General features: G+C 35.2%; 1 protein-coding gene across 4 annotated transcripts; it reads right to left on the bottom strand.

Moving 5' to 3' along the window:
- Positions 1-102,283: 102,283 nt before the first annotated feature.
- Positions 102,284-259,230, bottom strand: CDH18 (cadherin 18). Of its 4 annotated transcripts, XM_058820529.1 has the most exons (13): positions 259,003-259,230; positions 225,302-225,596; positions 218,645-218,764; positions 163,028-163,195; positions 151,115-151,302; positions 147,142-147,395; positions 133,890-134,026; positions 121,578-121,699; positions 116,033-116,046; positions 115,241-115,247; positions 114,976-115,093; positions 104,485-104,736; positions 102,284-103,273 (listed from the first exon to the last, which is right to left on the bottom strand). In XM_058820529.1, exons 1-13 carry the CDS (start codon positions 259,228-259,230, stop codon positions 102,783-102,785), a joined length of 2,394 nt encoding a protein of 797 aa, XP_058676512.1. In that variant the 3' UTR covers positions 102,284-102,782. The 4 variants fall into 4 exon arrangements, with proteins under 4 accessions (XP_058676512.1, XP_058676519.1, XP_058676495.1 ...); XM_058820536.1 differs by lacking the exons at positions 115,241-115,247; positions 116,033-116,046 and adding an exon at positions 118,563-118,571 and having other exon boundaries at positions 114,976-115,084; XM_058820512.1 differs by lacking the exons at positions 115,241-115,247; positions 116,033-116,046 and having other exon boundaries at positions 102,284-103,285.
- Between the last annotated feature and the right edge of the window lie 29,128 nt (positions 259,231-288,358).

Below are 288,358 nucleotides of genomic sequence, written 5' to 3'. Positions count from 1 at the left end.
TATTTTTTTCCTTACTATCAATGTTATAAAATTTGTCACAGTTTTCCAATACAATTTTCTTGCTCTTTTCAAGGAAAGTCAACAGTGGTCAGAGAAACTTGGCACTAAATTCTTGGCATCTTCTTGAGCAGGCAAAAATACCAGCTAAGAGGCAACATTTCAGAGATGTTTAAGAGAATTTAACTTAACAGCTACTACTGGCTTTATCTGCAAGGTGCATGCATTAACACCTGTTCTGAGTTCTGAATACTTGTCCTTATTAATATTTAGGTTATGTTTTACACTAAGAGCTCCCAGGGTAACTGCTTACATAAAAGGCCATACTCCATTTATTTCATCAGACATAACTGGATATGTAGTGCGCATATTTGGAAAGTGGATATGCTTTGTAAATTTGCAATAGAATTGGAAGAATGTGTAAGGGTGATATCAACATTGACATAGACTTTTTGTAATATTTTCATGAAGGAGTGTATCTTCAAACTTCTGAGAATATTACCTTATTTTTCTGATCTGGTTTTCAAAACCTCAAGTAAGAGTAAGCTCAATCCACAGAAGTTTATGTGTACTCTGGAGGAATTTAACTACTACCAACAAGGCAGGTAGAATTTTCCCGGCTAAGGAAAACAGCGATGTTTCTCTCAGTTCTAGTGTTTGGGAAGCTTCCCTGTCTGACCATCCAGGAGCCCCTCAGGCAGACAGACACCAGCTCAGCTGGGACTGAGATACCTTCACAGCTACACAGCCCACACTCAGTCACATCAGGTCTCCCTAATGGCTAGACCCCAGAAGTCCAAGAGCAGAGTTTCAGACATCCAGACCCTTCAGAAGATTTAATCTTGGCCAAATAACAAAATAACAGCTCAAACTGAATGACTCCAAGGACGGAACCCGAACAAAGGAACTCCCGGGGGTTTATTCTCTTACAGTCTAAGCTTGGGAAATGCTGGGGGTTGTTGGCTCCTGCCTTCCTTTGACTATCCAGTCACTTGGCCAGGCCACAGGTCCCTGGCATGGCAGTTCATGGCCCCTTGCTTGGGGCTCCCACCCAGAGCTCAACCTGCAGCTCCATTGCAGCTGCACCCTGAGCTACCTGGGCTAAATGCATTCCTCAACACTTGTCTGTATAGGAATTAACTACTTAATAATTCATTCTGATTTTTCTAAAACACATGACCTTTTAAAACCCTCATGTACCACAGTGCTAGGGTTAGAAGAATATGTCTAAACCCACAGAACTTGCCGTGTTGCAGAGTGTAGAGCTGCCAGAGGAAAGCACTTAAGTGGGAATTATGTTGTACTATCATTAGAAATTGAATTATTTTGAACCTTTTTTGAAGCAATTAACACCATTTATCACCCAAGAAAAGCATACAGGGGCAGCATGATAAAAGTTAAAACAAATATTCGAAGTTGACATGTAAATCGGTGCTTCAGAGTTAATTATCACTTGTCTTCTAAAGCAAGCAGTTACCCAAAATTAAGAGCCCTACATGTTGTTTTTCTACAGAGAAAATGAAAGGATGTGGTGTAACTTATATAAATCTCCTTTTAATAAATAGAGTATATAAAATCCTAGAACCTAGAAAGAGGAAAATATATTGCTGCTACCAAATCCAAGGTCCTTTACACTTTATAGTTGTTCATGTCTACCATTTTTCCTTTCTCAGTCAATGCTGTTGGCAATTCAGAAATTTCCCCTGATATATTCCAAGGTGTTTGTCTTTCAATTTCATGGAATAGTTACAAAAACATGGGTCAACAAAAGTGTTGTTGTCAGGTTTTTTTCTTTCTTTTGGAATTTTTCTCTTAGGTGATGATCACTTCTCTTTGGACCAGGCTCAATAGGCACTGTTAGCTTGTTACAGCTGTGATAAATAAGGAAGAGTAATCCTACTTATCTGTAAGCAGTAGCCTTAAATCAAGAGCATTTTCACATATTATTAAGAAGAAAAACTTGCAATAAGAGAAGATAATGGTGTTGGTGATATTTTCTCAGACCTAATTTTTGAGAAGTATTATCATTGAAGAAAGCTTAAAATACTTAAGTGCTGACTCTCAAAGTAATTTTCTCTCATAATGCACCTATATCTCACTAAAAATCTCTCTTCTTCTTTGGGCTGGTTGCAGGCACACTGTGCATATGTAATTATTTACATGATGGAGAGTCTGACAGAACATTAGAATTACCAACATTGTATAAATTATTCAGCAATACAGGCAGGAATATTTTACCTGACATGCTGATATTGTGGAGTCCTACAAGGAGATTGTGGAGAGGAAAAGAAAAGCCACAGATCAATGTACAGAAGCAAAGATAAGACTGATGAATACCAGATTAATTCCGTAGGAAACAAAGACAAGCTTTGTGTTCAAGTATGAAGAAAAAGCCATTAATTTTATCTTCACAGTTATTTTGTGTCTTACCATCAGAGCGTCTTGATGACTCAGACACCAATGCATTTATCCTCACAAAGCCCCAGAGACAGGTAGACAATGCTTTGAAAGCCATACCTCAGATATAATGTAGGACATTTATGGCAAAATCAGAACAGATCTGATATCACAGCATCTTCCTTAAAAAGACCACCTCTTCTCATCCCTGTCTACTTCCACACATGAATTAAAATCCATGGAACTGACTATTTCTTTCCTAACCGATTGACATTAAACTCATTATTTATTTTCCTTGTACAAGTACATAAGTGACACGTGAACAAGTGAAATAGCTTTGAATTCTGAAAAAAAAATTCTTTTTTCTTCTATGTCTTTAGAGACAGCTACGGTAGTCATAACATAAAACCCATTGTACAGACTTTTTTCTCTAAAAAACACTTTAAATGAGAAGTCTGATATTCTGTTCTAGCCTTGAGAAAATAAATAACTGCAAGCCTTCATGGGTACCAACTTCACTGTCAGACTTGTTATTGGAAGAATGAGTCTTTGAATAGCTTTGCAAGGTGGAATGATTTGTTTCTTCCTTGTGAAATTTATCAGCATTGGAAAACTTTACCACAAATCCAGCTTCTCATCTGCTGGAGATGGATCAGTTAATCGATGGTGTTCACATTGTTCAGTGTGAATGTTCAGTGTGAATATTCTCAATTGTCAAGTCCAAGGTACCTATACCTATGGAGTTAAACACTATGGAGGAAAAATACAGCTGCTATTTCCAACAGAGACTTCCATTGCAGCAGCAGGACCTGATACAACAATGGCTGCATACCTGAAAACTGAGTGCATGTAAGCTAGCACCCCCTAATTGTTTATCTTTTCTAAAAAACCCCCTGCATTAATGTACACCAATGATTGTCTGAATAGCTCAGTGGGAGTGCAGTAATGAGTGAGGTGGTAGACAGCATGTTCATAGATCAGCTACATCATGTGCAATGAAAATGATGGTAAACAAGGAGAAAGACAGCAGGGATATCAAGCAAGCTACTTGCTAACAGAAACTTTTTGGAGTAAAATGCTATTAGATAAAAAGAGAATGCTATAACCTATTGACTACAGTCTTTCTTTTTAATCATCTAAAATATAGTAATTATAGGTGATACTTGCTCCACAGTGGAAAGAAAAACAATAAACACCACAAAAATAACAAACCAATATTTACTGCACTATCCCTAAAAACAAGTAAACCAGCAAATTGAACCGTTCAAGCACTATCTTACATTAAAAACTTCTTTGGTTTGGAATGAACAGAAGCCAGGATCTCACAGTCAGGGAAAAAAAGCACCATTTGAAACCAAATCAGGTCTCCAATTTATATTTTCATTCATGGTCACATAGGCACAAAACAAAGTTTGGACACATTCAGGTCCTTTCAACATTAGCAGAAGCACTCCAGTCACTTTATGTATAAGTTTGAACTCACAGCTCTCTCAAAGCATGTGGTGTGATTTCAGCCCATCTTTACAAATATTTTCTGAGGCACATCATGCTGAACTGCATTGCCCACTGTATGAACTTCCCTATAGTAAACAAGGCAATCCCCTTGGCAAGGAAAAAATTATGAGGAGGACTCTATATTATCAGAAGGCTAATTAATTACTAAATTTTGTTATTATACTCTTACACTACACCTAAACTGAATCTGCGCAAGCACTGAACTCCATTGAACAGAATCTCGTGACTGTCAGCTGACAGTCCCGACACACATACACAGACAGACACACTCATGGATTCAATTGGTTAATGAATCAAAACACTCACACCAGAATCTAATTACCAATTCCCTTCAGGTAAACAATCTTCTGCAACCCATTCCACTTGTGAACAACAAGAGGAGCAGCAATTGAGATAAGAATTGTTTTTTCTTTCTCTGAGGTTCCTCACTGAGATTCCCAGAAATATCCTTGGGAAGTTGCGCCTTGCCTTTCTCTGTGAAGAGAAATGCGGCCCCACTTCCAAGTCTAAGAGTTTCATGCATTAAAAAGTGTATGGTTTTATTATGCTCTGATGAAATAATGCTTTCTCTTTGATGTAAAACTCTTCACATTCTAGCTTCAGTTCTGGTTTAAAACCCTAAAACATGCAAGAAGACCTTTTTGATGGCTTCTAGTTTTGTTGTCCTTTGTGCTTTCAAATAGAAAGAGATTACTGTTTGGCAGAAATTCTTATACATCTGTGGAATAGATATGGTTGTAAATTAGACAGAACATTACCATTATTTTCTATTTTCAAGTAGAAAATCTTGTTCTAGTACCATGAATGTCCATCCAATAAAAGCTACAGCTTTGTTTCATTGCTGGAACAATTTACTATAATATTTGTTTACAGAAATAAAACTGTTATGTACAAGAAAGAAAACGGACAAGAGCTGAATCCAGGTAAGTTACACAAAGTGCAATTAGATTAAGATTTTAAGTGTATATTTTTTAAACTTTTTCATTACAGAGTAACTAAAATGTGATGAAATCTGCTTGTCAGATTAACTGACATGATAGTTATCAATATATTATCTCAGTCAGAACTCAAAAAGCCACAAATCTATGGCAATAATCTAGAGACTCAGAACTTCAAGTGGAGGTTAAATTAAAATTTCTCAACGCAAATCCTTTTGTGCTCTCAGCCATGTGTCACAGCTAAAATCAGAAGTCCAAACATCACACAGATTGAAATGTCAATGCTTCAATTCATCTCTACTTACAACAGAATAAATGAATTTGATATTAAAAGATATGAGATGTTCTAAATATCATATTTCACATTAATATGCACTCCTCACCTTTCCTTCAAAGTGTATTTTTCACTCTTGTTTACAAATCAGTGGAAATACTGGGAATTCACAGAACAGAAAGAAAAAAAAACCCAACAAAAACCACCTCAATGACAATGGAGATCATCAGTTGAGAATTTTACCAGCCATCTCAATTTTTGCTTTGACTCACTCATCTCAAAAAAATAATTTGATCACGGCTCCACAGATCTTTCAAAAAAGCCTTTTTCTTTAACTTATTTAAGTGATCAGGAAGAAATTTAGGACAAAATTATTTTCTAGTCCTGACTGTTCATGCACAAGTTTGGGTTTAACAAGGTCTTAATGTCATGAAAAAATATCATTAATCTCTTGCAGTAAGCACAATGATGGTCATTGGGTTAGACAGGAGCTTTCGCATTTCTTTATACTTCTTCTGAGCGACAAACATCTGTGAACATTCTCCCTGTTACGAATCTTAAAAATTCAAATAATATTAATGTTATATCACATAAAACTGAAGCGATTTAATACATTTGGACTTCTAAAAGACAAAAATGCATCAAAAGCTGTGAAAGTAAAAATTATCTTGGAGTAGACACTATATTTCTTTATGCACAGACAACGTAATTTATTTATGTATCAATTGTATACACATAAGAAAAACAGATCATTGAGAGTATGAAGCTCATATTAACTGTGTAATTTCTGCAAGGTTCCAATTATGGACCTACAACTAGTCTACAAATCAAAGAATCTGAAGCCTTTGAACCCAAACATAGCCATAATGCTGTAAAAATAATTGAAAGGATAGAATTGTTTAATATTTTATAACTCCATTGGTTAAGAAGGACATTGTGTGGTTTCAGTGACTCTGAGAGGATCAAAGTGAAAGTAGACAGGATTACAAGTCCACATTAGGACACAATGATTTTGGAGGCATCCATATACATGTGTATGTGTGTGTGCGTGTGTGTCTGTGTATGGCATTCATACATATCTACATGAATTCAAAAATGAAAATCACATTTGCTTTCTACTGTTGAAGGAAATCTATCTCACCTTCCTCAGTAGACCCCTGTTCCTTTATAGTATCTGTCCTGGAATAGAATTTTTTTCTATTGAACACAAGGAGGAAATGTTTTAAACTTGTGAGAAAAGTTCAGAGGAAAAGATGAAACACAAGCAAAAAAATCATTAGCTTCCACAAGCTCAACCACTGCTCTCTGATCATTCCAGACAGACTCTAGTGACAACATCTTGGCTTGCTACCACCAGAAATTGTCAACCTACTCTTCTTCTGAAGAAGACTCTAACTGCCTTCTGTTCCCCTTTATATTTTCAATATCTGAATGTGATAGTGAGAATAACAGGACAGTGATGTTTAAGATTCAGAGAAATATTTCATATTTTCCTGGCTACTGTGGAAATTATATAAATGATCATACAATTAAAATGGGTCTCTGAAAATTAAATTAATAATAAAGAACAAAAAATACATTTGAAAGCTGTGTATGAATTTTGCAACACAAGGGAATGTTTAATTAAAAGATTCACAAACTACTTAATTAGTTCATGAGCTCTGTAAATAAAAAATAACAGAAATCCATTTAAAAAAGTAGCAAAAAATTATTTTTAAGACATTCAAACAGTTCACCTTTGTGCTATGAGGTTCAGGGGACTTCTGACCTGAAAGGTTGTGAAATGAATGCTTGTCTTTTTTACATAGTTCTCCTTGCAGTTCTGTATTTCCCCTTTCACATTTAAGCTTTTAGTACATCTGGTGTAAAGATAAATAGGGAAAGCTGTGAAAACAGTAGTCAGAGGATTAAATACCTCTTACTGGATTTAGTCTTAATCAGTATTTTCTAATTAATATTTTGCTATCCTTGTTGACATCATAAACATCTGCCCTCTCCACTCCTTGGCTAAATGGTTTCTGATTCTCCTGTTTCCAGAAACAAATTAACACAATTAAGTATGAAAGGTTGCTATCTAATTAGATATGTTAGTTGAAGATAGGAGCAATCTGACAGATGGAGCAAGTGACTCACTGAAAGTCCCTGCCCCAGTTTTCTCAGTAACACAAAGTTTTGAGTTTTTCTCTGAATTTCTCAACCCTATTTTTGTCCTAAATCCAATTTATCTTTCAGGTTTCTACCAAATAACTTCCAAATCTCCTTCAGTCTCCCCAGTAGCTCAGAACATACTCACAACAGATAATAATGTAGCCAATTACGGGATGGAAACTTTTTCTATTTATAAGTAGCTGAGACAAATTTCTGAGCAACTCCAGTCATGCCCCCTATCTAGAAAAGGCCAGATGCTCACAGTGGGCGCTGGATGATTATCTTGTTTGAAAGACCTAACCCTACACAGACTTCCCTGGACTTTTGCAATAGAACACAGTAATACTCAAGTTTACTTTCTGTTTGCACAGCCATTAACAAGTTTTCTTACATGTTTTTCATTCCTTCTCATATCCATATTTCATCTGGAGAATCTTATTTTTAAAATGTAAAGTCACAAATATATAACTGCATCAATGGCTGTCCTTTTAGGGAGGATGCTGGAAAAACACACAAAAAATCTGAACCTTTTTAAAGTTTCATGTTTGGATTTCTGTTTTTTGTTAAACAACTGTGCTGAAATGTATACGGAAACAAAGGAGATGTAATCAAATGTTCCTGCCTCACATTGCATAATTAGCTTGACTCATTGATTTGACTTTCTTTTTGTTTATTTGATACAAAATAGAGTAAATCGTTTAAAATAGAGTTAGTTGCTACTTGTCAATAATTATTTAATTATTACTCTTTCATGATCTTTTACATAAAACAATATAATTTTAAACACAATCATTTTGATTTGCTGTTTAGTCTTAATATCTTTCATATAGAACTTGTAAACTTAAAACCTGAATAGGTCAAGCATTTCATTATAAGACAGGAAAAATCATTTTAGTAAAGAAGAGATACAGTATTTGACAGAAAACCCTACTAATTTAGTTTAAAAAAAATCAACTTACTAGATGTAGGAGACCAATTCTGCATCACGGTGCTCTAAGTTACAGCAAAGGATAACTTAGATAAGGAAGCAGGTTACTGGAAATATTAAGGCCATTTTATATATGGATTCAGTTGTCTGCAAAGAGATCACTGGCTAGTAAGTGTTTACACCCACATTTGTTGTCTTAACATTATTTTTAAGGTTGAGCTTACTGGCCACAAGAAATATATCCAAAATTCTTTAATTATTTGGAATTTTTACCTCACAATTACTCTCTTAGTGTTCTGAGCATCAAGTTAACTAAATGACATGATACTATTTTCAAAGAGCAGTTTTGGCCAAGTACTTCTCCCATTTATTAAGAAGTTACCATTCCTATCTGCTAAGCAAGTTAGTGTCCCCTGTTCCAGTTTTTTATTTAGATTAGATATTAGGAAGAAATGAAATTCTTTACTGAGAGGATGCTGAGGCCCTGGAACAGTTTACCCAGAGATACTGCACATACCCTGTCCCTGGAAGCTGGATATGTCTTTGAACTGCTTGGCCTGGTAGAAGGTGTCCCCTACCCATAGTGATGCCTCATGTTTTAGCTTTTACATTTTCAGACTCTGTGATGCTTTAGTGTGCAATTCTGACCTTCATATTAGGGGACAGTAGGCTCTCTTCACAGAAAGGTAGACAAAACAATTCCTTCTCTAGCTGGGGACCAAGGACAAATGGTCCAAATCTCAGGGCCAAGAGCATAAACAATGGCAGAATAAAGAGAGAAAACAAGAAGGATGGGACTTCATAACCTAAAGCTATAATTAGACAATTAACTCCAATATTCAAATGGACTAGAACCTATAAAATTGTGAGACCCTGTGACCAGTCATCCATTTTGTGACCATTTTGGTTTCATCTTGGGTGTAGCCCTGATTGGGCTCTCGTGCTGCTCAAGGTGTAACCATTGATGCCTTTTAATAAATATCTATTTTGTTCTTTAACTCTATCTAGCCTCTGTTCTAGGTCAGCCTTCACAAGGCATCAATAACAGGCAAGTGGGGAATAGGTAATCTGTGAGGTCCCTTCTAACACCAACCATTCTTTGATTCTTTGTGGTATTGATGGTAGCCATCTTTTGTCTCTGAATCACCCCAAGCAGGGTGTAGTTAAATATCTTTTTATTCCTCTAATTGTTATAATAATAAATTATGGTGAATAAAAGAAGAAAGTAGTTACAGAATATTTCAAAGTAGTTTTAGTGACTTATGAAAATCAGTGTGACATAGCCAATATAAAAGCTTCAAAGTTCTGGGTTTTTTTTTAATATTACTACTTAGAGATATATAGGACTTTGCCAACAGTAACTAAACAAAATTTAAAAGAATTGGCAGCTCAAAGGTTAGCTCCCAAGCTGCTTGCTAAAAAAGGCATTTGTTAAACTTAATTCTCATGCTGCTCTCCTGCCTTTGTTCTTCTTGACAGATCTTCCTCAGCCTCAAGATGATCCCACAACAGGTATGATCAGAATGTGTTTTCCTTCATCTTGCTCTCCCATACCCATGCCGGACCCCTATGACTGGCTCTTCCAATTTGCATTTCACAAGGTGCCCTTACAGGCGATGGCTATGCAAGGTTTCAAATATGTTATAAGTAAATACTTTGCAGTTAAATCTAATTAATTTATGATGATTTGATTCACTTTTGGTGTGATTCATGTGACATTCATCATAAATGCTCTATGAAGAGAATTTTGCAGGTTTCTAGATACATATTCCTGAGAGTAGCTATATATTTCCATTTTTAAAAAAATTTGCCAGCTTAACAAAGAGAAATTTTGCCTTGTCTGACACTTTACTAAAGGACTGAAATGAAAGGAGAAATCTCTTTAGTAAAGAACAAGCTCATTATTGAGGAAGTGGTTGGAGGTAGGATAGTTCAGATTAACTAAGGATCAAAACCAAATTCAGAAAAGCTGACAGAGAGGAAATGATGTTTCTGTAGTGTCTTAATGGTTACCTCCTTTTTTTTGAAAAAAAAGTAACAGCAGTCATCACTTGAAACGTGAGTCAAATACAGAGTCAGACTATGTTTCTAGTGCAAATGGAGTTATTTGCATTTGACTCTGTAAAGAAATAATCTTTTTTCAGGATTCCCCAAAGTCCCCAAAAGTGACTGCTGATATCTGAGAATCTTTATGTTGGTCAAAAATGTTTTGTTTGTATAAGCAGAAAAATAAAACAAATATGCAGATAAGAAAATGGGAGTCTAAAACTCTCAATTAGTTTCATGGCGAAGAGAATAGAGAATCTCTATAATTATGTCCATACAGTCATCTAAGTTGAACACAAAATAGAGGTACATAAAATATTCCAAATACTTTTTACTATTATCATCATTAGTGTTCCAAGCTTAATGCATACTTCATTATCTAGAAATTCATGTCATTTGCATTTTAATAGGATTTTATCTGGTTTTGCTGCATCCTTTCTTTGCCTATAATATTCAACAGCTAAAGAGAGTGAATAAAGATTATAGAATTAAAATATACTCACTTGAGTAACTTGGATTTCTTACTCCTTGTTAGTTAAATTTTGACACCCCAAAATCAATATGACATGATAGTGATACAATTGATCAGCAAAAAATATTTTTACAAATTTTAAGGCAATTTTCATAATTTATATTATGAAAATATAAATATAATTTATATTATATTTTACTTAAATATAATATAAATTTGTTAGACTTAAAATTTGTTTTCCTGAGAGTACACCCTACGGAAAAGAAATTTTTTTGCTCATTTATACGTTATCTGTGTACAAAGAGTACACAGCAATCACAAAATATCTTAAAGAATTTGCATATTTTTATAGACCTCAAGTACATCATCAAATATATTCATTAATGTCTGCTTTGTAAAAAAAGGGATGTTAACAGGCTTGCATTTTTAATATCATCATTTACTTTTCTACTGAGAAGAAATGTATTTGAAGGAAATTAATGCTTTAAACAGAACTTCATTTTTCTATACTCTGATCCATTTCAAGATATTTCCTGTAACCCTTAAATCAGTATTTACTCTTCTAAATCTACAACACCTATTCCTGATAATATCAGTAATCTGAGTTACAAAAGAAATACAAAATCAGCACTTTATACCTCTGGGCATCAAATTCTATAATTACAAGAGCTATCTCTGTATATGATTATTTTTATCTTAAAAAAATCTGAAGAGAATTTACTCTGTTACATCAAAGATATGTTTCATTAATAAAAGATTCTTATCTTATAAGTATAATCTCTATTTTTATCTGGTATCTTCTCTAAAATTATACAGCAGCTCTCATTGTAGATATAACTTCATAACAATGCTGAAGATATTTTTTAATAGGGCAAATATATCTGTTACCACTGTTTAAAATTAATGGCCTTTCTTATCTAGCTATGGTTCCTCATGGTAAAGAGGCATCAAGGTCATTACACATTAGGGGAGTAATTGTATTCTCTAAAAGGTTGTATTATTGCAGCATTGCACCATATATATACAGTCAACATTAGTTATTTCCACCATAAACTTGTCAGACACAATTTTTCATTAAAAAATCCTGAATATATATGAAGAAAATTTATCAAAGCAACCATTGAAAGTTAAGAATTATACAAAAGGTACCGTATAGTTTTCTTTATTTTTTCACCTGTGTTGAGTGAAAATTAGGACTTTTCAATTTCTCTTATATCAAAGCAATGTTTTGACAACTTATTTCACACATTTCTTGGTGTGTTCTCCATTATTTTTCCCCCTTCCTTAAGGAAGCACACTAGTGTTTTACATATGAAATGAAAGCTTATATTTGGGTGAATAATTTGAAAGTGAAGGAATATCTCTCTTCTCTAAGTAACTGTAGCTTTCAGTCTTGTGTCAGCTCCCTAAGAATTTTGGAAATCTGTTTTTTAATCAGACACGTTATCATATAAAACCAGCATCTTTGTAAGTATGTAAAACTAATGATCTTCCTGTATTTGTTGTTAATGCATTGGTTACTGTGAAAATAACAAAACCCAAGTCATGAAAGAATGAAAAAGAAATAATGCAACATGTTTTAGACCATTATTCTCTGTGCAATGCTTCTAGACAGCTTTTGTAATATGCTTACTCCCAAGTTTTCTATCTCAAACATCTTTAACATAGATAAAAATATTAAAGTTATAAAAAATCTGCAGATAAATTGCACATGAACTCTTTATCTGTTTGTCTATTCTGTTTTTAAAATGCAGGTATATCTATATTATTAAAGGTTTTTGTTTTTAAACCTTGGCAAAAGATGCAGGCATTTTCTGTTTACCTTCCTAGTTTCATAGTAAGAATAGCAACTCTACCTCCCTTCTAAGGACCCAGTAGACTATATTTGGGATTCAAATCAGTGGTATTAACACTGATTCAGTACTAACTAAAGGTTTCATAATTTTCTTATGGGAACTGGACAGAACATGAAAGTGGAGCTTTTAAGCTAATGCACAAGAGGAAAAAAAGAGATTCCTGATATAAAAAATAACAAATTATTTTTAATCATGATTATTATCATACCAGAACTTTTAAAAGCAGATGAAAACAAGGGGCAGGCAAAGTGTCTCTTTTATCTAAATATTAGCCCTTGTTAGAGCACACCATGAAATATGTGAGGTTATTACCCTTTTTCAAAGGAAAGATTTGTCTAAAAATCGATTCTATGCTCTGAAATGGCTAAAACTAGAAATAGCTTATTTGCAAAGCATTTTGAACAATAGAATGACCTTCATTCTAAAATGTTCTTAGATAAAATTTGAGAAACTTAAGACCATAATGTATCTGGGAGGTAACAGAGGTACCCTGAATGGGGAAACAAACCTGGAAATATTTGGACAAATTTTGACTATCAGATGTTACACCATTTTCCAGTTCTGTTTATGTCAATTTTTTGTGATACTAAGGTACAACAATATTTTATGAATTTGAAAGTGAGTTTTGAATTTCACCTATTACTTCTAACTGGTTTTAAATGGCAGAAGTCCTCATTGGAGAAACCACAAAAAAAGAATGAAGCAAAATCATGTAGAAAGCCATGTTTGACTAGATCATGGGGATTTTTGGTGGTAACTTCTAATTGAAATGCTAAAATTGGAAATTTATTATTGTACCTCTTGACAGCAGTGAGCATCATTAGAACAAACCTCGACATCCAATCTGTTGGTTTCAGAAAATAATTGCCTGAGAAAGCTCAGTTTGACAACACATGCTGCATGGTGTTTTATGTCAAACCTTGTTCTTCACGGAACTTAAAAGTGGAGAATATTGCCAGTTAACTCAGAACAACTTTCTGAAGCTCACAGATAACAGTACTAAAATGTTTTTCTTGAGATGTATATTTAATAGGAAGCAAGCAGCCTGACTGTTCTGAGGAACATCCTGTTTCTGCAATAAATGGGTTTTTAGGAGACAGTGCTTCTATGCGGTACTTAGATCCTAATTCTTTTTTCAAGTCGTAACATGAAAATCTTGCCTGTGGGCAAGTCCAAATATGTTTACATAAATTTAAGTCTAAAGTTTAAACATAATCTTTCTATGTTATATACTTGTTTGCTGTTTATGATGCATCAATTTATTTATATATATATGCTCCTATTTAATAATGATTCTGAGCTTTCTACCTCATCACTAAGGAGGCATGACTGGGAAAGGAATTAATTGTACTGTGGTGTCTGACTTTGAAAATTTACATTAGCTGTGCTCTCACAGCATTTTCTTTTTAAAAAAGCAGTATAAAAGCAAATAAAATCATAGACAATAGGATAAGCCATTTATAAAGCTTTACACATGAAAATTCTCCAGATTTAGGTGTATAGTTGCTAACTAATTTTATCTACAATAAATCACTTAAAAGTAGGTAGTTAATGGAGGACAGTCAATTCAATATAGTGTTCTGTGATAGCAATTCTCCTGTTTCTAGAGTTGCAAAGCCTGATCTTTCAAATTGGGTTAAGAAAACAGTAAGATCCCTTCCAGAATGAGAGAACAGCGGACAATTACAGCTGTGGATTGCTTTGCTTTCCTGGGGCCTCGTTCAGATTTTATGGTTCTCTTGCTCTCTTAGTTGCTTTCCTTTCCTGTTGACTGAAAATGACTGAAGGAGTTGGTGTGTTAAAGAAACAATTAATGCATGAGAACATATGCTGTGTACATGAACCAAACCTGCGTAGAGCCCCACACTGCTTTAACTCCTTGTCATACCCCAGTATTGTTGTGGCAGGGGGAACACTGGCCTGTGCAGACAGCATTACTTCAAGAGAGCGACCAAAATGTGGCTGAAGGGCAGCTGTGAAGCTGCTCTGAGATGATGCCAGGACAAGGGAGTATCCCTGGGCAGCACAGTACTTCAGAGCCCTCCCAGGGACAACAATTACAATTTCATCGGGCTGACCCACCTTCCCCTCTACTGCTTGTGAAATATGCCAGCATTTATGTTCAAATATGATCACTAATAAAAGACTTCTTTCTGGAGTCTTGAGTTTCTTCTCATTACTTTGCCAGCACAGCTTCTTTCCACTCTTGCATGCTTTTCCCTTTCCTCTTTGAGGTGTGCAAACAAAGCAGCAATTCTATATTTTCTTCTGCAGGCAGCTATAGGGACAAGGAGAGCCCCAGGCTCCAACTGTGAGCCTTCCCTTATGATTTGTGACCCAGAGGTTCACAGCAGGGATTTAAATCTTGATCTTCCTATAACACTGAAAATTAGACAGTCAATGCTATAGTTATGTTGGCTTTTTTTGTGTGTGTTTATTTGCACTTTTCTTCTTGTGGTTCTTCTCAATGTCAAGGGAAATTGGCTGCTTACGGATCATAGTCACCTAGGTTTATGAACTTGCACAGTGTTGTGCCAAGATAAATTTATTTGATTTAACTATAGCCTTTCTTCTCTTTTTCTCACAGTACTCCTGGCACAGACATAGATCTGGGTGCTGTGTTTGTAAGGCACTGAAGAGTATAATTTATCTTTATTTTTTGAAAGCTTTTATATACTGAATAAATAATATAAAACTGCTTGAAGTTAAATTAATACAGTCATATGTAGAAATCTAGCACATAAGCAAAATTAGATTTAGAGCTTTGTTACAAATATAGCTAATAAAATTTGATTATCATCGCTTTAGAAAGAAAAGAGAACACTGTCAGAAATAAGATATATCCCAGATAGCATGGATTTTATTTTTAAATATAAATCACCTATTAAGAATTTTAGTAGTTATAGTTCTGCTAACAGTTTATCAGGTTTTTTTGGAAATTTTTCCTGAAGGAACTAGAAATACATTACTTATAAATTCCTTTCTGTACTATTCATATAGTAAATTTAAGATATTCTGACAACAACTCAAACCCATGAATAATATAAATAATCTGATATCTGATAAGAATACAGAAATTGTGTAGGAGGAAACAAAACTTTCTCTACCTAATTGTTTCTTCAATCTTTATCTATCCTATGGAAAAGCTGAGAATATTCAGAGGAACTAAGGCTTACCAACAAAACCATTAAGAATCATGCATGTGATTTCTCCTCTCTTTAATTCCTGTCCTTCACTGTAAAGAGATGACACACATAAATTAGGCTGCACCACATATTTATGAGAGTCAGGTTCTTGGAAGTCTTGCCATATTTGTTTTTGGAGATATTCTTATGTGAGCTAAAGCTTAAAAAAAAGGTGTGCCATTATTTTCTTTCTATCCATACTTTCTGAACGTGGTAACATTTCAGTCTCATGATAAAGTACTGCCACAACAATTTACCACATTTTATGTCCTTTATGATCAGCAAGAGAGGATGCAACGTGCAGAGTTGTCTTGGTCTTTCTGGATCATGTCAGCAGAGTAAAAAGTTCACAAAAGCCCTAGCAAACTTCACAAAATCAAGCACCCTATCAACAATCAATAATTTGTTAAGCCAGTACATGTGCATCTTTTTGGTAATGAAAAGTAGGCTATTTAATTTGAAGAATGCTAGATGAATATAACAGATTTTGGATAAGAGCAAAAAGACTAAAATTAATCATTTATTCCTATGATTATGCAGATTCACATGTGACTGGAAACACATATTATTGTCTCTTTTTGGACTTATGCCTGGCTAAAAATCTAAAATCTTCAATTATTGCAATCTTGTATTTACATATAAACTTTCTGTGGCATTTTCTTGAAATGCATATGCAGATTTTTTTTTGTAAAAAAAAAGGATCTGTGAAATTGCTCTTGCCCTTGCTACTAATGCATCAAGTACCTTTACATGTTTCTCACTTGTACTACTGACCTTCATGAGTAAAATAAACATTAAAAGCAATAACATTGTCTTCTTTCAGTTCCGCCTTAAAATTAATCCCATGACGCACCTGAAAAATATGGTATGAAATGTTCCATTGATTTAAAAAGCATTTGTCCAATAACCCACCCACTTAACTTGTGTATTTACTGCATTAAACTCTCTATGTTATTCTCTGGTATTCATTTAACAATCAGTACTGCTCTTAAGTAATTTGTTATCCATCTTAGGAATTTTTCTATACACATTTCCTAGCACACTGGAAATCTCATTTCTAAAGTCCTGAAAAGTATATTTTAGGATTGCCACAAATCAAATACTGATCAGAAATCAATTTATTAAAATTAATTATTTAAATAGGGGATATAGTGGTATACAGTTATTGCATTCTCCAGAGTTTAAATTTAAAATATTACCCTCATCTACAACTACCTACTTGCATAAAAAAGGGAGAAAAAACCCAAATATATACGTGCTCTGTGCCAATCATATAGAAAATAGTTAATATATTCCTTTTTATTTTCTTAAGAAGTCCAGGATTTTAATTTCTTCTCTATGCTTTAAGTTCCATTACAGTTCACATATCTTCGATTTGAATCTTTGTCATTAATAATTTTTATTAGCAGATTTATGTTTTTATCCTCGTAATCAATATCAAAAATTCTGTGTACAAATAAATATCACCCCAGATACCAATCTGTACATTTGTAATCATATTTTTTTCCTGTAAGATTCATTTATGAAGATGTCATTGTAAATCCTTCCTTCAGCTATACTATAAATGCATAGTATTTACATGCATATACTTCCAATAGTTTGGCTTAAGCATATAATATCTGCCTGCAAAAATTATGGAGTGCCAGTAAGAAACCTCTGCTGCTCAATTCATAAACATATATATATATATATATATGTGTGTGTGTGTGTGTGTATACATATGCATGTGTTTGTGCATGCAACCCCCACCCCAAACAACCCAATATATAATAAATATTAGAAAGCAATTAAAAAACCAGGGATATTATTTTCCTCAATTAGGTCACAACATTTTTGAACATTTAGACATCTGATAAAATAATGCAGTCTTACTAAAAATAAAGATACCACCATGTTACATGAGGAATTTACATATATGCTTTGCGCTTTTCTTCAGTTAGCTAACAGTAGCTGTTATTTGGGGTTTTAGATGAAAATGGACTTTATGAAATAAATGTTGCCTGTGGCAGATGGAAGCAAGGGTAGTTTCTACAACCTCATTGATAATCACTGGTGATCTGTTGGACAAGGAAGGAGAAGAAAGGAGTTTTTAGAACTATAGACATCCTCCCTTATAAATTCCAACACAGTATCAATAGCTCCATATATGATAGTCCAGATGATCTGTTTTAAACAGATTCTGAATTCAACTTGTTCTTAGCAGGAGATACTGCCTTGTATTTCCCTGGGTTAAACTTGGACTGCTCAGAATAATGAACCAGGACTTTTACAAAAGAATCCTAGAATACCATAAAAATGCCATAGGCCACCCAGAAGTAACAGATAAAAGAAAAATAAAAAACCATCACTTTTCATAAGTCTTTGCAATGTTGAAGATCTGACACGTAACAGGTCCAGAATTCTCAATGCCCCTGTTACTTCAATTCCATTTTTTTAAGAAAACACTTTTCATTACACAGAAATCATGACACTTTTTGTCTTTTATCTCTTTAGAAGAAGAAAAAAATCAGCTCTAACTCCTGTGAAGAAATAGATAGAAGCTCCTTCACTGGAGGCCAAGACACCCAGATCAAGATCTATTTCTAAAAACCGAGTCACTTGTTTGTCAGATCAGTAATAGAATTCTTGGAGACTTATTTTTTTTCTTCCTTTTTCTCATATAATTTTCACAGTATGAGTTAAAAGACTTTAATAAATCTAAGGTACAAAAAGGCTTATAATGAACCTGTCAAGGGGCTTACTTGTAATTTGCCTGAAAGTATATTATTTCCTGAGAATGTGATTCTGTCTTTATATAATTCTTCCTGAATTGCCCAATGCAGAACCCTGAAAATGGATGTTGACAATTTTGAATACCATCCACTGGTAGTTGCTATCCATATATTCTGCCTGAAATGCCTTAGAATAGAGTTCAAGTGTAAATCAACTTCATCCTGCAAAGAAAAGTAATTTGGTTTTTTTTCTGAAAAATAAAAATCCTTTCTTATGAAATGGTTGAACCTAGCAATATACAAATGTATCTTTCTAATTGTTAGTAAGCTTTTAACACAGTTTAAGTATTACTGTTCAAGGTAATGCCATCATTGTATAAACACTGATACTGTTTAAATACAAATACAAATACTGTATCCCACAATTCATTTTACATAGACAATACCCAGCTGGTGTATGGATCTGTGATTATTCTTCACTACCTCTTTCAGTGCAGCACTTTGTTCAGCACACTTTGTTCTAAGAGCTTCTGGGGATGAGTAAGGCTGGTGCTTCTCTCCCTAATATCCTCTGCAGGGAGTAGAATAATGGGAAGATGATCTGGTTTAGTGCAGCAGCCTTTACATTTTGTAAATCCCAAATTATACTCAGCAAGGAAGAGAACATGGCTGTTTGCCCTTGAAAGCAGTAGAGGGGTGATCTGTCTGGTTTCCTCTTGTTTCTAAAAGAGTAAAATAAGACAATATTTACTGTGCAGAAGTTCTCAGTTCACAAGATGCAGTGGATTTTAAGTTATATTTAACCCAATGACAGAGTCACGAGATCTAGTCCATAATTAAATGTCTTCAATTTAACATGGCTTCATAGGTGTTCTCAGCATGATGGATATACTTTCTTCATGTAATATGTTTCCTTCAATTCTAAGTTTTTCTTGATTTCATGAAAAGACACTTTTCAAAATATTTTGATGGTTAAACACCTTTGATGGCTAATCACTGCTATTGAAAAATTATTGCCTCATCTTCTGTATTGTAGACACTGAGTAGTTTGAAGCAATCCAATGGCTACAGTGTAACTATCCTCTTTTCTTACTAATACAACTGAGATTTCATTTATTATGATATGGAATAGCAGGATTTAAGATTATGATTAATAATGCACTAAGAAAAGAAAGCTTGCCTGACAAATCAAAATTAGATGGTTTATCTGATCTTCTCCAGAGCAAGATTTTTCAATATTTGGCGAGCATTTTTATCTCATCTCCTTATTCATAAACATGTATGAAGAATCATAGAAGCACATAATATATTGATTTCTGCAATTGCATTTACTTTGGTATTCATATACTAGTATATTAGATTTTCATGTTGCTTTCTGGGCTCCTGGAAATTGATCCAGCATTAATTATAAAGCATCGGCACTAACAGGTGAAATATTTCTAAATGACATATTCTCTGCTTACTTTTCTCCCTGTAATATCAAAAGTTTGCCAACCAGTAATACAAACCACCCAAAATTTGTCTGGACATTAATGACTGAGCCTCTGGAAAGGTTAAATTTTTTCATTATAAGAGGCTTGATGGATCTCTCAGTTCAGACAATATATATCAAACACTACTGAACACTGAACCATCTCTGTTGGGGTCAGAACAGGTCTGAGAATATTTGGAAAAAGATTTGGAGCTTCTAGTGCTTTAAGAATATAAATTATTGTAAGGGATTACCAGAGTTCTTTTCAAAAATAGTTTAGAATGTATTTATTTATTAGAAGATAAGTAGTTGCGAAAGTTTATTTCTCAGACACCTTCTTGCAAATTAAAGAAAGTCGCATGACTACAAACATGACAACTCTAAGGGACACTTGTGAAGAGCCAATTCAGTTTTGTTATCCTCAACAACGGTTGTCAGAGGCACATCAGGGAGGGTTGCACATGCGCCATGTCCGGGAGGCAGCCAGGAGAAGGTGGAGGAAAGCCTTATCTCTGGGGGACTTTGCCTGGCCACCAGTTCATGTCTCACTTGGGACAGTCAGTCAGCAGGGGAACGCTGAAGGCACTGTGCCCCAGAGACAGTCTTCAGTCAGATGGCAGAAGGTCTCTGCCCAGGCACTGTGATGGGACATCTCCTGCCAGCAGGCACACTGGGAGGAGCCAGGGGCATAAAAAGTAACTGCACCCCAAGATCCAGGGGCTGGTCTGTCCTTTGCCTTGTGACTTTTTGTGGGGCTTTTCAAACTTGCTTTTGGAGTCCTGCCTTTTGGCTCTCCTGCTTGCCCTTGCGTCCCTGATCAGTGCCCTACCTCCTTCATCCCAGTATCCCTGTCCCTGAATCCAGCCCTGCCCTCCTCTGAGCCTGACCACAGCCCATGCTCCAGGCTCCTGGCCCTTCTGCCTGATCCCCCCTCACCTCGTGTCCAGCTGCTGCAGAAGCAGTGCCCAGGCAGGCGCCGTGCACAGCCTCGGGACATCGACGGCACTCACTGACCTCCGGGGGGAAAGCTCTGTCTCCCCTCTCCCTCTCTCCCTTACATTTTTATTTCTCTTGCTCGGTCTTCTCTAGCCCTCTTTAGTAAAGTAACTCCTTTTATTTTGTCTTTTTGTTACCAATAATTGGTTCTCAGATACAATTTTTCCCTCATTTGGCTTAATTTTGTTCCAAATCATTCATCATTATCCTCGCAGACCCCAACATTGACATGCGACAACATTATACTGTGTATTGATGCAATTTTTCAGCTGGGATGCCATGTCTTTAATATTAAATAAAGTACACCTTAATAATTTGTAGCTGAGTAGTTCACCAAACTCCTAATTATAGATTATTGAAATGATAACACAGAAAAGCTTACAGTTTTGGGGTATTTAGGATAGTTGTACCAAGATTGTTTGTTTCATATTTTCTGACATTGTACTGGAAATAATGATATGCATTATTTTTTAAACCTTTCTAATTATCAAAGGCAAGGGAATTTTTTTTTCTTAGACAACATGTATGCTTAATTTGAGAGACCAATGAACTCTCTTGTACCCCATCCATTTGTGGAAGATTCAAATTTTCTGAAAGTCCATAGCTCTTATAAACTATTAAGAATACACATAATCATCTAATTTATTTTGAAAGATCAGATCTTCGAAGTCTTTTCAGAATGTATATTTTCCTCTTTCCATGACAGCTGTTTCAAAATTTTTATTGTCCCAAAAGAAACAAAACTGCACCTGCATTTTCAGTCCTAATCATATCACTTTAGGGCATGTGGAACAATCTGTTGCTTATTGTTCAGCACTAGCTAGTGGGATTTAGAAAGGATTGGAAAGATCTGTAAAGATGTTAGCACAACCAAACTAATGGATTACTTGCACAAATATTTCAATACTATGGTTCTTTATTCACAGGCAGATTAAACAAACACCAAGTAGATCAATATCACTTGGTGTCCAGGTCTGGGCTTCCCAGTTTGGGAAAGATGTTGAGATGCTTGAACATATCCAGAGAAGGGCAACAGGGGTGGTGGAGAGCCTGGAACACAAGCACTGTGAAAAACAGCTGAGGCAGCTGGGGTTGTTTACCCTAGAGAAAAGAGGCTCAGGGAGACCTTATAGCCCTTAAAACTAACTAAAAGGAGGTTTTAGCCCGGGTTGTGGTTGGTATCTTCTCCCAGGTAACCAGAGACAGAACAAGAGATCACAGACTTAAGCTGCACCAGGGGAGGTTTAGGCTGGAGATTAGGAAAAAATTCCTTCACAGTAAGAGTAATTGGACACTGGAATGGGCTGCCCAGGGAGGTGAAGGAGTCCCTGCCCATGGAAGTGTTTAAAAAATGACTGGATGTGGCATTTAGTGCCATGGTTTAGTTGATAATGTGGTGTTAGGTTTAGGATCTCAAAGACGTTTCAACCTAGGTAATTCTGTGATTTTGTGATCACAACTTAGCCCAATCAAAAATATGGAATTTAACTCACTGAATGCTACATTTTAATTAATACTTATTCTCCTCTTTCTCTTAGTAATGTGAGAAGCACCAAGAACAGCAGCAGCAGAGCCCTACTGACAAGGGCCACTGCACAAGTCACATCCTCAGGTGGGTCAATACGAGAACTAGAATTATCACAAAGGCTTCTTACCTTTTAGCACACACATGATTTGAAAACCTGAATACAGAAGGGTGTCATCATCATATGGAAGCTGTAGATAATGAAGTGATTAACAATAGCATCAGTTCTGAAGCATTTACTTTTCAAATGGGAAATGACATTATTTTAATGAATGGAGCTTTTTAACTTCCAAATGAGGAGTGGCAGAAATATTGTTACTGATGAGGCATCATGCAAGTTATAGAGGAGTAGATTAGCAGTCTCTAGTCAGCACTCCTGTAAAAAAGTCATCACTGTTTCTGTGAAGAACATTGTACCAGAAGAAGGGTCATAATTTCACTTGAGAAAAAGAGCTAACCATACCTTGGGCAGATAAGAGAGCAAATGTTTTCATCACTTTTTCTGTGGTGACCCATTGGAGCAAACATGTAAATTTAAACACAGCAAAACACACTTTACTTAAAAAACACACATGAGACTACTGCCTCAACTGGGAAGCTAGAAAAAAATGCATTTACACAAAAGAGAATTATATAAAGAAAGAAAAAACTGCTGTGCATTTTTAACATCTAGTTCCTATATTTTCTTAGTATTTTTGATACAATATGACTGTGGGTATAGAATGAAAAATGGGAGGTATCTGCTAATGTGAATATCACACATCATCACAAATGGTTTGCTTTTAAACCATATTTCACCAAAGAGGGAGAGAGAAGAACCATCATCTTCAAGGAAGATAAATCAAGTCTCATTCCAAGGCATAAGAGAAGCGAGGCTGATGCCATTCCATATCCACAGGTTCAACCATTAGCACAGCTTACATGAATGTGGATATAAACAATGGTTTCATTCTGCTCTCATCTGTGTGCAAACATGAAAAAAGTTCACTGGTGAAAATCTATTGGTGCACAATGAGGATCTCTCCAGCAGCTGGGCTGAGTCTGTCCAGTTCCTGGGTCCTGCACCCCAGTGTCCCAAGCTGTGCTGGCCCTGGGCATAAAAAGTCCCACTCTGTTGCTGGTATGGATTCTTGTACACACACAGGCACACATAAACACTCCCCTAGACCTGCCAGGAACTCCCTGGTACCACACCTGAGCCCCTCTGCCCTCAGCCTTAGAGACGCACAGGTGCTCTCACACACACACAGATGAGCTCATGTGTAACCTAAAACATTGTACCATGCAAATACTTATTTAAGCAGCGGGGAACATGAAAATAACGCTTTTAGTTGTTTGGTGTTCTTTTAATTTAGAGTAAAAGAAGAAGATTCCTGGGAAATCAGATAAAGCATAGCATTATAGAAGTGGGAGACAGAACTAAAGTGCTTTCTGTAAAAATAAAGTTTTAAAAAACCTGGAAAATGTTGAGACTTCTATTTAATATAACATATGCACAATGCATTTGCATGTTAAAATAGTTTATGGAAATCTGGGCCAGTTATCATGTTCCTGACAGGTTTTTAATGTGAGATTAACTCAACAGCAATACAGCAATTCTTTGTACTGTAACATTATTTTTGCTATTTTGTTAGTTCTTTTATAAAAAAAACCTTGTCAGTTCCATTTCTTTAATATTTATATTTTTTAATTAGGTCATAGAAATCATTGGTTTCTTTCAATAATGCATTTTCCCTAGAGTTTTCAATAAGAAGATAAAAACTTTACTTGTAAGGTTTCAACAATACCCAATTATAAAATTCAAACTCTAAACTATAAATTCTTTTCAAAGTCAGGAGAACTTTGATTTAGTAATTTCTGCTCTATATCACTCTTGATTGTTTAGGCTACCAAATAGCTACAAAGTCTCCAGAGAAGACATTATGCAAGTTAATTTTTTTCTTTCACCTTTGTAGGATGGCCTTTCACTGATTGTTCATACGTCTGCTAATTGTGGCATTCCTAGGAGGCAAAAAGGTGACATCTGATTTGTGTCAGGTAGTGAATAGAAGTAAATGTTGCATGAGCACTGTCTTCTTGTTGCTTTCTTAGAAATTCAAGTATCTTCCATAGAAAAATATGCATTCATTATAATACAGGATAAATCCTCATCAGTTGTCTATCATTAATTAAAGGTTTATTCTTTTAATTCAGCCTGAAAGACGTTTTTATTTTTAAAGTTTTAGTGATCATCCCAAAATAGCCCATCTTACAATTAATTTACCTTATATTGTAAATAGACTTGGAAATTTAGAAAAACAATTAATTGAACTCACACTCTAGGCCATTTAAGCAGGATTTGACATACAAAAACATGCATAAACACTAGGGTTCACATGATAAAAATTTCCAAAGCATGCTGCTACCTTCATCAGGGACTTCAGCCAAGGACTCTTCTTCCTCAGAGTGCATCTTCCACCTCAAGATTTGTTGCTCCTCATCACCATGTCAGAATGGCTGAAAGACATTTTGTTAAAAGCCTAGCAAACCTTAATTGTTTGGGAGTACGTCTGACAGGCTTTCTTTTTTTTTAATTTAACATTAGTGTGGATTGATTTCAGACAACAATACTTAAGGAAATCAGAAGATTTTTTGTTTAACTAAATAAGTTTTTTGAATTTTTTGAAGGAGAAAACTCTATTGACATCTGCATTAAAAATCATAACCTCAGTAAACATAAAAAAGGAGTTCTGAAATGATAAACTTAAATTTTCTTCTCAGTCTTGGGCCTACTTAAACTCAAAAACTCGATTTATTTATATTAAATGTCATTTTGAGCTGATGCTACAGTTTATGGTAGTTCCAGGATGCTTATCTGAGAGCAGGCATCCATCTGTCCTGTGTTGCTGAGGATAGCTTTCGAGGATAAAGCAGAACAAATGCAGTATTAGAAAGGAAAGAAGCAGAGAAATACAAATTAGGTTTGGATATGAGTATGGGTTTGAAGGGCAAAGAAGGACAAGATTGTTTCATGGGTGCATTATCTCTCTGTAAAACATGCTTTCTCTAGATCAGGAAATTCCTGAGAAGCTGGGACTGACAGGAACACAGATAATAAGAAAGATCACCTTAAAAAAAACCCATTGGTTGTACTCTTTCTAAATATCCAACACTGGTTACTCTTCAGCAACTACAGGAGCGAGTCAAGGATTTGTTGGGCTACATCAGGGTCTTACTGATCTGGCCAGTGGCCGTCCCTGCGGCTCAGACACTGGGCCCTGGGTTTGGCCTCAGCCCTCCTGGGCTGGTTGGAGAAGCCAAGGAAAAGGACAAATGGGTTTCTAACAGCCTTTCCCAGACCCTAGGACAAAATGGGATCATACTTGAAGATATAGGGAAGAAGCATTTGTGTCTAGCAGAGTACAGCTCTGTTCAGAAAATGCTCTGCTCCAAATCCTGATCTTCTCCTGATCAAATTCTGTGAAACCTGCCAGAAAAGCGTTGCTTTTCATAAAGCTCCTGTTCTGATCTCCATAAACACTTGTTATCAGGTTCCTTATTAGACCAAGTAGCAACATTCTGCATGGAGCCAAAGACTATAGCATTGCTGGAATCCTGTTAAGTATCAATGTAATGTTACGAAAAGAAAACTAAGAAAACTGTCTCAGTGAAGTTTTTAGAAAAAAGCTTAGGAAATGGCACACAAATTCTTTGTGCTGGAGCATTCACCACCCTAGGGAAAAGAAATGCAAGATTTAGGATCCTATATATTCTTAATTCAGAGGCTTATTAGATTTGCATCTTGATTCAGTCTTAATTATATGGTAGCAATGGTCTTTTCCCCTGTGTTTAGTTCTGTGCACTGGCAGGATAATGGTTAGTTAGCAAACAGCTGTTCAATATTTTGTTTTTGTCTTGGGCATTTTGTTGATCTATACTGTATTTATTGCACAGTTTTCAACCTCTTTATAAACTCTTTATAAAAGAAATATTTATTTACGTCTGGGGTTTTGCATAAAACTAATCATTACACTATATTTAAGTGTTTCACAGGTATGAAACATTTTCACAATATCTCTGTGAGATGAAGGGCTGGTATGTATTATGCCATTGTTACAGATGGGGACAGACAATTTTAAATAAAAAAGTCTGCTTTTTCCTGGAGACCTGTCTGAGACATTTTGCACATGGTCTTTCAAAGTACTCTTCCTTTTCACTGCACTTTACACATTCAAAGCATAACCCCACTGACCTGGCCATATGTCAAACACCCTGCTGATCCCATCAGTAGATGACTTCTACAGGAACTATACCCCTAGTCGCTTGCTATTCCCAGGCTTTTCTTGGTTATGGTTTTTTTTTTTATTATTTTATTAATATATAAAAATCTCATGTAGTCCTATATCTTTCCCTCTCACCTTTGTGTCATTTTTGTCACCCTTCTCCTTGATTTCTGTATTAGAATTCTTGAGTTAGAGAACTCTAAAATGATCTGATATTTTTCATGCTTACATCTATGAGGAAGTGCAAATAATTTCATCCATTAAAACCCTTCATTATCTATATTAGATGATTTTGTTTCTCTAGCAAATGAATCAACAGAGTAAATATATATCTACTTTTTTGTTTGTTTGTTTGTTTTTGTTTGTTTGTTTGTTTGTTTTTCTGCTGAAGCTTTCTAGATCACTTCTTTCTCTATTTCTCTTTATACTACATGTTTCCCTATCCACCAAAATACAATGTAAACTAAATGATGCCTGTTGCACTGTGTTGCATATTCATTGCCCTTTTAATCTTACTGCAAAAATATTTAATTGATTGATTAAGACAAACAGCCCTAAACAGTTCACAAAATTACATATACATTTGTCATTTGTGTGAAAAAACCCAATAGTAACAGGATTTTGAGTTTATTCAAACTTTTAAAAAACATGTATTTTACTTTGTTACACAAGATTTGGCAAACTTCATATGGATAAACATTTATAGCTAGATATTTACTGTTTTTAAATGCTGACAATATGGCCAGCACCTGAGTTAAACCCTTAAAGTCACTGACTGTTAGACTAACATTCTAATTGTAATACTGATAATAGTAGAATGTAACTGGAAATTCAAGTTTACCATGTGAAAAAGTGCATTTAGATCTGGTAAATTTTTTTTAAGAATCGTTGTCTTAAATAAGTCTGCTGTCTAAGTCAAAATCCGAACAACTTTTCCTGTCATAGATATTTTGCAAGATGAATTTTTAGATACAGTGTAAGATGCCGGAATGTTTCACAGGGCTTATAGAATGTATAAAACTGGTTCTGTTGCATTTCAGGCAGGGCTTTTTCTACTAGCTCTTTACAGACCAGAAAAAGTTTTAAATCTTGATGTTCTAGTCTCCACAGGTTTACTACTGTGTGTGACACATTCTTGTGCGCTCATTGCAAAAACCTGTCAAAAGACAATGATGGAGTTATCTTCACCCTTTTCAAGAGTGTATTTGCCTACAGAATGTGTATGCCATGATGAAACAGTCCTGGTGTGTTTGATGTGACAGTGTGATCCCATATCCTTTCTCTCAGTATGCCCTGCAGTTACAGAGCTCTGTTTTTCCCTCGTGTCACCAGCAGACACTTCAGTGGAACAATGCATACCAAATACACATGGCAACACAGGAATCTCAACACAGTCCTGACACTGGCAAATTAAAGAAGCATAACAACACTTGATTCATGGCAGGCACTTTCAGACAATATTCATGATCAAATTTTGGAAAATATATTAACTTTCAAAAATTGCTCAGCATTTTGTGATTATTTTACTAGCCCTAATTGACATCAGGATAATTGCTTTGAACCCAGTCACTTTAAAGATGAGAAAAATTTCAGAGAACACAATAATGTGTGCAATTGGGAGAACATAAAATGCCCCTGTAATATGGAAATACACTGGTTTAAAATGAAATAAAAATAATAAAATCAGAAGCCGTCATTTTATTCTACATTCTTGAAATTCCCTGTGAGAACAGTTATCTGACATCTCAAAAAATAACTGTGTTGAATTCCTTTATGAAAACTACTTGTACTCAGATATATAGTGACCTTTTTAGTAGATCTGTACACATACTACTAAAGAGATAAGCATCTTCATCCACAGATTACAGATTAATAGTGGGATACAATAATTTCCCTTCTTTGTTTAAGACCCATATCCCAGCCTTTAAATATGAAAGAAATTGTTCAACTAGCAATATTTGTATAAAATATATTCCATATGCAAATTGCCTCAAAAGCAGATATCTGGCCTCCAGTGTATATTGTTGTAAAAGCACCTATATTAATGGCAGCATAAAATAATCATTATAGGAAATACTAAAGACAAATATATACTTGCAACATTTAAAGAATGCTTTGGATTTCACATCAAAAATATAGTTAACATGTTAATTACCTATTTCAATGAAAAATGGGTTATCTTTTACTTTATGGCACTTTTTAAGTTCTTTAATTTTTCGTACCTCATCTTCCTATTATATAATCTTTTTATTAAGAAAATAAATATAGCAGAATCAAAAAAAAAATCAGCCCAACAAAGGCATAAAGAGCAGCATTTCTTGAAATGGAATGGATTATTTTATATTGCATACATATATTCATAGTTCAGCCATTCAATTATTTTTGCTTTTTTGCAGCCACCTGTAGCCTGTTGGGAATGGCAGACACTACTGTGACTTGATACTTCTCTACTGATAAAATGCAGAGATTATAACAGTAAAATATTAAATACACATATAACATTCATTAAAGAAAAATAATAATACTTTGAAATATATTTATATCAGATTTAAATAATCTAACACCTGAGAATTCAGTCAACCAATAAAGCTATACAACTAAACATCATTCATGCCTTTTTCATGGCCTGTTCTTGTGAGCAAGTTGAAAGGGAATCAAAATTAGCCAATTTAATGAATACCTTAGAATCATTCCACATTGATGTTAATTATTGCATCCATTTTGAAACATTTTCATCCTCTAGAACCTTCTGAATTGGAGAGGTCTGTAAACCCCTTTTACACTCCTCAACTCCAATTCCCTTTTACCAGTAGTAAGAAAGTTTCTCCATGACTTGACAAGAAGCTAGGGAGACTCCAATGGTCAGGAGTTTATATATATTGATAAAACGGGTTCTGGAGTCTGCTGCCTGATGACTGTGATCCATCTGCAGAGCTACACCTGAACAGTGTGTTGATTGGTGGTCACAGTTCAAGAGAGCATTTTTTTGAGTTAGCAAACCCATTGGATGTGTTTGTGCACACAGCGCCCTGCATGACCTGGGAGGTACATACAGACTGTACCTGGAGCTGTGCTCAGTCTCAAGGCTTGGATAACTGATCATCTGGACAGTCTCAGGGCATAAACATTCTAGCAGAATAGGCAAGGGTATGCACTTGAACAGAGGCATAGCTTGTTCTTTGCCTCTGGAGAGTAAGGAAGGCAGCTGTGAAATGAAAGTGTGATGAAACACGTTCAGCAGCTGGTGTGGAGCTAAAGCCTGCTCAGTGCCAAGAATACGTCTGTTATTAATAATGCATGTCAGTGATGTGTGCACTCACCAATACCCTGACAAATTCTACTACCAGTATTGACTAATGGAAAAAAAATTAAGACATTTAAACTTTTCTTATTTATCATGTGTAGGAAATACCAAGTAAATGTTCCTCTAATGTATTGTTTGATTTGTCTTTTTTAACACTTTCATACAGCTGACTAGACGTACAGATAACAGCTGGTTTTCTGGTTGCAAGCTCAGCAGCTGGAATATAAACCCTACCCATAGTGTGTGCTTTCAAAGGAAGGCTTCAGAGCTAATAAGTTTGCAAGAAGGTGAGAGCAAATATGAGACTGCCAAAAGGTGTAATGTTCACTATCATATCCCTAGACAACCTTCTAAGCAGTAACATGTCTGACATTAAATCAACATTGCTGTCAGTATTATTAGGTTTGAATCTGAAAGATCTCTCAGTTAAATGGCTTTCATACTAATATGCATCCTGATTAAGTGGAGTCTCTCCCTCCAGAGACAGAGTCTGAATTTCTGTCTTTTTATGATCCTATCCGTGTAACAGTCTTGATCCTGCAGCTCAGGATTAAGGTAGGACATCACATCTTGCACTCTGTTATTTCTCTCTCTGTTGAGAGAGAGAAATACTGACTGGTTTCACCCAAAGGTTTAACTATTTTTATTCATTTGTTTGTGTGCATAATTTGGTGCTTCCCAGAAAACTTGAATTAAAATTTAAAGCAATTGCAGATAGATCACAGGTAAACACTGCCCACTCTCCAATTTATGTGTTCATATCTTCTATATATTATATCCAAATATTTTCAATAAAATGCTTGATATTGTTTATCCATTAAAAAAAAAAAAAAAAAGAAAAAAGAAAAAAAAAAGTAACTGTACCAGAGAGGCAAAAAGAAAAAAAAGAACCTGGCATAACGTTCCATAATGTTTCTATGTATTTTGTTGCTACCATAACACTGCAGTGGAGCACATGGAACAGTAGGAAGAAGAATCCTTAAAAAATTTAATTCTACATTACTTAAAAGGAACTATTATAATTTAGACTTCACAATGGCTAGAGAGATTAGGAGCCCCTAAATCAGATGCAACACATGATCTTACTGACTTAAGTGGGTCTGCACTGATATATTAAATAAAATAAATTAGTACCATTAAAAAGAAACTACGTAGTGATTAGAACGTGACAGATGGCAAGACTTTTCTGCATGCTTCCTGGGTTGCATTGAGCAAGTCTTCTGGCCTACCTCTAAAAAGAAAAGTATTATAAACTTTTAGAAATTATATCATTGCCAAAAGTTAGGAAGATTTGTATGGAGACAACTCTTTAGTAAAAAACAATTCCTATTGCTGAACCAATGAGCCATTAGGATGTGCCATTTTAGTGCAGAAAAACATTCCTTCTCAATCTATTTGCCCAATTAACTTGTAAATTAAAGAAAATGAAAAATGCTAAACCTTCAACTAGACATAAAGTTTTTTTTTATTTTCTAGAGTTATAGTCAATCCATGACATTACAGGTGAATAAACTAAGTTGGTATTCTGTTTAAATGGACTCTGAGTGTTTCATTTCTTAGTCAATGTACTTTGTTATCAACTATTAATTCACACAGACACTTTGGATTCAATTAATAACAATAATAATATTATTGGTTATTATTCACATGAAGGGGATGTGATTTTGGTGTTGTTTGAAGTTCTCTTTTGTTTTTGTTAAAATTTATTTTGGAGAGAAAAATCATAGTTTCTATGATTTCCCCATTCAGTAGACGACTATTTGTTCACGCGTCTTAGAGATATATGGCATAGTTTAACAGTATCAGCACTCCTGATGTTTCCAGTGTGTGAATGCTATATTGATGTTTATGAAAAAACCTGCATGACATTTGCTTGACAGCTTGGGTCTACTTTCCATGACATTTTTGATAAAATAGCTTTTCTTAAGGCTTTTATTTTGGAAATGACATCAGAGTGTATCCAAAATAATTCAACATAATTGAAATAGCACACACATGGATTCATGCTCCATGCATTCTCTGAGACAATGAGAAATCTGCTGACAAAGTAAGACTGACATTAGCAAAGTTAGTTAATTCACTATGTTGTCCTCAGGGAGTAGTATTGATCCAAGCATAGTGAAGTGGATTGAAGGAGAAAGTATTTAGAACAGTATGCAGAGATTTCCTGATGTCTCAAGACAATGAATATTCTTGCAGTAATGTTTGTCTGACATAAAGGTCTCCATTTCTGCTCACATTTCAATCATTACTCTTCTGACTGGTTTTTTTCTCTGCCTGTGTGGTCTACTGGCTGAAATATTGCATAGATATTGCATTAGTGTGAATCTGGACAAATGTCGCACTTCACACACGGACTGTCCACTGTGTTCTTCCATTACTGCAGGGAGCAGAAACACAATTTGTATAGGAATAGAGTTGGTATAGGACCCATTCCTCACAGAGTGATCTGCAGCAGTCTCATAGTACATGAGCAGGGTGAGCAGATCCTGTCTTCTCATAGTAGTCAGGTGTATGCAGGAGTCTGCATCACCAGGCACGTCCATCCCAATGGGACAGCTTTGAGTCAAGCCAGGAATCTGAGTTGGAAAGTCAGGGTCAGGATGTGTAGATCTAGAGAAGCAAAACTAACTGGTGAATCATTATGCTGTAACTTTGCTTTTCTTTGCCTGTTTTGAACATCAAGAGCATAAATCTGCCCTGAAAATAGAAGAGCAAGCCATGGAAAATAAAATCTTGCATCTATATTACCTTCTGACAACCTTCTTTGAGGTACACTTGCCCTGCTTTCTGCCAAGGTACAAACTCTTTATTTCCAAGACCCTGAGCAGCAATCCAAAACCCCTGGAGTTGAAAAGTAGAGAAAAAATCTTTCATCTGGTGAGATAGTCCCCAGTCTGACATCTTCACAGGAGCTGTTTATGCTACAGTCTTGTATTATCCTGCTCTTAAGCCCACAGGATGGCAGAAATACATTTTGGCCTTGCAGTGAGTGCATAAAAAAACCTCTGTATCTCTTGTTGTCAGCTTACACTTGACAGAGCTGAGCTTTTTGTTTGTTAGTGGGAAACCTGTCTTCAGCTTCTGCTGTTAGGGAAGCCTGCAACCTGAGCAACCTGAACCACTACTGCCTTGCCACCATGGACACATGAATGAGCAGCATACACAATGCCTAGATGGGCAGTTTGCACACATGCCTGATGTAATTTTATGTTTCAGCGCTCACTGCTCACAGGTCCAGATCTCAATAAGTTCCCTGCCTCCATGACCCCCATGACGCCTTCAATTAGAGCGACCATCTCAACTAGCTGTGGTGGTTTTGGACAGGAAAATGTACAACTAACATATATACAAACAAGCAGAAAATACAGGCAGAACTTGTATTCTCTTCTTAAAAAGCATTTTCCAGACTGTGTGAGATTATTTTTGTTACTAGTGTCCAAACAAACACTGTCAAATCCCAAAGAGACAAGGCATGGAGCCTCTGACGTGTATACTTGAACTTTTAGAGTGTAAGGGAGAGGAAGCCTGTTCTGCTTTCTATTTATTTGGGTCAAGTCTTTGTATCTCAGTGAAACAAGCTCCAACATATGGGGACTGATAATCCCTCAAGCAGAGATCTCACAGCTCAGTATTGAAGGCATTTTTTAAGGTTGCATTTCAGTTGAAATTGCCTTTTTTTGCTTGCCTTTTTCTGTAGTGTTCTGGGAGATAACAGCATGAGTCACACAGTGTCCTGTATACAGTACTGTGTGTGGGATCAACAGGGCTGGGCTCAGTGACGGGCAGGTGTTATGGCAAGCAGGAAAACATGGTAAAGGCCTATTTTGGAAAAGATGCTGTGATCTTCCATAGCACCTCAGCTCAAAATACTCTGTAGGATACCAGAGACTTAAAAGCATTCAGTGGAAAGGCTAAGCTCAGATTTTACTTTTAAAGTACTTTCTTCAGGCCAGAGCCACTTCATTACGTGCAGATTCTGTTACCAGATACACAAATTTGCAATCTGAAAGAAATGTATTCTAAGAGTAATTAGATAAAACATGCACTGGTCTTGGATGTTGCACCTTTAGCAACTCATTGTGAACTGCTCAGTCTAGTTTTCAGACTTCTGAGTTTGGAATAGTGAAATGCAGTAGCTGTTTATCTGTGGAATACCAAACACTTAAAAGTTCACAGAGGTCTGATGCATGATTTATTCCTTGATTACAAATACATTCTAGCCTTAAAAAGAGAAGAATGAGAGAAACTTTTAACAACAGATCTTAAGGCATATGTCAAAAGGATTGGGCATGACTCATTTCTATGGTGCCAGTGACAGGACAAGGGGTAATGCACACAAGGTAAAACACAGGAAATTCCAACTCAATATGATGAAAAACTTCTTTATTGTGAGGTTACAGAGCATTGGAACAGGCTTCTCAAAGAGGTTGTGGAGTCTTGGAGGCTTCTCTGGAGATACTCAAAACCTGCCAGGATGTGATCCTGCGTAACTTGTTCTGGGTGAACCTCCTTTATCAGGGACTTTACACTAGATGACATCCAGACATCCTTTTCAATCTCAACAATTCTCTCACTACATGGAATCAGAGAATATTATTGCAGTCTATTTAAGAGGAACTAGGACTCATTAATTTATAGGCTGTGATTAGTATACAAGATTCATTACTGCTGCTGAGAAGGAAAAACTGTAATTTAAAATCTAACAGTACAAAAAGCAGAGCAAATGAAAGCATTTTCCCAAAGGTGCATGATTATAAGATAAATGTACCTTGAGACTGAAATCATGCAGAGTTTTCTAAAACTTAATTAAGTGAAAGTCCAAGTGGTAGCAGAAAACCCAAATGGATAAATGACCTTTATTTTGGACCCGGCAGTGTTAGCCTAAGTTTCTTAAATATTAGCATACAGCATGGTTTGTGTGCCAAAGAGGTGAAAATAGAGACAAACTTCAACAAATCTGCCTTCATTTCTGCAAGTTAACTATATAAAACTTCCAGAAAATCAGCTGACTTTTCCCTGTGACGAGTACATTTCTGTCATGATTTATTTTTTTAATAAAATATAGCTACTATTCTATCTTCTCTATATGGTTTATTTAAATAATGAGAGCTGTACAAAAGAGGTGGGGAAAAAAGGAATAAAAAGAAAGAAAATAACTTTTCCCTTTAAGTTCTAGGGGTCCCTAGGGTTTGCATTTCAATCTCCAATAGGAAAAATTGACTTCTTATTCCTAAGGGAAACAAGAAAATCCATTATCTTTGCTAGAAAATAGGAATAGCTTAATCTTTTTCAATTTTAGCCAGGTGGTTCATTCTGATTGTTAACCAATACATTGTACAGCCCATTGTTCTTTCTTGAAACTTTCTATCAAGCCTCCAGTTTTGATATTTTATATTCTGTCAGACTAATACTAGTGACAGAGTCTGTATTTTCTCATTTTCATCTAAAAATGTGCAAATACTAGATAACAGAGTATTAGCCACAACTCTCTTGGTGTGTCTGGCTGACTATTGGTTTGGATAATGTTAATTTTGAAATCCTTGTAATTATGTAGGCATCTCCATGTACATTATGTTGCTATGACTTTGTTTCTCACTGTAGCCTTTTCTTCTGTTTCCCTTTTTTATTTATTAACAGCCACTGCATCATCCCGTGTTTTTATTATACATTGAATATTATATATTGAATAAAACCAAATTGTAAAAGCTTTTTAAAAATACATACACCTGTAAGTAACCTTTGGTTGCCTTTGCTCCTTCTGTACAATTTTTGACATTGAATAAATCACACATGAGGCTCCTTTTAAGAAGCAGATGTTCTCCTCCATGCACATACCTCCAGTATCGATACAGGTGTCTTTCAGATCTGGTAGCTTCAAAACGAAGGAAGAAATTGTTGAGGTGAATAAAGAACTTCAAGAAAATCTTGGTCAACTACAACAGATCAGGAACAACAACAGCAGTAAGAGGCCCCATTATAAGAGGTTTCTATCCAGTGAAATTAGAAGTATGGATGAACATGGGATATAGGATTCTTATATTCTTATTTCAGATAACTCTTTTACACTGATTTTGGGCAGAGGAGGTAAATAATTCCCTGTATCACTACAAGAGGCAAAAAATTCCTTGTATCTCTCAAGTATGTCCTTGATACCGGTGTAGAAATCCGTACGACTATTCTATTTTTTTCCAGTACTTTTCTTATTTCAGCAAATATCTCATAATAGCTTGGTTTATAAGGAATAGAGGAAGAGCATATAATTATTTATGCAATAATAAAATAATCACTTGCCTTAGAACTCACTGAGAACATTCTTCATTTTCTTTTCTTAAAAGTTAGAAAACCTGCTTATTTTTCCTTCCCTTCAGTGGCTTAACTTCCTAACAAATCTTACCCTTTTGTACAGTTTATCTTTTCTTCTTCATCTTTTTATTCTATGCTTTATATCTGACATCTAATGGTGACCTTCATTTAAAGTCTGTACTGTGTTTAGTCTTTCCCTCACAAATAGTGCTGAGAAGTGGATTTTAACAAAGAAAAGGATTTCCTTTGCAGCAATCCATTAACTTTACAAAGGACACAAAAAGCTGCTTACACTAATGAATGTCACTAAAGAGATAAAAAGAAAAAGAACTTTTTTCTTCTAATTCATAACATATGTGTAGCTTTGTCATCTCAAGGCCACTTATCAAGTTTCTGTCTGACATACAAAAAAAAGAAATTGTTTAAAAAAAAATCGACAGGAAAAAACAGACATTTTAGAAAGGTGATCTCTCTAAAGATTGGTATGAGGATTACCTGCATGACAATTTTTTTTTTTTAATGAGGTGGTATGTTTTAATGTCAAAGGAATCTTTCGTGTGTCAAATCTTTCAATCACAGCCTCATAGAATCACTCAGGTTGGTAAAGAGTTCTACAAGCACCAAGTCTGATGTTAACCAAACACTGCCAAGTCTACCACTTGGCCATATCCCCAACCACTACATCTACAATCTTAATTTTTAAATACCTTCATAGTTAGTGACTCAACCTGGACAGTCCATATTGAAGATTAAGCTTTTTGGTTGATTTTTTCCCTAGTATCCATACTAAATATCCACTGGCAGAATTAGAGTCTGTTTCCTCTTGTCCTATTGCTTGTGTTTTAGAAGAAATCAATACTCACCTCACTACAATCTTGTTTCAGGTACTTGTAGAGATCAAAAAGATTTTTCCAATATGAAAAATATACATGAAATTGTGTTTTATTTTTTCTGCCCAACTTAATCTGGGGAAGTTACACACTCAAAATATATATAATCCTTAATAATATTTTCAATTCAGTATAGACAATAGCTTACAATATAAACATTGGTACAGTAAATTCTATGTGGTATACATTACCAAAAGTACTACTAAGAATATTTCTTATTTTATTTTATGTATACAAACAAGAAATTATTTTTGAAGGGAAAAAATAGCAAAATTCCAAAGGTAGCTACTTTGGAAAACATATCCTTACTCCTACTGAAGCTGAAATTTCACCCTTAAATTTTAGATCTTAGCAACATCTTACTAAATTAGTATGAGTACATTAAAAAATTATAATAAGACAAAAGTAAAACAACCAGTAAAGGACGTAAAGCAAACTTTTCTTTAAGTAAATATTATGTCCTCGATCACTGAGGGTATTTTGTTTTAAGGTGTTCTGGTGACTTAAATTGTCAGACAAACCTGTGTTTTCTTTTGGATTCTTCATTCCTGGAGGACTGTAAACAAGGCATCACTTTTTAGGTATGGAGGACATAGAAAATAATGGACGACACAGAAAAGAATGGATGACATAGTGATTGCATTATAAGCATGCCTTTCCATACTAAAAAATCTACATCTGTATCAAGCAGATGTCCTTGATGTCTTACCATTATGTAAAAACTGAGCAGATTATACTGTACGCTGCAATTCTTTTTCATGCGTTGAACTCCTAAAACTGCCTTGGGAAACCTTGGGTTGATTCAGACTCCAGGATTCTCAGCTTAATATCATCAGTTTGAATGTTTAAAACTATTTTCAGAATGGGATAATGAGGATTCTATATTGATGACATAATTCTCTATAGAAGGGAAAAGGCTCCCCAGGGAAGTGGCCAAAACACTAAGCCTGGCTTCAGGAAGTGTTTGGACAATGCTTTTACGCACATGGTGTCATTTTTGGGGTATCCTGCTCAAGGTCAGGAGTTGAATTCAGTGATTGTGATGGGTCCCTTCCATTTCAACATATTTTATGATTTTATGATTCTATGAATTTTTTTTCCAATGTTGATTGGTTAAAGTAAATGAGAAATTACTTGTGCTTAAAATATCCACCCAATAGATAAATTAGTTTGATTAGTGTTTAGCGTAGAAAGGAAGAGAGAAGCTGAATCTACAATATAAATCCTTACTAACAGAAGCATAGGACAGTGCTTCCTGAGGAAGTGACACTCAGTTTTACAGGAAAACCACATCCAACACTTTTCAGACATGCTTTAGTTCTGGCTTTTTTTGATATATTTTTGAATACTGAACCAGACAGTGAGATGTAACTTGATTCTCAAGGAAGAGAAGCATCAGAGTGAATAGTAAAAGCTGTAAATCTAGATAAAGCACCTCGTTACCTAAGGACATAATTTAAAAATTGTTTGAAAAAGCAGCATGATCTTTATCCTGGTAGGAAGGGAGGCTTTGGTTCATGGTAATGCTGGACTTGAATGGTTGTATGGCAGTTTCAGCTCCTCTTCTACACACTTTGTTCTGTCAGGGTGTATCTCAGTCTTTCAGCATCCAAAACTATCAGAAGAAGAAGGAGAAGCAGATGCTGTCTCAGCTCTGACAGTTGCTTGAGTGGTTTCCAGTGATCATCTTAACTGGATGTGAGATAAAGATTTTGAGTTTGGCTGGGTATTTCCTTATTTTCTACAAGATCATTAATTTGTTTGGTAAGTACCCATAAAAACTGTAAGGTATCATAAACCAGGGGTCCTTCATTGAGGTACTGAGTAGCAAATCAAGTTACTTTTCTAAAGGTGGTCAGAAAGGAGTGGAAGGTATTTCCCAATCATTTCCTAAATGCAGGCAAATTTGCCTGTGTTTCCATAGGACATTAAGGCTTCAGTATGTTATTCAGGTCATCCAGAAAAGGTTGTATTTTGGTTAGAATTGAAATACAATGTGTTTGGTCTCTTGAAGTTACAAATAGACCTGAAATGTGGAATTAAAGGAGGATGACTCTAAGGAACTTCCTATAGCATTTGTTCTATCATTCAGATGTAGTTCGGATGGAATCAATGGAACTGACAGTGGAGATGATATTTTCCTACTCTTCTCCTCTATCCCTTTGTCTTAAAGCTCATAGCAGGTTTCCATAGGTCCTTACAATCTAAAACTATTTGCAGTCAGTGTCTGTAAAAAATGAAAAGCACCAGCACCTAGAAATACAGACTAAGTGAGAAAGAATAAGCAATATCTTTGTATTCCTCCCTTACAGAGAAGTAAAGACTGAAGTTGTTCCTGAGGTCCTGACTTCAAGGATAAAGAATAAAATCGCACACTTTAAAGGTCCAGGCACTTTTCTGAAAAGATTAAAAAAAAAGTGCTTCATCCACAGAACCGTAACTGGGAAGGTAAAGAGAGAGTGGCTTTTCAACTTCTCTTGAAGTATCAGATGGGAATCTATAGGTAGAGGCAGGGCACTGAAGAAGGCAGAATCACGGTACTGGTGAAGTCCCAAAATTTTGGAAAATGGATACAAAGAATACTAAAGCATTGAGAACAAAACCTACCCTGTTTTCTCTTGGAATTTTTTTTTTTTGAGGGTATAAATAAAGAAAGCAATTAGCTGAAAAGTAGCTATATATGAGGTCATGCTGTCAGAATCCCTATATGTTAAACACCACTGTAGCATCTTTAAAGAAGCATGAAGAAAGGTATCAAAGACGTCAGGTACAGATTCATGTCCTGAGACCTCCTTGGGGACGAGGATAAATGAGAGGTTTTGTGGACACCAGCTGATGTGCCCTGAAAACTGAGCCATAGTCTTGATGAAGTTTCTGTGATCAGGCATGATGTATGCAGGGTTGTGAGTAGCAATTCTATCAACAGATGTTTGCTGAGTTCCAATAAAACCTTAAATGTCAACAGATTCTGAAAGATTATAAAAAAAATAATTGCATCATGCTCAGCATCTCAATCAAAATAATGAATACGGGCTGACATCAGTGTTCATCTATGTCATCTGCAAATGCAGGTCTTACACAGGGCTTCTGTATTTCAAAATCCTAGGCAGTCCAATAGAAACTAATATTTTTTCTGATATATTTATTCATTCTGTAGGAAGAAATTTTGCAACATAACATGCAGATTATTTATTTCCATGGGGAAAAAAGAGAAAACCCTTAAAGGTTTTCATTTTCCCCAAAATGTTTTTAATCAGCTGGTTTTGGTTTGCTGTCTGTTTGCCATGTATATACAACAAAAGAGCTTCTCTTATCCAGTGGTAACTTTATTCTTTGACTAAAGTATGGATTTTTAAAAAAATTATTAATTAGAAATTTTTTTTCAATTCAGAATATCAGTCTTTTTTTTTTTTGTCTGTCTTATAATCACCCCTAGAGCTAATAAGCTAATTTTGTGAGAGGAGGCCAAACTATTTACATCCAAAGAAAATTTAATTTCTTCCCCATTTACAAAAATATATTTGTACACACTTCTGGCACTTATTGAAGTTATTTTTTGAAGTTATAAGGTGAGTTTCCCTTGCTGAACATCCACCACTCTTCCTACATTTTCACCTTTTTTTTTTCTAAATTATTGTATACTTTCTCAACTAAGAATACCAGAAAAAATGTAATAATTATCCTATTTACATTAAATGAGCTTCCAAAAGCTCAATACTCTCCTGTAGGTGTTGGATCTAGGAAAATGCATCAGTTGCAATGCAGCTGCAGTTAGGTAGCAAAGACATTGTATAGAAAAAAATAGAAATATTGCTTCAATTTCCATACTTTCATTTTAACAAAAGTATTTTTTGCAGAACTTGTTTTATCACTATAAACAGGTATTTCAGTTGGAACTGTTAGGTCTTACTTATATTTGTTGAGAGATAAGATACTTTAAAAAAAATAGATTTGTCCATCTTTCCAGAAAAACATTTTTGCAGTGTTCAAAGTAAAGAGTAACGCCTATAATTCATGAAAGATGAGGTATTTACTTATATTCTGTAGTTCCTCACTAGCAGTGTCATATCATTATTCCAACTCTAGTCACAAAAAGCACAGTGGAAATCATTCTGCTACAAAAAAAGATTCTGCCAGCTTTGTCACAGAGAATCACTTATTGCTTCTTACCGTCAGGGAGAGCCAGATTCCTCTAAAGGGTCTGATGAATCCCATGTGGTCTTTCCAAGCAAGACAAAACTCATTTATGCTCATTGCCTGCTATTTTTGCAGTGGGAACACAAGCCAGTCACCACAGGTCTTGTAGACCTCCAATAACTCATCACCATGATACATGAACCTAAAAGAAAATTCTCACACTTGGACTGGAAAAGATACCATATAAAGTGCCTCAGCTCAGTACAGGGAAAAGTACTCTGGGATATAGTCACACATTACAGCAGCAGCTTTGCCTCACAGGGCAGAAAAACCATAGATTTCCATATAAATACTTGTATCCAGGCTAAATAAACTTAGTTACCAGAGCTGTATGTCAATCATCATGTCTAGATTTGTAAAATACTAAATGGATATCAGAGCTATAGGAAAATTGCCTCAACTAGTGATCTCAATATGTTTTAAGATCATTATGACTGATATTCATCTGGTGCTGATACTGGGACTGTTACTGTTCACCCTCTGAATTAACAGTCTGATGGAGAAGAAAACAACCTCAGGAAATACAAAGGTAAACCCAAGTTGAGGGTAGTGAATGATATGCTGAAAAATAGAGTTGTTGTACAGAAAGCTCTTAGAAGCTGAGGGTTGAATGTACATCACACAATCAAACAAACCAAAGATATTTTTAGTTTTATCATTAGCAATTTGATTTTTCTTTAGCATAATAAAATTCTGAAAACTATTATTCTTTGTGTCCTAACCATAATTATCCTCATAAAGAAACCAATTTTATTTCTGTGAGATATAGATTATGTGATCTGCTAATACTTTTCCCAATAATTGTGAAGCATTTGTCCAATCTCTACCACATTTAGCACAGAAGTAGAAAGCTCACAACTATTAAGTTCCAATAAGTCTCATGAAAACAGGCACAGGAATATAAAGAATATTGCCCCTACTACAAGAAAAAAGTTCTGTTTCAGCTCAGCAGGGCTGCCAGGCACACAGAACATAAAAGCTTTCATGGAGGAGAAAAAGAGTTGAGGACAAAAGCTAAGGTGCTAGAAGACAAGATTGGAGACAGAGCAGTAACAGTTAGAGAAACAGCTAAAAAGCCTGTGTAATACATTCACATGAAATTGCATTTAGTCAGTTCTGCTCCTCATGAAATATCTTGGAGTTGGAAATTTGAAAACATGTAGCACAAAGCGAGGAAAAGAACGGACACAGACTAAGCTTACAGAAAATGTAAATAAGTGACAAAGAAGAAACAAAGTATTCTCCCCATCCACAAAGAAAAAAGTACAAAGCCGCTGTCATAAATTGGGTATGAATCGTGATATTTCACAGAATCACAGAATATGGGGAGTTGGAAAGGACCCTCAAGTATCATCAGTCCAACTCCTGACCCTGCACAGAACACCCCAAGAGTCACACCATGTGCCTGAGAGTCTTGTCCAGACACTTCTTGACCTCTGTCAAGGTTGGTGCTGTGACCACTTCCCTGGGGAGCCTGTTCCAGTGCCCAACCACCCTCTGGGCAAACTTGTAATGTGTGATGACTGAAGAATCCCAATCCTGGAAAATTTATTGGAAGAATAAATAATTGATGTTACTACAGGGGCTCAGTATGATAAAATTGTGTGAAATGAAAGTGGCAACACTTATACAATTAAAATGTCAGTAGCTTTGAGAAGTTATTACTGACCTTTGAATCAGCCAATATCATCTCTGCCAACCTCTTATAATGGAAATATTCAGAACTGAAGAGCTTTTAATTTAAATATGGTATTTCTCCTCTTAAAGAGTGAAAATATAATCTGTGAAAGGAGTAGAATGTATATCTGATACATTGGATTCTACTTTTCCAAGATGCTACCCATAAAAATAAATTTTAAAAAAGTGAAAGAATAAAAAAGTGTTCAGAATTCTGAAATTTGAAATCCCTTGTTATCTTTCCAGCACACATCAGCATAGACTTTTAATCCTTTACACACATCATTTTCCTTTGCATGTTTCAGTTCTTTAGTCTGATGAGAGCAAACTTTCCTCTTTGTGCTCTATCGGAAATGACACAGCAGCTATGAAAATGTACTGCAAGTATCAGACACCTTTTCTGATGAAATGAAAGTACAGCTTGATTCAAGAAAATCACTGAAGTTTTTTAGCTCTGCCAGTTCTTGTCCTTCCTCTCTGGTAATTTAATTATTGCTCATGAGGAGATTCATCTGGATTTCTTTGAAATGGCATTCTTGGTTCAGTGGGCAATTGCAGGGTTAAAGCTGCATCTGCATCTTCATTCTGGAAAATGTCTATCCATTTTGTGCACCCGTAATGAAGCATGCTTATTATTCCATGTTAGAAACACTGCAGCTCGCAAGATGGGAGAAGCAGATGCTCTCAGAAAGGTCTGGGGACATGTAAAATGAGCAAGATGGAATTAGAGTCTTTGAAGGAGGAACCCAGTATGAAGATCCTCAATTCCTTAAGGCTTTGTTTCAAAAAATAAATATCAAGGCCTTTTCTTAATTTAGTACTAGACGGTTTGAGCCACTACACTTCTCCCAAGGTATTTATTACCATCTTGGCTGATGAGGTCACCACAGCTTGTGATAATATTTAATTAAGTAACAGATGAGTATATGATTGGACATAGCAGAATGTTCCATTGTGTCTCATTAAAACATTTTCAGCTTTCTCCAATCTAAAAATTTAACTTTTACTGGTTTGAATTAGAACTCAAAACTAATGTTTGAGGCAGTTGATATGAAAGGGTAGGAGATATATTCAGATGACAGAATGGACCACAGGATTTAATTTAAAGCTCCTATTCACTGGACTGTTTTGGATTATCAATGTGTAAAATTTCAGGGGAGTTTTCCTAATAAGAATCAACCTTAGACACATACTTGCCACATTGTCAAACATTCCTTACAAGCCTATCAGGAATATTTCTGTGCTGAATTCAAACATCATCTGCATTAGTAAGTTCACACTGGTGGAATTTACTTGCTGTTGTTCCACAGTGAACTTACACTGATATATTTTAAGTATGCTTACCTAAGTCTTTCAGTCTTGTTTAACTCCCTCAGAACAGTATAAGAGCAGATTTCTTTAAAGATAGTAACAATTAGTATTCTGCCAGACTAAGCAGAATAAAATAACAGCTAGGAAAAAAAATAACCCTTGACAAAACCCCAAACTAAACCAGATGTTCACTGAATGGGATAGTAAAGCATGCTCATAATTCTGTCTTTGTTTTCAACACACCATGGCAGCCTCAGTCTCCTGTAGAGGGATGTGTTGTCACTGTACAGCAAAAGCTCTAATTTAGATATCCTCAGTGCTCTCTTTGCAGAGTGCATAAAGTCATGAACCAAAGAAGACTCAAGGATGAATGTGGACAGCTCCTATGGTCTGTTCTACAGGCATTCTAGTCATGAACATGAGGCAGGTACTACATGAGGTGCTGGGAACGCAACTCTACAAGAGGGAGAAGAATGAACTGCCTGGACACAAACTTCTACAAATCATTCTGTGTGTGGGCTGCTCAAGGACTCAGATGAGTGTCGTTCTTAATACAGACATAATTTATTTATTTCATGCATTTTTAGATTTCTTTTGGAGATGAGATATCCTACTCAAAATTGTTTTTCATTAAATATTCTCGAAGACAGGTAACAGTGAATTTTTCCTGGATTTGTCCAGATAAAGAGAATATCAGATGATATGAAAACATTGAAGACACTGACTTTAGGAAGATAAAGTCAGATATGTTTCTAGTAATATTGCACATCAAGGTATTTATTGTGACACAAATTAATCAATCATTTTCCCAATTGATATCACATACTGGGGGTTTTTATTAAAGTTGCAATTCTGAAGGACAAAATAATAAAGAAGAAACTCCCTAGACAAAAAGAGAAGTTGTGCTGAAGCAGTACAATCCAATACTTGCTTGAAATCTTATGGATGATGCCCATTAGGGAGTGTCAGACAAGTAAGACCTCACCCAGAGATATTTGACCTTCAGGCAATTTCAGAGTCAATCTTGAGTTCTAAATATTAACTTCCAAATTTGTTGTAAAGATAACTGAATTAGTATAACAAAACTGTAACATCTTCAGCCTGTATTCCAAGAGTGAATGATAAAAAGGTTAATTAATATCTACAGCAATACTTACAAATGAGAAATAAATGCTTCTAAATGATGTGCCTTTCTGCCCCTCCATTAAGTTGCAAATTATAATTGTGTAAAATACATTATGATGCATTAACATGTTTGTATGATTTTTCAAGGTTTCTAAGTAGAGCATGAGAGACTGAGTCCCAAGGTACAGTACTGAACAATATTTCCTCTGTTCAGTCTTGCAGTGACAGAAATGGAAGGAAAGTACAATCAGTACTGAAGGCATCACGGGGCTTTCAAAGACCTAGAGCAAGGCCTAAGGAAACAGTCCTCTACCAAATAGCAGTTTGGTGGGGTTTTTTTTTAATTTAGTAGTAAGCAATTATTTCCCAGGAAATCCTGCTGCAGGTTGAAAATTTAGAAGCAGAGCTGTTAACTGTTAGACTGGCTTTTCCTACTCAAGAAAGAGTAGTGTTTCTTAGGCCAATTTAAAAAGCCTCTTTTAATTTTCATCTGCTTCATTCCTTTGCTCTGGGTGGTCTTGTGCTTGAGTTGCAGGAGTCAGTTTACCCAAAGCCTAGTTTCTACACAAAGAAATGACTTGCACTAATAGTCCCTGACAAGGCAGGGCAGATTCTGGACTCCCTCTTCAGTGAGTGCCAACCTAGTGTATCTTTGGCAACAGATGGAAGAATGCTTCTTGAACCACTGCCTTCCTGGAATCTTATGCTCCTTTGCATGTAACACAGATTTAGAGAAGCATTTTATCAGAACTTTTGTTTAAGTGTTCATTCAGCGTATGAAATCATGTTACTTCATCTGTTCTCCCTCAGATTTGGTTGGCAGATTATTTTACTCATCTAAAGTCCATATCTGTTTGACACTGTGATGCAATTCCAGACCAAATATGTCCTGTTGAAGCCATTGAAGGATTGTCAATGTCCTTGTCAGCCTAGGAGGTCACTGTGAGAAAAGAAAAAAAGGACAAATAAACAAACAGAAAAATCCCACTTTTTTACAACACAGATGTTTGAAGCATTTGAAAAAGGGAGCAAAATATGGAAAATTGAGACATTAAAAGTCACTGGTATGAACTATAATAAGGGCTCAATTAAGGCCCAGTAGTTGTAAATAGTTGAAAAAAAATCTACTAGTTTAATTTTGATAGGTACATTGAAAAAAGTATAAAAGTATTAGGTAGTTAATGTGATCATCTTTTTTTTAAAGTTACAGGCAGAAAATTTTCCTGCAGGTCATTCCACATCAGACAATTCTACTTTTGTTTCTAAGAAATTATGCCATCCTTCAGAAATAGTGCAGTTTGGGTCTATTTTTGCTTTCTGCTTTGTGAGTGGCACTCGCAAAGTACAGGCTTCCAACAGAATATGATCTGAAATTGTATATTTCAGTTGTTTTATATTTGTTTACTCTAGTTCTGAATTTAGTTAAACATTTAGACATTTTCCATAAAAATATTTATATCCACTTGCACTTGGATTTGAGGGGGAAGATAAGCAATAGGCTTTTTCAGCAATAGCAAAGAATGTATAAAATATAAAATCAAATATATTTTTAAAATTTCAAAAAGAAATACAAATAAAATGAATTGTAGACCTTTTAAAGTAGATAAACTTGGAATTAAATTGCATATATTTAAACATACCAACAGAAGGAATCTAGGACATACTTACCTATTTTCAATTTTTACATAAATAATTCTGATGCATTCCTTGAAGTTCTGACAAAACGACATGAAATATGACTACAGATATTCCACATCACACGAGTTAGGAAAATTTGCAAGAGCTGTTATTTTTGCTGCAGAAACACATGGCATTCAGTGTTCATTACTATGAACATTGTCATTTTAAAGAGAATGTCTTTGTCCTGCTCGTAACATTCTGAAAACATCTGAAAGATTGTCCCATAAGCACTGATTAGTTACTTTGCTTATCAGCAGTTACTGTAAAAAAAACCCAAACAACAACAACAAAAAAAAACCTAACAGAGAAAACAAAAGAAAAGCAAAAAACACCCCCAGATATTACTGTATAGATACCAGCATACATAGACAAGTTGCTCCATATCGAAAGAGTTCTTTCCAAAGCAGCTGGTAGGCATTGTCCTATCATGACAACTACTGGCAACTATTGGAATCTGACAATATGGATAAAAAACCTGCTGCAAATGGTGCTTAGAAGTGTGGAGGTCCAGCAGGCAAAGGATAGCAAGCCTGACACTGAGGCTATTTTTTTTGTTCCTGTGTAAAGCACTGCATATTTGAAGTTACCTACTCCATAGCAAAGAGCAATGTTTTGTCCATTTTCCTATTATAAATGGAGCGGCTCTGGCAAAACAAGAGAAAACACAGGATATTTGAAAAGAGAACCTTGGTGCTTGACCTCTGGTGCCAAAATTGCTATTGCTTCCAGCTGGCTCTCATTTTTATCACAAAATATGTGGCAAGAAAAATCCTACAATGCATGAAATTAGAGTTAGGGCAAGGAAGATGAAATAACTGCCCATAAGGCTCATCAAGAGAAAACCTTGCTGTGATTTTGAGAGCAGTGTGAGCTGGATGTACAAGTGAGCACATTTATGGCTCATTTATCAAGTAATGAACCATCATATGATGTGATGAAGCTCCTTCTTCCCTTCAAGTCCACACAAATTGAAGAAGGTCTATAACAGTTCTTGTTTCCCAATGCTTTTTCCTCTTGTCTAAACTTTCTTTACTTTGAAACATTGCTTACTAAGCAGCACAAACATCTCCTATGTTAAACATGATTACACTATTCATAAAATGAACGTTTCACAGACGGCTGCCATAGAAAACATATATTTAGATTTGAAATTGCTGCAATCAGACTGTACTGAAGTTTTAAATCCAACAGAAGATAGATGCATTTTTCTCCTACTCCTGAAAAACAGAATTCACCGCAGAAGGAGCTATCTCAGTGAATGGACACAATTCTAAGTGCAAAGAACAAGTAGGGTTTTGTATACAACACACTTAATTTCCCTTCAAAAACCAGCTGGAAATGTTGCTGTCTGTGATGGGTGGTATCTGATCTGCTCACAGTTAATCTTTTCTAATAAAGAGCATGGCTGGGCAGAAGAACTCCTGTTTTTCTTGCTCTGCCTGCTAACCTCTGCATCCAGCAAAACCCTCTAGAGAGCAAGGGTGAGTAATGGCCCTGCAGAGCATGCCTCACACTGCTCAAATGGGTGACTCTCCCATACACACAGGGGACAGGCAGCAACAGAAAATGAGCAGAAGAAACTGAAACACCTAAAGAACAATGGAACAAATAAATAGGCAAACATCAGAAGTGACAGGATGGAAAAACTTAGAGAATTAGACAAAGGTGTGATTTTTGCTGAAACTTAGAAAAAATGGTTAACTGAATATAGGACTAGTTAAAATATAAAGAATGAAGTGAGGAGACGGGATAGTTATTCTCAAGTCATTTTACTGTTTACCTTCCCACTAATTTGTCTAATTGTCTGTGTTCAGAAAAGTGAAATCCTTTGTTGCAATAAATCTTTATCTCCACAGATGCAGAGCTGTAGTACATCCAATTTATGGAAATGTGTATGAAAATTCTCTGCAGAATTCTGGCATAGTTCTAAAACCATGAGCTTCAATAGGGACCTATCCCTGATATTTTTGGAAGATTAAGTGACAGGAATATAAAAATCATTTCCCCTTCAAAGGAAAGAGTTAGTGTAAATGCTAATCTTGTTTCTCTCCCATAAAGGCACCAGGAATAATTGATTATGTCACGCTGCAGTAGTCTCCCTCTCTGTCAGACAAGACAAATATCCAAGTCATTTCTCAAAATTCGTTATCAAAACAGAGTGGCTGACAGTAATTTATAACACGTGACTGTAATACTGCAGTTTGGCAGTACATTCACCTTAAGAGTTTCACTTCCTTCTTCTGCTTATCTTTACAGTTCCCCTCACTTTGTTAAAATAGCTATAATCCAGACACCTGAATTGATCTTGGTTAAAAAAACAAACTCTGAAGGACCAAGGTTTGAGGAGGGATAGTGTTATTGTGGCATTCTCACTAAAATATTCACATTCCCTAGGTATCCAATTGGCCTCTGGCAGTGCAGAGTCAGCACTGAGAAGTGGTAAGAATTTCTTTATTTGGTGCTGCTGTTGAGTCCCTTGGCCCATGGAACTGCACCTGGAGGTGAGAGTCGTGGGACACTCACTTTGCGCCTTGTGAAGTCTTGATCTGGGGCAACACTGCTGGAATTCAGTATCTTTCACAGTATGGCTGTGTGCAACACCCGTTCAGCCCATCCTGAAGTGACTGATAGCACAAATAGGAGATGGAGGGGGGATTATACACTATTTAGACAAATTAGAATTTTATGAGAAAAAAGAATGCTTAATTTCCTTATTCCATCTTAAATAACCCTCAACTAAATAGCTGAATAGTTTTAAGAAGAGCTACTTCAATCTGATCTGTGATTTCTTTTCAGACAAACATCTGCACTAATAAACCCCCATATGTGTACAGTAAGGCTGTGAAACCATGATGAACAGTGAATTTCTTTTTTCTTTTTTTTTGGTTCAGAATAAAAATACCAGTACAAAGGTTTTTTTAAAATCACCATATTTCTGCAGGGAAAGAATATATCACTTGTAATACAATTCTGTTCAGCTTTCCAACAACAAATCTAGCAGTCCTTTCATCTTTTTCTCAGCTAATTTTGATGCCCCCTTGGTTAGCAAGGATGTGCTTCAGAGTGTCAATCTTTGACCCTCTGTTATTTTCAATTTAAAACAAGGTTTGGTACTACTGTTCTTGCCTATTTGCCTTCTGTCTTTTGTCCTTCTAGAGGCAAATCAGGCATCAGGTGTTCTGCCAGCTGCTCCCCAAGGGAAGGTGAAAATATTGGCATTTTACCTGCCTTGGAAGAGGTTGTGAGAAGTTAATTGTTCAAGATCCCATGCACGGAAGGCACAGTAGAGATATAAATTATGAGTCTGGTTGCAGCAACAGAATGATAAAAGGCAGCGGCAAGGAGGGAGCGGCAGCGCAGATGTCTAATTGCTTGTATGCAACAGCTGTTATAATTGAATTCATGACAAGACCCTGGCATTAATGCAATGATTCTAATAATTGGACACACCAATGAAACCTAAATGAGGAGTTCCCATTGGCAGGACAAACTGAAACAAAAACTAAAATTAAATAACACACCAAACAAAAGAGAAATACCAAACGCACGACATTGTTAAAAAAAAAAAAAAAAATGAACCAAAGACAAAAACAAGTTTGTGCTAGCAGCGTCACAAAAGATTGGAATTTTATTAAGTCTCCTGAGATTTAGTGTACCCTCCCATCTTTTTGAATGGGTGTTCTTCAAATTTCTGAAAATCATAAGTGGAACTCTGTGTTCTGGAACTGTTTTCAGAAGAGGAAAAGTCAAGTCCTAGTTATCTAAGTTCACCTAACCTCACCCATCTTAATGGAGACGTAATCAATAGCTCCTTGCAAAAAATGTCCATTGTAGATAACTTTCAGAATGCTCTTCTTTATCAATTTTCTTGACAGCATTGATATAATGACAGTTTAGGTTTATTTTGAACAAAAGTTCTGAAAGTAGCAACTGAAATATAAGAAAAATTAACTAAACATACTGTTGATAGCAGCATATTGTCTGATTTTCAGATTTTGTTTCTAAATGAACACATTTTTTTACTTGATCATAATTGGAACTGCATTTTTTTAACATAAAAGAAAAGAAGACTTCGATAAAATGTAAATAAGGATTCAGTGAAATACCAACAAAAATGTATCAGTGAAAATGAATGAGCTGGAGTGTCCCTCCAAAGATAACCTCTAGGATGTACTTAATTCATAATATTAATTATTGTTGGTCATGGATTTCCTAGTAAATATTTGCAATATTCAACTATAATTTTACTTTGGTGCTTGATTTTGCTTCATTGTAAAACTTTACTTCATTTTCAAACTGTATCAATGCCAGAAGCTTCATCTTATATATTTAAAAGAAAACAGGAAACCATATTATTGCCCCAAAAAATAAAATCTAGGAATTATCATTTAATAGCAGCTTTAATATAATACTTTTTTCCTAATTTTTAGGAAGTAGTATCTATTATTATATCATTTTTCTGTGCAAATGTTTTATTAGTACTTATACAATAATGCCTTTTCCTCTAGTAGGAGGGTGCAGCCTTACCCCAATGCTCAGTGATGTTGCGCAACAATCAATCTACCAGCTGGCAGTACTGCTACTACACTTAGAGAGGAGCCCCAGTTTGTCCAGGTTCCTTCTCCAAAATGCTGTGTCTGGCATCTATTTTCTCATGACAATACAAATCTCGCTGCAGAAAATACAATTTTGATTACTTAAGCTGTTTGTCTGCCAATGAGTAATTAATGCTGGTATCACCTAATCAGCTGTTGTTTAAATGCAGAATGCAAACTACCTCCATCCTTGGCTTTGTTCTTTTCACTCTGAACACCGGTAAAGACTATAGGCTCTCCAATAAAAATTTCCCATGGCTCAGACTCTTGAAGTGGCAGTACACAGATCAGGAAGAAGGTATATTGTGAGAATTTACTTCTTGCTGTACCTAAAGAATTAAACACTTAAGTATTGTGGTGTATGCATTTCCAAAGCTGTTTTTTTAAGACCTGTGTGAGAATATTTTTATTTGCAAGAATATTTTACTTAGTCGTAAAGACTCCTTATAATACAAAATTATTTTAATAGACACTTCAAGGAACATTCAGCTCATGCCAGGAGACTGAATTTCTTCTGACATTAGGGAGTTAACTTTTAGTTTATGCTGCAGTCTTCTCACTTATTTCACTTCAGAGAGCAGCTGATGGATTAGCCTTTCCTGTGCCTTTTCTAGAGTAAAACCCAGCGCTAACACAGCTGCAGTCATGAGGTCGGTGACAGCAGCATTAGCACAGTGACAGCAGCAGCACATCCCAGACAGGACGCTGGGCTCTCACAACACCCTCAAAGTATCTCCTCTGCAGCCTAAGACATATCAGATGTCTGCTCAGTTTGCAGCAACACTGGCCAGGTTTTTAACTGTGGATCATCCTCTTGTGCTATAAGAAGCTTTTTCCACGGACCTGATAAAAAAATTGATAGGCAACACTAAGCTGTTCCTTTTCCCTTTTTTTCTCCTAGAAGTAGAAAGACAATATCTGTACAACAAGGAGTCCTAGTTGGCAGTGTGGAAGACCCTGAGGGAAGATCATATTTTGAAGTTTTCTCACATTTTTTCTTTTATCTATTGATCAGTCAGAATTAGGTCATTCTCAATCTCTCATGCTAGGAAATGAAAGTAAAAAAAAAAAACCCCACCAAAATAATGAAAGTAACCTCTGTCATCTGAGAAGATCTGAGGCAGAACTTAGGTCTTCAATAACCACAATGACTAACAGATCTATATGCCCTAAAAATAGTCTCTCTCTCTCACACTCATCTAATCAAATAATTTGGCGCATTTGAATAAATGTATTTTTATATCATTTGGAATTTTATTTATTTATTTGATTTTGGTTGAGGTTTTTTGCTTTGGGGTGGGGGTTGTTGGGTTTTTTGTTGTTTTGGGGGTTTTTTTGTTACAGAATTCTTGACTTTTTCCATCCAAGCCTTTTCCAGAGGGATACAAGTCAGGAGCCTTTTCATCATCAAGCATACAGACAGTTACTGCTGGGAGCCTTAGATCAGATCTGTCTGGATTCCTGTACTACAGAGGTCTTTGACAGCTTTTCACAGTAAGATGCACTTCACCTCATGCTCAAAACCCTACTGTGTGCTTCAGTGCAGGTAACTCAGAAGGTCAGCCACCAGCAACTGGGTGAATTTTCATTATGCCTGGCCATAGGAGGTGACAGTAAGAGTAGGAAGATAACAGTAACAAACCCAAGATTTAACTGCTTAGTTGCATGTTAACCAGATACTTCAACTGAGTTGTTAAACACTGCAGACTGCCTCAGAAAAAAGACAGGAGTACATTTCTGTGTAACTTCATTACTTATTTTAAGAGTTTACAGCAAAAAAGTTTTACTTTAGACACACAAGTTAAATATCTAAAATCAGAAACATAATCCCCATGTCTCACTGCTCCTCTGCACAAATACTTTTACTTTACTCTCTTCAGTGAAGTGATGAATAGACTTCAAAATATTAGAAAAATCAGAAAAATTCAACCACTGCAGACTCCCAGAGCCTAAACAAAGCACTTAAAATGGCATTGACCAAAAGGCCAGCCTGTGAATCCTTCTGGGACCCAAGCTGATATAATTTTCATTTTTATAATCAGATCCGCAATTAGAAGAGCTCTTGGTGGTTTATTATTTTGGATTACAAAAGAAACCAAAATTAAAAAAAAACCTAATTTCCCTATGCATGTAAAAAATTTATCAAGTTAACTTTCAGTTAAAACACTGGTGATGTTTCTGACACCTTGCTTCTCTTGAAGATAAGCGTTTACTCTTATGTTCCCATCCTTACAATATTGGAAATTGAAAGTAATTCCTGGTGGTCTGAGTCATATTTGGCAATCTTAACAAGAACCACAGGTTTTTCAGTCTTGAAACTATCGAATCTGAATTCACCCTGGTACTGGTTGCTTCTCATCAGATCTAGTTTTACATAATTTACATTCTTTCTAGATACATGTTTGAAGCCTAGTAAGTAACACTGGGAGTTCCCGATTTCCAAAATGCATGAAAAAAATGAAAGCATAAAGATAGGGGTGTAAAAGTAAGACCTCCTGCTTGTCCACATATACAAGATCAACAGTAAGAAAAGCCTCCACCCTACAGATTTCCTTTCAAATTTCTTGAGGAAACTCCAGCAGTGCTATATACAACTAGCACTACCTGGAGCATAAAACAAACTCTTTTTTTCAGTCAAAAGACCAAGAGAGACAGACTTGTTTCAACAGTTCAAGATACAATCAATTAAAATATTTTGTGCTGAAAAAGACATCAAGCATCATAGTGTGGATGCCTGACTAGAGACTATTGCCTTCTCTTGCACAGTGTATTTCTTCAGTGTAAATCAGAACATTTGCTTTTATTAACATAAAATAGGTACTAAAAAAATGCAGATATGATGTTTTAACGGAAAGGGTTACATCTTTATTGGGGCTTGGATTCTGTTCTGCAAGCATACATAACGAGTGGTTTGGTAATGATAATAATTGGCCAAATTACTCTTAAATAGGATCTTGACTAATGTCCATGGGCAGTTATTGGAAGAGAAAGTGTTAAGGAACCTTATAAACAACAATTATGTGGACAAAGAAATAACCCCATAGTACCTCTATCCTTTCATTTTTTTAATTAGGCTTAGAAATTCCTTCAGAGTTCAGTGCTTGATGTCTGTTAACGAGATAGACTCTATTAACCGTCTCCTCATCATTAATATATTTGCTTCAGACAGAGTTGCTAAATTTGAAGAAAGTGTCATGTCAGAGTTCAACTTCCTGACTTTTTAATTTTTCTCCTGAGAAGAAATTATATGTGCTAGGCTCTTATCAGCTTGATTGATAAGGATCCCTTGGTCAGTGTGTTGGAATGTTTTTGCTGACACAAGAAAATGGTTATATAAAGAAGCATTTCTATGAACAACAGGAATAATGAAGCCTGACTTGATTTAAATTTATGGTTCAAAGGATTTTCTTACACTCACAAGAAGAGTCTCTATTGTGTGTTACAAAATGTCCTTATGCACCAGTGCTACTCTTTGGTGAGTTGGGGTGGATTATTTCCTGAACAGGGAAAGCTTAGCTCTACTTAGGGTACCTTTTTGTATCCAGGCATATAGCTTGATAAAGGAATTTTTAACTCCACTTGTTCACTTGTCAAATTTGGGGAAAAATCTTCATGTCATATCTCTGATACCTGGCATGTAAGTGGTTGTGAGGCAGGGAAATATGCATAAACATTTATCTCAGCAAGGGATACAGTCTCGCTAGAGACTGGCTTTCTCTCTTTCTTAGAGACTCCAGCTTCAACCACATAGCAGTGACAAAGCATCTAATGGGATGAAGAAAAATTAACTTTATAAAACAATCTTCAAACATTTCCTTACCATTAAATAGAATTTTTAAAAATATATAATGCTTCATTTATTTAATTTTCTTTTGACTTCTTCTTCAAAGCTTTCCTGGAGCTGAACAAAGGAATAAAAAATCCTCCAAATCCCTGAGTCAAATTTTTTTCACTGTTAAATGGATCAAGGAAGTAACTCATTAAGCTAAAATTAATGTTAAATATCATATCTTACAATCTAATATCTAATTTCCTTATCATGGCATTCAGAGAAAAAAGCAAATATATTGAGTCTCCTGTACCTCATTTCCATTATGTTGCAAAATACTAATTTTAAGTTCTATTAAGATATGGAACACATAGACACTGCTGTCTGGTTTTGCTAACTTAATTACAAATTTAACTAGAAATTTTGCAGTGCATACATCCTTAAGATTTCCTCTGCAAGACACCCTCAGAGACAGAAGAAATAAGGAAATGCCAATTTTTTAACCGAATATTTAGAGCTAGCTGTTGTTAGTTGTTTAGGCTGTTCTTCATTTCCAGTTTGCCAGATCTCAGCTGTCAGTTTCTGTCCAAGCCATCTTACTATGCAAAGCAAAGTATTGTTATGGAGAATATTGCTTTATCCCACAATTACCATTTGTTTCGCCATAGATCTTCATAATCCAACTACTATTTGATTAAATGTATCAACTTCAGTCCTTTATCCCCAGCTTCTCATCTTGTCTAAGAAATAAAAATTGCAAGTAAAAAAAAAATGTTGCATCAAGCATTTTAAGAAACATATGTCTGACTAGACAGCATGAAATGCTCTGGCAATTTCTGTCCCAAAATTACAAACAAACCAAACCAAAACAAACAAAAAAATACCCCAATCTCAACTGATTTAGAAACAAAATATATAAACTTAGAACTAGAAATTGAAATTTCAAAACAGGAGTATTTCCAACATACCTTTGGAATATTGTTATTATTCAAAAGTAGTCTGCAGAAGGAGCAATTCATTTAAATCCTTATTTCTTTAATTTTTTTTTCTTTATATGCTGTTCTTAGGTTCTGCATTTCTCTTTCCTTATAAGCAGTTGTCTGCATGAATGTCAGCAATTATCCTTATTTCTTTAAATAATACATTTTACAATAGTAGACACAATTTCACATCCTCAGCTTACTTTTTTTTTCAAAATCTTCGCAGGCTTTCATTAGAGGGTAGTGTGCAGGCAGATTTTTTGAAGCAACTGAACTTAGCATTTTATAAAAAATACTACAGCCCACAGGAAATGTTGCAAAACACAATTTTAAGTTTTATTGTGACAAATCATAATGAAAACATTAGATTGGGGAATAAGAGGTTCACACCACCATATCTGTTCTACAGACACAGTTTGAAAAACCTGATTTTTGAAATGCTAAGCTATTTGGCCAACTAACATTTTTGGCAAAACTCTTTTGTATGTGCATAAAAGTTCTGCTTCCCATTCCAACCATTAAATAGTCAAGAGCAGGAATATATAGCTCATTTAAATTTAAATTGCAGTCAATATATCTCCATGTCCCTTAACCACTTTTGCCTCCTAACAAAGGCTGTTAAGTTCAGGAATATAAATGTATCCTGAAATGGAGTAACCACACTCATGAGGAAAAATCAGTAAATTACCATGTCTTTAAGATGGAGGGTGTCAATTTTTTATGTGAGAAGAAGGTTACACAGGAAAAATGAGTGAGGGGAAAAACAATGGTTGGGTGGATTTTCCTACAACTTTTATTTTCTCTTCCACATGATGCCCTGATGAAGGGGCCTAAGTGTACCAGACTTATTCTTCTGGCTGGAAACATTATTATTACCACAAATATGAATGCAGAATTTTTTTAGAATGCTAGAATTTTTTTTAGAAATTTTAAAGATAATTTGCTTAGAAAAGTATTATGGAAGTTGCAAGTCATTTCCCAAAAATGTCTGACATAAAGCTTAAGAATTATTTCAATTTTTATATATTATATCTGTTCTAATCTGTATTTTCTCAGGAGGGCTCAGAAAGCCAAATTCAGCAAGTCCTTGATATTTTATTTCAACTTATAATTACAAACTTTTGAGTAAGTATTACTCTCTCTTATACAGTCACTCAACTAACAGAACATAGTCTTAAAAATACTAAAATCCTCCAGTTTCATTCCAACATAAAATTAGGGATTATTTTATCAAAAGTTTCTTATTGGTGGAAATAGTTTGTTAGCTGTGTCTGAGATAACTTCACTGCTTGTTTAACTGCAATTTTTTCGGTCAGTGACACTGTAAATGTAGAATGAAGGTGCTAAAATATAAAAGAAGACAACAAGTATGATTCCCCAGGGTTTTTTTTAAGTATTATAGTATGTATTATAGAAGACAAATTATTTGGTCTCACCATAATACACAGTATGTGACAGATGAAAAGTCTGAATGATAAGACTAAAAGTTTTATTTTACCCAGTTTCATACACGTGAGAGTGAACAACTACAGTTAATTAAGGAAAGACACTACTCCTCCTTTCTCTTTCTAACTTGTAGTTTGGAGTCTCCTAGAGTTTTGAATTTCACCTAGAGTTTTATTTGCAAAAGTCACTGTTTGGTCTCTCCTCCATGTACGTGTTTAGTACTTTTTCAAATCAGTCTAGACTAAGCTGAAAGTGGGGAAACAAACCTTACAGATTTTTTTAATATGCTCCTAAGTTATTCCTTACTGATCTTCTCTATGATGTTGCCAATTTTTATATCTAACAAATATTCCACATCCACCTTCCATGCTGAAGACACTTCGCCAGTGCAGACTTTCCTCAAGAAATGTTCATTAAAAATTTATTAATTTTGTCGCGACTTCCTTTCTCCATGCATAATTGCAATCAATACATATGAGTAGGGAATTGTCATGCACATCATCAGTAAGATAGAATCACAGAATCATTAGGGTTGGAAGGGACCTCTGGAGATCATCTAATCCAATGCCTCTGCCAAGGCTAAATCACTTAGGGCAGGCTACAACATAATGTGCTCAGGTTGGTTTTGCATGTCTGTAAAGAGGGACACTCCACAATCTCCCTGGGCAGCCTGTTCCTGTGCTCTGCCACCCTTAGAGTAAAGAAGTTCCTCCTCATCTTGAGGTGCAGCTTGTGTTTTGTTTTATGGCCATTGCTTCTTGTCTTGTCACTGGGCACCACAGAAAAGGATCTGGCACCATTCTCTTGGCACCTGCCTTTGAGATATTTATATGCTCTCAGTCTTATCTTCTCCAGATGAAACAGGCCCACCTCCCTCAGTCTCTCCTCATCAGAAAAATGTTTCAGCGCTCTCATACTCGAGGGGGTCTTTCACTTGACCCTCTCCTTTTGCTCCTTGCCTTTCTAATACTGAGGAGCTCAGAACTGGACACAGCACTCCAGATGTGGCCTCCTGGCCACAAAGACCTCAAACTGGATTTTAGTCCTCTGATCATGACCCTCTGAGCTCTGTATTCCGTTAGTTCTTGATCCACAACACTGTTCATTCATGTAACCCACATTTCCTGGCCTTGCCTATGAGGATGTTATGGGAGTAAGTGTCAAAAGCCTTGCTGAAGTTAAAGTAGACAACATCCACTGTTCTCCTCTCATTGACCTATTCTACCATGACAGCCAGCCCAGCAAGCTGGACCTGGCTCCCCTGGCAGGGCCCAGTGACTTAAAACCTTGTCAAAACCCGTGGTTGTTTGAACAATGAGAAACTAATTTAAATGGGTGCTGAAATTAACCAGAACTGAAGAGGACCTGTGGACAAACTGAGACATAATGGGTGGAGCCATCTAAGTGTTAGACCTGAAACAAAACAGAGCAGAAACATGGGAGCTCTGAATGAGTTGGAGGCAAAATCAAAACCTGAAATGAGCAGGAGCCATCCACAAGCTGGAGCTGTCCATGACCTGGACCAAAAACAAACAGAGGCTGAAACAACTAACCCAAAGCTAACAGCCTGATGCCAGAGTTGACAATCAGAGCTGAATTCACTCGGAAGTCAGTTGTGCTCATCATAAAAAAATGGTAGAAGTCAAATGCTCCTTAAAATCTTTTTCTGTTCTGTGAGCATCATGTCAATGGAAAGGTATACCAGTGAGCCAATGGATGAATGCAAAAAGCATAGACACTTGTATCTCACAGTCTGGGTTTCTTCCTGTGTAGTGGATGATGTGAAGGAAAGTTCAATCGTGCTTATACAAAAAAATACGGAAAGAGATCATGAATTGTCTTAAAGAGGCTGTCAACCTGAAGTAGCTTATGATTCTTGTGTTTGTTCTCTAGGGTCAGAATCACCTACAGACTTATCAAGTTTAGGCCTTTTTATAACATCTATTTGTGACCCTATTGAAAAATAGCCTATGATATTGATTCACTAAATAGAAATACTTCATAAGACTGTGCATTAAAGGATGTCTCATTTTCTCACAGGAAGTTTCTCAGGGGCTGTTAAATGGTTGCTCAACTTTAAGGTTGACCTTGCTTTGCATGGGATTTGGAACAGAGATCACGGTAAATAGTTTTGTGACACTGTAGGAGAGGACAATTGTTCTGTCAAACCTCCCTTTACAAAATTGGTTTTCTAGCAACTCCCAAAGAAGACAGGATGCTGTTAGTTTAGTTAAATGCTTCCCACAGTTCACCAACTGAGTTAGAGTGCCTACATATAGGAAACTGCATCTGCATATCTGTATGTTAGATAGAGAGCAGTATCATATATTCTCTGTCCACTGAAAGTTTTCTCCTAAAACTAGGTTGTTTACATGGAGAAATAACGCAGAAGATATAGGGTACAGAGTCCCTGCACCAGTGGATTGGGACACAAATCAATCTACACAAATCAAAAACATTTGGGAAAGATCTTTCAGATCTAGTCTCGGTATAAAGAGTTTAAAGAATGATTTTCTTTCATTTCAGTTTCCAGCTGTGTTTTTGGAGTATAACATTTATACTCAGCTGTCAAATAAAGGCTAAAATGCCAAACACCCTTGAAGTTGTTCAGCACATTATAGCTGCTGCTTCAACCTGTGACAAAACCTTTGAGGGGCATACAGAATTTCATCAGACCTACATTATGTGTAAAAACCACAAAAAACTGAGACTGTCAAATACTGTATACAGACAGATAGCATAGCATAGTGAGAATAGCAACTATCTCAGGACAAAAGTTCCTAGAGGCTTTTGATTAGACCAAAAAAAAAAAAAAAGAAAAATATTTCAAAAATCAAGAAAAGCTGCCAGTGCAGATTGAGAATGGAAGTGTTGATAAATGTAATGTTATCAACAATGATTACATCTTTCAGAGGCTACAGTAAAAATATATCAGTTCAATATACTACAGGCAACTTGAACTCTTTATGCTCATGTTGGAAAATGATGGGACACAAAACATTCAGTTTCTGAATATGATAAGACATGCTAACATACCTTGCCTTTCAGCAAGATTGCCTTAGACTTAATGCCACTCTATCTGGCTTTTGAAACTCACACAGGGTTTGTTCAGGTATTTTTGTACTACAACATTTGAACATATCCTTAATGCCTTTCTCATGGGTAGTCCTCCAAGACATAAGAGCAGTCCAAACAAGGAGATGGCTATGGTAAAACAATCAAAGGGAAGAAATAAGGAAGGTAACATTCTTGATAAGACAGCAACAAAATACCAGACATAACACAGAGAAAATTCTAATAAAATTACACTGAAATTGAGTTTCCATTAGGGGAGAGAAACAATGGTACAGAGGAAAGTACAGAAGTAGACACTATAGGTAGGCTTATGCCTTAAGTTTTAGCTTTCATATTTTCCAAATTCTGTACTGCATTATTATATAACTCTGAACTCCATATAAAGTGTTAGCAAGTTTTCTTCACAGTTTCGTTAGACAAAACAATCCTTTTCCAGCCTGATAACCAAAGACATCACTGCAGCTTCAAGCCCAAAAAGTATAAACAATGGCAAATTGAGGAGAGCAAACAGGGAGGATGAGACTTCATAACCTGAAGCTGTAATCGAGCATTTAACCCCAATATGTAAACTGACCAAAACTTATTGAAGTGTGAAAACATGTGACCTGTCATCCGTATTGGGTGTAGCCTCGACTGGACTCTTGTACTGCCCAAGGTGTCCTTTGAAGGCCTTTTAATAAATGCCTGCTTTGTTCTTTAACTCTGTCTAGTCTCTGTTATAGGTAGCCTCTCAAGGCATCAAGGCCAGAGGAGGAATACTTTTCCCCATTTGCTGATGGTACAGTGTCAGTTTACAACGTCTGTGTGGATCTTTTCATTAACATTTTGAAATTTCCTAAAAAATAATATTATATATGGTGAAATCAGACATACCTTAAAGGAATTCCTTTCATGCAGGGATAAACAGAGAGAAAGCTTTGCTCTTATCCCTGGGTCCTGGCAGAGCCAGTGTCAAGAGATGAGCAGTACACATCTTGTATGTGTACACATCTTGCTCCTGCATAAGCTTTTTCCTTTTGCCCTTAATATGTCAGTAGTACAGTGTTTCTGTTGTGCACGCAGAAGGCCAGACATGATCTGGGAACAGTGGTACTTTGGGACACCATGTTTCTTGAGGTGAAGGAATGAGTGCTGCAGCCAGGTGTAAAAAAATATACCTAGAAAGACTGGCAAAAAATTTGGGGAATGTGATATATTTGAAATACGGATAAATGTAAGTTATAGTAGGAAAAGCCATTAAAATCTACTTGTCCTGTTTGCTGTTAATGGGTACCGAAAGCACATCAGAACACAACAGTTTGCTTGCTTTTGGAAATCGTTCAAGGCCCTATCTGCCAGAGAGCACCAAAGCAGAGACTTTTAGGAGTTTTTTATTAAAACTCAACTAGTCCTTCAGGATGCAATGTGATGAGTGGAACTTAATCTGAAATTGGTGATTTGATACTATACTGCAATGTAAAGGTTCTAAGATTTAGCAGATATGCCAAGCTTATCTTTTTTTTTTTAAAAAAAAACCCAAAATAATAAAGTAAACAGGAAAATTTTGAATTTTCCCTGCATTTCTCAGTTTAATAAATTTGAGAGTAAGTTTTCTCACTCTTGCCTTCTTACTTATTCAATGCTGTGCAATACATACCATGAAGTCATTCTCCTATTCTATATTATTATTTTTATTATGTCACTGCATCTAGATCCCCTTTAAAAATTCAGATTATAAGAAAATTTACAAATTTATGCAGGAAAATTACACAGAAGGAGCCTAATTGCATCATAGATCTTACAGAGTTAGAAATAGCTTCATTACAACAGCGAAAATAAGATACCATGCAATTGGAAATTGAGCTATACGGAGTTTTATCAATATTATGAGGAAGAATATTGATAAAACAGGAGAGAAAGAGCAAGAAGATCACTCAGAACACTTGGTTCCCCAGATGGAGTGAAGAAAATTAGTTCAAGTTCACAGCTTATGAGGCAGCACAGGGGTGTTTGGGAGACATTGCCTTCAGACAAAGGAACTAAGAGCTACTGACCAAAGAACAGGCAAGCTTACATTTGTAGTGTCAATATTATGTTGCCTGCCATGGGTTAATTTAAAAATAGCTAATCCATGCTTTAGAGGTTTTACTCTCTACCCGATAAATAGAGAGGATCAGTAAACCTGTATTTACTCTGTTGTTCAAATCTTTTGAACAAAACTAGGGCTTTGAATGAGACTTCCTTTTTTTTCCAGTTTAAATTACATCACAAAAATGAGCCTCCACCTACTGTTTCATATATTGTATAGATTTTAGTGTACCATAAAAATTTGCCAAAGCCTTTAAAAAACGGTGTTTCAACGGGACTTTGTAGTTTAACTACTTAGCTTGAACTGCTTGGAGCAAAATTTTTCAGTCTTTTATGCATCTATCTTTTCTGCTTCTACTAGTGTTATCCCTGTGCCTCTAAGCACTGCAAGACGAGGAAATTAATAATAATAATTATTACTTAATGATAGTATGTTGCTTCTTATTTTTCCCCAATCCTAACATTATGACCAAATATTCCATACTTGTCTATTTCTAACTGATGACTTTTTCTTTACTGATATTCACCCTTACACAGCATAATCATCACAGGAGAGAAGCATCCTTTCTGCTTTCATTAAGTACGTCTCAGAGAACCTCTCTTTAAAATCCTAGGAGTAAAAACGCCAGTGTTGAAAGGAAAAAAGCATATTATCTTTCAGAGAAGGCTTTCTTTCAGCTACTGACTGCTTGTTCCAGATTAATTTGAAGAATAAATGAATGAGTATGTAATTTTTAATTTTTACAAAATATTGGCTTTTATATATGTATCTATATAATGGAACCCTACATTTTTGTTACTATGTTTCATATACTGCTTAACGTCTTCCAAAAAAAAATTACCCAAACTCACATTTATCCTATGCACCAGAATATTTTTCATTCATAAGATACAACAGTAAGATTTTCTGCAGTTTTTGAGGATTTGAGTGATGCATGACAGTATTTTTGTTCTCTGTGCTAATATCATTGTACATCAGATTAACTACTGACCCTCCTAGCGGTGGAAGTATAAAAATAACCTATTTTTTTGACAGAACTATATCTTCTTTTGATCTTGCAATGATCACATGATTTACATAATTTCAAAAAATAAGTAAATAACCAAAACCAAAAAAAACCCACCCAAAATCCAAGAGAATAGCATCATTTTATATATACAGTACATGAAGCATAAACACATGCATTAATAAAAGGTGCCTTTTTTACTAGTATAACAATATCAAAGAACAACCAGAAATTCTGCACAGTTGGTTTAAAAAAAAATATGCACAGAATTTCTGCTTGTAATTTTGCATTACACTTTAAGACAGGAACAGATTTTATATAAATACATTATTTCTTCCAGCTCCAGACATGTCATCCTCAACTACCAAGTTCACTTTGGAAGACAATAAATAGAATAGGAAAATTATTATTTTTGGTGGTTGTTTTCAGGTCTCAACAATTATCTCTTAAGCAAGGACTAGTTGAGACAGAAAGCAGCTTTAATGTGCTCCCACTAGAGCATCTAGTTCTGTCTACTCTGTGATCCACCTCAGTTAAAGCAGACATTCTTAGTCTTTTTCTTCTAACTCAAAATCAGCTGCCAAGACTTCATGACACATGTATTTAGAGAAGACATGTCTTTTCAAAACTTACAAAAGTATTGCAAATGAATTTTTGCCTTATTGCACCATATTTAAAAATTTTGCCATTAGTCTATCTCTCTTGAGCTCAGAAGACTGATGCTGAGATAAAAGAGAGACACAAAATTGGGAGTTCTGACTAATTGCTTGTCAGCAGAAATGCAGCAGTTCTTGATTGTATAGTTTCATTTTAAAAGATGAATTGAGTTGTCTGACTAGTTGATTTCCCCTAGTGACTTTTTTGAGGAAATGTTTTACAAGCAAGATCATGTAGCACAAAAAAGTTAAAACAGGAATTGCAGATGAAGAATAGATTTGTCATGGTCCCAAGAGGTTAATTTAGTTCTGTGTAAGAACAAGAAACTAGCATAAAAAAAGTACTTTAATTTCATGAAGTCTTTTCAAAAAATATTTTTAATTCCCTGAACTATGCCCTTATTTATCTAATGAGATATGGCAGATACAAAATGCATTACCTACTAATAGCTACATTTTTACAATAGAGCCATTGGCTTCCAAATTCCAGTGGGAATTGCAAAATAGTAAGCTGCAAAACAGTGAGCTAGATAAGTTGGAAAATTTAGATTTAAACTCACCAGAGAAATCTGAATGCCCAATCTATGTAGTCATTGATTATACAAATTCTATTTTTTCTTCTAGTAGACAGTATTTGCTGCAGCTGACAAGAATGAGATGCAATCACCCAACAAAACATGCTGTATATTTCATCAGCTACAAAAATAATACACAAAAAAATACCTTCTCAATAATTTTACTTTCCATTAACTAACTCATGCATCGTTGTTGTTTTCTATTCTACAGTCCCAGGTAAGACCCCTAGTCACTTCAGAGACTTCAATTTGGAGTCTTTGTCACCAAACGGAATCCTCTGTGAGCCACTCAGGAAGGACAATACATCTGCTGATGGGCTACCTCAGCTCCCTACAAACTCTGCAAAATGCCATTTGACTGGAATATTCTAAAAGATCAATAAAGTCAAATACAAGCAGAGTGAAGAGCTAAATTTGTATTAAACTGAAGATTTTCCTTTGCAACCTAAACTTTTGCTATATTTAAATATCTTCTGAATATTTTCTTTCTTGGAGAAAGAAAGCTCCTTTTGCAACAGAACTGTTAACATTTTCTAAGAAGATTAAGAAATTTTCTGCATGAAGGGTAGAGCTTCAGGATCTAGGGACTGAATAAAATAATATACCATGATGAAAAAAATGTAAATAATATTTCCCACGTACACACAAATGATAAAGTTTCATCAAGCTGATATTTTGTTTGACTGTTTCAAAAAACCTTGCTTCCCCCTTATGCCCTTGCAGTAGCAGAGCCCTGAAACTTTCTCTTCATCCAGTTGTATTAAAAAGTAAGTTTTTTGCTGCTTTATTGTTTGAGATATTGTATATCCCAAGGCAGTCATATATACAGTCCTAAAAATCTAGAGTCTTCAGTTCTATTTGGCTGCTGTGCACAGACTTGTCCTGTTCCTTATGCCTGATCATGATTCCTGCACTGTGGCAGCCAGAAACTGAATAGCAATTACTCATCCACCTGTAGGCATGGAGGTGGAGAAAAAAAGAAACCTTATACTAGTATGCAGCACAGAGTACAGTTGTCTTTGAGCAGAGAAGGGTTCAGTATGTGGAATCTAATATAAAAAGGGTCAAGTTCTTGAATCAAAAGTTGTGTATGCCCTGGGTCATGACGGTTGGCTTTAGGGCCAGCTATCTTCAAGATATCTTGTCTAAAAATACTTGAACTCCCTTGTCTATAACTCACTAATATCAATTGATTAAAAAAAAAAAAGAAAATTAACAACACCATAAAAATTCATTTTTAAATGGATTAAAAACCTCTAGAAATATTAAGAATATCTGCTGGGGTTTTGTTAGAGTCTTTTCTCTGTTCATTCACCGTTGCAGTGGACATGCTCCCTTTTTCTTTGTGTTAATATATTTTCTGCTTTCTCTGTAATAGTAGCTCGTCCTACCTCATAAATAAAGGCATCAGGGAAGCATAACAACCCAACCAATTAATATGCCTAGTGGCTAGCCTGTCTAGGACCTATGTATAAGTAAGAGAAAGAGCATCATCTAGTGAATGATTTGGGACACATAACTTCAGCTCCTATCTAAAATTACTCCATAGGGGAGCCTCTCTGCCTTTCAGCACTATCTGTGCATGTCAGACTCCAATCTCACAGTGATTAAAGTGAGCTGGTATGAAACTCCCATATGTTTTAAGGCAATGCATGAAGCAAAAGTCTGCAATCTTAACTCTGCATTTCAGTTTCAAAGCTATGTTTTCTGATGTTGATTAGTAGCTACCTAGGTTTAAATATGGGGCAGGGGAGTTATTTTGGTGAATTTTATCCCACAACTGCTGAAGTATGACTTGGTGGTTGCCTAATGCTGCTAGGCCAAGAGTAACCAAATAGTATCAGTATATTACCTCCACATGATATGCTGCAAAAAACCCCTAGAAGCAAACTCTTCTTTTCTCCTGTCACTGTCTAAAGAAACAAATTCAAAGGAGAATTGCACTTTAACCTGATTTTGTGAGGTCCTCACTCATGCACAAACATCTAACCTATCATTCCTGTAGTTACTTCTTAGACTCTAAATGCCTGGTGAGCTTCAGATCACGTATATTTAATTATTGAGGAACTGTTTTGTTCATTGACAGAGAAATGCTGCCTTTTCCCTTGATAAACTTCAGTCACACTGAGACCTCATACAGAAAATGAGAAGGTGCATAAGAGTTTTTACATAAGCCAGGAAAAAATCATTATGCAGGCACAGTACTGATCTTTTATTCCTTTTTCTTGCTGTTGCTGTCATTGTTTTCTATCTACATTTTTGGCTCAATCTCTTCTTTCTTCTGAATAATTGATTTCATGGTATCACATAATTCCAATGTAGCCTCATTTTCTGCCTTTCCATTTAGAAGCTCTCTTATTTTTATTATTTTCTTTCAAAATACTAAAAAGTCTTACTTTTTTTTTTTTTTTTTCCTACAGCCTTTAGTACTAGCCAAATAGTACCAACAAGTACTGCTCAGGGATGCTTGGACCAACAGTAAGAAGAGGAAAAGAAATCTTGGAAGAAAGGAGATAAATGCATTTTAATTTTTTTGATCCTGTAAAGTTTCACCTCTGCTCACATTAAAGCTCCACGGGCAAATGTGTTTTATTCCCAGAATCTCTACAAGTGTCTCTACCCACAGAGAGGTTTCTGTCAAATACTCCAAGTGTCTGGCCTTCCAAACCAATATGTAGAGGGCATTTTCAAAAATTAAGGTCCTTTTCAGCCTACTTATTTCTCAAATATGTTTTGTTTGACTGTAAGAAAGTATTATTCCATCTCTGCCACTGATTGTGGATGTGGCTTATTTCAGATGCAAGTGTTTTGTTATTATCAAGACTGGGTAAAGAAAACCAAGACAGTGCAGTGTAATTTTGGGTCAGATCAATTGTTTATACATGTAGTGCTATCACATGAAAATCATTTTAATGCCTGAGTGCCTCCAGTAGTGCATAAGCCATACATAAATGTTTGTCATATTTACCCTCTCAGCTTCAAGAGTCTGTTCACAGAAATGTTGCAGAATGGGGAAAAGAATAGATTTGAAATTTTTATGTGAGTGATAGATATTGGGGATTTATTTGTTTTTTAATTTTCATTTTTAAGAAAAATTCAAAGACCTTAAAATTTAGGATTTAAAATATTTTAGACTGACTAGATCTGTCAGCCTAAGTTTCATTTACTATATGTTGTCTTTCTCTTTCATGCATTTAGTCAAGGAAAACTGTTGGGCCTATGTCTCATTTAGTTTTTCTAGATAACATAAGGTCAGGCTAAAAAATGTAGATATAACTTGCATGTAAAAGTAGTTTTCAAGAAATGCATTCTGAGATCATTAATAATGTATTGTTAATCTCTTAAGAAAGGAAATTAAACGTTTTGTGTCTTTTCACTGATTTCTGCAAAATACATTGTCACGTGTACATCCCTGTTTTGACCGTAATAGTTCATGGCTTAGCTCATGCTGCTCTAAAGCAGAAAGTTCTTAGAAAATGTACAATATATTTAACCCTCCTATTTTTTAAGTGGGATGGTATCTCTCCAGGAACATGACATGCAGCTCAATTGAATCCCTTATACTCTGCCTAGTTAATGGTGAATAGTCCAAGTGATTAATTAGTAAACATGTCACAGGCCAAGATTTGCAATTCCAGATAAGTCAAATCTGAATATTTAGGTGCTCTCAGCTACTTAGGCATTTGAAAATGAGATTTGGACTCCTGTGTCAATTACATGTTGCTGTTTAATTTTTTTTTTAATATTTTGCCCAGAAACAGTGTGCAGCTTTTATAAAGTATATTTTTTTACCTTCCTCATTAGTATTTCAATATATTTATACAGACATGTTGAAAGAATACTGAACTTCTTCAAATTACAAATAGTTTATTAGAATTCTATGTATTCATTGCTTTACATAGGAGGAATATCTAGTTTAATCAGTAATTGCTGATATTTTCTGTATTTCATATCTGTCACTGTGCTAGAATAGTTCTTATATCATTACTTTTTGTTATACCTGCTGACTACATCCTGACAAGTATGAATGTAATTTACTCATTAAAATTAAGAAAAAAAAATACAGTAGTGTATCATCCTCTATCTTTATTTCAATCTTCACACTGAGCTTTTAGGGATTCTCCTAAATGAAAGAGTTTTTATGGTGTTATAAATGACTCACTGGGATTTTTTTTTCTGTTCAAAATATCAAATTTTCCTTTGTTGGGAAAAGCAATGGGATACACAGGTATGTCACATAGTTTTTTATATTTAATACAGGATCCTAAAATATTATTATGAAACATGCGAACAAAAACCAGATGAAAACAACAAATTTAACTGCCAGAAAGTAAGTAAATTGTAGTAGAGTTTTTTCTATTTGTAAATATTCTCAAAAAGTCTATAATGCATCCAATATCTGAGATGAAACTGAGTTGCATAATAAAAGGCACACTTGAATTCTGGGACACAGAAAAACAAGTGCTTGCAGCTACAACTCTAGAGAGATTTTTGGAAGGTTTATGTAGTAGTTTGCCTTTCAGGAGCTTCTTACCACATCAGAGTATTGGAAAACAACACTCTGTATGAAGATGTAGTATGACACCATAAATATTTAGTTTCCCAAACCTAGTTCTTTCTTAAGAAGCCATCTGTCTTTGAAAAGGAAAGAAATATTCAATTTTTGTTCTTGGTAATCATGAAAAAATTTAAACACAGAAGTATTTTAGGGTCAGACAATCCCATAAGCATATTTTTTTCTTTTATCCTGTTTGATCTGTTCCCATTAGAGCATTAACTTGCAGGTGGCTACATGACGCAGATGCAGATTTAGCTGTAAAGAATTTTGTGTTGGTTTCTATCTTTCAACCAGTGAACATATGACTGAAATCAAGAGAAGCACTTTTCTTTAATCCTTCTGTCTTACTTAAAGCTTAGGCATCAAGAGTCTATTAGAAGTACACAGTAGGTGCACATGGATATTGATGGGAATTTCACTGCTTTCACTTCCAATATGCCCACAAGCCAAAGGCTGTGGTCTAGCAGAAAGCCAGTCCAGAAGGAAAGGCAAGATAAAACTCCCCCTGCCAGCCAGCAAAAAGGTGAGTCAAGTCTATTAACTTACAGTGCAGAAACATTATCCTAGAACAACGTTACTCTCTTGGATGACACAGCCATCTCAGCTGAAGTTCTTCTGCTCAAGTATGAAAAAGCAGTGACAGCTGAGTGAAACTAAATTCTGAGCTGCATTAGTGTTCATCACTAGGAAACCGGCCCATTTGTTTTTTCATTGCCAGAAACAGTTTTTGACTATGTATAATTATGAGTCACCTTTGTCTAGAAGCATTTATGATTTTCTGTATACATATATCTATATATCTATATATCTAGACATCCAGATATCTAGATATCTAGATATCTGTGTGTCTGTGTGTGTGTATGCATGTATATTGTATATATCTTGTGTGTGTGCAAGTGTGCGTTAGAATAATCTGAAAAAGGAAAGGTCTGTTTGTAAAAGCTGTGGAGAATAATGTAAGAAGCAACACTTGAAAGAATTTTTAATAATTAGAGAAAGCAGGGGAGACTGGGACTTGTTGAGTCTTAGTGCAGTAAAGAATTGATAAAAGAGAATGAAAAATAAAATAGAGAAAGGACAAAGAAGAGAATGAACAATCATCCTCCAGCTCTATTTACATAGATTTAGAATCAGTGCATAAACCTTGGATGAGATGATTTTTAGGACAAAAGCTAAACAATGAAACCTCAACCTCAAGGAGGTTATAATCCTAATAACATTTTTGTTATTAAAAATCTTAAAGAGGAGAACATTCACAGATATTGTATGTTTCTTCATGTGGAAAAAAATCACTTTTGCAAATTTATTGGGTTTTGAGGAGTGTCATATTTTAGATCTTTCCCTCAGCAGGATAAGAACAGTAAGATCAGAATGAGATTGTTGCACATTAGCATACCTAGGTAAAAATATGTAATGCCATATTCATGTCTGATTTCTGAAGGTTCAGACAGTCAAGGGGGTTAAGGTCAATTCTGCAAGGTAGCTTAGAGGAAACATCTTACCACCTCTTCCTCCTCCTAGTCGTCTGAGGTATTCCAGAACTTCAAAATGCCAGGTGCTTCCTCCATGCTCCCTGGATTTATGTTCAAAAGTGTGTTATGACCAAAACCAGAGCATATCTCATATACAGAACCATGGATTTACCAGTGATACTGGTGGCATTATTATGGCTCATATTGCCATATGGCAGAAGCCATTACTTTCTGAGGCAAAGTTATACCTACACAACACACCAGTAAGCAAAATCACTCAACCAAAATAAGAGAGGAAATTAATCACACAGTTAAATGATTAGTAGTGTACTTTACAGAAGTCACTATTATCTGAACTTCTTTCTCACAGTTTGGTCGCAAATGGTTTTGTGAACCCTCAGGCAAGCGCAGGTGAATGGAATCCATAATTGTCTGTCAACTACATGCTTACTGTGGAAACTTCTTCTGGTCATCTTCAAAATTTCTGATTTTTTTTCTTCTTTTTTATGTTGGTGTTTGTCAATATGCATCTTTTCCATTTGGTCTGGAATTCTGCAGGATAAAAATGCTTTTCTTATCATTGCTTGCTGGACCTTTGTGAGAAATGGTACAGGAAAATGCTGTCACATATGCTCTTGGTAAGCATTAGCTCGAAAAATTAAGCATTGGATAAAGCCATTTAATAAAACAAGTTTGAATAAATGCAGAGATTAATAATAGTGAACAAGGTCTGTAGTTTAACAACAATCACCATTTTGTTTTTCGAGTCAACTTTAGCCACACAAGTGTTTCATAGCTAGTGCAATAAAATATTAAAACAAATCAAGACAATTCCAGACTTCAATTTTACTTTAATATGTTTGGCACCTTCCCATGAGAGTACAGAGTTTCAGGGAAGAGATTTCATTTGAATTCACTCAGACTTGTGTTCTGCTAGTAATACGCGATATTCTGTCCTAAAAATTAAAAACAAGTGGATGAAACTGTCTAAAGAAATCATGATTTACCCATAGTCTTTGGTGGGAATTACCATTATTCGGGAAGCATTAATGTTATGGAAAGTTTCTGCAAATATTTTGTTTGAGTGTGGTATAGTGTATCATCATCCGGACTTTAGTAATAATATAACCAAATAAACATTATTTTCTAAAAGGCCACTGCCATCTGGTGATTAATGCCTGTTAAAAGCACAGTGATATTTCTTGTCAAGTGAGCCTTTTCTAAATCAATAACACTTAAGAAAGCCCATCTATTATAAATAACCACCTTTTACTTATTCAGTGTTTTCATTCCATTGAGTTTGTTGCAACTTTACTTACCATTTTAGCAAAGCTGGTCTGACATTCCTAACATCCTTGCTAGTGCATGCATAATTAATAGTAAGCAAACAAGTTCAGGAAAATTAATAGTGACAACCAAAGCGCCAAGACCATTTGCTCATCTCTTTTGCCTGTACACATCCAGAAATCTTTCTTAGAGACTAATGTAGACATAGCATGGTATCCTAGAATCTCATAAAAACAGATCTGTCTCCAAGAGAAGAAAATATTGGAAGGACTAACTGGAAAGTTTGTCTGTGCTTTGGGTTTATCTGTACATATTACAGCTCTGGAATAATTTCAATATCAACTCTAAATAGGTTTTTTCTCTGATTTTCTGGTTCCTAGAAAGAAGTCATTGTTGAGATATGCATTTCTTAATTTGCTAAATTTCTTAAATCTGAAAATACACAGAATTTCCACATGTTTTTTTTTTTGTTTGGTTTGTTGGTTTTTTTTCTAATATGTTTGTCTGTATTGTTTTGGGATTTTTTTTTTTTTTGTTTGTTTTGAAATATTGATGGTTGTATCTTTAGTTCAAAGAGCAGTTAAAAGATGGAGGACAAAATAGGAACAGGAAACATTTCTAAAAATCTTTAGATGCTGTTTAACTGCTTTGTGGTTCTAATGGAGGTCTTAACCCAAACCAGTTTGGTAAAAACAGTTCACATGACAAAATCTACCTGAGTTTTTGGAAAACGGTTTTGTGAAATATAAGATGACAGAAAACTAATCAGACACAAAGCACCAGGAATCCAAGACAGATCAGTGAGCAACTGCACTGGAGGCAGAGAATTTGTAAAGGAGTGAAGCATGAAGAATCAGTAGTGAGAGTGAGAGCTATAGAAGGGTAAAATCCTTTTTCTACCACCAGACCCTTTTCACGTATTTTTGCATTGAAATGAGTTATTAAGGAAGAAATGGTGCCAGCAATGTCTGCAACTCTGTATCTAAATTGTCTTTGCCCACAGATTCAGGTCATTGCTCCAGTCAATAATACCAAAAATTGCATGGTCTCATAGATTAGAACACTAATCTCTAGTGAATGTGTGTAAATTGCTGGATTTATTTATTTTTTATTATGATTTCTGGGCTATGGCAAAGTATTTGAGCGAATATATTTCACCCAGAAGTGTATTCCTAGAGAACAATAGATGACTGGCAAATTAAGAACTGTAACCCTTCAGAAGTATGCTTCTGTGTATGAAATTATAAGTGTATAAAATAAAATAACATTTTTATTCACTTTCAGGTCTTTAAATGAAAATAATGACATGCCAGTATAACCTGTATGCACATATATATGCCTGTATTTCACATGTGATATTTGCGGCCTTAGAAAACAGTATGAAAAGCGCTTCACTATAATGAAGAAGAACAAACAGCAAAACATTCACAAATATCAACTTTAAAAAGAGCTTTTGGGGTTACATATTTGCATTGAAATATCCATCTATTCAGCTGGCTTGTTTGTTCCTTACTTTTGAAAAAAAGCAACCAATTTTAGACTTGATTTGGATAGCCAGGTGAACACTTTATGAATTTTTAGGAAAACATTACTTTCTATAGTGCTTCAGAAACTTTTGTAAGTACCATGCATTTATTTTCTGATAATTCTTTGCATAATTTATAGCATAAATGTGGTGTCTACATAATCTGTAAACCAGCCTTATGAGGCATTTTTTACAGTTGCATCATTAATTTGACCTTATTCCAGGAAAGCATCTCTAATCATCAATGCAGTATATCTGTCACACATACAGTTTCACTTGAGCTGATGACATTTAAATAAATGCACTTAGCATAGTATAGAAAGCATGACATAGTGTTCCTGCTGCAGAATAACTTATTCATTAGAAATTAGTGCAAACTTCTGGAGTTCAGGAAAAAAAGGCAAGTATAATACTAAATTTTATCTGAGTAAAACTGCTCAGTTCTCATCCCTGGTACAGACACTAGGTTAGAGCAGATGCATATCCTGCAGAGGGAAGCCAGTGCTCCTATCTGGCTCCTTAGGAAAAGATTCAATTTGCTATGTTAAATAAGAAACAGAAAATGTGGCAGGTACAGTTGGTCTTACTATAGAACCATGCTTACTATTTAACATTAATTTTGAGGAAATAGATGACAGGAGACCAATCCATGGCCAGACAACCGAAGCAACAGATGTGCCCAAAAGATATGTCAAACTGTTTGTGGTAGTCCAAAAAGGAAAGAGGGAAGCTTGCTGGTAGACCACGATGTAGAGTGAGAAACAAGAGGGGTGAGTGTTTTGTCTGAGGGAAAAGAGTCTTGCTTTATCTTTCCTGTTAAGCTCATCAGCTCCCCTTTCTTCCTGGTGGAGTCTTCATCATCTTTGTGTGACAGAGGTATGGTTGCAGATTTTATCTCTTCACATTGTTTTATCCTCTCCATCGTTACCACCCACTTCCCATTTAAATTAAATTATTGTCTGTATTGGCTGCGTCAGAGATTTAATAACTGTTCACATTACAAAAGATGCTTTTAAAATTTTATTTTTACTTCTTTTTGTTTAACTAGCTGTGCTGGAAGCTGAAAAAAAAATGTTCAATTGATCAATTTTTTAAAACTATCTTGTCGCTTGGTTTTCAGTGGCGAATCACTGTAGCAGAAATAGTACATAGAGTAATGATAGTCCTAAAGCAAGTACTTTGAATAACTCAGTCAAAATTCAATCAGTGACATCTTACAAACTGAAGTTTACCAAAATGTGGGTATGTCAGAAGGACAAGAGTGTACATATATCTGTTTTATCTACATATTTTATTGAGCTCTTTGTAATTTGATTAGGTATAAAACATAGGGAGATTCTTTAAAGGATTATGCTATTGATTTCACTGTACTAAGAAGTTAAAGGCTAATGATCATCCTCTACTTAGTCTCTCTACTACTTTGTTTCAGGTAACCTCTGAACCCAAGCAAAAAATTCCATCTATGTTTGTTTCTGAGGGGACAGCGAAGTGGGATATAGGAGTGGGATATAGTGATATATAACACTCCTAGGTGGAGAGTTTTTTGGTTTTATGAATTTTGTTTTTATGAATTAGTTATAAAGATCTTCAGAAAAGAGTTGATTGTCATCAATATTTCTACAGACTTAACCCAATGTCAAACTTATATCCTTTATATTCAAATTATTTTACAGAAAACACTTCTGCTCCATTTGGCTTTACCTTATCTTGCAAAAAGTGTATAGAGGTTTGGCAGAAACTGTATCTTTTTGCCTTACAGATGGTTCTCAGGGATCAGATCAGCCAGGGTGTGGCTGGGCCTAATTTCTGATTATAGCCTATTTATTACTACCAGTCTGGTTGATTTTAATAAAAGTTTCACTGTCACTGATTCATTAATCATGCAGTTTACAAATCCAATACATAAGGTCTGGCCAAGTTCCATGAGAACTTACACAATCCAGATTCATTAATAGTGCAGTTTATTGAAGCAACAGAGCAGCAAATGTTTCTAATTATTGTGCAACAGTCAAATTGATCGCTATAGAAAATTCTATATATTAGGTATTCTTCTTCCTTTTGCTGAAATCGTGTTTCCCATTAAGATTATAAACAATTTTTTGCACCTCCATGTTCAAGGATATTTAGTGTTCTTTAAATATCATTGTATTTGTTATTCTGGCTCTCACCCACTGAAGATGAATTTACATCACGTAGATATCAAATGCTTCAACCAATCTCATAAAAAGCTTGTTTTTAATAATATTCTTAAATTACTCTGGAAGGAGTAATGTGGGCAGTTTCTTTCTTGTGACCTGGAGCTCTAGTTTCTTATCACAGATCTGAGGGGAGAGGTGGGGGACTATAGATGCTGCAAGATATTGATGGAAAATACATATAGGCTGTAGCTATTTTCTACAAATGAAATAAATTTTCTTTATGCAACAAACCTTTCAAGATCAGCTGGCCACTCAGGAGGTTAAGTGAATTAATTGTCTAGCTGTGAGGGAAATGAGAGTTATCTATGTCAGTTCCCCCACAACCTCCCACTCCACTGAAGGATCTGCTTTAAATAACAACTAACAGGGGTTTGGTTGGGTGTTTGCTCATCCACTGAGGCTTCTGTCTGATGTGTTTCTGACTGTTTTGCATAAAATTGTGCAAAATATCACTTGTATATCATTTTGTTTCTCCTTAGTTGATGTTAAAATAGAAATTAGTATCATAAATAGGATTTATACAACACTAATATCGAGTCCTGCTGTTTTAGCTGGGTTTGCTTTAATATGAATTCTGAATATGAAGATACATGAAATCACAGTTGAAAAGAAGAACTCCATGAATTTTGATTTTTTTTGAAACATAAAACGAACAGATGACTATCATTACCAGCAGAATAAAAAAGAGAAAAAAAATGCTTAGGCAATTAATTTCATAAAATAAACAAAAAAAAGATGCTAGAATTAATGAGTTTTTATAATGCTGTCAATCACAAGCATTTTTGGTTGCACTACATTTATGTAAGTTTTAAATTATTCAGGCTGTGCAACATAAAGTATTTCCAGAAGTGAACTCAAACCATAATAGTCCAGTCCTACAAGTAGTTTGATTAGCCATGCATTATAGCTTAGTAAATGTAAGACTTAAATTCCTGTAAAACATATAAATCAGTTTTTAAAATTATATTATTTATTCATCCATGCTTAACTGCACAAGCCCAAAATTTTTGCATTTTCAAAAAACTATGATCTATTACTTTTTCAGCATTAAAGGTGAAATGAGAATTCTCTGCCTACTTGCATGAAAAGTTTTGTCTTGAGATAATAATCTAATCTGCAGAAGTCTGACTGCTTTTGGAAGTGGTGATCTTTTAAAGTGATCTTTTAGACAGAATTTGGTACTGTGTTGCCACACAACTGCATATTGTTCTTTTGGATGCAAGCAATGCAGTAATGCAGTAATGCAGTAATGGTGAGACTGGATCAATCAGAGGTTTGCTTGTGTTCAGTGAAGTTCATTGTTTTCTGAACTTACACTACTTTCTTCATCCTAGGAAATAAATTAGCACTAATATTTTGGATAGATTTATGACTGTGTAATACTTTTACACAGATGCTTAATCTGCTATGGGAAGGTGCCCTTTAGTAGAATAGACACATTCACATTCATGTTATTTTGAACAGCAAATGATAGAAATAGCTAAACAAAACCAGTCCTATGTCAGAGATATATCTGGCAACCAGCAAAGGCTTTAAAAATAATTATTGACTTTATGATTCAGAGAGTTACAGAATGAATAACTCAAAATTTAAACATTTGACTTATAATACAACTAATTTGTTAACTCCCTTGAGTTTGTCAAGTAAATATCAGTTTTTAATTTTAATCAATTATAAAGAAGTTTTATAAGTTGTCTTGAAATCAACCATGGTTCAGGTTTTCAGTACTGAATTTTTAGATTTAGTGTCCCATCATAAGTATCTGATGAAGCAAGGACTCTACATCGTTCTGAACAGCCTCTCTACTGAATAACATTACAATCTTGGCCAGCCCCCCTCCTGCTGATCTGGGCCGAAATCAGGACAAGATACAAGGTTTTGTCTTCTGAAAGCAAGGTTGGCAGCAGGCTATGAGCTTTGAAAAATTCAGGGAAAAATAATACACCATTTAAATTATAAAAAGAGTGACCAATGCTGGAACAGATGTCTTATCTACTTCCAATCATGTTATCATGTTTCTTTCCAATACACCTTATGTATTAATCTGAATCTTAATAAAATTAAAGAATGTATCCCCATTCTACTAAGTTAATGAAAAAAATTCAGCTGAAATTCAGCTTTTTGTAGTGAAATTAGGGACTGTGTCCTGTTGCTAGTGGGATTTATATGTATTATCATTTTATATTGTGAATTCAGTGCTAATATGAATAATAATTTCCTAAGTAATTTACTTTGTGTTTTCTTCAAAAAATATGCCACATTTAAGAAAAAAATTAAAAGGTAACACTCTGACTTTCTTTTCAATGATCTATAATATTGAACAATAGGTCTTCAACTGCAGAATGAGATCTCATGCCATGCTCAAATACTAGCATACAAATAGTATAACATAACAGGAAATGACACATCATGGTTATTGTTGGCTCACTGACTCAAAGAAAGAAAGAGGTGATACTAATTAAAACCAGCGATGATTTAGACAGGAGAGCTGCCAGGGAGGGGGAAAGTATACAGATAGATAATGTCCAGAAGAGATCTAACATTGAAATAACTCCCTCTAATAAGAAAATTTGGTCTGTGACAGGAACAGTCCATTAGCTGACACAACCTGACTGGGCTTCTTCATGCTTCTGGCTGTATTATTAAGACAAATGAGAGGCAGAGGAGCTATGACTGCGTAGTCAAGCAGATCACACCTGAGTGCATGTGCCAGATTAATACTTTTCACACTGCTTGACTAAAACAAAGGCCAAAGTTCAAGAAAGTCAGTCAAGCAAATGAGTGGATTATAGCTCAGGATGAAAAGATGGGGGAGAACAGGGAGGTATGATGAATGCTTTTTTACCAGAGGAATTACAAAAAAATGTAGTTATTTTTAACAAAGTAATTAATTTTCCTTTTTGTCCCAGGTCATTTAACAAATGGAAAAAAAAAAAGAAGTATATTTCAAAATTACACTTCTTACCTTGTAATTTAAGGCATGTGTCAAAACAATTACTGAGTTTTTACATTTCCCTCAATATATGAAAACGAATGTATGTTTGAAATGAGTTGGAGAAATAAGTGGAGGAAAACACAATCTATATTTCTCTAGGACAGGAAAGAAAAACAATAACGATATAGAAAAACTAAGAAAAACTGTAACTGTTAAAACCTTTTTTCACTATTGATGCCAAATTAAAATTATATTCATAACATAATGCAAATATTACATAAATTGTTGTAAAAATCAAATTAGATTATTGTTTTTTCCCATTTAGACATGGAAACTTTAAACCAGAAGTAAAAAAATCACAGAGAACAGTGTTGTCAGCTTATTCATCAAAAGCAGCAGACAAGAATCAGTGTATTTATCATTTTGCAGATAAATGTTGCACATTTTTGTAGTTCAAGATACGCTACAGGGGTGGTGGTCAGAGTTGCTCAGCTATACATCATTTTGCAGAAAAGTGCAGAATAAAGAAACGAGATTTTTTAAAAGTTTGTCAGAATAAATAAAACTATTCTAGAATGAAAAATTATTAGAAACAATCAAGAATTGCTATAAAGAAACTATATTAAAAGCACAGCTTCAAACTACCCTTTTTTAAAGAAATATGGGAGCCCTGATGAGAGACAAAATGCCTTTTTCATGAACTGCAGATGACTATAGACAACTTACAAAGTGGATAATCACATCTACTATGGAAAAGATCTGCAGAATAGCATGCACATCAGAACCAAAAATCAAGGTAACCTCTTTGTTCCCTTCATTTGTCAGAATATTTATTAGGAATTCATTGAATGCTTTTTATGAGATAAAACTCTTCCACAGCTAATGGTTCTAAACATTAATTTTTATTTTGAAATGAATGGAAGATAAGTATTATCTCAGAAAACTAGAAATAGTTCAACTGGGCGATGAAAAAATTCACAGCAGAGGGATTTGAGGGTGCTGGTGGGTGAAAGGATGGACATGAGTCAATCACATCTTTTTGCAGCCCAGAAAGCCACTGGTGTCCTGGGCTGCATCCGAAGCAGCATGGCCCTCAGGGCGAGGGGAGGGGATTCTGCCCCTTTGCTCCATCTCATATGACCTCACCTTGAACACTGCATCCAGCTCTGGGGTCCTCTGAGCAAGGGAAGATGATAGGGCAGGTCTAGAGAAGAGTGAAAAAAATGATTAGGGAATGGAAAACTTCCTATGAGAACAGGCTGGGACAGTTGGAGTATCTCATCCTGGAGAAGGGAAGGCACATTGGAAACATTTTTGTGGCCTTTCAGATGTGGGAGTGGGCTTTAAAGAAACAAAGAGACAAAATTTTAGCAGGGCTTGTTGTGATAGGATAAGATGTCGTAGTTTTAAACTGAAATAGGATCAATTTGAATTAGATATTGAGGGTGGTGAAACCTCCATGTCCATATGTGGTAGATGCCTTATCCCTGGAAATGTTCATAGGCAGAGTGGACTGGGCTGTAAGCAACCTGATCTAGTGGAGGATGTCCCTGCCCATTGGAAGAGCACTGGAACTAGATGACTTTTAAAGGTCCCATGCAACCCAAACCATTCTATGATTTTATGATTTTGCCTGTCTGAAACAATCAAACAAAAACACTCAAAATACTATGTATCAATCAGTTGAGGTCCAATTCATAGCAGAATTTTAAAGAACATAGTCCTATCCAAATATGGATAACATTGTAACCAGACCAGTGAAGAGATTTTTGCTTTTATTTCCAGCACATCAGTCTCAAAATACAAAATGGAGACATGACAGCTCACTGATCCACACCAAAAAATGTCTCCTCCAACAGGGCTCATACAGCAATACATAAAATCATCTCAGACTAGAATTCAGCCAATCAGACACAGAAAACACATATTGACAAGCATTCTATCCAATCTTATAAAACATACGTAATCGTAGCTAAAACAAAGACTAGTTCATAAGAGACAAAGAACAGAGTTCTATTCATGCTAACCTTCTAAAGATATACATTAAATAACCTCGTTGCCATCCTAAAGCCAATTCCACAGAGACCTATTGTAGTTTGTCACGTCTACTGCTTGGGAAACTTTTCTGCTTGCATGGGAAACTTTTCTGCTGTATTTCCAATGCTAACAAAACTTCAGTCTGTGGCCTATACTTTTTTAACCATTTCCTAAAAACCCTCTAACCTTATGGATTCCAACATTACTTACTTATATCAGCCAAAACTCAGTTGATGAAGATATTTCTCTGTCTATCCAATATTACACCTTCTACAATGCATTGGGTTTTATGAATAAGTAAAGACTGGGATGCTCCTTCATGTGATATTCGTGGGCAGGTTAGGGGAACATAACCTGACTGCAGTCTCAACCAAATGAATGCAGAACTTATCAGGAAACTGCTCAGAGAATAGCAAGCTGAACATCACAGTCAAAAGTACAAATAATGGGTTGAGTGCTTTTATACAGAAATTGGACCATAATCCTTTATTATTCACTATTTGCAAGCTCCATAATGATGGAATAGCAGGTACACTTAGCAAGTAAGCAAACTGCACCAAAACAGGAGGTAATGAAAGCTGTGTTGGACAAGTATCCATTTTGTTCTGTTGTTCACACAGTTGTTAGATGCTCTGCTTCCAATGCCTACCATCGATGCTTTATACACAGCCATGCCACAGCCACTGATCTGCAGAGTGTAACCCTTCTTTTTACTCTGCTCTTTAGTCACTGAATGCTCTTTCCATGTAAGTGCTATACAGAAAACCTATAATTCTGCTTCTGTTTCCAGAAAGGAGGGATAAGGTATGATGCAAATCACTTATTGAGCTTTTACTTTAGTAGTATCTTGTTGGGCTTTTTCCATCTGGTTTGTTTTTAGTTTGTTTTGGGGTTCAGGTTTTTTTTTCATTAAAAGCCTTTATATGGATTAACCTTTAACTGAAATCCATACGGAGTCACCATTTATTTTTCACTTGCATTTCTATATTTAAAAAATCAATACAAATTCTAGAATTAGCACATAAGCATGTCAAATATATTAAAGTACTAGTATATACATGAAAATTCTGTAACTATACAAAGGGAAAAAAAAAAGAAACCTTTTAAAAGAGAACAACATTGGTTCTGATTTAGTTTAGTATTTAGTTGCTCAAATTGGGTAATGGCCAAGAAAACAGAGGGGAAAAAAGTACCCTGATGACCTGCTAATAAACTCTAGATCCTGAAATCAATGGCAGGCAAAGGGTCACTGTCTAATCAAGCCAACTAAAGGATTTTATAGCTTTCAGCTACTTTCAAAAACATGAGAGGCCACCAACTAAACAGAAAGAGAGTTTCAACTCTATTGACATAATGAGCAAAAACACTGTGTCTCCCTTTGGTGAACACATTAGTAAAACAGCAAGGAAATCAACTGATGCTTCATCACAGGAAAAATATTTAAAGGAGCTGTAACTTTTCATGACTGTTCTGTGTGTCTATCTGAAATGTAATCAATTCACAATGCCAAAGAAGAATATAGCAGGATAGAGGTTTTTTCTTCAATTTGGTCTGTGCAAATCTGTACAATTAATTATTTCAAAAGGTACATTTGACATATTTGTACTCTTTAAGTCAGTTAATTTCAGAAAGTGGCTATATTTTCCAGAAAATGAAGTATGAATTTTCTTAGGCAAATTGTCTAAGAAATACAAAGCAAGTTTTGAACTTTTATAGCAGGTCATTTCTAAAATTTTTAATAGGTCTGTACATATAACCAAGACAATTCTTTCTAACCTACTTTTCCCTTCAAGTCTAACCTACTTTTGTCTTCAAGTTTAGTTTTATTAGTGGTCTTTTCAACAGTGAAGTAAAAAATCCCAGTTAAATTAACACAAAACTAATTACATTCTAAAAGCACAACTTAAAAATGAACTTACTCCCATTCAAACTGTAGGTGAATATTTAGCACTTTTAAATACTCAGTATTACATCGGTATGGAATACTCAGTATTACATCAGTTCCATACATCGGTATGGAACTTGAACACTTGACTGGTAAAGAATTTCAGTTGTCCCTGCTGGAATGTCCCACATACTTATCCTAATAATGTCTATAACCAGCCTTAGATACTGTCGTGGTTTGACATTGACAGGAAGTGGGTTTTCTGGGATGTTCCGTGGTCACCAATAGGTGTTCAGATTTTAATATTGGCACCTGATGTGGCCATTGGGACATTTGGACACGCCTCTGAGAACACAGGGGTTAAAAAAGAGAGCTGCTGCCCTAGGAAGCCCTCTTGGGACTTTGAGGCAAAGAGGTCAGATCTCCCTACCCCGTTCAGCTGCTGCTGCTGGGCAGGGGAGGGGCAGCTATGTGGTAGGCCTGGGCATGGACAGAGATGGGGGGTGAGGAGGCCCTTGAGGATGGAAGGGTGGGAGAGCACCAAGAGACAGCCATCGGGCAGCCATCCTCCCCCCAGGAGAGAGAGAGAGGGAGAGCCGGCGTCTGAATTTGATAGCGTCCGGCCCAGGAGGAAAAGTGGGGAGTGCGGTGAGAAGGTGCCCCACAGGGCAGCTGGGAGCTCTGGAGCTCTGGGACAGGCAGAGACTGAAATTTTAACCCTTTTCTTGCATGATTGAAACCTTGCAAATGCTGATCCTCCCGGAGCTGAATGAGAAGAGAGATAAGAGTGAGATAAGAGGGGATGGGCCACGAGGGAAGTGGAGAAGACTCTTGAGTGGGGGGAGAGATGATGGAGTGGCCTTTTGGCTGGACTTTTTTTGTGTGGCCATAGATGGAACCATTTTTTTTTTCCCTGTGACACAGAGACTGAATTTAGGGGTAGGCAATGGCTCAGAGACACGGGAGTGCAGTGATGTTATGTGTAAGAGTGCATGAACAGAGACAACAGGTAAGGAGGGTGGTTGGTGCCCTCGCTCTTCAGTGGAAGAGAAGATCTCTGTGTTTGAGACCCCTCAGCCCCAGGGGGTAAAATTTGGGGGGGAAAGTGAGAGACTGTGCTTTTTGTTGGAACTGGACAAATCATCCTTAAAAGGGGAACCCTAGAAGCAGCTCTGGTCCATGCACAGTGGTGAGAGCACTGAGCATGAAAGGAAGATGTCACAATAGCATAGGATTTTCCAGGCGGTGCCACCTGTGACAGGAAACACAAGAGGTCTCAATGGTGTTTCCGGGGGAAGCCTATGGCACAAGAAGGACTCCTCACTCCTGATGAACTCAAGATTGAGTATTCTAAAGGGTGGTACCGGACTGAGAGTTGGTGATTTGGGGGAATGTATTGTATCGGGAAATTTGGTGGGAGGGAGGAGGAAAATGCTTTTGTAGGGTTTTCATTTTTCCTTGTGTGTTTTTTTTCCCTCTTTCCTTGTAGTTTAGTCATTTTCTTGTAGTTTAGTTAATAAAGTTTTCTTTATTTCTAAGTAGGAGCCTGCTTTGCTTATTCCTGGTCACATCTCACAGCAGACACCAGGGAGAGGGTATTCTCATGGGGACACTGGTATTGTGCCAGTGTCAAACCATGACAGATACCTGCTACCCAGAGACACTGTTCATGTACAAAGAATGAGCACTGAGTGTGGACACCTTCCTTAAAATGCCTAACTGGTGTGAGCTGAATGTGTACAATTGTCAGTGTTCTTTCATGGGAACTAACAGAACTACCAGTCCTTGGAAAGGTCATAATCTGAACAACTGCATTCCTTTGTCAGCTGCAGGAATAAATGTGATTTGGCAGCATTCAAATGAGAACCCAGTGGGGGTTTCAGCATTAATGAGAACCCAAAGACGGGTAACAGTCTTCACATTATCACAGTCAGCTAAGGGTACTAGGATGAAGTAGGATACAACCTGCTAAATGAACTTTAGAGTTAGGGGAAGGAAAAGAACGTGAGTGATAAATGGATGCATCTGGATGTCACCTAAAACTGTCTCTCAGATATAATGTTCTGAAAGTCATTTCCTCTATGGCAGTGGGTCAACCCTATTAATGATGATTTAAGGTACAACCTATATATCCGAGGCTTTTATTTAGCACACTTGCATAATGAAATTGAACTGATCCTGACAGAAATGCTAACAAATTTGAGTGAACTGGAGCAGTTTTTTGAAATGAAAGTTAGAGAATTAACTTGAAATCTGAATTTCATCACTCGTGGAGCCACCTTACTATGCATCGTTGACTCTTGACAGTGTTAACATATAAAGCCTTTTCCCTTCAGTGCAATACCTGAATTCTGTTCAGAGAAGATATTTTTTATTTATGAATCTTGTTCAGGGGGAAAACATGGACTTTTAATTCAAGCTTCAAATGTGTTGCATGACTACTTTGCTAACACAACACATGGGAATAGTAATATCCATCAAGCGAAGCAAAAATGACTGAAACTATCTGAAAAGTGTTGCAAGAGCTTCTTTGAGCCTTGATCACTTCTGTGGAAAATATGAGGTAAAGGAGGCAATGTTTAAAATAGACCAAAGAAAGAAATTTTTGATGTCTTGTTCTCTGCGCAAAACTATATGTGATTTTATACAATATTCTAAGCAATTAGATTTAAAGGCACAAGAAAATAGTATCTCTTTCTCTCCCTGAAATAAAATTTATATTGTCTTATGGCAAACACCACTAAAAATGGTGACGTACAGTAACAACTTTCTCAGGAATTACACCATGTATTATGTTCCAAATACATATTATGCAATATTCATGATTTTGTCCTGCACATGCTGTGGAAGACTACAAAGAAGAAATTATTCAATACAGAAGGTTTTTTTCTTGTGGGTCATAATTTTTATCATGTTATGCTTAGAGGTTCCTCTATCTTCATTCACACTGAGAAATTGATCACACTTCTGTTTGTGCTACTTCAGATTCAGTTTAAAGTTTATAGGAGTGGCAAAATCTAATGGCAAGGAGAGAATGACTTTTCCTCTCTGCAGTTCTCTTTGGCTTTCCTGCCAAGCAGAAAACCATTGAATATATTATCTGAACTAGATGTATTAAATCACATCTTCTGCCCTCCAGCTATGAAAAGCAACAAAGTAAGAATAGCTAGGTGTTGGATGCCAGACACCAACCAAAACATCTCTATCACTCCCCTCTGCATCTTGACAGGGGAGAGAAAATATAAGGAAGGATTCATAAGGTGAAGTAAGGACAGAGAAAGATCACTCATCATATACTGTCACAGAAAACAACAGACTTGAATTACAGATATTAATTGAATTTATTACTAGCAACGATCAGGATAATGAAAAGCAAAATAAGACCTTAAAAACTTTTCCCCTCCCACCCTCCCCTCCATCCCTTTCTCAGTGACAGAATAGTAGTGGGGTAGTGGTTACAGACAGTTCATTACATGTTGTTTCTTTCTACTGCTGATGGAGGGGAGTCCTTCCCCTGCTCTGGTAGCTCTTCACAAACTTTTCCAATGAGTCCATACCACAGGCAACAGTTCTCCACAAACTGCTGCAATATGGGTCACACTTCCATGGAATGCAGTCCTTAAGGCACAGTTCTTCAGGTCCATCAGGACCATTAGGTCATAAGTTCTACCTGGAAACCTCCTCCAGCATGGCCTCCGCTCTCCACAGGTCCCTGCCAGGATCCTGCTCCAGCACAAGTGTCGCACATGTTCATAGACTCCTCTCAGGCATTCTGCTGCTCTGGCCTGGGTTTTCTCCATGAACTGCAGGTGTATTTCTGCATCCATGTGCTCCTCCATGGGCTGCAGGGGGACAGCTTCTTTACCATGGTCTGTACCGCAGACCACAGGGGAATCTCAGCTCTGGTGCCTGCAGCACTTGCTCTTTCTCCTTCTCCACTGACCTCAGTGTCTGCAGAGATATTCACCTTACACATTCTCACCCTGCTCTGCTCCAGCTGCAATTACAACTGCACAATATATTTTTTTCTTCTTCTTAAGTATGTTACCACAGAGGGCTTACAGTCATTTCTAATTAGCCCAACCTTGGCTGGCAGTGGCTCTGTTCTGGGACTGTCTGGCATTGGCGCTGTTGGACATGGAGGAAACTTCTAGAAGCTTCTCACAGAAGCCACCACTGTAGCCTCCCTGCAACCAAAACCTGCCCACACAAACCCAGTATGCTGGGCAAATGTTGCATCACCTTAAGCCATTTCTTGTCTGATCAGTACCCAGGAGGTACTCATAAGTTTACAGAATGCAAATTGTAGGCACAGTTAATTCAAAGGGCAGTCCAAAAAGCAGCAACATTCTTGTTGGCTTTTATAGAAGTTAGCCTGGACAATAGGTTTATTTTCCACAAACTGAAGAATAGAAGACAAACAGAAAATTTCAGGAAGTGTTTTTCTGCTCTAGATTTCCTATTTGCTCATATTTCTGCCATGCCTGAGAGTCAAAGCATACAGCAAGTTAAAATGAAGTTTACTTACAAATAAAAAACACTGGAATTATATTAGTGGAGTCTGGACCTTGTCCACCCAGTCTTGAAGCTAACAAATGAAATCAAGCCTTCTATTAGGCAGAGGTCTAAGTGCCAAGCAACATAAACAAATACTTCAGCTCCAGGAGCACGGGAAAGCAGACCTTCTTATTCCCTCATGCTTATATTCCACGATAAGACATCAACAGCCATGGCTCCCAAGTGCTGAACTGTGTGACTTCTTCATACAAAAAGCTTTTTCTCAGTGCTGTCTCTCTAACAGCAGTGTGAATACACTGCAGTTGGATGTGTGGCTTACAGCAAAAATTCATTTAGAAAGCCTGCCCTGCTGGGAAGCAGTTTCACTCCATCCAACAATATACAAAAGGTAGCTCATCATGCCGAGCTGCACAAAATTTAGAATTTAAAAGAAGAACTATTCTGATGTAGGTCAGGCTATCACTGTGCTTCTGCAGGACTGAAAGAGAAAACACATAATGATTTACAGGCAGTTATCTACATTTTGTCTCATATGTTAAAATAGAAAGTTTTTGAATAAAAATGTTGAAATCTCACACATCAGTCATGTTTTTCACATATATAATATTCTGTATGCTCTAAAAGGCTCTTACGTAATGTAGAGGCATCAGTCATGACAAAAACATAGATCAGAACTGTGGCCACCTCAGTTATTTTGAGACAGAAAATTAACTACCTCTGAGCATCCACCACCCTCTGCCATTTCTACCCAAATATGCCCCCAACATCTTTTAATGCAAAACAATTTTTCTCCAGGAAGGCTATCAGGGTAGCACCTTTGAACAAAAATATAAAAATAAAAATAAAAATTGAGTCTATTTCAAATGGAAACAGTAGAGCAAGGGAGCCATTCCAGAACAAAGTACTCCCTTCAGTCTTGTGATTCATCCTAAAAACCAGACACATAAATATAAATACATCATACAGAAATAATCAAACTCCAATATCATCCCAAATGGATAAGAAAGAATATCCCTGTCAGTTAATATATATCACCAATCAGAAAGACCTTTTTTCCATCTGATGGAAAAAAAAACAACCTTGCTTCTATCAAATAAAAAGAATAGTAAAGATGATGTATTGAAACTTTTTAGTACAAGAATAAAACCTGTCTAGTTTGACACGAGTGCATGAAATTTGTTGCTCTGCTATCAGTCTGCTTCTTTCTTCAGGCAACTGTTTCTCACTATTTATTCAGACCAAATTTGTAATTTTGCCATATATTTAATATGTTTAAAATTAAACAATATATCAGGGAAAAGTATGTGTGGTGTGACTCTGTGGGAGGGGAGATTTGATTAACTGAGAAAAACTGGATCTGTAAACAGAACTTTGCAATATAAGGCTCTTACCTTAGAATACTCAAGCTATTCTAAATGAAATGACAGAGTTATTTATTTATATGATCAGTATTTTCGTTTGCATTTTGCGTGAAGCACATTACATACCTTATGCCTAACTGGGTTTTATGACTGTTTTGGCCAGGATATTGGTGTGAGTTCTGTATAAATAAATAGGCTGTTAACCATGGGTGATAGCTGTCACATTTGCAAATGACATTGACAGAGGTAATAAAATGCTGTAAGCTAGATACAAGCCTGGGTAGAATGATGAACCTTAAGGACAAGAAACAAATAAATGTTTTACTGATCAAGAAGGAAAGAAGAAATAGATCACTGCAAAACAATCAATACCCCAAAGAATTTTTGTGTATTAGCAGTAAACGCATCGTAAGCAAAGAGTACAATCTTCATTCTGTAAGAGGTAGTCAGAATTATAAGTTTTAATGTATTTACTTGATATGTTTACACACAGAAAGGCCTCCATAGAGCCATTTATAGTCCCAGTCCCATACATCTCTTTTACCATAATCAATATGATTATACTGTCTTTTCTTAAATGAAATGCATGCCTTTTTTTTCCCAGTAAGCAACAGGGTTTCTTTGTCTAGACAAAACAGTCTATTTTTTACATAAGCCCTATAAAATTTTATCAGTGAATTTAACTAAGAGTGATTTTTTAAAAAAGTTTAGGCACTGGAAAAAAGATAAGTAATTATAATAAAATCACTCACTAATTTGCAGGTAAGTAAATGTGGTTTGGCCACACGTGTCTTGTCGTTCTGCATAATATGAATAATTTATTTGCTTATTACATAGACAATGTAAAATTTATAAGTTCATATGCTTCAAATATTAATTTCCTTTCTATCAATTTGTCATATTTGAAGAAAAAGATGTGATAGTTCAAAGTTTTCTTCTAAATTACCACTTTCAACAATGGATGGATTTAAATGGTTAGTTTGGTTTACTCTGAATTTCTCAAATTTTAGCATATATAATTGGAATAATTAATTTCAAAGTTGGCTTTGAGGTATCCTAATACCAAAAAACACATAGCTGAGTTATTTTCTCAACAGTTATTTTGTCAGCTACAGTCTCATGCATAAAAGGGAAAAACCCCCTGAGCGTCACAGGTGATGTGATTAATAGTTGAGGAAGAGAGTGGTTCACATTTCTGCTCCTCTTTAAAAACTATTCTCTGAATATTTTATGTGGTTTGTCTGTAATCTCAGCTCTCAGTAATTTAATTAAGCAATGACTCACTTCAGAGCATTTTGAATGGGATAATAGAAGCCGTTGGACTGTACAGGGTGAGTGGAGGCCAGCAGTTCATTCACTTCCATTTCATAACTCGTTGGACTTTAAATGAACTTGTGGGTTCATTTTCCTGACTGGTATTACCTACAGGTGAGCCAAGTCAGCTGAAGAAGGTTCATGAGCTACTTCTGTCACTGGGCGACGGGTAGATTCAAAAGATGCAGAAGAGGATGCAGGTAAGTATTACAGGGCTGTAAATTAAGTGATGGCTTCTTTGTATTCCAAACTGCGAGGCAGGACAATAGTTCAGGTCAACAACACCGTAGCTAAAGAAAAAAATGCAGCTGTGTGACTTCCAAAGCCACATCTGTGATGGAAAAATGTCTGCATCAACTCTTGACTTTTACCACTTGGTTGTATGCCATGTGAAAATCTATCTCATTTTGTTTATTTCAAATCTGTTAACTAAAAGCTTACTTTATAGGTCCTAGTTTTTTCTTTTCACTTTTCTATTGTGAAAAATAATAATAGTAGTTTTTTATTTATTTCCCACGTCAGTTGTAATTTTGAAAATTTTAACTTGTTAGATATTATTCCCATTGCTCATTTATTTTCCAAATTGAAGAGCCCTAACTTTTAGAAACTCCTGATATGCATGCTGTTTTGCAACTATTAACGATTTTCTTGATTTCTGTGTGGTTTCTCCTGTTTTTTGAATGGCACTATCTTGTTTTACTGAGTAGTTGAAATATGGAATCACTCTGAATTTTTGCAATAGCATATTGACACTTCTAATTGTTTTTTCTCTTATTACCTAATACATTTTAATGCCAAATTTGTTTATATTGGGTTTGCAGATATTTAGTTAGAAATAGCAACTCAAAATATTCTCCATGAGGAATGAGTTTGTTCTGAGTTCAAGGAGCAGGTGCTTTTTGGGTAGGTTTTGCTTTTGCCCATTACCTTGTATTTTTTCCATTTCAACCACAGCTTCAATTCATGCAGTGATGATCCACTGATTTCTTTTCAAGTAGTCACAATTGGGTTTTCTATATTATCTTTGGCTATATGAGACAATTTCCCCCCTGAAAAAAATGCCTAGCAGTATTCTTTACACTGAGAAACCTCATAAAGTAGCCATGTACTTTTTTCCTGTTCTCAAATCTGTCTTTCAGATCATGTAGTTATAAGTTTGATGAAATATTTTTGATTTTTATCAAAATCTTATTGGAAATCCAAATGACAAAATCATATTACCTTTATTCAAAGGCTTACTGAATCCTTCAAGAAAACCTAGAAGATTAACCTTCTGTATAAACTAGGTGTACTCTTAACTTGTATGCCTAGGAATTGCAATGCCCACAAGATTTTGCTGTTTGTGGCAGTTTCTAGATGATTTCTAAGAATATTTTCAAAACAGAATGTGTAGGTTTTGGACCTCAGCTTCTTAAAGTACTTAACAAAACAGGATTTTCAAAGCTGAATATTCAAGTTGAGATTCTAAATCACTTAGATTTAAGGTTCCATGTTATTGAGAAATTATGACTTGGAAGCACCTGCAGCTTTTGTTTTAGCATCTTCTGTTCAGAGTACATTTATATATAGAGAGGATTGAATTCAAGAAAGCATATATGAACAACGAGGCCTAACTAAATCTGGACTGGAAAAAAAATCAATGATTTACTAATACTAAGGTATTTTCTTAAGGGCAGATAGGGAATCAATAGGAAAGTATATTTGTTTATGGATGCCTCATCATTTCTTTTTCATGGAACAGAATTTTGCTTTTAGTATACTAAGCTCAAGAAACAAGTTTTCTTCTACTGTACTGTTCTTATATAAAAAATATTTGGCTTTGACTCTATATCATTGCATATACAAAGAGCTTTCTTATCAATAAATGAACTGTGGTTTCCTGTCCATTATTACTGGATCCCATATGGCTATTCCTCTTTCCTGTGTGCATTGTGTAGTTATCCTTTATCAATTTCAAAAAAGTGTAAGAAGGACTTTTGCTGATCCATGAATTTTCCATTGTGAAACACCAGATATATCAAGCCAGCCAGAAACATCAAGTCATTTATTCCACTTCTCTCAAAAATGTTTCAGTCTTATCTTTTCTTTAGTTCATCTGTCTCTTGGTCTTCAATTACAAAACAACATCCATTTTATTTTTATTCATGTTGCTTCTGTCAACATTTGGATGAGAGTGTTTACCACCTCTTGTCGACGTTAAGGTTCCTGACACAGCAAATTTCAGCTGGTGTTTGTTCAGCAGCAAGAAGTTCAGATCCTTGTCACCCATAAGTTCTTTATTTCCATTGCAATCTGGGAGCAACAGCAGTGATATAGCAAGGGTGGAAGCTGGAAATGGAATGTTGAGCTGAATACAGACATAATGCTTTTCCCTAAAATTTGGATATGTCTATTACAGGATTACTCGTCAAATCCCCATAGTCAAACAAGAGATTCAAAATAACTAGCAGCAGACAGGCATGTGGTGATCATACTGAGTTACTAATTCTTTGGCACTGCCATCGTGGAGGTTTTCTGTACCAACACCAAAGTGAGATTAGAAGCAAATTTCCTGTGAAGTAATCATTTACTGCTACCCATGTTTATATTTGACATTTCCATGTCAAATATGAACTTGTGACCTTGAAATGAAATGCTCAGAGTTTCATGTTAATTTCTTGAACCAAGTACATTTACCACCATACTCCTATTAAAAGGTCTGTCAAGAATGGGATGCTTCCGATCAGTACCAGGGACCATACAGCCTAAACCATGAACAGGAACTGCCCAAGGTGCAAATAGGCAGATTGACCATCACAACCTCTCACATTCAGGATAAATCCTTTCAAGCAGTGATAATGTCTGTCATAAAATGCCTCAAAAATAAGGAGCGTCTTTTCACTTTCAGAGGCCAAAAGTTTTATTTTCCACAGTAACACATCATAGCATGATCTTCCTGGCTGTCAGAACCATGCATAACTCTACCAGACACCAAGTGCTCTTTCCACTCACTTAAATTAGGATGCTTCTGTCATCTGACCAATTTTATCAGAAGGTGTTCTTCCTTTCCAAAATATAACTTGAGAACAGACAGTTTGAGTTCAAGCGTAAACCGCTGTCCAAAGTCACTCACCTTTCAATTGACACACTGCATCTTTGCATGTACACATTAAAACTATTATTTCATTGACCTGACAGTTGAGAATCCAGTGTGGAGGTTGAACATCCAAGATAGCCAAGATTTTGCCCCTTTTCCTTTTAGGGATAAAGCTTAGGTAGTAAGCTAAATATAGCATAAGGTCATGTATGGTGCACTTACGTTCTGTGTTTCATGTAATATCTATATTTTTTGTGGGTTTATTTTTTCACACCTGGATCTTTGGAACTTCCTCTTCACACAAGCTAAATAAAGTGTGAGCAACGAAGTAATACTGGACTCACCTAACCTTAAATTTGGTTAGATTTGAAAGAAATAGAACAGAGTCAGCAAATGTTTTTCTTATGTACATCATGACCACAGCTTTCTCCAATGCCTTCTGAGGTCTGACAATATTTTGTGTGGGTACAAATCAGGCAAAAAGCAATAAATTCCTGTAAGTAGGCACATAACTGTTTTCACCTGCAGCTGTTTGGGTGGCTTTTGTCACTCTTCTTGCAATCTATAATCTTTATCAGAAAAGTTAAAATCCTGCTCCAGAAGTGAGGAAGTTGTAGCCGCTTTTCATTAGAAATGTACATTCCAAAACTTCCTGCAAAACAAATGAAATATTTTCAAAAAATTCATGTCGAATTGACAAGACAAAAGCCTAGGCGTACCATTGGGAATCTGCTTGTGTATGAGTGATCCAGTATTGTTATTTGAAATATCAGAAAAAAACCCCCAGCATAACTTAAATAAAGAAACACAATAAGAGCCATATAAATAACTTTTAGTTATGTCCATTTTCCACTGGATTTTTTTTCTGTATTTCCTAACCTATCCCAATTTTATATCACATATAACTTATGTTAGTATTAACTTGAAGGGGACTAGACATAAAATACTGCAATTTTCATTCATGAAATTTACAATAAAGATTGTAATACCCCACTGAATAATCTGACCTGTATCACTATGTACTTCATTTTGTGATGCATTTCTAAAAATTTCTGTGTAATCACATTTGTCCTGTGGTATTTATTGTCTACTCTACTACTCTTCCATTGCTCTTCATGCTTCCTATAATTCTCTTTCCTCCTGTATAAGTCTTTACTTTGTAACACTGAAATCAGAAATCTTGCTTTTAAAGTAAGCAATTACTTAGGGAAATAATATTTTCTCTGTGACCTCAGACAATAGGGTCTTGGAAAATATAAATGCTAAAAAACAGCAAGATATTTTAAGTTATAATAAAAAGTTATTTGAATTTTGGAATATCATGCAGGGGAAAAAAAGGTAAGGAATTCAGCTGTGATAAAGTCCAATCTAAATGTTTGCCCCAGGGAACAAAAATGAAGATTAGTACATCTGGCATCAGATAAGATTGAAAAGTATTTCCATTTTTTCAGAGAGATAAATTCCTAAATTCCCTGGATATTCTTAACCTGAGTTATTATATTGGAGTGCTCCAAGCACTCAGTGCAAAAAGAGGGCCTTTGAGGGTAGGGGAAAAAATAAAAAGGAACAATAAAGCAGAATACAAAGTGAAAAAATGTATAAGCCATATTTTCAGGATCCCACATCCCCACAAATCTTGACTGAAAATAGTAATGTTGTTTTATTAAAAAATTAATCATTAAACAATAAGTAAAAATTCATTGAAACTTCTAATGGGATTAGAACTTCTAGTGGGATTATGATCAAGAAATAGCTGAAGTGAGAGATCCCCATGTAACATCCTGCTCTGAAGTCTATTTTGCTCATCAATAATAAAGTGCTTTGACCTGTTAGTTATTGATTAATCACTTGCAGATTTTGGTGAGAAGTTCTATCAAAGAACTGTCCTTCTGATACTGTTTCCATCAAATTCAACAGAATTGATTGCATAGTATTCTGAGGAAATCACAAAAAAATTTTGTCAAAAAATGCAGTGAATCTTACAGGAAAAGTATAAAAACCCTATTGATAAATACATATGAAATAGATTAAATACATATGAAATACATATGATAGATACATATGAAATGTAGATATGAATATATATATTTTTAAAGGACAAAATATCATGTGAGCATTACAGGCCTTTTTTTTTTTAGCAGTAAATGGGTTTGAATATGTTTATGTGGTGTTGGTCTCTGACACACTTATATAGCCTGAGTTTCTGTTTCACATACAAGATTTGAGAATTTTGCTTTATATTTATTTTCCTTATCTCAGAAAATCACATGCTATACTTGCAGTGATAGAACCCATTTAGCCAAAACTTAAGGTGTACTTTGGCATCCTGCTTTAAAAAAAAACTGCTAAAAACCAGAAAGAAGGACCAGTAACATTACCAATATCATATGCAAGAGAGTTGTTTTCCAGAGCTGATAGTTCAATTTGTATCATAAAGAAATATATTTTCAAGTTTTCTTCTCTTAAATAGTTGGAGCAGCTAGAGATTAAAAAGATTTTGATGTCTCAATTACTATTCTCCATGTTACCACTTTCAGATAAAAACTTATGCAGCACAAAGCATTGAAACTATCTGGAAAATGCAGAACAATGCAAGTTTGATTTTTAAAAAAGGTAATATAATTTGCAAGCACTACAGATTATGAGCTATGTTTACTTCTTTTTGAGAAATCCAAATGTGGTTTATATGCCATAATCAGGATCATACACTTTTTCACTTCAAGCATAGTTTTTGATCAATAGACCTAGACTAGCAGAAACAAAATAGTTTTAATAAGAGTGAGCTTTACTTTTCAAACACAAGCAGTGTTTGATTTTTGCCCAGCTCAAATCCAATAATGAAGCTGACTGTTAGATGTGTGTGCTTGAGCCTTCAAAACAGGGCTGAATTTTATTTGTATGTGCTTTTTACCCAGATCAGTTCCAGAAAATAAAGGGAAGAATTGCTTTTAAATCAAAGATATAATGCAGATTTAAAGAAACCATGCATAATCTTAAGAGTAAGGTAGACAGCAATCCAATTTGTTTCAAGACAGATAATGTGGTAGGTAAAGTTGTGTGTAAAAACTGCAGAATATCTCAAAATTATGCTGACACTGTTAACCCAACAAATGTATTTATTAAAACCCATTTCTGCCCAGAATTCTAGCAGAAGATGCAGCAGTTCTGATATTTGAGCAGTTCACTTATTTACATGTACCTATACAGAGCTTTCCATTAAGCTCACAAGGCATTAGCGCATTGAACTTGCATGATGTCAAGGTCCACTGCGGTGGGAGTTCCTGTGGACGCTGATTTTATTCAGCTTTGGCCAGGAATTGATCACCTTCCAAGGTCTTTGTGCCCTATGATCCTCTAAGAGTGCTAATGCCAATGTCCATTTTTGCTTTGAGGGTGTCTCTGCTGGATGAGTATATTTCTGCAGGTACTGACTGCCTATCAGCTCTGTTGCATCTACTTCCAGAACAGACCAGATTATGAGACAGATAGCATGGAAATTCTGTTGGATCTTTGGAACTTCCTTGGTGGACTTGTGAGGAGTTGCAAGAACACAAAATGCCACATGGAATCGTGAAACCCACAGAAGTCTGCTAAACTCACAAGCCAAATATTTTTGAAGTCTCTCTCCACCTAAGTATAAACAATACATTTGCCACATTTATAGAAGTAGTATAGACTCCAAACAAAAATCTAAATCAATCAACTAAAAATCAATTTCAGAATAATATAAGATGATAGAAAGTATTGTTAAGACAAAAAAAAATCAGTCTTGAGTATAAAATATTTCTCAAAGTGTTTTTGAAAGTATTAACACTTCAACTGAGGACTAAAACGAATACCACAAAACTTCCCTGAACTTGCTTTCAGATTCAGGCTGACAATATTTATCTTGCAAATACTATTTTACCATCTTTTTCTTTTTTGTTTTCTGTGTTTGTGGTGAGGCACTTGTGAAAATTGCTTAGTGTGGTGGTACACAATCTTAATTGACTCATGGACAATAGAGTAAGTAGGGTTCAACAAGAAAATTCTACTTTTGTTTCCTGTCCACCCTCACTTCATGTTTGACTTTTATGACAGTTTGGGAAAGACAGCCTTGCTTGCAACAAGTTTGTTGTGAGCTATGGTGTCATTATTTTCTGAGATGTGATTTGTTGATAAAGCCTGTTAATTCCTTTGAGAGAGAATGATTGACTCCTCTGCTCTTTCATTACAGTTGCCTGAGCTTGAGCATTGTAAATGTCCTTGTCTACTTTTGCCTTCTGTGTCACCTTGGGATAACAACCATGGCTTTTACCACCAATTTGGATTCATAGATGTGCAATTCCCCACTTTTTAACTCACGTGGTTAATGTATTCGTCCTACAACACTGTATTTCAGTTTCAGACAGGGATGGTTGGAGAGGAACAGTTGCCACAAGTAAAAGTAATGAACCATTTAGCAGCTATACTGCAGTCTGTTGTAAACTATCTTATGGTGTCTCTCTCCATCCCCATCCATTTGTACCAATAATCATGTGAGGCAGTCTTTGAAATAGTGGCACCACCAAGGGACAATACCAGGCATTTCAGATCCAGCTCAAGTTCCCACATAGTTTATGGCATTGGCCTCATTAATACAGCTGTGTCACACCCGGGTCATAAAGATGGAGCGTCTGCAGATGTTCTGGTTCCTTGGTGAGTGTAGGATACAGGAGTGAAGGCAAAATAACACATTCTGGTTGTGATGAGGAATACAATAACCCATCACCATAGCAAAGAGCACATTTTATTTGAAAAATACGAATAAAAGATTTTGTCCCTTTTGTTTATTAAAAGAAAATGTAACAATTTTCTATCAGTAACACTTGCATAAGGAGGTATACTTTACATTACTCTTTTGTTAAAAAAAATATATATATTTTTGGAGACTTTGGAAAAATAAGAATGGCCCAAAACTTGTAACACACTTCTAATGTTCCTTAGAATGCACTGTGCCATTTATACGTACTGCAAGTACAAGGTCTTAGCACTTTATAATCCACAAAGTAACACTAGGCAGCATAATTTCATATCCTTCTTTGCATTCAGAATATTCCCTTTGTTACCCTTATGAGTATGGTTATGAGTTTGGTTAATTCCAGACTGGTCCAATACTTATATTTTTTAAAGGATGATTTAAAAAAGTTTTAGACCACAAAAATTTTGTAATTCCTCTTAAATACCATAAATAATACTTTCCCATAGACATTTTCTTTCAGTATTCACAACTTAAACAATTGCATCAATTAGAATTAAAACTCAAAAATGTTTGCAGTTATTTTAGTTTTCTAAAAATTATGCAAAAAAATAAAGTGCATAACAGAGTGAAGTTACTTTCAACTTTTACAGTATTCTATGTGTATGTAATAAAAGGTAACACTGATAAACAACTTAATTTGTTTTCAATGTATGAATCTTAATCTAACGCCAGCTGAATTCAAGCTCTTTCTTGTCTTTAAAGTGCATTAAACTACATTTTTGACAGGTTTTAGTTTGACAATTAAGTTTCACATTTTTCAATTCTTATACTGACCATTTTTTTTATTATTTTGACTTGTCAAGATTACAGCATACCGAGTGCCCTCACCATTACAAGAAAGAGGGTTTTTTTAAAGGAATGCAGCTAATTATTTAGGTGGAAATGTACTATTAGTTGAATGGTTGTTGTAGAAATCAAATTGTAAATAGAAAAGCCCTTAAGTATCACTTTGCACGTGCCTTTTAACTTTACTCAGTATTTTCAGTTTAAGTCAAACTGGCAGTTTTCAGCATTTAGTTGTTAAGCAGCAACAGGATTACTATTTAGGCTAATAGGAAAATATTTGAGAATATGAGTACACAAAAGATCCATGAAAGCTTTAAGCATAGTAAATATAATCAGACAACCATAAATTGAGAAAAAGTTTCCCACAATACTTTCACTGAATATGTGCTGTGTTTAAATCAGCAATGCTACAATAATGATTGTGCCATCCAGTGTTAATTTTCTTTTACTTCAACATAGAATCTAGGTCAACAGCGAATTTCTCAAATATAGTTTAAATTTGGTTTTAGGATATAAACGACCAAAGGAAAAAAAAAAAAAAACAGAGATTGAGTTAATAAAATTGTAAACTTGTTATTTCTGCACTGTGAGGCCTTCTTCTGTGGCCCTGAAGATTTAACATTCTGTTACTTGTCATGCAAACAACACGACACTGTGGTGTGAATTTGAATAGAACACAGTAAGCATAGCAAGCATGCAGACACATCATGATAGAAAAGCACATCTGGCGATCACCGTGGATGGGACGCACCAAACAGGACACACCGCAGCATCACAGAAGCAGCGTCTCAGTAACCCTGCAGAGTTTCAAAGGATTCAGGTTTCCTGGGGTGTGACGCATGTGCTGTATAGCAGCAAAGACAGCACCAGGAATGGCAAAAAGGGAAATATTATTTCTCTGAGTTATTGTTGACTTAAACTGACCATTAGCATAAGGAATGACTATTTGGTTGTGTCACTGCACTTCTGTTGCCTGTAAGTCTGATTGTTCTGTGATGTAAATTAAAATAAACAATGGCACAAAACAAACACTGCTTTAAACACAAAATACAATTGATTTTCCCTGCTTTGGTGTAGGGCCAGAGGGAATAGACATAAAGATAACTAATACCCAGTTCTCAAAACTATAATACAACAATGAATGCAATTTTCATGCAGCTGTGATACAAAGTATTATGGTAGTAGTAATGCTGAAACATTTTGCTTTTAACATGCTACTCATACAGTGTAAAAATTTAGATGTTGGCATAAAGCAAGTGTGACTTAAATAAAAGGAAAATTGCTCCTAATAAAAATCACGCAATACTAGTTGCTTTATTTGGGACAAAACTGAAACATATCCTAGTTCTACCCCCCAAAAAGACAATAAAAGACAACCATTCTCAGCTTGTGTGTAACTCTTACTGCATCTAACTTCACTCTACAGTAAGAATGCCTCCTTAAATGCTTTTCTAAAAGACTCTGTATTTCATAAAAAGCATATTAAAAAAATTAACACAAATTATTAAACTACTTTCAAATCATCAGCAGAATATCTTAGGGTTCAGGTGTTTTTCCCTACAAAATTTTTATGTGGGTTCAGATTCTGAAAGAAAGAAGAGTAATTACAAATTTTAAACAAAATAGTGTACAAAAAAACAATTCTGGAACCACAGTACAACTAATACTTTTCAGAGTGTAAAAGTTGCTTACAAAGCTACTTGCTATTTTTCCTAGAAGGCTGTTTAAACCAAAAGCACTCAACTACATCTCAGGAGAAAAAAAAAATCTCTTCAAAGTAAACTGATCAGAAATTTCAGTCATGTCTAGGACCTATCCAACCATAGAGTAAAGAAAAGAAGGCTTAATTATCTAGTTCACCTGTGAGGCTCACAGTAGATCAGCAATAAATATAGACTCTTCTTTACTAAGCTGAATATACGTGGCACCTAAAATGCAGAGGGGGGAATTTAGTACAGCATACAAATCTGCATTACTCTGCACTCCAGACTGCAGAGTAAGAAAAAAAGTACACAGCTTCTACTCTGGATGATTTTTCAATCAAATGCATACTGGAAGAAGTCAATTTGCCTAAAGTGGAGCTAGAATTAGGAGCAGAGGACTGTTGATAATGATCGTGAGTATTACAGGTCATAATCTCTCATGAGATATTATGAGTTCCTTGTCCTCTCACAGTATTATCACCAGAAAGACAAAGAAAAGGTTAAAAATCCAAACAAAGAAAATGAAAAATCCAAATCTGCTATATGAGGTGCTAATCAGGCTGCTATGTTAAAAAGAACTGTTTAGCAGTTCTGCTGCTGCAATGCTAAAAAAAGAAAAGAAAATACTTGCTGGATTAGGTGTTAAGCAGCTTGCTATGTTAAGGAGAACTATCATTCCTGCAATGCTCTAAAGTTACTAATGTAAGAAATCAATTTACTTAATCCATAGGAACCACAGTAATGGTATATTTCTTTCACTGACTTGAAATGCTCTTGTTTCCATGATGCTTGAAATAGGGAAAAACCATCTTGTTCTGCTGAGGTGGCAAATGCTCTAAGAGAAATAAATATCAGTAGAATTGAATTTAAAAGAAAAACGCATCATCATCTTATTCTCCTTGCTTCAATTTTCACTATCCCAGTGTTTTACCAGCAGCTCTATTTTGCTTTTAGTCACACACAGAAATAGAAAAACATTGTGATTAAGAACTCTGAATTTTAAACAGACTGTTGTAGCTTCTGGACTCAGACTAGCAAAAGATTTAAAAAGCTTCAGCTCTTGACACAAGTTAAGCACAGTGAACCAAAAAGCCATGTCGTTTAATGGTGCTGCCATTGTTGTTTTTATTGAAAAAGCCTATGCTTCATCTGCTTCGCTGCATAAAGAGTACTTTGGGCCTATTCCATTTAGATGAATGATGTTTCCAGGAAAAGACAAAAAGAAAAAGCACAACACTGGAAACAACAGTTCCTCCAGCACGCAGTAACAGAGCAGGTCTGGGGTTATGAGCTAGAGCTGTGTTCGAGATACAGATAATGATGCCCTCCATCTGTTAGCTGGTTATGGATGACAAGATTATGAAGGACATTACAAAATGACAGCTTCTCAATGCAACCTGCTAAGCCAATAAGATTAAATCATCAAAGGATGATTTATTTAAGAGGACAGGTGTGGCTTATCACCTCTGTAAAGGAAACAGACTGGTATCACTTCTCACACTGATAGTAAACCTCATTGTCTACCTCATGTTGGGATCACAAGGCCTAGAGCACAGCTAGAAATGCAACATCACAACCACCTGCAAGACATTTGATCCTTTTTTAGCTCGCTTCTCAAACAGACATGACCATAAACTTACTGCAGCTTGGAGCTGTTATGCATATTGCAATAAAAATGTCATTTCTTGGCGTTACTTTCAGTATTGTTGCAGATAAGGTACCAGACACTTTAATGAGCAATTAAAAAAAATACACAAGGGACAATAAATTCTTTTTTCTGTATTTTCCAAAATTTGACTTTCTTTCAATTGGAGAACCCAGTTTCAAATATGAAAAGGGCACTTGTTCTACAGTAACTGCATACAACTTACTCAGTTCCAAGTACTGTATTCACTTTTTTTTTTGTTACCATTGTTGTCATTATCTGTCCAGTGGTTTAGGAACTTCTCTGTTCCGGGAATTACAACTAAGTTGTTCTTTCTGGTTCTATTTCCCCATAGAGTTCAGCTAGCTTCTTGAACTCGGGTCCCCAGTCTCCAAGGTAATTATAATCCTGGTCAGAGTGTGTCGTGGCTGAATCCAGAGAGCTGATAGACCCAGCTTCTGATCGATGACCCTCATAGGCATATGTCTGCAGGGAGTCATATGGGGGCACACTGGGGTCCAGATCAGCCTCTGCCAGTCTTTGATTAAGGAACTCCTGAACATCTATACTGTCAAGGCTTGAGGAGGGATGATGCCTGGACAGAGGCTTCACTTCAGGCCGAACATCCCTCCGGTATTTCAGCTCTTCAGCAGCAGATGGATTCCGCAGTGCTGTGATGTCAAATGCTTCTGTGTCTTCCTCTCCACCTCCCTCATCATCGTATGTCACAACATTTTCCCGGACATCTTCTTCTGAAATGATCAAAGGCTCCTTCTTGCTACGTCTTAGGGTGATGAAAAGGACCACAATTGCTAAAGAGAAAACTGCAGATATTAGAGTAGGTTTAAAGTTTCCATCTGAGTGTGTTACAGAAATAGCAGACACTAAGTCAAAAATACAGAGGTGTAATATTTTCAGGCTGGTATTTTCAGTACTGGTATTAGGGATCATCTGCTACTTAGTTTATTAAGGATCTCAAAAAGGAGATAAATGGAGATAACATTCTTTCAGGTAAATGAAAAAAGAGCAACTAAAGTTAGCATTTTTCAGAAGCATAATCCAGGGCTTTCAGTGCTTCATTAAAACCAATGTTTAGCATATAAATTGAATTATTATGGAAAACATTTCCTTTTTTCTTATGAATATTCAATTTTGTGTAATAAAATACAAAATTACAAGATAAATGTATAACTGTATATTTTAAAATAGCCTTCTAACAAGAAAATACTGAAGCAAGCTGTAAAGAAAGTAGGTCTTAGAAAATGGTAGTCTTTGGGGAGAAAGTCCTCAAAATATCTTCTCGGTTACACTGTAATTGCTATTATTTCTTGCCATCTCTGTGCAGAAAATCACATGAGTAGCACAGAGTCATGCACCAGCAAGTTGTGTGTCTGACAGGAAAAAAAAAAAAACAAACCAAACCCAACCACAATATTAACTAATGAGTAACATTGCATTTGACCTGGAAAAATAAAAAACCTAAAAAGAGTCAAGAGGAAATGCACTTGTAATGGCATTAATCTTATGAGTCTGCTTATAGTCTCCTATGTCCCTTGTCCCTGTGGATTATGTTATGCATTGCTAACAGTTTATCCCACAAAGGTAATTAAGAAATGGCTTTTGCAGAGTGCTAATGATGCTTCTTACAGCATAATGCATTTCAAAAAGCTTTGCCCATCTCTTTTCTATGATTTTTTACTCTGTTCAAGACATGATACTAAAATCCTCTCTTTTTGAAATCTTTCCAAATTATGGGAAAAAAAATCTCCAGTGCTAATTACTTGATGGTCTCTGAAAAAAATTTCTACTGGATTCCAGATATCCTAAAATGTACTTCAAAGGCACTTTTCCCCTATGAACTCTAGCTAAACCTTTACCCTCTAATCACAGCTTTGTGTTTCTAATTGCCTCCTACTACCAGGCAACCACTGTTCCAAAAGCATGCCATGCTGAAACCTTGTGCCCTGCCAGATTCCGAGAGGCATTGGAGGGACAGCACTACTTAGAACTGCAAATGGCTCACCAAGAAGGATGACAATGCAGAGCAGGATGGCAATCAGAGCTCCCGTGCTCAAGCCAGCCGAGGAGAGGAAAGCTTCAGCATGGCAAGTTCTCACTCGTCCATCCCTCTCGCAGGCACAAACCCGGATGGTGAGGGTGCTGCTGCTGCTGAGAGGGGGCACGCCGCCATCAGAAATCAAAACGGGGAGGTAATAGGTATCTTGGGTGGTTCGACTGTATCTCCTTCGTCTTGTCAGAATACTGGCCGTATTATCTACAATATCAAAACAAGAACAACATTTCAGTGAAGTAGACGATGAAAAAAAAACCAACACGTTATTTACTGTTTGTTTCCCATCAAATGGAAGCATGGGGCTTCCTAAAACTAGCAAGCCCTAATCTATGAAAATGCACAATCTAGAATTAAAATTTGCCAGGAAGCCTTTTTGGTCAATAGATGAAAAAGGAGAGGAGTTGAAAAGTAACTAACATTATGTAAATAAGAGCACTTAAAACTTGTATTTTTATTGGAATCAAGAGAACTTTGACAAATATTTTGGGCCCAATTTGCAAGTCTTTTCATCCCATGCTATGCTGTTGGTAGCATTTGAACCCATGTCAAATTGAATACCTGGAATTATGAGGATAACTATTGTAAAATTTTTGTACAACACATAATCCAAAATCCTCTTGACACTCAGTAGAATATTAAAACTCATTTAGTAAAAAACTAAAATGAGACTTTCATGTTTTGGTATTTATTAAAGGTTTAAAAGTTTTAGTGAGTTTTCAGAAAACATCTGAAAGGACAGTGACCAAAGACACGTGCTTTGAAGAGGTCTGGAGGAAGAGGGAAGGCAAAGGAAGAGAAAAAGAGAGGATAATACATGTTCTAAACTATTAGAGTTTAAAGATGAATAAGAAAGGGGGAGATCGTGACATAAGACATTTTCACCCTTCCGTTACCTATGGGTCCATTTGGCATAGACAAAGAAAACCTCATGCTTATTACAAACATATTGCAAGGGCATTTGTAGGCACCAAGGAGAGTAGGAAGTAGCCACACATGTCCCTTCAAGTCCAAGAAATTAAGATACATAAAGAGCATGCAGGGGAAGAAATGTTGCAGCAATAAATAGTTATAGCCAATATTCATATGTGTAAAATTTATTTTCAGTTTGTTGCCACCACTATTTAATTACTAGCCTCTGAAAAAAAGACAAGGATAAATAAAAAAAAAATGGAAACAGTGAGAATTTGAAGCACAAGCAATTATAGAGAGAGAGAGAGAGAGATGGAGCCTGATAGATACAGAGACTTTAGAAGAAAAGAGATTTCTTCTTGTATTGCTTGTCACATGGGTTCTGAATTGTGGGGTTATGAGATTGGAGTATTTTAGCAAAATATAGAAGGATGATAAGTACTGAATACATCTGCCAGGTTCATCTTCCTATTATAAACCAATAAGCAAGCAAATCTATTATTTTTCCTTACCACTGTAGCTACACTATAATGGCTTTATCATAATCTATGGAAAATGAAATCCTTGTAACTCTGTGAACATCTAGTGCAACAAAATAGCCAGTGTGGCATATATTTGCCCATTAGACTGCTGCACACACATTTGAGTGAAAGAGTTTTTGTTTAAACTGGATACAAGATCTGTTTCAGGTTCTCTTTACGCTGTACTTTCTGTCAAACTCTGTGCAAAATTTTAAACCATTCATTTTAACCCACTTTTGCCAACATTTTATTTTGCATGGCATTTGACAGTGACATTTAGAAAAACTGGCAATATCATCCCACTTCAGCATAATATCACAATATATTTGGTAAGAGGTTTCACACAAGAAATACATATATGAGCTGGGAAATGATACAATTGCTGATAAACCAAGAACTCAGCACTGAAGTTCTTTAGCTCCACTTCTGTACATAAGCAACACCCACAACACACCTCCACACTCCCCCCTATTTTTGAAATATTGAATATCCAGCATGGTGAGTTTGTTATAAATTCATTAAGTGTTGTTCTTTTCACTTGGAGTGGGTGCAATATTCATTCAAGTTATAGAACCTTACTGCAAGAAGAATGAGGTGATAACTCTTTAATCTGAAAAATTTTGACAGAACATAAGACCACAATACTGTGGAAGACTATAAAATGTCCATGATATAACATTGCAAAGTTATTTGTTAGGTATACATCCTGCCCCCAAAATATTTTGCACTTTGTTGTTCTGGGCCAACTAGAACTCTCACATAACACCCAAGCACAGTCACTGTTATTAACATACACCAACGACCCTTCTCAGGCAGTATGGACAAGAGTGCACCAGGTTTTTTTCTTGCCTCAACATTATTCCAACAGTCTGCAGATCCTTAAGCACTCCTAAATAGCCTCATGCAGGCACCATGACACACTGTGGCATGTAAATTCCTTTTGCAATATGATAACAGTGTTTTGCTGAGCTGCAATACAAATTTCACATTATTTTGTAAATTCAGAAGAGAAAAACCCATTGAAAATGAAGTCATTGGGTTCTACAGAGTCAAGAGGAGGTGCACGGCCGAGCGCTGTGCTTGTCACCTGTGAATTAAATTTTAAAAACAGTGAATGATCCAGTGCACAGCTCCAGCAGCAGTGATGAAAATGCTTGCTGACAACAAAAGCATCAGAGACTGAGCATAATGAAGAAAAACTGAGGACTCTTGATCAGGGATCTTGCAGTAATTTTAGCACAGAGACTATTGGCAAAGATGTGAAGGAAAGAACATTGAGATTTGAGAATGTATGCTACAAGGGTAAATGTGGACAGATGGGAGGAAAATTGTGAGGAAAAAATATTAAAGTTAAGAGAAAAAAGAAAAGAAGAGGAAAAAAATGAAGAAATGGGAAAATTATACAATTCAATGTTACAGTGAAAAAATGCAAAAAAAGCTATAATTAAACCTTGCTTATCTGGGAGGAAGGCCTTGTCAAAAAAAGAACTCATATTTTTATACTGTAACGAATAAATACACATTTTTTTAAAAAATAGACTTTTTTCTCTTGCAGAATTGATTTCTTTAATTCAATATTAAATTGTTTTTCTTGTACTTTTAACATTATACAACTAACTATAAGATACAATGAAATATTGGTATAAGACACAATTAAGGAAAAAGGGAACCAATACAAAATTTTTAATTTAAAAGAACTGACATGGTGAAGTTTTGGTTTTTAAATTCTCTTGGGTAGTAAGTAGATTTCTGTAGAAACAGACGTTGCATGAAATCCTCAGAAGTTTCTGTAATAACATATCCCATGACAAACATTTTCAAAGAAACAGAGTAAAGTTTTTCCTTCAATGAAGTTTCACAAATTTTAACACAAATAAAGTATATAAGTAAAATACTGAAAGGTATCTGAACTCTCACATACTATTTTTGTCTCATTAAATTTCTTAAAACATTTTACAAAGGAGATATATAATATTTTTTCAAGAAAGGAAACTGTGTCTGATTTTCCAAAGGTCACTGAGAATCAAGCATAGCAGATAATTATCAAAGCCAATCATATTGCCATAACTCAGAGATTATATCTCTGATGCTCTAGTCAGAACTCCATTCTTGACGATAATCATATGCAAAGGTATACTAACATAATAAATGGAAAGAAAAAAAGTTTCTTGCAGCCAAACTGCAATATTGACTGCATCCTGAAAACCAGCCAACATGCTGGTGTTCTGAGCTTTCAAATTTTAATTGCTTTTGTTCCTTGTCAAAAACCATTATAGAAACGTGTTGAGAGAAGAGCTAGAAAGACAGTAACTTTTAAGAGCTTTGCACAGAACAAAAAATCTCTCCATCTGTAGAAGCTATAGGAAGCCAAGTATAGAGTCTGACACTGATGACCTAGAAAAGAGTTTATTGAGAAGGGGAAAAAAGTTATATCAACAGAAGTAGTTTGAAAGGGAGCCAAGGGGTTATGCAGTGAGAAATTTCTTTGGTATCTGAAAAAAGATACAGCAAATAGTTGGGGAAGGCAAGCGTATAGAACAGCAGCAATAGCAATAGGATGAGGAGCTCTACAGATCTCTTTCTTCTAGACCTGGAAGGAAAGATTTTTTTATCTCAATAGATTTAAATGGTGAACTTCACCCTTGAGGAGTATAAGAACCAGGACTCACTGGAGATTACAGGACTGACTGCTAAGGAAAATTAACTCCCACATAGGGAAATAAATATTTATCTGATACCCTGTGTTATACATTGCTCCATTTAATGATCTAAACTTTCTAATGATCTAAACTTACTCCTGTTTGGGCTGCTCTTTGCAAATATGTCAACTAGCAGTTAAGCTTTATCTTAAGTGAGTTTGAGGTTACCCATGGGAAATGCTACAGGGCTGTAACACAGCAACTCTTCACACTCTGAAGATGTCACAGTTCACTAATCCAGGCTGTACACTCTATACAAGGCTGTTATCACAGTCCTTTTTTCCATAATCTCTGCCTTTTTACATTGAGCTTCTAAGCTAAATAAAGAAATGAGGGCATAGGAAAATCAAGGAAACAGAGATACAATGGTAAGGCCATGGAAGCTGACTGCTGGAGTGCATTGGAGGATGCTCATTTATTATTCACAATTTGAGAATTCCTTTGACACATTACACATTAAATGCAGACACAAGAGAAACGGAGGTAAAAGAAAAAAAAAGTAAAATCCTGTTTATATCTTAAGGCATGTTTCAATTTTCAGTTCTGCTTGTGTCAGCAGTTCAACTACTATAAATTTTCTGAGAAGTCATAAACTAATTAAAACCAAAGAAGATATATTGAAATTATTTGCATTTCTTACATTTCTAAAGTTGGAGTTGTTAATTTGTTTATGTGAACTTCATGATATGCATTTCTGTTTCATTTCTTTATTGATAGCTCTTGTAAATATTTTTTCTCTTTTGCTCTCTTTAAAGCCATTGCCAATGGGCACAAAGCTACTGTAAGTTTCTAGTTCAGTGGGTAGCAAAAACGAAAAGTACCATAGAACTCATTTTTGGTCTGAAATATAGTTATTTGCTTATAGTTGGTTTTTGAATCACCAACAAGTTGCAGTCCAGAAAAGAAATGCAGATCCTCTACACTATGCACTAAAATAACTTTATGATCAGTCTTAGAGCTAAATTTTTTAAAATAAAAAAAATTTCAGAGATGTTCAGAGGCCTGAAGAGGGAAAATGTCTTCCCTCTACAGTAGCTGCTCCTGGTTTTCTGTTATAATCATGGTAGAATTCCTTTTTAACTTCCAAATGTTGATTCTGTGATAATACCTACTCAGACACTTAATCCATTTACAGTAACAGTACTTCTGTGGACTGTACTTCAGTCACCATGTGTGATGTTAACTTTGCACTTTCTCAGATATCATTTCTCTCCAGTTACAACTTGTCCTCTCTGCAGGATGATATTTTACAGAAGGTCAGCAGTAATTCACAGTATCACATAGCCAGAACAAGCACGACTCTGTGATGTGAATGAAAGCCGGAACTATGCGGGCGTTTTCCTCTTGTGATGGGTTGCAAAGTGGGGGCTTCAATCCAACCATTTTAAATGCCACTTTAGGTGTTCTAGAACCACTAAGCCATGGTCTGGTATCTGGCATATTCATTTGCAACTTGCAAAGCTCTGAAGTTAATTCACAGGCACATTGTCCAATATGGTAGGAAATAAGAAGGGCAGAGTGATAAAGAGAAGATTCTGTAAGAAATTCACACTGGGATGGAATCAATTACTCTCTGGAGGCTGTTCTCTTTCTAAATAACAGCAATGATGAGTAAAATGGATCTTTTTTTTTTTTACTATTTTTTGATCTGTGACACAGGGAGAAAGGTTAATATATATCACAGGCATGGGTGGATGAATACATTAAAAACTTCATTTTATACAGATGCCATTGAACTCATCATGCTCTAAATTTTACAGAAAAACACATCTCCACTTCTGTGGGTGTTAATGGATCTTCTGACACAAAATTAAGAAAATTGAATCTCCAGAATTATAGTATCAGAAAAATGGCATACCTTTATTCCCATTCCAGAATATTCTCCATCACTGGGCATTAATCAAAGGGCCAGATCTTTGAGATAAGTGGGCAGAGGGGAAAAATAAATTTCAAATGCTTTTGTGATATGAAACCTTTGTCCTGAAGAAATAAAAGAAGAGGAAAACAAATGCTAAGCATTCTCTAGGGAGGTGTTCTTCATTGAAAGTAAGCTAAACTTAGACTGCTATCAGAAGTCAGCAATCTCAATTTATTGAAGTAAGAGAATGCACAGATCTCACTGGCAGTGTTGGGTGAATGTGTCCATTATCTGCGTTAACCCTTCTTGTCTAGCAAATTTACAGTACCACTAAGCATCCATGGCAAATTGCATATCTTGTGATTAAAAAATTAGCACCAGCAACACAGTGCTTTACAGTCAGAAATTTCTTAAATATTCTAAGTGAACTGTTCTCTGTGGGTTCAATATTTTTTCATCTCTTGAAAAATATTATGTAAGTTCTGAAAGAGAAGTTACTCTACATATTCATGCTTGGAAATATGATAACAATGACATGTCCAGATGCATTTTCCATCAGACAAAAAAAAAAAAAGAAAAAAACCAAATATATCCACAATTCCTTAGGTATCTGGAAAAACATTATTATTTTTAGGACAAGAAAAAAAAAGTACAATTCTAGAATTCATAGAAATGGATCTATTGGGAAGAACTTCTGTTGCCTTTATTCTGATTTCCAAATAGAAAATGGTTTTAGTCCTGTATAGTTATGGAAAGTTTTTAATGGGACATGCAAAAGTAGATATTTCTGATTATGCAAAAAGTATAAGTTCATGATATTAGAAAAAGGATTACAAAATTATCAATGACAATATCCTAAAAAAGAAAGTGAGAACAACACAGACAACAATTAAATAAGTTATGTAGAATCTGATTTACAATATAAAAGCACAGCAGAAAAAGTACTTGGCTTTTCAGGTTCTAATAGAAATTGTAACCATTTGGTAGGCAAAATAAATTGCAAAGAAACCTGTTTTCATTAAAAGAACTTCATAAGTACAATTCTCAAACACAAAAGAAAGGCTTCCTCTGTGGGTTTGCTCTCTAAAGCTGCAGAAAATTATTACAACTTAATGCATTTTCTTAGCATAACAAAGAAATTCTATTCCAGTCCTTGTTCAGCCTTGTTTACATGAGCACAGATACTGCATCATTTTGTTGTCTGTCCTCATGTTCATACTTGTAAGCCTTTACTCTCTCTGAACACTACTTTTCAAGTATGGAATAAAACCTAAAGAACAACAAAGAATCTCTTGTACCTTAAGAATACAGTAGAGAAAAACTATCATATTCTGTATTTCCCTTTTTTTTTTCTTTGAAATGAAAATTGTGGCACAAGCAGAATATAGAAGGGGATCCGAGGAACTCTTAATTTTGCTGGATGTTATATTTGGTATAGCCCTGTCACTCTATCCTGACCTACATTTCCCTGAGGGTTTTAAACTCTGCATTATGAGGGTGAATATTCCACAAACAGAGATTTCATATTGTGGAGATTTTCATTTAGAAAACGCACAAGTTCAGGCCAAGAGATAAGAGCTTAACTGGTCAAATGATCAATTACAAGGACTGAGGCTTTAATACCTATTAAATTTACTGAAGGCATAGATGATTATTGAGCTGAATCACAGACATGCTGGGATTGTATATTGCTGCAGTCTATGCAGGTAGATAGGAACAAACTAGAGAATTTTCTGCTTGTGCAAGCCCTAGATTTCAGTCAAAGTGCATAGATATAAGCATAAATATTTTAAGATCCAGTGCACTGCTGTGGAGTATACTGATAAGAAATGAATAGGGATAAATTAATGAAAAGTGTATTTAGGGTTCAAGAACAAAACTGTTGTTTTGAGTTATGAAAACAAAGGGGGGAAAATGCCTATTTATATTTTTATGAAATTAAGCCCTTTTTCTGAAGAAATAGAAGAAGAGGATGACTGAATTAGAAGGTGACTGCAAGAGAAATATAGTTTTGTAGAGACAGATACAGCTACTACTAACTACCATTTCCTATGTGAAAACAAGAATTTAGGTTTTACCATTCTACAAAACATTAATAAAAATTTTCTCAAGGCAATTTTTGTAGTTTTTTTCTTTAAAAAAACATAATAAACAAACAAATAAAACCCTCCCAAAATACCAGCCTTTATATAATTTGGAAATTCAGAGCAGCTGTCTTCTGTTCAGAGTATTCTGATTATTTTTAATGCCTGATGCTCAAAAACATGAGTTTTCAAAAGTGCAAACTTGTCACAGACATAAGAAATGCCTTTCCTGCCCACCTTCTTTCTGCTATTTCCTATAATAGAAAGCAACAGAAATTCTGTTTGTGAATAGAAGTAGATGAGAAATATGGAAGCTGTAAATGCTAGACAGCTGCATGTACTTCATAGGTATTTCACTACTTTTTTATGTATAGATTGTGTCATAAAAGGCAGTGTTTAAACAATAGATTCAAATTGCCTTGTACCAAGCAAAACATTATTATGTATTTACTTTTAAGATAAATTTCTTGTTATGTTTTGAGTTAAATAGTAATTTTTTAATTATATGGCAAATTTTGGAGTTTCTGTATGTGTAAGAATGTTTATGCAAGATACTATAGGAAATGCATAATTTTGTACTTCCTTAGGTGAAATAGAAACACAATGCACAACAGGCTTTTGTCTTCAAAGACATCTTTTTCAGTTCCTTCCTCTACCCCTCCATTCCCATAAAATCCAATTTTGGGTAGACCAAACAGTGCTTTCTGTTGATTGCTAGGTAATTTCTCGCTGATCTTGGGAAAGTAAATTTAAAAAAAAAAAAAAGAAAGGCAACAAGTGTTTTTATCCAAAGTTGAATATTTCTATCCAAAATAGGACATTGCTGCATCAAATGTTTGTTAGAAGTTCATGCTCTCTTATAAATCTGTGTAGTTAAATAATTTATGTAGCAATGAACAGACATAATACAGACCCAGCTTTAAATATGTTCAAAACTATAAAACATCTACTTTGTCACAAACCACAGTTTTAGAAGAGCTATTCAGAAAAACCTCTCCATATAAATATCTTGTATTGAAATGAACATGCATACGGTCTTTCTCATGAGAACGCAGTCTAATACTCAAGGAGTTTATTGGGAACACAGACTAAAACACAGAAATATTTTAGTACCCCTCCATCATTTGAGGAACAAGAGTCTGGCTTTTTCTATAATGTTCCATCACAATATATTATTATTATATTATATTCCCAGATATATTAATCTGGGAAAGTGCTGGTCTCTCACTTAGGGAAAAGTTTTAATATATTATTTATCCCTTCAATATTTATGATTGTTTATTAATATTGATATATATTTATTGATCTGTTTTGGAACTTGAATATGAAATCCATTTTCATATGCCAAATAAATAGCATTATTCTTTTTCTTCTGTAAGTATAGTTAAACATTGGAACAAATTCTTTAGGAAGATGATTCAATCTTCTTCCCTGATTGGTTTTACAAACAGATAAAAAATTCTGTAAAGAGTTGTTTCAATATAACTGTATGTACTAAATATAACAATGATGGCGCTAATGCATTACAGAGGACTTGTGATCTCTAAGATCTCAGAATGTATTCCACAGCAGTACTACAAATACATAACTGTAAAACAAGGCAAATTCCATACAATTCCACATAGGCATACAAAGAAAGCCCCACAATACACATAGACAAAATATCAGGAGGAAAATTTAGACAAACTTTTAAAGTTTACTCTTATTTTCATCAGGTTGCAAAGTGGAGATCACAAGGCAATCCTTGATTAAGAGCAAGGCTGAATTAGGTTTGGGTTTTGGAGGTTAGACAGTTTCTCACTAAAGAAATGTTCAGAAACACTTGTTTGGGAGACTCATAGGGCTGTTATCCATCTGGGACTACCTGCTATGAATTTCTGATTGCAATGTTTAGGAACAGTTTCTTAGGAAGGCATGAAGAAATAGACTACCATCCAGGGACCACAGAAGGACCTGCTCTTGATGTCATATCTGTAAAAGTAAGCATGAATTCCAATTTTTATGCCCCTTAATTATTTTTCTCCTTTAAGTAATAATTGGCAATAACCTTGACAGTACCCAGTCAGTGCTATTCACCTAAAAGCAGAACAAATTTACGTATTTTTCATTAATCTACTTTTCAAAAGCATTCTGGAAAGTATGAGGTATAAATGCTAAAATAAAGTAGAATATAAATAAAAAATGCAATATATTATTATTCATAGTTTGCAAAATATTGTGTACACGTGTCCTTGATATCCAACAGCTCAGTGACGATATGTTACAGTTTTCTGTTTCTGTAAGGAAATGCATGGAAATTTTTCTGTTCAATTCAGACAGCCCAGACAAAACAGAAGCCCATTTCTTTGAGATTTATGTATTTAATTTACCTTCATTGTTCCTTAGAGTAAAGTTGGGATTCAAAGAAAGCCCTTCATCAAGAGAAAAATGGAATCTTGCACCATTTGCAGAGTTATCTTTGTCAGTAGCAGTGATAGTCTGAATTACCTGAAATAAAAATTAGCAGTGAATGTGTTGAAATTTGAACTTGACCCACATAGTGCCTGACTTCAGCAGGATGCTGAAGTTTACCTTATTTTAATTTTCTACTTGACTGCTGCTGAATTCAACAGATGAAGTGACTGGGTCATTAACTTGATTTCTCTATCAGGAAATATTTCAGAAACCACACTTCAGAGCCAGGTAAAAGCATCTAAAAGATCTATATTTTCTGATCTTTTGATACAGTCAGGACCCGGTGTAGAGATTATCACCATCTGCATTGTGTCCTGCTGACTTCCTGAATTACAGTTTTAGCTAAATGTCTGTTTTTATGGAGCCAAAATAGAGGCTGAACTGGGATGGTCTATGTGAAGAGTCATCTCCCTGCTGTCCTAATAATTGAATGTACTTCAATATTGGTAAGGAAAAACAACTAAAATATTTCTGCTAACCATATCTCTGCTTAAAATTTCCTGTTAAGAATCAGTTTTAAATTGCCAGAGAACAGAACAGGAAGAACAGAAGCCACTCCTGGTTTTGGTTTAGTTTGCCCAAAAGCAACAGAACTGGATGTAGCCAGAACCATGTCTGAGAGAGGTATTTTTGAAAGGTAGGACCTTTGCCTTCGAAAGCCCTGGTGGTGTTTTAAATTTACTTTCAACTAAAATTGATCTAAGTTCTAGGAATGTGGGACCAAACAGTATTTCTACCTCTGCTTTCATTTTCATGCTGTGTCTTGAAACTCAAGTGCTAAAGTGGAATCCAATAAAAGTTGTTCCTGTGATATAGGCAGTGAAGCCCACACAGACTGCTGCACAGAGCTGATAGATATCCTGAGGGAAACATAAAAGTGGGGAGGGAAAGTGCTCTTTTCATAAGAAGTTTTCTGTGCAATGTTCAGCTATAGTCTGTCTGGACTGAACCTGAAACATACCCAGCACAGACTCCAGTGGCTTGGTCTGTTTTAAAACTGAAAGACACCACAGAAATCTCTACCTCCATTCACATAAGAGAAGCAAAACAAATTTATTTTTTTAAACCATGGTCTGGTTTGGGCTGGGGTAGAGCCAATTTTCTTCACAGTAGCTGGTATGAGGCTGTGGTTTTAATTTTTGCTGGAAAACACATTGATAACACAGAGATGTTTCTGTCAGTGCTGAGCAGGGCTTGCACAGCATCAAGGTCTTTTCTGTTTCTTGTGGGGCCTCACCAGCAGGGGCTGGGGGTGCAGGAAAAGTTGCGAGGGGGCACAGCCAGGACAGCTGACCCCAAGTGAACAAATGGATTTTCCATTCCATATGATGTCATGCTGACTTATGAAGCTGGGGGATAATAAGGAAGGAGGGGATGTTTGTAGTGATGGTATCTGCCTTCCAAAGTCAGCGTTGCTGCACATGATGTTGCTCTGCTCTTCCAGAGATGGCTGAACACCTGCCTGCCCATGGGAAGTGGTCATTTCCTTGCTTTTCTTTGGTTGCATGTGCAGCTTTGGCTATTGCCATTACATTGGCTTTATATCAACCCACAAGCTCTCTCACTTCTACTTTCCTGATTCTCTTCCCAGTCCCACTGGTGAGGGAGTGAGTGAGTGGCTGTGTGGAGATGAGTTTTCACCTGGGGTTAAACCATGACAACTCAATAGGCTATAATAACTATTCCATTTACTATATACAATAAAGTACATTGCATTGACTATACACATCTGAGACCAATTAACAGTACTTATGATGGTTGCCAATAATATTTTACTAGTTTGGCATAATATTTTTGTTGAAGTGGAGCAAAGTAAAATCAATCTGAAAAAAATCTGAAATATCTATAAGCATGCATATGACTTTTACCTAAGTCATGGCAATACCGATTGAAAATTTTGGCAAAAGCTAATTTTTCACTACTGAATTTTGCAAAGGTGGCACAACTGTTAGTTAAACTATCATGTAAAACCAGAAAGATAAGATTTTCTTAGCTATACATATTTAGTTCATAATGTTGAAATGATATTTAGCACAGTGAGGCAAAAAAAGGGGTGATGGAACACTATGTTCAAAATAATCGATTTCTGTTATTATTCAAATACTAAAAATGTCATTAAATGCCATCCACATCTGTAAAAACTTCAGGTAAGACCATAAGAAAAAAAAATTATTTTGGTAAATATTTTTGTAAATCCCCAGTGTTTTTTTATCGTGAAATATAAGTCAATTTGCCATGCAGCTTCAGCTTTTATTTGACAGCACGGTGGATAAATTTTCATCCTGTTGCCCTATGCTACATAAAACATTCAGTGACATTTTACAGAATGCTGCTTGAAGAGCATGCCATTCTGCAACAAAAATACCTTTGATCAAGGAGTCAGTGACACATGACTTGTGTAAAAATTATTTGGTTTCAAGACAAACTTTTTAACTCAAAATATACTGTCTATATTCCCTGATTTCACGCATGTAAATACAAGTATTCCCTGAATTCATGAATATATGTAAAAAGTATAGCACCACATAGTATAAAAGTTTTGCTTTTTCACCTAGAAAATAAATATTTTATGTTTACTAGGATAGGTCAAAGCACTTTTAGAGGCCTGTTTTTAAACAAGAACTTCACACATTTTCAGGAAATATATCCAAGACATTCATTCACCAGTGAGAAACAAAAGTACACGTCATCTTGACACCCAAATGTACTATTAACCCTTTTCTAATTAATTGGCCAAGTACCTAATAGCCTATTAACAGACCTTAACATGTACCATGCCAAGCCTGATTAAAATAGAAGACGTAATCTCAGCTTCAGTAAAGCCCAGCTGACAACACTGATAGGATGAAACTTAAGGGTCATGATATTTTTTTAAAGGCAAGACATGATGAGAAAAGAGAATTTCAAGAACTGAGGAGAGCTAATTGAAGAAGACAGAGAGCAGGTGTTAAATTCTACTCAGAATCATTTTAAAATTGAATCAATAAACAAGCAAATATGCACATGACAAACATAGCAGAGGCATTCCTTGCCAACTAACATTGATTTCCTTTTAAGAACAAGGCAAAATGTCATTTTCCTACATTGGCTAAATTTCACAGTCAATCACAAAATCAGTATATGTCGAGAAGTCAGTATTCTCCAAGTCTGAATGTCATCTAAGATCAACTCACAACTACTTTGTCTACTTTAATATATAATATCAATCAAGCTTCACTTGGAATCTGTTGCAGATGCTTAGTCTCCCTTCTCACCTATATGATTACAAAGTGACCAAAGCTGTCACTTCAGCCTGGAAATTATTGTCTCCTCCTTTTGACATGCTTTAGGTTTGGTCGTTTAGATTTAAGGCTTAAGCATTAAAAAGTTGAAGCTTTTTTTTTTTTTTTTTTCCCAAATAACAGAGCAGTGGAGTGGAAAAAGCAGGAGACAGGCTCTGCGATTAGATGATACTGTGAATTCACTCCATAAAAATGGAATTTTGATAATAAATAAGCAAAACCAAGAAGTCCTTCAATGACTGTTTACAGTTGAGTTTATCTCACACATAAAAATTTCAAAATAGATGTGCTGAGGAAAGAAATAGTGGATCTTACAGGACAGTGCAACATGGAAGCCCAAGTCAAGCAGATGTCCCTAGAAGTACCGAATTTGTTATTTAGGAATAAATCTTATGAAACATTCTCACAGGATGATGGATAACTCAAAGTTATACTGTCTTTACAGTGATTCAGAACCACCCAGCTGGGAACCTTTTGTAGCATATGGAACACTTGTCTTCTTCTGCAATCAGTTTATTTGCCCCTCCCTAATATTTTTGAACACCATTTTATTTTTTTGGTTTTTTTCCTGAGATTAGATTGTAACATCTGAGCAAGACACGTACTTTTGTGCTTGGTTTCGGCTTCTGTTTAGTGTTACAATTTTTCTGAAACCTTGTTGTGAAATGCAAATAAAAATTCTTTCATTACAAACACGTGAAGGAGCCCTGTGAGTTGAAGAATACAACATGAAGCTGGTCCAGCCTTTGGTATTAAGCTACAGCTTGCAGAGTCCCTCATGGCAGCACTAATCTCAGGTGTTAAATTGCTGCGTGGCTGAGGTCAGGAGTCATTCAGACATGCAACAGTAGCTCAGGGAAAAGCACAAGGCTGGCCCAAACAGTGAGCTAATGTTATTGTATCTCTTAAAAATCTTGCCCATAAATTATCATTTGTAAAACTACTACTGGAGAATTAAAATTTTGCTACAAAACATTAGCTACCTACCAGCAACAACAGCCCCAGCAGCCCCAGCAAAAAGCATTTCTGAGATAGCTTCAGATTTGCATAATTTACCTTATTATTTAGTAAAAGAATTTAATATTTATTGTTTAATAAGGTATTTTTTAAAATATCAGGAAAAGTTGAATCGGTTGCAACTAATGCTTAAAAGAGACTTTTTTCTTACATTAGTTCTTTGCAAGTTCTAATTATTCTATATTTTCATTTATTTGAAGTTTTCAGAACATTATTTTTAATTTAATAAGCATTTAATAAGAGATATTCAGTTGACAGACAGACCTACTTGGATTTTCCAGTGTCTCAATAAGAGCACTGAAGAACACTATACAATCATTAGATAAGAGGGAAGGCTCTTGCACACATGATTGCTCTAAACACAGGAAATAGGATCTCTTCTGTAAATTGCATATTACACAAGGAGAGAAAGCCACAGTGACTTCCTGCTTATGCTGGGCCACTTGTTTATCAGTGATCAATAATAAATGTCTTTTTATAAAGAGTGTGATTATCAGCCCACCAAATCTACTCATGATATTGAATTGTTCAAAAATGAAAAGAGGAAGGGATGGCATTAAAGACCTTGCAACACTCAGTAGCCAGGCAATAGTAAGACAGAGGAAATTCATTATACATAACATGAAGTCTTAACTTCACACACATGATGGTGATCTCTGATCTGACTATTGCCTTTTATGATATTGGTGTTAGGGCAGGCATACTTTTGTGCATTCCATGCTTACTAGTGGTTAAAAAGCAAAGTCATTCTTAGAAATCGTTATGAAAATACTAAAGATCAAAGCAAAGATTATCATATACTATGAAGCATGAAATATTATAAGAATTTTAAACCACGGTATACCTGCATCTTGAATCTTGATTCCATCTCAAGGTGAATAGAGAAGAATTGGAGAAATTTTAGGGGAGGAAAAGATTAATGATCAAAAGTCTGGGAGGGCTTTATCACCGATTGCCCCAGTTAAGCAGGACTAACTCAGTCTGGACAGAGACAGCTAAGGGACAATGTGCTAGAGATTTATGCATGTCACAGTGATAATAAATAGAGATCAACTGCACTCCCTCTTTCTCTCCCAAGAGAACTGGTAAATACTGATTGAAGACAGTATGGAAAGATTAAAAAAAAAAAAGTTAGGTCTCATGGAAGCACGCAATTAAACTACAAAATTTCTAGGCACAGATTCCAAAAATTTATGTTTTTTGTAGGAAAAGTTTGACAGGTTCATATGAGATGGTTAATAAAGAATTACTAAAAATACACAAACCATATTTAGATCAGGAAATCACCTGCAAATGGTCTCATACCAGGGAAGAATTTGTGGTAAGTATCAAACACACTTGGTCGTTTCTTATATTGTGCTTTAGGTGCCAGTTTTTGGCTGCTGGTGGAGTGAAGATAACTTTGATCAGGCTACAGTCAGATGATGTATGGCATTTTTATAGTCTCAGCTTTAAAAACAGAAATATGTCACTATGCATTTGTGTATACTCTTTTTAAGGATTTGATGAAAATAATGTTATTACTAGTAATACATTCCTCAGGAAACATATCAGCTCATAATTGAAACATACAACCTGTGCAATAATGCAAAACAAGCTCAGTGCTGTGGGTAAAACTCAGTCTATGCAGAAAAGGAAAAGCACTTTGCAAAACTGCCAAACCCTGGGCTGCAATGATGTGCATCAATCAGAGGAGCAGTGGCTGGAATACGATTCAGCTATTCAGTGGCAGTTCTGGCCCTCCCCATCCTCATAGTTATGAAAACCCATTCAAGATCTTTTGTGTAGCAATCCTTTATAGACAAGGGCAACTAACAAGCAAAGAGTGAGGATGTGAGCCATGCTCACCAGCCACTTCAGTGAGCTGCATTTGAAACATTACTACTATGTGGCACTTGGATGAAAGATGTTAAATCTGCTTTATTCACTTTGTTCAGGATAGTGGCTTGTCAAATTCTATCCCTTATCTGACAGGATTAAAGTTTTACCTGTCTTTACAGAAGATAGCTTGAGTATTTTTTTTGCAGCAACAAGAAAGAGATATTGAACAAATGCCAAAATTTTCTCCCTTTTGCCTCATACAATTAAAATTTCAATCAAGTACAAAATGTTAAAGTAAAATCAGAAAGAGTTATGACATTTTCCAAACTTCTGACATATGTGACATTAACAAAGCAATTCTTCTTTATCACTGGAAGAAATATAGCTGTGAGAGTTACCTGACCAGGCTTTGAATTTTCACAGACGACTACATCATAATCTCTGGCCAGCTCGGGAGGATTGTCATTGACATCCAGGATTCTAACACCAACTGGAACGTGGCTCACTAGCTCAGGGTTGTCTGCAAAACACATTGGATGGTATTAAGTCTTTTAAAACACTCAATATTGCGTGTAATCCTCAATTTGAAAGTGGTTTATTAAAACAATAACTAAATGAAAATTTGATGCATCTACAGAAATTTAGGTAACAACATAATAAAGCATGTTTGTTGCGCTCCATTAACTGTTTTGAAAAAATAGCAATTAAAATGAGTTGGAAGTACGGCATGAGTCAAGTCACTTAAATCAAATACAAGCTACTCTGGAAAAGAAGTGGGAGGAAGCTGTTGGACTTATACTATTGCACTTTATGGTGAAAAATAATCAATTTCTTGGCAATTAATGTTAAACTGTCCTCATAGTATTAAATTAAATCTAATGCAAAAAATATGAAAGCATTTTTCTTTTTCACAGTTCCTTAAAGGGTTTAGAAAGTAAAATGTAAATATAATAAAAAAACACATAGGCATATATAAACTTTCCCTAAAATTGAGTTCTGGTTTCTCACAAGTTGCTATGTCATTTCACACAGTAGTTAGTAAGTGTGGCTTTAGCAGAAGAAAAGAAAGTTCAGCAGAAGTGAGTCTGGTTTTTGCACAAAGAAAACAATATGTAAGTACCAATGCCCAAGGCTATGATCTGTACTTTAATGGCAGCTCTCCCTCAGAAACATTACACCCTCTAAAAAGCACAATAAGTAGAATCCTTTCAACAAGAATACACTTTCCATGAGAAAATGGAAAAACCCCATAATTTCTTTCAGTCCATAATACCCTTGTTCTTACTTCCAAGTACTAAGGTAATTTTATTTTGTTGAAAGAATTATGTATTTAAACTTTTTATGATTATCTAATACGTGCCTTCTGGAGTCTGTACAAGTATCAATCAATTAGATGACAAAATTTATCTTGCATTCACCAACTAAATGAAATTATCAGTAGAAAACTGTAAAGTCAATCTTTCAAATGGAATAAAATGGAAGAATGAGGTATTCTTGATTGACATTTTAAAAGTTCATGTGTGTGCTCATGAGGAGAAAAAAGAAAAATAAAAGAGAGAGAAAAATTAGTAGCCAAAGCTTCATTCATGGTGAAACTTCATTCACCATGGTTATTTTGATCATAATTAATCCCCACCATGTTTCTGTTAAAAACGGTCATTTACAAAATGCCTTATATTTGTCACACATTTAATGATCTCTCCTCAGAATTCTGGAAAGCATTGACTTGACACACACTTGGCTTTAAAACCACCAGTAATGTAGGCTCCCAGTGAAGAAATATTTGAGAATGTTGAAGTTTTTAGAAAAATGAAGAGATCTCTCTTTTTCTTTCGTCACATGGGATACTAGGCCAAGGAACTAGGTCTTAGAAGTTCCCTCAGATTTTTCATATTCTCTTTTTAACTAATATGTGCATATTCACACAATGATTTTAATACTTTTGAAACCTCATAGAAAGGAGATAAAAAAGTCAACAGAAGACTTTACTAACAGAGGAATGCTATTCCCCATTACCCTTAGCATTAGACGTTAGAAGAATATGCTCAGAAGACATGTACAGGCTTGCAAATGCCAATATATTGCTGAAATTTTCCGTTACTGTTTTTTCCAGCTTTACCCCGAATCTATAAATATCTTTGTAAGAGGTGAACTAAGAGACAAACTGGACTATCTCCATTGTTTTTATGCAAGAATGAGGCTCTCTACTGCCATATAAAAAACACCTTTAGTAGAAAACTTTGAGGAAAGTTTAAATGCTGGGGATATATAAGTGAGGCAAGAATTACACTTGGCTGTCCACTAAGTATTTGGGAGAAGGGGATATTTATCTATCTTTGCTGTTTTTTCTGAAGGAAGCAATCTTCTCTCCAGGAGAACATTCACAGTATGAGTAGTTATACAAAACGATGTTTGTTCCTTTCTTGAAGGTAGTCAAAAGACTGTGCAGAACAGCACAGGCAGTACAGATTTAACATTACTTACTGTTCACTTAAATTTAGCTTGCAACTCATTTAGGCAATGCCCTCTGTTAATGTAATCAGACAATGAAAATTAAAAAATCCTGTAATTACAATTACAGAATATGATATCTATGGCCCAAAGAAACTTTGGTTTTGAGACTTTGTTGGGGAGGTTCTTGAACATAATTTGTAAGGTATATGAACTAGAAAGTGGTATACATGAAGGAAGACCACAATACACACAAAGAGACAAGATTCATAAACTATAATGAAAAATTTGAACATTTCAATACTACAGAAAATCTGTAAGAGTTTTAGCAAGAAGGCAACAGAAGTTGTGATTATCAGATAATTGTAGGATTACTGAAAAATCTTAGTTGAAAGGGATTTCTGGAAGTCACTGGTCCAGTTTCCAGCTCAAAGCAGGGCCATCTTCAAAGGTATGAGGGGGCAAAAAACATTCAAGAGGATGCAGAAAAAATCAGAGAGGGCACAGAGTAGTGGGTACCATAGATAAAGGACTGCTCTGTAGGCCTGGCATAGAGTTACCGGGGAAGAAAAAATCAAACTTTTTAGTCCAGTGCATGACAAAAAGAGTTAAATACTTTTGTTTCAGTACAGTGCTGGAGACCTCTTTGCCCTGCCTTGAATGTGTCCTCTCGTATGCCTGTCACCACTACTCAGAGCAATCTTATTCAGTCAGTTAGATTTGAAGTAGTTTTTATGGAGAGATATTTTATGGAGATTCAGAAAGTTTACTTTTATTTCTTTTGCAGCTGTTTTACAGTACGAAGAATTTATAAATACCTCATCAGTTCAAAAGAGCTCTTTACGCACAAGGTGATATTAGTAACTCCCTGGAAGCCAGTACCTCATGGAATCACTGACATTTGCAGGCAAATTTCCATACTGACAGGATACTCACTATAAAATGCTAATGGCACAGTATTAACACCGCTTACCAAAACAGTCTTGAACAGTGTGCATGCCTAAATTTGCATGCAAGGCGACAGAACAATTTATAATAGGGGGAGAGAATGAGAAGGAATTGAAGGAAATAAGTTTTTTTTTTCTCTTTCTTTTTTTAAGTTTTGATTTTGGGAATCAAAATATATTCCAGTCTTTTTCAAGAATACAATTCACCTGCAATCTCCAAACCAATCTAATAACTGGCACTTTTAATAGTACATTTTTCTTAATAAGACACATTTCTTGCAGTAGCATGGCAGATTTCCAGTTTTAAGATAATCATTGCTGACATACATTTCAGGCCTGTGCATCACAAAATATTCTGTGTCCTATTAGCATTTGCCTCAAGAATATATTTTTCGAAATGAATGCTCTCTGTTTTAAGGGGCAACTGAAGCAGAAACACTGCTCTGATTCACCTATGCTAGGGACTTATTTTCTTATGCTCGAGACTTTTCCCAGAATAAACAGTTCTTCTTCCAGAATACTAAATATCTGTAAAGTAAATAAATTTCATTATCCATATCCTCGTATTCAGATCATCCATTGGCAAGTCCACTCTAAATATACAGAAGACCCAATTAAGAGTCAATGTGAAGCCTTGAATCTTCTCTTCTATTAGTTTCTGTGGGCAAACTTTTAAATCCCTATTTAGGAAGAAAGATTTTTAATATAGTTACTGATGACTGAGAGTTTCTTTTCACACTAACAAAATTCCAATAGACTTCATAAAAAAATATTTTACCTGAATGACTTTCAGAATGTAAGTCCTGACATCAACAAGCTTTTGGTTTGTTTGTTACTTGCTTTTTGATATAAGCCCATTTGACATCTTTTTAAGACATTACAATGCAAACCAATACTTAGGAAATTCAGCTAGCTCTCTATACCGTTACTTCTTAAAGAGAAGTACAAAAGACTCATCACATTCCTCTAATAAAGATTAGTTTTAACACATTAGAAGAATAAACATAGATCTAGGAAGGATGAAATATACTACCCAAAAAAAAACCTAAGTGATGGAAGAATGTCCAACATGCAAGTGGGAGTGGCAATATCAATAAAATACTGGGTTTGATTCAGGATGATGTACATGAGATAAACTAAATATTCTGGCAAGGAGAAAATTATGCAGAATCTAAGAATAAGTTTAATGTTCCAGTCTTCATTTTAAGGAAGTGGGTACTTCTAAATACTTCTAATACCTGAAGATGGATAGCAAATGCTTTTTTTTTTTTTGTATCAAAATTTAACTTTTTACTAATAAATATAAAGTTGAAGGCACTGCTCACTTCTCTTCTATCACCGCAGTAGTGATAGCAGCAGCAACTACAGAAGCAATAGTGATAATCATAGCATTGCAGTAGATCAAAAACATTTAGACTTTTCAAGCTGGAAAACCTCTATTGCTGTAATTCAAGACAAATTCTCAGACGATGTTGGTGTTGACTGCCTGATCAGAACAGGGCACCACAAAACATACTGGTTCTGTGGCCAGAAATGTCCCTTTTGACATTTCTGTCACAAAGCTTCAAAGGGAAGTAAATGCCATACGATTCCAAACTCTATCCTTTCTCTAGAGCCTCACCTTGGTAGCTAAGAAGAGCCATGCCCTATCCCACTTTCAGATGATAATGTAGGAATATCTTCATTGTTGCTTTTCCCAAACAAACAGGAGAAGAAATTCTAGTATGCCTAGAAGCCAATGACTAAGCCAATATAAACAGGGAATAAGCATTGAAATTGGAATTAGAAGCAAAATTCCTTGAGCAGGCTAGAGAACTAACTGCCTTTCAACAACTGTTGGATTTTAAAATAGCTTTTTGGTAGGCTTTCTGTATTGCATTGGTAAGCACATTAAAAAAAAAAAAAAAATAGCAGAGGCTGCTAAATCCACATGATTTTTGAAAACGTCCAGAAATTGTTATTCCACCACTTCTCTGGTCAGCTTGTTCCAGTGCCTGGCCACTCTGTCAATGAAGAAATTTTTCCTAGTATCAAGATGGAATCTTTCCTGGTACAACTTAAAACCATTTCCGATTGTCCTCTCACTTGTTACTTGGTAGAAGAAGCCAAGCCCCACCTCGCTGGAACCTCCCCTCAGGCAGTGGTAGGGAGCAATAGCATTTTCCCCAAGGCTCCTCTCCTCCTGGCTGAATGGTTGGATTCAATGATCCTAGAAGTCTTTTCCACCCTTAATGGTTGTATGATACTATAAGTTCACATTGCTGTGATGCATTAGTAGGCAGCTTGCCAAGCCTGAAAGTAAACTGTGCATCATTGCTAAGTTTGGACTGGGTACCAGTGCTGTGTCCAGCTCTCATCAGTAAAAATGTAGCAGATATCCAGGTCATTGTCACTACACCATGACCAATACAGTCTCAAAACCCCATAGTTTTGTTTTTAAAATCTACTTTAATCTCTTTTAGATTTAGGGAAATTCTTTGGTGGCAGATTGTATTTTCTGGAAAAAAAAATGTTACCAATATCAAAACTCATTCTGAACCTAAACTAGATGGCAGAATGCAAGTAAGGTCAAAGATAAAGAATGAATGTGATTTTTTTTCTTTGGTGAAGTCAGGGTTTATGGTAACAATTTTATTTCTGTTTCTGTATTGTACCTATTGGGATAATCATATATATATATATAAAACCAATACAAAACACAGTATTTCCCTCAAATGATGCTAAAAAAAAAATAAATAGTGAATTTCATTCTTTAAGTCCATTCTCTATTGCTACAAAAAATTACTAGTTTTGAAAAAAAAACAAACAACTGAGACCTAGATAAAAATCACTATGAGGATGTTTCATATTTATTGTAAGAAAAAATTCAGTTCAAAGAAAAACTGAGGCAGGGGTCTTGCAACAAACTCACTGGTATAAAAAAAATCATCCTGCTGTCCACCAGATACAAATGGCTAGGAGTTTATAAAACTGCAACAGCATTTTGTTCTGATTTAGATGATTTCTTGAAGATATTGTAAAGAAAACATTTTCTAAAAACTGATTATTTGAGACAAGCTATTAGAGTCATTCATGGTTATGTGGAAAATTAAAAATGAGAAAATAAATTGACATAAATTCTTGTTCTCTTATTTTTTGTGTGTGTGCCAGGAAGGTATTCCTCCAAAGATTTATTTCCTTCAGGCAATGCATATGTTTCTTTCATGTGTTTCGAAATAAACCAAAATCATTGTGTATTTCTGTCTTTTGATTTCACTTTTTGTAAAATAAATCAGCTTGCCTCATAATACTATTAACAGAAATACTATTTATACTTTATGTCTCCCCTCCAGCTTCAGTGATCCTTCTCCATATGACAGCCTCATGCAGTGCTATCAGGAGTAATATATTTTAATACCCTACCCAAATCTTGGTAATTTCTTTTCTGCAAATATAAAATGTGAAAAAGAACTGTCAAATTCTTCCCATAACCTTGTGTTTAATGATGGTAATATGGGTAGCAATATCCCTGTTATTCCTAATAATAGATATAACCACACCTCACCATAAGAATACACTTTATCTGTTTATTTGTTGCAATTATAGGAATTCCATTATTCAGCAACTTAAGGGGGCTTATATTTCACTGCTGCATATTATTAGTTGTCTCTGTGGATTCCTTTTTCCTCTGAATTATGTAATTGTATGTTTCTGTTATTGTTTTTACCAAGACTTATTAAAAAACTACTTATGTTACAATTAGAAAGGACACTTTAATGTTATTTACTCTAGGTCTTTTTAAATGAATGTTCCAAACTTTTATTCTGGTGAGTTACCCTAACTTTTCACATATTTAAATTCTGAGTAGGGTTTGTTGGCACTCTATTTAAATATGTCTAAAAGTTATTTCTTTGAGTAGTTTTTTGCAGTTACTTTTTCCTGATATCCCTTCCATAGCACATAGGGTATTGCATAGTTTGCCATTAAATACTGCCCTAACTCAACCCCTTGGCATTTTTTCCTGTGAAGCTCATAATGAATACCCATGGCAAAGTAAATACAAAGACAAATATATTTGTTGGTTGGGGTGGTTTTATTTCCAATATCTGATTTTTTTAACACCTTGGAGATTTGTGGGATTTTTTTTCTGTAAAATTGATTGCATAATGATGTCTCTTCAGTATTTTGATTTCTAATCCATTACAGTGTCAAAGCTCTGTATATACAGGTTTCTTTAACATGGCAATTTTTTTGCTGACTCTTGATTGGATTTCATCAAGTCTGGGGGATCTGACAAAACCTGGCATGAAACACCATTATTTCAGTTCTCTTCTATACAACCTCTCCACAGCTTTACAAATTAGGAATTCTTTATTGTCCTTTCAATCACAAGTTTTTGCACCCATTGTATTCAAGTTGGTCCTTTAAGCAAATAGTGGAAAATGGTCTGATTTTCCATTTTCAGCTACTGCAGAGGATTTTGGAGACAATCAGGAGCACCACAACTGGATCCCCACACTGCTAATTATCTAATAAATCCAGAAATCCATTCTACACACTGATATAATAACCAGTTGCATAAGAGAAATATGTGACAACTTCCTAGTTAAAAGGTACCTTTAAAATATTTAAAATATAAGCACTTATCTTGCTTTTTAAAAAATCACATTTCTATTTAAAACCACAGTTATTATACATCTAAATGCCAGTATTTTATGAACTGTGATAACCTTTTGACATTAACATCACCTGAAAAACATATCAAGAAGCTGGTTTTCTCCATTTTCTTCTTTTATTTTCTTCTCCACATTTAAAACACAGTTCCTAGTACCAAAAAATCAAAGAATCATTGATTTTGAAGGTGCCTCCATAGATCTGCAAGTCCAATTCCTTTGCTCAAAGCTGGATCTAGATTGTACATTGCTCTGGCCATGTCATGTTGGGTTCTGAGTGTCTCCAAGACAGAGAATCCACAACCTCTCAATGTGACCTGTTCCAATTTTCAATCAATCTCACAGTAAAACCATTTTTCTTCTTTGGTTTAAATGGAATTTTCTGCGCTTCAATTTATTCAAATTGCCTCCTGTCATTTTACTGTATACTACTCAGATGAGTCTTTCCTGATGTTGATCATCTTTAGTCACCTCTTAGATTCCCCCTAACAGTTACTTAAGCTTATTGATAAGCTCCTTCTGAGCCTTCACATCTCCAGGCTGAACAATCCAAGCCTTTTCAGCCTCTCCTCATAAGACAGATATTCCAGCCTTCATGATTCTGCACTGGACTTAGTCTTTTTGGCATTGAGGAGCCCAGATCTGGGAGATTCCTCGTGTGGCCTCACCAGGGCTGTATGGAGGGGAAGGATCACCCCTCTCAGCCTGCTGACACCCAGTGTTTTCTCACCCAGTGCAGAATGGCATTGGCATCCATTGCCACAAGATCTCATCACTGGCTCACACCCAGCTTTCACCCACCAGGATCTCCACCATAACCTTCTTTAAAAAGCTGCTCATCTGCCAGTTGGCTGTGCATGTGAACTGGTGCATAGGATTATTCCTCTCTAAGTGCTCAACTTTGCATTTCCTATTATTAAATCTCTCTTCAAGATTTAATTTCCCTCTCATCAATCTCTCTTCATTTCCTGTTCAGCCATTTCTCAAGCCTATTGAGATCTTTCTGGTTGTCAACACAACAGTCTGATGTACAAGCCTTTATTCCAGTTTTGTGTCATTTTCAAAGACTGAGAGCAGTTGAAAAAGCACTCTATTCCACATATCACATCATTAATGAAGAGGCTGTTATATCCTGCATAAGCCACCAGGAATAATTCCTAGTGATTGGACCCCACCTGCTATCTGGGCTGCTGGTTGAAGCCCTTTGAACCTGCCATTTCAGACAGTTTTCCATCCACTTCACACTTCAGTTATCTAGCTCATTCTTCTATGTGTCTTGTTCTTACATGAATTTCTCTCAATCTTCCTTAATTCTTACCAGCTAGGGAGGTAATTTTGGAATTTGAATCACTTTGTATCATTGAGTGCTATCATAATAATGAATTCTAATTGACAGATTCTGTTAGTCCTTGAAATAGCTCAGCCTTAAGTTTTTCTACTTCCAAGGGACAGACTGTATTCTTGGTATTACTATGCTATGACTGTTATTTCTTTCCTCTAAATCAGTCTTTCTTGTGTTATAAAACATTGTGCATTTGCTCTGTACTTTTCTATTCTCATTACTCTTGTCAAAGACTTGTTTAAAAACCTTTACTAGAATCAATCAAATTATATCTTCTTCCTCTTTCAAATAGACTTTTCTAATTTTTTTTCAAAGAATTCTAAGAAGTCAATTAAATGGTAATCACCCTATATGAATCTGTATTTTAAAGTATTAGTACTACTCTCAGTATGACTTCTCCTTCCACCTGTCTTAGATTTAGTCTTTAGATCCTTCAACATAAACTATAGTACTACTTTATCATCTTATTTCCTAATACTACAAAGAAATTTCAGGAAGCACTCCTATTGAGACAATCAAAGCAAATGCTTCTGGACACAAAAATGCTGCTGTTTAAGAACAATGCATGTTAAAGAAAGAAAAGGATTGCCCATTAATTTTTATAATAATGATGTGATTTAAGAAAAAAGAGCACAAACAGAAAAAAGCCTGTGGATTATTACATCAGCATTACTCCTGCAGAGCAAAGTGGTAGGACTTCCTCAGATTTCAGAGGACACTTGACCAATGCAGACAGTATATATCACATACAGAGAGGAAAAGTGAAAGTAAATATCTTATGAAAGGTTGAGAAAGAATGAGGTTGAAGCATGAAGATATCACACAATTGTGAATTGGGGGTAGAAATATAATCTTGATTCTAAATTTCATTTTTGTAAAATAAGCCCGGTTACAAATAGCGGCCAAAAGGATGATAGGTGGAAACTGAATTCTATCAGTGATATGTAGCACAAAGTGAAGAGAGGAAAACACTTCAAGAAACTAACTACAATCAACACTTTATACCCACAGAGTACCTCTTGTTTTTGAAGGAATGCAATCTTTATGGGCCTTGGAGGTTCTGCTGTGTTCTTGGCCAAGCAAATGATGTCAGAAGCTGCAAATGCCTTCTGCTGTGTCAGATAAATTTGAGGAATACCAGCCCAACAGCTAAATAACACTTTTGTCATAGCCATAGACTGATATTTCAGCTTTAGTCTTAGTTTTGCAATACCTTGTGCTTGAGCTTAAAAGCAAAACCCGTAAGACCAGATATGGGATAGGTAGCACTTAAGGGAAGAGCTTTGGCCATACACAACATATGCTCCTTGCTCCATCATAAATTCATTATTAATTTCACAATGGATTTGGAAGAGAACAGTGTTGTAATTTCCAAATACGGCAAAAAAACAAAATGTTTGAGGAAGTAGACATGAGGAAAGGCTGTCTGTCATTTAGGCTGCCTGTCAGTCTGTCTGTTATCCATCTCTTCCTCACTACTATATCTGCCTTTTTTCATAAATGAATTGTTTTTCCAACTGACTCTATAGATTTACTTATTTTTTCAACCCCAACTTTAACTGTAACAAAGGCAGAGCAAGGGACAAAAAATCAGATTTGTGTTTTCCTGTAAAAATTTGCACCTGAAACAGAGACTTCTAAGCAGAGCACCTAAAAAAAAAAAAAGCCAAAGAAAAAGAAAAAAAAAGTATAATTCTTATAATTTATTCCATTCTGTTTTAGTTTTAAACATAATCCTCCTTCTTCATACTATTCTCAGCATGATACATGTACCAGCACTCTTTTGATTATGTGAAACAAATAATGTGGAGAAAGCTATGTTTAAGTTTTATGCTATTGAGATTTTTTTCTGGAAAATTATATTTCAATGGTTTCCAAAAAAGGACTCATGAATACTCTTTTTTCAGTGTCCCTGTGTAGCTTTTAAATTTTGGTTTTTTTGTTTTTTTTTTTTTTAATTAACAGTATGCTCCTGGTTATGATTAAGCCTTAATTATATTTTATTTCATACTGAATTCAGTTTTATGCTGAACTGAAATGACATTCTATATATGTCAACACTGTCAAGCACACAGGAGTGTTAGTGTTTGCTTTTTCAAGGAGCTAATCATAAAATTCTAGATCCTATTACTTACTGTAGGGAAGTACTTAGCTCAAAATGTCAATTTATTTGTGAATGTAGGTACAATAATAGGAAACAATTTGTTGTATTTATGCAATAAATTCCTGCTGTTTATTTTGTAGCATGTGCTAGTGCTGTAGTGGCAGAACAGATTACATTTTAACCAAGAGTTGAAACAGATGAAAGCAGACAGGGCTAAATAATGTCAGTGGAACCTATTAGAGGTAAAACCTGTGTTTTATCATTAATAAAACAAAAACAAAAAAACAAACAAACAAAAAAAAGAAAACGAATATACATAAAAGTATTTCACAGTTTTGATCAAAATCACTGCCACTGAAAGATAGTATCATGAACAGTGCTTGGGAGGATTGATCTATCAATCCAGAATGGGACTTTTTTTTTTCTTCATTTGCCTGTTGAGTTTTTTAAATTTAAAACTTTGACCATGGAAAAATGAAGACCCTGCAATAAAAAAGCTAAACTGAAAAGTTCTTTACACTCTCCTTGCCTCAAGAAGAAATATTTGTCTCATACTCCTCAGCCAAATGGGTTTTGATCATTGCAGGGCTTATCTGAGGCAATGGAGATTCACCAAAGTTAGAAGACTTTCAAATGCACAGCTAAGTATTTATTATATCTTGGTAATTTGCCCATTAAAAGGCCAGAAACATAATCAGAAACTACTAGGCATCTGTGAAATATAAATTAACATGGGCATACAATTGGCATGCAATTCGCTAAAATAGTCGATAGTAGATACAAGAAGGAAAGACAGCACTAAATAGTGTTAAATTCAGACAGTAATAAAGTGTGTTAAATTCTCAGACAGTACTAAATAGTGTTAACTTCTAAGACATACGAATTGTGAAACACAAATGGCACAAGCTGTTGATTTTAGGAGATTGAATGCTTAGAAATGTTGCTGGGTAAGTTGGCAGCCTTCTGTCCCATGCAGAGAAATCTGGCAAATTTACACAGGTGGACTCACATAGGCATGTGATTTTGTTTAATTGTTCTGTGAAGTTAGAGTATTCACAAACATACAGAAAACTCTTCTTTATCTGGACTAGCTAAAAACCCACTGGTGTTCAAAAGAACATAATATATTAATGTAGTCTTTCTCAAAATGTGAGAGTGATTATTTTCCTTTCTAATTTTTATTTTTCATACCATGTGCCAAATAAATTATTTACCTATCTCAGAAGCAGCCACTGTGATGTTGTACCAAGGTGTCTCCTCTCTGTCAAAGATCTTGGCAGTCTTAATGGTTCCAGTACTAGCATCAATGGTGAAATACCTATCTTCTTCTGTGTTATGATCAATGAAATATCTATGAAGAAATATAACAATAAATATATATTCATTGTAGTATATATAATCCAAAGTAACAGAAAGCTATATAAGAATATTACTTTCAAGATTTTAAAATCACAGACATTTAAAAAATAACCTGAAAAAAATATAATTTGGAGAAACCCAAACTAATACTGTATTTAAGTTCTTTCCTAATTTTTTATTTCTTTTGATATATAACCATATTTCCACCGTGAGTGACTAAGATATAAATTGCTAACAGGTGGTATTTTACACAGCAGTATACAATCCTTCCAAAGGTAAAATACACATGTATTTTGACTAAAAATCATGAAATGGAAAAGCAGAAAAGAAAGCAGAAACTAGGACATTATTATTCGGCTTATTTGCCCGTCACTGCAAACCAGTGCCATCAGCCTTGGTTCCTGTTTCAAAGCATGCCTCTCTGACATTAACTCGATGACAAGGTGACACATAAGCCATTTGGAACATCACCATTACAGAGAATCAGAAACATCTGGTTCCCAGAGCAGCCATTGACACTACCCTAGAAGAAAAACTAAAATTCCCTGCTTTGCTCCCTTGGCTTCGGGGCACTTTGCCTAGCAAGGAAGCTAAAAGCCTTGAAGTGGGTAATGGAAGGAGAGGGAAAGAACACAAAAGAAAAGATTGACAAGACTTTTCTCAAAGCTGGAATTATTTACAATGGCTTTTAACAAATGAAACAATTACTCAACTCTTCCAAGCCTTCTTGACTAAGTCCAGAAAAAATAATTTAGGAAAGGAAAAATATTATTTTATATACCATAACTACTTTTCCTGCTAATTTTTCATTCCTCTTTTCATTCTGTGAAATTCCATATATATCTAATTCATGGAAGGCATATAAAGGTCAAAATGATTTATTTGTCCCATCCAATTGCTCTTACTTTTCATTACCACAATGTAATTCCTAGCTAATAAAAAGAGTGTCACACATAAAATTTGACAAGCATAAAACAATTAAAAATAAGTTTTATTTCTCTCACAATGTACTTATTTATACTAGTAGTGTAAACAAAAAGTAAGAAAACAAACAAGTATTTAATTGAATGATACGTTAAAGGTGGAAGTGATGTGAAAAAATAAAAGAAAGAAAGCACTTAGAAGGGAAAGCAGAAATCTGAGTGAGTCACCTTAACTGGTCAAAGGATTGGAGACTCAGTGGAAAAGCCAGATAGGATTTGGTGACTTAGGGTAGATCTTCCTTACTGGAAAGAACCCGAACCCACCTCCCCTACCTACAAGAAGTATTTACATCTGCCTTACAGTATGCTAACTTGCTTTTTGGAACTCCAGATATTCTTGCCATGCCTCAAGTATTTTCAGCAGCTGAAGAACCATAGCTCAGTCACTGAAAATGAAAGCATCCAAACCTAGGATAGAATATCTTTCTTTTCACCTGTTCTCCATCTTTCCTTTCAACATCATGAAGAGCGAAAGCCCTGCTGAATGACTGTTGGAATTGTTGGAGAGACAGGAGACCTCAGTTCCTACCCATTTTACATTTTTCTGGAGCCAGGATTGTCCTTGATGTTTCCCATAAGCTAAGTCAGAAACTATTTTGCAGTTCATTATTACCAACATTTGAGAATAACTCATTACAAAATATACCAGAAGTACCCAATAATGACACTTTGGATGTGCAAGATGGCAACTCAAGTTGCTTCGAGCAAGTGGACTAAGAAGATCTTGATTATGTAGGTGATGGAGCAATCTTCAAGAGTTTAAGTCAGGAAAATTTTTTCAAAGGACATTATTCACTGTATCGCTAATTGAATGGAAAAAACTAAAAAACAAAACAGTGGTGGCGCCGGAAAAAGATTTAAAAAGTTAATGAATTTACACACAGCCGTCATTGCAGACACACTTCTGAAAGTTGCTATGGTTCTCCATGCTTGCTAAACTCAGGAGAGGAATTAAAAGAAAACTCCTGATGAACTTTCATCAGTCACTGATCATGAAATATTGGATGGTGCAGACATCCAAAGAAATTTATTTTGCTTTGAGGAATATTGGAATCCTCTGAGGATACATCCCAAAAAAGAACTGAAATGGACCACACAATTATCCTCTTGGCATTATTTCATGTGGCCCCATTTGTACAAGCTATAATCACCTCTTTAAGACTGTGCCAGTCTCAGTGGAGAAGTTGTATCTCCCATGTCCACAGATAACATTGCCTTTAACGATTTATAAAAAACTTGGAGACAGAGTGGTATCAACCTCTAAAAATCCACAAAGCTGCCATATTTGCTACAGAGTCATGTAGACATCTGAACTTTGTCAAGAAGATAACATGTTTAAGGTGGAGAAATGCCCCCATGCCTTACACCTTATGCTTGGAAGCCTAGCAAAACTGGACTAGAAAAAAATGTTGGAATGTTTTGGTCATACTACTTTTAACACAGAAATAACGGATGTTTGGTTGTGTTGGTCAATATATATACACAGATACACAAGCATCTTGTACATGATGAACTAGAAGGTTAAAAGAGAAAGTGTGGAAACCATAACTGTCCTTCAGTTTTCTTGGAGACCTTTTACTGGTAGAGATTACAAGTTATGCAAATATAAAATTTAATTATTTATCTCCTAGTATAGCTTTGTTTTTCTTGACTCTAGGAGTCTCCTGAGAACAACAAGGATTTGCTGAAAAAAAAAAAGATCAAATTATTTGCTGAAAAAAAGAAATCAAATATTCTTTCCTGACCTGTTCTTATGGAATATGTACTGAAAATTCAATATGTACTGCAAATCCAAATCTTATAATGCAAGAGTCTTGTCCTTCAAACATTAATTACTCAGGACACTCTTTGCTTATTATCAACATCAGGCAGTGACTACAGTGACTATTCTGTTAGTCATTACTGTCATTAACCCCACAGGGCCATAAAAATAAGGCTATGTATTTTTTGTAGACTGTAGCTCAAAAATAGACAGAATTTCATATTGGGCTTCGATGAGAAAAAAACTTAAATCTATATGAATGTCCAGCTGTTATTGTGTGTATAAGACTTATGACAAAATGTTACCTCTTCCTCTGAGCAAAGTACAGAAATAAAAGAAAAATATCTGTCCCAAAAATGAAGCTTGTGTAGAAAAGCTGATGCTTGATTTTTCTGATAAATTGTGATCACCTAACAATTCATTTTCATAGACATTTTGTAAAATATGGTATTTTAAAAATTTTTTTAATATGAACATCTTTTTCCTAAATCAGTTATTTAAGTGTGTTCCACAGAAACTCAAATCTCCATTTAAAGAATTTAAGATTGAATTAATAACTTCAATTGTATTTTCTGTGTCATTAATGAGAACAAAATAATCCTGTAGTAATTCATTGTACTAACACTCATATTTCCAATTTTGCTAGAATAATGAAATTTTTTACAAAATTTTCCACAGTAGCACTTCCCTTTCCTGTGCTTTTACATACAGTTTGAAATATTCGCAGATTAACAATTCTTTTCTTCATCAATTAATGAATAAAGAGGTGGTATTTTCTTAGGTTTTCCCATGATTAAAATATTCAACTCTTCTCCGCTACTCCAGATTCTTCCTTAAAACTGTTTTGTGCATCACATCTAAAGTAGCTATTTGCACTTGTGTTCCCCAACTTTCATTAACATGTCAGTAAAGCAAGTTACAGAAGATATTCCCACACAGTAGAAAACCTAGGAATGCTAGTTTTGCTTCCAACTGCTTTAAAAATATTTTGTACAAGAACTCCCTTGGTAGAGCAACTCATTTTTGTCCTGTAAGAGGACATTTAGAACAGGTTTCAATGCTTTTACAAAGTGATGAACAATTTAGATCTTTATAAGTATTAGTCACTCATTTACCTACATGTTGAGAATAAAGACCAGATATATCCATAAACAGAGCACATCCTTGAGTCAAGGATTTTTTACTTAAGCTTCTGAATTTACTTCATCTGATTAAAAAAATTATTTTCATCTGGATCATAGTGGCAACAGACAGTCATTCCCTTCTGCTCCTACCCCTCCCTCCACATCTACTGATCTGCTTTTCGATGCTTTTTCTAGACCACAAAAAGATATAGTGCAAGTTTTGAATTTCAAGGAGTGATTTCAAGAGAGATTTTTCACCTTAAGTCAGTTGATGGCTTCTGCTCACTTAGAATGCATTAATTCAAAAAATTAATTTATAATATCAATTTTAGATATTTATTTACACACATTTGCTCATGACAATGCCACATCATAGCATTCTTATAACCACTGCACATTAAATCTGCACATCAGAGCTGCATGGCACATGTTAATAAAGAGACTTAATAACAAGACATGCCTAGATAAACAGCTCTTCATAAACTATTTACATACAAACCAGCAACAGAAACCAATCTAAAATAAACTTCATTAAAAAGAATCATGAATATATAAAACTTAAAGTTTTATATACAGTCACGCTATCTGAAGACAATCTGAAAAAAATTAAATACCAAAACTGAATCCTGCTAACACTGGGAAATGCAACATATGCCATGTTTTTATTAGGCAATCTCAGTGAATGGAAGCACATTCCCAGCTCCATCCATATCCTTCTGACCAAAGCAAGCCACTGGCTCTTCTGGCTTCGTTCCTCACCTCCTGCCTTTTAGTGAAGCAGTGAGTCAGTGATGACAGATATTCGCCCCTTTTGGCGGAAAACTAAAAACATTTGCGTCAGTTAGGGTGTAAAGAGAAATATATATGAATGATGACCCTTTGGCAGAAGGTCACTATGGAACATACAATTCTGCTTTCAGTACTCAACCTGTCAGACCCCAATAATGCAAAGACTGTTTAAAATGGAGAAGAATTTCAAGGGTCCTAAAATAATTTAGAAATATTAATGATCTCCAAACCATTTAGGACGGCTTCTGAAGCTAAAAGGCATAAGCATTTTCAGAATCTCTCTACCTAAATGATTGCCTTAGTATTAACACCAGTCTATCACTGGACAGACAACTGGCATAGGCTGTTACTGTTCTGGTATGGCTCTCTCTAGTTACCGTGTTTTAAGGATGAGCCTTGAGTTTGAACTTTCAAAATAGCTTTGAGATTTTAAGTTGCTTCTTTCTTTTTTTTAATCAAATCTTTAAATTATATTTTAATTATGTTATTTTTCACTTATTACCCTATTTCTCAACTGCAAGAATGAACTCTGTTACATATTTCTACCTTGGCTGTGAATCTCATATTAATAATCAACTTCCAAAGACAAATTTCAGCCAGATGTGAATTCAAGGAGCACAGTACTTCCTTGGACTTTTGAGACATAAGCAAATAGCCAGTTCTTAAATAACAAGTGGAGGCGCTTACAAAGAATTACTAAAAGAAAGTCCATGGGAATGGAACAGAACCTTGTCCAACCAATTATATCTTAAAAGACTTATCAGTTAAAAGTCAAATGCCATTGTAAGGAAACCTGTTCAGTTAAAGATTTAAGCAAGAAACTTTACCCAAAAGAGATAAAGTACAGAAATTTTTATTTCATTTTATAAAATATCTTAGAAAAGGAAGAGTAAGCAACTGCATAGAGTGAGAAAAAGAGGTATACCATGACAAAGACTGAGAGAACCAACCAGATGACACTCTCTGTGTTTGACCAGCTGGTGAACAACAAGAAATGGCCCATGCTGGGACATAACTTGAGTGTGTGCCTTTTATATTCTCTCTGCCTCCTGACAGCAGCGCTCATGAGCCTGGGAGCCAGCAGCAAAGCCTTGAAGCCAAATGAGGTGGTAGGGAGACATTCTGCTGCCATGACTGTCTTGCACTACAGTACATCCATTCCAGGGCCAATTTATTTCCCCATAGCTCAAACAAATTCAGCCAGGAGAGAAAAGCAATTGTGAAGTATGAGTCAGAAGTCATGCCAATCAGCAGGTAACCAATTTTCTCCCTGCAGCATGTCTGGTACATTAAGGAGACATTCGATATTCGATGTTCCAGAGCTTCTTGGCAGAAGCCTGCTACTGAGAACTACAGACTTCAACTGTGCTTTCCAGGTGTGAGAATTGAATACATTTGAAGATAGCTTGGAGAAGGTACCCCTCTGTTTACTCTTCCTTTGCTTTCTTTTCAAACAGACATAGCATAACTTTGAGAAAGACACTGCTCCTCTCACAGCATTTAAAGGAAGCTGATTCAATGTGCTGTTCCTGCTGAGTTCTCTCTGGTGCTGCCTGCCAGCTGACATCCACCAGCTGATCAGCAGTACCTTGTTGTTTCCATGCAGGACTCCTGGCTCTCCTCTCATGCTGAAAGCTCAGCCACAGTGGCAGTGTTCCATGTCCTGGTCCTAGAGACGTGAGGTGCAGGATCCCAGGGGAAACAGGGGAATTCACAGCACTGAAACGCTGTCTCTCAGGAAAGTCTCTGAGAGACAGCCACTGCTGGTTTGAATTTCATGCAGAAGTCAGCTTCCTGCTCCAGCTCATATTCCTATCTTTTAGCACACTGCGCACCTTGAACACAGGAAATTTGAAACTCTTCATTTGAATGAAACAAATGTCTAGTTATTTCTAGACACTCATAATTTCTAGCTGGCAGTTTCTCTCTGCATGTGTTAATCAGTGATCATTTTTCCAGCTAATTCTGCCAGTCAGCGTAGGCTAAGAACAGGCCACACCCTTCAAGGCATAATTCAGAATTCAAAGCAAAATAAAGATTTGTCTTTTCACGACTTTATGAATTTCTTCACAGGATTATGACTGTCCTAAATAATTTCAGGTAGATGTGTTGATGGCAGAACTATATTTTATTATATCTGAGTTGCTTGTTATTCAAAGAGATTAACATTCAGATGCTGATAAGCAATAAAGGGCAGTCAGTGTTACATGAGAAACACTTCTATTTTCCCCGACAAGCTAGCTACAGCTACAGCTACTTCTCTAAACCTATGCCTACTTTTTTACCTACCAGCTAAAGAATGATATTCTACTTACATACTATCTTATTTTCCCCTACATATTATACACTAAAGCAAATAAACCCAAGATTGATAGATTTATGCCTGTTTAGGGAGTTGCATGACCCTATCAAAATGACTATACTCTAGAAACGTTCCAATATGAAGGCTGACTCTAAAACCATAAAAGACTGTAAATGTTTGAGACATTCTGAAGTCAGTAAAAATTCTAGAAACGTAAAGATGATGTTCTGGTATGAAAAATCTGTTTTTCATTGTCAAAAAGTTGATCTGAGGCATTTCCTCTCTCAGCTGTCAGGGAGGGATGGAGGTGGCTCTGGTTGATGTGGGATTCTGACCACTATCCTAAACTGGATTTTTCTAGTCAGAAGAGCCGTCAGAACATTTTACCAGTTCCTGCTTGAGGACATGGACATGCTTGTTACTGGGAGACCTAGGACACATAATTTGACAAGAATCAAAACTAATTTGAGGCCTCAGGGGACAAAATAGCAAGAGACCTCTCACCTCAACACTGTAAAGAAAGGTTTTATAATAATTTCTGACTCTGAAATCAGGTGAAGAATTAGTGAAGAAATTGAAGAAAAATTCCCATCTCTCTCCAGCCATTCAAAATAGGGTGCTCTTCTTCTGTCTCAGTTTAACATCAGTTTTAGAGAGAACACTGGAAGATTATGAAGTTGTTGTGCTTTGAGGTCTTCTTTGAGGAGGGCAGATTTCTGCCTTTGCCTTCACCAGTGCAGGCCTGACAGAATCTGGAAAATCTCATATATTCTCCCCCAGGCATATGAAGGAGGGATTATCCTTCTACATGATGGCACTGATCTCAGCGAGCTGCCCTAAGTACAGCCAAGAGAGAGTCATGGACTCATTTAATCATAGCCTGGGTTGGAAGGGATCTTGGATGTCATCCAGTTCCGACCTCTCTGACATGGGCAGTGAGACCTTCTCATAGACCAGATTGCTCAGAGCCTCATCCAACCAGACCTTTTCCATTTCCAGGTATGTGGCACCCACAACTTCTCTGGTAAACCTTTTTCAATGTCTTACTACCCTGACAGTGGAGAATTTTTTGCTAATATCTAAGCTCTTTCAGTTTGAAGCCATTCCCTCTTGTCCTGTCACTACATGCTTTTGTAAATAGTCCCTCCCTATCTTTCGTGTAGGCTCCCTTCAGGTACTGGGAAGCTGCAATTATGTCACCCCAAGCAGTGTAACAGTCCACCCATTCCATCCATCTCATCACAGTTTAGAGAAAATTATGTTGTGGGAGACTGTTTTGAAGGCTTTACAGAAGTCCAAATAAATGTCATCTGTAACCCTTCCCTTGTCCACTTGTCCTTAGGGAAGCCATGCTGGCTGTACAAAGGACAGCAGGAAAAAAACTGATTTTATTCCTCTTATATGACATTCAAAGAGCAAGTAAGGCAAATTAAAAAAACTAGGAGAAGGGACTTCTGTATTTTCCAGAAGGGAAGCAGCCTTATCCCTTCTCTCTGTTGAGAGCACAGAGACTGAATTGATCTCAGAGAAGAGGGGAGGTGGGAGGGAACCTTAAAAATATAATTTAATTTTCAGCCCCCCCTTAGATCCTTTCATGAAGTTGTCTTGCACATCCCTTCAATTTGAATCACAAGTTGAGGTTTTATTCTACCTCTAGCAAATTTAAACTTTATATTAGAAAAGATTTTTTCCCGATATTTTATATCTTTAAGACTTTGAGAAATAATAATGGGAAAGCATAAAACTTATTGGTTATGTTCTTTCATCTAAGTATAAGCATGCCTCTTAAAATACTGTTTGCTGAAAATTAAGATTACTTTCCAAAGGCTGATGACAAAAAATATTCACCTTCAGATGAATCTAAAAGATGACTATCTTTTACAATCAATACAGCAAAAGTTGAAATAAGTTTCTCTACCGAATACAGGAATTGAAGACAAAAATCCTATACCATATTAATTGTTATAATCATATGCACCTGTAATTCATTCATTTTTTAGTATTCTTCCTGAAAGAAGGAAAGAGAAGTTTGTCAATTTAAATCAAAGTAGGAGAAGGGAAATAGGAACTTATTGGAGCCTCTACATACCAGGTGTGGTGTTGGAAAGTTTTTGCACTCATTAGTATATACATTTATTATAACCATTATGATATATCATCCATTTTAAGGCAAAAACATAAGACCGTTAGAAAAGTGGGAAGCAGGATCATAGCTGAGATTGTACTCTTATTCTTCACCAACCTAGCACAACATTAAAAGTCAATTTTTAGGAAAAAGAAATTTCAAATATTAAAATTAATTTTTAGTACAAAATTTTAAAAAGGAAAAAAAAGAAAACCAAAACAAAAGCAACAGTTTGTTTGTTTGTTTTTTCTGACTTCTGTTTTCTATAGCTGATCAATCTTTGTGAATAAAATACATTATAGCAAGACATACTACAACCTGATTAAGGTCCAGCAGAAAATTTACTTGAATTCCAAATTATTAATATAACAAATCAGTCTTCCAGGAACAGAAAAAAAAATAAAATATAAAGCTGTTTTTAGCCAAGCAATTTTAGACCTTCTGAAAAGGGAAGATGCTTATCTTTCTTATTGTTTGACGCTGCTGTCACAGGCAGAGTCCTGATCAGGACCTGTACCTCATTCACCAGAAATTTTCTGTTAGATACCAGGAAAAGAAAAAATCTTCCCAGAAATGCAAACAACCTAAGTTAAACATAATAAGTGGGCGTAAAAAAATTACTGGAGGGTGCAGAGGTCTTATCGTTAATGCTCAAAACAGTGATTTATCCCCTGTATCACTACATGACAAAGGAGCACTCAAAGGAGTGATCTGATGTTACTGTATTTCTGTAATGGGATGTCTTATTTCTCAAACACTACTCCTAAGTGTATAAGGTTAGCAAAAGCAAAGGCTTTCAGTTCTTCATAGTACATTACCAAACCAGGAAGAAGTTATTCTGGGGGAGCTGGTCTGTGTCATGGAACTACTTTCCCTATTACATCAGAGCTGCAGAAAGTGTTATGGTCTTAAAAGTACATCTGAGCTCTTTTCTGAATCACTGCCTTGGAGGTGGCTTGGGGAACAGCTACAGCATCACGTTCCCAAAAAACATCCCACTGGCAGCAGACCAGAGGCAGTTGGGAAGCTCCAAGGATCATGTGGAGGATGAGCTGTGCCTGGGTAGACCCACCACCCAAGGATCACCACCCACAGGAGGATGTCAGGGTTTCAGGAGGCGCTGCCCTGCCCTGAGGCAGCACTCACAGCCAGGTGCCTTGCCAATTAAAAGCTGTTTGCACCCCTAATCGCCACACAGGTTTTCTGTGTATGATTACAGAAAGAAAAAAAGATAATTTCTAAGTAGATATACAGGGATTTAAAATGAATAATGGACTAAGAAAATATTGTAATTAGAGCATCTAATAGTCATGCTTTCTTCTGCATTGTGTGGGAAGATACTTTTCAAGATCCACTTGCACATCAGATATTATTATAAGACGTGACTTAACGCTGACCTTTTCAAGCAACAAAAGATATGAGTATGGAGGCAGAATACTTGACACAAAGCAATGAAAGGGGATTAGTTTTTCATAAATGTTCCAGCAGGGCAGTAATACCAGTGAATGCATGACAAATAAAGATATTTTCTGTTGATTTAGACAATAATTTTTAGGTAAATTTTTAAGTGATTTTCAAACTACTCAAAACCCCTTTATATTTAAAATTAATACTAATACATGACGAAGTTTTACTATATTTATTTCTTATGCTTTCTATTATATCTTGCTTTTCATATTTCAGTAGAATAATAATCTTATTCTAAAACAGAGCATTTAAAAAAGTTTCCCTGAAAATACATTTCTATGTTTTTAAAGAAAAAAAAACCATCAATCAGCTTGAAAAGAAAAATCCTTTTGAACAGTCCAAATGGCCAGTCAGGTATTGAATAAAAAGACCCCACCGCTATTAGCTACATTTGTTATTACAGTTCTGCTGGGGTTTATAGACTGAAACACTAGTACAAGCACTGGCAAGTACAAGTCAGTGCCTTCTGAAGACTGCTCAGCTCAGGAACAAGATGAAATCACTGAGATGAAATCGCAGTGAGGAAATAAGGACAAAACCCACTTTGTCTCCCTCTACTGATAGCAGTAGATGATGCTATTTATTTTTGTTCTCAGTTCAAATAACCTAAAAAGGTTTCAGCAGTATTAATTACCTTAACTACACTTCCAACCATTATTCTGTATACAAGAATTGTTCCTGCCATCAAATTAAACTGTTACTTAATTAGGCAGTGAACAAATCAGAGCACTGTATCTCTTTCAGCAGCTGAAGAGCAAAGTGAGATGGCAAACTGTGTGTGCCTAAATGCTTCATCAATCTCAAACACGGCAGCGAGTGTCCTCATAAAGTGGAAAGGATGCCCAAGTGGATTTGGAAAGACTGATAAGCAAATCGCTGCTCTGTATCTTGCCCTGTAGCCTCACAGTATTTGGAGATGTATCTGAGCCTCTTGGATAAGAAGTGCTGTTCTGTTACTCCCCTGCTACACAGAGATCAGCAGGTCAAGCCCTAGCTCTGTCTATCTTCCCTGGAGATAGTGGTCTCTGCTTTCTACGAAAAGCCCTTGCCAAACCCCACCAACATGTGACTGAGCGAGAACTGGCTCCCTTTGTATCTTCATGGTTTGGTATAATATGTTAGCACCATATATTTTTCTCCACTGAGACATAAAGATATGGAAGAAACAACTCAAAAATATATGTCAATTGAGGTAAAAACATGATTGACAAAAGTAAGAACAATTTTTTCCCCTCAATTATATATTGAAATAAAATATTTCAATATATAATAAAATATAAAATAATAAAATATTTTTAATATTAATAAAATATTTTAATATCAATAAAATATAAAATATTTTTCCTTCAGATCCCTCTATCTCCAGATAACTGCCTGTTTCACCCAGAAATTCTACTTCTGGCCTCCCCAGGCTTTGTACAAACTGCTGCTGCTTCCCTTTTGTCAGATTTATCTCTTTCTAGACAAAATTGTTATGGGCAACAGACAGCTGAATTATGGACCAGTTACTCAAATATGCACTTGCCCTTCCTCCTCCAAATTTCCATGACGATAATGGCTCTGACTGTGTTAATAGCTTCAGAATCACAATATTAAAGCTACGGGAATTTGGCAGCTATTTTTAGCAAAATTTAATTATGCATGTTACAATTTAGGCACAAATACCATAGTGGAAATTTTTCAAAGGCAATAACTTGCCACTAAGAAATTGCATATATTGATTCTCTGACACAAAACATTTTGAATTTTAGACTATTATGACAAAAGAACCATAAAAATTGGATGTCTTCATTGCTATGGAAAGATTGTTTCACCTTACTAAGACTATTACACATATCCAGCAGATTTCAACTCAGTCAGGAGACTAAATCTTCCTTACTAGCTGAAGAAAAACTGCTTTCCAAGGATATAATAAAACGATTTTTACAAAGGCTTTATTATTATGTCATGGAAAGGAAAAGCATCAAAAATCTTTTTGCAGATATTTTTTGGAGACCTTTTAGAGACCTTTTAGACCTTTGACACATAAAGTTCTTATATTGTTCCACAAAATTCATTATTGCACATATTTAATTCTTTTGACGCTCTACTGAAGCTGAAGCATGTTACAAAATACTGGGCTCACCCTCAACCAATGTTTTGCAAAAACGATCCTACTTGTCTCTAAAAGGAAGATGTATCTAAACCGATTGCTGTCTTGCACAAGCACCTGGGACAACTAGAGTGCAGCAAGTGCGCAGAGGGCCAGTGCAATTTTGACAGCAGGAGGAAAACCGTGCTATGAAATTCTAAAGATTTACAGTAGGACACCCCTGGAAAATCAGGCCTTTGCTCAGACCAATGATGGGAATTATAGTACAAATGAAATAAAGGCTGAAGGTTATGTTACTAAATCTTATCTATACAGACTGATCACGATACTGTTCCAACCTATGTTTTCCATTATGTACTAAAATAAACCATCTTCCTACATTCCAGATCTCATTGACCATTAAGCTTTTGAAATTCAATATCATGACTGAATAATTAATTCCTATAATTTGGATTTACTATACCTCACTAAACTGTTTGCAGCATCAGGATCATGTGCTGTTACTGTGCCAACAGGAGTCCCAATCTTTGCATTTTCATAAACTTCCATGACATAGGAAGGCATGGTGAAGAGAGGGGGTTCATCCACATCACCAACGATGACCTTCAACATTGTTACATCTTTGAATGGTCCCAGGTGCGAAAAGCGAAAATCCAGGTGAGTATTTGCTCCTTCTATATTAAGTGTATATGATTTCTTTTTTTCATAGTTGAGTGGCTGTTGGAAGAAAAAATAAATTCTCAGAGACATTCTGCTCTCCAGTTTAGCCTGCTAGCAACTTAACAACATCTTTTCTGTTTAACTTAAACATTTCTTTGTGTCACTGGAAAGGGATGATATTCTCTGATATTCTGGCAGCCACTGTCATACCTCGTATATAGAAGGATATAAATGAAGCAGGATGGTTTCAATTTTTCTCTGCAACAGAATATTGAAAAAGATACTAGTTTTGGAAATAGCCCATGGTTTAGGATGAGTCTCAGATTCTACTTTCCTGATAATGTACTGTCTGAATTTTGTCACCTTTTGGTTTTAATCAGTAAATCCTAGGCCCTGAAAAAGGTAGAGACTGATGTATCCTGAATTAAAATAACTTCATGTCTTAAATAAAAAATGGTCATAGTGACAGGGACGACATTAAAATTCTTTTGGGCATCTCTTTTATTCTCAACTGAATAAAAGCAACTTCTTACAGGAAAACACTTTCTCAGTGTAAGAGAGCAGATGTAGACTATTTCCAACAGTTTCCAAACAAAGTCATATCATTAAAGAAGTTGCATATGCACATATTTATTTTTAGAACGAGAATTTTTATTTCCTCTATGGCATGGCAGAATTCCACTGATACCAGTGGAATTTGACTGATGGTGTACAAGAAAAATTTATCAGAATTTATATACACTTTATATATTTGTTTGATTTCTCCTTTGTGTAGTTAAGGACAATTAAGTCATTCTCTAAACTCTATCAGTATAAGGCTTTTGTGACCCTCTTATTCTCTGTTTCCCTTTCCTGAATGTAAAAATAAAAAGTTCTAAAGGCATGGAAATTAACCGTAGCCTGGTAAATCTATTACTACACAAGAAAAAACAGCTAAGTATCCTTCTCAAGTCAATTCATAAAGAAATATACGTTTAATAAATTCTAACTCTGATGTCCATTAATTTATGGTGGTTTTGTTATGAGTAGCCAAATATTGACTAGTGATTTTCATTTCTCTGCAGCATGCATATTCTAAGAATAAACAGGTTTAAAAAGGACTGCAGCATTTATCTTTGATGTCTTTTTGGAAAACTCAGTTTATATTGACAACAACTGAATTAACTTGTACAGGAAGATTCATTTATCTCAGAAAACACGTGAGAGAAGACTACAAGACACAAAGTCTTGTAGTAACACAAACTCTTTATTTTATCGAGTTCCTTGATCAAACAATAACATTTTTTAAAAGGGAAAAATCTATTCAGATAATCAGAAAAAGCTGACATTTTAAATATAGTCAGACTAGATTTTTGTTCTCATTTGCTTTTTTTTCTTCCTATAACATCTCAATCATTAGCTGTAGATATAAGATGAAAGACAGACTTTTCTTGTCTCTCTAAATATGCAAAATATTTCTGTATTTACCTAAAATTATCCTTGAAGATCATTGTCTTCCCCAGAAAGAAAGCAAAACATTTATATTTTAGATTAATTAAAGAGAATTTTTGTACATGTTTTCTATTTGCCCAATTAATAACATCCTTTCATTACAATTAGCAACGTAACTTCAGTATGTAGCCATCGGATATTATGATTTTTATGCCAAACTGAAAATGCCAAATGTAGCTCAAGTGACCACTTACAAGGCTAACTGGAATATGCTGGTCTGCACTATACTGCAGTTTGAGTTTCTAATATGAGACTCCCCAAAGAAATCTCATATTAGGGTAACTGCAACTCCCAAAAAGAGTTACAGAATTTTATTGGAAATAACTGTTTCTTGAACATTTCCAATTTCATTACACAAAATTGAAGAGACATGGGCTGTTAGACACTTTTTCTGGGAAACCTGAATGATACTTGCTGACTTGAGGTCAGGAAAGTTCTAACACATGTTTCTGAAAATCATGACAAAGGGGGGCATGATGACCATTCATTTTTTGAAGGATACAGAGAATAGTAGCTTTTACTGGGCTATTTTGTTTGGGTTTCCTCCAGTTTCTTACTCAAATGAGGAAATGCATGAGGTAAAGTGGAAATACTTCATGACAGTTTGTAATCAACCCTTTCTGGAAGGATTTTTGAGACTGAAGAATGGCTCCACAGGTTTGTCAGTAAGAAAGATAATGAAAGTACTGGATGTTTTGGGTCAGCCCAGAATGAGACTAAAAAAGATTCTAACACTCCCAGCCCTTGCATACAAGTAGAGGCACTGAAAAATTTTATTTATCCATCAGAATCTTACATAAGGAAATCTTTAATATTTGGATGACAATTTCATGTCATTAGACACAATAATATATTTACTTCTGGCTTTTCTGATGTGCCTACTGTAAATTCTTCTGGAGAAGTACTAGAAGATAAGACATTCTATTTTACTGTTATAGAAGGCACTGGTATCTGATATGCAAAACCAAAACAGTTCTGTCCTCAGTTAAGATTATTTATTTATGGTGGGGTCTGAAAAATATTCAGCTTGAAACCCAATCTAAATTGAAAGCAATTACAGCATACAGCATATAATATACTTATTTAACTGCATACAAGATCTGAGTAAAAAATAAGAAAATAAAGTAAAAAAAAAAACAAGGTAAATTTTTAATACTGTACAAAGGGATAAGGTATCCAAGGAAATAACAGAGCTATTATACACAAATTTATGTATCTTTCAAGTGCCAAAGTTCTGCTCAACTGGAATATAACATTTCATAAGCAAAACTTACCTCCTCTTGTCTTGATGTAAAAAATGACCTAAATTATTGTCATGTGTATGTAAAAGAACAGGCAACCCATGCTTTTGTCATATTCTAAATATTAGTGAAAAAATTTTTGAAGCTACTTTGCCAAAACTAATAAGAAATGTGATTTAACAAAGTTTTCTATGTCTTTCATTTTGTTGGAAATTCTTCCTTTCTGCTTCATGTTTTGTATATTAGTAAATATTGTAGTTAATGAACAGCGCCCATGGTAAGGGTATAATGCTTATTTTAAAGAATAAATACCAGATTATGTTTTTAGCTATAACAAGGCTATCATGAAATTAATTCAGCGGTATAAAAATGACAGTTTACTTATATGTGGTTGTAAAAGGTGGGTATTACATAACCTTTACAAAAGACACTGAGTTAAAGGTTTTTAAGATACTGAAAGAGATCTTTTAAATATGTATGAATTATAAAAATAATATTTCCTTGAGTTAGAAACTATTTTTGATATCTTAAATACACATATATATATATATATATATATATATATATATATATATATATATGGAAGCAAAAAATTAAAATCATGCTTTAGATAGTTTTTTATTTATTCTCTTCTTTCATATTTTCTCAGGATTTCATTTATCCAACCATTAATCAAGACCAGAATTCATATTAGTAATTTTGAACATATACTCACTTTTAATTTTTAGGGTGTATGGTTACATATAATTTATATCTACAAGACTCAATAACAACAAATCCACATAAGAACTCTCAGCTGACTGGGACAAATATAGGAACTACATATAAATGATAACCCTGCAATAGCTTGCCAAGTAACATTTTAAGTCTTTAGCACAATACTGGATCATTTATATACCAACTGGAAAGTAAATCATAGAATAACAGTCTATGAAAACTGAATTACACATTCATTGCCACCAAAAAAATTTCTACGGCAAGATTTCAGCAGCCTGGGGACAAAAGTAGAATTTTCACCCAAATTTTACATCTTCTATGGCTTACCTTCTTCAGAGAGAGAATTCCTTCCCTGGTTTCTTTGTCAGTAGATATGGAGAATACCCCAGCGCCATCACCATTTATAATCGTGTACTTCATGTCTGCATTTGAACCAGTGTCTGCATCATTTGCTTTGATTTTGCCAACTGCCGATCCAACTTGAGCCGACTCAGGAACATAGAGTTGATAATGTTCTGAGGGGAAAAAAAAACAACATAATAGCTTGGACATTTTCTAGTCAAACTAAATTAGAGAACCATTACCTACTCGATAGATGTCTGACTCTGGAAGAGTATTTATGTATTTCATAAAGTGACAAATAAACCTATGAATTTATTTAGAAACCTGGAAGAATTCAAAAGTGAATTATATTTTACTTGGGATGCCTTCATTCCCTACTCAAGATTCAAATTACCTAATGTAGGATTTTAGTTTTCACAGTTATTGCTGTACATTGCATAATACAGAAGTCAGTTCATAATAGTATTTTTACAAGTTTATATTCTCCATAATCAAAATATATTTATTTAACAAACTTACAATTAAATGCATGGTCAAGTGAGTAATTTTGAATTGAAAAATATGTTGCATTTTTTCCCAAAATCCAAATATTTTTGCAACATTGCATCAAAATTTTCAACACATGATTTTTAGTAAAGAAAAATATAATAAATCTTAATTTTTTACCATTTGCACAAAAATGTCCACTGTCATCCACAGTAAATTAAAATAAACACAATGGGTACAAGTAAGTACTACACATTTATGCCCAGAGACATTTTTCTTTACAACTCTTGCTCCTTTCAGTGTTTTTGCAACATGCTAGGTTAATAATTAGTAAGTGAAATATTTTTTGAAAGATAATCTTCTTAACTGTCTCTATGCTTTTGTGTGAAGTTTTCTAAAAGGTACAAAGTTTCCTGCTGGACAAGAAGCTGCCACATGGAAATAAAAGTGGCAAAGAGACATGTCACTGTGTAAACCTCAATCTCCATCTGCAACTAGGCCAGAAAAACAGCTTCAAGAAGATTTCTCCAATAATGCTACCCTTAAAATACAGTAGGGATGATGAAATCTACCAGACCTGAAAAGAATAATTCACATCCAATAGAAGGTGTGCACATACCAGCAACATACTAATTTCCCATCTAAAATAACCCAATCCAAATGCCTCCCTAACAGTCTGCAGAGTTTACATCACAGCCCAAACACCAACACAGGAAAAAAGAAAAATAACTTCTGTCATTACAGATCTTCTGAAACTCTACCGGGTTCCCTTCATGTTCTTAAGGCATTCTGTGGCAGCCAGTGCCATAGTGCAAAGCTGAGCGGCAGCACAGTGGATCAGCAGATTTGAAAGGGGACATATAAAAGTTAACATATTGTTAACTGTTTACTGGGTTGAAGCCAGGTAGCATGACTGCAGAGGTGCCCTTGTTAAGCATGTATAAAAAGAAAGGCAAAATTTAAATTGAATTCAGAGATTAAACCTGAGGTGTGGCAGAAACCCACTACCGGTTGGGTGGATTGAAGAAATTATCAACCTACAGAAGTGGCAATTGGAAAAGGAATAGATATCATCAGTAAAATATAAATGCCTTTATCATCATCTGCCAGAAAACTGAAGATTAATTATACATTTATATAATTTCTTGCACAACAGCTCCTAAACCTATTTGTTGTTTTGAATTAATTTTTTCATACTAGTCCATAGGACTAGTAAACAACTAGCCGTGTGACAAGTGCACTGATCTTTATTAGTCTAAAGGAAAGGAGATTCCATAGAAAAATAAAAAAAATAGTCATTATTCATTTGGAAATCTAAACAAACATAATAAATGTCCAACAGAACAAGACAAAAATTAGAACTTAACATGTAAAAAATAAAAATATCAACACTGATGTAACAGGACAATTACTTAATTCAATAAAAACTCATAGTTATTCTTTTGATGCAATTCTTTGATATGCATGTAAAAGCCACCTACACAAATTTCCAAAGAAATGCCCTGCAAAATTTAGTGCTTACAGATGATGTCAACTGACACTTTTGTATTGCTGGTTGCTTTATTTCATACATAAAATTATAATAATGGGATGAGATTAATTTAAAAATTTACTTAGTGTTAAAATAAATGCAAAATATGTTTTTTTGACATTTTTGCTCTTCCAAAAAGGAAGAGGTTAAGAATATAAAAATATTAAGAATATTAAGAATATGTTACAAAATCAAGTCACATGAGGAACTGAACATGCTATAATTCATATGATAGGGTGAACTACTTGGAGACTTTCAAATAGTTAAGCTTGTTCAAATGTATTTATCTGCATGACACTATGCTCTGCTTTATAATCACACTCCAAGCGTTAGCCATCTGTTTCAGAAATTTGTTTTACTGATACCTGCTTCAAAGATTCTGAAATACTAAAACTTCAAGCAAAATGAATATTCTAAATGACTCATGAATTATGTCAGTTTTTGTAGAACTGTAGAAATGTTAAGGAAAAATGTAAATAGAATTAAAAGAAAGCTGTTGAAAAAAGAAAAAAAACCTCTTAGGTCAGAAATATGTCCCAACAGGTGTTTAACCACTGTTTCATAGAGACAGGCTGACAATATCTCATAGAGACAAATAGATAAATACAAAAAAATATTATCTAAAAAGACCAAACATGCAAGAATATAAAATTAAGCAACATGAAGGTTAAACTATATTACATACTCTTTTTTTAGGCTAGTGGTAAAATTGGAAATGCTAAATACTAAATAGTTATAAACTTTACTGTTAGCAAGAGGAACTGACAAAAGGCTCAATCAAGCACTGAACAGACTTCCCAGAGAAAAGGTCACAGTGCCAAGCTTATTTGAGTCCAAGATGGATTTGACAATGCTCTCAGGCACATGCTGTAACTCCTTGGGTGCTCTCCATTGGGACCTAATGACTCCCATGTGTTCTTTTAAAGTCAGCACAACCTGTGATTCTGATCCTATGAATGTTTCCTTGGGCATTGGATAAAAAAAGTTTGATAGGACACTGTAAAATATGGGATGTGTATACTGTGAATTTACAGTTCTATACTGCAAACTATGAGTCTGTATCAACCCTCTAAAACATTTGATTGGGAAGACAGGAGCCCTGAGGAGATCAGCTTATAGCAAAACTTTTCCACCAAATCTGACCATGTTGAACAGATTTTTCTTATTCTTCCAGAATTGCAGACTTCCAGGAGCTGTTGTGGAGCAGAAATCTTTTGGGGATGGTCTAATTTTTTCTAGAGGAGCTGGCCTGTTTCTTACAGATCAAGAATCTTGGCTGATTCGGTTCTTAGCTTTTATCACATTCATTCACATGCCTTCCCTTTGCTCATGATATGAGGAATTTAATACTCTTTTCCAGGTAATGCACTGTATAGGGTACCACTTTTCAGGACTTTAATCTATGCTAATAGAAATGCTTTCCAAATTCAAGTATATGATCTTCATCTTTCAATAAACTTTAATGGCTTATCTGTCATTATACTACAGAAATAATTTATTTATCTTTAGAACAGTAGACTTTAATTTCAGCGTACAGGCAACCTCCAATGCTGTATCTTACTCTCAGAAAAGAGTGTTGTCTCTGTCTGAACCTCTCAAAAAAGAAGTGCAACAGCATTTAATGAAAATCAATGAATATACTATTGAAATTATTGTATTTATTAATCTGTTCTATTCTGTTGATAATTTTGATTTACTTTTATAGGTTACAATGTCTTGAACAGTAGACATTACCATATTTAACCATGGGAGGGAGAAAAGACAGTACGGAACACCGACTTGGGAAATAAGTGTTAATCACACTGGAGGGCAGGGCTGCTTCTCAGAGGGACCTGGACATGCTGGAGAAATGTCCTAAAACAACCTCATGACATTCAGAAACAGCACAGGGGGAGGAATCATGCCATTCATTGGTATGCGCTGGGGCCAGCCAGTTGTAAAGCAGCTTTGCAGAAAGGGACCTACAAAGGACCTTTCAAGGCTCTACTAGACAAGACTCTAATTAAGTGACTTGATCTAACTGAACCTCCTTTAAGCTGGGCTTTGGGTACTTTTTCAACTCTCGCGTGAACCTATGATCCTGTCGTTTACAAAGGTCTGTCTCATGTTTCACTGCCTGCCATCTTCGATAAAAACTAAAGCAGAGCTTCAGCTGTGGACTGTGCTCAATCTTCCTTGGTAGCTATCTTTGAGAAAGCTATTCTTCATTCACAAAGCTGCTTGTTTTCATTACCTGTAATAGGCTATTCTGGATTTCTCTTTAGCAACTGCAGTCTTTTTAGCAGCCTATTTGTCACAGTATGTCTTGGACATATGTCACATGCTCCTTTACTATGCTTATTTTTAATGTAATAAAACCAATTTTAACCCATCATCATTATAAGTATTGAAACCTTTATGGTTGCAGAAGTTCAGTCAATTTTGTATCTACTAATTTTGGTCTGAATATTCTTTTTGGTGACAACTTCTCTTTAAGGAAACTAAACTAAGAAATTTTCAAGAGGTATGTTCGGCTTACTCTTCTTCCCTGCCAAAACCCCAATGCTATTGCACTTTCTAAATCTATCTGAATTATAAGTGACGTTACTTCTTATTTGCAAATAAGACAATCAAAAACTTCAAAACTCAAACCCTTCAAACTTTTGCTTGCCTTGAAAGTCTGAAGAACATGGAAACCTTCAGTCAGTTTAGGAAAAATACCCCAAATGTTCTTTTTTGATTCAAGAGACTTCTTTGGCTGAAACAAGACTTATAAATCTCAACGTCTCTGCTTCTTACATCTCAGTGTAAAACAGGAGTTAAGACTGTGATTAAGATTTTAATCAGTGATGAGTTTATGTTCCATGACACTTTGCCTTTAGAGACAATAACTGAAAGTTCTTGAAAACTTTCTGACTTCAGAATACTGAACTTTCAGTCTGGGAGAACAAAAATATTCTGTATTCTTGTAAAAATTGTGATGTTTATGCTGCTCATAGCTAAAAGCAGAAACATAAAGAAAACTGAGTTTCTCCAAGATTTTCAGATTTAACTACTTGCCTTTAGGTATTGAATCCCCAAATACATATTTTCTATGCAAATGACATGGGAAAACAACATATGTACTCCATAATAATCACTAATGGGGAATTTAATTGTTGGATGTGATCTGTAGCAGTCTCTAGAGGTTGTGCTCTGTTCAGCATATTTTATGCTATTTAAAAGGGAACCATGGCTGCATCAGGCAGCTTGGATAAAGCAGAGAGCAATAGCAATACCTTTATATTATATAAGGGTTAAAGGGTTATATTGTATAAGGGATAAACTCCATTTGGACTGCATTTATTTTGTTGTTTGCATGCTTGCTTTTCCCTGGCACTAACACAGCTAGGATTGTAATCACAGTGGGGTTTAACTTCATAAAGGACATGAAAATTAAGGGTTACCAAAGAACACTCCTCAAAATGGAGTGGTCCTGCTCCCAGTTGTCTACTCTGAGAGAAAAACAAACAACATTCCCTCATTCCCAAATCCATTACAGTCTTATTCAAAAACCCATAGAAAAACAAACAAACAAGCCAATAAAACCTGCACTTTTTTTTTACTGTCAAGAGTGTTTTGAAATTATTTTTATATGATGATACATGTAATTAATAATGGATCTGGTACACAGAAATCCTTATGAACAATATTCAATAAAATGAAATAACACTCCATGGTACTGTTATGAGTAAAGTTGATGCACCTAGGTGGTGCTAAAACTTAGTATGTAGACCACATATTTATTACATTAATAATTAATAATTAAAAGTCAGATTAATATTTAATCTGACTTTTACATAAATATATTTTTACCCCCATCAAACTTCCTGGAATATTTAAATTCCATAAAAAATTCTGTCACCAAATTTTATTGTCATTAATTTTCATTAAAAGAGACTTTTACTATAAGATATTCAATACCCTTGAAAAGCATCATATTTAGTTAATTATATTTTATAGTAAAAGCTGATTACAGAAGTCACACTTATTCTGCTCAGGAAAGAGAACATCATGAGATTTCCTATGTGATCAAATGCCATTGAATAATTAATGTCAGATTTCAGTGTCATATGAAATAACTTGGGAGCTTTAACTTCAAATATTATGCAAATGTCACAGCATACCATTCTTCTCAAAAAAAAAAAAAAAAGGCAAAAAGACAATTAAACAAATCACTTTAGATAACATTTTCCAGTCTATGGAAGCATACACTCATATGTGTACATATACTTTTATTTCATACGTCTTAACTCCCTTTTGAACCTAATGAACACATCTCAAGTAATGTATTTATCATATTTCCAAGGCATCTCATAGATGAATGATTGATTCTAGCGCATTACAGAGATACAGCATCTCTTACAAAGAGAGAAATTTAAAAAAATCACTTAGCAAGGCTTGTCTATTTTACCACTCCCTAAAACAACTTGTTGTCATTTTGTAGCAGTCTTGCTAAGCAGGTGATTTTAAGTACTTCTGGAAATCAAGCCCAAACATACTTCTCTGTTTAAAATTAACACATTCACCAGGTAATATAGGCACACAACGGCAGCTTTCCCCTGTTACTTTTGCTCCTGGCTGTCACAGTCAGGAGGAAGTTTCTGAAAACTGTCAGAAATAAAAACCTGATACCTGCACCTCATTCTGTTTTTAATGTAACACTTTAGCCACTTAAAAAAAAAAAAAAAAAGTCAGGGGCCTTGGGATAATTCCCTGTAAAGTCAGAAAATCAGTATTTTCCTGATTACCAACTGTACTCACAAAGGAAATGTCACTTACTAGGCATCCATTATGAAACCTGAGCACTGACTTTGAAACCTCAATCAATTCAACATATATCTACCTTTAAAAAGATGCGAGAAGAAAAATACTTTTCAGCATCACAACTATGTTGTGCAACAAAATGTAAGTCACACAAACAAGAAGTGATGAGCATCAAATAAGGAAAAGATATTAGTCTAATTATAGTTAAAAAAATCTTAATATATAAGCAAGATTTAAAAGTAGAATAATTTCTGGACTGACATTCTTCCTAATACTCACTGGATACTGGATCATTGCTGGACTCATCCACATATAGAATCATAGAGTCACAGAATGGCTTTGGTTGGAAGGCAGCTTAAAGACAATCTGTTTTTAACTCCTCCACAATGGACAGGGACAGCTGGGCGCTCAGAGCCCCATCTAACCTGGCCTTGAACACTTCCAGGTATGGGACATCCAAAGCTTTTCTGGGCAACCTGGTCCAGTGCCTTCTGATATCTAGTCTAAACTTACTCTCTTTCCCTTTCAAAAATGCCCCCCCTTCTGATATCATTACCTGACTACGTAAAAAGTTACTCTCCATCTTTTTTCTCAGTCCTTCCTATGTACTGGAAGGCTGCAGTGAGGTTTCTCTGGAGCCTTCTCTTTTCCAGGCTGACAACCTGAGCTCTTTCAGGTTGCCTTCACCAGTGAGGTGTTCCAGACCTCTCTTAACCTTCATGGCCCTCCTCTGGACCACTCTAGCAGGTCCACATCCTTCTTGTACTGAGGACTCCAGATCTGGACACAGCACTTCAAGTGGGGCTTCACAAGAGCAGAGTGCAAGGGGACAATCACCTCCCTTGATCTGCTGGGTGCAAGTCTTTTGATGGAGCCCAGGATGCGGCTGGCTTTCTGGGCTGCAAGTGCCCATCGACTGTTCATGCCCAACCTTTCACCCACCAGAATCTCTAAGTTCTTCCTCTCAGGGGTACTCTCACTCAGTCTTTCTACTCTGTTTTCATGCCTGGGACTGCCCTGACCCAGGCGCAGACCTTGCACTTGGATTTCTTGAGCTGCATTAGGTTCATATGGCCCCACTTCTCAAGTGCATAAATGGAGCAATGAACAGGGTCTTGATTGTACTGGTTATGCAAAAAATATAATTTAAAGAGGTACAGTTGATGAGATGTCAGCCATCCTATGAGAAATCAGTTATCGTGTCCTTATTTAATATCTGAGTTACTGGGGACACAAAACTTCTGCAATCCTTTTAACTCAGTACTCTTCAGCGATCTTTAACCCTTTTCCAGTATCAGGCAAATCTAGCAGAAGGACAGAGACCTAAAACTCATAATGATTCTATAAGCCTCTTATCAGCAACAGGGTGAAAAAAGGAGAAAAACCTGCTAAAAAAAACAATCAGAGAAAATTTTGCTTTCCTCAACACATCGGGCAGGAGCCAAGTTGTAAAAGAGAAGGCAGATAGCCATGGACTCGTCACCAGGTAGGGCAGGACAGGCTGCAGCACATGGCAGTGGAGAGTGAGAGGATGCTGACTTTTCATGGCAGGAAATCATGACAGTTGTCATGACAGGAAATAATGAGGACTAGATGTATTACATGGAACTGGAGACACAGAAGGGACCACATTGGAGTATGACTTTCAAAAGAAAATGAGTAGAAGATACTTTTACACTAAGTTAACTAATGAGTTATATAAACAAGGCCAGATAGTGGATACTTCAATAGCACTGAACAGAGTTGATGTCTCCTTCTAGGATGTGAGTTTACTTTTTCAGAACTAACAGGAGCGTCTTCATATCACATTCCTATTTAAACATGGCTGTGCACTTTTCATACAATGGCATTGTAAAAAGAGAGGCCAAACTAATTATGCATTTGCATAATTTCACATTAAGTTTACTATTGCCATGAAACTATCAAGCTTCAAAAATCAAGCTTTATAAAAATTGTTTTAAGCCATGAGTTGCATTTAAATTCTGCTTTATCCTAAGGAACTGAGCTGTTTGTATCAAAAACCGAAATCTACAAATTAGAGTGTAGACACAGCAACTCTAGATCTTCTACACATTGGCCAGAACATAATCATTAGCACTTGATGTACAAAGCATTTCAGTAGAAGCCTTTGCTTAGTGTGATGGTCTTGATGCTATCAGAATCTCTTCATATTAAACAAAACACAGAGAATTTATTCATCTTAAGCAACACCAGAGAGAATTAATGAAAGAAAATATACAGAACATTCTGATGTAGCTCAAGGCTGATAACAGTGCTATTAGAAGATGGAATATCTTCTACCAAATTATGAAATAAATTTATGACTATGAAATTAGGGCCCTCAGTCATCAACCACACAGATCCATCAGTGATGAAATTAACAAGAACTGAGAGATGAAAAATCTTCCTATGCAGAGCACTGTCTGTCAGCTTACATTGAATAGGTAATCCATTTATTATTTGACTCCCAAAAGAAAGGAAATTTATTATGATGTAAGAAAAACAAACCAGTATTATACAAGAGGCACAGGAAGTAATTGATAAGTAAAAAATATGTGAGGTTTCAGACTATTCTCCTGCTGAATTCACATTCACCTTCCTACTTTTGAGACATACTACTGTTTTGCAATCAGAATTTTTCAGGTGTGTTTCCTGTACCAGAAATCAGACTGATAAAATTATCCAGTCCTGTTTCATATTATTCCTACAAGATTTTTTTCATATATGGGAAAACTATTGCTCTTCTGTTAGGACTTTCTTTAAAAGAAAGTCAGGTCTTTTAGAATGAATGCAGAGAAAAACGCAACAAACCCTTTCAAGCAGATATATTTATAACCTTTATTTCTAAGTTTTAAGTAGGGATTGTAAGTGTTTCTCTAAGGGGAAAATTCCTGCATATCTTACTGCATTTTGCATGTCTAATGAACACTGATCTACTAAAGCCAGAAAATTATATCTTTTCAATATATACAACAAAGTATTTTTGTAAATAAAGAAAATAATAACAGCATCAATCAGATGTACTTCCCAGCACGTTCTCAAGTAAGGTACTCATACAGTTAGAATCAGATTCAAAACTCACAAGTATGGTAACGGAGAAAAGGAAACTAACCAAAAGAAAGTCTGTGGTTTAGCTGAGGCTCAGCCTGTCCCAAGGGTTATACACTCGATTTAGGCAGTTTTGGTTAGCACTTCCCTGGAATTCAATTCTGAATGTGACAAGCCTCAGTAAGTCTCATTTAGCATTCCGTCTAATAAGGAAATTGAAGAGAAATTTAACTGAAAATCATGGCACACAAAGGAAACAGACGAAAAATAAACAAAGAAGTTATTTCTTTTAGGGTAAGACTCATGTATATAGTTCATGATGGTAAAACAGCCTTTTTAAGATCAACTGGATTTTCATTCTTTGTTATTAACATGTATCTACTGCTCATTACAAGGGGTAGTCTTGAAAAGAAGTAAAGAAATAATGTCACTCATAACTGTGCATAGGAATCTTCTGTAAGGAAAGAAAGCAATGTTTGTATTATACAAGAATTGTTTTAGAAATAATATTTTATGTTAAAAAGCATAAATATTAAAATACAATTTAATTCTGTCTGAATAAATTTTCTTTAAATCTGAAATGTTTTGTCATTTTCAATGCTATTAGAATCCTTCAGAATGTATAAATTGTTACATGAACATTTTGTATTTCTTTGATTTCTGAAAAAATAATAATACAGATAAATAGACATGGCAATTTACATTTCTGCCTGCCAATCAATTTGCCATCTAAGTCCTTCCATTCAAAATAAAAGAGGCCAGTTCTTGAAACCTAATAGATAGGGACACATTCCTGCATCCATTGAGTTTGCAGAAAACTTAAGACATTCTTTCTTTTTAATTCAGCTCTTGTTCAAAGATAAGCTTTTCCTTTTGCCTTTCAAATAATTAGGAAGTATTAAATTTAATGATGAATGAAATGAAGAATTTGTGGAACATAATATCAAAAATATTTTACTTAAGGGTATATTTCAAAAGCTTTATGTTTTCAAGTCTTTGTGAGGCACAGAGAAGATGCTCATTTCTGCAACACTCCTAATAAGCCTACTTGCTGTTTAGCCAGATTTTATACAATGTGTATTGCCAGGGAGCTTTGTTTTTCCTTGGAGCCTTGTGATCTCTACTATTGTTTATAAATCTTTTAATTCAAACAGCTTAAAGCACTTCCTTGTGGATGTACCTTGACCTACCAGCTCATTATGTTCTACAACAGCTCATGCAATATCTGAGACCAGATTACAACATTCTCGTTGGCCTTGAGCCAATATGCAGAGAAAATGCATTTATGTTCCAGAAGATTTTTACATAAATTGTTGACTGAATTCAGAATTACTACAAGATCCCAGCTACAGTGTCAGATCAATGTGCATCCAATGAGCCGAATAGAAATTAACTTCCTATTAGTGGTTGCATTAGGATATTCTGTTCTGGTATTTACTCTTCATATATACATGTGATAATATTGTTTGAAATCAATATCAGGAACTCATTTAACTATGATAAAGTCAGGCTCCACCATTGCTTAACTATAATGAGAAACATCTTAGATTTTGACCATTTGAAATGTAATAATTGACCTTAAAAATTTTGTTTGGTATAGAGAAAGCAGAAGAAAAAATTTTGATAGATACATATGGAAGCAGCCAAAGGCATGTTAAATATTTTAATGAATTGCCTTTTGCTGTTATCTACCATAGGAACATCCTAATTACCTCATGGGATCAAAATCACAAAATTATCAAAATATGCATTTAACAGGGGCTGGAGAATAACTCACATATGAGAACAGTATACCTTTGTAACCCATCTCAATATTATTCAGCGGTTAGCCTGAAAGAAATCTTTACTAGTTTCAGTATTTTAGCTCTGCCATCTCTGTGTTTTATCCAGAAATGCTGGAAAATTAAAAAATATTGGTGACTCCAAATGCTTTCCAAGCTGCCTTTTTGCCATGAATTTGACTACTAACTGGATTTCACTAATAGCTTCTTACTTCACTGAAAATCAACATGATTTTCAAATCAGTTATATGTTGAAATTGTACATACTCTGAGGAAACCTGGGTGGATTGTCGTTGACATCTGTGAGTGTGATATTTACAGTTGTTGACCCTGACAGCCCTCCGACCTGCCCAGCCATATCTTTGGCTTGAATGACAACGGAATAATGCTCTCTGGCTTCCCTGTCCATATTGTGCAAGGCAGTCCTGATGACTCCTGTGAGGGAAAGAAAACAAACAAACAAAACAAAACATCAGAATTAGCTTGTTCAAGCAGGAGCAAAGGCTGGGCATAACTTTTCTTGAAAGGAAAGGTGGAGCTAAATGGTTAGTTGTTTGTGTCATATATATACGTTTATAAAACACAGCTCCAGATGCCTCTAGGCAATGTCTGCTGCATAATATGATAAAATTGAAACAGTATTTACTGAATGAATTATTATATTATTAAATAATTAATATAACCTATAACTTTCCTGATCCAAAGTTACATTGCCAAAATAACAGTGTTTTCTCATATAACTCTTCAAATACCTACTTAATAGAAAAACAATGAATTGAAACTCTTACCACAAGGAATAAGACACAAGGTGTTTTCTAACAAAAGTTTATTTCTTAATTAATATCTCATGTATCTCTTAAAACTATCCAAAAGCTTGATTTTCCTATTTAACAAATCTCAAAAAAAATATTTTTTTGTTTTGGTACATGACAATAATGTAGATTTTTTTAATGTTTGGCTTCATTAATAATTGTAAAGTAAAAGATAATATTTTTATTGTTATTACTATGTTAGAGAGAGAAAACCAAAATTGAATTATCCTAAAATTGCATTATTTTTTATCCATTATCATCAGAATTGCTTTTCACATTTAGTTACCCATACATGTAGAAGCAAAAATTAAAATAAAAGTAGGGAGAGACAACTCGATGGGCACAGCTTCAATTAGGAGACATTTTGCACCTGTGATGATACCTGTAAATGAAACCCGGCTAATTTCTTTGATCACAGACTGACAGAAAAGTCATGGAATTAAGTAAAGAGAAAGGCAGGAAACTACTGCATTCTGTGGACAGACCAGCTGGGAAGAAGCTTTTCAGCAAAGAATCTGGTGTGGGTCTCAGGCTGAACATGAGCCAGTGATGCGTCCTTGCAGCAAACAAGGCCAGCATCTTGAAACGCATTGTCAGCCAGTCAAAGGAGGGGACCCTTCCCCTCTGCTCATCAGATCTGGAGTGCTGGGTGCAGTTCTGAGCACACCAGTGCATAAAAGACAGTAATAGACTGGAGTGAGTTTTATAGAAATAAATAAAGAAATATGTAAAATGCTCAATTTATGAACATTACATTTTAATAGAGTTAAACTTTTAGCATAACTTCTATTGAACTCTGAAAGTGAACTCTTGCTTGCAATAAGGATATACCATAACACCATCAGATGTTCCTTCTGGGTAAATTTTAATCATATAATAATTACTAATGCAAAGAATCTTAAGTAGAGCCTTACTCTTCAGGAGAACTTTATGTACAGCACAATTCTCAAGCTTTTTTGACTCCCACAGTTTCAGATTATGTACAAAAGTATTTTCAAGAGCATTATCTTTCTTGTATTTTAAAATTACATTCTTTGCATTTCTGCAATAAAACCATTTAAGCATTACTATATACAAAATGGAAAATTTCATGTAGCTTATACCATTGTGTCCATTCACTTCTGAAAGCAAATCACACAAAAACAAGGAGATCTGTGCACAAAGAATTTTTTTTAAACATCCACGAAGTTTTAGAATTATTTTAACACAGTTTTGCCCTGTAAGTTACTTTCCATCAGAAGTGTAGATTGGGACAAGCTGGCTAAAAATAGTATACAAGTCTGGTTTAGTTCATCAGTGTTTTTTTTCCTCAAAATGATACTGTTTGAAACAGATATTTTTTTCAGAAATTGCAACATGATATATTGAAAATAACCACAACTTATACACATTATAAATTTAGAAAAGAAAATTTACAGAGTCACTTAGATAAAAGGAACTGCTATAATTTAAATATGCATTTTCATAAAAATAAATATGGTTTATAAAATCTAGTACTACTGTTCTGAAAATATATTTTACTGATAAATAGGAATATGGGAAGGTCTTAGAACTGACAATGTCCTGCTTTGACTTTTCAAATGAATTGTTTTGGTTTTCTACATTGAAACCAAACGTATCATGCCTATGCATATGCATGTAAGAAATATGGAACTTTTTAAAGAACCTTCCATTTCAACTTGTAACAGACCAAAGGTAACATAGTAGAACATGCCTTCTACGCTATCCTCCCTAGTACTAGCCACTTAATTTAAACAAATAAAAATTACCCTGATTTATGGTTACTTTTCTTTGCTTCAAGGGGTATGACACTTAATCAAGGCTTGTAGATAGTTAATTAGGATTTATGTGTGACTAATCATTTCATCTCTCTCACTTGCAGAAGATTCCTCTTCTCTGAAAACTGAGAAAATTAAATTGGGGCGGCTTTTAGTTTCAAAACCTTGTATGCAAAGTTTAGAGTAAGAAAACTAGTTTTAAAGTTTTGATGGGCTGCAGGCAGGGAGTGAGAGAAGATTTAGTTTCCTCTTTTTCCTGGGTTTCAGATCCATTTATGCATCCTGAAATTGTATCATCAGTTTGAGGTATGTAACTAATGTGAGGACTCTAATGCTCCGTCCTTGTCACTAGCAGCTCCAACAACTTCTGGCAGTGCAGCACTAAAATCATGCATAATCTCAAGTTTCACTATTGATCCCAAAATGTGTGAGGAGAACTTAGTTGCCTTTTCCACTAAGATAAAATTAAATGATCCAGCAGTTTCTTTTAAAGCAGGAATTGCTCCTAAGTATCTTCTGTATCCTGGGCAAGGGTTGGTGTACATCCCACAAGAAGACAGGAAGTTAATCTTAAGAAAGATATTTTCCTGACTAAAACATTTACCAAAAAAAACTGAAAAAGAAAGCTGTCACAGGTTTTTTAAATTTAAACACAATCCTAATTTTGCCTCATATTTTTAGGCAGCACTGTGACCCTGTTAACCAAGTACTTCTCAGCTATGCCTTCAGTATTTATCCATCTTTGGTAGGAAAAGAAAAAGAAAATTAAAAAAACCCAAGATGTAGACGTCATTACAGGTACAACCCATACTATTTCTGGTAATAAGTAAAGAATTTCTACAGAAGTTTGACTGCTATGTCAAAACTCAAATACAACATATGGGAGGGTCAATCTATTGGAATGGAGCTGGGAAGAACACACAGGTTTGGACTTCTGCCCTCACAAAAACTCATACCTATTTCCATCTTAAAATTATGAGATTTTTTTTTTCCCACATGAAAGGCTCTCCCAAAAAACCACATTTTCTTCTAACTTCTTTTATAAGTTTATTCACCTCTAAAGCACACCAGTTTTGCCAGGGTTTTTAAATTTAAATATTTTTTTTTTGTTTGGGTGTGACAATTTCAATAATTTTGGAAAGCACTTTTTCCAATTTGAATTTATCTTTCTTAACCATGTATGATGAGAAACCTACTTACTTTCCAATTAAGATTTTAATACCATCTTTTTCAATTGCAACATTTTTATTTTCTATATGGAATACATTACATTGATGATTGATCTTTAATTGACTAATAAACCTATGGTATTTTTCCCCAGTGACATTTCCAAATGACTGAGACCAGAATTACTGTAGAACCATAGAATCTCTTAATGTGAATAGGACCAATAAGGATCAAGTCCTACCCCCTGTTACTCACAGGAATAACTAAAATGAAACAATATGTCTTGTAAGCACTTTGACTATCTAATGCTGTTAAACTTGATTATGCTTTTCTTGCTCTTGCCCATAACCACATAAACCTCCTTCTCAGTACTGACAGTTCTTCACAACCTATTGCAGTTAAGAAATTTCTTCATGATGGTCCTGTATTTATCCTCAAAGTATCAGATAAAACTGAGAAAAAGAACTCGGAGATGAAATATTGATATATCTACTATTGTGGATAGCTCCTTTTCTTTCCTTTTCCCCAACACCTCTGGATTTCAGAAAGCCCTGAAAAATACTTCATTTTTGGCAAGTTTTACTTCCATCTCAGGCTCTCTGAATTTATTCTTATTACTGAATTGCAGTAAACACCTTTTCTTTTATACAAAATTTTCTTAAAGATACCTATATGCTCTGCAGCATCTGACAATGTGCTATGTTGTCTTTTTTAGCATTCTATGAAGAACCATTGAACTTACTTAAAAGAAAAGCTACAACAGAAGGATCCACTGTAACTGAGACTGCAAAAATCAAGACTTTTTTAATTCAAGTGCAGACAAATACTAAGAAAATATCTGCCACAGCCAGGTGCATAGCTACACATTTACTGAAGTATTTTAATATGTACTTACCCATTAGTCTGGTACACTTTAAAGAATTTATCTTATTACTTACACAAAATAAGAACTCATTTACATTCAATAACCACCTCAGAATTTTAGTCATCTTTATTTTACAGCCTACTTCTGCATGATGTCTGAATTGCCCCAGATAAAATATGGTCTATTTTAATATTTTGAGCTCAGAGGTTTTCTATCTAGTGGGGAAAACAAAAAGAAAACAGTCACACAACTCCACTTTAATGGCAAACTGTTTTTTGTCATGGGGAAGTATTTTTTTGGTTGGAAAATTTTCATTCTGTTGTTGAAACATGAGCATGGTCAGTAGATATTTGATGAAGGGCCAGTAAGTCACATTTGATTCCCCATTTTCTAGTTTCTTATATATCTGTCTTGCCATGGTCATAGACAATTATGATTCAAATGCAATTCTAAACATCTACTTAATAGCCAACTAAATGTGGGAGTTTACAATTTACTGAGGGATTTGAAGTATTGTAGATGGTAATTTTATTAACATTATTCTTTCTTTTGGAAGAAAAGCACTATTTTTATCACTGCTTTTTCTGGGGTATGAATTTAGCCTATTTTATTGTAACTTAATAATCTGAACATCTTGTATGTATTAAAACACATTTCAAATTCTAATATTATTCTACCTTGAAAGAGAAACCAGTTTTTTCCATTTTAAGACAGATACTGGAAAAGTCAAAAAATACTTTTTTTTCTTAAAATTTCAAAATAAAATTAAAATTTAGAACTCTCAATAGACATTGATTTGAATTTGTGATTCAGTTCAAAATATAAATGTAAACAGAAATCTGCAATATAAAGCTTATGGTCGTAATCCACATTCTGAATTCTTCTATAACAAAGATGCTTTTTAATCTAGCCCTTTGACTCAGATCTGCTTTATACAACTAATATTTTGTTCCTTTACAAAGACGTACCTACACACTTCATGGATCAAAGTCACAGCACTATAGAAATGACAATTAGTGATCAATTTTCTTCTCTGGTCATGACTATAGTACTGAAAGACAGCATATCCTTCCTTAAAGAAAATTATCATTGAAATGAAATACATGAATCCAACATTTAAGGACAACTGCTAAAAAAAAAAAAAAAAAGTACTGAAAAATAAGAGTACTTTAAAGGGAAAATAATAAACATTTTAAAGAAATAGGCTAGAATAGCATTGATTTGGTATTAAAATAAGGGGTGGGTTGACCAGACTGATTATACTACAGTGAATAACCCCAAAAGAAAAAAAAATCTTTTAAAATAACTGTTAGTAAAAATAACCTTCTCTAACATCTTTATGAGTAACAGACAGAAATTAAAAAATAAAAAAAGTATTTTGTTGATGCCTCCTAAATTAAGGAATCTGAAGAAATTTTCTCTAACTGAGTGAAAATGCACCATTTTATGTGGCAATTGCATGGATACCAAATGTAATCACAGCACCTCTCAGTTTTAGTATTAGAACAATCACATTAATTAAATTAAAATTTTGCTGCCACAACACCTCCAAAAAGAAGAGAATACATTCCAATGCGCAATATGTAAGTGCTGTAATCAAAGGGATATCTATTACAGAAATAGTCATCCAAAATTTTTGCCAATGGTTGTCTTTTGTTTACTTCTAATCCACACAGAAAGAAGTTGAATAGAATTGGTCTTACACTGATCCCTGTAGTGTCCTGGAGGAATCTCTTCTTTTCATGACAATTCTGTCTTGGTGATAATTTTTTTCCTACCTCCCAGGTAGCCAATTCATAGCCATTTAATATGTGGCTTGTTGCTACTACTAATTGCTATCTCTTTAAATAGAATTGCGTGTGGCATGTCAATTATCTTTTCAATATAAACTGGCATTTCACAAAACAAAGAAATCAGGTTTGTTTAGCATGGCCTATTTTCCAGAAAAGCACATGGAAAGACATTATCATTATCCCAATCTTTTTAATTGGCTAAATCCTTTCTAATTTCTCTGTTTTTCTTTTTTTTCTCTTTGCCTAAATTTGCCAGCCTCATATTGCAAATTGGTTTTGCTTGGCCTTTCAGAAAACTGACACACATTTAAATTCTGCAAACTTGTTTATCTACTTTACTCTGGGAGAATCTACTAACCTTCCTGGATTTGGAGCTGGAAAAAATTATAATTCCCCCATTAATCTAATTCTGTTCCTAAAAAAGTAAAAAATTCAGAGTCAAGAAAAGGAAATTCTGACATGTTTTTTTCATGTGCAGATTCTGCAAAAGAATCTGCAAAAAATGTTTCATTCCTCAGAAACTATTTATCAATATGCTAAGTCCTGAAAACGTGCAAGTAGTTTCTTTTGGAGTACAAATTGCACACAACTTCCTATGATTTTTCAGACATAGAAATACAGTTAAGCATTCTTTCAAGCAAATATCCCACCTGAGTGGTTTTGACCTCTTTTAAAATTGTTTTTCCATTTTTGAACAGACATTTTTTCCAAAAAAATTGCTGAAGATGTGGTATGGAGAAGCAGAAGAAAGCCTAAAGACAGACTTAGAATAAAAATATTCATATGTCTTGGTAACCTGGCACTATATATTAATTCTCTGCATAATTGTGCAAGATTTAATAATTATATTTTCATAGAAAACATCTTAGTGATTTTGCAAAGACTCATGAGTTCTTTGGAATTGGAACCCAAACTATTGGCATTTCTATAGCTCTGAAGAAACGTGGCTGGGAGCCAAAAGGGATAAATGGTCAGGTCCACCACCTGTACCAACACGATGCTCAAACTCTGATATGTTCCTGCTAATGTAGTAGGCATGAGTCTGAAATAAGGCCTGCAGAAGTATGATGCTACTTCTCTGTTGAAAATAGGTCTTTTTGAGAATTAATTCAAAAATGCACTTTAAAAAGCAAAGAAGAACCTGAACCTCAAGGGACAGGGAACAGAATAATTGTTTGCTGAAAGATGGTAACAAGTGATGGCTGATTGTATAACAGAATGAAATGTTAGGCCAAGATAGCTGTGGAACCCACCTAGATACAGATATACATGATTAACATTTATCTTAATGCCATTTAGATATTGAGGCAGTCTCCACAACAGTTTACTTCTCAGATATGCAAGCAGAGGAACCAAGCAAATGATATGACTATGGAGGCAAGGGCAAAGAATGCTGGAAGAGATTACTCATTCAGTGCAATTTCTTCAGATATAAACTTCTTATAGGTGTATTTAATCCTTTGTGAGAAGGAACAACCTAATGACACATGACGAACAAAGCAATTAGGTAAAAAGGGGATGCATTCTGTAACACCTGAACAAGCAGATTGGAATTAGTACAAGAGTCTTCTCAAAGGAAATCACATTTGACAAGAAAGATCTTAAAACAACCTAAAACCTAACTACTTATATTCACAAACATGGAAATCCTGCTCTCTTAAAATAGAGTAGACTGCTGGACTGCTAATATTGAGCATTTCTTCTTGTAATGTCACACATATTCTGGCTTACACAAAGCTATATTTAATCTGCAACTTGAATGAAAATTACAAAGGAAGATGCAGATGAAGATTAAAGCTGCTAATATTCCAGTAATAATCCAGAGCTCCTTATTACTTTCTTCATAATGAAACAAAATAAAGATGAAGCCACAGACTTTACTTCATAATTCCCATCTACTATCAGTAAATTAATTTGCTTTAATGCAAATTAAACTTTTTGTCTTTAATAAGTACATAATAATATATCTAAATAATTGGAGATAATTAACATAATTGCCCATGATTTCAAATTATATTTTGGCTTTTTTTCAAAGTAGATCACCTTGATAAGTGGTCAAGCAGAGAGACAATAACTATAAGCATAAATCTCCCCTTTCTAATAGGTTCAAAATAGTGTCCAGCTAATAAAAAAAACCCAAAAAACTGAATTCAACATACAGTCTTGAAAAGATTCCACAACTGGACTTTTTTCTGCTGAATAATTTGATTACAACTGACGGACGAGGTCAAGACATACAATTCAGATTATCTATTGGTAAGAAAACCTGCTCAGCCAACACACCAAGCCTTTACACATAGGTTGTGTTCTTTTCTGCCTGGGATGCTCACTCCTCACACACCCACGGAGCATTCTACTGTGCTGCAGTGCTTCACTGGCCTTTGCACGATATGTTAAGGACAGCAGTATGGCATAACATATAATTTTTATAAGTCACTTAGGGAGCAGCCTTACAGAGCACTTCAGCATGCTTCTCTGCAGAGTGTGAGTGAATTACATTGAGACTGGTGTCAATACATGAATGTGAATCATTTTCCATCTATCCCAAGTACCTGGATTACAAGGAAAACCATGCAGCTAATGTCCTATGGCAGTGGCCATGCAAGCTAATACTTTTCAAAGAAAAACTTTAATAAATTCAATAACCAGCAGAATTCCATTAATAAAAAAACCAATTCTTAATTGTGGGAAGTGCTATATTTAGTGCATCAGAGTGTAAATATGTATATATGATACAACAGCTGCCTTAAAATACGAGTAATTGGTTTCCTTAGAGGTCCTTGAAAGAAAAATTCAATATTTTTTTCTATATCTATGAAAAAAAATTAACATAATGTTCTCTTGAAAAGCAAAATTAATGACCAAAAAAATTTAGAAATTCTTTGAAGCTTCCATACTTGTATAAAAATCCTTATCTATTCACGCAATAAAAAATATTAGTTCAAACTCTGCATAAGAGAAAAAATATCTAAGGACTGTACTCTGGATAAACAGAAGGCTGACCAAGGAACCACGGCAGATAACACATAGATATTTTTGAATGCTGAAAATGTGTCTGTGGTAGCCTTAGGTGAACCACAATTTTCAGAATTTTCTTATGGACACAAAAATAATTGTGATATATAAATAAAATTTAAAGGAATCTCATAAAGGATGTGAAACATGTTCACAAATGTTATTTTCTTACACAGACCTGACATACACAAAATCTTTGTGTATTAGGTGACATAATAGGTGGCTATTGACTTCTGTAGAGATTCAATCAGGAATTATTGACCTGAAGTCAGATCGATCTAGTCAGAGAAAAGATAAATCTCTACCTGGAAGTACAATAAATCTTACAATTGGCTGAAAACAGCAGTCTTTGTTGTTCATTTGTTACAGTACACTGCTATCAAGAAAATGATTACTGGATTACTGAATTACTGGTGTAACTCGTCAAAAGAGGTACTGTCACACTACTCTCACAATAAGTTAAAAAATTTCACAATAAGGTCACACAGAACATAAAATATGACACAAATCAATTTTTTACAGCTGTTTCTCTTTCTAATTTGAGTCAATTCATTATTCAACAAAGTGCTCAACTTCTGCTGTACATATTAGTATTGAACACCTCTTGAAACAACCATTGTATGCCTTTGAAATTATTCTGAATTTAGAAAAATCAAAACATTGTAAATACTAGCTCTGTCTGAGAAACTCTTACTGGAGAAAGACTTACTTAGGAATAACTCTGCATATATTTTGTTATTTGTCCTGGAAAAGTCGTGACTTGGTCACCCAGACTAAGAGAAGTTATACAACCTCATGAATCCAATCACAAGTACCATAATTTCAAGCACCATATATTGCAAACTTCCAGGCTGGGTTCTGTAAAAAATAGGCAAGGAAAAAAAAATCTTTGCTTTTCTTGTTCCTACTTACCATTCTCATTTAAATTTTCTAAAAAATACACCAGTCTTTGTTTTGTACCTTCAGGTTTAATTTTCTCTATGAGAAAAGAACAAAACCTACCAACTTAAGATTCAAATTACTTGCTCAGTCATCAATAAGCTTAATAAAAAAAATGCAAGAAAATAGACCAGTAGCAGTGTCAGAGAGGTTTCTTCCTCCTTTGGGGTTCTATGTTGAGAAACTTCTTGCCTTCTGAGGACCTGGAATAATTTTTAAAAGTGTATCTCAATAGCCTCAGTCTGTCCTTTCCAAAGCAAATAAAATTTTATTAAATGATTTTCAATTTCTCCATTTCATATAAAAAATTCAGAGTAGGACAACACAGATAATCGGCCTACCTTGATTTACAGTTTGGTACAAAAGGTCAGTGATTACTCTAAGTGCATGCTCTAAATAATGGCATGAAGATTCACTGAAACTTATTCAAATGTACTTGTAAACTAATCATTAAGAAATAAACTTTCAATTACAAAAAGCAAAGCTATATTCCTTGGCGTGGCTTACCCTAAATTAATCTATTACTGCAGTTTTTAAATGTAAATGAAAAATAAAAAAAAACCCCAAAACTGATTCCCTACTCTACTAACATTTATGGGGAGTAAGATTATTTTTTAAAGTTCTTGAAGAAGAAGGGTGTTTATTTAATATCAAATCACTCTCTGTTTTTAACTACCTATTGTCAAGCTAAATTATTATTCCTGGCCTAATTGTTCTTAACACCACTCCACAGGATATATAAAAATACCCTGTTTCTAATTCTATGACAAAATGAAACAGCAATTCAGAGCAGTATACAAATCTCCATTCTGAATTCTTTCCAGCCTTCTTCTTTAAATGAGTGAAGCACAGAGACATTTTTACCCAGTGTTTTCTTTATATATGTCTGTACAAGTCTATCCTCTAAACTGAATCTACTATAATAAGCATTTCTCTGAAGGCGTTGCTCCATTTTCTAAATCCCTAGAATGACCTGAAATAATATAAAACAGCATAAGAAATCTACCTAGATAAGAATAAGATACCTACATATCTGATATGTAATTGAAAATAATTTATTTCATGTATTAGAATAAAAAGTAAAAATCCAGGGTACCAGGATGAATGGGGAGCCCCAAACAGAGTGGGCAGGAGGTTTTCAACTGCAGATATTGCACCTGTTATCACCTGCCATGTTTGGAACTGCCAAATACTCTTGCTGTCCATCCTTCTTAAGACCTTCTTAAAGTACACAACCAATGAGGGTGAGCAGCATCTCATATTGTCAGGTTTGATAAATCCAGATACTTCATATCAAGGTAATGAAGTGGTGCTGATTGACACCAGTAAAGAATCTTATCTGTTATTTTTAGGCAAAAAAAGCTTCTTAGTACGATTAGGACTAAGTTGTAAATCCAGTCATCTAGCTGATGAGTTTTTGCTCTACAGGTGTTACTGGTGATGGAAGTTCACATCAGGGAAGAGTGTCTTCTATGAGCAAGTCTGCTGTTACAGCTCTGGAGAATCTGGATAATAATTATGTGTTGTTTATATCATAATGTTAGTAAAAATCACAGGCAAAGAACAAAATACCTATTTGAATCAATGTTTTTAGATCAAGAACAGGATACAAACACAGCAATATTTGGGCTATTTTCTTCCTCTTAGGAGCAGGCAATGAAATTAAAATCTCTCTACCTCTGCTTTCCATCATACATTTTAGACTCTCTAGAGTCTTTTCCCATCTTGTCTTACTGGAGAAAGTTCAGCATGCAAGTGAAGCACATTATTGGTATATTGATGCTGCAATATACAGCATGCAATGATTACAGAAAGAAGCTTTGTGAGTTGTGTACTTCTACCAATGAAATTGGACAAATGGACAAATTTAGAACTGCATCTTTTGAGAAAATATTTTAGTAAACAAACACTGTGAGTGTGAAATAAAATTCTGACTTCCTAAAACTCAGCTTTTTTAAATTCAATCAAATATTGAAAATTAAATAAATCTAAGTCAAGATACAACTAGAGAGAACCATGTATTTCCTGAATCTAGGACAGTTATTTGCAAAAAAATAGTTGTGGTAACTCAGAAAACTGAAAATTAAAATGGAGCATGAGTACTTTAAGGAATTTCACATTTTTACAAATGTTGTAGATATTTTTCTCCTGCATTTAAGTAGCTCTGCCATTTCTGTAAGAAAACTTCCAATATATAATTGTCCATGACGTGAAAATGGTGCACCGTAGCTGTTTTAGCATGAGTAGACATTGCCCATTTGCGTCAACAATAATTGCTTAATTTTGTTTAGAAACTCTTACACTTATAATTTTTTTTTACTTTCAAACATTCTCCTGTGTATGGGAAAATCTACAGCTTGATGTCAGAGGATATACTATCCTAATAAATTCTTCTAAATATTTACAAAGACATAACAAAAAGTTGCATTCTGATTTTCAGGAGACAAAAAAGTAAACCTTAAACTTATATTTTGACATGCAGAAAACTTTCTCAGGGTGATCCATAACAGTAATACAATATCACATAGGGTTTTTTGTGAAATGTGTTACAGAAGTCATTTACAGAAAGATTGAAGAACAGACTTTTAGTACCCTTTTTAAAAGATTTCATTTGTCAAAGGAAAATGATAAACATATCCTCAGGATCTTAAAATAATTTAATGCCCTATATATACATAGTTTGGAAAAGACATTACTATATTTCTCTGCCTGTAACAAATTCCCTTTTTCAGGACAAGATATTTGAGGTTTCTAAAAGTTTTCTCAGAGCATTACATCTACTATTTTTGTTCTAATTCTGAAAAAATTGAAGCCCTAGCAAGATAATTTTCTGTACACAATAGCAATATAATATAGATAAGAGGTGCAATTTTCAACTGTAAACGCCTTAAGTAGTCATTTGAAAACATGGCCTGCAATTAAGTGTGCTCACTTGTCTCTGCAAAATCAGCCTTAATCCTGGACAATGAAATTTCAAATAATTTTCTTCATCTTTAGATTCTTGTATCTATAAAACTGATTTGCAGAAGAATAAAAAAGCTTCATTCTTTCTGTAAAGAAGAGGACAGCAATTACACTAGGGAGAAAGAGAGGTTTGATCATTTATTATGTCCTGGCTAATACTGCTGCTTGTAAACTACTGAAAATTTATGACTGCCTAAGTGATATTGACCAAATAGCAGAACATTTAGGGCCAAAGTTCCAGCAGTCCAATGTTGGTCTATTATTTGTCAGACAGTTCATCTTCCCTATCAGTGACAAGTGACAATTGAAACCAGGACCTGCCATGTCCAGGGAAATGAATGCATGTCCACGACAAACCCAGTGATTCACAGACCAGTAAATGAACTGACTACTTAGGCACACACTTCCAATTTTTATGTGCAATACATATCATGATGCATAGCAAATATTCAGGGATGATTAGCAAGCAGTCCAGGCCAGCTGGCTCCAGAGCAGCACCTCTGACCTGTAGCAACACTCCCTTTATATTTTCAAGTTTTTGAAAGGTGCTGCTCAGACTATGACTGTTGCATATTGTATGTATATAATTCAAACACAGATGACCATTCCATTTTGATTTCAGGAAAAATGCTGCACTTGAATGTCCAGAGGCACACAATATCTTCCCTTGCACTCTCTATGGTTGCAGCTCTGTGCCTTTTACAAGTTCTCACTATTTATTTGAGTTTTACAAATCCAGCACATAGGAAACCTTTTTTGAAGTCACTGCAGTTCCACATAGTTTTTTTAAATACATTTTTGAAAGCTATTTCTAGCAAAGGACTGAAGATATGTCTGTGTATGACAGTCCTGCATAAACACGATAAATTCTCATGAATCTGTCAAAATGGAATATTTTCTTTTCTTTTCTAAGACTATTGTTATTATACAGGCATATGAAAAGACTGACTTGTCACACCAGGGATGTATGCATTAAATTAATACTTGATAATGGCACAAAGGATATCTTGATAATTATATATCTGTTTACTGAATTTAGTGAACACTATATTCAAAGGGACATATTGAGCAAACAGTGAGAAAATATATGAACACACTTTAAAATGTGTTTAAATTTTTTTTAAATGCCAGCCCTGCAATTACGAAGTCTGAAAGCTACACAATGCTTTTTTGTATTTGTGCCTCATTATTAAGGCTACACTTTCTCTGGAGGAAATATGGTCCCTTTTTAGTGGTGCAAAATGGAAAACAAACAAATATACCAACATACTATACAGATATTTTACTGAGCAATACAAACCAAATGATGATGCCTAATGTTCTAAAGGTGCTTATGAAAATGCATTTGAATTTCCACCAACTTTCAGTGTCCTTCAGCTTTACACTGAACAATTCTTGAGTGTCAATTGAAGTGAGCTTGCTTAGGAACACATCACATTTCAAGAAATCCCCTGAAATATTCTAATCATTTTAGTATAGATTTTTTTCACATAAGAACCATTATTAAAGGTTGTTTTAACACTGAACTACACCATCAGTTGTGAATATTTCTGTATTGTTAAAAGGACTCTTTTTTCTTCTTGTTTTACTTTTTTTTCCCCTGTGTTGTTTTTGTTTGTTTGTTTGTTTGTTTTTTGTTTTGTTTTGGGTTGTTTGTTTGTTTGTTTGTTGTTTTTTTTCCTGTGGCTACCTTAGTTTGCAGCGTGGTGATGTTCCCAGTTCTCTGTTTATGGGCAATAAAATGAGTTTAATACAATAAGCTTTTATGATCAAAGAGAATATTGGCTATAGGATAGAAATGCAAGAGTTGCCAACAACTTATCCAACAAGGACTCAAATATAAAGGAAGAGAGAAAGAAAATAAAAGAAGGATATTTCATGCTCCTTTCATGCTATATATGCATGTGTGTGTACCTGTGTAGTGTTCAACCCTTTCCTCCCTCCTTTTGAACTGGGGAAACAAAGGTTATGAAAAGAATACCTTTATCATGTGACAACCTAGCCTCTAATGTTCAGATTTACATACATTAGAATCTTACACTGTAAACAATGTTGTAAAACTATACTAAAAACATAGACCAAAAAAAACAACAAAAAAAGCCAATTTCTAACTAATGTTTCTATCCATGCTGGGTTTTTTTCCAAGGTACATTCTGTATAATCTGTCCAAAACTTTATCCTGAGAGGCTTTAAGAATTCCGTGCATTTTTCCCATACACAGTAAATCTAACTAGCTGATGGTCCCAGTAAAATATATTCCAGTTTAGATTTACTGTTGAGGTACTAAATAGATAATAAGCACCTACACAGCCAGTGTCATACACCCAGGGAGTAAAGAGATCTTCCACTGTAAATTGTAAATTGAGTCTTTAGATGCTCCATGGTTTGGTGTATCCTGAAAGTAAAGAATTTATTGACAATGCACAGAGCAACTGCAGTTTGTATACACGTAGGTGTCTAATACAGATGAATATATACTTCTGAAAGTACAAAATAGAAACAGGAGACTCCTCCCTCCAGTGAGTGAGATTTGTGTTTCTGCCTCCTAGTATATCTGTGTTTTGTTCCTTAACTGCTTTTCCCAGAAATCCATTCAGCCCATTCATTAATAATGGCTCAGGAGCAAGTAGCTTCTTTCCAGGCTAGGCTAATTCTTGCATCATGAGAGAATATTCATTAATCTCCTCAATAGTTCTTGGCTGATTTTCTTCTGATATGTTATAGACGTAAAAAAAAAAAAGTTTGAATTTCGCATTTTTAATGAAACAGTTACATTTTCCCAGAAAAGAAACCCCAAACAAAATAAGTTTCACTTTTCCTCTGAGATGAGAAATAATCATTTTACTGTGAAAATCACTCTGGAAGCAATGAAATTATTATAGTCTATAACATTCCCTCTCCAATATATTTACAAGCCTGAATTAATCTTTAATTTCTACAGGAATACATTCTACAAGGATACCAGTTTAAAGTATTAAATCTTACTTCTGTAAGTGTATCTGCCCAAGTATAAAGTAAAACAATCACAGAGAAGCAGAACTTCCTCTCCTAAGGAAGAATTAGCTGTGTTTGAACTATTATTGGCACATGTTGATCTAACAGGTTTTAAAGACATCTTTAAAGAAAATTGGGGTTTCTTAACAGGCAATGTTTTCCAGTGCTTTAAAAATCCCATTATAATTTTTCCTAATGACTAGTCTTAAACATGTCTAGCACAAGTAACAGTACAAATTCATTGTCTCTTGTTCTATTTTCCTTGAAACTGAAATTCAGTGAGACACAGATGGGTTAAAACACACATCACTGACTATAAATATATTTTGTGGGGTTGTTTTTTAATTTTTTTATTTTCAATTTTATTGAAACGAGATTCAGAAAGATAGTTAAGTTTAAGACAAATACCTTGCTAAAAAAATCTATATATAAGCATACTATCATTAGATAGTATTACCCCCTTTTTAAAAAGTTATTTAATGAGAAGAAAAGCTATTTTTATATGTTTTTTTACAGTGTACTATCTATAACTATATTTCAACCCATCCATAGTTGTGTTAACTGCCAAGAATTTACTGCACCATACACTACAGTGTCACATACAGCTTTTGAGCAACATTGAAATAATTTTCCAGACCATTAGGTGCATTCCCCACTTAAAAGACTGAAATGCTTATAGTAATGCAGAAATAATTCAAACAAGTACACACAGCTGCAAACCTGTCAAATGGCAAAACACCGGAAGGAAAATGAGTTTTCCTTCATCACTTACAATCCTCTACTTGAATGCAGTGTTTGTGTTTAGTATATGTATTTCTGACCAGCTGGCATAATATTGCTTGACAACAACAGAGTATTTGCAAAGCCTAAAGAATAGAATCAAATTCTGGTTAAATAAACTGACTTCAGAAGGAATTTTGAAGGGAAGTGAAGGAGGCGTCATCACATGTTTCAAGTCTAAATGATATGTTTTCTCTGATTTTGTGGAAAATTGCCAGAGTTGCTATGGAATTGCTTTAAGTTAGTGAAGAACTGATGAGTCTTTGTGGGAAAAACATGAGCTAGGCCCCTTGGTGGTCTCATACTAGGCTCGGACCAGGCCTAACGTTGGAAGGATATCTGGGGTGAAGAAGAGGCCTAAAAGCCTCTCAGTGAGGCACAGCAGTGCCTCACTGAGGAAGAAGGAATTTGGGGTAAAAAGACAGAGAAGGGGAAAAATAGTATTTCTGGTGGATCAGTATGAATTGATGAAATCCATCTCTCCCCATCTTCTAAAGGGACAACTTTAGGTGAGCTTTGTCCCTCCAACTGCATTGGAACAGACACAGGAATAGTTTTTAGAGACATATATATATATATATATATATGTAAATATATATATATATGTATAGTGCTAATAGATCTGTTACTATATTTTGTCTCAAAACGTATAACACTCTGTAGCTACTGCATTCATCACCAGCAATCCTCGACCTGCCATTCTGTTGCTTCAATAATCTGCAGCATTTTTGAACCTGGATTCTGGCAGTTCTCATTGAACCTGGGCAGACCTTTGGCATCAGACTGGCAAACTGCACTATTTGTGAATCTGTGATTGCACGCGTTCCTATTGTGTACAGCCACACCTATAGTGACAAAACTGTGGTATTTGTGAATCTGTGGTTGTGAAAGCTCTGACTGATCTCCAGGAGACTTCCAGTACCAGATTGGCTGTAATCAGAAACTAAGCCCAGCTTCTCACAGCCCTTCTCATCCCTGAGAACCAGCTGAAATGCAAAGGTTTTATTTTCTGCTACATTTCTATAGCCTTAATGCAAGATACATAAACCATATAGCTATTTTATGTGAATAAATGAATAAGAAAGTCAACTAGAAACGAAAATAATTTGTTTCATGCACAAATATGGCTTTGTGCCATTATCTCTATTCATCTCTGCGGTGATTTAAAACATGAAAAGAAGTGCAATATCTTGACATATACACTTATGAAGAAACAAAGCAGTAGTACTCAACTTTGTGTATGTCCAAAATGATAAGTAGTAAGAATCCCCAAAGGCATAATTCCTCTGAAGCTTTCCCAGAGACAACACTTAGTAAAGCTACTTTAACACTAGGGGATTTACAGATTCCTCCAAATTTCTGAGGACCCAATAATTCATGTGCAAAGCATCCTAATTATTATTTTGCAAGGGATATCACAGCAGTTGAAACACTGAAAATTTTAGTCAGAAACCTTAATTTATGCCTTCTAATGCAATTTGTTAAAAGTTAAAGAATGAAAGAAAAAAAGGTTTTTAATGACTGTAGTCTTTACTCCCTTTTTTCATAATATGGTAGTGTTAGGTCATCAACTGGACTCAATAATCTCAAAGGTTTTTTCAAATCTAGTTAATTCTGTGATTCTGAGATTCTGTGATTCTGTGACTGTATGACATGTTTTGATTTCAGTTATCCAAGCTTTAAAAAAAACCAAAACATATCTTCTAACATAACCATTGTCAACTGTGACGGAAAATTATATATACTCAAAAGCTTGAAAATGATTTTTTCTTTCACAAAATTCTTATTTTTACATATTGATGACTTTGTGGGGAAAAAAAAAGTGTGTGCGTAACTAAAATGCTTGACTATTGCAATATTCTGCCAGAGGTGGCTGTTGGAAGCTGTACAATTTTTTTTATATCTAGTACAGAATATAGCATGCAGCCTTGAAAAACTGTTCAATCATCATGCCTGTCTTTCAGGCTGACTGCCTAGAATGTGGTAGAATAACTCTAAATTGTTCAAGTTATTTTTTGTTAAAAGCATTTGATAGCATAGCCCCTAGCAATCTGTCATACTTCCTTCTTCAGTGGTGTCCTGAGAAGGAACTGCTTATATAAACTTGCTCTCTACAGATCACAGCTGAATCTCCTACTGCATAACAACAGGTGATTTTATCTGTGCTGACACATTTGCTTAGATTTGTCATTCCTTTTACTTCCGCTTCCACTCACCCTTCCCCATCTTATAATTATAATAATTTTTGTTACCAACCATAGTATTTTTTAATAAGCCATCTCTGACACTGAAGTGTGCTGACTGCGAGTTTCGCTTAGCTTTTAAATGGTTTGTTAAAACAGTAGAATCATCGACACATTTGTGTTGGAAGCGGCATTTAAAAATCATGAAGTCCAATCTCTCTGCAATGAGCAGGAGATTTTAACACAGATCAGTCTGTTCAGAGCCCTGCCAAAACTGACAATAAATGCTTCCAAAGGTAGAACATTCACCACCTCTCTGGGCAACATTTTCCAGTGTTTCCCCACTCTCGCTGTATAAAATTTTTCCTTATATCCAGCCCATATCTACTCTCTTTCAGTTTAAAATCATTGCCACTTATTGGATTGAAAGAGCTTCTGCTAAGAAGTTTCTCTCACTCTTTCCTATCAGCCTTGTTTATGTACTGGAAGGTTGCTGTAAGGTTGCCTTAGAGTCTTCTCCTTTCCAGCCTAAACAGCCCTATCCAAGTCTTTCCTTACAGGAGAGTCACCCCAGCCCTCTGATCATCTTGATGGTCCTCCTTTGGACTCATCCTAACATGCCCACGTCCTTCCTGTGCTGGGGATGCCAGAGCTGGATGCAATACAGCAGCTGGAGTCTCACCAGAGGAGAGCAGAGGAGCACTGTCACCTCCCTTCACCTGCTGGACAAGGATGGTTGGTTTTTTGGGCTGCAAGGGCATGCTGCCAGCTCATGCCCAGATATTCATCCACCAGCATCCCCAGTTAGGAATACATTGTCAGTACAAAATATTTTTCTTACTAGAGGTGAGACATAATAGAAGTTGCACTGGAACATGCAATATTGGAGAAATATACATTTATAACCAGAGCTTAGCTTTGCAGCTAGATCCTATTACTGTCTCTGATAACAAATACACTTCAAAGTCAGAGGTCCAAGACATAGTTAAAACTAAGCTGGTGCAATACCCTTCAAAGTGATTCCATCAGGAACAAATTCAGCACAAGTGCACAGATGTACACCTATATAAGTCTGGAAAAAATGAAACAAATGAAAATTCAAGGTCTGCATAAGCTTACTGCTTACTGCAGAACTGGACATGAAGTGCTTTACAAATGCAAAAGAAAAGACTCTTTTCTGGTCAACCATGTACAGGTTTCAAGTGGGAGGGAACAGACTTGCAAAGCCATTTTATCTTGTTTATTCCATTATATAAGTCTAATTTCAGCAACATTTGGCTTCATTTAAACTTTCCTTGGTGATATATGTGTACTTAGTCAAAACCATCAATATTTTTTTGTCTTTTTCTGTTATTAGCAATGCTCCCATGTTATTTATTAGAATCTGGAGGTATGTTAACAAGAAAATGAATGTGTTGCCCTCCACCCCACCCTTCTTCCCTCCCTCACCACCCCCACCTATGAGAACTGCATCTACAGAATATGTTTTCTTTTTCATTCATTATAAGGCAGGGATGAAGAAACCATAGGTATTGGATAACTGTCAAACACAGCAAGAGAAGATGATCTTTTAAACCAGCATGATCAGTTCACAGAATTCTGCTCTGTGCAGTGTAGCTATTTTATGTTTGTCAGAGAAAAGGAGAAATGAAAAGAGATTGATAAGGGATGGATGAATTTACTCATTCTCCACTAGACAACAAGGTATTGGAACTGAGGTTTTGAACAAGAAAAATTTGGTATTTGTTTACAGAATACATAGAATTTTAAACAGGTCTTGAATCTTACATAAGCATCATTTGGATAATATGCAATATCAGCCACTGGTTGCTAAACAATGCTGACAGTAACTTTACTTAAAAAAAATGGCTTTCATTTTCTAATACTGTAGCGATAGTTTCCAACTAACCCTTAGTACTGAAGATCATTTTTATTTACTCTTTTCATTGTCTCTCATCTAGCCTCTGCTTTTCCTCCTAAACAACTAATGCTTTTGCTCTAAAATCCAGCAAGTTAACCAAAGGCAGGCACTGGCAGATACATTCATCATACTAATTATGTGTTGCATGCTATGTTTCTCACATCAAGTGCCTCCCACATATTTGACAAAAACCTTTCAAATGAAGAAGAAGAAAAATGAAAGCAAGTCTCAAAGCCAAGCTGTGAGATTGAGAAAATCACTTAACCTAATGTCACTGAACTACAAAATCAATTAATGTATTCTATCATCTTCAGAAAGTGCTATCTAACAGAAAGCCTGCAACAAATTATACTAGATTTCAATGGAAGTAATTTCTTCCATTTAGGATTAGAATCTAAGTAAATTGACCCATTCTCTACATGTTCACAGCATAAGGAAACAGGTCAGTTTTCCTCTGCAAGCCTTTCAAAAAGGTTTTAAATGGCATGCTAGGACTAACCAAAGTATAATTGGAATTGTGGTTCTGGAACACACAAAGGAATATTTAACTGAGGTGTAATTTCTATGTAAAGTAACTTTCCCTAGATGCATTAGGGAAATATAATTGAAATACATATAATTGAAACAGTAAAACTGACCACGCATGTAAACAGATTTAAAGAAAAAGTCAACCCACACGGTGTCTTTTCAAGTACACAAATCTTCACAGTTATTTCATTACCATATTCAGTATCTCTGTTTTATTTCTGCTTTGGCTTTGCAGATATGAGCAATTATATTGGTATCAATTAGATGTCTGATTCTTTTTTCACACCACTTTGCCAAAATTCACCTGAAAGTGTATCTAAGCTTCACAGTGCAAACCACATTGTATGGATTATCCCTTGTCCCTTTCCTCTATTGATTTGTAAATACAGTTATTTTTAGAGTAAGCAGAAGCAGATTGTATTATGTCCTTTAAAACAAAAAGGTCTAAAAGCCAGGAAAATAATTTTACTGGATTCTCAGTGGGGCTTGTGCTAGATACTTAGCTTCAAATTTTGAACATGACTGTACTTCTATTTTACTTTGAATATTGTTGGAAGGCTTTTTGTTTCTCACTTGTTTCTGAATGGAACTCAAGCAGGTAATTTTTAGCTGTAACTCCTCACAGCAAAGGTACAGACCATCTAAAGAATACCTGCTTTTAATAAACATTTTAGTTTGCTGAATTATCTAACATCGCATTTGTTAACTTGAATAAACATAGGAGTTAAAAACTGGTAATTTTCAGGAGGTGATCTTGACTGAAAGCTACACAAACCAAATGTGGTTTTGCTGATGCATATAAAGTGCTGCAAAGCCACTTGAAAAAAACTTTACTTGGGTGTTACCTTATTTAAGACAATGATATCTAATTGACACTGTGAAGACTAATATTCTATTCTACAAAAGAGAAAATATTTGAGCACAGATTTCTTTGCATTCCTTTCTTCTAAATAGGGCCTACACTTTTACTTCTTGCCAGAATCCATTTTCTTGCAGTAACCTTTATATAATAGCACTGATGAGATTGCCATTGACAGATTTCATGATGTTCTTCAGTCTTCACTCTCTCTTAAATAAAGAGAAAAAAAATACCACTGTTCCATACCTTATCTTGGTAGGCAGGGCAAGGAACAGAATATGGATTCATTTCTTCTGCTGACTCCTTAAGTGCCGCACTTGGGGATAGCTTAAATATATGATCCACTAACATTCTATACGTCTAAATTCATTGCTAAATAAGGAAGTACATGAGTCCACCTTTGATTAGTTTTAAAGGGACAGCTACCTCACTTGGATTATCTAAACTCAGAACAGTAAAATTATTTCTAATATAATAAATATGCTAAATATCCTGATACAGATCAAAAATACATCCAAATAAGTACAAATTTAGCAGATAGAAAAAGACAGTAGATTTCAGAATCTTTTGTATAAAAATTTTGAATATGTTATTTGTGCATTTGGTGTAGCTTGCCCTTGTTAGACAGTACATTACTATCCCAGGAATGGAATATAAGCAGAGCCAAAACAACTTAAAAGTTCTGACTTAGATAGTCAGATTAGATAGTCTTGAAAAATGTCACAGGGGAGAAAAAAAGAAGACCGTATCCAAAGGAAGTTTAAAAGTGCAATTTTTTGCTTACTTCAAAAATAAGCAATGGTTTATGGAGCTCTGTAATTCCTCCTTCATTCTCCTTTCTTCTATCCCAGAGGCCCCATATTACTGTGACCACCATCCTAGATAAAAGAGCTTTGACACAACTTCAGGTGTCTGCCAGAAAAGAGTATTCCCAAGCCCCAAGGATAGATTCAATTTTTCCACAGTAGTGAATATTTATATGTTCAAAGGGGATTTGCTGCAGTTGAACAAGGAGGGAAATATTGCTATGTATTTTTTTGCTTTTGGAAGATTTTTTATATTAATCAAAAATTATGTTCACTAATCTGAATGAATCAGTAAAACAAGTAATGCATTTTAATTTATACACAAGCTCTGTTCATTCACTTTAGAATCACTCCTGCATGAAAATCCTGTAATTACATTCCATCCTATTTTGAGCCATTGTATCTATTCTTTACATACATACATACATATTTAGAAACACTTCTTTTCCTTCCTTTTGATACTTTTAAGAAGTACCGTCTATAAACCTTTACATAAGTATGGAAGTGTGAAATGGTAACTGTGAAAAACTATATTAGGATTAAAATCCTTACATCTTTGTGTTTTCTATGTGAACATCTGCAGGAATGCAAAAACAAGGGATATGAAAAGTCTATGTGATTGATTGCTTAACTGTGAAGTGGATGCCACCCACATCAACAGTTGGCAATTTATTCTTAGTACAAATAGCTGGCAAGTCACATTTATGTTGGGCTGTTTCCTGTGTAGACAAACACTGCGCTGCATTGATCTTGTTTACCGAGACCTAATGCCCCAAAATTTGTTTGTTGTTCATTGTTTGATTTTTGTTGTTACTCTTTCCATTTGTTTATTTCTTTTCCTTTAATTTTTTAAGCTGTGATGAGATATGAAGTAATGCAGTGGGAATGTTTATTTTAAGAAAACACTTTTCCTCGTCAGATGAGGCTCCATCTTTTTGAGAACTGGCTACTTGACACATTCATAGCCAGGAATTAATTCTTTACTCACAGGGATGTACACTGGAAAATCAGGCAATAAATCTAAATGCTCTCCCTTGATGTAAAGGAGAAAAAACTCAGTATTAAAACAGTAAAAGTAAAGTATTTACTTTTGTGTTTTTATTACTGGTAAATGCATACATCTTGGATAGATTAGTTAAAGAGAACAGTGCAGCTTACTGGTCCTATTCTTTTTGCCAGTGAAGGTCTGGTCTCTAGTAAATAATCAACAAATTGACAATCTCATAGTGTAAACCTACTTGATGGATCTTTCATTTTTCCACCATGCTGATGGAAAAGTTATCTTATTACTGTGAACATAAAGCATCACTGAGAAAACAGAAACAAACATCGATTTATGAACTATTTTTAAAATGCCTATTGACAGAATATACTATTTTTTTTCTTTAAAGCTATCTATTCAAATATTTATGTGGCCATACCATAGAACTGAAATAAAGACATGCTTGATAGAGACATAAAATATTTTTAATTTCCCTTCCTGTCCTACCCTTATTGGCATATGGTAAGGTGTGTAACACTGTAGGCTGGTGGGCTTCTGTGCAGCAGCAGAACTGCTCTTCTGCAAGAAAACTCTCAGTATAGAGACATCACTCACACTGTGAGCAGTTTAAATACTTATTCCAAGTAAACTTTTCCTGTATTCTTTATGACAGCTCAGATAGACCAGGAGAAACTATGGCATTACATATGAGTAGCCTGTTTCTCATTTCTCATGCTGCCATTTTGTGTTGCCTGATCATTGAAAAAAGCACCCCTACTAACAAGCTATGTAAACTGCATACAACAAATCATGTAGTTGTTGAATTAATTTAATTTAATCTTTCTATTCTATATTCTGTAACTTTTTTTAGAATTTTAATATCTTATTCTCAAATTTGTTCATAAATGTTGTTGTTAGTTTGCTTTTCCTCTCAATGCTGAAATTATTGTCATATTAAATATAAATTTTATAAAGTTTTTCTAAATGTCAACTAAAAATATTTCTGTAAAGAGCATGCCACTTTCAGCACAAGGCATATATATATATAAAAAGTTCTTCACAGTTTCCCCATTGCAACTGTGGGGTGTGGGGCTTTTTAACATTTGTAGCAGAATGCCTCTTAGTTACTTCTTTACTCTACAAGTCCTAAAGTCATAGAATCATTTTGGTTGGAGAAGACCTCTAAGAACATTATGTTCAACCATGAAGCCAGCACTACCATGTCCACCAATAAACCATGTTCCCAAGTACCATATCAACGTGTTTTTAAAATGCATCCAGGGATGAGGAGTTACTGCTTTGTGTTCTATTCAGTGAGGAGATTTTTCCTAATGTTCAATCTAAACCTCCTCTTGTGCAATTTGAGGCCATGTCCTTTTTTTCTATTTTTTGTTAGAGACTGACTCACACCTTCTACAACCTTCTTTCAGGTGGTTGTTGAGAGTGACAAGGTCTCCCATCAGCTTCCTTTTCTCCAGGATAAACAACTCCAGCTAGGTAGCTTGCTCTGCTGTTCCCTCACTAGCATCACTTTGAGCTTGTGTGCTGGTTTATCTGCGTTCCAAATCCTTTTGAATAACATGGATAACTTGGATACTGTTTGGCTGAGAGGATTTTCTCTTCCCTGTAAAACCTAAGTTGTGGCAGCTGTTGGTTTTGGATTTTTCCTTATTTTATATTTGTTTTGTTTTTCTTGCATGTGTGGGTTTTTTTTGTTTATTTGTGGGTTTTGCTTCTTTTAAATTCATGAAGCCATAGAACAGCTTGGGTTGGAAGGGACCTTTTAAAAGTCATTTAGTCCAAACTCCATACAATGAGCAGGGGCATCTCGATCCAGACACTGCCCAACCTGACCTTGAATGTTTCCAGGGATGAGACATCCAGCACCTCTCTGTGCAACCTGTGTTAGTGTTCTACCAACTTCACTGCAATAAAAAAAACAAAAACTAAAAAACAATAAATAAAAAAACAAAAAAAAAACAACAAAAAAAAAAAAAACACAGAAAAGACCCCTACAATATAAAAAGACTTCCTTATATCCAATCTAAACAAAAGATGACATTTTATGGAATCTGGGAATCCACATTAATTAACTTTTCCATATGCAACAGACACAGAAAGCAATTTTCCTTTAGCTACAGTCTTTTTTTGGATATTTGAGGACTCTTATAAAATTTATTTTTCCAGTCACTTCCTTCTGTGAAAACAAGGACAAGGCTCTCTATTTGTCTTTTCAGGAAATGTTCCCTGAAATCTTTACCCTGCTTGTTAGTTTTACTGAACGCTTTTAGCCTCCATCATTTTTTGAGTACCAAGAACTTGGTGCAAGATTCAAGCTGAGGATACACCAAGGTCAAACAAAGTTAAAAGATTATTATAATGGGTCTTCTAGTCATTTAATGAAAGCTTTTGTTAAGGGGGAGTGTTACTATGTAACACTTGCAACAGTGCCCTGTACATCTTTCAGTCAACATTATATTCTAAGTTTCTACTAAGTTAATATTTTGTAACCTCTGTATTATACACAGTACTGATTACTTTTTTTTTTTTTCAAACAGGAAATTTCAACTAAAATATAGCATCTTGGAAGATATTTATACAGGTATGATCAGAGGTTACTTTTACACTTTCGTTCAGACATGCAATCATGCTATCTTCTAAGCAATGAAATATCTTTTCAACTGATGAAGTGAAACCTTGCCTCTGGGATGCTGTAGACATTTCAATGGGACAAAAAGTGACAGAAGTACCCATTTCCTTCAAAGAACCATAAAAGAACTCAAGACTGAGTAACAAAGATGCAGAAGGACATATTTAACTAGATGAACATACACAAACAACAATTTCAGAAGAAAAACTTTCTATAGGAGAAGGAAAATTGGAATCAGAGTAACAAATGTAAACTATGCCGAAAGACTTATGTTTTTGAGGATTTTAATGTTCCACAGATTCATCAACTTGGGCATGAAAGAGAAAAAATTTAAGCTTTTAAATATCTTTTTTCCTTCGGCATCTCTAATGGGAATTTTCTAAAGCCTTTCAAAATAGTACATTCTTCTAGTATAACAAGTAAATATGGAAAAGGCAAGCAGTTCTCCTAGTTAAATTATTCAATTAAATAATTCAATTTGTTTATCATCTAGGTCATATTAAAATTCCTTAAAGTGTAGAAAGCTAAGCTGTTAAATTCTAGAAAAGCCATGGAAAAAGAGAAACTATGAGTTTGATTTCCTAACCAAGAGCAGGCTGGAGATCACTGTTACTCATTCATTCCTTGAGCTCCAGTAAAATGTAATCTATAAGGAAGTAATAATTTTTTTTTAATAACTCATTAAAGACTGTTAAAGGATAAAGACTGTGGGCTGTTGGATATCTCCAAGCTATTTTTATAAATAGGGTTTGAATTTCTGAAGCAAATTTTGAAGTGAAAAACATTATACTTCAGTCATTCAAGTGAAAATACACCTGTCACCCAAAAGAGGTTTGGACCAGTACATGCGAAAGCCTAATGTAATTCTCCTCTCCATGTTGATTGGGCATTTGTGTACTCATCTGATTTTACTTTAAATACCTTCAATAGTTAAGCTTGAGCTGGTTTGTCTAGATTTTCTATCAAACTAAAAGAACTACATAGATCTAGGATTTTTTAGATGTTTTTATGAAATGAGAACTCACAGACATTCTCATTTTCCCAAAACATGAAAGGATTTGAGACTGACTAGCTCAGACAAAGAAAGGTGGACTTGAACAGTATTCACATTCTGTGGTATTTTAGCATATAGCAATTTCTCAGCTGTTCCAGATCACTCTTTCTGGGTCCATTCTCTGTGTCATTTCCTACTCTGTTTGTTAGTATTAAGCAATATTCAATTTATTCAATCTACTAATAAGTTTTTGTTAATTTACTGCAAAAGGATCATATAAAGATCTAGCACCCGAACAAGATCCAACACCATGTTGTCAAACCTACTCGACAACATCTACTGCTATTGTACCTCCCAGAAACAGCTAAGAAAATCTGAAAGGTCCATAGCTGAGGTTTGAAAGAGTATTCTATAGCAGCAATAGTCTGCTAGGTGCAAATGTTACACTGGTCTGCTAATATGTCAGGAAAGCTGGGAGGTGAAAGGGAGGACTCAGTAGGCATATTTATGTTGTTATCAGGGATGTAGAAAAATGCAAAATGGATGCTCCGGTGGACTGCTCATGGCTTCACAGCAAGGAAACTCAAGCCCAGGGTCTCTATGGAAAACTGCCAGGGTGATATACAAAACCTGAGATGCAAGTAAGGATTTATGATCTCTCTATGTGGATGATAGTGTAGTGTAGATAGGAAGAATTTTTCAAACTGGAAGTCAGGAACCTTTTGAGACAAGAGAAACCTAAAGAAAACCATCAGTGTCTATACTTGAATAGTAATGGAGCCAAGCTGCTGGTGCTGGAAACTAAAAAGAACACCAACTCCTGCAAGAAGTTTTATAAAAACTTATAAAAACCTGGGCAGAAAGGTGAAAGATCAGCTTTAGTGCAGGGAAAGGTACCACAAAAAATTAGCTAAACTTTGCCTATGTATACTTGTGGTTAAAACTGAGGAAAGCAAAGGTGTTAGTTAATGTTGGTAGGTTTAGATCACAGGAATAATGGCAGCTGCAAAAGAGAATTAAATTTTCAACACGTTTGGATATGTATTACGAATAGAAGAGAGGATGACATTGTGCCACTCATTATATCTTAATGTATCCATATTTTAAGTACTGAAGAAGTTCTGGCCTTCAAGTACAAAAACACATACCTTACAGTCCAAGGAAAGTCAGGAACAGAAATGAAGCAGTAGATTGATTGTTCAGTGTAAGTACTTTACAAGGAGGAACTAGAGAGGCTATTTTTCTTTGATCTATTGACTGAGAACTGCAGGAAGATACACTCAAGGTTTATGAATGGGAAAGCTAATGCATTTTGCTGCAAGAAAACTAGGATTGTTATATCATTTTGTTTGCTTTTTTTTACTGTACTATTATTCTGTATTTCTATCAAAGACAAAGGAGTGAAATCTCAAAGTCAGAAGACAGCACTAAGTTCTGATGGGTAATAAAATGTAAGAAAATAAACACTAAACTGTTGTTCAGCAAATTCAACAACATTATAATTGAAAACAGTAAATGAAACTCGTAAGAGAGGCTGGTTTGAAATAGGTAGAAATTACTTTGAAATGCAGGTAGTGAACTTTTGGAACTTGCTACCACAGAAGAGTAGTAGCAAGTTTAGAAATTGCTAAAGTTGCAGACAACAGATTCATAAAAAAGATATTGTAAAGACTAGGGCAATATGTGACAAACCCTTATAACCCTAATGCAACAGCTATGGATGCTGGGAAAGTATTATAGGAGCAAAAGGTGCCCAAGTTACCCTACTGACACTGTCATCCCTACTGTCAGTGGCAGGATACTGTGCTAGATGGACCACAAACCCAGAAAGCTTTTATAATATCTTGATTATTTAAGATGGCTTTGTTCAATAGGATTTTCAACTTTACATCTTTTCAGTCAAGACTGAATTATTCATGCATTCATGGTTCAGGTAAAATATAATCAAATATATCTAATAAAGTACAGTCTTAGGTCTGAGAGGTAAATTCAGTTCTTAGAGATTATGGCAACTTTTGCCAAAGGCAAGACTTACATAGATTTTCAATTCCACTCACTCAGGAATCAAAACTCTGTGATGTTTTATAGTAATGTAAAAACTACTAACAACATTCAAGATAAAGGAATACACACATACACACAAAGAGACAATAACTGAAGGCTTAAATGTCATGAGTGGGCAAATAAAGAACACTAGAATAATAGAAACAGAGGACAATCTGAAAGAAGATTTTATCTAACTCTTTCCCTTGGGTAGTTACTATGTGTGAAATGATAAACCAGGAACTTTGTTTTCCAGAAGCAGCAGAAGCTGGTAGAGAAGCAGTTGAAAATAAAAATGCAGCACAAAATTACAGTAAACATGGCAGAGGACTTAAACACAGAAAACTGCTATTAATTTTGTTGAATGGATTTGCTTGTTTAATTCACATGTATTTAAGTCTTCACTCTGTCAATAATCAATGCAAAAGACAACACCAGTTTAATCAGAAAGAAATTAATTTGGCTGGAGGTGAAAATCAGTGTGTGAAAGGATATTGAATTCAAAATAGAAATAAATTGTACTCTCTCCTTCTACCTACATTTTTCTATTTACATTATTTAGTGCAGTACAATCCTTATATTGGGAACTGAAATTTCAAAACCTTGTTTTCTAAAAAATATTTTGATGTTAAGGACCACTGTGTTCATAACTTGAAACAGCACATCTGTCATGAAGCAAAATCTTAGAATTTCTTGTATTCTACAGTTCAGGAGATTAGTTAATGACAAAAGCTAAGAAATACTGAAAATTTAATATATCAGTTTTTGAATATATTATAAATAATAAAGATTAGTTTGTAATTATTTATTTTACAATAAATTACTAAATTATGATGAATATAAATTTTTTATGGAGTAGTACACCCAGCTGTGGAGATCTCAGTGCAAGACATGGAACTTTCGGAGTGGGTCCAAAAGAAGACCATAAAAACTACAAGAGGGTTGAAGCACCTCTCCAGTGAGGGCAGGCTTTGAGTGTTGAGATTGTTCAGCCTTACTGTGGCCTTACTGCGGCCTTTCTTGAAGGAGGCCTAGGAGAAGGGTGGGGACACATATTTTAGCAAGAGTTGTAGCAGTAAGATGTACATAGCTATGGGAGTTTAACATTTTCACAAATTCAGAAGGAATAGAGGATACCAGAGAATAGAATGGACTATTTCAGTTGGAAGGGGCTTCTAATGATCATCCAGTCTAACTGCCTGACCAGCTCAGGGTCAACTAAGTTGAAACATGTTATTAAGGTCATCATCTAAATGCGTCTTCAATACTGAGAAGCTTGGGGCATCGACCACCTCTCCCAGTCTAAAGCTCTCCTTGGCCAGTTTTGAACCATTCCCACACATCCTGTCACTGATTTCCAAGGAGAAGAGATCAGCACCTACCTCTCTCTTTTAACTCCTCAGGAAGCTGTAGAGAGCAATGGGGTCACTACTCACCCTCCTTCTCTGCAAACTGGACAGAATCAAACTCCTCAGCTGCTCCTCACAAGACATCCCTTCCAGCTCTATCACCAACTTTGTTTCCTGCCTCTGGGCACCCTGAATGACCTTCATGTCCTTCTTAAATGGTGGGGCCCAGAAGTTCACACCGTACTCAAGGTGAGGTCACACCAACCCTGAATAAGGTGGGATAATCACTGCTTTAACTGGCTGGAGATGCCCTTTCTGATGCACCCCAGGATGCAGGATCAGCCACCTCTGGACTGCCAGGGCACACACTGATGACTCATATTGAGCTGCTGCTGACCAGCACCCTCAGGTCCCTTTCTACAGGACTGTTCTCCAGAAAATATTCTCCCAGTTTGTAGCTGTGTCCAACATTACTCCATCCTAAATGCAGAATCTGATACTTGAACTTGTCAAATTTCATCCCATTAACCACTGCCAAAAGCACCAATCTGTCTGGGTGACACTGTAGAGCTTCCTGTCCCTCAAGAGAGTCAGCAGCACCTCTCACTTGGGCATCATCGGCAAACTTGCTAAAGGTGCCTTCATTGGAGATGATTGATAAACAGATCAAATAAGATTGGCCCTAGAATTGCACCTGAGGAACATCACTGGTGACCATTAATGAATCATCAGCCAGCTGTAACCCCATTTACCACAACCCTTTGAGCTCTGGCCCTTCAGCCAGTTCTTCCCCCAAGACACTGTGAACTTGCTCATGCCACAGCTGGGGAACTTCTCCAGAAGGATGCTGCAAAGGACAATATAAAAAGCCTTACTATGGACACATGGACTTGTCAACATTCATTTGATGCAGCTGATCCCTTACAATTTCAGCATCCACAAATGAACAGTCACTGTTCCCACACTTCTTTGTGCCCCTCTATTCTTCCTTTGACTGCCCAGTCTATTTTTCCTCTCCTTTTCCTTTCATGACCACACTTCCACAAATATCTGAGGAGTACTACCTTTCAGAAGAAATGTTTTCTTTGGAGATATATTTTCAAGGAACTGTACTTTGAAACGTTAAAGGTGTTACTCACTGGAAAACAATTCCATTAAGGATACAAAGCAAAGATAGTTACTAAATAAAGACCAGATCTTTTTCTGAGGGAGGGCTTTAAAATGATTTAAAAATTGCACTTCCTTATCATAAAATATTTTTTAAATTCCATTAAAAAAAAAAATTCCAATTTGCTGTCTGATCATGGTTGTGTCCAATAAATCATTAATAACTCACCACTCGTTTCAGTGCTGTTTCAATAATTTAAAACTTTTTCATTAAACAGTTAATTTTAAATGTAATATTATCAATTTAATTATATTACATATTTGACTACTCTTTCTGAATATAGAAAATATAATACAAACCTACTGTAATAATGACAAAAGGTTCTAGAATCAGGACCGTTTCTTATAAATGCCACAAATGTCCTTTTCAGAGAAGAGCTTTTCAGAGAGGACAAAACAACCCCATGTTTGCCCTTCAATATAAAATATTTCATGAATAGAGAGTGGAATGGGAACCTGAGTTGGGACTTCCATTGCATGGGCATATTTTAGCAAACAAACCTTTAGATAAACTAATTTCAAAATGGAGTTAAAAATTTTCTTTCTAAAGGTATCAAAACAATAAAATTGCACTGTAGAATATTTTCCTTCATTTTGGGCAAAAACAATCATTGCCACTTCCATATTTTTACCTGAAAGTGCAGCTAAACAATAACAGTCTGGCCTTTTAAATTATATTCTTTGTATGCAAAGCATAGGCTCAAACACCCTAAGCAAAGAAAAATATGAAACTCCATCTCCTACCTAATTCCCACTAGATAAAATGGGCAATGAAATAATCATCTTTCTATTGGCACTGTTTTAATTCCACTCCTAAATTTCTCAATTTTATTATGAATGAACTAAAAGTAATTGTATATCTGGTGTCACAGGCTCTGAACAAAAATATTTGATGGTTTATTTCCACTGAAGAATGGCGTTGAAAAAAAATCAGTTTTACATTAATTTCTTCCATCCTTTCCCCAACTAATTATGCAATCAAACAAAATAAACAAATAACTCCCTTAACATTAAATTATCAACATTGAAAGGACCAATCTTTTATCAGGCTCACTTCAATGTCCTGCTGTGGTGGCTACACTCACTGCTGATATAATTTGGAGAAGCTAAACATGATATATGCAAGTGTAAAAAAGTACTCAATATGTTCTTTTAGAATTAATTGCACAGGATTTTTTTCAAAATTAAGCAAAAGTGTAGCTAAATGAAAGAAAGAACAAATAATACATTATTGGTATTAACAAAACTGTCAAGCCAATAACTATAACAGCACAAAGTCATGACTTCATAGCTGAGAAAAAAGGCTTGACTCAGCTCCAGCTTGCATGGCTGTAATACTTACCATTTAACACATAAGCTAGAGTTTTGTCAGTATGACATCCCACTCCTACTGCCTGGGATGCACATCCCAAAATAAAGAGGTTTCTTCATCAACATACAGTGATAGCAGCCAAAACCACTGCTCCATAGCAGAGCAGAAGATTTTCATTATGTTAGTAGTATCAATTCCAAATTTGTTCTCTATTAGATAATTTAGCAAATGTGCAAACACTACATTTATTATCTTTATATCAATGAGATAAGAATCAACAAAGTGGCAAGCTAAAGGTCTATGTATCTTCATATTGAGCTACAAAACCCCCTGAATCATAGAATCATAGGATGTTAAGGTGTTGGAAAGGGCTTTAAATATCATCCAGTCCCAACCCCCTGGGCAGAGACACCTCTCACTAGTCCAGGTTGCTCAAGCCCTTATCCAACCTGACTTTTAACACTGCCAGGAAAGGGGCAGCCATAACCTTCCTGGCCAGCCTGTTCCAGTGCCTCACCACCCTTACAGTAACAAATTTCCATCCTAATATCTAAGCTTAATATTCCCTCTTTCAATTTGCACCCATTACCCCTTGTCCTATCACTACAGCTCCTGACAAAGAAATCCAAGCTATTGTTTTTCAATGGTCTCATTAAAATTACCAGTCACTCACCTGTCTGGTTAATAAGAGTCACAAGATGGAATCACCTACTATTAGCATAAAATATGAATGGTAAAGATGATGGCTGTCATGAGGTTTTACTGGAGCATATGTACTATGAATAATTAAGAGCAAATATTGTGAAATCAGAGTAGTGAGATCATGCCTGGGATATACTAGCATGACTCTATTGGCTTTATTAGTATTGTGAGCTTTTTTTTTTATTCGTCCATGTAAAAATAAGTCAACCCTTTTTAATGCAAAAATAATTAGACTATTTTGTACTTGACACAAAAAAAGACCGACATAAGGTGGGGAGTAAGAATGATGATGTTCTAACACATTTTCCAAGAAATCAACAATCAGTGATTCCTTAAAATGTCAGACAAAATCACTACCTGGGTATAATTGGTATAATCTACTGTATGCTCCAATCATACTGAAACTTTTCCTGACCTGCTAAGATGCAAAAGAGTATGCAATTGCTCATTACCAAAGAGAAGAATGTCATGTCCAATTAAGACCATTTCTGAAGAAATGACATTTGAATTATTAATAACAGAAAAGGGGAACATTTCTATAACGTGTTTAACAAAAAATGTGCAGGGATTGTCAACAGCAACACATAAGGTAAATGTCTGCAATAAAATAATGGATGCTTACATGGGACTTCCCGTGTTACACAGCCAACATAACAGTGTCCACTCACACAGTAAGAATCAAAATGGGGTATCTGGATCTTTGCTATTTATTAAATACACTTCCTGTCATCAGAGAATAAGAATATGTCAGGAAATAAGATACCAGAATGTTTAGTGTGATCCACTTCAAGTCCCTATAAGGACACCCAGAAGCAGAACAAGAACATTTTTGGTGCCAGTGAGATATTTCTTTTGTACCAGTTCTGATAGAAAAGATTTTGTGAGGGCACATGGTTTCAAAAACAGTGAATATTAATTTCAAAGAAAGGTATTGCTTACATAAATACAGTCCTAAGGTCTTTACAGATGTAAAAGTCATAGACATTTTAATGAAATACTACCATTCTACTTCAGATACGATTGTCACCCATTATTTCATTTTGTCTTGCCTAGACTAATAGAGTAATTTCTCTAATGGTTTCTGCAAATTCCCATTTTTATAAAGCAGACTCTCGAAAGACACACAGTTCATATCTACCCCTAAGATTATTCTTATTTTTCTTCAATATCTCATTAAAGATAGTTTTAGCTCTTGCAATCCTGAAAATAAAAGATTTCTAACTTTCTCAAAAAGTATTAAACGTTTTTCCTATTTTCCTATTTGCCAAACACCATTTTTTTCTTAAATATAGTCATCTTGTTACTGGCAATATCTGATATTCCACCCTTTTGAAAAAGCTTTTGCATTCTTTTGTATCTCATGGTTTCTTTTTTTTATAAAACCCATGCATAGTGTTTTATCTCCTATTAATAGCTTAGAAGGAAGAAATTTCTAAGTCAAATGAAAAAAAAACCCCATCTTTCACTTGAAGGATATCAAGACTTCATGAAGTATAGGGGTTCACACATGTAAGACCACAGATTGAAACAGTTAAAAAATCCTCTTGCATTATCTTAATCCATTTCATATACATTAGGGCATTAGCCAATGCAAACACAGGTTAGTATTAAAGCTAAGCACACATACAACTGTTTACAAGATCAGTTTTATCTTGGAGTTGCAGAAATTAATACACACCAGGAATAACAGTACAAAAAAAATATCTACATTTACCAGTTCAAATAGGTCTGGATTACGAAAGTCATGAAATATGATTGTTTACCACTGATAATCAGAGATATTTTTTATTATATTTGTTGATTTATTCTATCATGCTGAGTATAAATGTAAACACACAATCTCATTTGAGAGAATAGTTCTAGGTAGAGATTTCATAGTAGGTATTATAATCACATTATATTGTATTTCACAGTCTCCAGTAAGGCTCTCTGATTGCTATCATTTTTTGGCTATTCAAGCCAGCAGCATCAAAATACAGAGTAGTCTAGGAGAAATCAAAAGAGAATTCAGGGCTCTGAGATGATTGGTTGAAGAAACAGGAACGCAGATATCCTTTAACAAGGAATAATACTGATAGGAATAAGCAAATCCATCAGGTCAATGTGTGGCTCTGAGCTGATGTAGGCAGAAATATTTGGGGTTTTTTGACCGTGGGATGATTCATTCAATACCGGCCCACTGACACCATGTGGCTTTCTCAGAGGAGGAAAGGAGCTCTAGCCCAAGAGCAGCAGAGCTCATTGACAGAGCTTGGAAGGGGGAAAGGGAAAATACCAGGCTTGCTAGTGGTAAACAAAAGGATGATGTGCCAAATCCTGAGGAAATGAGCACTAATAGGATATCTCAATCTGCTGCACAAGGTGTTGTCTACAACGTGCCACACCTGAAATGTTTCTACACTAATGCACACAGCATGAAGAACAAGATAAGTTCAGAGCTTTGGCCCAGTCCCTGAGATTTGATATCACTGATATACGTGAAACTTGTGGGGATGATTCCAGCGACTAGATTTCCCTGTTGGATGGTTACAGGCTCTTTAGGAGAGATAGACAGAGCAGAAGAGGCGGAGGGGTGGCATTGTATGTAATAGAAGGGTTAGAGTGTAGGGAGCTCACAGTTGGCAATGGTGCAGTTGAGATCCTCTAGGTAAGAATCGAGGGACAAACAACTAGTAATTTGGATGGCTTTGTGGGAGTCTATTACAGAATTCCTATCCAGAACAATGACACTGAAAAATTAACCTTTGAGGAACTAAGGGATACTTCCCAGTCAACCACCCTTGTCCTTATGCTGGACTTGACATCAGCTGGGAGCATCACACTGTTTGGTGCAACCCAGGCCAGAAGATGCTTAAAAAACTTAGATTACAGCTTTTTTGGAGCAGGTCCCAAAGGAGCCAATTTGGAAAGATGCCCTTCTTAACCTGCTGCTTGTCAACAGAGAGGCTCTTGTGAGTGAAATGGTGGTCAGCATCCATCTTGGCCACAAGGACCATTAAGTGAATGGGTTTAAAATCCTTGGTGAATGGAGGAAAAGTGCCAGAAAAAGTTCAGCTCTGGACATGAGGAGAATCAGCTTCAGGCTGATCAGGGAACTAGTGAGTAACGTCCCTGGGAAAACGTTTTTGGAATTGCTAGGGTTCATCAACAGTGGTTACTTTTTAAACATCTCCTTCTTGGGGCACAGGAACAGGCTATTCCCAAACGTCAGAAGTCAAGCAGGCAAGGCAGAAGGCTGGCTTGGCCAAGCAGGAATCTTCTCTTGAAATTTAGGTAGAAAAGGAAGATGTATGTCCAGTGAAAACCAGGTCAAGTGTGGGAAGAATACAGAGATACTGCTTGTCACTGTAGGGAGAAAATTTATGCAGCCAGAGCTCAAATAGGAAACTAAGCTGGCCACAAATTTGAGGGACAATAAGAAGAATTTTTCATATTAATGCTGAAAGGCAGTGTAGAAATAACATCTGCCCATTACGGGATGAGGATGGTCATCTCACAAATAGGGACATAGACAAGGCAGAGGTGTCTAAGGCATTCTTTGCCTCTGTCTTCAACACAGATCCAAGACAACCAAGAGCATTTCTGTGCCTTGAGCTGAATGACCATGGTCGCAAGAATGACCAGCAAGCTGAACATGAGCCACCATGTGCCCAGGTGGCCAGGAAGGCCAATGGCATCCTGGCTTGTATTAGCAACAGTGTGGCCAGCAGGACCAGGGCAGCAATTTTTCTCTGTACTTGGCACTTTGAATCTTGCGTTCAGTTCTGGCCCCCTCACTACAAGAAAGACACTGAGGTTCTGGAGCGTATCCAGAAGACAATAAAGTCGGTCAAAAGTCTGGAGGTAATATGTGGAAGAGTTCTTTAGCCTGCAAAAAAGTTGGCTGAGGGGAGACCTTATTAACCTCTACAGCTCCCTGACACGAGGTTGTAGCCAGGCGGGTTTTGGTCTCTTCTCCCAGGCAATCAGTGACAAACAAGAATAAAAGGCCTCAAGAAAATGGCCTGTGCATCATGGGGAGTTTAAGTTGGATATTAGGAAATTTCTTTGTGGAAAGGGTTTTCAGTCTTGAGAACAGGCTGCTAAAGAAAGTGTCTGAGTCACCAAAATAAGTGTAGGTGTGTCACTTAGGGTCATGGTTTAGTGGTGGATTTGGCAGTGTTATGTTAATGGCTGGACTAGATGTTCTTATAGATCTTCTTCAACTTATAGAAATGTATTCTAAGGGATTCTAAATAATTACATAATCATATACTAGTGTCTTTCCCATTTGGATTTCGGTTTTAGGTTTTTTTTTTTAGTTTTTTTTTTAACAGTGACAGAAGAGTTATTTTGAGCAGTCTACAACTTGAGCAAGTTTGTACTGGGTAGATTTTGTCAATTTTTCAGATTCATCTCTGATTTCTAGAGCTGACCTACTGCAGTTTCTGAGTCACGATATCCATTAAAGACCTCCAAGGATAGATTTTTATAGATGTTAATAGTAAGCCTATAGAGCTTTTGCTGAAATAACACAATCACCAGACATAACAGCTATATAACAGACCATTTCAGCTTAAATAACAAAATGTATCAAAGCCTATATGTCTCATAGTGGAACTGTTACTTAACCTCAATCATAGGTATTGTTATAAGCTCTTTTCTGAACACAGTACAAAAACCCCAAACATCTGAAAGCTGATACTTTTTTCCAGTTAGGAGAATTTGCACCTTACATAATTAATTCAGAGTTAACAGCAGTCTAACCTACCACCTAGGTTTGCCATTAGCAATTTCTAACTTTAAACATCTTACTTCTTATGTTATGTTCTCAGTATTACACCCACATTTCCAACAAGCAGAATAGCAAAATTAGATCATTACGTATTGCTTCATCAACAGTTACTGAATCATGGAACAGAAACTAAAAATATATATGAGAATGGCCAGTAACATAAGAAATATATTCAAAAGACAAACTATGAGCTTATCTGAAGGTTTTATGTAGAAGTTATTTTTCAAAGATAAATGCACCTTCTAATACACAAGGATGCTTTTCTGTTTTTTCTTGGGCAGGAAAGCAGGTGGTTGAGCAGAAAACTTCTTCCTTCTCACTTTTCTGCTAGACAGGAATCCCTTCCACTTAACATCTTACACTAAACTATCTAAAATATAGTGACTGCCAATCTCAAAAGAAATGAGTGCAAATCAGAGCTTTGATGTTGGATCAGACAAATTTTATTTAATTACTTCATAAGTGAAAATTTATCCCTACTAAGCATACCACTAACAATTCCATTTTGATTCAGAAAATAATCTTTTTTTACCACTTCTTGTAAGATAGTTATTCAAATTATCCTCAGAAATAAACAGTTATCTTCAGCTAAAATTAAAAGGATAAAAAAAACTACTCCATAGTATTTCTTAAAATATGTTATCATGTGATATTTATAAAGAGATTGAAAAAAAGGAAGGTTTTAAAAAATATTTCTTCCTCAAATATACTTTTTTTCTATCTGTTGGTATTTCTAATGACAGAAAGGAGACACTGTAACAAACCAAAGCACACATAAAGACAATAAAGTACAGTTAGATCCTGCATTTTTGTCTTAAAAATTTCTGCTTCAGTACTGAAAGGTTTGATTTCAGGAGCTTAATGCAAATTTCACTGAATAGCAAAAGAAAATCCCTTTGAAATGAAGAGAGTTTAATCAGATTTTCTACCACTGGCTTCTGTTACAGCTAAGTCATTGAAGTAGGCCATCAATGGGCAATGAAAAAGGAGCAATGTCATCATATTATATTTTGGATTAGACCACAGTTTACTAAGTCATTTTTTCAGAACAGTATCATTATCTATCTATCTATCTATCTATCTATCTATCTATCTATCTATCTATCTATCTATCTATGTGTCTGTCTATCCATCCATCCATCCATCCATCCATCCATCCATCCATCCATCCATCCATTGCTGTGAAATATAATCTATATGAAACTGATTTGGACTGGAAATCAGAAGACCCTGCCATGGAACCCAATGACATTACAGTGTTGCACAGGCACTGTGATGATTATGACTGGAGAGAAGACCCCTTTACCATGGAAATGAGGACCAGTGATCCTCAGACAGACTCCCTTGCCATTTGATGTATATTGAAAGGCAGATGTATGCTGACAGCCTCAGTGTCCATGTTATAAGAAACTGGCCAGCACAAACAAGTGCTAACATGGAGTGCAAGAATCATGAAGGTTGGGAGACCTTTAAGATTAATGATCTTAAGACCTTTAAGACTGTGGTCTGAACATGACCTGCTTCTTTCCACCTTGACCGGTCGAAAAGAAAAATGCCATCAAAGCCTTTTTCTGATCTTCTGTTGACTGTACCAGGCAGGGTTCTGCAAGCAGAGAATGTCCACACAAGCCCACAGCTGCAGGGAACACCGGTTCAAAGGCCGGCTGGTCCTTTCACAAGCCTCTGCCCCCAGATCCTGCTTGCTCCTGAGGACAGGCAGTACAGATGTGGTCAGGGGACGCTGACTGGTTGGAATGCGCTGGACTGTCCTTTTGCGCAGATAAATTAAGTGATCCCTAAAGAAAGTCCCAGATGTAAAGTGAATTGAGATAACTATGGCACTCTTGGAGACAGGTACTCTGATATTCTTTTGAGCCACAGGCACCTTGCAGCACAGCCAACATCATTGTACCAACAAAAGTACCACAAAAGTTGCAAGTACTGCAAAAGGCATGTGTCTGGATATTCTTCCAAGTCTTACATCCTGTAATAAAAAAATATTTTCCTCTCTATATTTGCACCAATGAGTATTTCAACTCATGCTCTACAAGGAGACGGTATTTGTCATAAAATGAATGGTACAAGATTCCTAGCAATCGATAAAAGACAGATAGTAATGCACAGAAAACGTAAAGTAAATTACAAAATCTTAAACTTAACATGAATTTAAAACTACTGCTACTTTTTAACCTATTTTTATGTTCTTACCATGTAGTACAGCCCTATCAAAAATGAAATTTTTAGTTATAATTTAGAATCTTTTAAGTAAAATGGCTGAGTTAGGAGAAAATGTAAAGGACATTTTGTTTTGATTTGTTATTCTGCTTCTACCTAGGAATATGTGTCAGCAGCTAGATGAATAAATTTTAATTTCAAGGCCTTGAAATTCACCCTGAGGATTTCCATCAGAAAGGATCTTCAGAATGAAAAGAAGAAAAAATTTAAAATACCACAGCATTGTGGCTGTCATTTGGCAACATCTGTTAGTTGTATTATTAATTGAAAATGAATCAAGAAGAAAAAAAATTCTTACTAGATTTTACAGGCAACTTAATGCAGTACTTGATGAATACAGTAGATCACCTACAAAAAATGTTTGTGGAGGTTAGGGCGTTCCTAAAGTCTTGCCAGGTGGACAAAATTCCTGTGAAGCCAGAATAATCCACTTTCAAATGAAATATATTTGTGGGCATTTCACCTCTTGTGTGGTTAGCTGGTCAAGAAAAATGGTCAGTTCCATGTATCTCAGGGCTTGTTTTGGTGATAACATGTGTATCTGATATATAAACACTTCAAAGTTCCCAAACAAGGGAACATATAAACCCAAACAAGTTCCTACACCAGGAGGCCATTCCTATGAGAAACCAGAATTTATAACTCTTCATATCTTTAAAGAACAATGCATCCTAAGTAAAACACATGGATGGTAAATATGTATCACCCTCTTTTCACCCTGTAGCAAAAAGTCACAGACCAAGCAACTATATTTAAATTTTCATTTTTTTAAAATAAACTATTTTATATCTGCTCTTCTCTGAAAAGGAGCAACACCAGAAATGGATGTTTCAAAATTTATTAAAATTACCAGATGCTGATTTTAGGTATATTTGCTTAATGTTTTTTCAGCACTCCAAATTAAAAATTAATTTGCGAGATCTTTATCATGGAAAAACTATCAGCAAAAAAAGCTTCTACCTCAAGAAAAGCAGAAATACAGAATTTAAAAGGATGATGACTATCCAAAACCTATGTAAAGAAAAAGAATTTTAAAAACCATTACACAAGTCAAATTAATTTGTACTACAAGTGCTTCATATTACATTTTACTCACTCTTAGTTTCCTGAATTAATGGGATATTAGCTGAACAAGAAGATGGTGTGATATGTGTTATTACATTTTTTAATTAATTGTATTATTTCCAATAGCTCAGCATACATTGCAACTGCTGTTTACCAGAGCATTTTGAAACTCTTGGACAATGTACTGCACTACATAAATATGAGGTTAGAAGAAAAAAATTGAGTACTTTAAAAAAAAATTTGATGTTAAATGTATCAATTTTTTTTTTTCAGAATCAGAAAAATGCAATAGTTAATATATATTATCAGGATTATTGAGAATCTCTTGGAGACTGTATCAGATCTGTAACAAATCTAATCTACTTACTAAAACAGAGGATTACAAGGAAAAATCCAGAAGCATGATTATATAGGAGTGCAAAGTTGCATTGAAAAACTTAAAACTTTGTTTAATTTGCCTAATTTAAACCAGTATTCTTTTTTGTATTCTCTTCAAAAGGTCAAAGTAAACCAGAAATTTACCATAATAGTGTCCCCTTTGAAAATAAAGCATTCTTCTTTAAAGTACAGAAGAATATTTTCGCAAATGTGAAGGATTACACAAATAAACACACTTATATGTATTTCACGGATGCAGTTATTTTTATAGATGATTTTTACAGATCCATTTTGCCATGAATGTAACTTTTAATCAGAACTGATATTAATTGGATTAAAGCCTAGACTTGGGACATCCATTGAAGTGAAAGGTTCTACGCTGTGATACATGCTGTTGCCATTTCAAGTTGAAGACAAAGAAAATAGAGAAAAAGAAAACCTCATCATAAGAGAGATTTCTGAGGCAGAAACAGCCTAAGCTTCTGAAGTCCCTCACTGTATTTTCCTCTTCCATTCAAGTAAAGTGAAGTCTAACTGACATAGTGGTTAGATATACAGGGAATTGTTGCATTTTCTGTTTGGACGCTTTTAGATGCAATCTATTGATCTAAAATGTATTTCTTGAAAGAAGAGTTTGGGAGAGAAAAAAATCTCATTTAATCTATCCACTTCCCTTAGGATTGCTCCCATGATAGCTATATCTGCTCCTGGGACTGCAAGTGCTTCCCCAAATTCCAGACAGATTTCTTCTCTTGCACCTTTCCTAGTGTTACAGATAGAGTTGAACCTTTCCTTGAAAACATCGTAAGCACGTTTTGAAAATTCTATGTAATAGAAATACTGAGACTTAGATAAGGAAATAGGAAGGAAATAAGGGCCTGCTAAGGAAACAGAAAGAGGATCAGCAATTTAAGAATACTTTAAAATTGAATCATGGTCATAAATATAATAAAAAATTTCATGCTTTAATCCTGAAGAGTGTACCAAGAGAAAAACAAGACAAAACTATGTGAAAAAAAAAAAATACATCCTCAGGGTCCTGAATTATAGACTGCAGACAGAGCTTTACTCCTCTGCAATGGATAGTGAACACAGATCTGCTTCTGCCTCTTCTAGCATGAGAATTTTCAGGGGCTTTACCTAATGCTTAAAATATTTCATAAGCAATGTACTGACTGCAAATTTGGAAAGCTCTGGGGTTTTTATTTTTGGTTTCTTTTTTGACTGAGGGATGGATTTTAAAAATTATTTTTAAAATGTGAAGAAAAACATCCACCTTACAAAAGTAGATGTTGTCCAAACTTTGTCCTTACAAAAGTTTGTTGACAAGCAGCACTTGCAGCACTGTCAGGGCACCAGAGGGGCTGGCAGCTTCTAGGGGCCAGGTGACAGGAGGGTCCTAGGATGGTGGTGGCAGCCACAGCCTGTTCCACCCCCAAACAGGGGCACTGGAGCAGCCCCAGTGCCAGGCCTTGGCACCTCCTTGGACCTGGGGACAGGCACAGGACCACCTCAGCCAGGCTGATACATTATGACCAATCTAATTCTTATAATAAACCAAACCAAAGAACTAACTCTTACTATCATTCACAAATCAAGTCACAGTATGTAGGTGTAAGCAAAGATAAGTTAAAAAAAAAAATTAAAAAGAAAAAAATTAACAGAATCCTCTACTGGAAATACAGTCCCAGAGTCACAGGAAGTCTGGTTATAGTCTCTCCTAAATTTTACTTTTAGAAATATGATGGCAACTCATAAAGGCAGTTACAAAGGAGTGAATTTGCTGGTTGCTGAGTTTGATGAGAGCCTATCTTCAGTCTTAGAGACCAGGGAAAGCCTATTTGTACTGATTCTGCTGCTGCTCCTGGGCTTGACATAGTTGGCAAGGGAATGAAAACACACTCCAGAGCACATTCAGAAAAGATGGACACCACCAAAGGAAACGGACTAAATTTATTGCAAGACTTCACGTTTCCCCACTTGCACAGGCACTGATGGTGGGAAGGCGGCAAAGGTGAATATTCAAAAGAAAAATATGCAAACAGAGAAGACAAAACTGGAAAATGTTGAATTTTCTGGATAGATCACAAGTTTCTTGGTGTTTTCTGAAAGTAATTTCTTTTTCCCTTTCTTGTCAGATATGAACTGAATTATAAGAGTCTCCTGTCACAGACATCTTTGCATGAAAAATCCTTTCCTTGGGATTTTTCCTCCTGAGAAGCTGAGAGGCCTCAGGAACAAAATGTAAACAATGGTTATCTGCTGCTGTGGAATGCAACAGGTGGGTCTGTGATTGGCCCATCTTGGATGTTTGTAATTAATGGCAAATCTGAGCTGGCTCAGACAGAGAGTCTGAGGCATCTGCCTTTGTTATCATTCTTTCCTATTCTATTCTTAGCTTAGCTAGCCTTCTGATGAAACCTTTTCTTCTATTCTTTTAGTATATTTTTGATGTAATATATATCATAAAACAATAAATCAAGCCTTCTGAAACATGGATTCAACATTCTCGTCTCTTCCCTCATCCAAGAACCCCTGTGAACACTGTCACAGTCTCCAAATGTCATCTTGGTGGTTATCATTGTAAAACTGGTGTAAAATTGGTTTATATACATATTGTACTTCTTTGTTCATGTATATGGCAAATAGATATGGAGGTTTTGTTAATTTTATAAAGTTTTTGTTCAGTTTTTCTTGAGAGGCATCTCAACTGCAGAGGGATTATTTTTCCTAGTTAAGATTTCATGAGGAGCATTTTCCTTATACATATTCTTTGGCAAATCATTGTCTTCATACTAGTTTTTTGTTCTGTATGGTTTATTACAAGACAAGATATTATCAGACACATTTATTCAAATTGTCACTGAAAATGTATGCATTGTTCTCAGAGATAAGACTGATGGGAAACCAGATGCATACATATTTATTGACCTAATGTAAATTATTCATGAATTCTGAGTGTAACTATGTTTTTAAATCACAGGATTTGTAAGAATTACAAAATAAAATAAACTTATTAATAAAAATTATATAAAAGAAAACAATATCCTCAATCAGTTCTATATTTATAATTTCCTTTTCACATGTCTGCGACCACTGGTCTTGTCCACTCTAATGTGAATTAGTATAAAATATCAAATATGAAAGGCAAAAATGTGACCACAATGAAGCTTATTATTAAAACAATAACATTATTAACACAATATATCTGAAAAAACCCCAACTAATAAGCCAAAAAACCTAAAACAACAAAAATCAGAACTTCAAGAAATTAGATCCTTTAAAAATATATTTAACCAGGGTATCACCAACCATAAGCAGACATTTGAACATTACCAAATCAGTAGATAACAGCCCTTGGAATAGAACCGCAATGACACTTTGCCTCACTTTCACTGCCACTGCTAAGTTCCATTGTCACCTTTAACTGCATTTCGGAAATTATTATCCTCAACTATAGCAATATCCATAACAGTTTACAAAAGGGAAAATTAAGCTGGAAAAGGGAAATGCGGATCAAGAAGGAGACATAAGTATGAATTAGGACGCCTGTGGGAAGTTCAACTTAATACCTGGTTCTATATCTTCGTTTCATTTCCCTAGCCAAAATTTCAAGGGTGTGTGTGAGGAGAATTTTTTTCAATGCCTTGGTGATTCTTCTAGAACTACATATGTAAATAATGACCCCTTGTCTAGAAAAAGGACCCCCGTTACCTGAATTAAAGACAATGAAGTCACCGCCTTTTTTTCACAACAATAAAGATTACTCTGTGAAACATTGTCAACATGTGGACTAGGGCAGAGCCTTTTAACAATCTAGTGCATTAATCTTCTCAGTCAGTGTCCTGATTCTCATCCCAGTTGAGCTAAAAATTACAGTAATGTATTATTTGCTTTAGGGTGAAATTTTATTCATTCCATTTCCCTAAAGTTAAACACATTTTATCACACATGTAATTTTCATACTTTGTTTGGATGAATAAGCTTTCTATGTTTAAAAACAGAGAACTTAAATTATTGGTTCATATCTCCCTTGTGTAAAGTTCAAAGACACAAACACATGTTTATAAAAATAGCTCTACTCTGGAAAAACAGACATTTTACAGGCACTTGCAATGTAATGTTTCCCTCATATCAAGATCTTTAACTTTTTCTAACAGATACAGCATGGTATTTTAGACCTATAAAATAGAGCAAACTCCTTACAGCCCTCAATGCCTCTGAAAATATGTGAATGCCAGGAAGTATGAAAAGCCAAGCCTAAAAAATATTAAGATTGGGAACCTTTTCCAATGTCTAATAGAAAGTAAAATCAAAGACTTTAAATGGTGAACAAAGAGCAATTTTATATCTAAGGGAAAGACTGTAAAAGATGTGGTGACAGAATCTATCCTACATGATTATGGATGTCTCACTGCTTTCAGTTCAGGACTTTCAGTCTAGTAACACAAATAAAAACAGTGCTTCACCTGTGTGCTGATCTTGATTGGGATAGATAATTTTCTCCACAGCAGGTCATATGGTCCTGTTTTGGATTTGTGACACAAACAGTGCTGATGACACAGGGATGTTTTAGCCTTGTCAAGGAGTGCTTACAGCAACGTGGACTTTTCTGCTTCTCACACCACTCCACCATTGACAAGGCTCAGGGTGCACATGGATCTCAGAAGGAACACAGCTGGAAGAGCTGACCCAGGGGACATCCCATATCACATGAAATCACAATCAGCAAGAAAAGTGGGGAGAAGAAGGAGAAAGAAAGGGCACTCAGAGTTGTGGCATTTGTTGTCCCTGGCCACTGTAACGTGTGGTGGAGCTCTGCATTCCTGGGGAGAGCTGAATTACTGCCTGCCCATGGGAAGTGATGAATCAACTCCTTGCTTTCCTTTGCTTGTGTACATTACTTTTACCTTCCCTATTAAAATGTCTTCATCTCAGTTGCACCACTTCTTTTCTCTCCCCCATTGCATTGTGTGGGGAGAGAGTAAGAGGTTGTGTGTGGCTGAGCTGTCTACTAGGCTTAGCCCAGATGAAGCTATCATGTTTTAAGTGGAAAAACATGTTTGTGTATTTACAGATGAAAGATTAAAAATATATACACACATAAATAAAAGCATGTCTACCAACAAAAGGAACACAGTACAGTAGTCGAATTCAATCTCCAAAACACAGGGTTCATCTCACAGGAGAAGTAAAACAAGATTAGAACATCAGGCAATCTTTTTTTCCCAGTTTGATGCCTCTTATGCTTGTCATTTTTAACTATATGATGAATGCTGGGAGAGAAATATTGGTAGATATCAAAAAAGGAAAATACAGTGCCAGAACACTGTTTCTGATGAGTGACCAATCCATCCTGTGCCCTGCAAAGCCTGCTGCACGAAGTTTCCTGTAGGTGGATGCCAAAAATTGCATAAGGATATATAAGAGGGATGATATACCACCAAATATCAGTAATCCTAAGAGTAAATGAGCTAGATTGAACAGAACATTCTGCCCCTCCTCTTTGTACACTTTTGATTAGAAAAGGACTTCCTGCATTGTTTCCATGATAACAGAAAACAAGGTCTAAACAACAAGGTTTCTAGTTGAACCAATGCCCTCACAAAGTCTCTAACTGTACCAAAATGTCGTCCCCAGAAACCTAAAAGAAGCAGTAGATTGTTCTGCTGTCTGATGGCTTGAGTTTTCTCCAAATGACTCTTGGGAAAACAGTAAGAGTATATAAATATTTTGAACACAAAAGAAAACTGTGAGAATTAAGTCCATTGTTCAGAGCAGTTTTTTTTTAAAGTGTCAAAACTGTAGGTGTAGAAAATTCAATATTTACTTTAAACTGAAAGCAAAAGACATTACAGTATTTACTCTTAGCTTAGAGCTGACAGATGACACTCTCAAACAAGTGTTCATGACAATATTTTTAGATGATGCACATATTTCTGTTCCTGCAGGAATGGAGGAGTGCACTGTACAGTACCTGGTGGAATTATAAAAACAAGGTAAGACTCTTTCAAATTTTGAGTATGAATTCCTAGTGATCCTCTTGTCAGTGAAGTGCAGACATTGGAAAAGGTCTACACTAGAGATGTAATTTCTGTTACAACATTTCAGAAATTCCTTGAGGGAAATCAAACCTATGTAAGCCTGAATATGAAATACAGTTATTACAACTTAAAGATAAAATTTCAGTACCTATTCACAAAATTATTTTAATCCTGCACACTTTTAGAAAAATGTAACACTCATTACAATAACTAAATTTTCAAACTGATTCTTGACTGTGACATCCCCTTGATACTGAGTAGAAACCAATAACATATAATGGAGTTATCTCCAATAGCTATAAATAAGTGTTCTGCAATGCAAGAACATTTAAAATTCAGAAATTTCATCACAGGCATTTCTTTATCTAGCTCAAGCAGAATGTGTCTTTATCAAAATTTTATGCTTGACAACCGTTTTGGTGAAGACTTTTTTTTCTTAATATCTAACCGAAACCTTGCCTGGCCACTTTGTGGCCTTTTTCTATTGTTACTTGTGAGGAGAGACCGACTTCCACCATGGTACATTCTACCTCCTTTCAGGCAGTTTTAGAGAGCAATCAGATTTCCTCAGATCCTCCTTTTCTCCAGATAGAGCAACACAATTTCCCTCAGCTGCTCCTCACAACACTTGTGCTCCAGACCCTGACCCTTCACCAGCTTCACTGTCCTTTACACACATGGTGTCCAATCGCAGTTTAAAAGCCCACCTGCAAAAACTGTGGGTAGATGAGGCAAAGTACCCTATAAGATGTCCACAGGAGCCTGGGAACTGGCTGTGGTGCCCTTAGTCATGGATTTTGGGCATTGTCATAAGATATTCCTTCAGATCAGAAGCATTCAACCTATGTTAGATACTGCTATGGCACTGTAAGGTCATTTAAAAGTTATTGGAGCCTCTGAGCAGAAAGCAATCATATTGCTAAACAAAATTCATTTTCACACTCACTTAGCAGTCCAATATGAACTAACCTGCATTTCAGCAGGGAATCACTAAACCCAGTAAACATGCTCATTAAAGAGATGTCACTAAGATATTTCAACTAAAAAAAGTAAGAATTCTTCATAAGAAAAATAGGGATGCTTGTTCAAGAATGTGGCAGAAATTGATTTTTATAGTATTTTCTTGTGATATCATTTTCTATGTGTGCAGGGACATAGGGTCATGAAATATTATTTCAATTAGGACAGTAGATTCTTATCTGGAATACCATGACAGGCTGTTCTACTAAAGCATAAAAAGAGTGCTCTTCTTTTTTGAACTGGAAAGTTTATTCAATTTGCCTTTATATAAATGATCTTGTCAATTATAAGGAGATGCAGGGGGCCTTAATTCATTAAATTAATTATTGATATCTCACCTCTAAAAGAATTTTAATAGACTAATTAATTATATTTTTAAGTAGTCATGCTTATTTAGCAGTATTGAACTTGAGAATAAGTTGATAAACAATATATTTTTCTTGTTTTGCAGAGGAGTGCACATGTAACTTTTAAATTACACTCTAATTATTATAATGCCACAAAACCTGCCATTCCCATATGAACCATGGCCAAGAACTTTAAAAAAAAATGCATAAGAATAGTTACAGATGTGGACAAAAATCTTGAACTTCCAGGATGGGTTATTGGTGTTTATGAGGCTCATCTCTATGTTTGGAAGCATCTATTCAGCCAGGGACTGTGTTTATTTGCATTTGTATTGTGCTCTCAGTCAGGAACCAAACTAGATAATCAGTGAGTAGGTAATTTCTCGTAGGGATCCTTGAAGCTATTGTTCATATTTTGTGAAGACAGAAAGCAGAAGGAGATTGATACTCATCTCACACTTCATGATTACCCCAGACTAATTTGCAGTGACATTCTTTGATAAATAGAAATACATATTTCTTTACTATTTAACATCTTAAAGTAAAACAAAAAACCAGACAATCTAATACATGACTAAGATCGTTGTAGTACTGTTGATGCAACAGCAGAACATTATAAATACAAATACTAATATCTGATGTTTTTTCCATATTCAATTCAATGACAAATGAGTTTTCTGTCTTGCCAATATCTACACTTAAATTCAAAACTGCAACGAATGGAGTTTTTATCCCTTTTTTTACAACAGTTGCAGCAGAACTGCTGATTTGAAAAGACATGCCCTACACATTACTTTGCTCTGTATATGTGGTTCAGAAAGATGAATGTACCTACAAAGAGCCATGTGAAACTAACATACTCCAAATAGCATTTACCATGTAAGCAGTCAAAGTGGACTACAGGTTTCTCTTTCATTCCCAAAGCATGTAGCAATAGAAAGTGTGCTGCTATAACTGTGACTGAAAGCACATAGTCTAACTTGAGGTTTCCTCAGAAAACAGAGCTCCTGGGGGCTTGGTTACCAGTGAAATGTCGGCTGCTGCTGTTTGATGAGCCACACTTGACATGAGCAAAGAACAAGCAAGGATCGATCCCAGATCAAGTTTATGCATCGAAAGACCTCATGATTTGGGAAAGGTGGAATATTGAATTTGCAGTTCAAACTCTCCAGAAAAGACTTCATGTGTATTTAGGCATTTCAAAAGATGCTCAAAATTTGAAGACAGGTAGTGGAGGGGATGCATATGTAAAAAGGTAGGAGTAGGAGAAGGGAGAACCATATTAAAACACTAAGTATCTGAATAAATTATTTGCTCCCCTGTTAACTAAAAACTTAGCTTTTTATTTTCTCTTTACAGATGTTAATGATACTATAAAAGTATAAGCATTTAATTTTTTCTAGGGTTCCCTGAATATTTTGATTTAAGAAAACATACAATCTTATATGAATAATCTTTGCAAATATACATAAGATCTAGATATTTACTCCTTCCCTCTCTTTTGCCATAGTTATTAGAACATTCTTATTTATAAAATTTCAGCTGAGAGCTTTGCTGCAGATGGGGAGGAAAACAAATAGTAAACACTAGAGGCTATTGCAGGTAATTTTTAATTACATAACTAGTTACTATTACACTCCGCAGATAATTACCAGAAGTAATTAATAAACACAAATAGAGAGCAATTAATAGAAAGCCATCAAAGGATTTTGAAAGTCTTAAAACTTTAGGTTATGCATGGAAAGTAGTTTTGACATTCACAGCCAAAATTACATGGTTGCAGCAAATTTCTATGAAGAGAATTCATGACTTTTCCCCAGAGGAAAACAAAACAAAACACAGGTCTTAGAGCAAATCAACTGATAAACTAGATTGCTGGTGGCCTGATGGAGATGAGGTTGCCGCACCTTCCTATTTTTAATCCACGATTTAGAAGCAATGTGAGGTCACGACTGTTCCCACAAGGTACATTCACAGATGCAATGCACAGCGGGTGACACGCCAATGGGATGGCTCAGCACTCAAACACAAACAGCACAAACAGCCTCATTCTTCTCCAGCTGACCAGAAGGAAGGATTATTTATAACTGGAAATATACTCACAACCCAGCATGGATTGCTCCTGTAACTTGCTATATTTGGTCTATCCAGTAGCCTTGCACTCGGCGTCATCTGGACATCCAGCTCTGGGGCCTTCAGCTGCCCTCCAGCTCCAGGTACACACCCCTTTTTCATCCTGCACATCGTCCCACACCTCCACTCATGCCAGTACACTTATTGATCCCTCACAGCCTTACACACTGAGTACATCCAGTAGCAGTACCTGGGCCCCTTGGGCACTCAGTTCCCAATGCCATCCAGCTGGCTCCTGGCTCCCTGGTCTCCCCTTGCCTCAAGCACAGAGATACACAACTACAAACAGGACTATCAAACCACACACCACACAGTTGCTCTAGACTGGTCATGGCTCCTCCAACAGCTAACTCCTGAGCTTTCTGGTCTGGACATTGGGACAAATGGATATCCATCACCCAAACCACTCATCCAGACTGCTGACCATGTAGTAATACCATACTGGCATAGACACCTGTGTAATATACCTACAGTCTGCACTTTCCAGTTTGCTGACACCAGACACCCATCAGACCCCTTTAACTCATTGCCCTGCTCCAGCTGCTAGCACTTAAATCTACTTAAATCTCCACTCACACATGCATGCAAGAGAGAGACCTTTTACTCAGGAAATGGAGTTGGAAATGGAGCATAATAGAACACAGAACAGACTGCTGATCCAGGGCAGGGCATGGCCAGATAACAGTGCTGAGCAAAGCCTGTTTGCATATGGCTGGCCCCTTTTATCCTCTTACCTCTCCATTCTCTCTTGCTTTTCTCTCCCCAGTCTATCTCAGTCATCCCTTTCCCTGTCCACGGTCCTTCCTCTAGATATCCAAGAGTAAGTCTGTACATTCCCATTATCTGCATCTCATAATGTGTCCCAGAGCCCTGTAAGCAGTAACTTTCTCAGTAGGAAGGGTGGTCAGGGCAGTGTCTCTTTTTGGTTCCTCCTGATGGGTTTCAGAACTGGTCCATAGGGTTGAGGTTGTCCTGGGTCTACCCTAGGAGGAGCTCAGGCTCCAGTCTATTTAGGGCAGGAGTTTTACTCTCCCTGAACTGCTCCTCTGCCCCATTTTGTGTGGAGAAGAGCCTTTTATCAGGTAAGCTGACAAAGCTCTTCTGCCAAGAACACTTTTCCTGCTTCAGAGTTTGTAATTTGGTGCTGTTGCTTTATTATACTTTAAGTGTACAAATTCTATAGCCTTATTCTATAATCTTATTTAAACTATTCTAACCTAGACTTCTAAAAATCCCTAACTTTTATGTCTTCAGATATTAAGTTGCTTAAAACCAAGTATAGGCAGTACTAAGCTAGAAGTAGCAGACTTCTTAAGATTAGTATTCACATTAGAGCTTGATCTCTATTTCTGATAGCTTCAAGAAACTTTACTGATCATGACACCAGGCTGCATAAACAACATTCAGTCATGAATGTTGGGACTTTTCTCTTTGCCGTTTTTGGACCTCCTTTGTTGTAAAGGAAGCCTGTGCATGTAAGTGTAAATTCAGAAGACTTCCAGATAAAGTATAGTTAAGCTGGAATTGAACGATTGAGGCATTAGGAAGAAAGGCAAAGAAATGCTTGAAAATTCAGAAAAGTGATGCTTTAAACATGAGTCTTAAACCCCACAAGTTCAAAGTGAAATTTTACAGTGAAAAATGCTATTCATCAAGAAGTTCCCATCTTTCCCAATATTCTTCTTCCCATTTCATCATGGCAAATTAAATTAACTGCTGTTCCGCAATTATAAAAAGGCAACATATAAAAGCAAAAATCTTCCTCCTGTTTTTTCACCGTCACACTATTTATCTCATTTTCACTTTTTCATAGACTATGGTATCAGAATAATTTTCATATTCTATACAAATATCAAAAAGAGTTTGAGTTCATAAAGTGTTATTAAATCCCTGTCAAAGCCTAAGGCTTGAGGAGTGAAAATACACTACCATCTGTTGTTTCATTATACATACAACAATGCTATTTTTTGTGTGATATAGACTTGATACAGAGAATTTCTATTATGATTCCTCACTGACTGAATAGCAGCTCCAGACTACAAGGTCTACACTATTATAAAAATAAAAAATGCAGGTTATTGCTTCAGAGTGCCTAAACGGTTTTAGAAATATGAACTAGTTATATTTCTAAGGGCAAGAAGAATGTGAGGACTGTACCACAGATTTTCCATTCCAGGCCTTTCTTACATGACCCCCCAAATTTATAGAAAATTTTAGCTTGAGACAGACTGTCCTCTGAGGATCAGGGAGTTTGGTCTCCTTATCAAAGCAGTACTAACCTCAAAGCTCTCTGAGACGGCACAGATACAATTCTCTTGTAGTGAAACCAGGGTACATCTCCAGGTACCACAGAGACCAGTGTACACAAGTCAAGCAACGTAAATGCAAAAACAGTAAAATGGAAACCATTTACACCACAGTTAATTCACTCCAGCACATTTAAAAGTCATTATTATGCCCTACAGTTAACTAGGGAAAACTACACTGTTCAGTGTGCCTTTTTTTCCCCCCTCAGTATTAAAGCTTTGATATAGACAGGGAAAAACAGTCAAAAATTTAAATAAAAATATACTCTCTTAAATTATATTTACCAATTATTGAAGACTTCAAATACACACTTAAAATGTATAATCATGTTAAAATCGTTATAATAATGCTCTTCAAAAAATCACAAACTAATAACAACTCCCATCCCCAAAAGAGATTTTTTCCTCTCTTTAAATAAAACAGTTTGGATACATTATACATGACTTACACTTTGTGGGAAAAAAAAAAAGGTGATGCATAGAGTTTAAGCATAAACATTTAAGTTCATTATACTTCTCAAAACCTAGAATGAATTTTCAGTTAAATGGCAGTCCTGAGATTTTATAAAAACCACAAATTATAACAATTTATATTGGCAAGTGTTGAAGCATACATCCAATAATCCTCCCAAGCCTATCCTTCAGACAAAACAAACCATTGAAAATCATGTGTTAGGCATACTTGAGTCACTTCCTAAACAGAGGCTTGAAAAGATGAAAGAGTGCTATTGCAGTTTGGCTGAATGTTTCACATCATGACATGATGCAGAATTAATTCTGTACACAGCAGGCTCATTTTAGTGCTCAACAAAACATAGCAACTTATAAATTTCATAGTGCTAAAGTAAGAAGCAGCCTCCGAAAACACTAAGAAAAAAGTCCACATATCTGCATTGTGTACATTGCATTTCACCTACCAGACTTAATTAACTGCAACATAATAGCTAAATCATTTTAACAGAAATATAAAATAACCCACCTGTTTTGGGGTCAACAGAGAAATATGGCTGTCCCTGAAGAATACTGTACACTACTCTGGCACTGTTTCCATATGTGGGGTCATCTGCATCTGTGGCTGTCACCTGTAGAACAGACGTACCTGTATACATAGGAAAATAAACATTAACTTGCAATAAATAAAATTTTCCAACCAATATTTTCAAATACATTTTAAAAAGCTCCAAAATCCCCACATTCTAAAAAATAAGAGATTAATATCATGCTACCATTATATAATTTTTTAAGGAAAAATAATTACACCAATTTGAAAAAAAATTGTCTTTATATGTGTATGCGTAAATTGATTACACACATACAAACTTAAACAAAAATTACAGAGATGTAAATATAAATAGTAACTACATACTACACATATTTACATATGTTCTATACACATAGATCATAAACTTGGATATTGACTTCTAAATAACAGATTTATGGACTTCAGGATTATCTTTATCTGCAATACAAATTAATGTTGAAGTATTAAAAGTAACTTGTAAAAATGCCCCCAAATGAATAAAAGTTGCTAAATTAATATAAAAATTTAGCTATTGGAAGGCATCAAAGATGTGAAAATGAAATAACTTCTAGAACCTGTTTGAGGATGCAAATTAGAAATATGAGTTCAAAAGACAATTATTTTTTATGCTAGTAATAAAAACCACTAGAAGAATAAAATCACAGTTTGTAGCATATCGCTAGGTGGGATAAGTTAAGAGTAACCCTTTTGAGAAAATGAAATGCATAAGTACTGCACAGCTGGAATGGAGACAAATGATTTTTTTTCATTTTAGTGTTTTTTTCAAGGCATGTAATGATGAATCTTTGCTATCACTGCTGAACACTTCCCATAAGAAATCAGTGCATGTAAGACTGTGAGTTAATAAAGGCTCAGACTTCATTCTATTTGTTTATCTTTATGCAGACACAGCTTTATACACCTCCTTGGTCCAGCATTAAAATACCATGATAATAACAGAACAGGCTGCTCTCACATAACTCTGCATCTGAAAGCAGATTCTCATCTAAATTAACCCCTGAGGTATCACATCAACTCTGAGGTGTTCAATTTCACATTTAGTGGAGAGGAGAAGTGTGTTTCTGAATTGAAACCCTTGATCTCCTTCATTTGTTGCACTTTGATTTTCCTTATGGACCTGTTTCAGAGCATGCTACCTAGATGTTTTCAGATGCAACTAAACCAGGAGATGTGCTTTAGCAGCACATCTGATTTATTCTGACTGCTAATAGGCACATAATCTCAGAGACCAGGCAAAAGCTAATCTAAAACAAGATTTCACAAATATATGTGGCACGGACATCAGTTTCTCCGTTCCAGTTGTTCAGCCTCTTAGATCAATTTCCATTGCACAGAAACATTTGTTAATGTGCACATCCTCAGTATGCACTTGACTTAGAAGTATGCAAAGTCATGGAGTCTCACTTCACCATACAAACCTCCACAGATTTGGTTTCTACCCTCTTTGAAAACTCTTCCTTCACTTTTACCATGTTAACTTGGACACCAAGAGCTGCTGTTTGTATCTCTACTAGGGACTTAGCAAAAGTGTATGTAAGTGCTCTGCATACTTAAATACAGTGTCTCCTGCTCTCTGAAAAGCCCGAGTGTATTCAGTCTCACAAATAAATGTAGTAACAAACCAAGTATAGGGATCCTTGCATGATTTTGAAGTAGAATACTGTAATAAAATCAAGCTGGAGCTAGTTGTATGTTCACAATTATTGAGATATTAATGGTATAGGTAACTAAACTACTGCGTTTGTGTTCATGCGGAAAGGTAAACAAACGTGAATGAAAGTTTGTGTGTTTTTTCTTAAAATGTTCCAGAAATCAGTTCAGGCCTATTTATTTGCTATCTAAACATAAAAAAAGAGGTCACATCCAGGAGCAGACATTTCCTCCAGCTAGCCCATGATATTGGAATGCTGTAATGATATATTTCTGCAGCCCAGTTTGCAAATAATTTCTAGCTTGAGAGGAACTTGTATGGTTCAATCTTGTGGAATCACTGAAGATTAATAGTTTATGGATGCAGAATGATTTTATTTTGTAGTCATTTAAAACAAAAGCATATCTATATCCATTCAACTGGTGTAGTCAGTCACCTACCAGAGTTTACTATCCAGAATGCTGGGCAACCTCTGTACCTTTTTGTCTATACTTTTTCCTTTTTCCAGGAAAACGGTTGCCAACAGTGTGAGTTTCCATTAGCACTTTTCCCCAGAATTCTAGGAAATCAAGATGGATCTTGAACTTGATAAAAGTATTTTGGCTATTTCAGAAGAAAAAAAATCAGAAATATTGTTTTTTCATAATTCTCTCCTTCTTTGAAGACTTTCTTATCTCTCCTTATTTTAAAAGAATCTTAGCACTTGTATAACTCATTGATGTGAGAGAAAAGAAACAAAATGAGTGAAAGGCAGCATCTGACATAAGCAGCTGACTGGGCTTTTTAGCATGAATGGAATGCCATTGTATCCAAAATTTGCCACAGTGATTTTTCTAATACAACTGTATTTCTCTCACATGAGACACCTGATAATAGCAATTTAGCATCAAATAGTGGCAAAGTGTTCTCTTTCTACCTAAAAGAACCCTTAGAATCTCAAATTTTAACTCAACCTCCCACCCTACCTCAAAATCTCATTCAGTGGAATGAAGCATTTGAGAAGCTTAACTTCTTCACTATCTCACACAAGCACACTCAGCATTTTATAAGATATCCCCACACCAGCCTTTTGCCCAATTCTTGTGTGATTTGCTGAGCACCAAGGAAAGGCAGTTTGTGAAAGCTGCAGGTTAGAATGCCTTTACAAAAAAAAAAAAACAAAACAAAACAAAACAAAACAAAACAAAAAAAAAAAAAAAAAAAAAAAAAAAAAAAAACGGAAAAGAGGGTACTTTTACCTTCCAACTACTCCTTTCAAAGTTAGTTTTTAATTCAGGCTCATCACGACAGGTAAATCACAATTCTGGATACATTTGTATCATTTAGATGCAGCATAATTTTTCATTGTTGAGCTAGGTGTCATTAAGGATTTACATAGAGAATTACACAGCAGTGCTCTCTTGCTATTTTAAATGTTAAAAAGTCAAAAAAACCCAAAAAAAGTAATCAGCTACAAAAGATAAGGATCCAATTTCTCTGGACACCACAGGAGAGATATGAACATCAGACCCTTACCTTCTATTCTTCCTTTACCAACTTACTGTGAAAATTCCTGTCAAGAAAGTTTTGCTATGAAAGAAGTTTGTCACTCCAGTTAGGAAATAAAAGTGACATTTTTCACCCAACTGGAGTCTCTGCTTATTCAGAGTACAACTAGCATTTCATATGCTCTCCAGCTACATTTCAGAGCTTACATTTTGGGCATTCTGTTTTCTTAGTTAATGCTTTATAAAGAGTTGTAAAAGATGTCTGTATGGTCTGAATACCACTTTGTATGTTTTTATTTTTTCCTAGTATTAAAAAATAATAAAATAATTCAAATGGGGAACAAAATTGTATTTTATTTCAAAATATCTCCATTTGGTTTTTCTCTTTTTTTTTTTTTAATATACAGTTTGCAAGAAAAAAGTTTATGAAGTTGTATTTTCAAGAAAAGCTGAAAGGGAATACTGCAATTTGTCTCTCTGAAGACAAATTTTTGATTTTTAATGAGGCAGTTCCATAAAATACGTCTGTTGAGAATGTAAATACTTATGCATTACTTTTCATAGTTTTCTATACTATTGAATCTCAAATGGATCAATATTTAACAAAAATTTAAAATAAATTATAAAAAGGTGACATTTAATAAATGCAGGGATAGTATGCCTAACTAAAGGAATTTTTAGTACTGTCTGAAAACACTAACAAGTCAACAAAATGTGATTTAACTTCACATTAAAGAAAGTTAAATAGGCATTTCTAATAAAAATCATATTTATGAACAACATTGTCTTCCAGATTATCTGAAATTATGACTACCTCACACTGGAATACTCTCAAAAGAAGTTTGGAAATATATACTCTGCCTATTAATTTCTTTAGCAGAATTTATTGAGAATACCTTCTTATCAGAGAATCACAGAATTGTTAGGGTTGGAAGCGTCATCAGGAAGTCATTTAGTCTCACCCCCAAACTATCTCTGCATTAAACATTTCCATGGAGATTTTCACTCATTTTGCAGCTTACAACACATCTGAAAGCATTTCACTGACTGAAAAATATTCTTATTTTCTTTAATTATATAAAGATGAATTTCACAAACCTTAAAGCAGACTACAGAAATCTCAGTGTAACTGAGTTTTTCACACTACAGAAGAAACAATTTCAGATATAAATTTTGGTTCTTGAGCCAAATTTAATGGAAAAAAATCACTGAAGGCAAGGAATAGACATTTTCTTTCATCTCTCCCAGAATAGTACATAAACCATAAATAGTATGTTTATTTTGTGTCACAGTGAAAACTGTGGTCTAATAATTGCCAAAAACAAATTAACAAAACTTTTCTCTACTCGCTTGTCAGTGACTTGAAAAAGAAAAGCTATAAAGGTCTTAGAGCTTTTTCAACTAAATTCAGTTCAAAGTGTGGGGAAAATACCAGCTAGGATCTTGAGGAGACAAACAAGAACCTGCTTCTGAAACTATACAAAATAATGGAGATCAAAAATAATGCCACTTAGCATGAGAACTGCTGCAGAGAGACAGTACCTTTGAAAGATCTTTAAATGATAATATAAAAATGAGAAGATATACTCAGAGTGAGAGCTCCTTAGAAATTCACAGAAAAACATCAACAATTTCAGTTATGTATAGACTCCACAGTTAAATGTCAAAAACTATGCTAATTATAGAATGAATAAAAGTGACAGAGGTATCTGCATCATTTGACACAAAGAATGCATCCTGTGGAGGTAGTAATAGAATTAGTCTTCCTGAAATTGCAGACAATAAAAATGCTTTCAGAGAGAGGAGAAAAAAGAAAATAGAGATAATAAATCTGCAACGAAAATGTAATGTATACCTACAACAGAATGCCTGTATGCTAGGATATGAAAATTCAGCTTTATTCACACAACACAAAAGCCTTGTGAAACAGATATTTTAATGATTTGCCTCAGGTACAACCAGTAAAGTATTTTATTTATAAAACATTGCTGTTGTTTTGGCTTGCTAATTTAAAATTTGATTAATTTTGAGGTTTCCTGGTTAATGTACTAGTGAGCGTGGTGGTTTTCAGCATCAATATCAAAGTGCCTTATGCAAAACATAAGCATGAATTCTCTGTTTTACTAGTAAAACTTCATTGGTTTACCATAATACACCCTGTTTTACAACACAAAATACCATCCCAGACTATTCAAATCATTCTTTGGAAAACAGTACCATGTATGATGTAGCTGAATAGTAATACCAGATTCTGATTACTGCAGAAATATGACTTACATTTATGGAAAAATGCTCAATATTGAGAAGATGAAAGAAAAATAAAACCTTTATGAATATACTACAAATAAAGAATTATTACATCAGCTACTTTGATTTTGAAGATAATATTGATCTCTCTTCCATTATCTTTCCTCCAATGCAGAAAATAAAATGCCTCTAAAGGTGAAGGAAATAATCAATTAAAATGGTTTCCATTAAAGACAAAGAAAACCAAAGAAAGAGAAATATACAGTTACATATTTTTGGAAACAGTTGGTAAAGGAAATTAATTCCTCATTAAGACAGCTTGTGGTGTAATGGGAGATAACTGAGATAAAAGTTTAGATGATACTGAAATGAACTGCAATTCTAGCAGTAAAGCTTTGTGCCACAGTGAATTATCAAAGACAGGTGAAGTGGTTTTGTGCACAGCCAGAAGATTCTTACTGGAAGCTCTATGCATTCACTGTAGTAATTCACACAAACATGTATTGTTTGCATTGTCCTGGATTTATGATATTACTCACAGAAATGCTGCACTTTTGTCCTTGTAAAAAATTCTGCTGGCAATTCTTCTATTAGAGGAAAGTTATAAACTAACTCCAACAGCAGAGAAGTATTAAATAAAGAAAGCTGATTGCATGATGCAGCACCTCATAGAATAAGAATATTTGAAGGATGTAACAGAGAAAACCAAAGATTGGTATCTTTTTGAACTTCAGTTCACTTTATAAGAAACTTGGTAAGTAAATATATGCCTAAAAAATGTAGGGAACTGCTGTTCCTTTGTGTTTAATTCTGTGAATTGCATAGGCTGCTTATGTAAACCTAAGAGAATGCCTTAAAGTTTGCAGTTGAATGAGGATATATGAATACACCTTTTTCCTAGAATGGAAACTACAATTTGCCAAAGAATGTAGTTAAAACATACATTAAAACATGCATGTTGAAACATTCAAGATTAATAGTGACTCTTTTCTTACAACCAGCATGTGTATGTGCATACTGTTTCCTTACTGTGAATGTCACAAGTAACATATGGGCTCTATTTCACATCTTCTTATCATCTCTTCTTCTCATCTCTTAACTCCAATATATTTAACATGCACTCAATGATGTGATGATAACGTTGGCAAACAGTATGTGGCATTTGCACTTGTTAAAAGACTGTTGAATAGCACACTTTGTTTTCCTTACCCATTTCAGACATCTCTGGCACAGTAACAATGTATGGTCCATCTGTAAATTTTGGTGCATTGTCGTTGATATCCTGCACTTTGATAATGAACTCAGATTCGGGCTCGAGTGGCTTGTTTGTCCGTCTGTCAATAGCTTGGGCATGAAGCACGTAGTGTGTCTTCTGCTCTCGATCTAAGCTTTTGGTTGAATGAATGTCTCCAGTTGTGTCATCAATAATAAATATAGTCCCTGCCCCTTCTCCAGTAAGAATGTATTTGACTGATCCATCACCTTTGTCGGAATTGGAGTGCAGCTGGAAAATAGAAACACATAAAAACATATAAAACTAACTAAATATTTCATAAGGTATAAAAACTAAGGTATTACTGTCAGCACCCTCCTATTTTGTTGTGACCTCTCCCAATTCTTGCCATAAATTCTCATATGATCTTTCTGGCAACACAGTCACTTTGTTGAGGGTAATTTTCCACCCAGCATAGTTAATTTCTTAAACTGGGATTTCTTGGGTTATGCATCCATTCTAGAAAACTTCCCTAAGTCAAGAATATTCTAGTAACTGTGATGGTTTTAGTTTTATTTGGTTTTCATTTTAGTCCTTCTCATGATTATTTTACATCATTCATTGCTTGAAATCCTGTCCTAACCACTAAACCAGATGCATTCCCACTGAGAATTGTCTACTGCAATGATGGTAATTCAGTCCCACCTACACTTTCCTCTGTGACCCAAAAGACAACATCATTTACTGTGAAAGGAAACTGCACACTGTGCCAGTGGCAGATGTCTGTCCAGAATTACTCTATTCCACAAGAAAATATTGGCATTGTCTTTAGATTATGTTTGTTAATTTTTAGTCAGAAACTTATCTAACTTGCTTGTATTTAAATTGTTTATTGTTAAATAATGAAGTTTGACAGGGACTTTCAGCATTTTCATTGTTCATAACACCTTACGCTATTAAATATAAATTAAATATATTATGCTCTTCCTTTAGCACAGTAAAGTGTTATTTTGTTGGGGAAGTGAAGGGTGGGTGGAAAGAAAACCCAGTTAAATAGATTGGTATGTTAAAAGATAATGTGAAATGGCTTCCCATTGCCTCACTGTTCCTAACCTGACTTTAAAGAATTTGCCTGTTTATAACCACATGAACATGTGTTCTTTGATAAGAAAGGATGATTTTTCTATAAAGTGAGTTTTGCGAATTTGTTTTATTTTCATTTGAAACAACTTTAAGAACATAATGTATTTATTGAGGAGCATAATAAGAACAAAGTGATAATGCAGAAATTAACAGCCTCAGGTATTGTGCAGTTATACTGTGATGTGAAATCAGAAGGGAAACTTTCTTATTTTAAGAAGACATTTTTATCCTTATCCTACTGCCCTGAATATTTTTTAATATCTGCAGTGTGTCATTACAAAATTTTGATATAGAACCTGAGCAAAGCAGAAAGAAAATAACAGGTATTTTTAATTCATAAGATGCAAGGTGCTACTTTCCTGTTTTCATTCTCAGTTCAAAAACCATAGAGGGTTGAATAGAAAGGAAATAGGATTTGTGTGGTAGAAAACATCTTTTTTTTTTAATTTAAAACACATGATACAGAGTTGATGGTATTTTCTCACACACAAGGTGTATCTTTTCTTCTGAGTCTTTGTCTTGCCTTTGAAACTATCTGCATTGTCTTTTGTAAAAGCAGTAAGCATATGGTTCTTGATGAGATTTTTAATATTTTTTAATAAATCCATGAAATTATGATGTTGCATATAATTTATATATTTTATGGGAGGGGCTTGGAAAAGGGAAATTTATAAATTGAAGGTTTTCAACTCATAAAAATTTCAGCACAACTTCAGTCAATGCATTTTATACTTACCTGAGTCTCATGAAGATCTGACTGAGTAACCAACACAAAACTGGGTCACTACTGTGGACCCTTTTTATTCTTTTCTTAAGTCAAAAAAAGAAAGAAGTAGCAAAAGGGTCTATTTGTTTGGTGTTTTTATAGGGCAGCAGAACAGTCTTACACATTTCATTTACAGTAGTCATTGGCAAAATTAATTGCTTCCTAGCCTTAGAATAACACTGTAATAACAAAGGAATAATTCACTCTATATAAAATACCAAGAATCCAAACTTCTTACAGTCTAAATGTTATTTGAAGTGATTTATTTCTAAAAGCAAGAGTAGTGGGTATTCTGGTATTCTAGAATAGCTTTACTGATACTTTAATTTCTCAAAAACAATTAGCATTGTAGGATCCTTTTGGGATAAAATGAGCCCTCAATGCTCGGGATTGCAAATGCCAACAGTAAAATGACAAATTTGAAAAGTTTATAAGGAGCTCAAAACTAATCCAAACTGAAAATGATCTGAATATTTTCCATCATACTTCTTTCCTTTTACCTCTACAGGGATATATGTAAAAGTATATTCAGGTATATCAAATAGAGATCCCAGAAAAAAATCACTGCGTCTATAACTGGAATCATGAACAGATGAATCAATTAAAAAATTGCCTGGTAAGTAATACACAGAATAAGGAATTGTTGTAGAATATAAAAAGTAAGGTTCTTTAAAACACCAAATATGAACATAGGCATGCCATTCCAATCCCATACTGCATAAAGGCACATTCAAAAATTTGCTATGATGGCACAAAATGCACGGACCATTTCAAAAATTAATAACATTGGCTGTTTTTTTATTGTGAAGAAATCACTCTTTACTTGTCATCAGTGAAGAAAATACAGATTTATTTTGAGTCAAGGTTTTTGCATCTAAAAGAAAAGTTAGGAAACACAAAAGATACTCAGCTGCTTTCATGGTCAACAAATTATTTGCTAAGCCTACTAAACATTGTGTTACTCAATAAACTTCAACTGAAAAATATAGGCAAGAGTATCATGAGAATAAACTATCTGCATATTAATAATCACTGAAAGCCTTCCATTTACAACTAGAAATTTTAAACTGCAGTTGTAAGGCAACAACTGAAAAGAAGTAAAAGCCAAAAGAATTTCCTGCTTCCTTACTTCCAGATATGTCTTATATTGTTTGAAATATAACACTTTGATTTATGCCTTTTAACTTTTAATGCTGAATTTTAAACTCACAAAGGAGGATTTTGCATAGCAAAATGGTATTTTCTTTGTCAGTTGTTTATATTTCAGTTTTCCTGCAAAGTAAAGATTAAAGAACTGTTTGTCTTCTTTAATTCTTCCATCTTAGTACAAATTGGTCCAAGTGGAAAAATATCAAGACTTCTCTCAAATGCTTATTCGCAATATGTGTTGTGCTGAGAGAGCCCCTGGGAATCTCGACTTCAGACAATGTTTACTAGATTAACTAGAGATTTATGTCCCTGAGCATGGTGCACTTCTCTCTCTTCTCTCTGTACTATGAAATCATCTCTACAACAAGAGGTTTGCTCCACAAAAACATTTCCAAATAGAATAAATGTTATTCACCTCTTAGGTTACAAATACATGGTTTGGGAGAGTATATTTCTGCAGCGCCGCCCATAATAGTTTCTAAAAGACACTGAGGGGGCAAAATCCAGCTGAACAATAGTGGCCTTTCTCTCTGCTTGGAACTGCTATAGCTATTTCTCTTTCAGATTAATTTGGCACAGAGGAGAATGTCACTAAGCAGTACAAATGCAAGCCAACCCATGTTTTGTTCAGACCCAACTGGTGTGACCTGGGGAATTCTTCTCAAACTAGATCCCTATAAAGGGTATGGCCCAGTCATGAGCCACTGGGGGAGTCTCCAGTGTCCCAGTGCCAGGGCGCTTCCTGACTCTGCTGATCTCTGACAGCAATGTCTCCAATTCTCCAAACTGCAGTCAGTGCAGAATTCCGAATTCCCTGTGGAAATGTGAACTCTAGTCTAAGTGATGGGCTGAAAACATTCTGCAAACACTAGCACTGATTTGGTTATGCTTCCAACAAGAATATATCTGTTTAATATTCTGAATCTGTCCACAACCAGAAGCTGCCAGAAAATATTCAACTTTCCTCCCCTTCAGTCATTATTCCTCTCTTCATTTCTCTGATTTTTTTTAGGGGACGAAGAAGCTGAAAATTATAGCAAATGGACATATCTGGAATATCCCCTTTTGTCAACCCGGTGGCCTACGCTTCGTGACATATTTAGCAGCAAGTTGCATCCAGGAAGATTTATGATGGTTCATCAGTCTTTAACTTTCCCGTATCAGCAGTGTATGACTGATTTTGCAGAACAGTAACCAAGGTGTCCCTGTTTTGCTAAGACTTCAACATTTTTCTTCCATCAGTCCACTTAAAAGCTCATTTTCTTTTCGAATTCCTGCAGAAACTGCAGAAGAGCTACATTAATCAAATGCATGATTTGCAGATAGATGCAAATATTTCAGTTAATAAGTAAATTCTTTATATTCCTCTATTAATTTTGACACTATAAATCTTTAAATACTGTTTTTGATGTACTAGCATATTAACTGCTGTAAAATGAATTCAGAGATTGAGGGCTAATTACCCACCTAGTAAAGTCTGGTTACTGTTTGTAACTGAAAAATGATCAAGTGGCTAAAGCCTAATCACAGCCCAAGGGTCAGGTGACTGCTGCTTGGTCACTGGCCTCATTCACTACCAATCCACTTCATACACCCGCATTGTATTGGCTGATGTTTAGCCACATCATACATCCAAATATTTAAACATACCTACTTGTCAAGCAACAGACCACACATAGGCAGAAACTACTGGACAATAGGAAAGAGGCCCAATGGGAATAAAACACATCAATATGACCTGCAAAACCAGAACTCAATGCAAAAATTGAGAAGAAAGCCACCATCCTACTTCTCCTGGGAATGCGGAATGTCAATATCTCGCAGTGATCACCATGCTCCCCTGCACTTGCCTCAGGAAAACAAGCTGCACCCAGGAAACCATGCATGACCAGAAGAGAAAAAGCCTGGATAAGAGGGGAATTTGTAAAGCAGAAAAGTTATCTGTTACTGATTTAACTGCATGACTGCTTGCTCCTGTTTGCTTTAGTTGAAAAATCTGCATTATTGGAGGGTAATGTGGGTGGCATTTTAAGTGGACTGCTTATGACTTATACAGTATTTCTAATTGGACTATCAATAAATTCTTTATATATGATCTGGATATACCTTGTTCTGGAAGCAAAAATATTATGAAGAATTTCCTTATATGAACTAAATTAAAATCCAAGGCTGATTTGAAAAAATCAAGAACTTGCACTAATCTAATGAATTTGATCTGAGCAAAAGTGGTTATGTACATGAACACTTAAAGTATTTTGAAACAACTGCAGATAATTAAAATTATTGTTGCAAAATAGCAAAAAATAAAATAATTTGTACAGGATTCCAAAAGCAAAGCCTGAATTATGGTAGTAACTCCCATAACTACCATTATGTCCCAAATAAATATTGTGTTTGGTTCTGAGAGCACCACATTCTTTCAAGGAAAGCAGGAGAATCAGAATCTCCCCCTCTTATTTTTATTGTCACTGTCAATAGTTTAAATTGACAAGAGGGACCCAGTACAACACTTCTGTAGTAGTGTCTACCAAGGAGTGCCCAGCCCAGAGGAATGACAAAATTAGCTCAACATGAGGTATGAGCTTTAACAAAACATAGAGTATTGTATTAAGTTACTTTGCTTTTGTTACACAGAATGGTTTATTGCCTCACTAAAAACATCAAAATGTAGAGAGATATATAAAGAATTAATGGCAGAGCATTAACACACTGAGTAAAAATATTTTAATCTTCCCTCTAATAAGAACTACAATCATACTGACCTCCTTTGACATTTATATAGAGAAAACATTTAATTTAAAAGAAATGTTATAATTTGTAGTAAAAACTGCATTTAAAATTTTTCTTAATGGTACACACTACAAAAGCAGTCTAGCTGATACTACTGAAATGTTCATTGTGTCTATGCAGTGAAAACATTGTCAGATTTGCTGCTGACTTGCTTCCCTTGGTCTCAGCTATAATATATGTTTTAATGAAAGACACTGCTCTGGGCAATGTCACACATTTTGATGGAATTTTCAGAGGGAATCATTAGCCAAAGAGATAAGTGTACTATCTGTAGCAGTGTCCACAAATTGACAAAAAAGTTATTCCAAACCCTTGTCAAACAGAGGAAGAAAATAGAAAACCGCAATTTCCCCCATCTGCTGAATGAGTTTTCTGAGATAGAAGAAAAATAATTGGATTGCAATCATCCAAGAAAAACACAACTGAAACAATATTAACTTCACAATATAACACTATAGCACACAAACATCTGCTCTTGCAAGATGTTTCTGTTTGCAAGCGGCTTCTCTGAAGTCTGCTGCTTTGCTGCAGCCATTAGGGAGGCTGCAATGGCAGGAGTATGCAGGTGCATAAGCAACCATATCTGAAACAACATCAGGCGTACTAAAGCAGCCACAAGTGGTCAACACCAGCTTCTATTTTCTCTCTAAACAAAAGAACTCCAGGGAATGAAAAAGAAAAAGGAAAAGAAAAAAAAAAGATAAGTAATTCTAAAACAACACAATAAATTTTTATGTATAAAATGCCTGTCATTTTGTTGTCAAAGAACAATACATATTTTTAAGAAAAATAGAATCCCAAATTGTTCTTTTAGTGTACTATGCATCCATACTGTGCATCTTCCATATGGAAGAAAAATAATTACACTCTGGTGAAGTTTATATTTGAGCTTTCTTCACAGCAGTAAGCTTTCATTTCAGACATCTTTCACTTAGGCAAATGCTGTGATGGGCATAGAATATATTTATTTTTCCCCAAGAACTATGATTTACATAGTGTATGGGTTTTAGAGATTTTTAAGAGCTTCAAAGATTTGAACAGAAGCAAATTACTAAAAATAAGAAAAAAAAATCATATTTGGTTTTCAGTTTTCAGTACCCCTTAACAATTACTGTCCATAAATCTTACTTTAAAATCAATAAGTCTTTAATCTATGGAATTCTATGGTGATAACTTACATTCCTAGATCCATTCAGGAGGACCATAAATTTGACAGTTTGAGTCCAAGTGCCTTGATGATACATTGCTACTCAAATAAGCCTTGACCACACATCATCATCATTGTAAGAAGAATGTTTTGTTTTTGTTAGTGTTACCAAATCATAATAAGGTGATGACATGACAGCATAAAGCACTTCTCAAATTCTCACCATCCCTACAGATGGGCACAAGCAGTAATGGGAAATAGAAGCTTTTCAGTACACGGAAGTGCTCTTGGGCACGGGTCTGCAAACCTCTCACTCACTCAGACCACTGAAGTTCTTTGTCTGTAAATGCCTCAGCATTCAGCTACACTGTCACAGATGCCTTTAACCCCAAAGATGCCAAAAGCAGTCCTAGGTACCAATATCATAACTTGCATTACCTGCTCAAGTCAACCTGCTTTCACATGAAAGGATGTTTGCTTAAGACCTTGAAGAGGTCAAGGTCAGAAAAACAGTAAATACACTAAAAAAATCCCAAAAAAACAAACTGTAAAACCCCAAGGGGTAGAAGAGTTCAGGGCTTGGAATTTCACTGATTCAGTGAAAAACTATTCTTCACTGAAAAACATTGTACATTTGTGACAACAATGGACTAAAAGCACGTATAAAAGCAGTGTGTTTCCACATACTCTTTCTGCAGACTTTCTACAGGTGATTTTGACTTTCATTTCTGGTGCTTCTTTTGTCAAGTTACTCTCGTTGCACTTTTTTTTTTCACGTGGACAAAGAGAAAAATCAAACTCTTATTTTTCTTTCTATTTCCAGTACAGAAGGCAAAAAGGGAAAAAAACCCCCTTGTAACAGGGTGTTCTAAAGAGAAAGGATGTCTATCTTTTATTGAACAGGAATGCTAACCTAAGGATTATTTAGATTGTGAAAAAACTATTAGCTCTCTAAAATCCTTATCTGTGAATTTTGTACTATGTGTTATCTCCATGCATAGAGCTTCTCCTGATATTGAGAGTGACAGAAATAACTCCCTGCAGCACATAGGTGTAAGTATAATTGTACTCAAACTCTTTTTCAAAGTACCATTTATTTGCTTGCTTGTTTTTTTGACAGTGCTACAGCTAATACTGTTTACTCTATGAAAGATCTGAAGACAGTACATTAATTTTTAAGCTCTGGGAAAACAAATCTGCTGTGTACTCATGTGATATTCTAAATTACTTCTTTTTACTTTGCTCTTCCTAAGAAATACTAATAAGAAGAGAAAAAAAATAAATGTGTGATTTTCTGATGTGAGCCATGTAAAATCAGCTAGAAGAAAATTTTTTGCCATGGACCTGATTACTTGCTCAATTACAGAGTTTTGATTAGGAAAAAAATATTATGTGGAAAAGATCAAGGAGAGATAATTAATTTACCAGCTTCCTTTTATCCCATTCTTCCACAAAACGTTCACACATTTTTGAGTTTGATGTCTTTGAAGCTAATTTGCTGAGAAATTTTTAAGATTGTGCAAAGAAAACAGGTTAGCTACTGTCCAATGGCTTCTATTTCAGGTGAAAAAGTTATTTCATTCTGAGGAAACTGAAAAGAATACACTACCATGTGTCATCAAGGACTGCATATATCATTGTTAAGGAAGGATTTAATCTCCATATTTTTGTGAACTCCCTATCAAAGCATAATAATGCATTTTCCAGGTAAAATATATACATGTTTTTATTATTGAGATTATTTTTTTTCTTTTGGTCATTTTATTTGTTAAGACTTCTTCGTTATATACTGTTGAAATATTAGGAAGTAGTATCATAACATTGAATATCAGAATATTAACATATTGGGGTATTGATTCACTGCTTATGCACTATTAAACCCTTAAAATCATGTTCTGGTTTTGCATCTGGAATTTTATTTCATCTCTTTCATGTGGTCTACAGCTTTCCTTCTTGTTGGGTGAAATTTATATTTGTAAATAAACTGCTTCTGCATAGATTTTCCATTACAACTCTCACATATGATCACTCTTCTTCTTCATCTCTCTTAAAAAAGAGGGGTTTTTGGTTTTTTGGGTTTCTTTTTTTTTTTGTTTTGGTTTTTTTTTTTTTTGTGTGTACAGACACTTTCCTTCTTCCTCTAATGTAGAACTCTTCCTCTTTGCTAGAAACAAAAAGTACTACATGACACAGTAAAAAAAGATCCCCAACATCACGTTGAGGGAATGAGTGAATGTTTCCATAAATTTGAAAGATCATCTGTGCCTCAAAATCCATTGATAACGAAAAATCCCAGCTCTGCTACTCTGAACACCTTTTTTGTGTAAGTCAGAGGGTTCATGATCAGAGCAGAAGCTTGTCACCAGCCCTCTCCACAGATATGTCATGCAATGGCTGCAATAACAAAGAGACAAAGTGATCCTGACTGTTACAAAGATGACTATTCTTTCACAAGTAGGAATAAAAAACTTGAAACTTATAAATGTCAGTGAATGGGAAGGTAAACAACTTTCCTTAATTTTACCATGCTTTTTGTGGACTGTTACAAAAACTTTTTGGATACACAAATATATGTGTAAACTGGGGAAATTAAGCAATCTTTTCTATTTCCCTACTTCACACAGGCATTCCCAAAAATAAATGCAATTTCTGAGCTCGTGTGTTTTTTAATCAGGTAATTTTTACTATTAGCACATTTTTTTCAAAGTGTTACTGCTTTTTTTGTCTTTCTAGATTTACCATAACCCACTGCAGTCCATAAAAACTTGAACTGCCACTAACGCAAGTTTTTGATTTTAAGACATAACAAACCCCTCATTTTCACATTTACTTCAGGACAACTTCCAGACTAGTAAAACACAAGTTCTGAAAATGTTTTAAAACAGTTTTATATTACAGTTATTGACTGACTGGTGTTTTGAAACAGCACTCATGTAGAGGCCTGGTGTAATGTGCAAAGTTTTGCTGCATTTTGCACCTGATAATACACTCGCAAGTTCTGCATGAAATTTTTTCAGCACAGTATGGAAATTTCCATCTTTTCATGGACAGCAGCCATTCTTTATTGTGACTGACAACACATAGTTTAACAATGGGAATAAGAAAATATGCCAGACTTTTGAAATAGCAACCAAAGAGACCAAGCCATCCAAATTTCTAGAGACTCATAGTTAAATTTGGAATATACTTAATTTGTCCTGTGTTTAATCCATGAAATATATGTTTTTAAAACCAGCTATAAAATATTTTTCTATAATGGGATGTACAAGAAGTATCTGCAGATGACATCAGGATGTAAAATTGTGCAGCATTTGGTATTCTAGCATTGCTCTAGTAAAAGAAATAGCATTTACATGAACATTGCCCCATATGTTAAACAAGTGGAAAGTGTGCAGAAGAATTTATCTTACATAGCTCTAGATAAATGGATATGTTAAAATTAAATAATATCTTCTCCTCAAAGTTCTACTTTTCTGACTGAAAAATACTTATGTTCTTTGCTGTCTATTGTAAAGTCACATATGTTTCATGCTTGAACTTGTTTTCCTTTTTCTGCAGGACAGATATATCTGGACCATGGAATTGTCTTGAATTTAACACAGGAAAAATCTAGTTGAGAACTACTTTCTTCCAGTTACCCTTTGACAGTGTTTAACAGAAAGCATTTCAACAAAGTCTTATTGTTTTACTAAAATGAACAGTAATATAATCTATCTGCATATTACTTTTAATACAAAATCTATGTTTCTGATTAAGAAAGAACTAAACTATGTTCACTATCATCTAATTCCAATAGGTAGCACCAATGTTCTCTCTGTACATGTAAAGAATCCCAGATATGATGTTTCATTCACTGCTATCACTAACTAAAGTAAGGAATGAAAAGACATCTGTTAAAATTTGATCTTTCTCCAGGACCAGTATTCAAACTATATTAAAAGCCAGAACCATACTATTCACACTTCAAGGCAATATATTCCTCTCCTTATTGTTTCTTATGGGTGTGCTGGTACGTCAATATAGATGTAATTTATCATGAACATTTCGATGATTTCTCTCTTCAGAGATGCTCTGACACCTTCTCCCTTCTGAAAAACTGCTCAGGCAGAGTAGGATTGCAATCCCTAAAACTACTGGCTGCCAAACGCTTAGGTACAAATTATTCTTTAAAAAATATGTAAAATGACAGGGAAAATAATATAAAAATAGTTCCTTCTGGGAGGCCATTAAAATGAACATTTATATATGTTCATTATACTACACATTCTTGCTAGCAGTACAAGAAAGTGCCAATACAGAGCACATAGAGTCTTCTTTGGATGTAGAGTTTATTCACTAACACATTTTCCATAAGAGACTGTTTTCTTTACATTTAAGTGCCTCAGGAGAAAGTGCACATATGTCGCAGCACAAGATGCAGGGCTATGTTTCTGATGTTCCAGTGTCTTTTTTTTCCTAACCTAATACTGTGAGGTCCAAAAATATTTATTCCTTTTCAGGAAAAAATGAAAATAATAAAAACATATTGCTTGATATTTCAAACACCCACTGAATACAAGTTTTCACTTAGTCATCCTAAAGTGAGTAAATATTACTCATATTGCCAAAATCCTATGCATTCCATGTAAGGAATAATCTAGCAGGTTTCTATGTTCAGTGGTGCTATACAGTCCTAACATAAGAATTCAGGGCAACAAAGATGACTACTATTTAGGCAGCAGAAACAAAAATCTGATTTTGACAAGAGGTCAACTTCTTTTCCCCCCTCAAAATATAATTTTCAAATTACATAATCAACTGGAAATATGTTCCTTCTGACCCAAACAATGTTGTGCTCTTAGAACTAAAGAAAACCCAGACAAATGTTGGAAACATAGAAAATATCACTTTCTCTGAAGGCATGCTCAAGAAAACTCTAGGTAAAACCAGGAATGACTCCTGCTTCCCACCTCTTCTGTTAATATATACAAAATTTTTGTTCAGACGTAAATTCACATCTTGGAGAATTTCACATATACGTGAGAGGAGCAAGCTACAGAATAAGTATTCAACATCACAACAATACTGACAGTAGGAGTAAAACAAGAAAGATTACATCAAAACAGTTCCTCTGTAAATGCCAATGAAGTATATTTTTTCTTTCTTAGTCCTAAGAAGGATAAATTTCTGACTTGATCTAACTTGTAGAGAGAAAAAGAAATCTACATTCTAAAGAACAGACACTTATAACTTCCCTTAGAGATTAGTAACACTAGCACTGTAGTAGTTTTACTTGGGGGTAACTTTTTCATCTATCTGGCTCACAACTAATTCCAAATGAAATTATACTAAAAATACTGCATATGTCTTCTATGGCTTGTCATAATAGGTAGGAGATCGACTTCAAAACTACATTTTTTTTCATTACTTAATGCTTGACTTTTTTACAATACATAAAATTAGAAAATATTGATGTATTTTAAATATTTTTATATATAAAATCATCAAACGGATGCACTTAAAAAATCATACTAAAAACTTATTCATACAAATATCCTGCAGTCTGAATTACAAAGGTCCTTTTGGCTTACATACAGGAGAAGAGTTGTTTCCTCTTGAGACCCAAGTTTAGATTCAAATTGTGTGAAAATAAACAAAATGAGATAATACATTCCATTCTGAAGATGATGCCTATTGAGGCAACCAGTGATGCTCCTTCAGCTTCCAAAACATCTGCAGACATCACATAGTTAAAATACTACTTAGGCCATACCTAGTACAAGCCTCCAAGGTTTTAATTCACACCAAGTCATGAAGGGCAGGGCAAGATGGTTTTCAAAATGGTTATTATTAAATAAATTGCTTACTCAGGCTCAGCTGTCTGTGTAAGGTCAGGGCAGGAGCAGTGAGCACTCAGGCCGCAGACTACTCAGTGGTACAGGAGATCAAAGGGAGAAGCTTCCTCAAGACTTCCAATTTTTCAGAACGGATTCACCTTTTGGGTTTTTTTTAAAATGTTATATACTGGAGGTGGATTTTTTAATTGAACCTTTACTCCAAAGAGGGAAATCCCACTCCCCAGCCCAGAATATCACATCCTTATCTGATCAAGCTCTTTTCCTCGGGCTATCTTGCACCCCTCTATTTTTTAAAAAGTTCCATCATGCCTCTTCACTTTCCCTTTTTACACTGTGTTCCTTTGTGCATCCCAGCCTGTAACACCCTTGTTTACATGCTCCATGCGCACTGCAGTTCCTACAATCCCACTTCCTGCAGCATTTACACTGAATGCAGTGATAGACTGTCGTGTCAAGGACATATGAAAATTTTAAAATAAGATTTTGGCAGTTAAATTTTTTGCTGAATGATATGGAGAATTTTGGAAGGATCATTGGGTGCAAAACTCTGCAGCGAATAGAGAGTTATAAAACATATGTATGTTTTCAAATAGAAAAAAGTCCAAAGCTAAAGCTGTTTGTTTAAGAATTAGCGCAGCCAATGTGGAATTTTCATTAGAGTAAATAATTCAAAGTTAAGGAGACCTCTGTTTCAGGATCATCTGTGTTTCAGCCTTTCCTAAACAAATCCAAAGGCTCCACAGGCAGGCAAAAAATGCATTTTCAGTTTAAAAACACAACTTGCCCCTTCCCACCAGAATACCCACATTTAGATGTGTGAAGACAGGTGTACACATATTTATATATACAGCACACGTACAATCTCTGTGAAGTTGAAAAAGACAGCTTAGATATCCAAGAATTTTAGAATAATTCACTCCCATTTTGTGGGTTTTTTTGGAATGGGAAATTAAGACATTTTCCACAATTCTACATAGATTTCTAATAGAAAGAAGAAAGCTTCCAGCAGTCATCTTAAAGCATTTGATATGGCTGTGATAACAGCTCTGCAGAAAAACACCAAGGACACATTCACTAGAGCATGAGTTTGCCTGCCATTTATTTTCTCTCTGGAAGTGGTCCTTTCAGTATCATGCTGTTATTCAAATTAGCATGTGAGGGGGATAGCTGCTTGCAAAATTCTGAAAATGCTCAAGGACAAGTGAAGTCTTGTGAAAGCATAATTTAATTAATGACAACAATCCAGAAAGTGGTTTCACAGCCCACAGTTGGGATTAGTACACCTAGTTTCTGATTAATTCCGTTTATATCTTACAGCAGTAATGCTGTTGCTCTACCTCTGTCTGTGTATCTTTACCTCTTACGCTACACGCAATTCGGGCTTTGTTTTGTGAGTTTTTAAATTCTTTCCTTCTCATGTAAATAATTATTTTTCATGTTCCATTTCATCTCAAAACTTTTTCCAGGGAAAATTGAAGGCCTGTGAAATGGGAACAAATTTCTACCTAATATTAAATCAGTAAATTTCTAGTAAATATCAATTTTTCCCACTTTCTCCTGACACACTGCAAGAACAGATTACTGTATATGAATGCAGCTAACAAAAGATTTTTCAGCTGGCCTTCAATGTCATTTCCAGTATGTATTTAATAAGCAATAAAAGATTTTTTCCAGACTAGTCTGATCATGAAAAATACAAATTGTGGACAATCTCTCCAATAATAATGACAATATTAACAATAAAAATACTATTCTTTATGATAGAGGAAGCATTTTTTTTTCACAGCTCTGTTCCCCTGACTCAAGCAAAAGGAGGAGAAAGGTGATATTTTGAAATCTTGGCTGGTGAGGTATCCAGGCTAGATCATCAGAAATGCTCCCTACTAACCAAGTATTTAAAATAACTATTTTTGGACACTCTTATAAAGGACTTCTCCAAGAAGCCTCTGCATGGAAGAGGCACCTCGCTGTGCAAAAAGACTCATTGGCTCAGGGGCTCCAGAAAAAAAAAATCAAGTGGGCCCTGGAATGTCCAGCAATAATGTTACCACATCGGGGAATTTTGTGACATTTTCTGATGTCCTAATAATAAATATACACCTAAAAATCATGCTAAGATAGATAAAAGTTTCAATCTGATTAGTTATGAATATGATTTCATTTTAGTTTGCAAAGATTCTACTTATTCCCCTAATAGATCCCAAACTCAATAACATAGTTTCAGTAGTTAATCTACAAGTGAGTCTGGCTTATGGACAATTGTCTTAGACATAATTAAAAAAAAAATCACAAAACAACCAACCAAACAACCACCCAAAATAATCAAAAAGCCATCAAACAGTAACCCCAAAATAGAGCAAAAAGCAGAATAACCCCAGCAGAACCCCACATCCCCCAAAAAATCCCCACAAAAACACACAAAAATGAAAACATGAGAGAAAATGAATAAAGAAACGAACAAGATGATGGAAAAGATTACTGATTAAATGAGACAGGGTAGACAAAACTCTGTTAGAAAAGGTTTGGTCTTAGCTGGTCCCATAACAGGCTATCATTATGGAATGAATGGTCTTTTGATGTTTCTTCCTGACCTAAAATTCTGTTGCTTTCTAATTTTTAAAAAGCATTTTGGCTATTTCATGTATAAATCATCTCCTTTCAATCTGTTATCCTTCCTTGGTTAGGGAAAGGTAAAGGTTCAATTCTATGAATAAATTAGACTCTAACTTTTAAAGGTAGCATTTATAAAGGGTAGAAAAGGGGTCTATTTTTTTTCAGGGAATCATTATTTCATTACACATCAGCAACACTTAATTTATCTTGCAGACAGGAGTGCTGAAATACAACATATTTTTGTGATTCAAAAAAATCTTCAAGAAAAACCCACAAGCATAGAAACAAGGCAGCTAGTTTCTACTTCAAATTTCTAAAGAAGTGTAAGGCTTGAAAAATAACAGATTCATTCATTTTCTTACAGTTATTGAAATAGCTATTTATGTTTAGGATTAGCCCCATATGAATGAAGGGCTTAAATAACAAAAAAAGTGTGATCATACCACTCATGTTAGAGAACTGTCATGTGTTACTTCTCAGTTAGAGAATTTATCATGTGCTAATTATTTGTCTTTCTGAATCATATATATTGTATATACACATAACAGGCAATATTCTGCTGTACTCTGCAAACACACAATACAAGGAAATCAGAAGAAATTCATCATTTGTGGAAAAGACAAAAGAAATTTTTACTGAGGTGACATCTATGGAGGAACTTTTAAATAAAATAGTACATTTTGAACTCATAGAGTTACATACTTGCTATATGTGTAATTTTATCTCCGCCCATCATTTAAACAAAGTGAGGAAACTTTCCTAAATAATTTGGGATCCTCCCATTTCGAGGAGTTTCATATTTTCTCATTTTTAAGCAAATCATAACAAAAACTTCTTTCCCCTTTGGAGCTACAAAGCAGAACAGAAAGGAAAAAATCTAAAGCTCTTGGATATTTGTATACTGCTTAGCACCCTAAACCTGGAATTTTATATTTTTTAACTTTTTGTAAAAAGGCAGTATTAAAACTGTGAAAATAATGCCACTCAGTAGAACTACTCAACTAATAGATCCAATTGAAGATATAACAGTACCGAGATTTATTTAATTAATAATCCTTTCCATTGTTCTGGAAATCCAAAGATTTCAGAGACCTACAGTGTAATTTAAATTATGGTTCAATTATGGCTAAATTATGGTTCAAAATTGCAGTGGGTAACTTAATGGCAAATAAATGGTGAAGCTAAAACTAGTCGGTTGTAGTCTTACTCTCCTTTTACAGTCCTCATGGTTCCAGTTCTGGCTGTTATTTCCAACTTGCCAAGTTATTTTGCGCATAATTGTTCCATGTTCTCTCTACCTGTCTTGTGCAATGGCTTGCTATTGGTCACTGTGGTGTTGTTCTGGCTGCCCTGAGCTATGAGAGAATGCACTTCTGCACTGCTCCTCACGGCAGCCTGAGACCTAAGAGTCTGCTTAGGGACTCAGCAGTGTCCTTTAGCAGTGCTATCTGCTGCTTCACCTTCTGACTCCAGATGCTGCCTCCCTCCACTGCCACCCTGTACTCAGAATACCGTAGAAATCCTCAAGACAGAGGAAGAGGAAAAATATTAACAGGCAGTTTAACTTATTTCAACATTATGAGCATTTGTGAAAACAAAAGAGGAAACAATAAAAGTAAGCATCCAAAATTTAAAGATGCCAATCAACAAAATAAATTAGCTCTACAGAAGATAATCCAATGTAAAAATGTCATGTCAGAATCTGACCCATAAAAATATTCTTGACACCTTTGACAGAATGAGAAACAAAAAGGAACAGCGAAACCTATGCAGAATGTGAAACTGGCCTTCTTGTCACACATGTTTGTTTAGTTTCAGCAGGGAAAGAAAAACTCTCCTCCTAAAATATGCATTTAATTTTGCAGTCACATAGTTAAATACAGAGTAGAATGGGGGCTTATTTCTCCTCCTTCATGTAGAGATTCATAAACATGTACGAACAAATGTCTTTGGTTCTCAGTTTACCTCCTTGTCAGGAAACAAAATTCACCATTAAAGGCCATAAATCAAGACATTTGCAACTCTCCTAATCAACAAACGTGATAGTTAATTAATTAATCAAGTTCTATTTGTTGTATGTATCACAAGCACAATTAATCCAGCCACACAGCTTCTCAGCGTGTCCTCTGCTGGGCGTCCCACCTCTGCAGAATGGGTGAGAATTGTTCCTTTACACTCTGAAATTCCAACTGTATGAATAACACAGATTCTTTTATCCATTACCTCATCCATATCCTGTTACTGACACATAACAAAGACCTATCAAACAAAAGTCAATTCCAAATTTAGCTTTTGACTGTCAGCTGAATGTTAACAAAACCATAAAGCACTGATTTGATGCTTAGGAAATTTTCTGAAGTTAGTCAGGGTTCTGTGAAATTCTCAGAAATACTGATTATGATGAAGCCCAAAACTTTAAGATTTTAATTTTATTTTTTCAGAACTCTGATACCTCAGATTTGCACTTCTTTTGTTTTAACTTGAAAAGGAACAAGGAAAAAAATAAATCTTAGTGATCTGCAGATATGGGAACTTCAAAAGAATTACAAAAATTGTTCTCTATAGATGTTAAATACAAGCCATCCATTTTATACTCATAGGTAAACATTTTAATCTGTTTCAAAATTCAAACATCTCCTGTAACTAATACAAAGCCTAAAGACATCTTCTGGCAAAAGGGACAGGACTTAAAGCACTGACGCAAAGCAGAAGGCATTCAAAAAAGGGATGGGATATTTTAACCAAACAAGTTCACTGTCATTTCATGCCTGAAATCTGTCTGATCTGAGATTACACTCTACAAACACTACATAGAGACCCCTTGGGTCTTTCCACACTTGCACTTTGTCTTGCTCCTGTAAGCTCTGTTCTGTATTTCCAATGCACTTTTTCTCCACATGTGATATTATTCAATGGCTAGCAGAAGAGAAAACTCTACATGTCACCTTATAAACACATATGCTTCCATAAGACATCTTACTATACAAAGCTAAGTCATGTTTTCACCTCTGGGAGAGCTTCACAAACTTAATTAATAACTGGTTTCTGTCAAAAATTCTTCAGAGGGTGCATGAAACAAAAACCAGTTAGGACACGGATTTCAACATACAATTACATTGTATACAATTCCCTACAAATGTGTCAAAATCACACAATGCAATTTAATGAAAAAAAATCCAATTATTTACATCAGCTGAGAAGCCAGTCTGTGAAATTCAGATTATTGTCACATTAGGGTAGATTGCTAGAGTTTTGTCAGAAACTCAGTGTAACTGCATAAAATTCTATAATATGTTAATGGTACGTTAGATGTTATTAATTATCATAGGAGATGCTACACCTACTCTCTAGAAAGCTGCAGATCTCCAACACTTTAGTGCTTAGGTTCTCTTAACAAGACAATAGAGATATATCTTTCTCTCTGCACAAAATCTTCACAAAGAAGAAGAAAAGAAGGAAATGGGAGGTGCAGAGCTCCCTTTTATACTGCATGACTACCTGTTAATTATAGGCTTCAGTGGAGTGATGAACACTTCAGGATAAAACTCTGGTTGGTAAAGTCCCTTGTTTTGTGTTATTGGTTTATGCCTTCAGACATATTAGAATAGACATAGGTAGCAAGCCTGCATCTGTCTGATGTAAAATACATTTGTCTGTTGTGGTGACAAAATCCAGGAAAACTGAAGCCACTCCATGTGTACACATTTTTAATTTTTTTTTTCCTTTTATATAATAGATGCTGGAATGGGGAGGAGTTTCTTGATATAGAACTAATCTTAAAATTCAGATTCAGAAAAATGCTGTGAAGGCGAATTAATTGATATCTCCCATGAATCTTTGGATACAAGACTGTAGGCAATACAAACCAAAATCATTGCTTTAGCTATTCCTTTAGCCATTCCTGCTCCCCTTTAGCAGTACATGTAGCTTTAATATATTAATGCAACATGCAGTCTTGAAACATACATTATCTTCCTATTTAGTACTTTTCAGAATGAAAAAGATTTGAAGAAAGGTGCATTGAATAGCTTTCCTTCAGCTTCTGGTGCCCACACACATAATGCTCACATATTTATATAATCTTCCATAAAGTGCCAGAGGAGCTGCACTAATGTGAAGATTGAATCCTCTTAGCCTCCAAAGGGCCCACAAGAAGCTAGAGCAAGGTGATCTTTTGGAGTTACACATGAAACAAGGCAAAGATAAGAAGAAGGAAACTGGAAAGTAGAAACTGCAATGTGAGAAATTTTAAGTGAATGGAATCCAGCTGAATAAGGAAGGCTGAGGACAAAGCATTTCTGCAGATTATGAACAGACTTTTAATTTTGCCTCCACTTCCTTGATAGTACTGACAATGGGGGAGGTATGCAGGTGTTAGAAAATAAAGTAACTGGCAACAATTCAACAGAGGGGAATACCAAGAGAAATTAGAAACATTTCAAAAGAAGTTTATTCAAGGTAAATCAGGAGGGCTGACAAACTGGAACACTCCCCCACACAGAGAAGATTCCTTTTCTGCACTTGGTATTCAAGAACTGAAACATTACAGATAATTTTTTTGGAATAAGAGTATTGTCTTATTACAGTTTTAAATTCTCAGGTTGTTGGTTGTGTTTTGTTTTGTTCAGTTTGGTTTGGTTTTTTTTTTTGGTTTTTTTTTTTGGTGTGTTTTGTTGGTTTTGGATGTGGATTCGTTTTTTTTTTTTTTTTTTGCAGGGCAGGGAAGGAGGGGAGGAGGATGGGAAGGACATTTATTATAGATATCAGAAATGGGTCTTGCAATTTTCAAGAAATTTGAAGTTAACTTATTTATTACCTACTGGGCCAGAAGGGAAACTTCTGCATTCCCTCTGGGTTGCCTGTGTGGCTTGATACTTTAGTCACAATTCTACCTAGGGCTTTTTAAATCACAGTTTGCTACAAAGGGTTGACAGAGAAAAATATTTCTACTTAATAACTTATTTTGAGAAGGAATCAGAAACATTACTCTAACCATCTGATCTTCGCTCAAGTACACTTGTATATGCTGCCTAATTAGGTCTTATGCATACCTTCTGCACCTGGAATGGGGAAACCCTGGATGTTTAGACAAACTAGGGAATGAAATGCTGAAAATCAGTGCTGCAGAAAGAGACCTGGGGGTCCTGGTTGATGGCAAGTCGGACATGAGCCAGCAGTGCCCTGGCAGCCAGGAGGGCCAAGTGTGTCCTGGGGGGCATCAGGCACAGCATCACCAGCCGGGCAAGGGAGGGGATTGTCCTGCTCTGCTCTGAGCTGGGGCGGCCTCATCTCAAGTGCTGGGGGCAGGTTTGGGTGCTGCAATGTAAGAAAAACACTGAGCTGTTAGAGCGTCCAAAGGAATTTACGAAGATGGTAAAGGGCCTTGAGGGGAAGCTGTATGAGGAGCAGCTGAGATCACCTGATCTGTTCAGCCTGGAGAACAGGAGACTGAGGGGAGATCTCTTTGCAGTTACAACTTCCTTGAGGCAAAGAGGAGGGACCGACAGTGATCTCTTCCCTGTGGTGATCAGTATCACGACCTGAGGGAATGGCCTGAAATTGTGTCACGGGAGGGGTAGGCTGGATATTAGGAAAAGGTTCTTCACTCAGAGGATGTTGGGGCACTGGAACAGGCTCCCCAGGGAAGTGGTCACAGCACCAACCCTGACAGAGTTCAAGAAGTATCTGGACAATGCTCTCAGGTACATGGTGTGACTCTTGGGATGCTCCTGTGCAGGACCAGGAGTTGGACTTGGATGATCGTAGTGGGTCCCTTCCAACTCAGCATATTCTGTGATTCTGTGATTTTATTAACCACTGTAATAATTATCAATATCCCTACTGAAGTTAGAGAAGTATATTTGAGGGATGCAGAGGTGTCTCTTTAATAAAAACTATCACTTTCTGCAGTTGATTCACCAAGAGAAAAGTAATGCATAATAGATGAAAGACAGTATAGTCTAAGGTAGAAGTTAATAGCTCTGTAAATAAGAAGGTAGCCAAAGCTAAGAACAAATTACAGATTTTTCCCCTAAAAGTGTTTTTATTTTGAATAAATACATAGAAGGAAGTGGACTCTGGGTGTCACTGGTTTAGGGTTCATACACAGAGGCCTCTCAGTGGCATCTGATTTTCTAACCGATACCCCAAAGTCAAAACTGGAAAGAACCAAATCAAACAAGATAACAATATGATTTAATTCCTAAACAATGCACTCAACTGGAGCTACAGAGTATCACTAGCACTTGTGAGACAGAAGAGGTTTTCTGGTTCGGGTTGGACTTTTTATTTCCCCACACACTGTTGTCATTATTTAAAGAAACAGTACCATATACTGCACGTATTTCAGCTTTTACCTGTAACCTATATTAAAATTTTACATTATCTTTATGATTAATGATTTAAATAAAATTTGAATGAGTAAATTGTCAGTTTTCTTTAAGTATGAAAACTATTCCTTGTTCTTGGAAAGAATCATGTCACTATGTTTTTATGCAATGTAGATAGAAAATCAAGAAACTATTTCTTCCAAGTAAAATGTAAAACAAGACTTGCTAGTAGTCTTTTAGACATATAGAGAAAAGGTTTTCTAAGAAAGGAGGATGGACTGGAAATTCTGAATTCATCACTGATATTCTCTGACACAGTCAAGCTTGGAATAATATTTAGTATCGCAACAAACCCTTATGATACAGATGTGTGACAGGTAAAAGTGCTTTTTGTTAACATTTATCTGAGCTATCTGTATTTGAGGACTTATTTATTGAATGCATGATTTATTGAACGCATGGCCTTTGTGTCAATGTGACATAATTTTTACCTGATGACTTATCTCAATTCATTATTGAGGGACTAATTAGGAGCACTGATGTGGCATTAAATATCAAATAATGCTATACTAAGCAGTTTCACCAATTTCATACATACATGAACAACTGCATTGTTTCCTTTATTTTTAGGCTGTCAACCTTTCTTTTTTTTAGTTGGTCTTTTCTTCTTTTTTTTTTTTTTCTTTTGCGTTTTATGATTTTTGGCAGCTTAGTATGACTCTTATTGCTTGTTGGAGAGAAGGGAAAGAAAGTAAAAAACCATTCCTGATTCATACTACTGTATTACTTAATACTGTCTAGGTCACTACCCAACCCACTTCATCTTATTTCAGCCAGAAGAGTCCTCCCCTGTTCAAGTGTTTATTATACTACTTCCAAAGCCATAATTTCCCATAAAAAATCCTGTACCCAGAAAAACAACAGCTATAAAAGAATATAAAAATTCCAGAAATGAAGCTGTTAATTGAAAATATGGATTTTACCAAATAATGTGGCTAATAATCTAATTAGTTTCTTCTCATACAGAGACTGTTCTATACTTTACATCAGCCTGGTAGATCTTCTCTGAAATATTTTTTTTGCTGTGGAAATAGATAAGAATATGAAAACCATGATTTGCATTTGAGGTACAAGTGCACTGTGGTTTTAAAGAGTTACTGGTGGGGGATTTTTCCCTTCCCAATGATTTCTAATATTCAGTTTGTTCATTGGATTGTTTCCAAGCATTTAGCTGATGGAGTTTTATCTTAGAGATCATAGAACCTCACAGTTCTTTCAATGAGTTGTAACTGTTAATGCAGTTAAAACTACTCAACTCAGTTGCTGCTCATGTGCCTCATTCTATCTTTATCTGTACTGAATTTCAGTCATTCTTGGAAGGTCTTTCTGCTAGACTTCATTATGGTTGGTCCTTCCCTTTTTCTTCTCAGTAATAAAATTTGTCACCTAGCTATTTGTCACCTACCTGCTTCCCACAAATAGTTTAAAATGTTAAGTGGTATTGCTTTTCCTCACATGAAAGTTTTGGGGATTACTTTGAGATTGTTTTTTGTTTGTTAACTGTGTTGCTATAACTGCACACTTTGGTCCTCAGGCACCGAAGTAGTTTTATATATCTATATGCCAAAGTTATTTGGTGAGGTATTTCTTCTTGGGTTACTGCAGCAGATATGTGTGATAATTACTGTTCATTTGTTGATTTTCTCCAGAGTCTCTCCCACAATGCCTTAGTTTGAGACTTCACCTTTGATACATTCCTCATAAAATAACTGTTCAAGGTCTCCTAAAGAGATTAAAAAGCATTCTTTTAGCTTTTCTGCAAAAGTCTTGTTTTGTTTTCTTTAGATTTTTAATGTTTCAGAAGTGTCTTCTGTTAAAGTAGCCTCTGGTAGGGTTCCAGATTCTCATATTTCTAAAGAAGAATTTTTATTGTCAGTTTTTCCTCAAACTCACTTTAAAGCGTTTTTTTTTTTTTTTGCTTCACAATTAACGTGTAACGTTTCTCAATCCTTTCTATTTCTCTTATCTGGAAACAGACTTTTTTTAAAGGCTACACCTTTATTTGCCCTCATTACTGTATGATTTGGTCATCCCAACCTCCTTTAGCCCTTCATGTCTTTGTGTTGAGTATTTTGCATTAGCTTCATGCATTGCTTAAATTTTGATTTAGTTCCTCTTTTTTAGATTGATGACTAGATAACTTCTGAGGCAGATATTTTTTAGGCCTACAACCTTTTGATATTAGGGTTCAAGCTCAATGTAAAATTCAACCTGTGTTCCAGGGAGTAACTGAAGTCTCCCATCATTGCTGCAATTTTCCTGTCTTAGAATCCATCTGAACACTCAACATATCATCAGCAACTTTGTTATTTCAGTCAGCAGGATAATGATGATGTTCTCACAGTTTTAATACTACATCTGAAACATCCATACAGATGTCAGATGCGGTTTAATTTGTTGAAAGTTATGTTGCCATGATTTCCATCCAAGGTATTCAGATAGAAAGATTCATATATCTAGAGTGTGCTTTACTCTAAACATTGCTTCTGTAATATTTCCAAATTCAGAATCATACTTCTTTAAGCCACTATTGACTTTTACAATTAAGATTTATAGTTAATACTAAGTAGTATTACATATATATATATATATAAAAGGTAAAAATCGACCATATATTTCAAAATGCATTGTTATTATGGGCATTTATATTCAATGGAAATCCATATTAGTTATAAACATTTCTATTTGCTTTGCAACCATATACAGAAACCCTTTCCTGACTTTCTTAATGTAAAGGAGGGTGTTTGTTTGTTGGATAGCACCTCTTTTATCAGTATCACAAGAAGGCCTCAAGTGGGACCTTTGAATATTATGAAAAGATCTCTTCAGTAGAACTGCAGTTATTAGTATGTCTTTCATATGAAACCTTGAAAAGCTCTCCTTTTTCATACTGATAGCTTAAGTATCCATTATTAAAATTCACAGGAAGACAATAAAAAACCCCACACTTTGGCAACAGTTAAGGTTACATATATCTGTCAACAAAACAGACAAGGACATGCAATGATCTCATGCCGCACAAATTAATTGTACACTAAGCCTGACTGAAATCCGAAGTGTGAGTTTACAAATACAAACTATTAACTCTGATGATTGGAATTTTTTTTGTTTGTAATCTGATGAAAAATTAAAAAAAAATATTAGAAGAGCTAAAATGAAGACCTGATACAAAGATATTTCTGTAACAGTTCTATCTCCTGTCTTGAATAGCTCCATACAGGCAACCTATCTTTGAGAAAACCTCAGCAAAATTCTTGAGAGAAGAGACTTTTTAGCAAATGGTCCCAAGATCACAAGAATACAAAGATTACTTTAAAATTATTCTGCTCTAATCTCAGATGTAAAGATCTATCACTGCTCAGGTTCTTGACTGTAAACCATTGTGCATAATCTGAATGCACACCTCATCTCTCCACTTTCTTTCCAAACAAAGAGGCTGGAGTTCTTCTTATTGTTATTTAAAGTATATTTAAATTGCAAATGATAAACTTGAAGGAATAACTATTTAAACAAGAACCAACTGCTTTCCAAGGACCAACCAGAGCTAATCCAGCTAGGCAAAAAAAACTTTAAAAAAACCATTCTGAAATAGTGCTTTCATTTTTTTACAGGCATTTTTTTCTACTACAATAAGGATAAAAATCTGAAGTATTTTAGAAATTAAACATTTACAAAAACATTTGATCTCAATATTCGTCACTGTGATTTTAGTTCCACAGACTGTGTGTTATATGATTAGAAATGACAGAGAACTTTAAGATTTAAACCTCAGTTCTCCTGCTTTACTTGTTATTGTCTCACACATTTTTATTGCCATTAAAAAGTGTGCATGTGTTCTAGAACAAAAGAAAATACAATCTGGCATTAGATACTAATTTTCTATGAGAATTGAAGGATAACATCTAGCCAGTGTAACTTCTAAGGCAAAGAAGCAATTGCTGAGAAGGCACCACATTCAAAATCAACAAAACTGAGTAAATATCTTTACAGCTGTACAGAATATGGTATATAAATCACCCTTGGCTACCTCTGCTGAGTCTAGGAATATTGCAGTCTCATAATTTTCTGCTTCTTGGATATTTTGAGAGTAATTAATAAACTACTAGACCTGAAATTCCTATTCTGTTACAGCATCTTCATCTTAGAAAAGCAGACCAGAAAAGCATGTTTTGCATGGTTTCATTTGTCATATAGGTCTAGATGAAAAAAGACCTAATTTTGATGTTCAATCTACTTCACCTTTTTAAACTTTTGTAGTTTGTTATACAGTAAATGAAATTATTTAGACTACAGTTTGAATCATTCAACAGAAGTGTTCCTGTCAGTGCTTAAACAAGCCATGTCAAGATAATATGCATAATATATAATATAAAATATAAGATATAATTTTACAAATATATCCTGAATGATTTGATAAACTATATTGAATAGCAAATTGATGTGGCAATTTTTTTTAAAAGACAACAAGGCATGTAGGTGTTGAAAGTTGCACAGACAATGAACATGAATGAGTACCTCTCTTAAGATAAGGTCAAGAAGATACTCCAGAAGTAACTGGCATGCTAATGAACACTGGAGTTTATCAGCATACTTTCAACTTCATTATCTATTGACTTACAATTAGATGGTAAATATCCTTTAAAAATGAATTTACTAAGATCATAATTAATATAAAAATATGCAAATTATCTTTGTTTCTTCATTGTTTCATCTGATGGATGTAATTGGTGCAAAACCACTTTTCTTATGGTTTTGTTTATTTGTTTGTTTTTCTGGTTTGGGGTTTATTTTGTTTGGTTTTTTGTTTGTTTTTGTTTTTGTTTTTTTTAACAGACACCAATTATATGGCCATCTTACATAGTTTTCATATAAAGACTATCAGAGGCTAAGAGGTTATGCATTCAGAGTATGGCATGAGTTAAAGATGCAATTACAGAGCAGGCATGTTGTACCACATCATCTTCATGGTGAGTCAGTATTGGCTGACTCCTAGTCACCAACCCAGCTGCTTCTTTCTTAAGATCACAGGGGGAGAAAATGAGATGTAGCAAAAATCATGGGCTGGGAAAAACGGGAAGATCACTGACTAGTACCTAAAACACGTTTAACTAGGGAAAATTGATTTAAATTTCCTGGCAATTAAAATAGACTTGCATGTTGAGAGAAAAAAATTCAAAAAAATTAGAAACAACTTCTTCCCACACCCGACTTTTTCTCAAGTTCACTTTCAGTCCTGGCTGGTCTCTCTCTTGTCCCCTGGGGGCACAGGCACATGGGGAATGGGGGTCAGCGGGCAGCCCACAGCAGCTCCCCTCTGCATCCGCTCTCCTCACATTATCCCTGTTCCAACGTTGAGTCCATTCCCGGGGCCGCAGTGCCGGCCCAGGCGGGCCGGGCTCTCTCGCAGGCCGCAGGGCCATCCCTGCCGGGTCTCTCCTGCCCCCGGCCCTGCTCCCGCTGTCCCCTCGGGGCTCGCAGGGCTGTTTCTCGCTCGCTTCCCCTGGCTCAGCCCCGGCTGCCGGGCGGCGTTTTGCCCTCCCTTGCCCAGCCTTTCCCCGGGGCTCAGGGGCTCAGCCGTGCCCTGCGCTGGGGCCGCTGCAGCCGCTGGCACCGCCTGGGGCCGGCCCGTGCAGTGCCGGGGCACGCCAGCACTTCGAAATGTTAAACCAATTCATTACCAAAGTAAGAAAAAAAAAAAAAGAAAGGCGGGAACAAGGCTGGATTTTCTCTCAAAAAAATTACTGCTAAACCATTTAAGTAAGAAGTGGCAGTTTCACACAAAATATGTTGGTTTCATCAACGCCATTGTTCAGCATAAAGACTGGCTGCTGGTGTGGCAAATTCCTGAAAGAATAAGTAAAAAAAAAAAAAAAAAACAAACCAAAACAGTTCTTCAGTCCATAATAACTTCAGGGAATATTAGATCACCTTGACAAAATTGTTTTGAACCGTTAATTTAAATAACAGTCTTCACATCGAGAGCTGATGTTTTGCAATATAGAACTGACAGACTCTATAAAGCTTCCTTACAAAAACAGTTATTACTTTGACATATTAGACTTAATGTAGCTGTTTTGACTTAAAAGAGCCAGTTTCTTTTTGGTGCAATTTCATGTTGACTTAAATGAAGTTAAACAAGGTAAACAGTTTATCCTATGTCTTTGGACTAGGACTGAACTTCAATATTTTCATGCTTTTCTGTTTCTTTGGTTGGTCTGTCAAGTCAAAATGCCCCTGTCAGTGCCATGCTTCAGGAAACCTCAGATATAGCTGGGCACACTGGAAGAAAGTCAGACTGATCTGGCTGATGAAAGCTCCCTCTTCTCTTGGATGTGATTTTCCCCCAGATGACCTTTAAATATTTAGAGATGCCACTTAAAAAAACCCTGACCCCCCCAAAAAAAAAGATCCACAGCATTTGTGGACTTGTAGAATTCAAGTACTATGCCTTCAACTTTTAAATGTGAAACCAAATGACATTTTTCAAATGAAGGTAGGAGGCAGCAAAGTTGTCTGTGCAAACAGAACTCAGGACAAAACAAGTACATATGCATGCCTTTTTATTTGGGAAAGCTTTGAGTTTGGAAAGAATATTGAGTTAGCTTTTTTGTAAAAATTACAAAAGAAAAGGAGATGGCTAATGTGATATGGGGCCATATAATGTTGTGCTATACTGACATCAGGTTTATTATTCATGTTGTTCTTGCTACTACATTTTCCTTAGGTATAGAGGAAAATTATGTTATATAAATACATTATTTGTGCTAGCAACCCAAAAGGTAGAAAGTGAGATGCATGTTATTTGAGAAGTTGTTTTCATTGCTGATGACGCTTGTCTACCTTACAGAGGCATAAAAATGGCTAACAAATCATGTGCAAATATTTAGACTATGTCATCCAAAATTTCCTTTCAATTTTCTCTACTATAAAATAAAACTCCTTTTCACCACAATAAATTTTGGAACTATTTGCTTGTGCTAAAAATGCTGAAACGTCTGATATATTTTTTTATGTAAACCTCTAGAATGGAATAAAAATGTTTTAGTTGTTAAACACCAATTTTTTTTTTCTCTTGGCACTTATTCTAAAACATGATGCCCACTTACTGTCATTAAATCAGAGATGGGAAATTCTCTTGATCTAGTCAGGGAAGATTAGATTCACTGTCTTGTATCAGAACTAACTTATTGCAATAACATGTCACATATTACTTTGAAAAAAATAATTTTGAATGTCAAGTCTGTTATGCTGTATTTATGTTTTCAAGAATAAAATGATGAATTAAAAGAATTGCTATCTTGTAAATCCAATATAACATCTGGAATTCCTTTCCTAATCTAACTTTCAGTAGAAACATTTCAAGATATATTAAAATTGTTATTTTCTTCTCCCCTTTCCTATATTCACACTAATTTCCAACTGTTCCATACTTCCTTATCTCTATCAATGTTAATCTGAAATTGTTTTTGCACTACAGGTAAACATGTAAGAACTAAGTGAAGTGCCATCCCCCAAACTAGGGAAGAAAAAAACACTTGAAAACCAATGCAGATCTGAATACCTGAACGGTCTTTCTTATTTACTGTTCAGAAGTCATCTGAAATGGATTAAGAGGTATAGGTTTGGTATTTCAGAGATCCAAAGGGTTCACAGATAAATTTTCAGTCTTGTGCATCATAGTCTTCTGCTATTCAGTCTTAATAGCATGACTCACTCAGCCCCAAATCCACAGTGACCTTCATTTTATTTACTTCCTGCTTCACTGCTTATTTACTTCCCTCTCCAAAGAAAAAGCACAGCAAATGATTAGTTATGACTTGCTTCCAGTACAACTGATTTTTAGAAATATCCTTTTAAGAAGGAGCAGACCCTCTGGAGACTGAGGTGTGAAGGTTCAAAATGAAGAATGTTATGGATAGAAACACATAGTCTTCTTCATTAATTTCCTAAAATTCTTTATTTGCTATTTTTCCAAATGTTGAGACATGAGTTATCTAACCTAGAAACATGCAGAAAATGCAAGAGAAATGTAAACTATATCAGCTATGACAACTGAGAGATGCAAAAGCTTGCAGTACTACAGCCTGAATTTTTCTAGATTTCTACAGGAAAATCTTCCTTCCTCTGTTCTGGTGCAGTAGGTAACTGACTCATCATCAGACACTAGTGCATTCACTAACCTTGCCCCTTTCTGTATTCATGGCTATAATTTCATTAGAAATTTACATCAGGGGCACACAAAAGATAAGAAGTCTCATATAACTGAAAGCTCAGTCTATGCATTCAAGTTACTTATCTGAGGCAATGATATTTTATCTTCCTTTCTCAAATTTCCACAGATTCTGCAGTGCAAACACACCCACACAGACAAACATACACACATACTTTCACCTGCAGGTGAATAGTCTCTCTGAATTAACACTTCCAGATACCACTGATCATTCATAAGTTTTCCAGAAACCATCCACAAATAATTAATAATTTTGGTAAAAGAAGTCACTGTGGTTTCAAACACTTTAAAGATACCTTTTTAAATACAAAACTATTTATTTGGGTTCTTCCATCAGTGAAACATATTTTGAAACACTAAAGACTTACCCCACGTGCAACAGCAGGGAATCAGCCTCAATAATCTCAGAACCACAGACAATATCTACAAAAGGATCATTTTCCATTTCTACAATAAGCTAATCTTTCCAGGACCTGTGTCTCACCAGGTTCCTAGACAAACCTTGTGAGTATGGTTAATAGGGATTAATTCTATACAGAATTCTCCAAATAACATTTTCTTGGAGAAAAGAAAAAATGAGTGAGAAATGGGGGGATGCTTTATATTAAAATACTATAATAATTTGTTGTCCTAACACTGTTTTTATGATGATGGCAGTGAATTAATCCATCCTCTTGACAATCATTTCACAGTAAGAATGAGAAAGCTTGCCATTTTCAGTTCTGGCCTACCCCATTCTTGTCCTCACTGTGCATTTCCATGACAATGCCTGTGAGCATTATAACACCATTGTACATCATGACTCTGCTTTCTGTGATGTTACTCCCAAACTGGGTGTGAAATATGTGAAAGGACAGATCTGAAATGGAAGAACTGTCATCAGTGAAGCAGAGTAGTCTACAGAATTAATAATTGACTGAATTGACAGCATGCTACCACCCAACAGAAATCTGAAATTGAAGGGCACTGACTTCCTTTATAACTGAGCGGCTTTGTGTCAAAATTACTTGTCAAATTAAAGGTGTGTAAAATGAGACCTTGATGAGGTGTGTACAATTTAATGCAAAATTAGTAAAAAATATTTTTTTTCTAAAATGTCTGGGTTTTTGTGTTAAATGACCACTACTGAAATTTTGGTAACTATTGATATTATGACAGTCTCAGTTCAGGCTTCCCCCTGCCCCGCCTTTTTTTTTTTTTCTTTTTAATTGAAAGTATATGCCTGAGCTAATATAATTGATCTTTTCTTCAAATCAGGTCATCAGAATAATCAAACCAAATGAAAAATAGAGTACAGTTGCTTTCAAGTTCCCCACAGCTTTTGCAAAGACAAGCTTACTAATGTTGTGAAGTACTCACAGTAGAAAATTATAAGCACCAGAGGGAATTATTTGAGGAAAATGGGAGAAAAATTGGTAAGTATAGAGGGAGAAATGTTCTCAACCAAGGCATGCAGTCACATTTTGACCACAAAGGATTGAAAGAAATTCTATTCATTGATCTCTGTAAATGTGGCATTAACAGAGTGGTCAGAGGATGAAAGGAAATATATAATAGCTTCATAAGAACATAAAATTGAAAGGGACCATGCTTTAGCTCACTGAATCCAGGCTTCTGTTCTGGCATGCATCATGTCTATAAATGCTTTCATAAAGACAAATATGCTGTACTTTGAAACACCTTCAGCTTTTTTTTCTTTTCCTGTTAGTAACCTCTTTCAGAATCTGATTTTTTCTTGTTTTCATTCTAAATTTACTAAACATGAATTCTAAATTAACTCACAGCCACCAAAACCTTATTTTTTCAAGTAAAACTGTAATCAACGTAAATAATTTTTATTTTTCATTGTGCTTCATTTGGAGGTGTATTTATAGACTATCATGTGCCCACTTCTATTATTTATGGAAATAATTAAACAAGCATATTTTATTCTCCATTACTATCGCAGCCATAATGTTCAATTCTTTCTGTACAGCTTCACATATAAATCATTTTTCTTAGCTGAAAGTAATCAGAATAGCATATAGGTCAACACTATTTTCCACAATGTCTTCAGTGCCCTTTATCACTTTTTTTATATATCAGCTTTTGCAGCTTAGTATTACATTCTCCTTCTTTAAGACTTGACACTAGATCTGGTAACCAGTTCTTTCTCTTCCTCTCTCAATTACAGTAAATCACTAGTGTATAACAGAAATTCATAACATTGTTTTCTATTCCCAATGTTTACTCTTTATTTCTATATCCAAACCATATTCATAATATCTAGCTCTTTCCAGACAATGTTTTCATTCTTCTGCAAAGCTTTGTATCAACAATATTTTTGCAACATTTTTTTCTGTTCCAAAATCATTTATGAAAATGTTAATCAGTGTAAAGCTGCCTGAATGCATATCTCCTCATCCCCTTACCCCTTTTAAAAGCTTCTCTTCCAATGCAAATCATTACCTCCATTTAGAAAGGTCCTTTCTCAGTTTACATTTTCTTCTTATATAGCTCAATAATTTTTGGCATTCTGAAATACTTAATATTTTACTACGTTTGGTATAACAGAACATTTTTTTTTATCCTTTGAGTTAACAGACTCTTAAATAAAGTTGTTCCACTTCCTATTTTTAGTTCAGAAGATACTATTCAAATTTGGAAGCCCTCACTACCAGACATGTGTGATTTCAGAGGCTACTGGTTCCCTTGCATCACTTTCTACAATATAATTTTCAGAATTCCAATATCAGGGGAAACTAAAATGAATTTTTTTTTCCATGCCCTCTTCCCCAATAACCATCTTACTTTACCCCTCATATTCTATGTATTTCTCTGATTTCATTAAGGAAATTAAGACTCATGTAGATTATCTAATAAAAAAAATCTATCATAATGCAGCAAGACAGTCTTCAAGGAGAGGAAAACTTCCTCTGTCATATATCATGGGTTAAAGTTATATAGAGGATTATGTGTTATTTAATGCAAGTTAAAACCCAAGCTCTACAGACAACATTACATATGATGGATCGGACTTCAGCTGCCCAGGCTCCAGTTCAATTACATTAGTGTGAACATTATATCTGAAGCTCACTCTATATATCAGAATATAAATGCAGAGCTTGTTCTTACAGACTTTTGAGGAACTCTGAGTAACACACCTTGTATCTCCTAGTATGAAAAAAACCACAAAAGATTTCCTTTTGGAGGAGACCTTTTCCACCTTACAGAGTGGAATGAATACCCTACGGAGCTTAGACTGAATATGCAATATTCCCTGAAGCAGAACTGAAAATAATTCTGAAATAGTCTGGAAAAGCCATTAGCAGTGACCTCATGCATTTAGGATTATAGAAATTGATGTAACAGGATCAATTGCACACACTCTGTTTAGCTGAGCTCAGAATAAAAGCTATTTTATCACATTTTAGAATCTTCATCCTATATACTTTTATTTATCCTTTTGATAATAAACAAAGTATTCACAGGCAACTGGCAAGTTCACTGTAAATCTATGTAGCAATCCAAGAGGTGTCTTCCCTTAAAAGAAGAGGTGCCATCTAAGGACATAAATGATCTGCCTCTTATCAGTGCCACATTTCTGGGAATGGAAAAAAACAAACCAAAGCCAAAGGAGAACAACCACCTTACCTTTCCTACATACTGAGGATCTGGTCCCATGTGTTCTTCTAAAACAAAGAACTGATTCCACACCCATCCACGCTTTGGACGATGATGCACTTCTGTTTCGCCTTCTATGTGTTTGGTTTGATTTCTGGTCACCTTGATGGAGCCATGGTGAGCAGCTCCATAACATCTTTGTACAAAACAGAGACAAACTAGGACTGGGCAGATACAAGATGTACTTGTAATTCTCATTGTAGGATAAGATTCCTGTTCAAGGTTTTCTTTCTCTTGTCCTTTTCAGCTGTAATCCTTCAATAAGGTCCCGAGAGTGAAGGTGAAGTCTGCTTCAGAAATACAGTCCAAATTAGGTTTTTCTGCTTGTTCATGGTTTAGCTGCCCATTTGGGAAAGCTCAAATTATATTTACATTATGAAAAGCTGACTGGAAAAAATGATATTTCTTCTGAGGTCTTCACAATAGAGTTCCACGGCCGACCATTTTCTATCTAATATGAAAAGGAAAGAAAGACACTTACTCATCACTAAAACCAGCAATTTTCAGTTTCTGACCTTAGATTACACTCAAAGTTGTACTAAGCACTCAGTCAAAGACTACCATTGGAACTAAAATTTCATTTCAATGCTTCCTGTAAAAGCATTTCCTGATTTTTATGTTAAAATACAGTAAGACAGCATGACTCCCACAAGCTGTGAAAACACTCATAATTAAAACCTGCACGATTCAGAACAGTTCCTTTGGCTTTTACCTACAAATCATTGACCTGGTCTGGCAGTAGAACAAAATCACTGCTACAGTGTCATTAAATACTGATCACTGAATCATTTCACATGAGTTTTTGATGTTCTATACACCACACAGATATCCAGCTTGATGAAAAATATCTAGTCTATAATGGGTTTTGAAAGAATGCCACCAAAATGGGCTTTTAAAATTCTGAGTCAATACTAGAGCATACTGACAGGAAGCTTCAGTCAAAATGTGCATTTTTACACATTTTATATAAAGCACACCTTGTGATTTATATAAACTCAAACCAATATCATCTAGGACATCATAAAATTATAACATACTGACAGGAATTTCACGTTGTTTTGATATCAGTATTTTCAGTATATTTGCAATATTTTCTCAGCCTCAAAAAGGAAAATGTAACCTAATTTATTACAATAATAAAATGTGAATATATGTGGAAGGTGATGTAGTGCTTAAAGCCAAGTACCTTGAAAGTAAAATATTTCTTCAATCTTAGAGAAACAGTTACATTAAATAAGCATTTGTTCAGTTATCTGATGATGTCAAAGATTATCTCCATATCAGTCAGTCCATCAGGAGTCTGAAAACATGCAATTGAAACTACAAAAATTGGACTTTTCCTATATTGGTCTTTTTTGAGTATCATAAAGCTACATAAACAGAAACATAAACCACATAAACAGAAACAAAATTAAACTAATTTTCTTTCTAGATTTCATAGGAACCCAACAGAATAAATTCAAAATCCCTAAAGAGGAACCAAAAAAGAATTTAGAAATCAGACAGAAAAAATACTGCAGTGGAAGAAAATTTATTAGGTGTCTTTTGGCTGCAATTTTGTTTGAAATTATGTTTCTCTCAAGTCCATAACCAGACCTCTTAGCTGAAAACAATTCCTCATCAGAACAATGGAAGAATACTTCAAGACCACTGAACATTAGAAATAGACAGAAAAGACATTATTTTCCATTGCTAGTACTCAGTTCAGGATAGTGGGTATTGCTGAAGTGAAGAAAGAATTTCAGTCTCTTGAGGTTGTGCAGGAACTCAAAATGAAACTCTATACATCATTTTCAACTGAAGAAATAAGTTTTTAGACATCTAGCATTCCCTTACTTGTTTCCAAAGCACTTTAGTCTCCCCTCAATCCCTATGAAGTCCAAGACACCATTCCCTTAAAATTCTGGCATTCCATCTCTGAAAAGGTTTATATAACATGAATAATTATTATCTCTCATAAATTCAAATGTGAATTAATAGGATTTTGTTTACAGTCAAATGTTGTATGATGTCTAAATTAGATCAGGGATAAAATCCAGCCTTTCTGGGTCTCATAGTTGTTTCTGGGTATATTTCTTAGTTTCCTTGCCTTTCTGCATTCTTTGCTGATTCATATTAAAAATAATTTTTTACCTTGAGGCATGCAGTTTCCTTGTATAGATTTCTATGTATACAGATGATCTATTTAAATAGATTAGTCATCATTATACTTAAGATGTATATTAAAATTAAGAAGTGTCTCACAAAATATTAACTCTTTAGCTTTATCCATTCAAGTATTATTTTTCTTCCCTTTGTTTCTATCCTGAGAAATGCCTGGGAGCCATTCATAAGACCAGAAGCAGCAGGTAATAACTTACAATTGGTATGTAAATGCATTGAGATTTCTCAAAATAGCACATTTAAAATATATTTTAGATTATTTACTACTAAACTTTCTTTTACAAAAATCTGTGGAAATAGTTGAGATGGAAAATTCTGCCCTCATAAATTGTGTATATGAGTACAGAAGCTACCAACAAATCAGGACTTACTAAACAGAATTTGTTTCTCTTCCCTCTCAGAAGTCATCCATAGGAAAAAAAAAACCACCAAACAAAACAAAACAATCAAGATGGAGCCTCCAAACTGTTATGCCACAGTCACATATGAGCCAGAACAAATATTAAGGACATAATTTATTAATAGATATATAGATAAAGATATATGTGTATATGTATATAATATATATTATAAATTATATATATATATGTATTGTAATATTAAATATATTATTCAAATACATTGTAAAAATAAGATAAAATACTACAGCAAAATATGAAGGGCTTTTTTCGTCTTTCGACTAAAAAAGGTCTGTTCATCTCAGCATTAACATTAACAAGGAGGCAAAACATTTTTATTTAGTAAAACCATTATTTTAATAAATTCAATTAAGAGATTTAATTTTAAGCGCCTGAACCCAAAATTAAAGTTTTAAAATCCTTTATTCTGAACAAATATACTTAATAATAATAATAACAACAGTAGCAGGAAAAAACATTGCAATATCTACTTCCTGTTATACTTAGAAGTTGATGCCTTCAACAGTTCCTGAATTGTACATGAAGCCTAAAGAATCATTTCCAAAAAGAAAAATTCAGCAATCAAAAGAGGAGGGGATTTATGTGTCAATTCTTTAAAGTGTTACACCTCTGGAAAACATCTTTGAAGCCAAAGCCTAATTAATATTCAGTACAAAGGTCGTTATTCAGCACTCTCCTACTAAAGGTCTAGAATAAGCATTTAATAAAGACCTGACACCCACTCCAAAAGAAACCTCAAATCTACCTTGAAGACAGCAGAGTGTGTCTGCAGGGGAAAGTTCGGACGGAAACAGCTCACACAGTTAACGCAGAGGAGACAGTAAAGCAAAGACTTGGCAAGAAACAGAAGAAAAACAGAGGAGAAAAAAAAAAGAAATGAACTTTCTGAAATCCTTTGAATTGAAGCTAACACACTGAGATGCTGCCTGCTCATTGCTCTTGTCTGCAGCTTCAGAGTCAGTTTCTTGATTTATGACTTTTGTTATAAAGATTCATGCAGCTGCAGAGTAGACTTGTGTTATAGCCATCTCCTGGGAGCCCTCATGAAAATGAGTTGTGTAGCTCGAGAGACTGTCAGAGTGAGTTAAAATGAAAATAATTAAATAAGCTGAGATGGGAAAGTTCCACCAACATTCCTGGAAATCATTACAGCACAGTAGTTACTGCTTAGTGTAAGACCCTATAATGAATTCCCAGGAAACTAACAGGAGCAGAGTGATGCAAAATGTGTATATTTCACCACCACAAGGAGATGCAACTTTTGTAATGGATCTTGCCCTGAATCTCAGTGTCTTCTGTCTTCCATCAAATTGAATCTCATTTGAATTCTTCTGAACGATCGAGTTTTGCAGATGCACATTTAGCACAATTCCACTTATTTTTTATAAATCCCTTTTATGTTCCATGGTGACAGAGTGGCAATTAGCTATGGAACTTGTAATAATTAAAATTGTTTATATGCTTTCTGACTTCTCTCTATGCCCTCTGCCCTGTAAATCTCCTCCTATCAGAAAAAAAAAAAATATTATCAAAATCTGAGCAGTTTCAAATATCTATCATTTATATTTAAACACCCCAAAAAAATCTTACATCCTGGACTGCCTGTGTTTATTGCTTATTGCCAATATTTTATCCTTCAGCATGGAAGAAACAATGGTGTATTCACCTGGAGACCAAAGGCAGAATAATGCACTATGTCAGAAAGGAAAATTGAATGTGATTTTTTTGTTACATCCTTTGAATAAGAGTTTGATAGATTGCCAAGAGAACATACAGTATTCCTGAAGATCTCAGGTAAGCGGCAGAAAAAACAGTGACATTTCTAGGTAGATGAAGGAGAGTTGTTCATCTGTAGTTGATCTCCATTCTCTATTCCCAAGTCTGGTAGAGCTGAGCTATGGGAAGTTACACAATAAACCGAAGCACCAAGTTCTTCTCAGCCTAGGTAACAGAGAGACAATATATAATTGTCTGTCTTCTGCACATGCTAGTCAGTCTGACAGAAGTAGTGACAAAACTGTTTTAGAATGCATTTAAAACTGTGTTGCACGTGACTATTTTGCCTTTTTGTTGTTTTAGTTGCACCTATGTGTGTGAGACTGAAAGCTAAGAAAACTCTAATTAAGAAAATGCTCTTGAAATAGTTAAATAACGATTCCAATAACCAAAAATGTTTTAACTATAGTTCTATATTGGCAGACCTTCTAGAAATGGGAAACTGGACTCCTTTTTTACTTCAATAGCATAAATAAATTTCCATTAATTGGTCAGATAATTGCATGAGATATCAAACTCCTAAATTATTGCTAAATTTATTTGTAGGTATATTACTATTCTGAAACATAGTCTTTATCACTCTGGAAATTGATCAGTTTCCTAAAGAAATATACAGAAAAAAGCATTGAATGCCCCTCTCCTCACCTCTATAAACCAGCAAATCTAGCTGATGTCTATACTGTGTCAAGGGGGCTTATTTCTTGTAACACTCTTTCACATTTACACACAGCATTTGATAAAGAGCATATCTATTAGTAAAAACCCAAAAAGTGTCTGTAGTAATCTAATACCAACTATTGTTTACCTATCAAATTATTCTACATAAACTCCCCTGTACAGAATGAACAGAAACAACAACTAAAATTGAAAAAAAATAGAAGCACCTCCATGAAAAATAAAGACTGTTCTTTCATTTATGGCAACAGAAATTCTCTTGTGTGAACAAAAGGGTGGATAGGTGAATAAAAAAAAAAAAAAAAAAAAAAAAAAAAAAAAATAAAAAAACATAGCATGAGAAAAAAAATATATGAAAGAGACTCTGTGAAATCACTGGAAAACAAATCAAGACAGAGCCGCAGATTGGAAAGTTCAAGTGGAAACAGTTGAAGCTGTAAGAGAAGATGTAAAAAATCCAACAGTATAATGTTTACGAAATGTAAGAAATATATTTAATGAAGTTCAAGAGAAAGACAGTTGAATAAAGGAAATATGAATTTGGAACAAAAATTATGGAACAAAATTCCACAAGGAATATGGATTTCTGGGAATTGGTATGGTGAAAATGGCAAGGGAAATAGAAAGCTAGTATATTTTTCCCTACCATTTTTACATTGCATACCCAAAAAGCTCTTATAACTTTCACATTTTCACATATAATTCACAGATCAAGGCAACTGCTAACACATTTGATATCAAAAAAATTAAAAAATATATACCATATAAAGAAATAAAACAGTATAAGAACAACTGTAGAGGCTTAATGACTACAAGTTGTTATGCAGTATGTGCAAAAAGCTGGGATATTCTTAGATTCAATTTACAATCAGAGAAACACATTATACAAAATTAATTACTTAGATGAGTACATCACTCTTGCTGACATTGCCCAAATGAAAATCAAGAAGAGGAAAAGAAATGCCATCCTTTTTATTTTTTCTTACCCATTATCTCCTATCTACCTACAAGGAAAGAAACAGTTATACCAAAAGCTCAGGAAGAGACAAAAAACAGCAGACATATCCTGAAATACTATTAAAGGGAAATCGCATATTTTTGGGCATTCTAAAGCAGCAAAACCAAAACAACAGAGAAATCTTTCTCATGGGTAGGCAAGCTAGCTGTTCCTCTGAAAAGAAGTTTACATAACAGAAAGACAATCTGGCATTACAGATGTGGGTTTTACATGCTCTAATGTTGTAATTAGATACCAAAAAAATAGTCAGTGCAAAGGTAAAAATAAGTTTCTCTACCCATGGGATTTTTTAAAGGTAACAGTAGCATTTAGCTGCAGAGTCATCGTTAAGTTGTTTTAAATTATTTCAGACAGCAAAGTGTGATGGATTTTTCAACACCATCCTGACTGAAACACACACATCAAATAATCCACACTTATGAGACTCCATTCCTCTTACTGCTTTGGAGCTCCATGGAGAAAATGTCAGAAGACTCCATAAATTCTACAGGTTGTAGCACCTAGGATTTCTTCCAAAGGTGTTCATAATCCAGGCTATTTTTTAAAGTGTAAAGCCTTTCTATTTTTCTATTTCCAATTTTTCTTCCATTTGAGGCATATACGATTTTGAAATATTCCTTTTACCTTCAGTTAAGTATTACATAAGTTTTATTGATAATTAATTTTTTCTAAATTAATATTTCTTGTTTAGTACTCAGCTCCAGTAGCTTTGAAGTAACAGAAACTGATATATTACTATTCCATAAAGACCACAGAAAATAAATCTTAGCCATCTTTTTGGATTAACAACTGCTGAATAACTAATTAGCGTATAATTATTATTATTAGCTTATATATTATATAAGCTTCTATATTATATAATTATAATTATTAGCTTATTTCACTAGTTTTCAGAGGTTTAATTGAAAGATAGTGGATTTGTTCATATTTGCGCTATATGTTTGATTTTAGACAGCTTGTACCTAAACCTTTAACCCAGCATAAGTATGGATTCTTCTTTATTTCTAGCACATAACATTAGTCAGATGTTTTCCTTTGTAAAAATACTATGTTGTGTTAATAATATCATGAGATTGAAAAATTAAGAAGGTAAGACCAGAGATGACTTTCCACTCAAGCATTAACACCCTGAATTTTCTAGGGTGTTTTTGTTGTTGGATTTTTTTTTTAAGCTATACTTCGTCAAGGTGAAATAGAAAATTGCAAGCTTTACTTTAAAATCGTAGCTGCAGCCCTAGCAATCAACCAGAATAGGTTTGATTCAAGTCCTAGATAAAAGTTAATTTTCTTTTTCTTTTATTTTTATCTCAAGTATTAGAAATAATTACACTATTCAGAGTCTAGACTGCCTGTTAATTTACTAAGCATTAAAAACTTACCTGGTTGGCTGGAACAGGTTGCATCAGTTAAAGCTGGGGTCACAAAAGAAAATAGACATCATATGAATAAGAGCTTTTGCAACCTCATTACTGTCTACAACTTCCTCACAAGGGGAAGCAGAGGGGCAGACACTGATCTCTTCTCTCTGCTGGTCAGTGACCTGAGGAAATGACATGTACTTGTGTCAAGGAAGGTCACAACCACCTGAGGGATGGGTGGGCACTGGAACAGCCTCCCCAGATAAATAAATGGTCACAGCATCAAGCCTGTCAGAGTTCCAAAAATACTTGGACCATGCTCTCAGGCACATGGTGTAACACCTGGGAATGTCCTGTGCAGTGCCAGGAACTGGAGTTTGATGGTCCTTTTTGGTCCCTTAAAACTCGAGATACTCCGTGATTCTACAATTATTAGTAGAAGAAGTATCACATTCCTTACAGAAGGAGGCATGAACTGTGGTTCCAGTTTTGTTATGAAGAGAATTTTAAGGAAAGCCTAGCAGCACCTGCAATTAAAAGAGCACAGAAATGCTGAACCAGTGCAAGCAGTTCTGGCCAAACACCTTCCCTCCTGGATTAAAGGAGATTAGTCATGTGTTTTATCTAGTTGGGCTTCACTGGGAAAGAAAACCCACTGGAATCCTACCTAGCTGTACCATGAAGATGAATGAAGTGTGAAAAGCCAAAAGAAGCTTAGAAAATAAATAGTCACCCAAAAAAAAAAAAATAATCCCATATTCAGAAGGTCTTTATGTTGGGAAAAAAACTTCTGAATACTTACTGGGCTAACATCTGATTTATCATTCCTTTTTTGAAAAATAAGACAGTCAAGACTGTTGTTTACCAATGTCTTAAAATAGCAGATTTAATAGGAGTTCAACGAATTTGTAACAATAAATGTGGAGTCATGATCAGGGTATTTTCTTCTGGACTGTGCATAGCTTATCACTAAACACAAGCTTTAATGGATTTCTTAATGGATAGCATGACCTGAAGCACCACTCACAAAAATGAAAACCAGCCACATTACACTAGGTGACTAATCCAGCACCCTACATGGCCAAGGAGTTTCATTCTAAATAGTACAAATAAAGGATTCTAAGCACACTGACTCCCAATATAATACAAAAATTAAAAACCAAAACAAAACAACAAACAAAAACCACAAAATCCTCTATATATTTCAAAAAATGTTATTCAAATAAAAATGGTTTTGTTTTATTCAACAACAGTAATAAAATTTTTCAAAAAGTTGCGGGGGAGGGGGGTTCTAGTGTTTTTTGTATACAAAAATGTTAAATTTTTATATACAAACAATCAATGCTCCATAACAAAACGCTATCAGCCCTTGAAATTTTCATTAGAAGCAGGTTTATCATTGCCAGACCCAAACAGATGGGCCACATAAGATCCTTACCTGCTGAAAATATATCAGAACCACTATGCAATCAAAGTTGTATTGCCATAGCAAGATTTTTAAAGGTTATGTAATTGATGCTTTGATTAGATGATGTGCAAGATGAGCTGTGTTCTGCTATGCTGTCTTTTCCACTAAATGGGAGTGGTTAACTCTAGAGATTATTTAAGACCCCTTTATTTTTGAAAAAAATATTGAGGATAGCTATTAGAAAGCATTCTTATATTCATAAATAGGTACAGGAAATTATTAAACACTACTAAAAATCAATGGATTTGGTACCCTGATGACCAAAGACATTTTACGAAAAAGAGTTAAATGAGTTATGAAATAGATCTTTCTTGAACAAAAAGGAATTTGAAAAGTTTGCAAACAAGACTGTAAAAGTTCTTAATCTGCAAACAGCACTGCATGTACACAGGCAGATAATGAGCACTGCATGTACACAGGCTATAATGAACAGATAATCTAAACATGATATTAAAACAAGATTAAGGGATGCAGTGCCATCCTCAGTTGGCATAAAAATTATTTTGCTCATCATAAACAGAGATATGGAAACTACCAAGGATAAATGAAATGAAATGGCATAACCAATGACTGAAGAAATATTTTTGCAACTCTACCCAAATGATTTGCACAGAGAGTGACTGTCAGAAGCACAACACAGTAACAACACAATTAGTCAGATAAAATCCAGCCACTGTTTCTGTAAATATAATTGCACACACAGTCATGCAAGCCATTACCTGCTGTGAAAGGAACAACTGTGAAACACAGAGGGATGATTCATTAATCTGACTCATGTCTCTCTCTGTTCCTCAACCAGAGAGGAAACTATCTACATTTATACCTGAGGTCCATGTGCTAGTCAAGGGTAATACAGGCATGCAAGGCAGTGCAAAGGTCCCATTTTATTCCCAAAGCAGCAGAGGCTTTTCTTATGTGCTGTTTCTCTTCCCAAGGAACTTGCTAGCAGAAAAAGATCCCACTGATTTCTTGACTCATTCCTCGCATTTATTAAGGTCAGGTCACCAATCAGGGAACAAAGCAAATACATGAGACACTGATGAGCAATTACTTAGTTTAAATAGAAAGAACTTGCAATAACCCACTTGTGTATAGTCCACATGTACTGTTTGTCTTAACAAATTATTTCTCAAAAATGAATAGCAAGAGCTCCTCTGAGCACTATGGTAGCATCCCATTGACTAGCAAAAAATAAATGGAAGAGAGATCTAATGCAGATGTTTGAGGCTTCAGAAGCAGTTAAAGGCATTTACCTCTTGTTCTTTGCTAGTAGTTCAGCACTGCACTTTAAACTTCTTAAAATCATGTACACTATTAATAATAATCTTGTTACAGAAATCTTAATAATACATAATGTGCAGCATTTTTTGGGGGGTTTCTAGGCTGCACACAACTGTTTAACGGCAGAGGAATTTGTTGTCTGGGTTAGGCTAACTGAATAAGTGTTCAGAAAACAGCAAATATGGCAAAACAAGGGGCAACAGATAAGTTAGAGACAGAGCCAAGAGGAATGGCCCAATTTCACAGAGACTTGTGAGAGAAGCAGATGAATTCCACAGGTCATCCCAGAAGCATATACAGGTCATCCCAGAAGCATATGGGGGCTCTTTTGGACAGTCAAGTCTTGCAAAGTCCACACCGCCCAGATGACTATGTGAGTACGACTCTCTAAAGCTGAGACTACCTAGGTAATGCTACCAGAGATACTGAGCTTCAGTGTACTTGTAAAAAAACTAAGGCAAATAAGGAAAAGGTAACTATAGGCCCTGGTTATCACATAACACTTTAACTCAGATGTCTTTAAGTCTGTGATTGCTCCTGTGAAATTTCTTCGGCCAAACATACTAGAATCTGTTAACCACACAACTTCACTACTCTGATGTCTCCACTAGATATGCATGTTGTACAGGTGTGTACCAATGTGGACAAAACTCCTACAAGCTCCCATCTTTCAGGAGTTGCACTGGTCTGTTTAACTTTAGAAACAAATCTTCCCTGATTAATTAGTTTTTGCCCAGTTTTCCATTTCCAGTACTCAAAGCTATTGACCGGAAAAAAAAAGAAAAAAAAAAAAAAAAAAAGAAAACTCCACAACTAAAAACCTCAATCATAAAAACTGTTTATAGGCACTATCAAGAAGAACTTCTTTTTTTGAGGGTGACCAAGCACTGGAAAGAATTGCTGAGGAGTCTGTGTACTCTCCCTCCCTGGAGACATTCAAGAACCGTCTGGAGAAAATCGTGTGCAATATTCTCCAGGATGACCTTGCTTGAGCTGAGAGGCTGGACCAGATGACCCACTGTGCTTCATTCCAACCTGGCCCAGTCTTTGGTTCTTTAATCTTGCATTTTTTCTATCAGAAAGTGAAAATTCTCTTGTATGCATGCTGGTTTGTATTGTATACATATATGCTTTTTTTTTTTTTTTCTTGAAGTGGAGAGGATCCATAAGCAGGATGAATGGAATGCCTTCTCTGTCTTAAGAAACTGTGCATTAGACAACATGGTATTTGTAAAACAGGTAAAAATAACTATAAAAATGGCAGTGTACTTGTTAAATAATAATGTTCAGTTATCAGTGAAAGTCAATATTGACATAAGAAAGACAGTGACATTTTCTTCTGTTTGTCTGACTATTTGATACCTTGTTTTTTCTAACATCTATGCATATCCTCACAACTTTTATTCTCAGGAAGACAAGATGACACCAAAACAACAACAAAAAACTCAACTCTCAATTTTTATTTGTGTAACAGTGTCTATGAACACATATTATTTCATTATATTAATTAATTAATGCTGTTATATTAATCTTAAAGAAATTAGTTTTGTGCTAATACTAAAACACACAAAATCATGTTCATTCCTACTCATCTTTTGAGAGCAGAAAGACTTATTTTTATTTCAGATTGCTTTTTACTGTTTTTCCTAAGCCTCTTTTCTGAGGCAGAGAGACAGTTCTTCATTCCAGCAAGGTAGGCTTTTATAACTTTTGTGTTACTACTTTTTTTTTTTTTTTTTCTAGATATGTCACCTCAGTTCTTCCTTAAAAAGTTCTATGTTATTCTAGGAAAGTTGTTTTTAATTGAAACAAAGTCAGACCTTACTACTGGTCTTAAGATTCATTTGAGTTTCACACAGTGGACAATTTTCACAAACTAGTTTAAAACTTAAATAGCAAACTGTGTTAAATATACTAATCCCACTGATGGCCATAGACTTTGTATATGCAACTTGATTTCATGCTTGTGAAAATTTTAGCTTTCATTCTTGTCTTGACTACTTCACAGGAATGTATAAACAGGTAGATAAACAGAGATTTAATGTTCAAAACACAACACCAGCAAATCCTCAGAAACAGAAGGGGAAGGAGAATCTAGGTTAATCAGTAGGATCATGTCTTAGGTTCTGATTGAGCAAACAAAAAAAGAGTTACTTAACTTTAGGCCTATTAAAGAAAAGCTCATTCACATTAATTGGCTTGTCTGACTAAAACTTAGCTTAAAATGGAACATTTTTAAAAATCACATTATTGTATTTTATGGTGCTAGAAGAACAGCTTCTATGCATAGATAAGATTATAAGTATAAATTCACCAGGAAAAATTAAGAATGCAGAAATCAAGTTTCAAAATAAGTTTGTCTTCAATTATCACAATAGTAGTCTAATGACAAGCGAAACCTTGTAAGATCATTTTGATATTGTCCATAAACGCATGGTATTTTTCATAAAAGCGCGGTGCATGATACAAGACTTTCTACTGTGAGCTGGAGACCTTCAAGAAATCATTCACAGTGTGCTTAATAGGAAAAAAAATTGGACTCTGCATTCAGAGAGAGCCTCAAATGGTAACTTGCATGTTTTCTGGAGCAGGATGAGGGTTTAGTGATGTTGATCACCACTAAATGAGCATCAGAAAAAGAACTGAAGGACTAGCAAAATTGCACTCTCACTTTAGTGGAGATGGAAAGCATTTCACAGAAAGAATCCGTTTCTGGGCAAGGGCTTGTATCTCATTCCCATTTTGAGCCTTATTCAACAGTTCTTACACTGTGTTCAGAGAACTCTATTCAAGCAAGTCATGAAAATGGTGGACAAAGATACCTAAATAAACATGAAAACTATCTTGAACAAGTTTTAATAAGTTATATCCTACTTATGAAAGCAGTCATCCAGCGAAGTTACTAGAGAGAGAATAATTTAAAGAGAGATAGAACAATGAAAAAGAAATTTTAATGTGCAACAGCTTCCCAGTTTGTTTTTTTATTTTTTGTGGTTTTTTTTTTTTGTTTTCAAATGCAGCTTGGAATATGCAGAATGGAAACAATCAAGACAAATAATAACTAAAATTGTGTACGTATAATTTCATCTGTAACCTGCTACTTTTGATTAAAGTTAATAAATATTTCATTGTCAAAAGTACATGAATTTCCTCATATTCTAACATAGAGCTACTATTACTAGATATGGATTCGGCCATTTGTGAGACTACTAGCAAAACCTCATCAGCCTTTAGGAATAAAAAGGATTCAGTTATCAACAAGCAATAATCTTCAGATAGACAGATCATTATAAAAAAAACCAAAACCAAACAAAAACAAACAAACCAAAAACTACCCACAGTGATTAGAAAAGCTTAAAAAGCTAATAAAAGTTCATAATCCTGATCTGATGCAGATTTAATAGTATTAAAGAAGCTTTAAACCTCTTTCTTCTTCATAGAGAAATTGCAAAGGAGGCTAAGGCAACTTAGCAGATAGGAGACTAAGGGGCTGCTCTTTAACCCCAGCTGATCTTTAACCCCAGCTGATGGCTGATGGAATAAGAGCTTGAATTGCAACTATCTTTCACTCTAAAACCCATCCTATGAAGGAAAAACAGCCATGAAATATTTTGTTTGTTTGTTTTCTGAGGCAACATCACTTCTCAAGGAGCAGAACAAAGCTTCATTTTTTTTTTCATGGTTATGAAATCACCTCCTACACACCATCATCACCAGCAACATCATGCAGCTTGCTGTAAATTTAAAACTTGAATACAAGGCTTTTTTTTCTAAGACTCTGAATTATGAGGTGCTGACTTTATTGGGTTTGTACACATCTTGATATTGAGCAGTCTGTAAAAGATACCTGTGTCAGATTTAAGCAACACTGACAGGTGTTAAGCACTTGTTCCTGCCCCTTGCACAAAAATGAAGAGCTTTTACATGATTGTTGCAATAATGCAGATTTGCACATGAGAAGGAAAAGAGACACATGAAAAGATACATACACTGAACAAAATATCCAGTAAGAATATTCCAGTAAAGAATATTCAATGCTTAATCCAAAGGTAATGAAAATAATACTGAAGAACTAAAACAATTCTGAATTGACACTGATGAATTATTAGAGTAATAATATTTTGTAGTATTTCCCCTAAATAACAGAAAGCAAAAAAGGCAGTTATCTGTTTTACTATTCCAAAGAATTAAATATTCTGTTTCTGTAATCTAAAGAACCTATTTCTATAAGGTATGAAATTTATAAAATAGTGAGTTCTATGTTTTCTAGATTATATTAGCTTTTGCAGCAATTTACATAATACTTTCCACCACATTTCATGAAAACAGTTATTCTTGACTTCTGTTAGTTTACAAATAGAGAGAAAATAGTAAAAAGGAGTTCAATGTTATACTGCACTACAACCATTACTCTTGGAAAACACTGGGGAAAGGACTGAAATTCATTAAACTGAAGTCTTGTCTTCTACAAATATTTTCATAATCAATTGTATTGATCAGTTTGGACTCCAAATTTTAAATTAATAAAAGTGTGTTGTGCGGGGTTTTTTTTAGATTTTCTATTTCAAAATCTGAGTTTATGTTTTCTTTAGAAACGTACAAAGCCCAGTTCAATTATAAAATGTATATATAATTAAAAAGAAAAAGGACAAAAAATAAAGAGGAAAAATGTAATCAGGATTCAAAATATGTCCAACATAACTTCTTGACATTTACGTTTCCAGTTATTCTGTCTGTAAACAGGAAATATGGATCAGAGCAATGCTTTTTGTGAACAGCATCTCTCCAGCTCTGACAGCAAAGGACAGAGCTTGAGCTCCACAATATGACCAGGCATTTGGGTTAAAGGCCAGTGCTCAGACACCACATGTACACTCACACATGTGTAAGCCAATTTTCTAAGAGCTCATCCCAGTGTATTTGCACTATACCAGGGATTTTGTCAATCAGGGACATCTCCCGCTGTAAAAAAAGGTCAAGAACAGACCAATGTATTATCAAGAGGCAGAGTTCAACCCTGTTCATTTCAGCATGTGTTCAAACAAATGTCTAAGAAATACAGCCTGCTATGAGGAAACAGGAGTTTAATGCATGAACAAGGACATTTGGTATGTAGTTTTCCCATTTAAAAGAGATTACTAAAGGATAAGTATATCCTATATATAGACTGTAAGATGCCCTTAACATACCTTGGATAGAAAATCATTCAAATATACCATGTTCATAGACTACTGAAAGAAACAATTAACTTATTTTAGCTAACAGATAAAAATAAATGCAAAGCACGCATATATGACAATAATATTTGGTCCTGAAAACTACCTAGCCATAATTTCTTCTAGTAAATATCCTATTAATTTTTACCATACCCTCCAAGTCTTTTGCCTTATTTATACATGAAAGAAAGCAAATTTTCTACTGTTAGTAACTAAATTTTACCAAAAACTTAATTATATAGCTAAACATCTTGTGGATTGTAGTGACGTTTTTTCCTCCCTTTCATCTTCAACCCTTCACTGTTTTTATTATATGGACTGTAATAAATCAAAATGGTTTTTTATGCAATCTGGTTATATACATACACGATCTTATTCTAAACACAGGCATTCTAAATATAGGGAAAAATCCCTCTGCATTTCTAAAATTCACTTTCTGATGCACATCTATTTTCTCTTGATAGCAAAGAAAAAAACCAAAACAACAACACCACCTCTTCATAAGCAATATTTTAGAATAAAGAAGTTATAGACAGGAAGGGTTCCATCTCATCTACTACAGCTGCCTTTAGCAATGGTGTTATGAAAGTAAGGTACTAGAGACCACACTTTTTTCTAATTCATTTTTTACTGCATTTTCACCAAGGAGAAAGAAAATGAGACTCCAGGGAAGCTGACTACACATTCTAGTGCTAAGACACAACCTACAAGATGAGAATTGTTTGATATGTAAAAAAATAACTGAAAAAATAACTGACTGAAAGCAAACAAGTTATGGTACAGCTCTACTTCTATCTATTTCAACACTCAACCATAAAATCCAATGCATCAAAAATTTACATGTCAAAATACCATGAATCACCAGAATAACATCAACGCAAAAAAATCCAGCTCAATTTAGTTTATCAGTATTTCTTAAATAAACACAGTAACAGCTATGTACTACTGATGTCAATATACTCCCACTCTGCACAATTGCAGACCATCAGAACAACTGTTCATCAGTGACTGAACACTCTCAGTAATCATGAACCTTCTCATATGCACAGGCAAGGCCTCAGCTAATGTCAAAGTAATCAGTCTTTATCCCTGACACAAACTCATTGTACATGTTGTGTCCTGAAAAATAATCTTTAGGAAAATACAGGAGAAAATATTCTACATGCCCACAACACAAGTACTTTGTAGCATCTCTTCAAATAAATTCCTTAATAAGAGTATAATTAGTGCCAAGTGCATAGGAAAACCCTTAGATAGCAACTCCTCTGATCCTGCTAGGCAGGGCAAGATTTTTACAAGTAACCTAGGATCAGAATTTTGTTTCCGAAAATAAGATCATCAGCTATGTACTGCTCACAAAATTCTGGTAAAGGGATTATAAGCCTTGCAATCGTCATCATTCTCTCCAATATCTTACTGAAATCTTTTGGTTTCAATTCCACGATACTTGCAATTCCGTGACTGACTTCTGTGTACAACACAGCCTTGACATTGATTACTAATACAGTATTGCAGCTACTCCCCATGGCAACTTGCTTTCAGATGATTTCTATAAGCCATATTTCTACCAACCACAGGAGATGTCCTATAATATCACAGTAATTCCTAAAATATGCAATGTTTATTAAAAAAAAAAGCAAAACACACCACTTATTTTTCCATTAAAATCCCACAACCCTTGTAGCTTGTGTAATTTATCAATTTTCTCACTTTTTCAGTTCCGCCCTTCCTCTCTAGCAAACCAGTATTCATCACTCAGCAGCTGAAGCTAGCTTCCATCCAAAACCCAAGGAGACAGCAGAGGAAGGTGTGCAGTCCCTCAGAGGCAGAAGTATTGAAACTAAATTTTGTGGATGGAAAAAATTTGTAGCTAGACAAGACAGAGGATTTCCTTCAACACTCGGAAATGGTCAAATTTGTGGTCCACTTCCTCTGGTTTTCCTCTCATTTCCTGCCATCTCAATTCAATCTAGTTCACTTAATGGACAGAAAACCCTTCATCTCTTTTAGCTGAATCAGTATTTCTCTGGCTATTGTGCTGCATATGACTTCCCAAGGAAATAAATGAGTGCCAGACGTGGTACAAAAATGAGAGTGAAACATAGCTGACAGCCATAAATATACTAACAGTGAACAAGAAGATTGATTTGACTGGGTCTAATCTGCTTCCTAGGTACATCCACATTAAAAAAAAGAAAATACGCTCTTTCCAGCTAGTCCTATTCCACTAAAACACGACACTGTTCTTTTAATTTCCTACATGCTGTTTGCTGCTGTAAAAGGATCAATATTCTGTGTATTCAAAAATATACAAGGAGCAGTTTGTTCCACTGTCAGGGGTGTCTTATGGCATTCTCCTTCCCTGCACTTGTGTATAAACAAAATACACTAGACTAAATTAAAGCCATGTTCATATTTCCTCAGGTAACAGAAGTACAACCTAGTGCTATGAACTTCTGCCTCAGCTGCTGCAATATTTTGAATTGCAAGAAAAGTAAAAATTTCATTTTAAACTAATTTGTTCAATAATCAAATTTTGAATGCATTATACACTAAGTGTAAGGTTTAAATATTTTTCTTGTATTACTATCCTCAAACAACAGTTTAAGTCCATAATACACTCACAAATACATTTAAATGCTTCTAAGGCTGAGCTTCACTGATTAGAGTTCATTAGGATAGCTCAGCTTCTCACATCCAAATCTATCCTGTAATATTCATTATTATATCGTGCTTTTTGCTACAGAGAGAGTTTCTGCTGTAGAGAAATTGAAAGCAGTTAACACCTGCATTTTGAAATTGAAATTTTAATTTGACATGAATCAAAAAAGCATTAAAATTAACAGACAAGCATGCTGAAAACAAAGCTGACAGTCATTTTTAGTATATAGCAGAGCAGTGTTTTTAATAGCATGCAAATACTGTTGACAGGCATGTCTTTATTCAATTAGTTCCTAGTTTCCAAGGGCAGAGTAGTGTGCACACATCCAAACTGCGTTTTCTAATTTTAGAGGCTTTGTATATTGAATATTTCAAACTACTTAGTATCCAAATGAATTTAACAGAATGCCACTTAAGGTACTTTTCAGTTTTGGCTTTCAATAATTTACGTTGTATACCTCAACGCTGCTCATGACCTGATCCATAATTACATCCAAGCAGATCTCTTGGCCTTCTTTTTGAAGTATTTCACAGTAGTTATACTTCTAGGTGGGCACATTTTTGTATGCCTCTCAGTATTATAAAAGTTTCGTGCCAATCCATCTGCATGTTCTATTTGCTTCTGTGGCTAAAATAGCAGGTAAAACTGGCACTTACTGTTCAATGGTTACGGGACACTTCTCCACTCCTCCTTTTCCAAGTGGTTTGCCAAATCAAACCTACTGCCTCCTTAGCTGCTGGGAAACAAAAACAAAAAAACCCACACACACGTCAGAATTCAAGGAACTGAGGGAGAGGGTATTTTACTAAAAAAATCTCTTAGGGAAAGGAAAGAGCAATGTAACAGTGGTATTAACACCAACTTTTTCTCATAACAGCTAACAAGAATGTGAACAAAAGATCTCTTCTCAGGAGAGCTGTGGTGGGACACAGTCAACATCTTCAGCCAACAAGAACAAAAACATACCACAAAATTATATTAAAAATATAAAAAATAAGCATAAAGCAAGCTTAATTGTTTGTCTTTTTATCAAACTGTGAACTATCAATAACTCAACAATTAATTATATTTTTCTAATGCATTCTCCTCTGGTCAACTGTATTAAAGAATTAGCGAAGGTTTGTCTACAACCATCAATCATATCAGTATCTTTTTTTTAATTTGCAAATGCAAATGTTTACACCTGGATACAAAATAAAGCTTCTTTGAAAACACTTTTGCTTTATTTATTTTTTATATAAAACCTGAAAATTTCCCCTGGAGAAAATGCAATTAAAAAAAAGGCAATTGTAAGAAACACATTTTCTGAAGTACCTGAAAGCTGCTGATTGCTTAGCATTCCCCAGAGGTTTGAGTAAGCAATGCAGTGCTAACATTTGCTGCTCAACAGAGTTATTAATAGTTGTGATTCTAGCAGAAATAAATTGTGCTGGCATTATTCCTATAACACTAGTGTGATGCAGGACCTCCTTTACAGTAAGCCTCATTTACAAAACACCAGATAGCATCTTAAAAAACTAAAGTTTAAAGAGTCATTTCAGACATAATATATATTAGACATGCCACGGTGTTGAGCACAATTCTGTTTCACAAGGTATGTAAAATGCATCATGACTAAAACATGAAATAGGAACAGTTTGCTTTCTAAAAGTCAGTATCATTCTCACACTCTTGTCAAGACCACACCAGCTACAAAATGTTTTTCTATTCACAGCAGCTGGTGGCAATACTGACAGACAACATGAAGACCCCTTCATGTGCTGCACTGCAGAATCACTCCTTACACACTGCAAAGAGACAGCCTCTGTACTGCATAGGTGGAAATGTATTAAAAAATGTATTAAAATATGTATTTTTGAAGAGAAACCTTCCCTGCATGAAAATAGCTATTATTTCCATATTACAAGCAGAAAAATGAGGCATGCCCAATTTCATGGGGTAAAATCTACATGCAAGCAGCAGTCAGATAAAATGAGATCTGAACCTCTACTCATTCTACTTGAGTAACTTTGCAAGGGACAGAAACACAGATGAGCTGCTACCAACGTCATATCCTTGCCAAGCTACAATTAAATTTTTATCAAGAAAATAATTTTTTAATTTATTTTTCATTGGCAGTAGTACTTTTTTCAACTTTCTGTTATTCACATTTGTATTCTGGCACTGCAGGAAACCTGAATTTAGAGATGAGAGATCCTGTAAAAAAAAAAAAAAAAAAGCCTCTTTTCTGAAGATAGAGTACTTAATCAAGTGCTTAGTTATTTTGCCTTCTTCACCTATTTCAATTTAATGTCATAATTCTCATCTCCCGAATGACACCTGCCAGTACAGGTGTTTTACTTGGCATTTCTGTGTGTGCTCTTGCAAAATGAAAACAGAGTTGGAGTCGGGACAAAACAGAGGGGCACGAACCAGGACATTATTGGAGTTGTTCCATGCTCTGATCCCCAAGGCTGTTCCAGGGAAAATAAAATATTATTGCTGCTATATTTTAGAAGAGACCTGGGAAAAATGTCAAGGAATAGAAAGGGTGAAATACTTTTGTATCTTTTTTATCAGAACTCCTAGAGAGAAAAAGGTGAAGGAATTTGCAAATCACCAACAGAAAAACAAAAGAGGAAAAGTAAGGCCATGGGGCTATGGACCAGTTTTGCCATTAGATCACAGGGAAAAGCACAAGTGAGATATGCTGCAAGACTCCTGTCTTCTACTGCAGATAACATTGAGTGATTATAAGAAAGGTGGTGACAAATCTTTTACTAGGGCCTGTTGATATCAAAGAAGGGATGGTGATTTTAAACTAAAAGAAGGTAAATTTAGACTGGATGCAAGGAAGAAGCTTTTTACAATGATGTGGTGAAGCACTGGAACAGGTTTTTCAGAGAGGTTGTGGACACCATACCTCTGGAAACATTCAAGGTCAGGTTGGATGGGACTAGTAAAAAAAGCATGCCTCATCCATCAGTGACTGTAACTATGCTTATTTCAATCAAATAGAGAAACATTCACCTTCTCACAGTGACAGCAAGAGATATGAGTTTAAAACTTTGCTTAAAAGCATTAGGGTAACTCCTGCAGATTTTTTGGGTTCAGGTCAGTGATTTATCTGTTTGTTCTAAAATGAGAATGGGCTCCACAATTTCTACTAGACCCTATTGCAGCATTAAGCATCATCTGTCTAGTTTTTAGAACAACCCACTAACTTTGCTTATTTCTCTCTGGTCTCCAGCTTGCCTTCCTCATCCTGCATCCTTTCTTTGTTGTGTAAGAGTTTACTGAAGTTAGTGATATATTTACTAATCAAGACTAGACACTTACCTTACAGAAATGGCTTAGCTTTACCAGTGTATATTTTATTCCTGGGCAGAAATAAAAATCTTATTAAATGATTTCAGATAGCAATTACTTTATTTGAAAATATTCATGTGTTGTATCTCTTAAAAGATGCTGAATGTTCTGTACTCCTACAGATGTCTTTCATAATCTTGCAATTTGTGTAATTCTTAATAAAGAATATAGTTAGTATGAACTGTCCATCTGCTTTGTATCATTATTAATATTTTCTCAATTGTTCTGTTGAAAATTACAGTGTAGCATCACAAATCCAGTTACAATACCCCTAATTATAATCTCTGCTGAAAGAATGATCCAAAATGATCATCTGGAAGTCTAAAACATTTATAAAATATGGGCACAGGAGAAAGGAAAACAGTTTAGCTAACACATGTATTTTCAGTGCTTGCTGAGGAAAGATTGGTTGTATATTCATCAGTCCTACCAGTGACTGACAGAGGTAACTTTTAGGAAAAAACTTCTGGGAACCAAATTAAACTGCTGAAATGCTGTTTCTGAAAAGGTTATTTATATTATTTCTTAAGTCACATCTCCCACTATACAGAAGTTATTATTACTAGGGAGAAACAAACACTGTATGTGCCTATTCCTTTCACTTATGATTAAAGAACAAAACAAGTGTCTGAAACAATTCAGTACATCTTTTGACCAAGTGCTAGATAAAATAGGGTGCAATCAAAGCCCTGACTTGAAATGTGAGAGGCTTCATTCCTTGAGTGGCTTCAGTAATTGCAGTGGGCTTACTGGCGAAACGGGCTAAAGCTCATTGTACAGAGCAGAACACACAGCACTAAATTTTGTGGTCTGCTACACACGCCTGAGCAGAGCAAGGAGTTATATTTAACTCATATTCCAGTTGTGCCAACAAAAAAAGCTCCTGGCAGATTAAGAAAAGAAGTAAAGTTCAACACTACCTTCTGTGTCTTGAAGAAAATACAAGATACAGATAACAATTTAAAATAATATGACATATATTATCAAGTAAGTTTGAAGTGAGCAAGACAAGGTTTTTCATTTTTCTCTAATTCTTGCCTGAGATACAGCAGAGTAAGATCACTAAGATCATTTTCCTTTAGCAAAGCTTAAGGTTGGAAACTTTCAGGTCGCTGTTAGGTGCTTACATCCCCCGGTGTGATGCTCTTGTTTCTATACATAGCTGGAATCCCACTGAGCAAATGGATTGCATGTGCAAGTGCGGAACAAAGTCAGGCTTTTAGTGTGACAACTTTTCTCCCTCCACTGGCTGGGAGAAAGGAAAAAAGATTTGAAGTATAAAAGAATAACTATAAATCATTTCAGGGAATATATTTGCCATGAAAATGTGCAGCAGGTTTTAGAAAGCCATTATCTAAGGGTTACACATAATCAACATTAACTATATGCTTACACAACATAAAACCATTAAATTTCAAGTACAAGAAATAAGCAAGTCACTTACAAGCTAAGTAAGTCACTTAACTCTCTTTTCGGTGTAGTTTAGTCACTGTGAGAACAGAACAAATAAAATTAGCTACCATCTGACATCAGTATTTTTAAATTCTCAGAGGAAGGGGAAAAACCAAAGTACATTGATGTAAAGTAACCTCTGAAACCTCCAGGCTGTTTTTGCATTCCTTGCACAGGAATCTTTAAACCCAATGGCACTTTGGTGCCTTATGCTATGACACTGAGACATGAACACATGGTGTAGGCAGACTTCTAACTCCATGGATATAACACCCACATGGCCTGGAAAACCTGTGATTTACAACACTCTAATTCAGGCAATGGTCTACAAAAACTTTCTATGAAATTACTCAAGCCCAACATATTTCTGATTAAGTATTTTGCCTTGAGGCAAATATGACTTCTGTAGCTCTGTCTTTTTTGGAAAACTAGTCTTCAGGAATCACAGGCCTCTTTTTCCAATGGTAAAGTCTGGAGTAAGGAAGACATTGGTGGAAAAGAACCATATTAGGGAAAGTTTAAATAACCTGAACACATAAGCCCATGAAGTCTGATAGAAAGCACCCACAACTATGGTGGGTTATTGTGTAGCAACCAGAAGAGGTTCTTGAAGACTGAAAGAAAGCAAATATCACTCCAAAATTCAAGAGGGACAAGGGGAGAGATCCAGGAATTTATAGGTTTATCACCCTCACTTCCACCACTGGGATGGAGCATCTAACACTGGAAAATGTTTCCAGAAACGTGAAAGACAAATTATCTGGAGCAGTCAGCTGGATTTATGAAGTGGAAATTGCGGTTAACCATCCTGATTCCCTTCAATAAATGAGGAGACCAACTTAGTGGCTGAGGGGGCAGCAGTGAGTGTTGATTACTTCATCCTCATCAGGGAGGCTTTTGACACTGCTGTAACATCTTCACAGACGAGCAGATGAAGTATGGGTTATGCAAGAGCACTGAGGTGGATTGAAAACTGGCCGATGGGCCAGGCAGAGAGGGTTGTGGTGAGCAGCACAAAGTCCAACTGGAAGCCAGTGCTGTACCCCAGGTGCCACAACACTATTTAGATCTTCATAAATGTCCTGAAAAATGGGACATAGTCCACTCTTCTGGAGATTGCAGATGATATAAAACCAGTGGTGGGTGTGGGGAGCCGAGATGAACCAGATGGTTGTACTGCCACTCAGTAGGATGTCAACAGGCAGGGGAAATGGATAGAGAGCAATGCCAGGAATTACAGCAAGAAAAAACACCAAGTCCTGCAACTGGGGAGGAATATGTTCACACAAATGACAGATCATTCACAGAAAAAAATATTTAATGCCCAATTCCCTTAGGCTGGTGTACAGAAGTATGGTATATGCTATAAGTATGCTAGATGGTCTCTTGTGAACTGTTATGCTTGAATTCAAACATAGGAAAGTAATCTTGGTTTCTGCTGTTCTGTGAGGGTTTTTTTGTCACATATTGAAAGTTTTCAAGTGACCAAAATCCCTCTGGCAATGAATGCTAATGAATATAATGATTCATGTAATGACATGACTTAGCTTTACCCTTCAAGAGCCAGCGCTGCTCTGTCTACAGAGCAAACATATGCATTCTCCTGATACAGAAATTGTAAACTAAATGTGCAACCTTGCAGAGAATTCCAGGGACTTATCCACAGGTAAAATCTTCTATATAGCTCTGATGATGCAAACCCTTAGTGAAAAATAGACTATATGGATGAACTGAATGATTTCTCTGTATCATAGATTTTAAACCTTCAAGAAAATATTGTACCGAGAAAGGGATTGGTGAACAGTTCTGATATCAAGTGTACAGTTAGACAGTAATTCAATCAAAATGCTTCAATTTCTCTGTGTAAGTTCTTCAGAATTAGACACCTAACATGGTTCAGGCAGGCATTTTCAGCAGTAATGCCAATAAATAAGCACAAACTAGTAATTTCTTTATCAAGTTTTTTGCACATTTTCATATATCACGAACACTTGTTGCTATTTCTTGTGCTCCTATTAGTTTACTTTCACATTATATATAGATAGGGGTGATCTCAGCATATAATACATCTGGTCCCAATGAAATATTATCATTCAGTTATTCTACAGAGATCTTTGCAACACACAGTTTTAAAGTACAGATTATACTGTGTTAACTTACATGCAAAGAAATGTAAGAGGCCACCAAGTGTGCTTTATAAATTACCTTACCAAACCTTTTGAGCAAGTGTAATTTGATGTTTAATACAAGCAGAAATAGTGTAAGATTGCCTGCCATTTTGACATCATATATTTAATTCAGCTCAAGGAATGAGGAACAAACAATGTGATGCAAGGCTTGTGCAGCAAGGATACTGCAACGCCCCTCCCTTTAGCCTAATAAACTATGTGGTCTAGACTGTTTTGAATGCTATAGACAGATGCAAGCACTTGAATTTAACCTTAACTTTGCTTTAGTTGGGTTTGATTAGTGGCAACTGGGTAGCAAACTATCTTTAATGATTTTAAAGTCTATGAACTGGGTCCTGGAACAGCCTAACAAGAACTCCGGACATAGATTTTTTTCCTCCTTCTCTGAGGCTGCAGTGAGGATGGATATACAAAGTTGATACTACAGGGCCAATGGAAACAGAAGCATCTCCTAGTGACTGCTGTTGACCTTGAGGAATCTCTGGGACACAATAAGATTTTCTGGTAAACACTTAAGCCTCTACCTTTATAGAAATATAACTGTTACAGATTTTGCATTGAGGTTTGACATCTAGATGTTTTAGAGCAAATAATGGAATCATAAATGGCAGTAAAGGTTTAAATCAGCTGCAAATATTATTCTTTCACACTAATCTCTACTTTCCATAAAAGAGGATTTCCTTCAAGGAATTCAGAAAAAGGTAAGCAAAAACTTATTAATGGACTTAGTCAAAGCTGGCTTTCTAAAATAATTTCAATCTCAAATGCACAATTGGTCTGTTGACTGAAGCGTTTCTACAAAAAATGTCGATCAGATACACAAAAATTTAATATTATCATTTTTTGTATATAGCAGGAAGAAATCTTTTAAAAATGTTCTTCAGTGGTGTAAAGTTTTCAAAGATGTTTGTGTAAATGCACAAACCATATACTTAAAATCTCAAAGTTCTTACATGCTACATTTACAAGTGCTGCAATGCAGAAAGAAAGGACTACTCATATAAATTCAGGCTTGAATAATTAGGGGACAGGCTCTAAAATAATTCAACATTATTTTAATAAAGATCACTTAGATAATAACTAAATAACATTATATAAGGTAGAGCTAAAAAATGCTTTCCTGTTGCTAGAAAAGACCATCTGCAAGGATAATTAACTCACAAGGGTGGCTAACTGGGATAGTTAACTAAGCACAATTAGTCATCAAAGAGGTTAAGTTCTCTTAGTTCCTGCTTTCTTATTTTTTCTTATTATTTTATATTGTTGCACATTTTTCCACTAAACAGTTACCTTCGTTAATTTTCCAATGTTTTCCATGCAGTCCTAAAATCACATGAAAAATAGAGATCTGCAAGAAAGATAGCTCAGTGACTTGACATGGTGCTCTTCGATGGCAGTCACCATTCTAATCTCAAGGCTGTGAAAATAGCTCTTGTTTTTGTGTTGTAGGAAAGTGCCATTTCAAACAACAGATGAGTTTCCTTGTATATTCACTGTATTGCTTCCCTTTTCTTTGCTACAGCTATCACACAACCTGTTCCTATTTAAACAGTGTGCAAGTCAGATGGAGGAACCTGGTAATGAGTTTTCTTTTTAGCTGAACACAGAGTTGCAGTTGGGATGCAAACGAGATATTGGTTTGAATGCTCACCTTGGGAGTTAACCTATCCTCCCTCCTAGTGTATATTCTAAAACAGAGATAGCCCTGAGAAAAAGCAAATGCTTTTGCTCAAACAGTTTCCCAAATAAGGATCTTTAGACATTATGTTCATAATTTATGATCAAAAAGAAGGGACAAAATGTTGACCAAAGACTTGAATAGTAACAAAATTATGCTGGGGAAAAAAAAAGAAAAAAAAAGAAAATAGTTCTTTTTTTCAATACAACTTCTGTGGTGCTTAGAAGAGAGATATCTGCATAGGTACCTCAAATAATTAAACTACACACGAAAAAAGAAAACAAAAAATTTTACAAAAAAAAACCCAAAACCAGAACAAAACAAAAAACAAAAAAACAAACAAACAAACAAAAAAACCCCAACAAAACACTACCCTGCAAAATGTATTCATTTACCTCTGTATTATGTACCAATTCACAATTGTTTAGTTGATTTTTAAGTTAACAGGGAGGGACTGCCATTCCTTTCTTGAGTATTTTAACTCCATCAATTTACCCCCAAGCCTGAAAAAAATAAAACACACAAAGCTTGCTCCAGCTTCTCTTGCTGTCCGGGTGGGTCTCTCCATAAAGTGATTCTCCATCACTGAAAATCATTATATATTCTAATGTCAGGTCCCAGAGCCTTATAGCTCAACAGAGTAAAATAATTTCAATTTTAATTTCCCTCATAGGACAGATTTTAAAGGCATTCACTGTTTCTACCAAACATGTAATTCTCACTGATCCAGAAAACCATTCCTTGCCCACAGCTTACATCCCTTTTAGAGCTGGACATTCCCATCTCTCCGTATAACTCAAAGATAAATGCCCTTGAATTGTACAGCCATGTTTTTGCATCTGTGACTGAAATTGTTCAGGAAAAGAATTTGACATTCTTTTTGCAAAAGCCAGAGAGGCTGCTGGTTCACACAGCATGAAGCTGACTTGAGCTCAATGAGAAAATGGTCTGCCAATTTCAAAATCTTCCCAACCATTGACTAACTCCTCCACTCCACCCTCAGTGATTACTGCAAAGTAGTTGAGTCAATCAATCAAGTTTACCATTTTGTAAGAAGTTATTAGAGGATTCTCAGGTACACCACACCCTGACTATCATGTCTGAAAGTCATTAGTCTGCAATGTTTTGAGTAAAATAATGCAAATTGAAAATTGCAGAATGCACAAGAATAAAACTGTAAAAAATAATTATCACATGCTGCTTGATGTTAGAATAGCCCTTCAATATGTATAAGACTATTTCTTGTTTCATCTATGTTTAACTTATATTCATTCCATGGAGGGCATGTTCTTAGAAAATTTCCATTCACTTATGGAACTACGTTTCATTGGCTTCAAAGTATTTATTTCCTCTCAACTGTATCATTACTTTCATGTAACTGTCAGCTGAATATGCTCAAATATGTAATTTTAGGCTGCACTATAAAGAAATCTGTAAATAGGACATCTTCCCAGCAGATTTTTTAACTGACAGCTAATGGGAAGTAAAATTATAGCTACAGTCTGATCCTCTGTCCTGCACAAAGTCTTACAATAAATCTCGCAGTAAGGTCACCTCCCTCAGTCCATCTCAAGGTAGAAAATAACAACACCACAGCCATTAATGTGTCCCTGGCTATAATTTTGACAATTTTGACAGTCAAGCCTCTAAGGTTTATCAAGATGCTGTTGAAGTTGCAGTTAACAACACATAAAAATTTGTATCTCCTCTACTTCAGTATCAACAATTATCAACAAATTTCTATAAATACTTCTTTCTTTTAATTGGCATAAATAATGCTGATACTCCTTTACTGACATAATATAAATACATGCATGTACTTCAGGCACATCGAAAGAAATTAAGTTTTATCTACAAAATTGTTAAAGGCTGGACACTAAGTACAGTATGATCATTAGAGTTAAAGAGAAACAGGCCTGTTTTGTTCTTAATAGAGAAATAAACCTCTGGCTATTATTTATGTATTTCCTTAGAGCCCAGAGTTCCTAGCAAATTAGCAGCATTGGAATATTTTGTCCAGATAAGAGTATATTACTCAGTTCACTGGATTAAAAAAAAACCACAACAAACCAAACCAACAAAAAAACCTCAATGCCTCTGTTAAAATCCATGTCAGCCTTAATTACTACTGAGAGTTTATTTATTTATATCCTCAGATATTCAGATATTTCCTAGAAAAAAATACACTTAAACTGCTAGAAAAATTAGTAACTAAGAATGCTTACTGGAAATTATTTTGAAGTTAACTAGGAATATTTTTGTTATTTCTTTCTGTTTAAATTGTGCAGTGAAATGACAAAGTGATATTAAAATCCTGGGTCTACTTCCAATAAAGTCATAATTTTTTTTAATAAGAATGGAGGAAATGGTTTTCACTTAATGATGTTCTGACGTAACAAAAATATTTGTCATACAAAATGCTGTATTGATCTTTCAGCAACTGTGAAAAATCAAAATATGGTCAAAACCCCAGCACTGTATGATTGGTTTTCATTCCATTAATTTGTGGACTCATCATAAATAATTAGCAAATATTGAATTTTTTTGACAGTAGAGTGCAATTCAGATAAAGTCAGAAGCATCTTCAGTGCTTATCTCAATATTTCTGCATACAGCATTTTTC

This window comes from Ammospiza caudacuta, chromosome 1 (genome assembly GCF_027887145.1).
Source record: "Ammospiza caudacuta isolate bAmmCau1 chromosome 1, bAmmCau1.pri, whole genome shotgun sequence".
NCBI lineage: Eukaryota > Metazoa > Chordata > Aves > Passeriformes > Passerellidae > Ammospiza > Ammospiza caudacuta.
The sequence above is the reverse complement of the archived record's forward strand: the minus strand, read 5'-3'. Positions and strand labels throughout refer to the sequence as shown.

What these genes read in the sequence shown, in the direction of transcription:
- CDH18 (XM_058820529.1), bottom strand. Translation starts at nt 259,230, where the DNA reads ATGAGAATTACAAGTACATCTTGTATCTGCCCAGTCCTAGTTTGTCTC. An exon ending in CTCTGTTGACCCCAAAACAG is followed by an intron (nt 163,196 to 218,644) that starts GTGGGTTATTTT and finishes TTTCCCTCACAG; the next exon opens with GAGTCATCAGGACTGCCTTG. An exon ending in TCCACCCAGGTTTCCTCAGA is followed by an intron (nt 151,303 to 163,027) that starts GTATGTACAATT and finishes TTTTCCCCTCAG; the next exon opens with AACATTATCAACTCTATGTT.